Source organism: Sorex fumeus, unplaced genomic scaffold (assembly GCF_029834395.1).
Source record: "Sorex fumeus unplaced genomic scaffold, SorFum_2.1 ptg000030l, whole genome shotgun sequence".
Lineage (NCBI taxonomy): Eukaryota > Metazoa > Chordata > Mammalia > Eulipotyphla > Soricidae > Sorex > Sorex fumeus.
The window spans coordinates 5,498,480-5,765,474 of record NW_026606087.1 but is presented as its reverse complement, the minus strand read 5'-3'; the positions used below and the strand labels follow the sequence as shown (position 1 = coordinate 5,765,474).

General features: G+C 48.7%; 1 protein-coding gene across 5 annotated transcripts; it reads left to right on the top strand.

The window, feature by feature from the left end:
- The first annotated feature begins 133,194 nt into the window (after positions 1–133,194).
- On the top strand, positions 133,195–257,323 carry LOC130025014 (F-actin-monooxygenase MICAL2-like). Of its 5 annotated transcripts, none has more exons than XR_008792636.1 (26): positions 133,195–133,265; positions 158,584–158,924; positions 203,933–204,140; positions 207,784–207,900; positions 209,451–209,552; positions 212,185–212,340; positions 216,809–216,909; positions 220,540–220,797; positions 221,443–221,558; positions 222,482–222,608; positions 223,148–223,238; positions 224,195–224,342; positions 225,673–225,872; positions 226,238–226,344; positions 232,876–232,944; positions 236,641–236,790; positions 238,401–238,523; positions 239,950–240,168; positions 240,368–240,469; positions 241,536–241,667; positions 248,789–248,896; positions 249,983–250,169; positions 251,413–251,501; positions 253,111–253,213; positions 256,011–256,101; positions 257,099–257,323. XR_008792636.1 is itself a non-coding variant. In XM_056115828.1 (26 exons), the coding sequence occupies exons 2-25, from the start codon at positions 158,661–158,663 to the stop codon at positions 256,049–256,051; spliced, it is 3,318 nt and encodes a 1,105-aa protein (XP_055971803.1). In that variant the 5' UTR covers positions 133,195–133,265; positions 158,584–158,660; the 3' UTR covers positions 256,052–256,068; positions 257,099–257,323. The 5 variants fall into 5 exon arrangements, 4 of the variants coding, with proteins under 4 accessions (XP_055971803.1, XP_055971801.1, XP_055971802.1 ...); XM_056115828.1 differs by having other exon boundaries at positions 256,011–256,068; XM_056115826.1 differs by lacking the exons at positions 256,011–256,101; positions 257,099–257,323 and having other exon boundaries at positions 253,111–253,528.
- Positions 257,324–266,995: the final 9,672 nt, after the last annotated feature.

The following is a 266,995-nucleotide window of genomic DNA, read 5'->3' as shown; positions in this document are numbered from 1 at the left end:
TTGCAGACCACAACACCCAAAAGGAGAGAGAGAACACAGGGGATTGCCCTGCCACAGAGACAGGGGGGATAGGGGGATGGGGGTGGGAGGGATATTATCCATGGTGGTGGAAAATGGGCACTGGTGGAGGGATGGGTATCTGATCATTGTATAATTGAAACCAAAGCACTAAAAATTGTAAATCTACAACTTTAAAAAAAATAAAATAAAATAAAGGGGGAAAAAAAGACAAAAAAAATAAAAATAATCACTAGTAAGTTTAAAACCAAAAAAAAAGATAGAGAATGTGCAGGGCGGGTGCAATAGTACAGCAGGTAGGCCATCTGCCTTGCATGCGGCTGACCTGAGTTCAATCCCCAGCATCCCATATATCCCCCGAGCACCACCAGGAGTGATTCCTGAGTGCAGAGCCAGAAGTAACCCCTGAGCATCGCTGAGTGTGACTCAAAAACCAAAATAAATAAATAAATAAATCACTGTCACTGTCCTCCCGTTGTTCATCAATTTGCTCGAGCAGGCCCAGTAATGTCTCCATTGTGATAATTGTTACTGTGTGTGGCATATCGAATACATCACAGGTAGCTTGCCAGGCTTTGCTGTGCGGGCGAGATATTCTCGGTAGCTTGCTGGGCTCTCCGAGAGGGGTGGAGGAATCAAACTTGGGTCTGCTATGTTGGCCGCTTGCAAGGCAAATGCCCTACCCACTGTGCTATTGCTCCAGCCCAAATAAATAAATAAATAAATAAATAAATAAGTAAAAAGATGGGGAATGTGCTTACAGAAGGCTTAGCTCTGAAACCTTATCTCTGGAAACCCGAGATACTAGCCATGAGGTCTGGAGGTGCTTGCCTTGCATGCAGGTGTCCTGAGTTGAATCTTTGGCAACCCAAACACCCAAAGCCCCAGCCCAAAGCTAGGAATAAGCCCTGTATACTGTTGACTTCGACCCCCAAACAATAACAAACATAGCAATGTGTTGCAGTCCCCAGGTATCAGATGAAGGGAATCATTTACCTAGTGGAGGTTTGATTTGGTTTTTGTTTGGGGCCCTGAGGCTGTATAACAGGAGCTACTCCTCTTCACACAGTTCTCTGAAGAGGGTGCAGTGCCCGAGAACAAACCTGGGCCTCTTTCAGGCAACACACCTGATCCAGTCCATTGAGATATCTGCCAGCCCTAAGAGGTCTGTTATTCAATTCCTAAATGCAGGATAGTATAAGTAGCTCCAATATGGAGGAAAACCACCTTGCTTCCCCTCCAAACAGAGAGGTGTTATTATTTTTTTTCTTATTTTTTCTTTTTGGGTCACACCCGGCAATGTTCAGGGTTACTCCTGGCTCATGCACTCAGAAATTGCTCCTGGTGGTGCTCAGGGGACCATATGGAATACTGGGAATAGAACCCAGGTCAGCCGCATGCAAGGCAAATGCCCTACCCTCTGTACTATCCCTCCAACCCCTGTTATTATTTTTTTTGTAAAAAAAGAAAAAAGAAACAAGGAGGGGGGAGAAAAGTTATAGGCCTTAAATGTCTGTTCCCAGCTTCATACCAATCTTTTGGGGATGAACTGCAGAGAGGGGCCTCCAGTGGATTCGAATGTGGGCTGGGGTCTAGATCAGCACCTAGCACCAGTGGGGAAGACTCATTGAGGTGCAGCTGGTCACTGGGTGCAGAGGACCAGGGGCACACAGAGCAGGTTAGGAAAAGGAACATTCTAAACTTCCATAATGCCCATCACATCACAGTTAGAGTTTCTCAAATTTTTCCCAGCCATAATTCCTCTTTTGGTCTTGTTTCCTTCCCATGACCCCCGTCCTACTTGTTCACCCCCACCCCCGTCACATGCTGTATCTCCTTGTCCCCATTTACACTATTTCACCTCTGACCCCTTTGGAATTTCCTGGGGCCTGCTGCAAGCCTGCTGCAGGCCTGGGTACCTCAACCAGCTTGAGAAACCCTAGCTTAAGGCTTGCATCTGTTAAGGACACTTGAGTTTTCTTTTCGGGTATTGGAAACACTTTCCTGGAATCATCATTTACAAATTCGAAGGTCTCACATTTTCCTTTTTGGGGTCCCACTGCATGGGTGAGATGGTGGGGGCAGATCATCCATTCAGCAGTTTCAGATTCACCATGCACCCTCTGGAAACCTGTGGCTAAGTGTGTAAGGAGACACACACAGAGACACAGAACACAGCGCTCTTTAAAACTGAAACAAACAAACAAACAAAAATCATGAAAGTGGAGTTAGTGTTTCTCAGAAGGAGAATGAAAAAGTTGGGATTCCTACAAAAAAAATAGAGCAATTAAAAAAAATGAGCAATGCTTCAAGGCAACGAAGTAGATAAATCTCCCTACTGCCCGCACACCAAAGACCGTAATATGCAGGGAAGAAAGCAATCTGCAAAGTTTGTTGTACAGAATACTACTTTTGCATATTTTAAGAGCTGCCAACAAAGTTTGTTGTACAGAATACTACTTTTGCATATTTTAAGAGCTGCCAACAGTTCCTGGAAAGAGAGTTCAGTGATTAGGGCTCTTCCTTGCATGTAGCTGATCCCAGTTTAATCTCTGGTACCACATGGTCCCCTGAGCACAAAGCCAGTAGTATCCCTCAGCACTGCTGACTATGGCTCCCTCCCCCTAAACACAGTAGCACTGTAGCACTGTCCTCCTGTTGTTTATCAATTTGTTCGAGCGGGCACCAGTTACATCTGCATTGTGAGACCTGTTGTTACTGTTTTTGGCATATCGAACACAACATGAGGAGCTTGCCAGGCTTTGCCATGCAGGTGAGATATTCTCGGTAGCTTGCCAGGCTCTCCGAGAGGGGCGAAGGAATCAAACCCGGGTTGGCCACGTGCAAGGCAAACACCCTACCCACTGTGCTATCGCTCACTCCAGCTCAACCCCCTAAACAAAACAAAACGAAACGAAACAAAACAAAACAAAACAAAACAAAAACAGGGCCAGAGAGGTAGTACAGTGGGTAAGGCACTCAGCCCGTCTCATCGCCCTGGCAATCTCTGCTTACTTCTCTGTTTCTTCATACACGGTGATTCCATATGGCAGGGAACCCAAATGTACGTGGTTCAATTCCCTGGTACCCCATATGGCCCCCCAAACTTGCCACGAATGATCTCTGAGTGTAAAGCCAGGAGTAAGCTCTGTGCACTGCTGAGTGTGGCCCAAACAATAGCAATAATAAAACAAAACTCAAAACAACTGTAGCACTGTCCTCCCGTTGTTCATTGATTTGCTTGAGCAGGTACTAGTAACATCTTCATTGGGAGACTTGTTGTTACTGTGTTTGGCATATCGAATACGCCAGGGGGAGCTTGCCAGGCTCTGCCATGCGGGAGGGATACTCTCGGTAGCTTGCCGGACTCTCCAAGAGGGACAGAGGAATTGAACCCGGGTCGGCCGCGTGCAAGCAAATGCCTTACCCGCTGTGCTATCGCTAGCACAAAACAACACTATATCGTGTTTTTTTTTTTAAGTCAAACATATTTTATTTAAAGGTTTTTAAGAAGAGGAGGGAGAGAAAGTGAGAGAGGGTAAAGTAACACGCTCAAGAGAGAACCCAGGCTTCTCCAAGGGTGGAGAGAGCCCCTACACACCCAGCATTAGACATGAAAGCATGAAAGCACACATCTCAAGAAGGGAGATGTGGGCGACACATGTGCTCAGGTGCCATATGTGCTCAGCCACGTGGGCATAAGCAGCACATGAGCTCAGGCAGCATATGCGCTAACACTAAATTTTTTTGATGGGTGCCATAAATATAGAAACAAATACAGCAATGTCCAGACTTCCTCCAGGTGAAAGGCAGGAGAAGAGATGGGGAGATCTCTGTGGTTTTTACAGCGTTTTATTTCTTTAATGAGGAGCAGTCTTTATTCTTTATATTTCTTTAGTTGTGGCTGGAGCGATAGCACAGCAGGTTGGCGTTTGCCTTGCACGTGGCTAACCCAGGTTCGATTCCTCTGTCCCTCTCGGAGAGCCCAACAAGCTACCGAAAGTATCCTGCCCGCACGGCAGAGTCTAGCAAGCTGTGGTGTATTTGATATGCCAAAAACAGTGACAAGAAATCTCACAATGGAGACGTTACTGGTGCCCTCTTGAGCGGATCGATGAACAGTGGGAGGACAGTGCTACAGTTCTACAGTGGGGAGCATGGCCTCTGGGAAGGAGGAGCCTGAAGGTCCTATAGTCCCATGTGTTCTCTCATCATGGTTGGGTGCAAATGGGTGTCTCAGTGGGTCTTTGTATTTTTTTTTCATTATAGTATGTTTGAACTCATTGGTGAATAAACTTAAACCAGGGATGGGAGGCGGGAGCAGAAAGCAAAAATAACTTCTCTCACGCCCAAATTTTGCTCCAATTAAAGCAAAGGACAAAATTTCTTATAGCCAGATTTTCCCTGATATTTGTTTTGGATGAAAATTCTCACCTTCCCAAGGACCAGCCGAAGCCTCTGTTACCGTGAGGTCAGGTTGGGGAGCTGGAGGGCTCAGATAAGGCCCGTGGTCAGGGCGCAGGGGTCAGGCCCACCTTTCTCTTTATAAAGGGTCCTTCTGTCTGCTTGAACCGAGGGGTGGATGCAGGGGCCAGAAAACTGGGACCCATAATGGCTCTGGGCAGTCGATAGGCCTTATCTGTGGCTCTCCACACCCCAGCTCTCAGGGGAGAGGAGACAAGGGAACTTCAAATCTCCAAACATACACAGAAGCCACACCTGTTTTTGTGCTCAGACACCACATAGAGTTTTGCTCTGTTGAGGGATCAATTACAGTCCAATTATTATTTTTTTTTAGTTGAATCACCATGAGAAACAGTTACAGTGCTTTTGTGTTTGAGTTTCAGTTATACAATGATCGAATACCCATCCCTCCACCAGTGCACAATTTCCACCACCAATGTCCCCAGTATCCCCCCATTGCCCCTCCACCCACTTCCCCTACCTCTATGGCAGACAATTTCCCCCATTCTCTCTCTCTCTCTCTCTCTCTCTCTCTCTCTCTCTCTCTCTCTCTCTCTCCTTTTTATGCTCCAATTTTTTAAAACATTTCTTCTTTGGTTTGGGGGTCGTAACCATGGATGTTCCTGATTACACTCAGGAATCACTCCTGGTGGGGTTCTGGGGGTGATATGGAATGCTGAGGATCAAAACCTGGCTGGCCACATGCAAGGCACCCTACCCACTGTACTATCTCCCAGGCCCTACAATTTTTAAAACTTTATCCATTCTAACTAATTATATGAGGAAATGGTGTATTACGGAAACATTTTCCCCCTTCCCTCTTTTGCCTCCCACCAAATATAACTTGGGAAAATTATGAAGAGTTTGGCTTAGAGATAGGCTATGGGCTTGCTGAATTCCAATCTGCTTCTCTAGCGAGAACTGAGTGGGGCGTCTACATGAACTTTCCCTGAATCATCTCAGGTCACCCTGAGTCTGCAGAGCCCCAGTACTGAGTATGGAAAGACTAAAAGAGTGTGGATTTACTCGGTGCTAGGGTCCCTGCCCCCATGGAATCTCCACGTAGGAGGAAACTAAGAAGGAAGTGGACACATGCCAGGGCAGCGAGACAAAGGAGACAGAGAAACTGGCAACTAAAGAAAAGGTGGAGAAAAGAATAAAAGTAGACTCTTCAGGGGGGCTGGAGTGATAGCACAGGGGGTAGGGCATTTAGGCACGCAGCCGACCCGGGTTCAATTCCCACCATCCCATATGGTCCCCTGAGCACTGCCAAGAGTAATTCCTGAGTGAAGAGCCAGGAGTAACCCCTGTGCATCACGGGGTGTGACCCAAAAAGAAAAAAAAGACTCTTCAGAATGTGCAGCAAAGGCTGCTAGAGGGGAGATCTTGTGGTCTCCCCAGCAATGCCCTGCCCCCTCCCAGGGTTGGACATGAACGGACCCCTGTCCAAAGCTTCACACATCTGAGTATGTTTCGGATTTTGAGGTTGAGATATCTTCAGCCTGAAGACAAAAACCCATACCGAAGAGAGAAGTGAGAGATGGAGGGAGAGAAACATTGAGAGGAGATTCTGTGGCTGAGAGGTGATGGGGTGCGAGCAGCAGTGTGGGCTTTATCCGGTGTTGAATGAAGTGCTTGGTTCATTCGAGTTCTTGATTCTAGCCTGTCAGGAGCCTGTCCGAGACACAGCTGCCTCAGACTCTATCTGCCCGAGACTCTGAGACGTTTCCAGAATGTTCTCATCAGCTGCCTTAATTGCTCAGTGAGCCTTGGTGACTTTGTGTTACTGGCTACCAAAAGGCTTTGGACGTCTGGGGTGGGGCTGGCAACATGTTTAGCACAGACTAGTCTCTTCGAGGAAGGTTTTCATTAGAGGAGATTTCCCAACCTTCCGGAGATCTCAGAACGAGAAATAGAGGGTCAGCCTATTGTGGTAGCTAGACAGAAGTGTCAGCCAGGGGCCGGCTCCTCACTGGCAGCTGCCCCCTGACCTGCAGTGCCAGGCCCCAAGTTCAGCCAGCCTCCCCTCCTCTCGCCTGTAACTTTTGATTGTTCTAAAGAAATGAATGCCAAGATTTTTTCTGAATGGAAACTCCATCTAGCTCTGGAAAGGATGATCATGTGGGTTCAGGGTTTCCATGAGTAACCGGCGCTGCATCTCCAAAACATACATTGAATTTGCCAAGTTTCCGAGGGTGAGTGAACAAAAGAGACCCAAGCGGCCCTATTCTAGGCCAGCACAGGAGAGATGAGCTCCCACCCTGAGTGTCTTGCTTTTTTTTTTATTTGTTTGTTTAGCAGGTGGGTTCCTGGCCTTTGCATATTTTTGTAAGTGTGTTTAAAGTGTAGGATGACTAAGAAGCAAGAGAATGTTGTTGTTGTTTTTCGGGATGTGGGGCATGCGTAGCTGTGCTCAGGGCTTACTCCTGGTTCTGTACACAGGGGCCCATGCATGGGATTGAGACCCAAGCAGGCTCTGTGCAAGGCAAGTGTCCACTGCATTATCCTTCTAGACCCTGCTACAGGAGAATTTTGGTAAAGCTGGTATTAGAAGAGGGAAAGCAAGGAATTGATAATATATGGTTTCTGCGGGGGAGGAGGGAATAGCTAAAACTGTGCTTCTGCCCAATTCTCCCTATGCTTGGGGATCGTATGTTTTTTTTTTTCCTGGAGCAATTTCCAATGCTGATTCCATAACCAAATCACCTATAAAACTTGTTAACCTTTGAAAAAACAAAAGAGAGAATCTTGTTAACCTTTGTATCCCCTGGAGAGAAGATGGGCATGGTGGGGCAATATTCTAGAATGGCCCCTGCTGAGGATTCTGTTACCACTAGGTCTCACTAAATAGCTCTGCTCCCATTTGTGGATCAGTTTGGTGGAATCCAGTTGTGCTGGTCTTCCCCAGACAGAATTGGAAACTGCAAGGAAGAATCTGAACTTGGAGCTAAGTAGACCTGAGCTTGGGTTCTGGCTCTGATCTCAACTGCTATAACCAGAATATCTCAGGGTTGTCTAGCTTGGTCTGTACCAGACCATGAGGCTCTTAATCACACCTCTTGAAAGAAAGATAATCTGGGAAATCCTCAAAGTATCTCTACCCACTTCAGGTATTCAAGTATCTTTACTCTATTCTGGTTTTCTTTCTTTCTTTGTTTCTTTCTTTGTTTGTTTCTTTCTTTTGCTTTTGGGGTCACATCCAGTGATGTTCAGGGGTTACTCCTGACTTTACACTCAGAGGACTGTATGTGATGCTGGAAATCGAACCTGGGTTGGTCGCATACAAGGCAAATGCCCTACCCTCTGTACTATTGCTCCAGCCCCTCTTCTGGAGGTTTTCAATCTCCTTCACTACCACTATCTCCAAGTTACTCAGGCCATCTTGAAAAGAATGAGCCAAGACTTAATAGTGGTATTTGCATCAAGCTGATAGGGTGGTCTCATTACTGGGAGGAACTGTTGTGGTTTTATTATATCTTAAGATCCTTGCTGGTCAACAATAAAAGGAAAGTGACTACTAATACACAAGATAATATAATTACACACATCTCATGTATTTGTCACTAAGTGGAGGAAGTCAGGTTCACTATGTTGTAAAAAAAAGGGGGGGTTGTAAACAGATCATTGGTAGCCAAAGCCAGGGATGGGAGAGGAGTTCACTAGATTGCTGGATCATAGGGCAGCTCTACTTTTTTAACTTCTGGAGGAAACTTAACAATTTTCCCAAAATGGTTGCACCTAATTAAAATCCCACCAACAGGGAAAGGAGGTGCCTGTATTTCCATACTCTTGCAAACCCTTGTTTCTTTCGATATGGGCCATTCTCACAGGAGTGAGGTGGCACCTCATTATGGTTTTGATTTGGATTTCTCTGATCATCAGCTGTAGAGGTACAACTTTTAATTTACCTATCAACCATCTGAGTGTCCTCTTTGGAGAAGTGTCTATTCAAATCTTCTGTACATTTTAAAAATGGATTTTTGTTATTGTTGTAAAGTTCTACGAGTTCTTTATATGTCATTGTATATCAACCTCTTATCTAATGTATGAATTGCAAATAACTTCTCCCTTTTAGTAGGCTGCTTTTCACGCTGATGATGTTTCTTTTGCTGTGCAAAATCGTTTAATGTAGTCCTAATTGTTTACCTTTAATCTTATTTCTTTATTGAAGAAATAGCTAATACTGATGTTATGGAAGCATCACTATGTCATCTTTCATGTACCATATGGTTTTGGATTTTCAGATTTTAAATTTATTTTGAAGTTGTTTTTGCATATGGATTTAGAAAGTAATCCAGTTTTCTTTTTTTGCATATGACTGACTAGTTTAGCTTTTCCAATACCATTTGTTGAGATTTTCTTTTTCCACTGCAGTCTTGAATCCTTTCTCATACATTAAATAGGTGAGTTCAAAAATTATTGGGGAAAATAATTGTTGGACTGATTTCTGTGCATTTTAATTCTATTTTTTATAATTCTGTTTCATAGATCTGTGTGTCTATTTTGATTCCAATGCTGTATAGTCTTAATTATTGGCACTTCCCCTCCCCGCCCCAAGGGACTCAGCCCTGACAACCAAAAACCTCCAGAACCCAGCCACTGCCATGCCCATGGCCACTCTCCACACACTTGGGCTGAACTCACCCACAAGTGAATCTCCAGAAAAACCCAGGTACGTGGAACTCTGTGATTGAGAACCTTGGGTTCAACAGGACTGGGAATGAAACCAGCACATCTTCCTTCTACCCAACTTCTCCCCCTGCCCCCACCCACGTCTTTGGTAACCCCACAGTCAAGGCTATAAGCCACCCCTGGCGGCGCCAGATAATCTCATCATCTGCCACCATCCAGATCAAACGTCCTTCTCTCCCAAGAGAGCAACATGACGCTCGCTATAAACATGCCACCGGACCCTGTGTCAGGCAGTTTCACTCGGGGTGCCCCAGAGTGGGGTGGGTAAGACCTCTCCCTGTTCCAAGGACCCAGCCGCGGCAGCTGAAAACCTCCAAAATTCAACTGCCACCCTCCTCATAGCCGTTCTCCACACACTCGGGGTGGAGCCTCACCCACCAGTGAATATATTCCTGGACTGCACAGCCACATTCGCGACCATCCAACACTTCATAGGACACACTATGCCCATACTGCAGGAGTGTCGCACCACATTGATGGGACTCAAAGTTGGAGGCAACCAACCTTAGAGGGAATTATTATATTATTTTGGTTCTGCTTTGGGGCAGGGATTGGGGTTCTAGATGGAAACATCGAAATATGGTGGTGGGAAGGTGTAATGGTGGTGGGATTGGTGTTTGAATATTAAACATAATCAAATATTGTGAGCTACTTTATAAAAGTGACAGTGACTTTATAAAATAAAACAAACAAACACTGTCCTCCCATTGCTCATCAATTTGCTCGAGCGGGCCCAGTAACATCTCCATTGTGAGACTCGTTGTTATTGTGTTTGGCATATCCAATACGTCACAGGTAGATTGCCAGGCTTTGCATGTGGGCGGAATACTCTCCATAGCTTGCTGGGCTCTCCGAGAGGGGCGGAGGAATCGAACGCGGGTCGGCCAGGCCAGCAGTGCGCAAGGCAAATGCCCTACCACTGTGCTATTGCTCCAGCCCTTTATAAAATAAAAAAATTTTAAATTTTATTGTCCCTTTATAGTATAATTTGAAGTCAGGGAACATGATGCTTCCCTTTTTCATTTCCTTCCTTGAAAGTGGTCGGTTTTGGGGGGGGTCTTTTACGATAAAAGCCTTAATTTTAAAAAAATGTATTTCATTAAAGAATCATTGAGGGACTGGAGCACAGTGGGTAGGGCATTTGCCTCGAAAGCTGCTGACCCGGGTTTGATTCCCAGCATCCTAAGCACCACCAGGAGTAATTCCTAAGGGCATGAGCCAGGATAAAAACTCTTGAGCTTATTCAACACCGTGGCTTGGCCCAAGCTTCACGCAACCGCAAACTAACGTCTGAGCTCGCAAAGCAGTGCAGAGAAGCAATAAAGGTAGACCTCAAAGAGAGAAGAGCGGGGGCTGGAGCGATAGCACAGCCAGTAGGGCATTTACCTTACACGCAGCCAATCCAGGTTCGATTCCCGCATCCCATATGGTCCCCTGAGCACCGCTAAGAGTGATTCCTGAGTGCAAAGCCAGGAGTAACCACTGAGAATCGCGGAGTGTGACCCAAAAAAGGAAAAACAAAAAGAGAGAAAAGCAGCAGTGCTGGCAGATGTGGGAAAAGCCGGGAAAAGTATTCATAACACCCGTCTGTCCTTCGCCAACTACCAAACCAAGATGACTGCCCTCCAGATGTCCTAATGGACCTATCACATCTTCCAGAAGGGCAATGGAGAAGATTATCCATGAATTCTACTCAGATCTCTTCAATAGTCATGCCCAGCTGCCCACATACCAAATTCTGCAAGACGGATATGTTATTCCCAACGTTCTCTCTTCTGAAATCTGACACACCATTTCATTGGTAAAGAAGCAAACAGCACCTGGCCCAGACAAGGTCAGACCCGAACACCTTAAGAATCTGCCGTCAGTACTCATCAATATACTGGCTCGGCTCTTCACACGCTACGTGTCTGAATGCAAGATTCCGTCCCAGTGGAAAACCAGCAGGACCCTTCTACTGTACAATAAGGGAGACATCCACGACATTGGCAACTATCGTCCGATCTGCCTGTTGTTTGTCATCTACAAGCTATTCACTCTAGTCATCCTGAAGAGGATTGGCAGAACACAAGATGAAGGACAGCCATATGAACAAGCTGGTTTTCGAAAAGGATTCTGCACAATCGACCATATCCACATGATAACCAAGCTCATTGAAGTTTCTCGGGAGTTCAAGATGCTGCTCTGTCTAACGTTCACTGATTTAAAGAAGGCCTTTGATTCAGCTGAGGCTGAAGCAGTCATCAAAGCCCTAGCCAAACAGGGCATTCAAACTCAATACATCAGAATCCTCCGTGAGCTGTATTGTGGATTCACTACCAGGATCTCACCATTTTACAGGGAGGTGATCATTGGCGTCAAGAGAGGGGTTTGGCAGGGTGATACCATTTCACCAAAACTCTTCAGTGCCACCCTCAAGAACGTCATGCGATGACTAGAATGGGAAGGAATGGGAATGAAGATAGACGGTCAGCAACTACACCATCTCTGCTTTGCTGATGACATCGTTCTAATAACACCAAACATCAGTCAAGCGGTACAAATGCTGGCCGACTTCGACCGTGAGTGTGGAAAGGTCGGACTACAGCTAAATCTCACGAAGACAATGTTTTTGAGAAATGGTCTCGTTCCTGACGTTCCATTCACTCTCAACGACATGAACATCTACGAATGCAACAATTATGTGTACCTGGGTTGAGAAGTCAACATGACGAATGACCTGGCACCTGAGTTGAGCAGGAGGAAGAGAGCAGCTTGGAACGCCTTTTCAAAAGGGTTGAAGAAATAGCTAAGAGAACGAAGAACTTCCTGCTCCGGGCACATCTCTTCAATTCCACTATTCTTCCTGCATTAACATACGCCTCAGAGACCTGGGCCTTACGAAAACAGGATGAGAACGCTATTTGGGTCTCCCAAAGAGGAATTAAAAGAGCTATGCTTAGAGTATCACGCTTCACTCAAGTGAGAGAAAGAATCCAGAGTTCCAACCTCCATTGACAGTCAAGAATCAGGGATGCTATCTCGTTTGTCAAGGCGTCGAAAATCAGATGGGCTGGACACGTAATGCACTTTGGAGACGACTGCTGGACCAGAGCCGTTACCGACTGGATTCCACGGGACATCAAAAGATCGCATGGTCACCCACCTACCAGATGGTCAGACTTCTTTGTCAAGACCCTGATGACCAGTTTGAGGCTGTTCATGTTCCTAGAACGAACAGATGCCATTGGGCTACACTAGCATGCAGCAGGGACGAATGGAGATGTTACTGGTACCCACTCGAGCAAATTGTTGATTAATGGGATGTCAAGTGATCAAGTGATGAGCCAGGAGGAACCCCTGTGCATAGCCGGTGTGACCCAAAAAGCAAAAAAAAAAAATTGAAATTTTGATTTTGGTTGGGATACATTAAATATATATAACCATTTTAGTAAAATAGACATTTTGAATTCTATTTTAAAATGTCTGTTTTGAATACATTATTTCTCCCACCCATGTTTATGAAATGTCTTTTATCTCTTAATGTCTTGTTCTATGCTTTTAATAGTGTTTTATAGTTTTTATTATGTAGACCTTTTATTTTCTTTTAAAAATTAATCCCTAGATATTTATTTTTTTCTATATTTTAATTTTTTATTCTGTCACCATCACTTTTATTTATTTATTTTTTAATTCTTATTAGAGAAACACCATGAGGTACAGTTGTAGACTTAAAAATTTTTGTGCTTGGCTTTCAATTATACAATGATCAAATACCCATCCCTCCACCAGTGCCTATTTTCCACCACCACAGGTTCCAGTATCCCTCACAACCCCATCCCGCCCATCCCACTCTGCCTCTGTAGCAGGGCATTCCCTTTTCTTCTCTCTCTCCTTTTGGGTGTTGTGATTTGCAAAAGAGGCATTGAGTGGCAATCATGTTCAGTCTAAAGTCTACTTTCAGCATGCTTCTCCCATCCTGGGAGGATCCTCCCAACACCCTTTATTTGGTGCTCCCTTCTCTATCTGAGCTGCTTTTCCCCCTAGCATGTGTGGCTGGCCTCCAAGCCATGCAGTAAACCACCTGGTACTAATCTCGGTTATTCTTGGGTATTAGTCTCCTATTTTGTTACTTTATGTTCCCCAGATGAATGCAATTTTTCTATGTCTATCCCTCTCTTTATGACTCATTTCGCTTAGCATGATACTTTCCATGTAGTACCACTTAAATGTAAATTTCATGACTTCATCTTTTCTAACAGCTACATAGTATTCCATTGTGTAGATGTACCAAAGCTTCTGTAGCCAGTCATCTGTTCTCCGGCACTCAGGTTTTTTTTCAGATTCTGGCTATTGTAAAGAGGGTTGCAATGAACAAACAAGTGCAGATGTCACTTCAACTATACTTTTTGCCTCTCTGGGATTATATTCCCAGGAGTGGTATTGCTGGGTCAAATGGGAACTCAATTTCTAATTTTTTGAGAATCGTCCGTACTGTTTTCCAAAAGGGCTGAACCAGTCGGCATTTCCACCAGCAGTGAAGGAGGGTCCCTTTCTTGCCACATCCACACCAGCACCGGTTGCTTTTGTTCTTTCGGATGTGGGCCAGTCTCTGTAGTGTGAGATGATATCTCATTGTGGTTTTGATCTGCATCTATTGATGATTAATGATGTAGAGCATTTTCTCATGTGCCTTTTAGACATTTGGATTTCTTTTTTGAGAAAGTTTCTGTTCATTTCGTTGCCCCATTGTTCGATGGGGTTGGATGCTTTCTTCTTCTGGAGTTCAACCAATCCTTTATATATCCTTGATATAAACCCCTTGCTGGAAGTGTATTTGGCAAATATCCTTTCCCATTCTGTAGACTGTCTTTGTATTTTGGTCATTGTTTCTTTTGAGGTGCAGAAGCTTCTTAGTTTAAGATAGTCCCATTTGTCTATCTCTGTTTTCACTTGCTCGGCCAGTGGCATGACATCGTTGAAGATACCATTAACTTCAATGTCATGGAGGGTTTTGCCAACTTTGTCTTCAATGTACCTTATGGATTCCGGTCTGATGTTGAGGTCTTTAATCCATTTTGATCTTACTTTTGTACATGGTGTTAGGCAGAGGTCTGAGCCCATTCTTTGCATGTAGCCATCCACTTTTGCCAGCACAATTTGTTAAAGAGGCTTTCCTTACTCCACTTCACATTTCTTGCTCCTTTATCAAAGATTAAATGATCATATGTTTGAGGGGAGATGTCAGTATATTCAATCCTGTTCCATTGGTCTGCAGCTCTGCCTTTGTTCCAGTACTATGCTGTTTTACTTATTACTGCTTTGTAGTAGAGTTTTAAATTAGGGAGATTGATTCCTCCCATTTTCTTTTTCCCAAGAATTGCTTTAGCTATTCATGGGGGCTTATTGTTCCATATAAATTTCAGGAGTGTTTGCTCCATTTCTTTGAAGAATGTCATGGGTATCCTTATGGAGATTGCATTGAGTTTGTTCAATGCTTTGAGAAGTATTGCCATTTTGACAATGTTAAGTCTCCCGATCCATGAGCAGGAGATATCTTTCCATTTTCTCGTGTCCTCTTTTATTTCCTGAAGTAGCATTTTGTAGTTTTCTTTGTACAGGTCCTTTACTTCCTTAGTTAAGCTGATTTCTAGCTACTTGATTTTCTGGGGCACAATTGTGAACGGGATTGTTTTTTTCATGTCACTTTCTTCTCTCTCACTGTTTGCATATAGGAAAGCCATGGACTTTTGGGTATTGATTTTATAGCCTGCAACTTTACTATACAAGTCTATTGTTTCTAGGAGTTTCTTGGTAGAGGTTATAGGGTTCTCTAAGTAGAGTATCATATCATCTGCGAATAGTGAGAGCTTGATTTCTTCCTTTCCTACCTGAATGCCCTTAATATCTTTTTCTTGCCTAATTGCTATTGCAAGTACTTCCAGTACTATATTGAACAGCAGTGGAGAGAGTGGGTATCCTTGTCTCTTCCCTGATTTTAGAGGGAAGGCTCTCAGTTTTTCCCCACTGAGGATGATTATTTGCTGTAGGCTTGTGGTAGATGGCTTTAACTATATTGAGGAAAGTCCCCTCATAGCCATTTTGTCAAGGGTTTTCATCATAAAGGGGTGCTGGATCTTGTCAAATGCTTTCTCTGCATCTATTGATATGATCATATGCTTTTTATCTTTTCTTTTGTTGATGTTATGGATTAAGTTGATCGATTTCCAAATGTTAAACCATTCTTGCATCCCTGGCATGAATCCTACTTGGTCATGGTTTATGATCTTTTTGATGAGTAGTTGGATTCTATTTGCTAATAGTTTGTTGAGGATCTTTGTGTCTGTGTTCATCAGGAATATCGGCCTGTAATTCTCTCTTTTTGTGGTATCTCTGTCTGCTTTTGGTATCAGGATGATATTTGCTTTGTATAAACTGTTTGGAAGTATTTTTGATATTTCAATTTCATGGAAAAGCTTAAAGAGGATTGGGAGTAAGTCCTCTTTAAAGATTTGGAAGAATTCACTAGTGAATCCATCTGGGCCAGGGCTTTTGTGCCTGAGGAGACTTTTTAATACCATTTCAATTTCCTTGATGGTGGTAGGTCTGTTCAGGTATTCCTGGTCTTTTTGGTTCATCCTTTGGAGTCTGTAGGAATCTAGGAATTTATTCATTTCCTAGGGGTTTTCATGTTTCGTGGCATAAAGCTTCTCAAAGTACTCCCTGAGGATCCTTTGAATTTCTGTAGTTTCTGTTGTAATGACCCCCTTTTCATTTCTGATTCAGTTTATTAGGGTTTTCTCTCTTCCTTTCTTTGTGAGTTTTGCTAGAAGCTTATCGATCTTATTTATTTTCTCAAATAACCAGCTCTTGGTTTCACAGTTCTTTCAGATTGTTTTTTGGGTTTCCATCTCGTTAATCTCTGCTCTGAGTTTTATTATTTCCTTCCTACTGTTTGGGTTGGGCTCCATTTGTTGGTCCTTCTCCAAGCTCTTAAGCTGTGAGGTTAGTTACTTATGTGGGCTCGCTCCTTCCTGAGGAATGCTTGTAGAGCTATAAACTTTCCTCTTAACACAGCTTTTGCTGTGTCCCATAAGCTTTGGTAACCCGTGTCCTCATTTTTATTCGTTTCTAGGAATCTTTTGATTTCCTCTTTGATTTCCTTTCTAAGCCACTCGTTGTCCAATAGTGCACTGTTTAATTTCCAGGTGTTTGATTTAGTTATCTGTTTTTGTGTGTGATTTATTTCTAATTTCAGCGCACTATGGTCTGAGAAGATTGTTGATACAACTCTATCTTCTTAATTTTATGGAGGTATGTTTTGTGGCTCAGCATGTGGTCTATCTTGGAGAATGTTCCATGCACGCTTGAGAAGAATGTGTATTCAGCTTTTTGAGGATGAAGTGTCCTGTATATATCTACTAAGTCCCTTTCTTCCATCGTTTCCCTCAGATGAAGTCTGTCCTTGCTAAGCTTGAGTCTGGTTGATCTATCAAGAGGTGATAAAGCGGTGTTGAAGTCTCCCACTAGTATTGTGTTGCTATCAATGTCTTTCTCCAAGTCTATGAGTAGTTGTTTTAAGTACTACTTAAAACAACTCTTTGCTGGTGCCTCATTAGGTGCATATACATTTAGTATTGTAAGTTCTTTCTGTTGTACAGATCCCTTGATCAATAAGAAATGGCCTTCACTGTCTCTTGTGAACTTCTTCACTCTGAAATCAATGTGGTCTGATACTAGGATGGCTACTCTAGCTTTTTTATGGGAGCTGTTTGCCTGTAGGATTGTTTTCCAGCCTTTGACTCTGAGCCTGTGTTTGCTTTGACTATTGCTTTGACTATTAAGATGTGTTTCTTGCAGGCATTGGAATGTTGGGTTCAATTTTCTAATTCATCCTGCCACTCTGTCTCTTTTAATCGGTGTGTTTAGCCCATTGATATAGAGAGAGATTATTGTTATGGGGTTTTGTCCCATTTTTCTGTTGAAATTTGGTGTATTTGAGAGGCCTGTCTTGTCTTAAAGTAGCCCATTTAGTTGTTCTTGTAACCAGGGTTTTGAGTCTATGAAGTTCCTGAGCTGTTGTTTGTCTGTGAAACTGTGTGTTATTCCTTCTGTTATGAATGAGAGTCTCTCTGTGTAAAGTATTTTTGGTGAGGCATTTATTTCATTGAGTTTTTTCCACTATATCCCACCACTGTTTTCGGGCCATGAGGGTTTCATCAGACAAATCAGCTGTGAATCTTAAGGGTGCTCCTTTGTAGGAAATTTCTTTCTTTTATCTTGCTGCTTTCAGAATTTTGTCTCTATCTAAGGTTTTGGTCATTTTGATCAGGATGTGTCTTGGGGTATTTTTATTCTGATTTCTTCTAGCTGGTACCCTTCAGGCCTCCTGAATGTGGTTACATGTTTTCTTCAGCTCTGGAAATGTTGTAGCAATGATGTCTGTGACGGTTTCTTCTTCATCAGGGTTTTCTTCCTGTCCCTCTGGAACTCCAATAATTCTTATGTTACCCCTCTTGGCATTCATCACAATCTTCTCTTGCCATCTGTTTCCAGATTGTGAGTCTCTTTTCCATTTTCTGCTCTTTTCTGGAGAGTCTCTGGACTTCATCTTCGAGCTCACCGATTCTGTCCTCAGCAGCTGTTACTCTGCTGCTGAGGCCTTCCACTGAGTTTTTCAATTCGTCTACCAAGTTTTTCAGGTCTGACATTTCCGTTTGCATTTTCCTCATTTCTACCTTCAAATCCTCTTGTCTTTTATTGGCATTGCTTTCCATTGTTTCTTTTAGCTCCCTAAGCATCCTCAGTAGCTCCCTTCTAAATTCCTTGTCAGAGATGTTGTCTAGCACTCCAATACTGTTGGTGTCTTCTGGGCTAGCCTCTTCAATAAGAAAGCTTGGTGGGCTTTTGGGTTACTTTACCTCCGTGACCAGTGTGGTTTAGACCTTCACATTCACTGTTAATACTTTGCTTGAGATGCAGAATGAATTGAAATGGGCTTAATGAATTATTGACTAATGTGTTTCTGGTGGTTAAGCTAAACTAGTGAAGGTTCCATCTAAGAGGGTAACTTATGGTTCCTATGGGATATGTAGTGGGAGAATAACTCGCAGCTGCGTTAGCGGCTGCAGCTCCGGAAAGGGGCCCTGGCGCTGGGCTAGTACCTGTTTGAATGGGGAGAGAGTGCCCGGAGCAGTTCAGCTTTGCTTCCACGAGGTGTGCCTCAGTTCCCGTCCTGCGCAGACCAAGGATGAAAACCGGCTGTTCGATATTTAATTATTTTGAATCACACACACACTGTCACACACTGTCCTCCCGTTGTTCATCAATTTGCTCGAGCAGGCCCAGTAAGGTCTCCATTTTGAGACTTATTGTTACTGTGTTTGGCATATTGAATGCACCACTGGTAGCTTGCTAGGCTTTGCCGTCAGGGCGAGATACTCTTGGTCACTTACCGGGCTCTCTGAGAGGGGTGGAGAAATCAAACCCGGCTTGGCTGCACGCAAGGCAAACGCCCTAAGTATTTTGAATACAATTATAAATGGGATTCCTTTTTTTTCTTTTTTAAAATTTTACTGTAGGCACTGTGATTTACAATACTGATAATGGTAGGGCTTATGCAGAAATCATTCTAACACCACCCCTTGCAGCAAGTGTCAAACTCCCTCCACCATTGTCCCAGTGATTCTCCCTCTGCCCTCCTCCTATCCCCACCCCACTACCCCCTCTACAGTGATATGCTTCCTGCTGAAGAGCAGTTCTCAGTCTCTACCATCATTGGGCATCTATTGTTTCCTTAATATGCTTCCTTATATCCCACATATGAGGGGAATCATTCTGTGTCTGTCCTTCTTCTAACGACGCTGAGCATGATACTCTCCAGATTTATCTATATAGGAACAAATTAGATGACTTTATCTTTTCTTGTAGCCAAGTAGCATTCCATTCTGTATGGGATTTCTTTCTTAATTTCTTCTTATATTTTGCATTTTGGAATGCAAACTTTTAAAAAAAATTTTTATTAGTGAAACACCATGAGGTACAGTTGTAGACTTACAAATTTTTGTGCTTGGGTTTCAATTATACAATGATCAAATACCCATCCCTCCACCAGTGCCCATTTTCACCACCACGGGTCCCAGTATCCCTCTCACCCCCATACCCCCATCCCACCCTGCCTCTGAAATGGAAGGGCATGGAATGCAAACTATTTTTGTACATTGAGTTAGAAACCAGTCTTTTTGCTAGTTATTAATTATTTCTAATAACTTTTTAATGAATTCTTTAGGGTTTTCTATGTATACCATCTGCAAATAACGATGGTTTCACTTCCTCCTTTCCAGTCTGTAGTCCTTTTATTTCTCATTGATTACTCTGAATAAGACCTCTATTACTAAATTAAATAGAAATAGAGGGAATCAACAACCTTATCTTGTTCCTGATTTTAAAGAAAAAGTTTGCAGGATTTCACCATTGAAGCACAATATTAAATACAGATTTTATACATGGACTTTATTTTGCCCATGTATATGGGCATGCTCTTCCATTGTCATTTGACTGAAAGATTTTGTTTGTTTTCAATCATAAAAGAGTCTTGAACATGCCAAATGCTTTCTTAGCATCTAGCAGTATCATCATTATTTTTATCTTTTCTTTTACTGACACAGTGTACTACAAGGATTGATTTTCATTCATTGAACCAGTCTTGCCTCTCTAAAACAAACCCCATTTGGTCATGTTGTCTGACCCTTTTAATATATTGTTGACTTTGATCTGGACAATGTTAAGAGGTTTTGTATCTAAATCCATCATATATATTGGCCTATGGTTTTCTTTTTTGTGATGCCTGGTTTGATATAAGGGTGATACTAAGTTCACGAAATGTAATTGAAAGTATTCCTTTTCTTGAACTTTTTTAAATCTAGAGAGAATAGGTATTATGTACTTTTTAAAAGTACATGGATAAGTTCATGACCATCTAGGAATTTTAGGGTTTGGGGTGGTTTTTGGTTCCTATTTCAATTTCCATACTTGTGGTTGGTCCCTTGAGATTTTCTATATAGATTTTGTTTATTTCAAGCTTGATTGTTTATATGTATCCATTTATTCCAGATAAATTTGTTGACACATAGTTGTTCCTCATAGTCTTATAATTACATACATTTCTGTTATCTGTGGTAATTCTTTATCATTTTTAATTTCAGTTATGTTTTTCTCTCTTCCTTTATAAGCATAACTAAAGTCTTGCCAATTTTAACAACTAAAATAACTTAATTAGATCCAGGGATGCAGTTTCTCAGTAGAGCACTTGCCTTGCTTGTATGAGACCTAGGTTCAATCACTGGCACCACAAAAGAAATTTTAAAAATATGAACTGAATTTAATGTATGTAAGTTATACACAAGAGACTGTGTGTTGGGGGTGTGGCGGTGTCCCTTCAGTCCTCAGGTAGCAAAATAGAAAGAATGGACACTTCTCAAGTAGCTATTTGTAGTCAGGAATATCACAGAAGGCCGGTAGTGGAGAAATATCTTGTTCTCCAATCTCGGCTTTGCTCCCTTCTAGGGTTATAATCTTGGCCAAGCAAACATACTTCTAGAGAGTCTTGTTTTTTCATCTCAAATAAATTGTCTGTTAAGACAATAAAAGCAAGCAAGGTAGTACAAAGCTTAAGGCTCTTGTCTAATATGCAGCTGGGCCCCAGACCATGGTTTGAATTCCAGCACCACAAGGGTCCCCCAGCACCACCAGCTATGGCCGTGCACACACAGATAAGTATGTCCCATCCCAAACAAAACTCATCAAAATCAATGAAAGTCACCCTCAAGAGACAAGTGCTTGATGATGAGAGATACAACAATGTCATTGCAAAGAACCAGGGCACTGGATTAACCCAACTCCAGGTTATTCCCCTCCGGTGGCTTTTTATTTTATTTTATTTATTTATTTACTTTGCTTTTGGGGTCACACCTGGCGATGCACAATGGTTACTCCTGGCTCTGCACTCAGGAGTTACCTCTGGCGGTGCTCAGGGGACTATATGGGATGCTGGGAATTGAACGCTGGTCAGCCGCATGCAAGGCAAATGCTCTACCCGCTGTGCTATAGCTCCAGCCCCTTCTCCCAAGGCTCTTAGATGAATCTCTTACTAGTTGAAGGCCCACTTGCCTCAGATTGAAGAAGGGGCTGCATCTGCTTCTCAGGACTGTTGTGTCTTCTAAGACGTGGGTCCATCAGCACAGAGCAAAGTGCCAGGCCCAGTGGAAGCCTTAGGGTAAGTGTTAGGGTGCACCATCCTCGGAGTGGTTCCTAGGCCCAGCCCACCAAGCTCTGGCTGCATGCAGGGAACAGAGTTCCCTTTGTGTGTGCTCGGCTAGGGCTCAGGGAAAGGCAGTAAGTGGGGAGTGTCCACTGCAAATTTACTTAGACTATGAAGGATTGTGGAAGGTCCTGGTGCAGACAGCTCTTTTCCATTTACACAGCAAATCTTTGATCGCTGTCAGCCGACAGAGCTGCCAGCAGGGCTGGGTCAGAAGAAGGTCACAGAAAGCAAGAGCATTCCATCCACCCTAAGGTCCAGCTGCCCTGGTGCTCACACTTTCTGCTGTTTCTCTTCTCAAGCAGGGAGGTAAAGAGAAATGGTGTTCCTGCAACACTGTTTCCATGCATCACTTAGGGACTGGAGCGATAGCACAATGGGTAGGGCATTTGCCTTGCACACAGCTGACATGGGTTCGATTCCCAGCAACCCTTACGGTCCCCCGAGCACTGTCAGGAGGAATTCCTGAGTACAGAGCCAGGAGTAATCCCTGTGCATCGCCAGGTGTGACCCAAAAAGAAAAATAAAATCCATGCATCCCTCTGTAGAAACAGGAGCCAGATTCGAATGAAGGCGCTTGTTGAAAGTCCACCTGAGGACCAGGGCAAGACTGATGGGGATTTGGATAGACTTGGAGATAGGTGTCTTTGTGGTTTCATTTTTTTTTTTTTGGTTTTTGGGTCACACCCGGCGATGCTCAGGGGTTACTCCTGACTCTGCACTTAGGAATCATCCCTGGCAGTGCTTGGGAGACTATATGGGATGCTGGGAATTGAACCTGGGTCGGCCACGTGCAAGGCAAATGCCCTACTCACTGTGCTATTGCTCAAGCCCCTGTGTTTTCATTCTTCTGTCACCCTCACCCTCTGCCTGTGCCTGTATGGAGTAGTCCTATGGACTCAGGATCTCTGCAAGACGGGAGGCCCAGCCAGGTAGTCTGTGCTGCTTCTCAGACTCACCCTGCAGGCCCTGAAGCTGGCCAATGTGCAGATAACTGCACTGATCAGAACCTGCCATCTATTGCCTTCTAGAACATTCCTAAGTATCAGAATCTCCTAGGCCAGGGAAAGTGGGTGTTCAACATGGGAGTCTTAGATGTTGCGTCTTGAATAGTTGGCTCAATTATCATATCACTATGAGCTTAGGAACTAAATCTTTATAGGAAATGTGCATTTTTTTTCTTTTGCAGGGTGGTGGGGTGGTAATTGGGCCATACTCTGTGTGGCCTATTTCTGGTTCTGTGCTCAGGGATTACTCTTGGAATTGCTAGAGGTAACTTTAAGTGGTGATTGGGGATAAATTGGGATTTGCTGTGTGCAAGGCAAATGCCTTCCTCTTTGTACCACCTCTCCAGCTCCAAGAGTAAATGTATGCATCCTTTCTGTTTATTTCAGGGCCATATTTGGCAGTGCTCAAGAGTCACTTCTGGCTCTGCACTCAGGAATCACCTCTGGCAGGCTCTGGGATCCATATGGGACGCTGAGGATCGAACCTAGATCAGCCCCGTGCAAGGTAAACACACTACCCACTGTACTATGGCTCCAGCCTCTGCATTTTTTAAAAAATTTATTTCTTGAATCACCATGAGAACAGTTACAAAGCTTTCAGGTTTAAGTCTCCGTCATACAATGATCAAATACCTATCCCTTCACCAGTGCACATTTTCCACCACCAAGAACCCCAATATATCTGCCATCCTACCCCACCCTATGCCTGTGAGGCAGATGATTTCCACTTAACTCTCTCTCTACTTTGATTATATTCGTTATTTTAACAAAAGGTGCACCATTATCATTTGGAATTTTCTTCCAACAATCAAACCTGCTGAAAAGGCATCGTGAAATAATTTTCTATTGCTGGTTATGAAGACCATATGATTTTGGATTTCTGATATTTTGCTAATTAAGTCTGGAAGGATTTCTGCCAAAAGCCGCATAGTTCCGAGATGGTTTGTGGGGCCATGGCCGTGTCGGAGAGCCACTCATGGAGGGCAACTCATGATCTTGGTGGGGCAAGAAGGACGTGCCAGTTCCGCCCCCCCACCCCCATCCCATGAGGCCACAGTTGCCCCGTCACCACCGGCTCATACCTGGCTGTCCAATAAGGGAGGGGGGGCGGAATAAGGGGGGGCGGGGCAATGGTGGAAGAGACAGACATCCTTTCCCTGGGGGGGAGGGGGCATGACTCCATAGCTTAATGCATAGTTCATTCACATTTTTGCCAAAAGCCTCTGGATTCCACATTAGGTCTGTGTGCCTCTGGAACCGTGGCCATGCCAGAGAGCCACTCAACGAGGGCAACTCATGGTCTTAGCGGGGCAAGAAGGAGCCTCTGCAGTCTTGATTGTGGAGGAGAGATGACAATTTCCAGGTGATCAGAAGGTGACGATACAGTTGCTGGGAGTAATCTTGACAAAAAGAAAGATTATGACTCTAGATAAAATCAAAAGAAAAAAATGGAGGTGCTTTTGCATCCCACTTTCTATCTGCAGTTCCCTCTCCACATCTTTATTGGGTTCATTGGACAGGACCAAGAAAGGGGGAATTTGTGAAATGCCTACTCAAGAAAAACGTCCAATTGTAGAGGGTTCCAGAAGCCAGATGGACAAGAACAATACTTGCTGAAGATGAGTGATATTCAGAGTACGAAACTGAGAAAGAGTACTGAGTGTCACAGCCAAGGTCTGAAGAGGCAAGAAATGGGAAAATAATACAAAGAGAGGATGTGTAATGGGGTGTGGAGGGAAGTGACTCAAGTTCAAATCTGTAAAGGTAGATAGACACCTACTTTTCTGAGCTGAGGGACAAGGTAATCCTCATGTGAGCAGCACTCTCTACCAGACAGAGGCCCGACAGAACTGAATAATTTTCTTTTTTTTTTCTTTTTGGGTCACATCTGGCGATGCACAGGTGTTGCTCCTGGTTCTGCACTCAGGAATTACTCCTGGCGGTGCTCGAGGGACAATATGGGATGTTGGGGATCCTACCCGGGTCAGCCGCGTGTAAGGCAAATGCCCTACCCGCTGTACTATCACTCCAGCCCCAGAACTGAATAATTTTCTTTAGCTTTGAAAGGCATATGCAGAGAAACTATGTTTAAAAAAATTCCACTTTATAAAACTGCAAGGAAATACTTTTCACCTATTACGTTTTGAGAGTAAAGAGATTAAGGCCTGGCATGCAACCAAGTCTGCGCGATACCCAGCACTGCTTGGACCTTCGAGTTTAGTGGGGTTGGTCCTGGAGGCTTTAGGACCTCCTGAACACATGCTAGCAGGTGGGGGTATGGCCTCTGGGAGCAGACCAGATGGGCTGTGCAACGAGACTCCTCTCTCAGGGGTCTTCAGAAGTCTGGCTCATTCTCCAGCCCCTCACCCTCCTGTCTGTGACCTGAAGGTGGATCTTTCCCATGATTTGGCTCTCCTGACTAATCAATCAGTTTAATGGGAGTCTCATGGAACAGAGGGATGTTTGCTGTCCCTCAGGGAAGACAGAAGGATCTGGAAGGAGGTGCTGACTGCCACTTTATTCCTTCTCTGTGCTGGGTGACATGGGAGTTCCCCAGAGCGAGTTCTTGTGGCTCATTCTAACCACAGTCAGTCAAGCAGAAATGGTTGTGCCTGTGTTCATTTCCTATTGTGATGTTTAGTATTTGGGGCCTTGGTTTCCATCTGGTTCATCACCCCCATCGGACCATGAGAGTCTTGGGGGATGGGTTCTGTGTCTTATTGTCATTTAATCCACAGATTTCCTTCACTGCTTTGCCTGTACTCCCAGTACACTGAGTGTTTTATATTTATTGGGGGGCAGGGGGTGTTAGTTTGAGTTCATACCCAGCTGTGCTCAGATCTTACTTCTGTTCTCAGGGCTTACTTCTAGCTCTGAGATCAGGGATCATTCCTGGTGGAGCTTGGGGAAACCATATGTGATGATGGGATGGAACTGGACTTGGTCAAGCAAGAAAAGTGCTTTAACTCCTGTGCTATCTCTCTGGCCCAGACTGTTGTGCAGCCCTGATTTCAGTGGCCACAGCTGCAGGTGACATGATGCATGGGTAAGACTCATGGCTCCTCCAAAGAAGCTTTCCTGCCTCCCCTCCCTCAAACCCAACATTATCTCTTGCAAATGTAATTTGAAATTTTTCTAGTAGTCACTGTATCACTGTCATCTCATTGGTCGTCAAATTACTCAAGTGGGTGCCAGTAACGTCTCTATTCCTCCTAGCCCTGAGATTTTAGCAGCTTCTTCTTACTTGTCTTTTCCCAATGATTGGAGGCTCTTTCAGGGTCAGAATAACGAGACCTGTTGTTGTTCCTGTATTTGGCATATCGAATACGCCACGGGGAGCTTACCAGGCTCTGCCCATGTGGGCAGGATAATCTGGGTAGCTTGCCAGGCTCTCCAAGAGGCATAAATGGGTAGGAAGTGTCTTATAATGTGTCTGGAAAGTGGCCTGGAGTGTGGTGGTGGTTGGGCAGTGGAGGTCGGCTGCCAGGGCTGGGTCCCTTGGGGCGGGGGAGGGCTAGTAGTAGCAGGTACATAAAAATAAATGGGCAATAAATTTTAACAACATATTTCTGTATTTTATTTTATTTTTTGCTTTTTGGGTCACACCCGGCGATCCTCAGGAGTTACTCCTAGCTTTGCACTCAGGAATTACTCCTGGCAGTGCTCGGGGGACCATATGGGATGCTGGGAATCAAACCCGGATCGGCCACGTGCAAGGCAAATGCCCTACACGCTGTACTATCACTCCAGCCCCTATATTTTATTTTTTAAATTATTATTATTTTTTTGTTTCTTTGGGTTCTCACCCAGTGATGCTTAGGGCTTACTTCTAGCGCTACATTCAGGGCTTACTCTGACTCTACACTCAGGAATCACTTCTGGTGATGCTCGGGGGACCATATGGGGATGCTGGGAATAGAACCCGGCTCAGCCTTGTGCAAGGAAAATTCCCTACCCGCTGTACCATCACTTTGTTTCTGTATTTATTTAGCACAACATTTTTGGAATACCATCATCTCAACGTGTAATCAATGTGAGACTTTTGTTGTTTGCTTTTGGGGTCCAGGGCGGCGCCTGGTTCTGTGCTTGTAAGTTGCTTTTGGTGTTGCTGCTGCCGCCTTGGCCTTTCAACATAAACCTTATCAGGGAAGTATTTTGATTTTTTGTTGTTGTTGTTGTTGTTCCTAACTCTTCCAAATGTGATGTGTGTTCAGTCATAGAGCATGTCTCAGTTTGAGCTGGCCACATCTCAGATGTTCAAAAACCACTTGCAGCTGGCAACTAGATGTATGTCAGGCTCTGCTCGCTCACAAAAACAATCTTTCAACACTATAGATCGTTCCATTTTTCCTCTTAAAGTCACTTCTCTGGGGGCATTTGAAATGTTTGCACAGACCTTAACACCTTAGCTCCAATTTCTAAGGAACAGCTTTTTAGAGCTGTTTAAGCAAATGAAAAAAAAAAGCAAAAGACACGGTGTAGCTTTGTTGCCACTGGTGGAAAAGTCAGTCTGGGCTCTGGGGTTCAGCTTTAAAACCTGAAACTTAAACAGTTGTAGGATCTGAGAGTGTTCTTAAGCCCTTACTATCCATTCCTTCCTCTATCCTGTAGGTTGGCTATTTACAAAGATTAAAAAAAATTTTGACCCAGGTTTAATCTCTGGCACCCTATACGACTCCCTGAGCACTGCCAGAAGTGATACATGCAGAGACAGAAGGAAGCCCTGAGCACCGCTGGGTGTGGCCCCCAAACGTAAAACAAAACACAAATAATAAAATCTTCATGCGAGATCCCCAGGGGTTGTCAGTAAACCTCAGGTCTCATTATTGCCAACAGAGAAAAGGTGTGTCAACGAGAATATCCCAGCAGTAGGGGACAGCATTATGCTGCAGTGTAGGGCACAGCAACCTGTAGATGAGACGGTGTTTTCCTTCCCACACCGTGACGCCCAGCACCGTGCATGCTCCATGATGAACACACAGAAATACTTCAGGAATGAATTGCATGAAGAGTCTGTGAATGACTGAAGCTGCCCTTGAAGTGTTCATAAGGAAGGAGTTTGGAAAGCATATATAGCGTGCTTCCGTTCCCTGTGGGGAAAGAAGATGCAGAGGCATGTTTTGAGGAGACGCTTGTTTATACAAGCCTAAGTAAAAGAGGGGGCATTTACCAAACCGTTACGGACTCTTAACGGCGAGGCGTCTGCTATTTGCTCTCATGGAAAGCCCCGGCAAGAGTCGATGTGCTGGTCTTGTTCCGAATTCCCTCAGACAAGGGGCTCCCCTAGTGTCGTCTCCTGAAGTCCGTTTCTCTTCTCTTACCACACACCTTGGATCTGTGAGGGTTTAGCTGATCAGTGCTGGATTTGAAGCTGGCCCAGAGAAATGCAGAGTCGATTTCAATATTAGAAATCTGAAAAATGTGTCTGGTTAAGGATGGTTGAAACTGCTGAGAATGTTCCCAGCATCGCCCCCCTCCACTCCCCCCCCCCCACACCCTTTATCTTTTCCTAAGGGATGGGTGCAGAAAATTCAAGCTGAATTTTTTAATTTTAGTCACACTAGAAATGTGCCTTGGGGATCAGCCTCTGAATGAATTTATTGATCATGCTGGCACTCACCAGCATGTAACCCAAACATGTATCTGCCTGATTTCTCTTGCTCTCAAGACTCCTCCTTGTGGCCATGCAGACAAGGCAGCGGCCAGGGTGAAATTTATTTCTCTCCACCGTCACTGTGTCTCTTGTGAAACTGGCCCTAAAGCTGCGGCAGTGGAACCCATCCTTCATGGGTACAGAAGAAATTGCTGTTCTTGCTTCCCCAGTGCCGCCTACACAATGAGTCAGCCCTGTCCAAGATCACAACTCCTTTTGAGAGGTTCTTATTTTAAATCTAAATCCTGAAGTGTCACAGGGTAGAAGAAAATTTGCAGAACTGGGTATAGAACAAAATGAACTTACAGAGGTTTTAGGTTTTAGTATGCAACTAGCATCCAACTCAGCTTGCAGAACAAGCTTCCGAAAGAGCAAGTAGGGGATCAGGGATGTAACTCAGAGGAGGGAGCATGTCTGAGGTCCAGGGTTCGATCCCCAGCACAGTCCTGTTTTACACTAAGTGGAGTTAAGGTGACGGAACGGTCTCCATATACTTAGGTGTTCTTGAGAAGAAATTGTGACCATGTATGAGGGAGGAAGGTGGGCACGTGCAGTTGAGGAACACATGATGAACATGTGTAGTCGTATACTGAATGAACAGGAAATGATGGAGTTTGTTACCATGTAACCAATAAGTTCCATCTCCATCCCCACTGGAGAGTCAATCAGAAGTGCAACATGGCAAGAAGCCGAGAACATTATGATGGCAAAAAGCCTGCAGGTGGAAAGATGGCGGATTTCTGTCCTCAAGACAGCCATGCTATCTGCACGGGAATGAGATGGGGTTTACAAGGAAGAAAGTAGATGGGGAGAGAGAAATGTTGCAGGGAAGAAAGGGGAGTCTGCAGCCTGGCAGAATCAGCAATAAACCCCCCCCTCTTGTGCTGGTTCACTGAAACACATGCCATAAAGGTTAGGCTCTAGGGTAAATTGAGAACAGATTATCTTTAATCTTATCTTTAGTCATCGGATCAAGAACCGTTGTTCCTGTCTGGCCTGGTTTCAGTGTGGTGGCTGGTGAAGAATGGTGGCAGTTGCTGGACAAGTGACCAGCCTCCAGGGACCTATTCTGTTCGTCCAGGGGCCTGGGTACCTTATCAGAACAAAGGTATTTGTGGGACTCTGTCTGGGACCAATTATAGCCAAAAGAATGTTTCCACGTCTGGTTGTCATCTCCAAACCCCGAGCTTCTGCCAGCTTTTGCTTTGTTAACCCCAGAGAGTCCATCTATGATTCGCTGGAAGAGAAGGGTAAAATTTTGCAAAGGCTGATGATCTGACTAAAAGGTAAAAGGTAAAGGCCCTCCCGTTGATTGTCGATTTGCTCGAGTGGGCCCAGTAATGTCTCCGTTGGAGACTTTGTTGTTACTGTGTCTAGCATGTTGAATACTCTCGGTAGCTTGCCAGGCTCTTGCAAGATGATCTGACTGCAGAAATAAAAATGAAGACTTTAGGTTTTATTGTGAAGGAGCAATTTTCTTTTCTTTTTTTTCCTTTAATTTTTGCTTTTGGGCTGGAGTGATAGCACAGCGGGTAGGGTATTTGCCTTGCATGCAGCCAACATAACCAACCCACGTTCGATTCCTCCGCCCCTCTCGGAGAGCCCGGCAAGCTACTGAGAGTATCTCGCCCGCACGCAAAGTCTGGCAAGCTACCTGGTGACATATTGGATATGCCAAACACAGTAACAACAAAGTCTCACAATGGAGACGTTACTGGGCCCACTTGAGAAAATCGATGAACTATGGGAGGACAGTGACAGTGACAGAATTTTTGTTTTTAATTTTTTAAATTTTTGCTTTATTTAATAATATTTCAGGGGCCGGAGTGATAGCACAGTGGATAGGGTGTTTGCCTTGCACTCGGTTGACCCGGGTTCGATCCCCAGCATCCCATATGGTCCCCTGAGCACTACCAGGAGTAATTCCTGAGTTCAAAACCAGAGTAACCCCTGAGCATTGCTGGGTGTGACCCAAAAAGGAAAAAATAATAATATTTCATGTGTTTAATGGAATTATTAAATACATTATTATATTGCCATTTTATTATTTTTATTTATTTTTTTAAAAAATTTTAATATGGCAGCGTTGGGAAAGACGAGTGGGGAGAGGCTGCTAAAAATCTCAGGGCTGGGACAAATGGAGATGTTACTGGCGCCCACTCGAGTAAATTGATTAACAACGAGATGACAGTGATACAGTGAATGAATCATTGTGAGGTACAGTTATAGACTTACAAACTTTCATGCTTACATTTCAGTCATACAATGATTGAGTACCCATCCCTCCACTAGTACCTGTTCTCCATCACGAATGTTCCCAGTATCCCTCCCGCCACCCCCACCCCGCCACCCCTCCCCCCACCGCCTCTGTGGCAGGCGCATTCCCTTTTACTATCTCTTCTTTAGGGTGTTGTGGTCTGCAATGCAAGTATTAAGTGGCCATCATGCTTGGTCTATAGTCCAGTTTCAGCACACACCTCCCAACCCAAGCGGGTCCTCCGAGCATCCTTTACTTGGTGGTCCCTTCGAAGGAGCAATTTCTTGCTTTTACTTTCCTTTGTTTATCAGCTTGAGAATCTACACCTCAGCCTCCTGGAAAATGGCTTACACAATAGACACTGGAACAATGTTAGAACTGGGGGGCGGGGGGGGGGGTGTGGGGCGGGATGGATTTCTGGGGGTTAGTCTTTCATTCCACTCAGCTGTCTCCCTGTGTGCAGGGGGACAGGCCTTGGTCTCCAGCACATCCTGTTGCCTCCTGGCTCCCTGAGGATCACTGGGCTTAAAAGGCTGCAAAAGAACAGTTTTTGGGTGAAAAGACCCAGAATCTGGGTGTAAACCAGAAAAAGCAGAAACTCTTTTTTTCTTTTTGGGTCACACCCAGCGATGCACAGGGGTTACTCCTAGTTCATGCACTCAGGAATTACTCCTGGCGGTGCTTGGGGGACCATATGGGATGCTGGGAATCGAACCCGGGTCGGGCTGCTTGCAAGGCAAACGCTCTACCCTCTGTGCTATCACTCCAGTGCCGAAAACAGAAACTTTTTTTATTTTGCACCAGAAGCAACTGCCTTGTGGGAACTTGGGTCAAAAATGAAGACATTTGAAAGTATGTGCGTGTGATCTTAAACCAATCATTCCTCGGGTCTGAATCTCAGCTTATTTGAGTGAAATTTTGATGCTTTTTAAATTCTGCTCCAGAAACCTAGTCTTCTAATCCTCTAAGTGTAATCAGAGATGTTATCATAAAAAATTAATTTTTGTTTGGCTTTACATATTTGTTTCCGATTTAAGGTCACTGATGGTCTTTCTCTTTGTCTCTGTCTCTCTCTAAAAATAAAAATTTTGGAACTAAAAAAAATGAGTGGGAGCGGAAGCCTGCCAAGTAACCGTAACATTTTCTGGCTCCGGCCGTGCTGTGTGCTTCCAGGGCCCCGGGTGCAATTTGCTCCCGGGACGCGCTAATCCTGTAGCATTGGGCGCTAGGTGTGCGTGCACGGGCCTGGAACTCCGGAGAACTGGCACCGAGCCTGAAGCCCGCTAGACTTTTATTTTTAAGAGCGCAGTCAGAGAGGCCCATTTTTCATAGCCGCATTCTTGAGTCTGATTAGTCTTTGGCAGCTGAAGGCGGAAAAGAAGATTGAACAACGGGCGCAGCAGGCCAAACCTCTTCTCCGCAGGCTGGAGCGTGTTCTGGACTCGGGTTTTAGTCACCCGGGCCTGGAGGGTTGCGGGTGCAGCGCCGCCTTGTGGTCCCCGAGGTCATTTTTCTGAGCAGAGCTGGGAGGTTCCCGCTTGGAACTCGGGGCGACGCTACATGTGCTGGGAAAGGGGTTTCTGAGACCACTGCCAGCTCAGCTGTCTGAATCAGGAACCCCTCTTCCTGGAAGCCCTCACACTGCCGAAGTCTCAGAAGGCGGGTAAGGTGGGTGTGTAGTTACGGGCCAAGTGTGATGGTCACTGAGGAACAGTCATGAGATCCAGAAGATGAAAAATTTTGCAGTTGTCCTGTCTGAGGACCTCCTGGGAAGAAGGTAGATCGGGCGGGGGGAGGGGGGTCCATGGAAAGCAGAGGACAGGATGCACGCCCTCCCATCATGACCCCGCAGTGATGACCCCCTTCTGCCCTCTCACTGCTGTGTCACCCACACCCAGGGGTCTTGGGAAGAGCTCTGGATTTAGCCCTGCGCCTGGGGTGTCTGTAGAGGGACATCCGCACCCTCTCTCCTCTCTGCTCAAGACCTGGGGTGACAAGGATGCCCGCACCGCTTCTTGCAGCCTGGCACCCTGTACACAGCACTAACTGCCTGTCGTGAAAGTGTCCAGTCGCGACATGAGACGAGGTTAAAAGAAAGAGGGTTGTGAGAGATAGTACCTGAGTTAAGGCTCTTACCTTGCAAGTGCCCCCACGGGTGCTTCAAATATTCTGCACCACTTTTTTTTTAATAATGTAGGAGTACTGCTATTTGTTTAGCCATTGATTAAGCTAATTGAATTGGGCATAAACTCCTCATTACTTTTTTTAAATTGTATCACAGATAGTTACAAAGCTTTCATGTTTGAGATTCACCATATGACAATGGAACACCCATCCTTCTACCGGTGCACGTTTTTCCACCACCCATATCCTTGTCCTCACTCTGCCTCTGACAATTTCCCCAATACTCTCTCTCTAATTTGTGGCATTATGTTTTGCTCGAAGTTTCCCATCACCACTTAAGCCTACCTGCCAGGGGCAGACGCGAGATAATTTATTTTCCATTGCTCATTTTGACTATTATGAGAGCTTGTACGCTGTGATTGTAAATGTAAATTTCTAGATTGTAAGTGGTTGGGTTCCAGAGACATCTCTGTGTGGCACTAATCCATTTTGGGATTCAATTGGGAGTCTCTGGGCCAGGGCTGTTGGTGCGCTAAGATGGCACAGGGAGTACATTGTGGGCGTGACGGCGAGTTTGCTGGGTGGGCAGAGACCCAGGGAGAGGCAGCCCAAGTCCTCTGCTGCCATGCGGCCTGGAGATTTAGTCCTGGAACCTGCATAACTGGGCCTTGCTTGTGGAAGCTCTTAGTCGCGGGTTTCCATCTGGAGTAGGAGGAGAAACTGCACCTGCTCCATCCGGGGTGCCCTGGTGAGATTGGCCTGGTATGGGGCCTGGAGGCATCTCCAGCGATATGGTATCTTCCGGGAGCACCACGTTTATTCCCCGCAATGCCGCTAGGGGTCACTCCCGAGCACAGAGCCTCTCAGGACCTCTGCCACCCCTTCCTTCCCACACCCTCCTGGCGTCACCCCACCTGTGGTGGAGGCGCCCTGACCCCAGACATGCTGCCCGACAATTCTACCTTGTCGTGACAGCCATGGAGAGGACCCAGCAGATGCAGAAGACTCTGGACCTAAGGGTGGGGACAGAGGCTGGACCCTGTGGCCTCCCAGTCTCCCCCCTCCCCACAGCACCCTATCATCCAGACACCCTGCGTCACTTGGCATCCCCAGCAGGTCACCCACCCTCCTCCAATTCCTTTTGGGCTTGGTCCCTAGGCTGTTCCCTCTGCTGCAAAAAACACTTTCTTTTACTTTTCTTTTTAATTTTGACCAATTTTTGTTCTCTTGGCCACACCCAGCAAGTGCTCAGGGCTTGCTTCTGCCTCTGTACTCCAGGATCTTTTTGGTGGGCTCAGGAGAACCATAAGGGGTTCCCAGGGATCAAACCTGGGTGGGTGGCAAGGCGAGCATCCTACCCACTGTACTATCTTTTTGTTCTCACCTTTTTAATTTTAAAAATATATTTCATTTTAGGGTTTTTGGGGGTTTACTCTGGTGCTCAAGAGGCATGGGAGGTCCTGCTCAGTCATACTTGACCCTCTGCTGTCCCAAGGATCAGTGCTGCTGGGCCCCAGTGGGCCTTGCTCTTCCCTTGACCACACTTTTAGACCTTGGGGACTGCAGGACTGGGGCATCTGTAGTGTTGAGGGTCAAACCAAGATTAGGCACATGCAAGGCATGTGTGGTGAGCCCTGTACTCCCTCTCCAGCCTCTCTTCTTTGTTAATTTTAAAATTTAATTAACTGTCAAATTATAGTTTAGTAACACAGTTTCACATGGACAGTTTAGTTACACAGTTTAACATTTTGCTCTAGAGTAATCAAAGCCACCAGCCTTCCCCAGACCCTCCCCCACTGCCCTCCTTCTCGCTGGACTCAGCCTCCTCCTCGCATTGCTTGAAATCTTGGTTTTTGTAGTCCAAGGCCAAGCGTCTGCCATCACTCCTCACTGTGTGTGCTCTCTTTTTGTCTCTCTGACATATTCGATATGCCAAACACAGTTAACAACAAATTTTGCAATGGAGATGTTACTGGGCCCGCTCGAGCAAATCGATGAACAACAGGAGGACAGTGCAGTGCAGTGCAGTCCCTGATGAGTGCGACCATCTAGTATTTGTCCCTCGGCCACTGACATCACAACATGATTCCTTCCAGGATCACTAAGAAAAGGATGGCTGGAGGAATTGGTCGGGATGGGAGATGTGTACCGAAAGTAGATAATGGACCAAACATGATGACCTCTCAGTGTCTGTATTCCAAACCAAAAGTCGAGAGTGAGTATGGGGAATATTGTCTGCCATGGACGCAGCAGGAGGGTGTGGAAGGGGGGTAGGCCGGGGAGATTGGTGGTGGGGAATGTGCACTGTTGGAGAGAGATGGGCGTTTGATCATTGGGTGATTGTAACCCAAACATAAAAGCTTGTAACTTTCCCACGGTGATTCGATAAAGTTAAAAACCAAAACCAAAAAAACAAAACAAAACAAAACATGATTCCTTCCAGTTCCATCCAAGTTGCAGGGAACCGCGTGGGTTCATCTTTCCTTGTAGCTGCACAGTCGCACTGTGTGTACATGCAAACCACATATTCATCTGATGATCTGTCATTGGCCCATGGGTTGTTTCCGCATCCTGGCTATTGTACTTAGTGCACCAGTGAACACAGGTCTGCAAGGATCTTTTTAAATTAATGTCTTTGTGTTTAAGGGGTAGATGCCAAGAAGTGCAGTTGCTGGGTCACAGGAAGTTCTGTCTCTGCTGTTCTGAGATGTCTCCATATCAAGAGAGGCTGAGTGAGATGGCCTTCCCTGCTCCTGCTCTATCTGCCTCCTACTCTCCTCACCCACCGGACCAGCCCGGATGTCACTTCCTTCACTCTGCTCCCCACAGTCACTCCATTGCAGTCACCATGTAGCTCAGGGTCAGTGTCTCCGCCTGGCACAGTGAGATGATGGAAGTGCCATTGAAGTCCTGGATACGCGGTTCTGTTCCAGATCTGCACACTGCTCCTTTCCCCGCGGCAGCCAGCATCATTATTTCCCGTCATTCCTGCAGGAAGGGAAACGACCCCCACTGCGGGACCCCACTTTGGGATAGGAACCTGACCCGGTGTTTCCATTCCTAGACAGGTTAGAAAATTCAGTAATAAAAAAAAAAAAAGTCAGTCCTCAGGGTCTGTCTATCCTCCCTGCTTTGCGCGCTCCAGCACTCTGAGAAGTCCCCAGAAGGTGGCGCTAAAGTGCCGCTAAGAAGCCAACTGGGATAGGGGACATTGCCACACTGGCAGGGGAAGGGCTGGGGGGTGGGGGGGAAGAGGCGAATACGGGGGATTTTGGTGGTGGAAAATGTGCACTGGTGAAGGAATGGGTGTTTGATGATTGTGTGATCAGAGCTCAAACATGAAAGCTTTGTAACTATCTCGCGGTGAATCAGAAAAAGGGGGAAATAATAAAATAAAATTAACATTGAGAATAGAATAAAAAAAAGTAATGTGAAGTTCATGCCCAATTCAATCAGCTTGATGAATGGCTGAATAAATAGCAGTACTCCAGAAGAAGAAGAAGAAGAAGAAGAAGAAGAAGAAGAAGAAGAAGAAGAAGAAGGAGAAGGAGAAGGAGAAGGAGAAGGAGAAGGAGAGGAAGAGGAAGAGGAAGAGGAAGAGGAAGAAGAAGAAGAAGAAGAAGAAGAAGAAGAAGAAGAAGAAGAAGAAGAAGAAGAAGAAGAAGAAGAAGAAGAAGAAGAAGCAGCCGACTCGGCTGGGCCTGAGGTCTGGATCCCCCAGGATCTGAAGGCCTTGAGTTCTGTGGTTATGACCAGGGTCCTGCTCTTGACAGCTTCATAGGTCAGGAAGGTTCTGTATTGCTGCTCCACACTCAGGGGAGTCTGGGCTGAGAGTCCCCCCGCCCCCAGCATATATGCTTTCTGTTGCTCACTGTTGTCAGGTAACAGAGCAGCAGCGTCCGCCTTGGATCAAACCCTAGCCCAGCCATCACAGCTGCCCCTTCCTCACAGACAAGCAGGAAGCTGCCAGGCTCTTGGGAAGCGCCATTCAGTGAGGGAGGGCAGAAGGAGCCATGGTCCTCCAACCTGCTGACCCGCCACCCGCTTTCTCTCTCTGCATCCACTTAGTCACCAGCCCTCATGGCCAGTCTACACCGTGTCCACGCCCGTGTCGGCTTCTGTGGCTTATCCCAAGGGTGTGCAGGGCTTGGCTCTGGCCCAGGAGATTGCCATTGGGTGGGAGGGGAGATAAGCGTGTGTAACGACTTAGAGACAGTTGTTAGGCAATGCATGGGACTGTGCGTCCGCCCAGCCATCCCAGGGCTGGCAGGAAAGGGAGTTTGTGGGCTGGGAGGTTTATCTAAGAAAGTCTCGCGGAGGGAAGGGCGGGAGAAGAACTGGGCCGCGGTTTCGCCGCAGTCTGGCAAGGCTCCCTGCAGCAGGAATGGGACCCAAGCCCTCTGCTGGAGAGAGGCGAGAGCAAGCTGGCTCACACTTGGGTTTTCATCACTGAAGGGATGAGAACCCACCTTGGTAGGGTTTTGTAGTATTGAAAGGCACCCCCTGAACTTTGCTGCTGCTTTTTTTTTTTTGGCTTTTTGGGTCACATCTAGCAAAGCACAGGGGTTACTCCTGGCTCGTGCACTCAGGAATTACTCCTGGCGGTGCTCAGTGAGATGGGACTCCAGAGGTTATATACTCTTTTTGCTGAGAGCTGTGACCACAGCCTGAGCTCAGGGGGCTGCACCCCAGCACAGTAGCCCGAAGCAGCACTGGCCACCCCTACTGAATGTGCTGAAGAGGGTGAAGGGGTGGGGAGTGGAGGGAGAAAGCAGAATAAAGGAAGTGCAGCCGGAAGTGCAGGGCCATATCCACCTCCCACCTTCTCCTCATTCACTGAGAACAAAGAGCAGGATGAGGACTGAGCCCATTTCCCTGAGGAGAGAAGGGAAGTGCTCTGAGAGGACTCCTCTCTGGGTAGAACAGCATCATGCAGACACACACTCTCCCCTGGGCACCTGCCTGTATGCAGACACACATCCCAGGTCACATGCATCCCGTGACTTACTAAGCATCATGCCCGTCAGCCAGAGACCCCAGGAAATGTGCAGACACACACCTGTGTGAATGCACCTGCAAACTTCCAGACTGGCTTGAATCAGCACACGTGGGGGCTTCCCCAAGTGTCTCCCCGCCCATCCCCACCTGGACCGCTGACTCTCCTCCCGGGGCTATAGCTCACAAGCCCCCTGCAGACAGAACCAAGCCGGAAGGATCTGTCCTGGAAGGCATCAAGTCCACTTGGGTTTTTTTGGGTGCCACACCCAGCAGTGCTCCGAGCTTACTCCTGGCTCTGTGCTCCGGGACCCCCCCTACCCCAATAGGGCTCAGAGAACCAGATATATGTGGGCGATTGAACTCGGGTGGGCAACGTGCAAGGGAAATGCCTTACGGACTGCGCTATTGCTCCAGCTTCTCGAACCCCCATCTGATGGATGCCTTTTCAGGCTTTGCTTGTAAACACTATTTATTTTGGAAAGCAACGTCTCTGTTTTCAAATAAAAAGTTGGGACATACGGTATTGGATTTCCCTGGTCTGACATTGACCTGGAAAAATGTGCTGGCAGGAACAGAAAACGCGAATGCCCCACTGTGCTGGCAGGCTGCAAGGCTCACTGGGCCTGGCTCTGATTGCAAAGGCTAAGACGCCTGTTCCAGCGGAGGCTGCTCGGGCAGAACTCCTTGAGGAGCTGCGGGGAGGGGGCACAGGGCCAGGGTTGGGGGCTTCCTGCAGGCTTTAGTGAGAGCTCACGTCCTCGAGGGAAGGCTGCAGAGGGCTCTGGAGGACAGCTGCCCTTGGGGGCTGGGGGCAGGCCCTTATCCAGAGAGGGGGCAGCTCCAAGATGATGACCAGCTAAGGAGGTCCCCAGCGATGTCTAAAGGAAGTGGGTCATGCAGCTGAGGCTCTGGATGAGGTTTGAAGCAGGCGCCTGTCACTTGGAGGAAAGAAGGGTGGGTTCAGATCCGGGGGAAGGTCATGCTGCTCTAACGTAACCCTTCCAAGGGCCTGAGCAGCCCCGGGGAGAGATGGCAGACAGAACCAGGGAGCGGCACTCAGGCCAGGAACCTTGCATCTTGGTGGACATCTGCCCTCCTGTGTTGGGGCCACTGAGTCCTGGCCCAGTGGGCATCAAAGGAGCCTCAAGAAACAACCTACTGGAATCTGCAAGTCTGTGTGTGTGTGGGAGGGGAGGGTAGATAAGAGAGAGAAGGTATGACAACAACGGTTGGGAACGATCATGTGGGACTAGAACTGAGTGTTGAAAGTAGGTGAAGGGAGATACTTGACAACCTTTTAGTATCTGCATTGCAAACCAAATGCCCGAAAGGAGAAAGAGGAGGGGAGTGAGGGGGAAGGAGGAGGGAGAGAGGGGGTGAGAGAGAGATAGTAAGAAAGAGAGTGACAGAGAGAGAGAGAGAGAGAGAGAGAGAGAGAGAGAGAGGAAAAGTGCCTGCCATAAAGATATGCCAGGGCAGGGTGGGAGGTAGTTGGGAGAGTGGGAGGGAAACTGGGGACACTGGTGCTGGGAAATGTATGCTGGTGGAAGGACGAGTGTTGGAACACCGTGTGACTGAAACCCAATCATGAACAGCTTTGTAATGGCCTATTTCATGATGATTCAATAAAAAAATTTCTTTAAATGGAAAAAAAAAGCAACCTCTAACCCATTGTCCCAGCCAAGCACAGAATCTCTGGGCCCCCTCCAAGAAACAGAGGAGTGAGTTTAACCAGGGCTCACTTCTGCCCACTTCCTCCTGATCAATGGAAAGAAACTCAGAAGGAGCATGGCCGGGCCACACAGTTCAGTGTGGACTGAATTTGTCATATGAACCTGCCTTCCCCATGGTCATACACTGGGAACAGAATATTGCTGCCAACGAAACAGTGAGCCTGGGAGAAGGTAGAGTGTGGGTCTAAAGCTGTCCCCATCTCGATCCCAGAAATGGTAAATGTGTTTGCCTCGTGGTGGTGGTGGTGGTGGTGGGGGGGGGGGGGGATCATGGTCACTGATTAGCCGACAGGGAGACAGGAGATTGGAAACCAGTGGACGCTGCCATTGCCAAGGGAACCTCGGTAAGACAGGGAGGCAGGAGAGGTGTGGGAGCGAGTGCCAGGCAGCGGTCAGGGAGATGCTCTTGGTTCTCGGAGGAGAGAAGGGCAGCGGAGTGATGTCTTCTCCAAGGCTGAGAAGCCTGGATGAAATCTCTGCCCGGAGTCCCCGGGAGAGCTGCTGCTTCTCCTTGATTCTGGTCCCATGAGAGCTCAGGCCCCCTGATCGGTAGGACAATAAATTGATGTGGTTTGAAGTCGCTGGGTTTGTGGGAATTTGTTAGAGCAGCAATGGGAGACTCAGACAAACCCTTTTGCATGGAGTTTATGATATTTTTTATTTGTGGACCACCCTGGGGAAGACTCAGGGGATAATCCCAGCTCTGTACTCAGGCACCACTGTGGCAATGCTTGGGGACTTTATGTGGGACCAGGAATCGAATGGGGGTCAGCCTGAACCCTTAGCACACTCTCTCTCTCTCTCTCTCTCTCTCTTTCTCTCTCTCCCTCTCTCTCTCGGCCCTGGAGCCTACATCCTTCCAGAGCAGAGACAAGCAGGACAGGAGAAAAGGAACGGGCACCAGGCAGAGGACATTCGCTTCCCTGTCCCTGTCGCGTGGGGTCAGGAGGCAGGTTGCCTAGCACAGATGTCTCTGCAGGAAGCAGAAGTCGGGACAGGCTGGAGGAGCCTCTGAGGACACGGAGACCCTTCTTCAATGATGCAGTAACACTATGGCCACACAACAGAGCCAGGACGTGGGGGGGTGGGGGGGGAGACTGCTCTGTCCGATGGCTCTCAGGCTTCAATGATGCCCTGTGAGCACACAACACAGCCAGAGGGCGGAGGCTGCTCTGTCTGATGGCTCTCAGGCTCCTGGGCCAAGAAAAGCAGGTTCCAAGGGTCTGGCCTAGGAATATGGGGGAGGCGGGGCAGGGTCTGGCAGTGAATGGGTTTCCCAGGTGCCTGGAGGCAGGGAGATGAGAAACTGGGATTGGCCAGAGCAAGTCAGAAGTGAAAGGCCTGGCCAGGCAGCTGCCTCTGTGAGAAGCGCTGGGTTTCGGTAATTACAAGCTCTTGATTGAGCATAATAAGGAGCAGCCAGGAGCCTCCCCAGAGGAGGCTGTAAAACAACCTGGGGGTGCGGCTTTCATCTTGCCAGGCTGCACCCCTGCGGCTTTCTCTTTCATCTTCGTGTCTGTAATTGGCAGGTCCCAGCCTAGAGAAGGCTTCGGAGGAGGCTCAAGATGGCTCTGTCCCTCAGCCCCTCCCACCACTGTCCACTCATGTCTCTGCCCCACGGGGGGGGGGGGGGGGGGGGAGAAGGGCAGTAAGGGTTGGAGGAGGGGCTGGGCCCCACGGGTAGACCTGCCTGTCAGGATGCTTTGGAGACCCCAATGGGGGATGCCTGCTGCCCGAGTGCAGGAATTTAAGGGGTGCCCTGCTCAAGGTAGCAGCCTGAAAAGGGCGCCTGCCATCTTCCAGGTGGACACACTCTCTCCTCTGGGGGCTCCCTGTGGCAGAGAGACCCCAGGACCTCGCTGGAGGTGGCCAGCTTTGCTCCGAGTGCACAGAAACACCAGCTCTGCCTGTGGCCACCTTGCCTTCCTGTGCCCCTGGATGCTGGTGTCCCCAGCCCACAAGGCTTTGAACAGGACACGGTTCACCTCATTTGGGGTGTGTGATGGGGGGATGGCTGAAACGGGATGTTTGAAAGTGTCCAAGGCCACAGATGTGCCCCTCTCCCCAGTGCTGTGCCCGAGTCGCTGCCCACCAGTGGTGCAAAGTCTTGCTTGTGAGGAGAAGGGCCCTCCTCCCTGGACTGGCAAGAGGTGCTTGTATGGGCCAGCTGCCCAGCTGCATAGTGTCCCCCCCTGATGGTGTGGGGCTATAGCTTGGGTTCTGGGGTCAAATTTCAGTTCTCTGAGCATCTAGGTTCTGTTCCTGAGTCAGTCTTTTTTTTTTTTTCCTTTTTGGGTCACATAGGGGTTGTTCCTGGCTCATGCACTCAGGAATTACTCCTGGTGGTGCATGGGGGACCATATGGGATGCTGGGAGTTGAACCCAGGTTGGCCACATGCAAGGCAGACACCCTACCCGCTGTGCTATTGCTGCAGCCCCAACCTGGGTCATTCTTGTCCTGAACCCAAGGCTTCCTCTTCTCAGTTACAGGGTCGGTCTGGTATGGGCGCTGGGTACGGGCGCTGTCTGGGCACTGGGTCCAGCTCTCGGCGGCCTCAGCCAGGGACCCATCACAGATGGGAAAGGACACGGGGTATGGGAAACTAACCTTGTTCTCAAGGGAGGGAGCAAGGGTCGCCTGGGAGGCCTTTCTGAGTAGCAGTTTTATAATTTGGACACAGGGATCACACTCCAGGGAATGTGTGGAAGAGACCAGCCAAGGTGTGCCTGAGGTTTTCCTCAAAAAGATCTTACTTGATGTCTTATTTGGGCTAGAATAGTTGAAAATGGCCCAGGGCTGGTGAGAGAGCTCAGTAGATTGGACACAGGCTTTGCATGCAGGAAGCCCAGGTTTGATCCCCAGCACTGCCTGAGTCCCTGAGCACCCCTGGATGTGGCCCCTGAACAAAAAGTAAACAATAAAGAGTGTTCTCAGAATGCTTATTGGGAAGGAAACCAATAACTACCGTTTGGTAAGTTAGCAAGAACTCTTCAAGTGACCAGGGATGATTCTACCCTCTCCCCATTAAAAACATGATCAGATCACTAAACATGCCCAGGATTTTTGACACATCTTTAATAGAATGTGCCTTAGTTTGGGTTTCCTAGAGAGGAAACCCACTGCAGAGCAAGTCTGAAATGCAGGTCCTGCATTAGCAAAAAACTCTGAAGTGGGTGCAGGGAAAAGGAGGGAGAGAAATATGATGGTATTGGGAGGGGTGAGGTGGGATTTATTAAATAGATCAGCACTGAGCACAACTGATGTGTGTGTATAAGGGCGGGATTCTGGGGCACAGTGGAGGGGGGCTGAGGGAGCTGGCGGGTCACCTGGGTAGGAGATGGTTGGGATCAGCTTCCCAGAATTTCCTGCCTGTCCAGCATCCCAGAGTTAGAGAAGCTGCACAGAATTCTGGGACAGCAAAGGGAATATGATTGGGCAATGCCAGGGTGAGGTGCTAGGGCACAGATGGTCTGTGATGGCCCAAGTCTAGATTTTGCGTTTTTGTTTATTTGTTCTTCAGCATTTTAGCCATACCCAGTGGTGCTCAGGGCTCACCCTGGTTCTGCACTCAGGGATTGCTCCTGGCAGGGAGCCATATTGATTGAACCCAGGTTGACCACATGCAAGGCGAGAGCCTTCATTGCTGTGTTATTGCTCTGGCTTTTTTCACATGTTTTATCTTAATCAGATTCATTGTGTTCACAATTGGACCAATGCGTGGGAAACCAATCAGAGGGTGTTCATTTGAGAAGAAAGCTTTCTGCTTAATTTTCCATATTTGTTACAATGTAGTGATCATGAGCATTGATATTTCTATTCTCCACTGGCTTTTATAATACAATAAGTAATGAAATTACCCCCCAGATATGTGCTACATGCAGCAAGATTAACAATGCTAAGACCCGTGCTTGCAAGCATGTGTTACTTCCTCTCCCACGGCAATCTGGAAGCTAGATATTAATACTGTTAAGGCTATTTTACACAGAAAGACATGGAGACACAGAGAGTTTAAATAACTTGCTCAGGATCAAACGGCAAAGCCTGACGGTTTTGCTCTGGAAGGCGGCTTCCTCACCAATCAGCCCAGAGAGCCTTGAGGCTGCTTCACAAGGTCTCTTGGATGACTGCTGCACTTGAACAACTTGAACATGACTGTGAAAGGGGGTGGCACAGGGTGTGGGGGCAACAGTTCATGTAAATGTACATTTCTCAAAGTGGAATATATCATGTGGTGCAAAACGATACTTGTGTGTAGCAGGTAAGCATTTTAATCTATTAACCGAGTTAGGCTAGAAATCTATGTTTCATATTTTCCATGACCTGAAACGGGTTTTAAGACCCAGCAACCTGAAAGAAGGAAATTATTCTCACTCCCAGTGGGGATGCCTTGGCCCTCTCCCCAGGCCTGAGGAAGGTGTTTGTGGCAGGTGCTGGGGGGCAGGAGGGGAACACACCCAGGGAGCAAAAACCCGGCTTTCTTCTGGTTTCTGAGATCAGTGCTTCACCCCTTCCTAACTGTGACTCTGCCTTGTGCCCCTGGCCCAGCCCAGCCCCACAGGGGGAGGGGTAAGCCCCACCACCCACCTCTGTTCACCCCTGAGCTCTGCTCCTTTTCTACCCTCAGGGGGTCTCTTCCCCAAGGGTGAGGAAAAGAGCTGGTTAGCAGCCCTGGTCCTCCAAAACTCTGATTACCCACCAGCTTCATCATCTTGGGCCACACCTGGAGGTGCTCAGGGCTTACTCCTGGTTCTGAGCTCAGGTATCACTCCTGGTGGGAGTTGGGGGCCATACGGTGGTCAAACCAGGGCCAGTAGGATGTAAGGCAAGCCCCTACCCACTGTTCTATCTCCTAGTCCCTTTTTGTTTTGCTTTTGTGTTTTTCTTCCTTCCTGATGTAAGCCTGTATTGCTACAAGATCCCCTTAGTAAGGCATTTGCTATATTCCATAGGTTCAGATTTTATTTTTTGCTTTTTGGGTCACACCTGGCGATGCTCAGGGGTTACTCCTGGCTCTGCACTCAGGAATCACTCCTGGAGGTGCTCAGGGATGCTGGGAATCGAACCCCGGTCGGCTGCGTGCAAGGCAAACGCCCTACCCACTGTGCTATCTCTCCAGCCCCAGGTTCAGATATTTTGTGTCTTCATTCTTATTCACTTCAAGGGACAATATGTTGCTCAGTTTCCAAATACTTGCCCTCGTTATGGCTTTCTTTTCATAGTTAATTTCTACCTTCATGGAAATATGGTCTGAAAGCAAAAAGATCCTTTATTGGAATTCTGTTTTTGTGACTTTATAGGCACTCAGAGTGTGTTCCTGCATGTGGTCTATCTTGAAGAATGTTCTATGTGCATTAGAAAAGAATGTTCTTTGTGGGTGGAGGGCCTTGTACATGTCTACTATTTCTAGTTGTTCCAATTGTTCATGTAAGGCTCTTGTTTCCTTGTTGATGTTCTGTCTGGATGACCCATCCCATGATGGAACATGATGTCAAAGTCTCCCACTACTGTGTATGGCATCAGTGTCTGTCCCCGGGTCTATTAGGAGTTGCTTTATAGATTTTATGCTTTGTTTTGGGGTGCATATATGTTGATAAGAGTTAGATCCTCTTGATGTATTAATCCCTTAGCCAGTAGGTAATAACCGTCCCTATATCTTTAATTTGAACGCCATTTGGTCTGATAGAATACTATGGCTATTTTTGCTTGTTTTAGTTTACCATTAACTGTTTTTCAACCTTTAACCCTGAGTGTCCATTGTTGTGGAAGTTCAAGTATCTCTTTCGTAAGGAGAAGGTTGAATTTCATTTCCTGATCTATCCAGTCACTCTAAGCCTTTTAATAGGAGGGTTTAATCCACCCATGTTAAAAAAATTATTGATATGAAGAAATTTATTATCTTTTATCTATGAGGATTTTGCTAGCTTTTGCCACTTGAGTTTTGCTTTTTTTTATGAGCCCATTCAGTAGAACTGGTTTAGAGATGACAAAGACCCGCAGTTGTTGGTCTGAAAATGTTTGCAATCACTTCCTTCAAATCTAAGTGATAAGTTTGCAGAGTAGGGGATTATTAGTTGGTGGTCCTTTTGGAGGTTCTTTACTTCATTAGTTGGAATAGATCATTCCATTTCATTCTTGCTTGTAGAGATGCATTTGATAAATATGATGTAAGTCTTATGGTTTCCCTCCCCCTGGGACATAAAACTTGCTTCTCTCTTGCAGCTTTCAGGAGTTTTATCTCTATCTTTAGTATTTGTCATTTTGATCAACATGTGTCTGCCTCAGTGTTGTTCTGTTTGGGTTTACACTGATTGTCATTTTAGGTCCTCCTGGATCAGTGTACTATTCTCCCTTTTCAAACTGGGGAAGTTCTCAGCTATCACCCTCTTCAAGTCCGTTTTTTGTTTTTGTTTGTTTGTTTGTTTGGTTTGATTTTGGTTTTGTTATTTTTCTTTTTGGATCACACCCTTAAGGGTTACTCCTGGCTCTGCACTCAGGAATTACTCCTGGTGGTGCTTGGGGGATCATTGGGATCCTGGGAAACAAACCCGCGTTGGCCACATGCAAGGCAAATGCCCTACCCGCTGTGCTATGGCTCCAGCCCCTCTTCAAGTCCGTTTTGTCTGTCCTTGAGATTCTTCTGGAAAGCATATGATTCTGAGGTTCACCTGCTGATGTTATCAACTCTTTGTCTGAGATTCTCTTTACTTTTTTCTCAATTTATTTTTACGTCCCCCCTTTTTTTTTTGGTGGTGGTGGTGGTGGGGAACTGCAGCTAGAACTGGGCATAATCCTGGCATAATCCTGGCATGATCCTAGCTCTGTGCTCCTGGCAGTACCCTGGGGACCATATATGATTCTGAGACTTGAATGCAGATCAGACTTTCTCACTGGGTCCAGTTCTCTTCTTTACAGACGTGCTTTGTGTCTTATTTTTGAGGTCATTTATTTCATTTTTAGTTTTATCCATTCTATTGCTGAAACTTGCTACTATAGTCCTTAGCACCTGCATTTCTTTTATTTTTCCCCACTTGAAACTTTATTTAAACATGGTGTCTTACAAGTTTATCAGAGCACAGCCATTTCAGATATTCAATATTCTAACACCAATCCCACCACCAGTGTGACCTTCTTCCCATCAATGTCTCAAGTTACACACTCTCCCAGTCTGCTCCCTTAGTAGACACAAAATAATTTACTTTATATTGCTTGTTACAGCATATATCTCATAATGATGTTACTCAAGTCGTCTGAGTATTTGCTGAGATATCAGGTACAAATTGGGTCTTCTGTGCTGGGCCTGCTTTTTGCTCATTGAGTTTTGCTGGCTTCTACAGAACTTTCTCATCTAAGTTCCTGTGATCCTACAGGGCTGTCAGTATTGTGAACTTTGGAAATGTCACAGAGCCATGAGGTCCCTTACTGTGTTATTAGAATAGTTCAGCACCATGATGTCTTCTTTTTTTTAATGTTTGTCACAAGTAGTATATCTGTTTTTTTTAATTGAATCACCGTGAGCTACAGTTACAAAACGTTCATGTTTGAGTTTCAGTCATGCAATGATCGAACACCCACCTCTCTACCAGTGTACATTTTCCACCACCAATATCTCCAGTATTTCTACCCCCCCCACAAACTCCCACCCCTCCCCTTGCCTCTATAGCAGACAATTTCCCTCTTTCTCTTTACTTATGGGCATTATGGTTTGCAATACCGATTACAGGTAATGAGAGGCCATCATGGTGTCTTGGGACAACCAGATTCAGAGCAGAGGCAGCTTCTCTCTGAGATAGGTTGAGGGGTCAGAGGTGTTTAAATGCGAGTGGAAGCAGGTGTGGGTGGATGGAGAGCAGGGCCCTCCAACAGAATAGGGCCTTGGCTCCAGAGATCTGGATCTGGAGACTGGGCCTACCAGGTTTGGTATCGCTGCAGCGGCTTCTCTCCAAAGCGCCTTCATTTCTACCTGAATGAATTCTTTTATTCCCTAACCCCCACCCCCCCTCAACAGACTCTCTTCAAACTTAATGATTCTCTGTTCAAGTGATTTTTTTCAGATCATTTAACATAAAGAAAATTATTGTCTTAAAGTCTGTGGGTATTTTAGAAAGATTGGAAGTCGTCGAGGATCCTCCTGGACTTTTGTCACTGTTCTCTGATGTGGCCAAATTCCTTCATTGTTTCATTTGTTCTGGTGCTATATAGGAGCTAAGGGTAAAGATTCAGGCTGCCCTAATTGATGGCCCCAGGTGCGAGATCAGGTGGGCACCTCGGACTCCACTGATTTCTGGGAGCCATGGATGTTCTTTCATCACATTTGAAGACCTAAAGATTCATAGCCAGTGAACTCAAGCTTGTGTGTGGCCATTGGTAGCTATGCACCAAGTTTATTCAGCTTTGGTAGAGGAGTGCGTGTGGCCCTGTGCGGAGATGTCCTGATTGGCAGCTGGGAGTTCTCTATCACCAGGGTCTTGCTGGCTGCTCTATTTCTCTTCTTATCTGCAACTCTGGGTGACCTGTGTGCCACCAATCATCTCTCTGCTCTGGAGCAATCCCCCTTGATCCTGCTCCTTGTCTGGAAAGAAAATCTCTGCTACCACCCACAGCATGGCAGACCCAGGTCGATTCCACAGGTTCTCCACAGGAAGGGCAGGTCTCTAGACACCTTAATGTTTCTTTATTTTTTAAAAAATTATTTTTATTTATGTATCTTCTTTTAGTTTGGGGGACATGCCTGGCAGTACTCAGGACTTATTCTTGGCTCTGTGCTCAACAATTAATTACGCCTGGCAAAACTCAGGGGATTGTATGGGGTGCCAAGGATGGAACCTGGGTTGTCCGCATGCAAGGCAAAAAATTTTCCTGCTTTACTCTCCAGCCCCTATTTATTAATTATTATTATTATTATTATTTTGCTTTTTGGGTCATACCCGGCGATGCTCAGGGGTTACTCCTGGCTCATGCACTCAGGAATAACTCCTGGCGGTGCTCAGGGAACCATATGGGATGCTGGGAATCGAACCTGGATAGGCCACATGCAAGGCAAATGCCCTACCTGCTGTGCTATTGCTCCAGCCCCTCCAGCCTCTATTTTTACATTTTTATTCATCTCCCCCGCTTCGTTGCTTCATGGCATTGACTGAGGATTGCAGATCTGGTCATGGTGCTCACATTGTCTGTTGCAGAGCTCACTGAGGGATGTATACTTCATTTGTGGTGCTTGCACATGTGTTCACAGTAGGTTGGGCTGGTACTTGGTCACAGAGCTTGTACTGGTTTTGTTTGTGATGCTTGCCGGAAGTTACACATTTTGTCTGCAGAGTTCACACACGTCTGATAGTGGGCCAAAGATTGCACTCTGTTAAGGTTCCAGTGTCACAGAGAAGCGGAACTGCCAGATTGAGGCTCAAGGCATGTGGACTGCACCAGGGATCCAACCTGCAGCCTCCCACTTTCCCAGGACTGTCACAGTGGCTCCGCTTGGCTGCTGCCTACTGAAGGGCAGGGTCATAGACAAAGAGGCTATTCAAACGGGTGAGGGAACCATATCAGTATTTCCCACTGTTAGAGTCAAGAGCCTCGAAAAAGTTGTCAAGAGGACAAAGAACCTCCGGCTCCAGGCACGTCTTTTCAACTCCACCATTCTTCCTGCACTAACATATGCCTCAGAGTCCTGGGCCCCTATGAAAACAGGATGAGAACGCTATTCAGGTCTCCCAAAGAGGAATTGAAAGAGCTATGCTTGGAATATCATGCTTCACTCAAGTGAGAGAAGGAATCCATAGTTCTGACCTCCATCAATGATCGAGGATCAAGGACGCTGCCTCGTTTGCTAAGGCTTCGAAAATCAGATGGGCTGGACACGTAATAAGATTTGGAGACGACCTCTGGACTAGAGCTATTACCGACTGGATTTCACAAGACGTCAAAAGAACGCCTGGCCGCCCACCTATGAAGTGGTTGGACTTCTTTGTCAAGACCCTGAATGAATGGTTTGAGGCTCTTCGTGTTCCTGGAGCAAGCAGACACGATTGGGCTACACTAGCATGCAACAGGGACGGATGGAGACATTACTGGCACCCGCTTGAGCAAATCGCTGAGCAGCAGGATGACAAGTGATACAAGTGAAAGTCAAGGATAGTGACCGAAAGATAGTCATGAAACTCTGAAGAGTAAAATCAGGCTACAGATACCCGTTTACTGTGATGATGTTCTTTCTTTTCATCCCTACTAGTTGCTGTTTCTGCCATGACTGGGGGTGGCACACACTTGGCTGTGACGGTTGCACGCTTGATTGTGATACTTGCTGGGGCGAAGGCGTCACACTCTTCAGTTGTGAGGTTGCACATTTAGTTGCAGGATGTTGCACATTTTGTTAGGGCACTGAGACCCGAGCCACAACACGGACATTGTGGCAATGCCACTTGCATCACACTCTGTGTGTATGGTTTGGTACTGGGGATGGAAATCTTGACTTCAAGCTGACAAGCTAGGCACTTTCCCACTGAGTGATCCCTGCTCGTCTCCTTAGTTGAGATGTTCTCTTTCAAAACATTACAGCATTATTAGGTATTGACTCACCCACTGGCCCTGCTCTACTGAATCCTGACTAAATCTCTGAGATGCATGCCAAGCAGCACAATACATGGAAACACTGGTCCCTGTAGCTGAAAACTTTGCAGCACCCTTCTGAGGTGGGCGGACTGAGTACATGGCCTGCGAAAGCCCCAACAGTTGCACCCACACCCACACCCACATCCACACCAAGTACTCAACTCCACTGCTTCATGAATATTCTATGCAGAGATGCAAAAATGTAACTAATTTCATTTCCCCGTTGCCCAAGCTGAGAACTCTGGTGTCTTCTTGGAGTCAGGGTGGGAAGCCTCCCCCCACCATTTGTGCTTCCAGTAACCCTGCAGCCACACCCACCTCCCACAGTCACCACTAGTGGGAGGCATTTGTGGCTTGTGACACCTCCTAATTCTGCAATACTGCAATTCCAGCAGCAACGTGCCAAATTAGATGGGAAAGTCACATAGACGCCAGCTAAACTCAGCAAAAGAAATCAATAACACAGAAGGCTCTACTAGCAACGAACAGCTTACTAAATTCTTAGACAAGAAGTTAACAACCTCATGATCAGGTTATAACAATTTTCACATAAAATTTATTTTATGTACTTATTGATTTTAATATTGGAGCTTTGTTATCTAATTAACTTCAACTCCAGAATTGTATCAACAGTCGTGGCTTTTGTCTACATTAAAATAAAAATTTAAAAAATTGCTGCGTGATTATTAGAGTTATGTGCAGAAATATTAACGGGTGTTTAGAAGGTTTGATTCTGACACATTTTAATCTTTCTGTTTGTGTGCATTTTATATATTTTATAAACTGAATATATGTCACTTTGATTTTAGGAAAGAAGAGGTTATCATATAATAAAACAAGAATCCACTGTCCTCTGAGTTATTAACCAGTTTTTCCCCTTTTACAAACTTGAGTATCCTGTATGCATCAGAGAATGTTCCAGACATTGGGCTTTGGCCGTGAACAAGATAAGCCAGAGTTTCCTCACCTCTTAGAGAGCTCTTGGCCCTGCCATGCCCTTGATTATAGACTTTGGCCTCCAGAACTTAAGATAGTAAATGTCTGATGTTTTAAGTTACCCAAGTTGTGAAAATAAGTCATGCAGTCTCAGGGAACTCATATATCTTCTCTGCTTGAATCTGACTGCTGCAAGTTCCCACTTAGGAAACAGCCAATGTAGCTGTCCTCCCTTTGCAGAGGGGAAACAGAGAATCCAAGGAGATGGATGCCTCAGATGCCCCAGGCCACCTCCTCCCTGGTGGAGCCAGGTTTTAAACTGCTCCCCCCACCTCCCAGCTCCAAGTCTTTGACTTTCTTTATGATGCTGCAGCTGCATCCTGTAGGTCTGGGTTTCCAGTGAGTTCCATTAAGTCTCCTGCATCTGCTCCTAAGGTTATTGCTCGTAAGTTTTCTGCCTGTCACACTGCAGTAATGAAGAAACCAGTTATGGGGGCCTCTCTACACAGGCTCCCCCTCCTCCTCTTGGCCAACCAAGAGGGAATGTCCTTGCATCAGGCCGAGTGCTGTTCCTGCCTCTCCAGCAGACTAGGGAGCCCAGGTGGGGTGCAAGGTTTGCAGAGCTGCTGGCAATGGTGCTCACCACCATGAGTCTACAGCTGCAGAGTCACTGGAGATGTCAGTTCCTTGAAGCTAGATAGTATCTCTCAGTCAAGGAACTGTGATTTCTCTGACCAAGAGAGGAGGAACCTACTGCTTCTTTTGTTTCTTTACATATTTTTCCCCTCTTCGTGATGTTCATGAGAACTCTCTGTTTCTGGGGATCAAACTCAAGGGCTCTCACATGTAGATCATGTGCTCCAGCCCTTTGAATCAGCTCTCTGGTCCTTTTAAACATTTTCATTTCAGATTTTGAAAGAAATTTCTGCTTTTTGAAAAAAATTAGAAAAAATAATGAGTAACAAAGAAGACAGAAATTACTTATATAGTTATCAGTAGTTAACTATTTATGGATGTCCAAAGAGAAAAACATATTCATATCTGCATCTGTGTATACTGTATATAGAGAAACATTTAGGGAGAGAGAGAGAGAGAGAAAGAGAGAGGGAGAGAGAGAGAAAGAGAGAGAGAGAGAGAGAGAGAAGAAAAATGTGATAAGGTTGGAGCAATAGCACAGGAGGTAGGGCATTTGCCTGGCATGTGGTCAACCTGGGTTCAATCTCTGGTATTCCATATGGTCCCCCTGAGCACCGCCAGGAGCAGTTCCTGAGTGCAAAGCCAGGAATAAATCCTGAGCATCACTGGGTGTTGCTCCCACCCCCTCCAAGAAAATATTGCCATTTTTAAGACTCAACAATAGCTTAGTAAACCTTCAGATAAGGACTTAACGTTCCTATGGTGGGAAACAACAATTTTCATAAATTTTCTTTTGTTGAAGTATTTTTTTATAATTCTGTTTTTAGTCATTTAGTGGTAAAAGCAATATAAAATTATTGTGGGCCTGCTAAGGAGGCAGATTTGAGGGGGGTTAGGAAAATAGGGACAATGGGGGAGGGACAGTCACAATGGTGGTGAAATTGGTGTGGAAATATTGAATCCTTGTTACAAATGCATCATGAACAACTTTGTAAACCACAGTATTTAAATAAAATGGGGAATAAATAAAATTCTGTCTTTTTTCTCTCTCTTTTTTTTTTTAAAGATACTCTTATAAGCACTATTGACCTAAGTTTTTGTGCACAATTTTTTTTTTTTTTTTTTTTTTTGCGTTTTGGGTCACACCCGGCGATGCTCAGGAGTTACTCCTGGCTCATGCACTCAGGAATCACTCCTGGTGGTGCTCGAGGGACCATATGGGATGCTGGGAATCGAACCTGCGTTGGCCATGTTGGCTGCGTGCAAGGCAAACGCCCTACCCTCTGTGCTATCGCTCCAGCCCCTTGTGCACAATTTTTATTATGACTTTGCCATAAAATTACTGGGCCTCAGAAGTATAATTTATGTAGCAAAACTATGCCATTATAAGTATATATAACTTTATACATATAAAAGTACAGTCATTTTAATACACAAATTAATTAGTTATTTTAATAAGCTAAGTCATGCAATCATCCTCATTATCCAGTTTTAAAACCTTTTTGTTGCCCAGAAACATTTCCTCCTACGCGTTTGTTGTCAAACTCACACTCTTGCAGCTTTACAGAACCACCAGATGTATTTTCTGTCTATATTGATTTGCCTATTTTTCAAATCTTTCTGCTTTCTTTTCTGTGTGGCTTCTTTCACATAGCACATTGTTTTAGAGGTTCAGTGATGTTGTAGTGTGAATCAGGACTTTGTTCCTTATCTCCTTGTATGATTTCAGATGCTTTATCCCTTCACCTGTCAGTGGAAATTAATAATATTGCATGGAGCCAGAGGCATAGTACAGGGGTTAAGTCACTTGCCTTTACATATAGCTGACCCTAGTTTATTCCTTGGCACCACATATGGTTCCTAAAGTATTTCCGTGAGTGATCCCTGAGGACGCAGCCAGGGGTAGCCCCTGAGCACTCATGGGGTGTATTTCAACCCCTCACCCCCTAAAAAGAGTAAGATGGTTGTGAATATTTGCCTACAGATCTCTGTGTAGACATGCTTTCTCCTTTTGGGAGATAATTATTTAGGAGAGGGTCATAGAATACATTAATATTTAACATTTTCAGAATCTGCTCACCTGTTTCCAAGTTGTCTGCACCATTTCCTGCCAGCAATGCAGGAAGGGTCTGCTTTTTCCACACCAACTCATGTCATTTTGATGAGGCTCTCCTCATCAGAACGCATTGACAGCTGCATGGTTTGAATTTACCGTTTCCTAGTGACTTATGTTGTTGCTCAACTTTTCATGGGCTGAGTCATTTGTGTATCTTTTTCTGCAAAGACGGCTATTCAAATCCGCTGCTCATTTGAAAAATGCAAGCATTGGCCACAAGTTCCATCTCTGCGACTGCCCCACATACTGGGTGCTGTACTTGCAGCCCTGCCCTTTGGGGCTCCTGGCACCAAGACCAAGCATGGTATCTCTGGTGCACTGCAACCAATGTTCATGTCCCCAGTTATCACTACTGCAGCAGCAACCAAAGGAAGAGAGAGACAATAAAATACAATAAAGTTAAAAATTGGAGGGTGGAGACATAGCACAGCAGATAAGGTGTTTGCCAAACCCTGGCACCCCATATGGTTCCCTAAGCCCCTTCCAGAGTGATCCCCGAGTGCAGAGTCAAGAGTAAGCCCTAGGTGTGGCCGAAAACAACAACAGCAACATGAACTGTTCATTTTCTTATTTTTATTTTTATTTTTTACATTCTGGAAATTGGTCCATTATTGGATATATTATCTACAAATCTTTCCTCTGGTCTAGAGTTTGTTCTTCATATTTAAATTTTCTTATAAACATGAGAAGTTTTTCAGTTTGATAAAATTCAAATTAATTTTGTTGGGTGACCATTTTAGTTTATTTGTTTAAGAAAAATTTGCTAACATAAAGTCACAAAGATTTCCTCCTACTTTTCTCTAGAAAACTCCACAAGTGTGCAGTGCCAGGGATCAAAGTCAAGGCCTCACAGAAAGGATAAGTGTTCAGTAGCAGGGAAACGTCCCTGGTCCTTCTTATTCTTTATTTTTTTTGGGGGGGGGGTCATACCCAGCGATGCACAGTGGTTACTCCTGGCTCTACACTCAGGAATCATCCCTTGTGGTGCTCAGGGGACCATATGGGATGCTGGGAAGTGAATCCAGTCGGCCATGTGCAAGGCAAACGCCCTACCCACTGTGCTATTGCTCCAGCCCCATCCCCAGTCCTTTTTAGAAGAAAAAAATATAAAACGTGATTTGAAGATAATTTTTTAAATTTAGGCATAATCCATGGTAACACGAAAAATTAAAAATATCATATACAAAAGAAAGAAAAGACAGACTATTCATAATTCCACTATCTTGAGATAAACTGCCAGTGGCACTGAGTTCCCTAGCCTAGACTCATTTCTCTGCTACATTACAGCTCAAAACTATGTGCACATCTCACAGTCTCAGGGATCAGGAGTCTGGGGATGCTTTTATGGGTGCCTTGTCTCAGGTCCACTTCAAGGTTGCAGCAAAGGTAACAGTAGCACAAATTATCCTGGGCTCCCCAAGATTCCGTATTTTGGGTTCACTCACCCAAAGCTGATTCCAGTGCTTCGCGGGATACTGGCTGGAGACATTAACTCCCCACCACCCCGTATAACAATTCACACCCTCACTGCTGGCTTCTGAGAGCACAGAAGAGGAGAAGCGCAGAGCAGAAGCCATAATCTTTTGGGCAAGGAGACTTGGCTGAGCCAGGCCCTCTTATGGGCTTAGAACCTATTGGTGGAAGTGAAACAGCAGGTCCCACCTACCTGTGAGATACCATGTCTGACTACCAGGAGCAAGTCATTAGGAAACATTCTCAAAGGCTGCCATGTCATTGGTAGTTTCTTGTCAACTTAGATAGCAAATATTTACCAGAGGCATATACAGGAAAAGGGACTTCTTTCCAGATTCTACCAAGGCAAGATTCTACCAGTGTTCAGGGGATCATAAATGGTGTAAAGGATTGAACAAGGGTCCCACACCCCTCCCATCTTTCTGTCTTACTCCCTGGTCCCTCCACCAACACACACACACACACACACACACACACACACACACACACACCATTTTTATTTTTAGTGGGAAGTTTTCCCTCTGTTCTCCTTTAAAAACTTGGTTTAATTTTCTCCGTCCTGTTCTCTTCCCATTGTTGTTACAATGCCAGGGTTTGCAGACTTGGTTGTTGTGCTCTATGTGTCTGTTGAAATAAACTGAACAACACCTGGAAGCAGGGGTGTGGTCCCTGAGACCAGAGAACAGTTTCCCATATAATATGTCCTTCCATATTGTGGAGATGTTCTCTCCCTCAAAGACGGAGGCCCCGGGGCTATGGTGTCACCAGCAGGTCAACCTGTATCTGCGGGTGGAGTGCATCACAGCCTGATGATGCCTTCAGGTTTCCTTAAAACCCAGAATTGCAGTTGTGCCTTTGGCCAGACAACTTCCCAACAACTTGGGACCAAGTTTACCAAGAAATAAAACAGTCAAAAGTTAGATATGTGGAAGCCATGCCCACAAACCACCTCCAGCTCAGTTATACAAGCTCATTCATTGACCTTATTTCAGAGACCCATAGATAAATCTCTAAAGAAGTGAAAAGCCACAGTTAATCTCGGATCTGAACATGGCTGAACAGACCAGGGTAAATTGGGGGAGGCAGGTTGGCCTGTGCCCACCCAAGCAGAACCCCAGACAGCAGCTTGCTTTCACAATCCAAAATCACTGCCATACCCCCAGCCTGATGCCACCATCTCAGGTCGGACCTCACCAAAATATAATCTGCTGAAAATTCTGGTATGCAGGTTTTGTGACTGGAATCTCCAGACTTTCTTGGAGTTGGGATGGGCTATCTCTCCCTACTTCCCAATACTCATGGAAGCATTGGCACTCACCCCCATGAACCAACTCCAGCACCACCATGTAAGCTCTACTGCCAGCCTTGCTTCAGAGACCCATAAGTAAATAAAAAAAAATAAAAAAAAATAAAAAAAAAAAAAGAGATCAAAAGCTGCAGTTAAGCTCGGACCTCCGCATGGCTGAACAGACGGGGGTAAGTTGGAAGGAGGAGGGTTGGCCTGTGCCCGCCCAAGCAGAGCCCCCGGCAGCCAATTGCTTCCACAGTCCAAAATCACTGCTATACACCTGGCCTGACACCACCTTCTCAGGACAGACCTCACCAATATATAATCTGCTGAAAATTCTGGTATGCGGGTTTTGTGACTTGAAATCTCCAGGCTTTTTCAGGGTTGGGATGGTCTATCTCCCCCTACCTCCATGTACTTCTGAAAGCCTTGGAAGTCACATTCATACCCCAAATCTTCCACCCAATTGAAAATCTACTCCAGCCTTACCATCCCGATAAAAATACCAAATGCCCTAAACAAATGCCATGACCTCTTAGCACCTGTAATGTACAAAAGGAAAAAGTAAAGAGAGAGCAACGAGGAAAGTGCCTATAAATGGAGGCTGGGGGTTGGGATGGGGGATTGGGTGGTGGTGGTAAGGAAACAGGGAACATCGGTGGAGGGAAATGTACACTAGTAGAGGGATGGATACTGGATTATCGTATGACTGAAACCCAATTATGAACAGCTTTGTAATGGTCTATCTCATGGATAACAAACACACACACAAAAAATACTGTCCTCCTATTGTTCATCGATTTGCTCGAGCGGGCCCAGTAACGTCTCCATTTTGAGACTTGTTATTACTGTGTTTGGCATATTGAATATGTCACAGGTAGCTTGGCAGGCTTTGCCGTGCGGGCAATATACACTTGGTAGCTTGCCGGGCTCTCCAAGAGGGGCAGAGGAATCAAACCCGGCTCGGCAGGGCTGGCTGCGTGCAAGGCAAATGCCCTATCGCTGTGCCCTGTGCTTTCAATCCAATCCATCTCATGGATATCCAATCAAAAAATTATTTAAAAATATAATCTGGAGTTCATGCACAATTCAATCTGCTTAATCAATGGCTGAATAAATAGCAGTACTCCTACATTTAAAAATAATGATAATAATAATAAAGCCAGAGGCCCCTGGCTTCTACGGTTGAACTGAACAATTGTTCTGCTTTCTGGTGTGAAAGTGATAATCCTTTAGTCAATGCCTTCCAAGTTTGCTCTTTTCCTGGGGGAGTGATGCTTGGGCGGTGGCAGTTCCCACCCAATCCAGCTAGAGAGAGAACCGTCGGCTCTTCCACGCTACAATAGGTGAATTGTAGGAACTAGGAGCACTTTGTGGCACAGTTGTGTTGGGTGATTTTGCTCAGCTGCTGGCTAATGAAAGTGTACCTAGCATGTTTAAGACAGGCAAAGTTAAACATTGGGTGTATTAAATGCATATTTGACTTTAGATATTGTCAATTTACATTGGGTTTATCAGGATGTACCCTGCTCCCCACCTACACATCTCAGGCAATTAAAAGTCTTGGACACAAGTGTGGCCTCAGTTGCCACTGTGTGGCCACCACTTCTGTCCCTTTGCTGATCAGGGAGTCATATTAGAGGGACCCATTGTAGGCAGAACCCCCAACCAGGCCTGGGCATTACCACCTTTGCTTCTGTACACCCAAGGAAGCCTGGATTTGAGCTGGAGGCAGATTCTGTTTGGCTCCGAGATTGGCTCCAGAGTGACCCTGACATCGATCCATCCGCAGGGAGAGCACCTTTAGACACAATTTTGCTGGTGTGGGGATTTTATGAGAACAGGAATCCCTGGCTGTGAAATTACTGGCATTTCATGATGTGAGAGACGATTTACAAGCTACGTGCAATGCTGGACTATAAATACAGGCTGAGCAGTTATGCAATCAGGCTGGGGGGGGGGGGCGGCAAGGTGGGGGGAGGGAGGGAGAACATGGGGGTAACTGGTGGGAGGGGGGGAGACCACCACCCCCACTGTGCTCGGGAGTCAAGCCCACCCAGAACCCCGGGTACTGGGTCTAAGTTTCCTCCAGCCACATCCACTTTCTGGGGAGGGGTCAGCCAGTGTTTATTGCTGAGCAAAGGTGTGTGTGTGGGGGGGGGGGGGGTGCTGGGGTTGGTGGAAGGTGGCCTGTGGACACAGTGGCCTCGGCATAGAAGGCATGGCCAAGGTCGCTCCCTGTCTGCCCTCCCCACCTACTGCTATATAATGCCTTCCTTGTTCAGACGTCATTCTCGGTCTACTTGAGAATCATTCCGACTTCCCAAACCCAAGGGAAAATCCAGCCTGGCGAGGAACCCCAGTTAATCTTTTCTGTATCATCCTCAAGCTACTAAATATAGTTTCCTTTTTTAGTGTGTGTGGTTGGCCTTACCTATTCAAGTGTGAGTTCCCTGCCCGCAGGAACTTTTTCTGTGTGGCTTTCAGATCCCTGCTGGATCTCCAGACCTAGAGAAAAGCTCACCCCCTTATACACCCCCTTTGCTGTGGGCAGCTCTGGGCTGGCTGCCTGAGCTTCACACGGTGGCCTCCACAGCTCTCACATGTAGGCCACTGACCATCCCTCCTGCCTCCCCCCGGAAGCCCTCTAGAGATTTGAAAGCGGGGGCCACTCCCACACTTTACGAGATGCCCGCTGTGCTGTTGTGCTTTACCTTTCCAGGGTCATTCCCATTTAGACCCTTCCTCCCCAAGGTTCTGAGGTTAGGTTGCCTTCAGTGGGCATGTCTGAGAATCTTAGTGAGCCGGGCAGCTTGCAAATTGAACCTCTTCAACACAACATTTAGACTGCTCAGAGTTTTGTTTCTGTTGGGGGAGGTATGGGGGGGACGGTGTGGGGAGGACACAGCTGGCAGTACTCAGGGACTCTTCTTGGCTCTGTGCTCAGAAATGAATGAGAGATTCTGGGGATCAGACTGGGGTCAGCTGCACACAGGCCAACACCCTCCCTCCCGCCCTGCCTCCCTAGGCCCAGGCTCAGAGTTTTTGTTTACTTGCTTGAGGGCCACACCTGGAGGGGTCAGGGTCCACTGGTTCAGTGCTCAGGGCTTGTTTGTGGCAGTGCCTGTGGGTCCTGGGCAGAGCTGGGGGTGGACATGGAGCACACGCACCAGTCTTTCGGGCTACTTCCCTGGCTCCAGGAAGAGTCAGGAAATTTGCCTGAGGATGCGTGCTTTGAACAGTCCTAATTCTGCTCTCTTGTCCTCCACATCAAAACAAACAGTAGCTAAAAGCAGGTGCTGCCTGGAGCTAGGGTGCCAAAGGGCACAGCTTGACTACACACTGCATAACCCTAGGAACGGGTGAGGGTGGCTGCAGGCCAGGAGCAGAGTGCATGGTTGCGGTCCCTCTGGCAGAGGAAAAGGGGACCAGCTCCTCCTTCTTGCAAGGACCATGCTCTCCTGAGAACAGGAAAGGCCAGGAGGGACTCTGAGACCTCAAACATGCAGAGACAAAACTGATGCAAGACTTGAAAATAGATGTGCAGGAAGAGCGTGGAGGCTGGAGCCTCAGAGCAGCAAGGGACTGGAGCTTAGGGGAGGCAATCGCCTCTAACAGGTACCCCCATCCCCCACACTAGCCAGCCACGACGAGCACATGGGGGCTGGAGATTCAGAGCATTGGGGGACTTGAAAATGGATACGCAATCTTGATTATTCTCTGCCTCATGGATACATCAAAGTTCCTTTCCCTCACCTGGTCTCACCTGGTCAGCGAGAAAACAAAGTGCACACATCTCACTGTGGGGGTGAGTTTCGGTGCAGGTGAGGAACCAGCAGGCATGCAGGTGTGGAAGGGCTGGTGGCTACTGCAGGACATCAGCCCACATCAGCAAATTACTCTGGCCTGTGGCCAGCGCCTTCCCAAAGGGGCTTGGCCTCGCTAGGTACATGTGTGGGTGTAATACCTAAGATTTACAGGTATCGTTTTGCAGGGGACAGAGAGGGAAGGGGGAGGGAAGCAAGGATCACTTAGACCTGCTGGAAAATGATCAAACATTTCTTTCATAAGCTCATTAGTTTGTTAGCCCGTCCACCCATCCGTTCATCCATTCATCCACTTGTCAGTTACTGTGTGTTCTGGGCCGCTCGGCAGCCAGGCCCTGGGCCGGTTCTTCCCTTTGTCCTTTTCTCTTGCTGCAGCTCCACCACTATCTCTGCACGGAGGTTGGAATTCATGGAAACACAACAAGCAGCTACAAAGACAAAGGGCTCATGAAAGTCAATTGCACCTAACTGCTGTCTCATCTTCCAAATATTTCTAAATTAATAAAGGTCCAAAATTAGTTTTATAGAAAAGGTCACACTCCCATCCATTACCCTTCTAATAAAAAAACCACCACGACATATTGTCAAACCACAACAAATGTCAAGCCTTCTCACTTTAGTGCCATCCCCCGAATAACCCTGTCCCCATATATTTCACAGGGGAGAGCCAAGGGCAAGGGCGTTAGGTGACAAATTTATTAAGGAACAGAACAGAATGGGCTTCATCGTCCACAGAATTGCTGGGGCTGCTGGGACCCATCTGCAGCTGTCCCTTAGAAACAAGAGGTGTCTTCCAGCCCAGCTGGTCACAGACCTGCTGATGGACACGCGGGAGGCTGATGGCTCAGGGCGCACAAAACTGTGTATCTGCCACTGGAGCAGAAAGTGGCCGTTTCTGCAAACAGAGGTCTCCTCCAGACGTCATTCGAGCTAACGGTGCCTGGGACATGTCACCGAGATGCGTGGGAACCGGCCTCCTCTAATCCACGCCCCCCTTGGTTTCTGAATCGGGTTCAGACGCACGCTTGCTTCTCGGGGCGCCAGTCTCTCTGCTTCTAAGCCTGGCGGTCTCGCAGTGATTCACCGCCCCCCGCGGTGTAAACAATGAGCGGGCTAGGTTCAGAGTGTTCCGAGGGCTTCGCACTGTTCCAGAAGGAGAGTGTCGCAGTGAAATCTGAGGCCCGCAAGGCCGTGAAGATGGGAGCATACTGTACCCGCGGCCCGGTGCCCGGGGGGAGAGGCCGAGTGGCCGCAGTGCACAGCGTGTTCCCTGGCCTTGCAGCTCTGCAGAGGTGGGGCGGTTTCACCCCCCACCCCCAAGCTTTCCGGCTATCGGCGTGGCGCTGGGGGCCACCACGTCTGCTTCCCTCCTCGGGCTTGTTTCGGTCAGAGCCTGGGCAGGATGGAAGGGGTCCAAGAGTGGAGGCGGGGAGTCCTGAGGGCGTGGCAGCAGCTTTCTTGGCAGGTGTCTGAACTCCGGGCTGAACTCCGAGGCCAGCTGGGTCTGGAACGCTGGACGGTCTGGGGTTGACTTTTTCTAATCTTGCTAAGACGCCTCCACCGAGGTCCAAAATGTGGATGAAAGGCACCTGTCCCAGAGGGAAGTGGTTCAAGCCCTTCCCTGAGTTCTGCGCTGAGTGTCTGATGGCGCCTTGGGTGGCGCGCTGCTGGTACAGTGGGCAGGCCCTATGTCCTGGGCACAGCAGCCTCCACCCTGGGGCCGCTTCTCAGACTCGTCTTACCTGCTTGCAGGCTGGGCTTCCAGAAGCTTCTACCTCTGTTGATGCCAGAGGGGATAAGGGCTGTTCAGGACACCCTCACCATTTAATCCTGATGGAGCAGGAGACCCAATGTAGTTATCACAGGGACAGAGGCAGTCTGTACCAATCTCTACTGCAATATCCTTTAGCCCTGGGGATCCACTATTCTCTTTATTATGGACAAGTGCAGAAACTCTGGATTCTTACTTTAGCCAGACACATGGTCCTCTAGGCTTGGGGTCCTCGGTCATTTGTCCAGAAGGAATGTTTTGGAATAGAGACCACATGTCTCCAGGACCACAGGGTCATTCAGTTTACTCTTTCTCCTGCCCCCATCCCCCATCAGCACACATGCACATATGGACACTTGTACACACACATACTTAGATACACATATATGCACATGTAACACACACGCACACACGCACGCACGCACACACACACACACATACACACACATTCGAACTCACACACACATGCTTTCCCTGTTTCTCAGCCATGAAATTTCTGATTCCAGCTGCTTGACCACTGGGCTCGTATCTTGCCGTACTTGTTTGCCTGGTTTTGGTTTCATTTATCCTGCAGGTTGTCTTTGATCCCTTTGAAAGTAAACAGAGCATAAGTAAATCGGTGTAGAAGCTCTTCAAAACATTAACTCAGGCCGCCCAGTTGACTCATTTCTGTGTTGACCTCAGAATCAAGTGCTTCTGATTTCTGCTGGCCTTTGAGGATGGAAAGGGTTCTAGAGATGACAGGAAATTAAACCCTGCTGTTACCGTGTGTGGTTCCTTTTGTGTGCCCATCAGGATTCCTTTGTCTGGTGCCAATCCGTCAATACAAACTCAGAAATAAGTCAGACGCAGGGAGCTGCCTGCTACAAAGTGGTATTTTGTGTTCATCTAGTTACCTGGTTTCTGTAGTCTACGTCATAGGTCAATTTACAATAATATGTACCCCAAAATGGCATGCCATTAAAATTTATGAAATGCATTTACATGCATGCTTTCAAAGTATATTTCTGTCATTGTGTCTTGGCGGAGTGGATAAGCCCTGAATTTTTTTTTCTTTTTGGGTCACACCTGGCAATACTCAGGGGTTACTCCTAGCTCTGTACTCAGGAATTAGTCCTGGCGGTGTTCGGGGGACCATATGGGATGCTGGGAATCGAACCCGGGTTGGTCACGTGAAAGACAAACACCCTACCCACTGTGCTGTGTCACTCCAGCCCTAAGCCTGAAATTTGAACAGGCCTCAATTTCTGTGTCATCATTCACGTCGGATCACAGTGTGAGGCAGCAGACAGGGCACTGCACCACTGTGAATCAGGGACTTGATTTACCCACTGTGGTTCCACCACCTGAGGCCCCGACTTCTCTCAGCTCAGAATGGGAGAAGTGAGGAGGCTGGGATAGAGAGTTTGTTATCTGCTCAGGATTGCAGGATGTCCAACCTTTCTGCTTACACCCCATTGGCTAGAATCCACATCTCTCTCTCTCTCTCATTCTCTCTCTCTCTCTCTCTCTCAATAAAATGCTGTTTGAAGTCACTAATTTGTAGCATTTGTCACAGAGCCATAGGAAAGGAGGGCAGGCTTCTTCCTCTCTTGTGTTCCTCCTATGTCCAGTTTGTAGGTGGTGCACCAAGAAGGGCATCTTTTTTTTCTACTTTTGGGGTCATACCCACTGATGCTCAGAGGTTACTCCTGCCTCTGCACTTATTAAATATTCCTGGCAGTGCTTGGGGGACAATATGGAGTTCTAGGGATCGACCCGGGTTGGCCGCATGCAAGGCAAGCACCCTGCCCACTGTACTACCACTCAGATCCCCAGAGAGCACATTTTCATGTGGAGTCCAATGTGAGCAAGCAGGTCTGAGACAGGATGAGTCACAGGGTGATGGGCTGTGTCGTGAAGGGGGAGAGTGCTGCCAAGGGGTTAAGATAATGGAGACTCTGGGATTCCAAAAGGGTGGCACCCCCTGGCTGTGAAAGTTTGGGGTTTGGGGATGTGGCCCAGCCATAGAGCACCTGCCTTACATGTGTGAGACTCTGGGTCTGATCCTAACATAGCTCACACAGAAAAAGAGTGTGGCTGTGGGTGGCCCAGGAGCAATGGAATAGCAGCCTGCTGTCCTCTGCATCTTGTCCCTGTGAGCACAAGGCAGACTAGGGAAAGGACAGGGCTTCTCAAGAAGCCACAGTGCTGTCAGCGGAGTTGAACTCTGGTCTGAAGAGGAAGCCGAGAAGCACAGGAAGTGTTAAAGCAACTGGTCAGATGTTGGAGTCAGATGGATAGGGTCTTCCCTCACACCCATTCTGTCCTGGAGTGGCCCTTCATCACTATTACTACCGCTATTGCTGTTATTGTTACTGTTACTGATGATATTATTGCTTCTGATACTACTGCTACTATTGCTATTGATTATTGGTTTTGTTGCTATTTCTGTTTTGCTATTACTATTACTGCTGCCATTACTATTTCCCTATTACTAAAATTGCTACTATTACTGCTATTATTACTGCTATTACTGCTTTTTAATAGTAAAAGCACTGCTGCCGTCACTATTACTATAAAATAGAAACTGCTACTGCTGCATTGCTATTGCCATTATTATGACCATTGCTATTGCTGTTACTATTGCCACGCTAAAACTATTGCTGTGTAACAAACCATCCTGAACCAAGTAGTGTAAAACCACCATTTCATTCGGCTCTTTCATCTGCATGTTGGTCAGGGTGCAGTGGTCATAGCAAGCCTCTAATGTCTGGTTGGATCCTCAAGTAGGGAGATTCAAAGTCAGGATAGAGCAGTGTTGGTGGTATCAGCAGCGACCGTGGGTTCCTCCAAAATCTGGGCATGACTCAGCAGCAGGGAGCTAGAATCCTGGGAGTTTGATGTGAGCAAGCTGTTATTGGAGCCCTCTGCCAGGGTGGTAGCTGAAACACCCCAAGGAGCCTCGGTGTGTCCAAGAGTCTTCAGTGCATGGTCACCTCAGCAGAAACCCAGGGCCTCCGTGGCACAGGCCCCAGCTCGTAATGTAGAACCTGGAGCCTCTTGTCACTTCGCCTCAGAAGTCAAGCAGTGCTCCCTCCACTGTCATTCTGTGAGTTCAGTTGTAAGCACCCAGATACAAGAAGGAACACAGCTGTGTGCCTGGTGGAAAGCAGATCCGATGTAGAGATCATTATCTAAAAAGAGCGGTCGGCCACATTTGGCTATTTCTCTACTCTCTCTGTTACTTGATTTCCTTAGCAAGGTAGAGATAATAATTTTAATAACTGTCATCTGGGTTAGTGCCTCTGAAGACTCTGGCACAGACTGGAACATGGAATATCATCAATATCCCAAGAGAGCGGAGACAAGCTCTGATTTTCTTTCTTTCTTTCTTTCTCTTTCTTTCTTTCTTTCTTTCTTTCTTTCTTTCTTTCTTTCTTTCTTTCTTTCTTTCTTTCTTTCTTTCCCTCCTTCCCTCCCTCCTTCCGTCCCTCCCTCCCTCCCTCTCTCTTTTTCTCTTTCTTTCTTTCTTTCTTTCTTTCTTTCCCTCCATCCCTCTCTCCTTCCCTCTCTCCTTCCTTCCTTCCCTCCCTCCTTCCCTCCCTCCCGCCCTCTCTTTTTCTCTCTCTTCTCTCTCTTCTTTCTTTCTTTCTTTCTTTCTTTTTTTCTTTCTTTCTTTCTCTCTCTTTCTTTCTTTCTTTCTTTCTTTCTTTCTTTCTTTCGAGGAATGGGCCCTCCCAAATAATACTCAGGAGATCTGGGGACCTCACCAGTTATTCTTGGTCGCTGGGATGTTGGTTCAGTGCAAGAGCCCAAAAAATAAAAAAAAGGGGGGGGCTGGAATAATAGTACAGTGGGTAGGGTGTTTCCCTTACATGCAGCCGACCCAGATTCGATTCCCAGCATCTCATATGGTCCCCCAAGCACAGCCAGGAGTAATTCCTGAGTGCAAAACCAGCAGTAACCCCTGTGCAACACTGGGTGTGACCCAAAAAGAAAAAACTTAATCACTTAATCACTTAACTTCCCGTTAGTCGTCGATTTTCTCGAGCAGGTGCCAGTAACATCTCCATTTGTCCCTGTCGCGTGCTAGTGTAGCCCAATGGCATCTGTTCACTCCAGGAACATGAAGGGCCTCAAACCGATCGTTCATGATCTTGACGAAGAAGTCTGACCATCTGGTAGGTGGGCAGCCATGCGGTCTTTTGACATCCCATGGAATCCAGTCAGTAACAGCTCTAGTCCAACGGTCGTCTTTAAATCTCATTACGTGACCAGCCCATCTGATTTTCGACACCTTGGCAAATGAGACAGCGTCCCTGATCCTTGATCGTTGACGGATGTCAGAACTCCGGATTCTTTCTCTCATTTGAGTGAAACGTGATATTCCAAGCATAGCTCTTTCTATTCTTCTTTGGGAGACCTGAATAGTGTTCTCATCTTGTTTGCGTAAGGCCCAGGTCTCTGAGGCATATGTTAATGCAGGAAGAACAGTGGAATCAAAGAGATGTGCCCGGAGCCGGAGGTTCTTCGTCCTCTTAGCTATTTCTTCGACGTTCTTGAAGGCGTTCCAAGCCGCTCTCTTCCTCCTGCGCAGCTCGGGTGCCAGGTCATTTGTCATGTTGACCTCTCGACCTAGGTACACATAGCTGTTGCATTCGGAGATGGTCGTTCCATTGAGAGCGAATGGGGCGTCAGGAACGAGGCTGTTTCTCATAAACATTGTCTTCGTAAGATTCAGCTGTAGTCCTACCTTTCCACACTCACGGTCAAAGTCGGCCAGCATTTGTGCCGCTTGGCTGATGTTTGGTGTTATTAAAACAATGTCATCAGCAAAGTGGAGGTGGTGTAATTGCCGACCATCTATCTTCACTCCCATTCCTTCCCATTCCAGTCGTCGCATGATGTTCTCGAGGGTGGCACTGAGGAGTTTCGGTGAAATGGTATCACCCTGCCGAACCCCTCTCCTGACATCAACGATCACTTCTTTGTAGAATGGTGAGATCCTGGTAGTGAATCCGCAATACAGCTCACGGAGGATCCTGATGTATTGGGCTTGAATGCCCTGATTGGCTAGGGCTTCAATGACCGCTTCCGTCTCAACAGAATCAAAGGCCTTCTTTAAATCAATGAACGTTAAACAGAGCGGCATCTTCAACTCCCGAGAAACCTCAATGAGCTTGGTTATTGTGTGGATATGGTCGATGGTGCTGAATCCTTTGCGGAACCCTGCTTGCTCGCATGGTTGTCCTTCATCTAGTGTTCTGCCAGTCCTATTTAGGATGACTTGAGTGAACAACTTGTAGATGACAGACAATAGGCAGATCGGGTGATAGTTGCCAATGTCATGGATGTCTCCCTTCTTGAACAGTAGTACAGTCCTGCTGGATTTCTGGGAAAAGTATTCATAACGCCCGCCTGTCCTTCGCCAACTATAAGACCAAGATGACTGTCCTCCGACGTCCTGATGGATCCATCACATCCTCCAGTACGGCAATGGAGAAGATTATCCATGACTTCTACTCAAATCTCTTCGATAGCCATGTCCACTTGCCGACATACCAAATTCCACAGGATGGATATGTCATTCCCAACGTTCTCCCTTCCGAAATCCAACACGCCATTTCGTTGGTAAAGAAACAAACAGCACCCGGCCCAAACAAGGTCAGACCTGAACACCTGAAGAACCTGCCATCAGTACTCATCAATACACTGGCTCGGCTCTTCACTCGCTACCTGTCTGAATGCAAGGTTCTGTACCTGAAAAGAAAAAACAAAAACAAAAAATAGTGCAAGAGCCCATGGATGTAGTGCTGCTCAGGCTCTGCAGTTCTCAGGATACTTGGGCCACCATAGGGGTGCTTGGGACCTCCAGGGTTACACCTGGCAGTTCTTGGGGCCTCTAAGGCTGTACCTGGCAGTGATGGAAATCAAACCCAGATTGGGTGAATGTTTGTACCATAACCAGTATCCATAGTGCTATGTGCAGTGCCTGGCATGCGAACAAACCAAGAGACTTGTGCCTAAATGGGAATTATCTGTCAGCTAGTACTGTGTAACAAATGGCCAGTCCATTTGCTGGGGAAGTTGTGTGTCCAACTGGGTTCAGTTTAGCAGACCTTCTCATGCTTTCACTGGGATCATCCCTTTGACTGCAGCTGATGGCAGAGGACAAAGGTTGGTGATCCCACATGGCTTTACTCACACATCTGGGAGTTAGATGCCCAGGATGGTCCCTTGTGGCCTTTCTGTATGTGAATCCAGGTCTGTCTGCCATATGGTCTCAGGATTTCCAAAGGAGCAAGCAAAGGAACAAGCGCTCATTCCCAAGGGCTCGCAAGATTTCTGCTTGGGTCTTAGTTGCTATTTCCTGTTGGCCAGGACATGGATGGGGGGGATGGAGAAATAAACTGTTGCTACATGGGAGGAAGTATTGTTGCTCTCTTGCACTGGTAGAACACCGTGAGTCCAAAGATGCAAAAGAGAGGCAGGGAGGGACTGGAGGCACAATGACCATGATAGAAAGTGTCAGGGACAAGAAATGGCTGTGTGTCATGGCCAGTGCCCTCCTGTGGGACATTGATCAGCAAAGGGGCTGGCTTTACCTTCTGCCAAAAATAACAGGTAAACATGTGGTCTCACAGAGCAGACATGCAGAGGGAGGCACCTCCAGCCAGTGGGAATGGCAGTCCCATGATGGGAAGGTCACATGTGACTAGGTCCCTGCCTTCAACCCAACAGCATGCCTGGCAGTGACGACAGGAGTCCCTGGAGTCACTAGACAAATGCAGAAGAAAAAAGTGTGGGGTCAGGAAAAATAGTACTGTGATTAGGGCATTTACTTTGCATGTGTCCAATCAGAGCTCAATCCCCAGCATCCCATACAGTCCCCTGAGCCCTGACAGGAGTGATCCCTGAGTGCAGAACCAGTGAGCACCTCTGGGTATGGCAAAAAAGGAAAAATGAAAGGGGAGCCCTTTCTCAAAACCCAGCCCAGTAGATCCCCTAATTCCCCCAGCCCCTATGCTGGTACTAGTGGACACAAAGCTGTGGTTCTTATGGTTGGTGGTTGGTGGTTTCCTGTGTTGTTATGGCAAAGAACCAGGTTTAGAGCAACAGAAATTTGTTCACTGACAGTGAAAGAGGTATCTATAGTTAAGGTGCTGACAGTTGCTACCTGTAGGAGAACACTTCCAGGTCTCTTCCCAGATTCTGCTGCTTTGCCTGAGGTCCTTGGCATCACTTTACCCGGTAAGGGAATCACTGCAATCCTTGTCTTCACAATGTCTTCTTTCTGTGCACATCTTCCTCCTCAAATGCCCCCTATATAAGAATACCAGACATACTGGATTAATGCCACCTTAATGGCTTTTTAAAAATTGATTACTAGAGGTAAAGATCCTATTTCCAAGTAAGGTCACCAAACAAGAATTTCTTCGATGGTGTGAGGGAGAGGGATGGGGCTAGACAGAGATAATTAAAGAGTTTTTCACTGTGTGTGGCCAGTCCTGGTTCAATGCCAGGCACTGCATATGGTCCTTCAAACATCGCCAGGAGTGATATCTGAGCACAGATCCAGGAGTAACCCCTGTGCATTGCCGGGTGTGACCCAAAAAGAAAAAAAAAAGAAGAATGGAAGGGAGCCATGGCTGACCCTCTGAGTCCTAATGGCTACATGTCCTGGAACTGGAGCCTTAGAAGGGAGCAAGCAGGGGCTCCCGGTGAGACCCGTGCAAGCTGGTTAGCCCAGATCTCTGATGATGTCTGGGCCCTGCTGCCTTCTGCTTAGGACAGATTGTTGATCACAGTTATGATGTATCTCTGGCAGTGTCTTTCATCAGGAACACAGCCCCTCAAGGAGAACGAATGTTACTCCCCTGGGACATTGTGACAGAGCACGTGATGACACGGTTCCCAGGAATGTGTGATATGGAGAAACGCCAGCCTCTTCCTACAGATGCTCATCAAGGATCCCTGCTCTAGGCAGCCAGGTCTGGGACAGCAGCTGCTGCATCCTCCCCTTTCAGGCATACTCACCTGGTTGGATGCTAAGGTTTGGGGTGGGGGTGGGGGTGAGGGCAGGCTGCAGCGCCTGCCTGTAAAGCTCACTGCTTTTGAATGAGCCTAGGTCCATCTCCAAACATACCACACATGTCTAAGAAGTCAACTGCAAATACTCACCCACCCGTGGCATCCCTGAGAGCCATGTCCTGCCATGCAGAGGGTGGCAGTGTAGGCAAGCAGGCACTGATTCCCTCACCATTCTTTGGGGGTGTTTTGGGGACTGGGAGTAGCCGGGGCTTCAGAAGAGAACTCTGCAAGGCCAGGGAGGTGGTTCAATGGGCTGAGTGCTGGCTTGGCATGTGGGGTATCCAGGACCCATCCCTAGCACTGCATGGTCCCCTGAGCATTTTTAAATAATGAGCCTTGAGCATAGAGCCAGGAGTGCCCCCAAACACAGCCAGATGTCACCCCCAAACAAATAAAAGAGGAAACACTGCCCCCGGGAGGGTCCAAATTAAAATACCATGACCCCTCCAGCAGTCGATGCATTAGAAATTCAACCCAGTAGATGCTTTTACAATGGGCATTTCTCTTCCCAGGGAGCTGCCTGTCACTGTTTATCATAAGTGCTTTTAGGAATGGCAAGACTGGTGGAGACCAAGAAACTGCAACGGGAGCATGTTGAGGAGCTCAGGCCTATGAAGTGGGTATATGAGGGCTACCAAGGGCAGGGGAAAAGAGGGTACAGAGATGGGCGGAGAGGAGGCTGGGGCTCATGGCAGTTCTGCCCAGAGCAGGACATGGGAAGTATTGGCGACACGAGTTCTTGCAGAGCAGTGCCTGGCCCTGAACTCGCAGCCGCCCTTTCCCTTGAAATGTGCCAACTCCCTGGCACTCAGGCCCCCCAACTCACACTCCTCTCCTGTCTTTAGTCTGCTGCAGGTTGTAGCCTTCCTGACCTCCCCCCCCCCCACACACACACACCTTTTTTTCTTTTTGGGTCAAACCCGACAATGCTCAGGGGTTACTCCTGGCCCAGCACTCAGTAATTACTCCTGGCGGTGCTTGGGGGACCATATGGGATGCTGGGAATCAAACCTGGATTGGCCATATGCAAGGCAAATGCTCTACTCACTGTGCTATCACTCCAGCCCCCTACCTCCCCTTGATACTGCTCAGATCTTCCTCCTCCTCTACCTCATGGCCCTGGGTCAGCAAGACTCTGTCCGCTGCCTCTTCATCCTATTCATGCAGGTTTCCTGGAACTGCTTATATCTCTGCCGCTCTTGGTTATGACAGCTGATCCCCAGAGCCATCCTGCCCTGAGCCTGGTCCACAAGCTCAGTCACCTCCAAGGCCTTTCTTTGTTTCTGGCTTCTGGTTGATTTGGTCTAAAGGGGAGCACTAGTAAGAGGTCAAAGGGAAGAAAGAGGTTGACTTTTGGGGTCCTGATTCTTGGCCAAGGATCCCTTCTCATACTGTCTCTGCAACTGGCTTTGTAGCCCCAACCTGTGTTCTCTACATCTGTCGTTTCACATGTGCTGCCCAAACCTGAGTATAAAGCTTCACTTGCTCTCCGTTACTAATTTAAGTTTGCACGTCTCATTTCTTTTCGCTGGATTCCTGAATGAGTCTAGCTTCCCTGGAAGTAGAATTGCTGGGTCCCATGGGAGCTCTAATTTGTAGTGCTATGAGATGAGGCCATACTGTTTTCCAAGAAGGCTGGACCAGTCGGCATTCCCACCAGCAGTGAATGAGGGGCCCTTTCCCCCATATTCACACCAACACTGATGTTTTTGTTCTTTGTGATGCATGCGGGTCTTATATGATATCTCACGGTTCTGATTTGTTTTTCTCTGATGATAAGTGATGCAGAGCATTTTTTTTTTCACAAACCTATTTGCTTTTGTAAGGTGGGGGTAAAGGTAGTATGGGGGGTACCAGGACAGTGGTGGAGGGGAGCAGGCACTCTGGTGGAGGGTGTGGTATTGGACAACTGTGTTTATGAAACCCAGTATTGTAAATCATGCTGCTTCTTAAAAATAAAAACTAAACAAGTAAAAGGTTCTTTTAAAATGAAAAAATATAAAGATCTGAAAAAAAGGAGGGGTGAGGAGTCATACATCATACCAGCCTTTGAAATAAAGCACAGTGGGTAGGGCACTTGAGTTGCATGCTGCCAACCCAGGTTCAATCCCCAGCATCCTGTTTGGATGACCAGGAGTGATTCCTGAGAGCAGAGCTAGGAGTAAGTCCAGGGAAGCTGCAAGTGTGGCAATAATGGAAGGAAGGAAGGGAATGAAGGGAAGAGAATGAAGAGAAAATCAAGGGACAGAGGGAGGGAAGGAAAGAAAAAAGGAAATAAAGTGTTAAAGTGCATTCTCCATCCTGGAGGTGGATGGAGTGGCAGCTCCAGTGTACATTATCAGTTAGTGCTCTCTGGAAAAATATGTGTTCTCTTGGATGTGTTTTTCTTGAATATGTCTCCCTCTTCCCTCCTTCTCTCCCTCCCTCTCTCCCTCCCTCCCTCCCTCCCTCCCTCCCTCCCTCCCTTTCTTTCCCTCTCGCTCTCTATTCTAGTCCCTCAAATTTCTCTAAGTAAATTTCATGTAAGAAAATAATGTGCTCAGGGCTGGAGTAATAGCACAGTGGGTAGGGCATTTGTGCCTTGCATGCGGCCAACCCGGGTTCGATTCCCAGTATCCCATATGGTCCCCCAAGGACCGCCAGAAGTAATTCCGGAGCACATGAACCAGGAGCAACTCCTGTGCATCACTGGGTGTGACCCAAAAAGCAACAAAAAAAAGAAAGAAAGAAAAAAGAAAGAAAGAAAGAAAGAAAGAAAGAAAGAAAGAAAGAAAGAAAGAAAGGAAGAAAGAATATGCTCATTGCTAATTGGGAAACTCAGGTCTGACAGCGCCCTGCCCCATTTACCATTGTTCCAAGGCCACCCTGAGTTTCTGGCTGCCCCATTGCCAGCCTGGTGTTTGCCACTGGCCTTCACTAGCCCCAGTGATTGGCCTTGACCTTCACAGCCTGCGCCACAGAGCGCACCAACTCTTATGCCAGAGCTGTGTCTGCATCCTGGCTTCGGGCACAGCCGTCTGTCCCTCAGTTGACTTTGGGGTGACTGGTCCTCGCACGGATGGGTCGTGGTGCTCATCAGTGCTCACACTTCAGACTGTGGCGCTCGGGCTCCTTTTCGCAGTGCTGGCTGGGACTCTGATTTTTCACTGAGATGCCCGTGCAGTTGTCTGAGGGTAAGGGGTGCTCTTCTGGCCATGCTGAGTTGTGGTGCTCACTGGGGTTGATTTAGGAGGGGTGCTCATACACCCTGTCTGCAGGGTGGCTTGACAGCACAGAAGCAGAGCCTCCAGGATCTTGCTCAACATATGTGGGTGGCCCTGGGGATTGAACCTGCAGTCTCACACTTTGCAGTCAGGCAGTCAGGTATTTTAGCCACCGAAATCCAAACTTATTATATATATATATATATATATATTTAAAATATATTAATTATATTTTCTTAGTCTTGGTGTTTGGGCCATACCCAATTATGCTTAAAGCTAACTCCTGGCTCTGTGCTTAGGGATCACTCCTAGTGATGCTCAGGGGACCATGTGCCATAGCAGGAATTGAATGAGGACAGGCTACATGCAAGGCAGGCACCTTCCCCCTACACTATCTCTCTAGCCCCAGACCTGTCAAAGATGAGTACAAAGGTACTATCTGCCATGACAGTACTCCACGTTTTATAAACTCTCAGGGATGACATGATGAATGAATAATGGGATTTTGGAGAGTCCTGCACTTTTCTTCAAGGCCCAGTAGCATGCGTGGATGTGTTTATGGGTACATATGACTTGATGTTTGAGGAAAAGGAAGACCTAGGCACAACCCGGTCTTCTTCCCTAAGTCTGAGGGCAAGTGGTGAGGGGGATGATAGAAGGCTCCTGAGCCCAAACCAGCCCCCCATTGGATAGCCCTGATCCAAGCTTGGGAGGAACGATGACATCTTCCCTGCAGGCTGTGTCTGATGATCGAGGGATGAATCATGGTGGAAAAAATAGAGATGTTTAAAGCGCCAGACGTGTCACCAGTAGGAAAATTTTACCCTTCGGGCAGCTCTCATTCAGAAAATATTCCCTGCTGTGAGCTCCCTGGGAGGAGAGGCCACAAGGAGAGGGTGTGTGTGGTAGGGGAGGGGTGGGAGTGGGGTTCAGCTTGACAGGCCCATCAGGGGGTATCTGACCCAGGTGGCCTAGTCTGTCCCACCTGGAGCAGAGGGGTAAGGCTGTGAATGAGGGGCTGGAGGCCCTGGAATGCTGAGGTTCCCTCATTTTAGGTGGGGCAGACTACTTCTCCAACTCCCCTTGACTGAGTCTAGCCGCTAAGAGATTTTTTTTTTTTTCTGGAAAGCATCTGTGGGTAAGCAACTCTAACCAGTAAGTCCCTGTGGGAAGGAGAGAATTTAGCTTTTCCACTTGATCCCTTTCTGGACAAACAACACGCAGAGGTGTTATTTTTGAGAAATGCCAAAGGGGTTATCTCATCAGTGGGATTTTGGGTCAAGTGCTTTCGTCCCCGCCCCCCCCCCATTGAAAATAATGAATGAATGTTATTAAAACTCAATGCACCTACTGTGTCTCTAAGTTTTCCATGACAGCACTGATTTCAAATAGCCATTCCCTTTGGTTTCACACACCGTAGGAATGTCCCAGAAGTTTTGACAGCATGTTGGGATCTGAATTACCTTCCCTTCCTGGAAATAGTGCTGATGTTAAATTGGACATTGAGTCCTGATTTCTAGTATAGAAAATGCATTTAAACATGTCATGTCTGCTGAGAACATTTGCTTTTTCCTTTCCTCTTTGAAAGAGGCCTCCCAGAGGCCCAGAATAGTAATAATTTTTTTCCTTAGGAAGCTGAGGATATAAACATGCCTTTATAGGGTTCTGTTAGTCTTCAAGTCCCATGCTTATGAAAGTGGTTCACTGGGCATTAAGAACTCTGTGGAACCAATCTCTGGTAGACATGGAAACTCACTCTCTGGATTGTTCTCAGGTTTAGATCCTGCAGAGACCTGGTCTCAGTTAGGGACACTGATTTTCATTCCTGTTCCATAATCACATCTTTTCTATGGGGCTTTGTCCACCTACTTTTTTTTTTCTTTTTGGATCACACCCAGCTATGTTTAGGGGTTACTCCTGGCTCATGTACTCAGGAATTGCTCCTGGTGGTGCTCAGGGGACCATATGGGGTGCTGGGAATCGAACCTGTGTCAGTCATGTTGGCTGCGTGCAAGGCAAACACCCTACCCACTGTGCTATCACTCCAGCCCCCTGTCCACCTACTTTTAATTTTAATTTTTTAGTTTTAGTTTTTGGACCATAGTGACTGTGCTGGTTGGGCTGGAGCAATAGCACAGCAGGTAGGGCGTTTGCCTTGCACCCAGCCGACCCGAGTTCGATTCCTCCACTCCTCTCGGAGAGCCCGGCAAGATACTGAGAGTATCTTGCCCGCACAGCAAAGCCTGGCAAGCCACCCGTGACGTATTTGACATCCCAAACACAGTAACAACAAGTCTCACAATTTGTTGTAAGATATTACTGGTGCCCACTCGAGCAAATTGATGAACAACGGGAGGACAGTGCTACAGTGCAGGGGTTCCTCTTGGCACTGTACTCATTGATCACTGCTGATGGGCCTTAGGGGATAGTGGGTCCTGGGGATTGACCCCAGGCCAGCTGCATGCAAGGCAAGTGCCCTACCTGCTGCCCTAGCTTTCCCGTCACTGGACTCCTCCTTTTAAGCAGCCAATAATACTTCTTATTTTTTTTAATAATTTATTTATTTATTGAATCACTGTGGGAAAAGTTACAAAGCTTTCAGGTTTAGGTCTCAGTCATGCAAATATCAAACACATTTCCCTTTACCAATACTTATTTTTTACCACGAAGAACCCCAATAAAACCCCACCCCCCACCCCTCCCACCCCTCCCAATGTGTGCGAGGCAGATGAATTCTAGTTAACACTCTATCTGCTTTGATTAGATTCATTGTTTCAATAAAAGATGCACCACTATTATTTAGAGTTTACCCCCCCCAATGAGACATGCTGAAAAAGCATTGTGAAATGATTTGCTTTCTACAGCTGGGTTCAAGAATTAAATGTTGGTTTTAGATTTCCGCTATTTTACTTATTAACCCTGGAAGTATTTCTACTGAAAGTTAGATCATTAAGAGATTGGTTTCTGTGCTCTGGAGTCATGGCCGTGCCAGAGAGCCACTTGTGGGGGGCAACTGGTGACCTCGGTAGGGTGTGAAGGACGGACCGGAATGCCCCCCTTCCCATGAGGTTTTAGTCGCCCCCACACCCCCGGCTCTAACCTGCTGTCCACAAGGCTCCCATGCGGCCGCCATCTTTCTTTCCAGAGGGAGGAGGGCAGAAGAGAGCAACACCCTTTCCCCTCTGGGCAGACATGATGGTCTGGATTAACGCATAGTCTGTTCACTTTTCTGCTCCAAGCTTAACTCTGATTTTCAGGGAGAAACGTTGGGTGATTTACTTCCCATTGATCACTTTGTATATACGGAGATGTCGTGCGGCCACATAGGCGGCCGCGCGGTTTGGAGGAAAAGTCCTAGTTCCCGCATGCTCGAGCTATGCTTGTAGAGGCTTCTGGTCACCGGGGTTCCATCTGGGGGAGGCGGGATGCGGCACCTACTCCATCTGGGACTTCCCAGTGGTCTCGGCTCTTTTTGGAACCTGGTGTCTTCTCCGGGAGCTGTGGAGCCAGCCCTCCACGTGGCCCTTCTTCTCTGCGGCTGTGTGCTGTAAAGATGGCTCTGGGGGGCGGGCCGTGGGCATGACTTCCGGAATCAGAGGTTACCTGGGAGCCAGGATGGTCCCGGCAGTTTGGAGGAAAAGTCCTAGTTCCCGCATACTCGAGCTATGCTTGTAGAGGCTTCTGGTCACCGGGGTTCCATCTGGGGGAGGCGGGATGCAGCACCTACCCAATTGGGACTTCCCGGTGGTCTCGGCTCTTTTTGGAACCTGGTGTCTTCTCCGGGAACTGTGGAGTCAGCCCTCCACGTGGCCCTTCTCTGCGGCTGTGTCAATAATACTTATTAAAGCAGAGGTAAATATTCTATATTAGTGTTGGAGCTTCCGGATCAGGCTTCTCCTGAAGGCTATTATTCATTTTATTGCAAGTCAATGAATATTCTATTTGTTTGAGAGTTAACAACCCCCTCCTCACTTAATATTCTTAGCAAACAGGAGAAACTCATGTTGTTTTGTCTCAGATCCCAGGCAGGGTCATCCTGCTCCCAGTCCTGATCAAGTCCTACCCAGAATGACCCTTGGTTTCCTGTCTGATATCTCCCTACTCTAGGACTAACATTTAGATGACAACTGCCCATTGCGTCCTTGTCCAGTTTAGTCTGGGTACCACAATGGAGTGAACTGAGGTCGGTGGGGGAATGGGCTCCACTTGGGGCAGCTGGTCTCAGTTAGGGACACTGATTTCCATACCTGTTCCATAATCACATCTTTTCTATGGAGCTTTTTCTATGGAGTAAGTTCCCATGTCTACCAGTGATTACAGAGGCTGCATGTGGGCCGGGATTGCAGTCCATCACTGTATGGAAAAGAGCAGAGGCACTCCTGGATAATTACTCAGCAGCAGTTCTTCTGTGTGTGGGACCAGCAATTCTGAAGTTCCTGCCTCCCCCACAGCTACAATTGTATAACAGAGTTAGAAGTGGTGCAACTTCTTGGAAGACCATTTGCTATTATCTCATAAAGTAGGTATAGACTTTGGAGAAATGCATGAACGTTCATACCAGAACAGACATACCACAAATGCTCATTGAGGTATTGCTCATAATTGTCAAATGCTGGAACCAACCCAAGTGCCCATCAACCAGAGTAAGGATATGCAAGAAAGGCCAATGCATGCGATAGAATACTCTGCAGCCTGAAAATGAAGGCATTACAGCTGCCCAAAACAACACAAATGAATTTCATAACACGATTGAGTGAAAGCCAGGATTGCAGCTCAGTGGTAGCGCATCTGCCTTGCATGTGTGAGGCCCTGAGTTCCATTCTCAACACCACAAAAACAGAACAAAAACAAAAGAAAAGTAAACAAAACTAAGCCAGAGAAGCTAGGCACTCAACAACCCAACACAATTTTCTTTCTATTAAGCTCAAAATTTTTTCTCTAGGGACACAAACTAAGGCCACAAAAGTAAAAGAAAAAGGAAGTAGATGTTCTCCAGTTGGGGGAGATTGTGGTTGTGGTCTGATTGGCACGTTTGAGAGGGTTCAGGCTGTGGCAAGTTTTCTTGGCAGGTGGGGTGAGTTGATGAAATTTGCCCAAGAGATAGTAATTAAAATGTAGAGTGTTCTCTGTTTCTGTCTGTGTGAACTTTCATCATTTAAAAAATAGAAGAGGTGGGGCTGGAGCAATAGCACAGCGGGTTGGACGTTTGCCTTGCATGTGACCGACCTGGGTTTGATTCCCAGCATCCCATAATGGTTCCTCAAGCACCGCCAGGAGTAATTCCTGAGTGCAGAGCCAGGAGTAACCCCTGTGCATCACCCGGTGTGATTCCCCACAAAAAGCAAAAATAAAATAAAATAAAAAATAAATTAAAAAAATAGAATAGGGAGAGGCCTTGTTTATTGGGGCTCTTGGATGAGGTCCTCACCTTCAGGATCACTACAGAGGGCCCTCCTCCCCTATCTGCTGCTGGGAATTCCTAAGACTAAGTGAGCTGAATTCGCCCTCCTCACATTTTGTCCTGTGTCCTACTCTCTCCAGAAGTCACTGTGTGTGCTCTGTGGGGGATAATCTGTGGTGAATTTCTCTGGAGAAACTGAATGGGAATCAAATTGTGGGTGCATCTCAGCTTCGGGAGGAGCCTGAAACGCTGGGTCCAGCTGGTGACTGAAATGCATGTTACATTCCCAATGACTTCCCTCTCTTCTTCTCCCATCTCTTCTTTTCCTTCCCCTCTTACCTCCTGTCCTCTTCCTCTTCCTCATCCCCTCCTCCCTGCTTCCTCCTTCCCCTCTCCTCCTCCCTGCTTTCTCTTCCCCTCTTTCCATCCCTCCTTCTTCCTCTCCTCCCACCTTTCTTTCCTTCCTTTTCCTCTTCCCTTCCCCTCCTCTCCTGACCATTTTCCATTCCCGCCCTCCTCCATTCTTCCTCTGTTCTTCCCCTCCTTCCTTCCTTTGCCTCCCCCCTCATGCCTCCTCACTCTCTGGAACCGCAGCCTCCTCAGAACCAAAGTCAGGGGTGCCCTCCACTCCAGGGGCCATCAGCTGCCAGCTGCTCCCCAGATCCCGCAGTCTGCCAGGCTGCCTGTGAGTGCTGGGCAGACAGTCCCAAGGCATAGGAACACCCTTGGAAAGAAGATGCTGAGTGAGTGTGGTCCCCCTGGGGCCAGGGAATCACCGTATATGGTATGGAAGGAAATTCTCAGCAAGGAGCTGCAAGCAAATAGGTCATCAAGTAATGGCAAAAATATGCAGCCGAATGGAGGTGCCCAGGAACCCAGAGCCTCCAAGAGCTGAGCTAATGCCCGAATGCCACGAAGACTCAGGTTATCACCCCCTTTCCCATGGAGGGCAGAGATGCTCCCTTTGGCCACACGCCCTCCAGGACCAGCATCTCTGCTCCCTGTCCTGGGATCCTTGGGGACTTAGAGATGGCCTGAGACACTTTCTGGTGACTAATGCAGTGCTTGAACAGGAAACAGACTGGAAAGGACTTAGGAGGGGCTATAAATAGCCTATGCCCTAAAAAAAAAATTGAACTCGGGAATAAATGGAATTAACACACTGGGAGGAGAACAAGAAGCTCCCAGGCTCTCAGTGAGGCCAGCGCTTCTCCTGGGACGTGAGCTCTGCTTCCAAGCAGAGCGCCAGCTGCACTCAGAGGAGCTTCACCAAACGTGCTTGGCTCTGCCCTGGGGTTGGCCTGCCGGCTCAGCTAGCCTGCCAATATGATGTGCTGGGTTGTCAGCCTGAGAGGGTTCGTAAGCGGGTGTGAGGGTGTGGATGTGCGTGTGCTCTAGGGGGTCACCTAGGCTCAGAGCTCAAGGACTGGGAGTAGATGGTCACTGAAGAGGGAACATCTAGAATTGAAGCAGGGGCACGTCAGGAAACTGCCTGCCTCACTTCCACCACCCCACCCATCCCCAGTAGCTTTCTTCCCTATTGAGCCCAGAGTAGAAGATAGAAGAGAAGGCTTGAGGGAGAGCTTAGCTGGCTGGACATCTCTTTCTTACCGGCCAAGACACTTAGTTGTTGAGTAGCTAGGAGTCCTCACTCAGCTTCGCTAAGACTGTTTCCTTTAAGATCGAGAGGTTGGTCTAAGTGAGGGTACTTCAAGCCTTTTCTTTCGAGTACTCCTGGCTCTGTGCTCCAGAATCCCTACTGGCATTCTTGAGATGAGGTGGGTGTGGCGAGAACCACATGCAGTGCCAGGGGTCAAACCCTGGCTGGCTGGTGCAAGGCAAGTGTCTAACCCCCTAGACTCTCTCTTCACTCCCCACCTCAAAGGACACCCTGAGAGAGCAGAGGCATCCTGCTTAAGGTGGGGACGTTGCAATTCCACACCCCAGCACCCTTTGTGGTTATCACTGAGAAGCCACTAGGGATGCCCTGGGCTGCCTAGAACACAGAAAGAAAATCACACGTCCAGAGATATGAACAAGAGCACCTACCCATCCCAAAACTACTCCTGCTGGTCCCATTTCTCCTTGTCTTCCTCCATGTCACTGTATCACTGTCATCCCATTGTTCATCAATGTACTCAAGTGGGCACCAGTAACATCTCTATTCATCCCAGTCCTGGGATTTAATTAATTAATTAATTAATTAATTTTTTTGCTTTTTGGGTCACACCCGGCAGTGCACAGGGGTTACTTCTGGCTCATGCACTCAGGAATTACTCCTAGCAGTGCTCAGGGGGACCATATGGGATGCTGGGAATCAAACCCGGGTCGGCCACGTGTGAAGTAAACACCCTACCCTCTGTGCTATCACTTCAGCCCTCCAGCCCTGAAATCTTTGCAGCCTCTCCCCACTCATCGTTCCCGATGCTGCTGTATTGGAGGCTCTTTCAGGGTCAGGGGAATGAGATCTGTTATTGTTACTGTTTTTGGCATATCGAATATGACATGGGGAGCTTGCCAGGCTCTGCCTGTGTGGGAGGGATATGCTTGGTAGCTTGCCGGTCTCTCTGAGAGGGACGGAGGCGCTCCAGGAAAAACTGTATTGACTGTATTGACCAAATAATTTATCAATGAGAGAGAGCAGTATGGTGTTTAAGACAAGCAGGTCTATTTCCTTTTATGACAAATTTCTAGCATTTATCAAATTATCTAAAGGCTATTTCTACAGTCTTTGCAAAACTGAAGTCCCAAATAAACATCAGATTCTCCCCATGTCACTGTAAGATGAGGAAAAGGGAGATCCACTGAGGCTGAGTCCAAACCAGCAGCCTTCACTGACATCCTCCTTAGACCCTGGGATAGGACCACTGCACAGAGACGGAGTCCTCCAACCCTACCAATATTCACACCTTTCCAAAGAGACCTAGGAGCTCCTCCCATCAAAGTAATGGAATTCAGTCCCCACCCTTCCCGTGTGCATGGGACCTGAGGTTGGTTTTGAACAGTAATTAGTGGGAGTGACGGAATGCCATGTCCACACTTGGGTCTTCAGAAGCCTCTCCCGTCCTTTCTACTCAGTCCCTCCCTCTTCCGGGAGATCAGCCTGGGCTTGCCCATTGGGGATGGAGAGATCACATAGAGGGAACCCAGTTGCTCCCCGCCCCCCACATGCTAACCAACCCCCTTCCAGACTGTCCACCTGCCAACTAACTAAAAATTCACGAACAACCTGACTCATGAGAACAAATGATGGTTGTTGAACATTTGGAACCCTCTATTTCTCTTCCAGGTACTTATTGCTAAATAACAAACCACCCCCAAACAGAGCAATTTAAGTGATTTCCTCTGAGCTAATTCATGGATCTGTGTGTTGACTTGTTTCAACAGACACCTCGGACTTGAAGTCTTTTACGTGAGCACAGCCCAGCAGTTCATGGGGCTGAAGCATCAGAGGGTTCCTCTGGGTTGTGTTCAAAGATGGTTAGCATGTAGGTGCTGCCATCAGCCTGCGTCTCAGCTGGGGCTTTTCTCTGCCACGTGTCCTTTCTGTGTGACAGGAGCTGCTTGTGCCAGGGCCCCAGGGTTACAGGAAGAGGAAGCTGCCAGCACAACTAAGGACAAAGCCAGCACAGTGACAGCACATTTCCTCCAGGTCAGGCTATTCAAAAATCCTCCCCAGATTTGAGAGGATAAAGAGGCAGAGTGATAGCACAGCAGTAGGGCATTTGCCTTGCACGCCGCCGGCCCGGCCGAGCTGGGTTCAATTCCTCTGCCCCTCTCGGAGAGCCTGGCAAGCTACCGAGAGTATCTCGCCCGCATGGCAAAGCCTGGCAAGCTACCCGTGACGTATTCGATATGCCAAACACAGTAACAACAAGTCTAACGATGGAGATGTTACTGAACCCGCTCGAGCAAATCACTGAACAACGGGAGGACAGACAGTACAAAAGAGGCCGATGCCACCTCCTGACAGGGCAGTGGTAAGAGAACATTTCAAATGGGAATGTAGCACGGGGATGAAGTTGCACCTTCTTTGGGAAAGAAAACTTGCCTCGGGTGCAGACATTCACAGAGCAAAGGAGAGCAGACCTGTCCACTTTACATGGCTCCATCTACCCAGCAGCTCCGCTCTCTGTCCGCCCTCTTGCGCTACTCACTTCATCATGGGGAACTCTCCAGCACTGAGCAACCAGGGGAAGACCAGCCGGATCTTCAGGATCAGTGGCGGAAAGAAGGCAGTGACTGGACACAGGTGTGGGGTGGCTACCTGGACTGTGTGTGCTCTTACCCTCCATAACTCAGATTCCTCTTTTTTTATTTTTTGAAGGTTTCTCTAGTGTGGGAGTGAGGAAATGCAATGGTCCAGTTTCCAAAGTGAAAGGATTCAATGTCAGCCACGTGCTTGATCAGTGCCAGACGCTCTGGCAGGTGACAATGGCTTGGGAGGAGATTCTCACCTGCACTGTGAGGCTGATGGAGCCAAACTCTTCTAGCCCTAGCCAGGCCCACCTGCAGGGGCTGGAGATATCCAGGACCACCCCCTTTGTCTCATTCCCACTTGACCCAGAATGAAACTAGACCTAAACCCACAGTGGGAGTCTCTCTGTGCAATGGGGAAGCAGAATTGGGATATGAGTTCTTTTTCTCTCTTTAAAAGATGGTCAGACCATACATGATTGCCACTCAATGCCTCTCTTGCAAACTACAGAACCCAAAAGGAGAGAGAGAGAACAAAAGGGAATGCCCTGCCACAGAGGCAGGGTGAGATGGGGGGGATGGGGGGTGGGAAGGATGCTGGGACCCGTGGTGGTGGAGGATGGGCGCTGGTGGAAGGTTGGATACTTGATCATTGTATAACTGAAACCCAAGCACAAAAATTTGTAAGTTTATAACTGTACCTCGTGGTGTTTCACTAATAAAAAAAAAGAAAAGAAAAAAATCAATAACAGATGGTCAGAGAGATAGTCCACAAGTAAGACACTTGCCTTCATGTGACTAACCAGAGTTGATTTCCGGCATCCCATATGGTCCCCCAAGCACTGCCAGGAGTGATTCTGAGTGCAGAGTGAGGACTCACTCCTGAGCATCGCTAGGTGTGGCTCCCAAGCAATAAATAAATAAATAAATAAATAAAAGAAGCTTCATTATTATCGTTTAGGCTATGTTTACAAGAGTGTTAATATTTATGGTTCTGACATACGCAGAAACCTCACCTCACCACCATCAACATGCCCCGCACCCTCCACTAAAGCCAGTGTGATACATCTCGTCCTCCTCATCCTTCCCCGCTGTCCCCTGCTAACCTGCTCTTCTCAGTTCTATACTCAAGGGTCAAAGGTTTGTTATACATCTGTACTGTCTACTCCCTTGATTTGAGTCTCTATATATCATCACGAAGGTGTGAGATCACTAATGTTGTCCTTTGCCTTCTGGCCTGATTTTTATGCTTTTAACATAAATGTTCCTTAAGAACTTCCTTCTTGAGCTCCTACCCATATTTTCAGCTCTAGCCTGTCCTGAAGCTTCTGCTTTAATTCCCACAGGTTCTTCTGGGCCCTGCAATATCTCCCACTTTTCTTCATGTAGGAAGAACCCTCTCCTTTAATCCAAACTGCTTCCTGTTTCCAACAGGAAGTGTCCTCAGAAGCAAGATGCTGTGGCCCATTTTCGGACACGGATCCTTAGCACATGCCAGAGATTCTTCTTGTCAGAGCTTGCCCACCTGCCTCGGAGCCCCTGCCAGGTCTCTCACCAGTCAAGTCCCCTGAGGGTCCTGACCCCGTAGCTTCAATCTGGCATGCCCTATAGCTGAGCCCAGCAGGTTGGGACAGGAAGCCTGCACATGCCTCCCATACTGACTTGGGTTTTGGCTTGGTCTGGCACCAGCATCATGTCTGCCTTATTTCCTACTGAGGGGAAAACGGGACGGGCTTTTAACTAAATCCATACACCAGTGAGTCTGGGCCAGGGAGGGCTTCAAAGATTCTTTCAGACAAGGGGAGAAGGGAAGAGCTTGGGGAGCTGAGAATAGAAAGGGGGGGTGGTGAAAGTGAAGTGAGAAGTCCAGAGCTTCCTTCCTGGCTGAGGTAATGCCCCAGCAATTTGCCTTATGTAATGGGCAGTTCACCTGGTGCCTGTACCCACAAGGAGTGCCCGCCCCTCCCTGCAGTAGCCTGCAGGGTCCTGGCTACGCCCTCACCACAAACCCATCCCTTTCTTGCCACCCATTGAGAAGTGGAGATGCTCTTCAAATAACATCTTGCAGATTAGACATCAGAAGGGGAATTGCAGCCACATTTGAACAGAGAAAAGAAAACTTTTTAAGGTTTTACTTCTAGAGAGAGCGTCTGTATTATTGAAATGGGTATTTAAAAATGTTGAAACAAATGATACTCTTCAGAACAACTCTTTGGTAGTAGCGTTGGTCCTTGGCTGAGCTCCACTCTGGGCTGCAGAATCACAGTTAGTTTTTGGTCCTCATTAGTAAGGACAGGGCTAGCTCAGGCTTTTCTGCTCTGTCTTCCTCCAGGTACCAGAGTGCCCCCTTCAGAGAGGGACCCTAAGCTATGAAGATGTTTACCTCATCTCCTTCCTCCAATACACAAACAATATCAGTCAGAAAGGTGATGTAATGGGGTTTCTAGACTCACAGAACCCAAGACCCAGACGGTGGAGAGGTCAGACACTTCTCTCTCCACCAGCCCCTCTCCCTCCCTGCCCCTCCTCCTCCTACTCAACTCCTTAGTTTCCATCTGGCAGTGCCCTCTCCAGGCTCCCTTTTCTTCCCTTTCTTCCTCTTCTCCTCCCTCCCACAACAGTTACACATGGGTACCTGATTCTGGAATCCTTGGTCTGAGACAGATAGAACTTGGCTCACAATTTTTTCTCCTGGTTTGAGACCTTGATTGAATGATTTTTTGTATCTTACATCAAAAAGGAGGTGATATTTGTTGTATTCATTTTGTCTCTTTTAGATCACTGTCACGGTCATGGTCCTCCTGTTGTTCATCGATTTGCTTGAGCAGGCCCAGTAACGTCTCCATTATGAGACTTGTTGTTACTGTGGGCTGGAGCGATAGCACAGCGGTAGGGCATTTGCCTTACAAGCAGCCAACATGGCCAACCCGAGTTTGATTCCTCTTCCCCTCTCGGAGAGCCTGGCAAGCTACCCGTGACATATTCAATATGCCAAACACAGTAACAACAAGTCTCTTTTGGAAATAAAGATAATCTCAGAATTCAAAGACACACACAAAAAGTATGGGTTTTATTCTAATAAAGTTAGAATTAAAAAAACATATATATATATATATATATATATATATATAAAAGGAGGTGACAGTATCATTGTGGTGAGATGAATCAGGCTTATGCTTAAGGCTTAAGTCCTTCACCATGATAGGGACTTAGTGAATATTAAGAGGCTCAGGACTGGAGTGATAGCACAGCGGTAGGACATTTGCCTTACATGCGGCCAAGCCGGGTTAGATTCCCAGCATCCCATATGTCCCCTAAGCACCACCAGGAGTGATTTCTGAGTGCAAAGCCAAGAGTAACCCCTGAACATCACTGGATGTGACCCAGAAAGCAAAAAAAAAAAAAAAACTCTAATGTGTACCAGGCAAGCTCCCACTATGTGCAGAAAAAGAGATACAGAAAGGAGAAACACAGAGATCAGAGATTCTTATTTTCTTTCTGTGGGTGCTGGGATTAACCCAGATGTCATGCATGCAAGGCTTGTGCCCTGAAGACAAGCAGACTCAGAGCACTGGGAAGGCTGTGAAGTCCCTGAGTCCCAGATGTAGGACTGTCATTGGGTCCAGCAGATGCCTGTCTACTCAGTGACATGTAGGATGAATTGTGTAGAGGCTTCATTTGGTGTGTCAGCTCTAATTTGGGACTGCATAGAGTACCTGCTGGGAGCCCCAGGGTGAGTGGAGGATGCACTCTGTAAACCTCACCCAGAGGGATGAGGAAGTGGTAGCAGTCAACCACCCAGCTTGTTTGCCATCCCTGGATTGGCTAGACTTTGGCCATTGGTTTGAATGACCTGTTTTTATTTCCTGCTGACTGGGCTCAGCTCCCAACTCAGAGATACTCTCTTAAATGCTCATAATCTTTTATTAGTAATTCCACTAGGTATGATGTTCTGGAGGTCGTTAACACATCCCACAACAGAGAACAGCAATAAAGTTTCAGGCCTTAAAGGAAATCATAAATGTGCCTAAGTTAAGATTACATGTGCTCAAGAAAAGACACAATAAACCAAGTAAAAGCACAAATCAGAGATTTATCCAGAATATAGAATGAATAGCTAGGAATGAATGAGGAAAATCAATAAGGAAAATGCCACATAATGGAATAATGAAGGTTAAACTAATTGAATTTACAAATACATTTATCCAATTATGTAAATTGCCAGAAACTTACAAATAAATGACACCCAATGTCCAATAGGCAAGAAGTTTCACCTCCACAAATATGGAGGAAATTCAAATTGAAATCACGATATAGGTCACATTTTGTTCCCATGAGATAGGCAAGACTCTTACAATCTAACATGTGGTTGGCAATGGTGAATCAAGCAGCACAGAGAGCAAGCAGGTGCCAACACTGTGAAGAGCACTGTGTTACTCTCCTGTACAGTCAAGGTGAGTGTACCTTAGAAATCCAGCAGTATCTGTCCTTAGGAAATACTTTCATATACATATATAAGGAGACATATAGAAGAAGATTTTTTGTGATGTCAATTTCATAGCAAAAAAAGTCTTAATGGGAGAATGAGTCAATGGCTCATAGAATACTTAATGCTATTCAACTGCCAAAATAAATGAACTAATCCATTTGAAAAAATCTCAAGTATCAATAAATATAACTCAAAAAGATGTTAAGGGCAAAACAAACTGCAATTTCATACATATTGTATGATTCTATACCAAGTCAATATTCTCAAAGACACAAGGAATATCACAAAACGTTATTTATAAATATATGCCTATATCAATCCAGTAATAATGGTTTGTATCTAAAAGTCTGGAAACAGCCAGTATTAGGATGATGTGGCAAAAACAAACCCTTATTCACTGCTTGTGGGATTCTCATAGGTTCAACTTTTTTTGAAAACTGTTTAGAGACATCGAAAAATTTTAAGAATAGAGCTTAAATTTCCTGCAATTCTTCTCCTGGGCATCTACACCAAGAAAATAAGAACATTAACTTGAAAGGACATATGCACACTTATGTTAATAACAGCATTATTCATGATAGCCAAGATCTGAAAGCAATTCTAGTGCCTAACAACAGGTGAGTGAATAAAGAAATCATGGTATACCTATATGGTATACCATAAGAAACATTATTTCTTATGGCTGAGTAGTATTCCATGAGTATGCAATTTGCAGCAACTTGAACTAAATTGGAGGAAATTGTGCTAAACAAAGTAAGTCAGAAAGAAAAAATAAATACCAGATGATCTTTCTCATGAACAGAGTATAAAGAAACAAAGAATTAAACAGTTCCCTGAAGGTAACAAACCCTGAGATATGGTCAACAGATCTGCGATTTGAGAAAGCTAAAGTGGGACCTTGAGATGATGATGGAGGCATCTTCGCATTTTGGTGTTGGGCTTTGTATAAGCAACACTGTAGCACTGTAGCACTGTCCTCCCTTTGTTCATCAATTTGCTCAAGTGGGCCCAGTAACATCTCCATGAGGCTTGTTGTTACTGTGTTTGGCATATCGAATACTTCACAGGTAGCTTGCCAGGCTGTGCCATGTGGCCGAGAAACTCTTGGTAGCTTGCCGGGCTCTCCAAGAGGGGTGGAGGAATCAAACTCGTGTTGGCCGGGTTGGCCATGTGCAAGGAAAACGCCCTACCCGCTGTGCTATCGCTCCAGCCCATAAGCAACACAATATATATATATATATATATATATAATAATAATGTTGGTACTATTGTAAAATAAATATTTTAAATATATGAAATATAAAGACAGTGGTGGAGGGTCTTTGGCACTTTGGTAAAGGAGGTTCAGTAACTTTTTATACCAAAAGCACAAACACTAACACTATTGTTACCATGTTACCTCAGCCACAATAAAATAAAAATACAAAAAAAGAACAGAACAAGAAATAAATATAAATTTATATATGATAGTATACCATATAGTGCAATGATATAATATATGGCAATAAAATATAAGATTACATAGGAATGATAATTAATTCATGGAGGAAAAAGGATGATCCCTTTAGGATACAGATCATGTATGTGTTTCTTTAAAGATAGAAAATAAAAGGGGGCTGGAGAGATAGTATAGTAGGCAGGGTGCTTGCCTTGCATGGAGCTGACCCAAGTTGGTTTGCTGGAACCCCATTTAGTCCTCTGAACTCAGTGTGACTGACCCTTGAGGGCATAACCATAAGTAAACCCTGAGCACTCCCAGGTATGGTCCAAAAACCAAAACAGAAAAATTACATAAATAAAAACAGAAAAACAATCTGAGAAAAGCATGGTAAAATGACAAGACTTATAACAATAAATGTTCAGTGTATTATTCTGAACCTTTATTGACTTGTAACACTTGATATATTGGGGAGGAGGTGGAGGAATTCCCCAGGTCCCTGGTCTTTAGAATTTTCCCAGATCCTTGGTTATGATTTGGGAGGACAAAAGGCAGAAAGTCTTTTGCTCTTATATTTATGTTTAGCATAAATTATGGACCAAGAAATTTATGTCCAAGAGATTGTGCCTCGGAACACAGTTCTTATCTGTGCCATTCAATGACTTCCATAGCCTGAATTCAGCACTAGTTAAGTGCCAAATGTTAAGGAAACAAAAGTATAAAGTATCTCTTCCCTGACCCAGGAGCTTGTGGGCTACTGGAGGGGACAGGAAGGCACATTATCAGGATGTATTTTAAAAATATTTGGGGGAAGACGTAAAGTGACTCAAGGGCAATGCACATGCTTGGCATGTTTGAAGTCCTGGATCTGATGCCTAGTACCACACGGATCCCCCGGGGGACAGCCTGGTATAGGGTGGTCCAGGAGTGGCCCCTGCAACAGTAAAATGAAGGTCTAAAACATCTTTATTTTTCAGGGTGGGGGAGACACCTGGAAAAGCTCAGGGCTTACTCCTGGCTCTGAGCTCAGGAATTACTCCTGGTGGTACTTGGGGAACCACATGGAATGCTGGTGATCAAACTGGCTCAGCAGCATACAAAGCAAGTGCCCTACACACTGCACTATAGCTATGGCCCCTAAAACATATTTTAAATTCAAAATATTTATGGGGATAGAGCAATAGTACAGCAGATAGGGTACTTACTTTGCAGCTGACCTGGGTTCAATCCCCAGCATACATATGGTCCCCTAGAAATAATCCCTGAGCACAAGCCAAGAGTAAGCCCTGAGAACTTCTGGGTATTCCCCCTACACACACACACACACACACACACACACACACACACACACTAGCTGGCCACAATTCAGTCTGCCAAGGATGTGGGTACAGAGTAAGCAATGAGGTGAGTCTTAAAGGCTGACTGGAAGTTTGCAATCACAGAGCAGGAGAGTGTAAAGAAAACAAGTCAACGGGTGCCTTCCATTTACAGGACCAGGGGCAACACAAGGATGGGACACAAGCCTCAGACAGATCCTCCTGGCAGTGATTACGGTGAAAAACCCAGAGGCAGGGCTACAGGTTAGGAAGCTGTTGAAAGAGTTAGAAAAAGAGTTGCAAGGAAAGCTGATGAAAATCTCAACACAATGATTTTGGTTACAGTTTCCCTGCACAACTTCAAATTAAATGAAGATAAGACAAAGAATTCATCATATTTGATTTTAGCATACTCCTCGGCAAGCACTGTCTGGCCAATCCCGTGATAGGAGCTCAAGGCGGGCGCAGGAGCCTGCAGGCGGATCTCCTCCAGATAAGAAGGCTGAGCTCTGCAGAGAACAGTGAGGTTTTCAAGGATGTCCTTAGCAAGATGTCAACTGTATCCAAAACAGCAGAGAGTTTGAAACTGCTTTATAGATTTACAAGCTTGAGGCTTTTAAAGACAAAGCCTGGACAAGTAAGTTTCCATGACAAGGGATTCTATTATAAAGCTGGTTTCTTCATAAGGAAAAGCTTCCTCTTCCCCTGCGGCAGAAAAAAAAAATTAAAGGTTTCTTGAAAATAGAGGGAATTCTTGAAAATGAATAATACAGAACAATAGCCCTTCCCCTGGTCTGGTTCAAATGACTGGTTCAGGTGACTCTGAAAACATGGAGCTGTGAGCTGTCAGCCTTGTGGGCAGGGCAAGGCTGGCAGCAGTGAGAGCTTTACAAGTCTGTTGTTCTGCAACCATGCTGCCGTCAGCTCCACGCCCTGTACAGCAAACTTCCGGCCACCTGGAGAAAGTGCACCTGCCAGCTGAGACTGTCTGCAAAGGGAAAGGATGCCCCAAGCATGGACAGGCACGAGGATCTCCGCCTCCATCCTCTGAGGCACCCACCTGGAGGTATAGCTCTATCACACGTGGAATCTACCTCTCTGGTGACTCCAGCTTCCTTCTCCCACTGCCTCTTTCTTCAGCACCTAAACTTGCTCAAATCTTTCCTGCTGAAAATGAAAACACCAGGAGGGCTGGAACAATAACACAGTGGGTAGGGCGTTTGCCTTGTACTCGGCAGACCCAAGTTTGATTCCCAGCATCCCTGAGCACTGCCAGGAGTGATTACTGAGCGCAAAACCAGGAGTAACACCTGAGCATTGCCAGGTGTGACCCAAAAAGAAAAAAAAAAGATGATAAAAAAAAAGATGAAAATATCAGGACCTCTCCCCACCCCCATACCCTGTAGTGCCCCATACCCTTTCAGTTCTAGAGGATTCTAAGGGCTCATCTCTGTTCCCTGTGCAGTCCCCGCCCCCACTCCGACTCCCCCAATCCTCTCTTATCTAACTCAGGGAGTCTTCAACACATTTCCATCTGCCCACAGTGAAAGGGGAGAGTGGAGTGGGGAGAGACGGAGGAGGAGGCGGCTGAGTTCACTTTGTGCTTCCTTTATCCCCTGTGAGATTTTAAGAATCTGATATGTGTTTACTTAGAAAACTCAACAGTATGTCTATCAGGCAAATGTCATTGTTGCATTTTACATTTAGAAAACAGTGGCACTGAATAGTGAAATATTGGCTCTGGGTCACATCCAGCCAGATTTAGGGCAAAGATACTCTGACTCCAGAGCCTGAACATAGAATTTGTACCCAATTCAAGGTTCCTTGAAGGGAATTTGAAAAAGACCTGCTTCATTCACCCATCCATTCATCCATCCATCCATCCATCCATCCATCCATCCATCCATCCATCTGTCCATCCGTCCATCGGTCTGTCCATCTGTCCATCCATTTGTTCATTGCTCAGCTGTACTGAGGGACTACCAGAGCAAGGCAGAGGATTACAGATGTGAATCTCACATTTAAGATGCTCAGTGTCCGAAGAGAACAGTAGAAAAGAACATTAGTAAATCTGTTGGCAGGGGCGGCAGGACAAGCTCATTTTGCTTTAAAAGTGTGCTTTGGAGTCACTTGAGATCTTCTCACAACTCTTGCTGCCTGGGGCTCAGAACTCAACAGACTACAGTATATAGCTGGCATGAGAGGAGGCTGGGATTTGATCCTTGACACCACATGATCCCCACCACCCTAACCCCTAGCACTATCAGAAGCAATCCCTGAGAACAGAGCTAGGAACAGCCCCTGAATACCACTGGGTGTGGCCCAAAACAACAACACACAAATAAAATACAGACTCCTAGTCCCAGACATTATGATTTAATCAGCACAGGCAATTTTAAAAGCTCCTGAGGGTGATGAGTAGGAAGTTTGGCTGGAAAGTTACTCAAACTATCTTTAGCAAAAGCCAACCTCAAAAGGAAAGGTGGCTTGTGTTAAACAGAGACACTCATGGTATATGCTTTGTGTAGGGTTGGGTCCAGGCCTCAAGAGATCTAACAAGACTGATACTTCCTTCTTCCCCAGGAATGGTTCCATTCTCAGGATTCCCTTGGTTGCAAGATGCAATAATTCCAGTCTGTTCTTTCTTCGTACTCACTGCAAAGGAGGGGTCTGATTTCCTCCTAATTTACAGAAAATCTTAGAGTTACATTTCACTGCTTTTGACATGGGCCTGTTCCAATTATGGAGCCAGAGATATAGGAACTTTTGAATTGACCTGGTCTGGATCAAATGTCCCACTGGCCAGAAATTGGAGGGAAGGTCACCTAGAAGCCTAGCCCATGGTGAAGAGTGGAGGATTAGTGACAGGTCCTGGCATGTTCTGAGAGCTGGAGTAAGGAGAACTATTGTTAGGGACAGTAGGGTAAGGATGAAGAGATTAACCATATTTTCTAGGAGAGAGCTATGGAGATAGGAGAGGGATGGCTATTTTCCTATTTTCATTTCATTTCATTTCATCATCCTGTTAATCGTCGATTGCCTCGAGCAGGCCCCAGTAACGTCTCTTTCATCCTAGCCCTGAGATTATATTCACGGCTCTTTAGGAGAATGAGACCCATCATTGTTACTGGTATTTGGCATATTTGGTAGGCCACGGGGAGTTTGCCAGACTCTGCCCTGTGGGCAGGCTACATTCGATAGCCTGCAAGTTTGTCCAAAGTAGGAATGAGATAATAAGATGTCGTGCGGCCGCGAATGCGGCTGCGCGGTTCCGGGATCTCAATTTTATAGTCTCTGAGTCTTGGCCGCTGATGGGATTACACGGCGCCAGGGGGCCAGGTGGTGGGTGTGACCCCCGCCTACTGGAATTTGGAGGATCTGGGTGGAAGATGCTCGACTCCAATTCGAGTAGGCTTGGAGGTCTCGGCCCCGGAACCCACGTGGCTTTGTCCCTCTGCCAGTACCTTCAGGTGTGCGGAGAGTGGTCTCAGCATGGTGGTGGCTGGTCCTGGAGGTCTTCGGCTGCCGTAGCCCTGGTCGGGGCGGGGAGGAAAGCTCAACCCGCTCTCCTCCAAGGGACTCCGGGAAGGAACACCCAGGCGCGGGGGCAGAGACTGCACTGTTCTCGTCCGGGATCTGGATTTTATAGTCTCTGAGTCTTCCTATTTTAAGAATATATATTGGAAAACACAGAACGGACATGTGACTAGAATGAAAGTTATCAGGGTTGTGAAAAAAACATATCAGCACTTGAATTAGAACAGTGTCTGTTGGTGTTGACCTATATAGACAACACCTATATTGTTGGGGCCTCCCAACAGTACTCAGCGGCCATGGGCCACTCACAGTGATACTCTGGCTGCTTCTGTGGGCCTAGTCTAGTGCTTAATGTGGGCCATTTGGTGCTGTCTGGCCAGTGCTGGGGATGGAGTAGGGGTGGTATGTGGAGCCGGTGATAGTACTCGGGATCTCTGAAGGCCAGGAATGCACCCCAGCCCGTTGCATCTTAAATGCTTCCGGTTGAGAAATGTTGATCTATAATTTTTATATTTCCACGGCTCCTCTCCAAGGTCCCTCTCCTCCTCCTCTTCCCCAAGAGAACGTCTTAAGTGAAATTTGATTTGCCTTGTGCTGTCTGCAGGGAAATCACGGCCTCGTCCTAGGACACTCCCCCTCAGTCCTCAGGGAAGTTGAGAACCTAGAGGCCGGTCTCTCAGGAATTCTTCGAAGGCTACTGCATTGCCTCTATTGTGTGAACCCTGGGCACAAACCCAGAGCTGTCCTCACTCAGTTGCTTTTTTGATGTTCTCTGGTAGGAGTTTCAATGATTGGTGGCCAGAGGAGGGTGTGGGGCGGTAAACTGTGCAGGAAAACAATGATTGTACTTCCTTTGCCAAAAGTCAAACGTCCTTTCAGTGCCATAAGAGTCAAGCATCCTTTCTGAGCCATAGAAGGCTGAGACACTTCCCTTGAGGCTCTTCAATCAGCTGCCCCACAGTCACAGTCTGAGGACCAGCCATCCGCTATACAGTCCCTCCTGTCTTGTTTTGACCCCTGGGCTGAGGTTGGCAGGAGAAGTGAGAGGGGGTCAGATCCTATTTAATTTGGGGGAAGTCTTATCTTTGGCATCTTAAATATTTTAAGTCAATATGACTAAGCGTCTTTCCTGTTTCTAATAAGGAAGTACCACATTTGCAGTACTTGGTCACAAATGAGCTGCCTGTTTGTGACAAGTCTCAGAGTAAGCAAGTGACAAGGCTGGAGGCACTGGAGTTACACAGACAAGGGCTTGGATCCAAGATATCAGTTATGATATCAGTTATTAGACTCGGTAACTAATTTCCTTGATCTTTATTCTCTCTTGAGTGTAATGGTTCATTTCAAAAACCGGGATTCTTTATTTTTCTTCATAGTGTGGAGGATGGAGCCCAGGGCCTTTCAGAGACAAGGCAAGTCCTCTATCACTGAGCTACATCCTGAGGCCATGATGGTTAATTCTGAGTGCAAGTTAATTAGGCCACAGAATCCCCAGATATTAGGTGAAACATTCATTGTGTTTCTGGATGAGATCAGTGTTCAGATCAGGGTGCCGAGAAAGCAGATGGCGCTCTCCAGTGTGGCAGACCTCATCCAGTCTGTTGAGAGTCCGAATAGAATAAAAAGTCAGAAGAAAGGAGAATTCATTCCTGACTATTTCTGTTGGGAGAATGGTCTCTTACCCTTGGCTGAAGACTCACACTATTGACTTCCTTGGATTTCAGGTCTTTGGACTAGGACTGGAAAAACCCTGCTGGTTATTATTATTATTATTATTATTATTATTATTTTTCAATGAGCTTCCACTTTTAGACAGCAGATCATGGGACTTTCCAGTCTCCATGATCACCTAAGTGAATTCCTCATAATAAATTTCGAACTATCTATATATCTATGTATTTATATGTCTCTTTTTCGGTCCTGTTTCTGAAGGAATCTCACATCCCAAGATAAAAATGGGTTAAGAAATAATCTCAGTCAGTATTTTCAGAACCATTTCTATATGGATGTTGTGAGATTAATAATATAATTTTGAGGCCATTGTACGTTCTAGAGCTGTGGAAATTTTATGTACCTGTTACTTGAATTAGAGGTGTCCAGGAAGCAGATTCTGGAATGTGATTTGGAGTAAGGGATTATTAGTGGGAGCAGAGTTCACACAGTTGTGGAAGGTGGTGAAGAGGTTTTGGACAAGCTACTACCTCCGTGTCCCCTACTGGGCTTTGGGTGGTGTTGATTTGTAGGGCTGGCAGGGAGCAGAACTCTTGGAAGTAAGGTATTGTATATCAAGAGCAAATTAAATTTGGATACTGGAGACTCTGAGGAGAAGCTAGAGTTTTCTAGCTTCAGTTGACACACTGATCCTTAGGGGCAGCTGGGCCCCTTCCCCTCATACACAGGAACCAGGTCTATATTCTTTAGGAATGGAGAGTGTATGGGAGAGACCCATCTCCAAGAGATGTGCTTTGCTTCTGCATTGACCGCGCACTTGAGTGGCAGTGGTGCCCGTTCCTTCACTGACCTTCCAAGTGTGGGGCCTACTGTCACTTTTGCTTTCCTACACGTCCCTCATGACCTGCCCTAACCCAGAATCATCCAGGAAAGGGGATTCTGGGAAATCCAGGTCTAGTGGGGCAAGTTGCAATCAGATGCACCCATCAGACTCAAAAGTAGGAGGGAACCTGGAGAGATTGTACAGCAAGTAGGGATGCTTTCCTTGCATGCAGATGACCTGGGTTTGATCCCTGGCACCATGTATGGTCCCCTGAGACCCCCACCAGGAGTGATCCCTAAATATAGAGCCAGGAGTACGCCCTGAGTACTGCTGAGTGTAGCCCCCAAACAAACAAAGCAAAAGTAAGTGCGAAGGCAATTCATAGGGAATCAATTCCTTCATCGTCCCTTCCTGTCAGAAGTGCATTTGATCACTGCTCCACTCTTCCCAAATGAGGGTTACTTGGCTTGCTTAACATCACACCATTAGGAAGAGCAGAGATGGAATCCTAGTGGTTGGAGCCCAGCACTTTCTACCAGAAGGTGACCTGTGAAGCTGGGTTGGGTTTTTCTCTTCAGGGTTCAGACTGTCCCCAAAATCTGCTGACTTAATGTCCCACTTACCTGACCAGATCAGGAGTCTCTCTGCTTTGACTTTCTCTTTCCAAATGGGCTTCCCAGAGTTGAAAGAGCTGATGAGAAATATATTTGGATAGGGATTTAATTTTAGTTAAAACATATTTATCTGAAAGTGGGGACATAGCTTAGTAGTTCAGGGCTTACTTTGCATGGGGTTCAATTCTTGGCACTGTTTTTCCCCCACCCCCACTCTAAAAAGCATACTCATTTGTGTTTTATAAAGCACTGAGCCTACAGAAATGCTTAAGGGATGGGGCCGTAATGTCATGAGAGTGGAGAATGACAATAACAGGGCAGAGGTGAGAATGACATAACTTTTCAAGAGGTCAAAAGCATAAATTACTTCCAAGAGTTTGCATTTGCAAGGACAATGGAATAAACAGTGGTTTCTTCTGAGGCACTGAGGCAGGGCTAGGTGGAAGTTGCTTTTAAGTAGTTTTCCCTCTTTTATTCCCAACGTTTTTCACACATGTCCATGTGCTGGGTGGTGTGGTGTAACTTTGCATGCCCAACACTGAGAGCCACTCTGCTGCTCATCCCAAGGACTTGAAGGCCAATGGTGCTCCAATCAGCTGACCTTCCTGTCCTAGCACAGTCTCTCCCAGAAGCTGACCCCATACCGGAATTTGAATGCGAGCAATTTGTTGGGGAAATAACCCAGAAGCACTGCTGGGGAACTGTGACAGGATGTGACAGAAGGAAGCCCCAGTAGGTTGTGCTCAAGTATGGTCAATATGGCCAGTATGGGTTGTGGCCTAGTGTGGGATCAAAGGGAGAGAGAGAGAGGGAACACACCTCCACAATGTGCCCACTTCAGTATCTACCTGCCTGAGAGGAGAGACGTTTGGGGTGTGAATCCCCCAACCCTTGCTCTCCCTTGTTTGAAACAGTGATTAGTCTACACTGTTTCTGGCCCATTCTGTGCACTCACTGAGTGAGCTGCAGAGGTGAGAGGAGACCCACAGGCACAACATCCCTGGTGCTTGCAACAGAAAAGAAACCGGTAACATCTGCTGTATCTCTCCAACATATAGACACCTAACCCTCTGTCAGTCCTTATTTTCTGTTGGAGGGGATGGTTGGGCCACACCAAGCAATGCTCAAGGGCCACTGTGAGTTCTGTGTTGAGGGTGCCTTATGTGGTACTGGGAATCAGACCTGGGTCAACCACATGCAAAGCAAATGTTTCACCCTTGTACTATCTCTTCAACTCCCTCTGTTCTTCCTAACTGTATGCAAGTTATCATCCAGGTATACCTTTTTCCCAAGAAGCCCACAGGTCTCAGGGGAAGCTGGTTGCATCCCAGCTGCAAACAGGAGCTTAGGCTGACCTGACCAATCAACACATTCTAGTTCTCTGGTTATCGCGTAGGTTCAGATGGAGCTAAATCAGAAAGAATCTTGGAACTTCTGCTTGGAATGCCAGATTAGAAGTGTTTTCTTTTAAATAAGATAGAATATGGCAATAATTGCTGTTGGTCCTGTTGATAGTGAAGAAAACCAGCCTGAAGACAAGCCAACCTAGAGGAAGGTAGAGTCAAGAGAATGGCAAAGAAAGGTAAATGGAGTCCTTGAGTCCTGGACTCTTTAGTTTGGGCGTTTCCTTATCTCCTATTGGAGTACAATTTTAATTGCATGAGGGTTGGAGAGATAGTAAAGCGGGTAAGATCCTTGCCTAGCATGCTTCAGACCTGGGTTTGATCCCTAGTACCCTACGTGGTCCCTCAGGCCTGCCAGGAATGATCCCTGAGCACAGATCCAGAAATAAACCCATGTGCATAGCCAGGTATAGTTCCCAAACCAAAAAGGGGGAAAAAAAAATCTTGATTGCATATACTGGCTGCCCTGACTTCTGTAGAAAGAACTTTCTCTCACTATCCATATGCCGGTTCTGAAGAAGAAGTCTGCTTAGACCATCTGCACGTCTCTGGGTGTGATTACCACTAGGGCTCTTTGATTTCCCAGGCCTGGGAGCTGAGCCCGGTCTTGTAGTCAGGAGAGCAGGGCCTGGTACCAACTAAGAGGGAGTGGGGGAGCTGCCAATTAACTCCCTTATCCACAGATAGAAGCTCCCAGGTAGGGAATCTTCTACTGGGTCATTATCTGCCTCTCATGTTTCATCATGGGTTACAATTCCATGTTTTACTCACAGTTACACCCCCTGAATGCAAAAGAATATATGGAACCTGGTAGGCACTCCATGAACATTTGCTCAGTCAACGATCCAAGGAACCCCTTGTAGTTCCTGGCTCTGCTCCCCATCCATGATTCCATTTCTGTTGCTCTCTGTCCTGAATGTTCCTACACTCCTTCCCACCCATATGTTGGCACAGAAATTCATTTCTTATGGCTTAGTCGAGCGCTGTGTGCTGCACGAGTCCTTCCCATGTGCTCCCTTCAGTGCTCCCACGGACTACTCTCTCCTCCCTGTCCAGTGGTCCCCTTGATGAATTTGGGGAGGCAATATCAGAAGGTATAAAACACACAAGCTCAGGAGACCACAAGTGGTATTCATGCCCTGCCCTCTGCTGCTTTCTGGGAGGCTATGGATGAGGCACTTGAGACCCCAAGATTCCCTTTACTCCAGGGTGAAGAGGATCATTGCACCCTCCTCAAAATGTGAGTGGAAACATACCAGGGAGTCATTATGTTCCTGACATGGAGGTCCTCACAATTAGTTTGTTTTTTTCTTTTTGGATCACACCCAGCGATGCACAGGGATTGCTCCTGTGTCAGGGGACCATATGGGATGCTGGGAATAGAACCCTAGTCAGATGCATAGAAGGCAAATGCCCTACCTGCTGTACTCCAGCCCCAGGTCCTCACAATTGCCACCTCTTGTAGATACTTGTTTTCCTTGCTCTTATTACCCATGCCAAATTAATATCATTCAAAACCAGTTGATATATTTTTCACTATTTGCTCGATTTGCTCGAGCGTGCCCAGTAACGTCTCCATTGGAGACTTTGTTGTTACTGTGTCTGGCATATCGAATATATCATGGGGAGCTTGCCAGGCTCTGCTGTGGGGGCGAGATACTCTCGGTACCTTGCCGGGCTCTCCGAGAGGGCGGAGGAATCGAACTCGGGTCGGCCCTGTTGGCTGCGTGCAAGGCAAACGCCCAAACGTGCTATTGCTCCAGGGTGTTCGCCTTGCGCGCAGCCAACAGGGCGGACCCGAGTTCGATCCCTCTGCCCCTCTCGGAGAGCCCGGCAAGCTACCGAGAGTGTCTCGCCCGCACGGCAGAGCCTGGCAAACTCCCCGTGAAGTATTTGATATGCCAAACACAGTAACAACAAAGTCTCCAATGGAGACGATGTTACTGGGCCCGCTCGAGAGGGCCTTTACCTATTTTTCACTATACACCAGAAAAAAATTTTTGGGGGGTACTACATGTTTATTTTAAATTTTTATTTAGTTTGGGTGACATGTTTACAATAGCTTTAACACTGATAGTTTTGTTACTGCTCACTCTATATAGTGCTTAGAGGCCAACAGGGCTACCCTTGGAGGGTGTTCAGTGAACCATGCAGTGCCTGGGATTGAACTCAGGGCTTCACACATGCAAGGCACGTGTTCTGCCACTTGAGTCATCTCCCAGCCCTGGTTTCAGGCACTTGTATATGCATGTATATCCCTATTACTAGTCCCCCTGAGATGTGAGAAATGTGTTGCCCACAAAGGTTAAGTCTCTGGTGCCAGGTCACAGGGAGCCAAGTGGCAGGGCTGAGATTCAAACATAGTTATCCTGATCTCAGAGTCGATACTACTAGCATACAACTATGCCATCTCTTTGAATGACTGCACTGTTAACCTTTGTGGGGTGCACATAGGATGGAGGAGAGACTGAGGAGGCCGAGGGACACCCTCCCCAACTTGTGTGCTAGAACAGAGATGAGTAGCTCTGGCCCAGCCCTGGACCTCTGCTCAGTGGAAGGTTTGGGAGCTGCTTGCTACCTCCTGTCAAGGATCACATCGCTAAGTGTGACCCCCCCTTTCCCCCAAAAAAGCAAAAAAATAAATAAATAAAAGAAGGGTCAATGATTTCATGGCCATCTCTAATCTATTTCTGTCTCTAGGGACCAGGATTTTGACCTTGGATGGTAGAGTCATTGTGTGGTGTGTGTGTGGGTGTGCGCACATGTGTATGTGTGTGTATGTGTGTGTGTGTGTATTCCCCAGTGTACTGGGGCCAAGGCCTAGACTCTCAGTCCTGTACCCCCGCTCTTCACCTCTCTTTGCTCTGGCCAGCACCCACTGTGTCTCACTTCAGCTCTCCAGCTCTGCCTCTTCCCTGGGGCTGACCCAATGAGCGTCTCCAATGCTGGCCTTCCTCACACTGTCTCTGAGAAGCCCCCTGTGTGTTCCTGGTGACCTTGCAATCGTGTAGATGGCTTATCCCTGTGCTAGGGAGTCTTCTGTTCTCTCAGGACGGAACCAGGCAGGAGCAAAGCCACAGAGCTCAGCTCTCCCATGGACAACCCCTGTCCATCCAGTTGGGGGAGGCACAAATATTTCCACTTCCAGGCTTTGAGAGGCCTCTGGGAGAGAGCCCCTGAGGGCCAGTCAGTGCTGACTCCTCACTCTGCAGGGTCACGGGACTGGAGAGAGACAGATAGCAGCTTTCCTCTTCCTTCCGAAGGCAGAGCCCGCAGGGAGGAGAGCAGTGTGGGAGGAAATGGTGAGTACTACACGCTTTATCCCTTCCTGCAACAAGTCCATCCTACCTGGGAGGAAGGGTCTGAGGGCACAGACCTCTTTTCTTTGCAAGTGGGGGGGAGATGAGGGTGGGGGAGTTGGGAGAGGGTGACACTCTTACCTAGCATTTGAATACTTTGAGAAGCACCCTGGATTTTCTGCAGAAAATCTCTGCATGGGAAATCTAGAGTTCAACTCTGCCCTTTGTCCCAGCAGATGGTTCTGCTGCAAAGGAGAAGCAGCTGGACCCCGTGCCCTCTGGGAGCACCCTCAGGAGGATAAGCAGACATGAGGGTGCTCACCGGCTGGAGTTCTTTCCGGGGTGGAGGCATCCGTGGTACTACTGAGACCCACTGCTTCCAGTCTGAGACAAAGATATTTTGGAGGATGAATCTGGGCCTTCTCCCTCTCCCTCCCTCCCATGCTAATGTGGCCATCTGCGTCTCCCAGACAACCGTCACAAGCACATACTCACCCCAAGAGTGGGCTGGAGAAGAGATTGTCATTAAATATAGAATCCTGAGCTGCTCCATAAGAGGTTGTGTTTGCCTGGCGCGCCGGGAGTGGCGGCGGGGTGTCAGGGATGGGACCCACGCCTGCATGCTGTGACGCTCTTGAGCGCCTAACCTGGGCTTCCAAGGCTTCCTGTAGGGCTGTAATCTCTAAACAAGGGCCTTAGGCAACCTCTTCCCTGAGGTCTGCCCCATGTCACATGTCTGTTTCTTTGTAGAGCTTCGCTGTACAAACTCCCAGATGGAGTCCAGTGGGCTAGGCCCTGGTCCACTGTTCAGTCCAAAGGAGGGCACCTTGTGCCTTGCTGTCTTTATTCCCCTACGAATATGGTCAGCAAGGGTGACTTATGTGGGGTCAGAGGCTCAGGAAGGCCTATTTCTGTCACTGGCATAAAAGGATCCATTTCATACCTACCCCACATACAGGGTGACCCATCAGCTCCTGGATCACCCTGCCTATCCAAAGTAAAGCTCCCAGCCCCCACCTACGAAGGTTTTTGTCATCACAGAGTTGAAAGAGGCTGGGTGGGACTGAGTGTAGGAGAGGAGGAGGCAGACAACTAAAAATACCTTGGCAATTTCTATTTTTTCAGCTATCAGAATATTTGGGGGCTGCATTATGGTGACTGTTCCACGCTCTGAGCTTAGGAGTGACCCCTGACTATGCTCAGGAGGCTATATGAGGTGCTGGGGATCAAATCAGAGGATTGGGATCAAATTGGCCATATGCAAGGCAAGTGCCTTAACTCCCATACTGTTTCTCAGAAGATTTATGCTGACTAGTAGTGTTAGATCTGTAAATCTTCACTGACCCTCAGTGTTCCTGAAGTAGCGTGACATTGATTTAATTCAAAGATGTTTGTGCTACAGATAAGGTGAGGGGAATCAATAAAAATAAACATAAAAAAGAATATCTTCCAAAGCATTTAGGTATCAGGTGCTTTATAAATGAAGCAAGAGCAGGAACTACCCCCAAATCACAGTAGCACTATAGAAATGAAAGTTCTGTCTCCAGCTCCGAGCCCAGCATTGGGTCTCAAATCCAATTCAGAAGCTAGAGGTTTTGTGTCGGTGGGGTATCAGTCAAGGGAAAGGGGCCGCACTCTTTCCTGAACTTTCTCTCTACCGTGGTGTTTCAGTGTTGCTCTGTATACTAGGCAGATTGTGCCCAGACCTGAGCTTAACAGGATATCTGCAATAACTAGAGAAGGGTCAGGCCCCAGAGCTGTCCCTGCAGAGACAGACCTGGCCTGTTCGTATCTCTAGAGGCCTAGGCAGGGTTCTAGATGTTCCCATATGCCCTAATTAGTCATAGATTCTGACTGCCTTTTTTTTTTTTTTGCATTTCTGGGGATCAAACCCAAGTTGTATACATGCAAGGTATATATCACTGAGTCACTTCCCTGGCTCTTAGTCATGTACCTGAAATCAGATAGTTCTGGGCTCAAATCCAGGCTCTGATACTTATTAACCACATACAGGACCTGCATAAGTCACTTTATGTCATGGAATCTCACTTTCTCAGTTATAAAAGTGGATGATGATACAAAGCAGCCAGACATTGGACCTTTGTCAGGATTAAGTGACAACACTATCAACTGGCATCTCAGGTTGAGGGCCATGAGCACGGCTCCTTGGAGAGTTGCTGCTGACTGCCTTATAAGACGAAAAAGAGAAGGCTTTTGTCAGAAAGTTCATCTCTAGAAAATTAGATGAGCTCTGACACTGCTAAGGTGTTCTAGGTAGAGTAATACCTGAAAAACAAACAAACAAACAAACAAACAAACAAAACAAAACCCCAACAAAAACCTCCAAAAGGTTTGGAGTAGAATCACCTGGCAAACAATAGAGAAAAGAAAACTGGCCTCAGGTTTGGTGGGCAAGGTGTTGTGTTTACCCTTGGCTTGTGCAGAAACATTGTTTCTCCAGAGTGTTGTCTGCTGAGGTAGACATTCCAACAGCCTGGAGCCAGAATGCTATCTTCCCACTGCCCAGGGCTCCCTGTTCTTCTCCCTCTGGGAAAACTCAGCTCCCAGAACATTTGTTGATTATCTCTACAGTGGGTAAAGCCAATGATGAGTCCCAGGCAAAAGGCCGGTTCTACCCTCTGGCGTCTGTGTTTTAGGATCACTGCTATCAGGCTACAAGATATTTAAAAGTTATAAAGTTGCACTTTGCTCCTGTCCATAATGACCACCCTGTATTTTCCGACACTGGTACTCCCTGGAGTTGTGGGAGTAGGAGCAGTTCTGAAAGACTGGGAGAGCAGAGGTTAAGACCTTGACGGTCAGAAAGAAGAGGAGGCTTAGGCGATTTGACTAATGTAACATAGGTGAGTCTTCCAGCCAGCTGTATTCTAAGCACAGCCAATTCAGGTGAAAGGAAGGGTCTATCACCTCCGCAGGACGGTTGCTGAAGCCCAGCGTGGTTAAGGATCAAAGCAATGAGGGAGGTCCCTAAGGCAGTACCGACAGCGCTAAACTGCTCTCCCAATTACAAAAGGAGACACCAAGGAGGTTTGCTTTCCAGCTGCTTAGGCCAAGGAGCTTGAGGCCCAACCCTCGCCTCTCCCTTGACACTAGGATGCCAGCACCGCGGTTTTCATCTCGCCACAGTACCGCGCCCCACCCCATCAGCCTTCCGCCGCTCTCAGAGCCGCGTGGATCTAGGGGACAGCGCCCGACAGCTCCCCGAGTCCGGGGCGGGTTACAGCCCACGTGCGCCAGCCGCCCGCGGTGGTGACAGCTGCCCTGCAGGGGCGGGGCGGGCGGGCGGGCGCGTGGGCTCCGCGCCGCGCTGCTATTGGCCCGAAGCCCCGCGCCGGGGGTGGGGCCGCGCTCCCTCCTGTCCTGCCATTGGTCGTGCGGCTGATGGGGACGAACCCTAGCCCTGTTGGCAGCGAGGCGCAGAACTGCAGGCGCTCACCCCGCGCAGCGGCTGCGCCTTCTCGCTCCCAGTCCCGGCCGGCTGCTGGCGGGTCCCGACCTCGGCACCTACAGCTTGGAGAAGAAAACACAGAATTTAACCGGAGGACCGGTGGCCCGGGCGGCTGTCGGTAAGGAGGGGACGCAGCGCGGAGTTCCGGGCGGAACAGGCGGGCGGGGACCGCGCGAAGCCAGCCCGGACTCTGCGCCGCTGGCCAGCGCCCGGAGGGTCAGGTGCGGCCGCAGCATCTCCGTCTCAGACCCAGTCGGTCCCCGAGGCGAGCAGGTGGCGCCGCCTGGGGAGGTCGCGCCGCGCGGATCGATCCCTGAACCTGTTTGAACGCAGTATGCCGAGCTACCTCTTTTGACTCGGTTCCCCAAACCCTGCAATTCTCAGCCCAGGGGAGGAAAAAAAAAAATCCCCGTCTTCCCCGCACCAAGTATGTCAAACTGGAGTGGGCGCGACGCATCGGCAGTGCCGCCTGCCACACCGAGGCGGGAGATCATCCTCAAACTTTGCTTCCCACGGCTTGCACGCCGTGAGGTTCTCCAGCTAGGTTCTCCCCCCGGCGCACCCCTCCCTTCCCCCCTCCCCTGAACAACAGGAAGTTAACTGGGGCCAGAAGTCAGTGGCTTGGTCGCCTCGGGGCTGAGACCAGGCCTGGGGCAGTGGCCCAGGCGGCGACTGAAGAGACCCTGCCCTTGCCGGCTCTACGCCGCGCGTCCCCCTTGCAGCCAGAGCACTGGCCTAGGAGCAGCCCTGCGGGGGCTCCGGGAGTTTCCGCCGCCTCCTTGCCTTGGAGCTCCCGGGCGGAGACTTGGGAAGGGAATTCCTGCCCGCAGTCTCTGTGGTCACAGGCTCTGACCTGACTTCCAGTCTGGGGCAACTGGGGTTAACTGTATCTCAGACCAGCCTCACGGCCGACTAGGGACGGCCAGTGCGGGACTGGGAAGAGGCGTGTTGAAACCAGAGTAAACGTGCGTCTCCCCCTGCATTGTTTATTCTGAAGCCCGGGTTCTTAAAGCTGACGAGAGCTTTTATCTGGGAGCCTGTAGGGCCCGCGGGGTGTGGGGCGGGGCCGGCCTCGGTCGGTGCTGACCCTCCCACTGTCACCTTCGCTGGCTCTTTTAGGGTGTTAAGTGGTTTGGGTTTGGAAGAGAGTGAGGTTACTAACTGCAGCTGGGAAGGGAAGAGAACCAGCTGCGACTTGGACCCCCCCCCCCCCCCCCCACACACACACACACAGAATCCCGCCTGGGTGCCTGTGTACCTGCTTCCTCTCAGTTTGAGTCCTATCCCCAGGGGAAGTGGATCCAATAAGGGCGTCTCCAAGTCTCCCCAGGCGCCCCTTGGAACTGAGTTCAAGAGCCTGCCTTGGGGCCGAGGGAAGACAGATTTATGAAGTGTCCCGGTGGGAGAGGTGGGGTGTGGGGTGTGGAGGGGAGATCTTTTATAGCTAAGTTCAAGGTTACTCTAACAAAATTCAGAGGCTTGCTCTCCTTCCTTTAGAAAGAGACCCCTGTCGGGAGCCCAGGGTCACATAAAAAGTGATTTCTGAAGGCTTCTGGCTTCTAAAAAACGAGTCTGAAGAATAAGGAGCTGGGCTGGAGTGATAGCACAGCGGGTAGGGCGTTTGCCTTGCACACGGCCGACCTGAGTTCAATTCCCTATCGTCCCCCCGAGCACCGCCAGGGGTAATTCCTGTGCATCGCCTGGTGTGACCCAAAAAGAAAAAAAAAAAAATCAGGCGCTGCTTCTTGGGACCTTCACAGGCCAGCTTACCCTGTGACTCAGTCAGCAGTGGCCCCAGGGCTGCTGTTGGTTGTGCTGGGATGACAAGATGTTGCCTGCTGGGGTCTAAGGGTTGTTTTATGGTATTTATTTTTATTATTTTTATGTTTTTGGACCACATCCGGCTATACTCAGGGCTTACTCCTGGCTATGCTTAGAGAACCCTCTGCAGTGCTGGGGATTGAGCCAGAGTTGACTGTGTGCAAGACAAATACCATAACCCCTGTACTATCTCTCTGGCCCTTGGACGTTATTTTACTGGGTGTTGGGGGATGCCTGCCCCTGCTGTGGACTTGATGTCGCTTATGAGAATTGGCTTGAGATGGCCTAGGTCAGTAGTTTTCAACCCTTTTACAATTGCTGACACTGGTCTGTGGGTTGGCAGTCAAAAACCACTTGCTCCTGATGACTGTTTGCTAAAATAACCTCTCCCTTAGCACGTCTTCAATTTTTACCTTTACTTTAATTTTTAAAGATTGTGTATGTGTTTTAGGAAGTATTTGGAGGGGATATGCTAGTAAGAGTTGTGAGGTGACTGAGTTCTATGATTTGAACATACCTTTACTTAAAAAATGACATAAATTCCACTTCCTTTCTTTGGTTACAAGGTTCTGACATTCTGCTTATCATGCTTTTTTCCCCCTTGGCTTTTGAGTCACATCTGGCTGTGCTCAGGGATCATTCCTGGCTCTGTGCTCAGAATCACTTTTGGCAGGACTTGGAACCATATGTGGTGCTGGGGATCGAGCCCAGATTGGCTGCAAGGCAAGCACCTACCTTACCTGACGTACTATCTCTGGCTCCACTTTTAAGAGAAAATCATGACCAGCACATCAGCAATTCATTATTGTGCTTTAGTATAAATCAGTTTTAGGACTAAGTTCTGGTTGCAGCTGTGGACTTTGAGGCTCCATTCCTAGGAACTGCAGAGAGGAAAGGAACAGGTGCTGAGAGTTGAGATGTGTCTGTTCTCTCCATCCTGGTCCATACCCCCATCTCCGTTTGCTTCCCACTCGGGAATCTGCTCTTATGTCCCTCCTACTGAAGGGTTGAGACCTGATTTCTTGGGATAAGCCTTGATTCGGAGGGAAGACTAGGGTGTGGGTGCTTGAACTGAACGGACTGAACATTGCTCATCTTAGAAGCACCCCTCCACCCCCCCTTGCCTCACCCTCCCACACCACACACACACACACACACACACACACACACACACAGCTTAGGTTTGGTAGTTTAAAGCACCAGACAAGGGACATATTATTCATCTTGCTGGGACTTTTCATTGTATCTTTTTATATTTTATTTTATTCTATTCTATTCTATTTGGGGGCAGGTGGTTTTTGGGCCACATCCAGCAGTGCTTGGGTGCTACTGCTGGCTTTGTGCTTGGGGATTGCTCCCAACAGTGTTCCTGGGAATATTAGGTGCTGGGATTGAACCAGGCTAGGCCACATGCCATGCAAGCTCCTTTATGTCAGTGACTCCCCACATGAGCTCTCTGAAGGAGTTGGAGGCAGAGCTCTTCCCATTTCAGAGATGAGGAAGCTGAGACCCAAAGGTGAGAACTTGGTTCCATCCTGTGAGCTTCCCGCCTCTGACTGTGCCTGTCATTACTGATCAGCGTGCCTTCTCATTCAGTTTAAAGCTCTCCTAAGCCTGGCAGATCTATTTTCTAATTCTCACTGTCCTTGCTCTTTTCTCAGATTTTTATATGGGCTTTCATTAGCCTATCTACCATGAAGTGTTGCAGTTCTCTATTTAAAAGGATCACGAGCATTTTGAGGTACAAAAATAGAATAGCATGATATGAGGCCCTTATACTTATTATCCAGCTTCAACAGTCAGCAAGATTATGCCAGGCACTTTCTCTCTCCCTCGCTCTCCCCCCCTCTCCCTTTTCCCACCCCTTCATCATTTTCTTTTTCTGAATTTTAAAACAAAGTTTTAGGGTAAAGCACTTGCTTTGCACGCAGCTGACTTGCATTCGGTCTCCACCACCCACAGATGGTCCTTTGGGGCCCACCAGGAGGGATCTCTGAGCACAGGGCCAGGAGTAAACCCTGAAGACTGCCAGACCACAACCAAATCAAAAAGCTTTCATGAAGAGGAAAATAAAATAAAACAAAACCCTAATTATCAAGTCATTTTGTCCCTACACAACCCACCATATATTTATTTTAAAAGAACATTCTTTTATAGCCACACACCATTATTGCATGCAATGGAATTAGCTATAATTCTTTGGTCTCCTCTGTCCAGATTCAGATTTCCTGAATTGTCTCAGAAATGACCTTCATAGTCAGTTTGTTCAAGTCAGGTTCCAAAATCTGTCTGAGGCAATTGGTTGTGAGTCTTTTCATTGCCTGTTTTAATCTGGGACTCTCTGCCTCCCCTCTGCCTTTTTATTTTATTCTATTTTATTTTTAATTAAATTTTTTTTTCTTTTTGGGTCACACCTGGCTGCACAGGGGTTACTCCTGGCTCATGCACTCAGGAATCACTCCTGGCCGTGCTCGGGGGACCATATGGGGTGGTGGGAATCGAACCCGGGTCGGCTGCATTCAAGGCTAATGCCCTACCTGCTGTGCTATCACTCCAGCACCCCCCCCCCTTTTTTTAACCTGTCCTCACCCTCCATTTAAATTGCCCATTTCCCAGACTGCATCCGGAGCCCTTTGGCACTGGAGTCGGCTTCTGTGCCCTGCTTGACCCCTGTGCTGCACTGGGATGCTAAGAGGCTTCTGGGGGTGCCTCTGTGCTAGAACCACACTGGAAACGGGCTGGGAATGAATGGACCCTGCCTTGGGCTGGTGTCACGGGCCTCAGCCTGAGTTTAGATAAGAGGCTTAAGAAACAAATGACTTGCTTGAAGGCTGATGACGGTCCTGCAGCTCCCGGAAGTGTGTAAACATCCTGGATGGAATAACAGCTATTGCTGGTGCCCCACTTCTCTGCTTTGCGGTGGGGGCCCAGATGGCGGCAGCCACCCCCGCCTTGCTGCTCGCGTGTGAGACTGATGGGGACTGCGGTCATCCTGTCCCAGCTTTGGGTCCTGACTTATTCAGCCCCCTAGGAAGTTGGGGCTGTGACTGCACGGTATCCCCTTACCTCCCCTCTGGCCCGTGTCTTCCCTTTGAGTCTTCGGGAGCCTTCTCCGTGCTGCCTCCTACCTGCGCCAGCCGTGGAGCTGTCACTCAGCATGAATCATCCGTAACTGTCAGGCTGGACAGAAATGAACCCCTCTGACCTTTGAGAGTCTTGTCTGGATTGGCAGTGAGGAGGGAGTCGTCTTAGCGCTGGTACCTTTGCGGGCTCAGGAAGGAACAGCTGTGCCTGTCGGTATGTGCTGCCCTTCACACCTGGCCTTCTCGTCAAATCTCCCTGTCCGCCCTTCCCTCTCCAAAATCCCCAGCAAGGGCCCCTCTCCGATAACAGCTTCTCTGGGCTGTTCTCTTCTTACTCCTCCTCCTCTCTCCTTTCTTCCAGCTCTTCTTATTTTTCCCTTTTCCTCCTCCTTATTTTTTCTTCTCCTCCCCTTTCCCTCCCTCCTGTCCTCTTCCTTATCTTCTTCTCTTTCTACTACTTGTCACTTTTCTTTTCCTGCTCCCTACATCCTCCTCACTCTCCTTTCCTCCCCCCTTCCTTTCCCTTCTCTTTCTTTCCCTCCTACTCTCGTTCATTTATTCCCTCCTACTCTTTTCCTTCCTTCCTTGCCTTCATGTCTTCAACATAAACCATTTTCAACTGGAAATAAATATAAACATTTTAAAGTCTCTTTATGCTTAAAGTAATACTAGATTCATTTCTCCTCTTTATTTCTCAGCATTTCTCCCAAAATGTTATAATAGAACAGTTTATCTTTCTAAAGGAAAATCCAAACATTTTTTTTTTCTCTTAAAGAGAACTTTGTTGAACCAATCTGGGTGGGTGGATGACAACATCATACAATGTTGGTATCATATATCCGTAACTAGGATCAGAGCCATTTGGGATTTTGATGTTGGCATGCTTGTTTTATGACCGGATTTAAAAAAATTATATCTGGACTGCCTGAAGGTTAGAAAAGAAAGCTTAGATGGGGGAACAATAAACCCCATGTAGCCATTTTGCTTTCTTTTCTAAAAAATTCACTTTGCTATCCCTAAAATAAAACCCTTCTCATGGCATTTTTCTACATTTTATTTATTTTTTTCTTTTTTGGGTCACACCCAGCAATACTCAGGAGTTACTCCTGGCTTTGCACTCAGGAATTATTCCTGGCGGTGCCCGGGGGACCATATGGGATGCTGGGAATCAAACCCGGGTCGGCCGCATGCAAGGCAAACTCCCTGCCCACTGTGCTATGGCTCCAGCCCCACATTTTAATTCTTAAATACATTTGTTGCTTGAAAACCTGACCTGTTTTCCTGGGTAACTGGTGGGGGTCCAAGTGAGATGTTCATGAATTAGTATGTCTTTCCTTAGAGGATCTAGATTGCCCACCCCTTCCTGCCCAGCCTCCTCCCTGTTCTGGCTGTCCAGCTCCTGTTTGGCTGTGTGCAGAGCAAGTGTCTTAAGTCCTGTCCGGTCTCCAGTACTTGGGGCTAGAATTCTTCCTGGGGAGCCAGATGTAAAGGTGGATCCAAGAATAGCCAAGGGCTTCCTGCAGGTCTGGGGGCAGGTTTTCCTCCTCTCCAGGCAGTGAGGGGTGCCAGGGGCAGTTGCCTTTCCTGCTGGCAGCTGGAGGAGGGTGCCCAGGAGTTCCTCTGGGACTCCTGTGGCCTGAGCTGCTGCTACAGTTGAGTTGCTGGGCTGGTTGCAGGCCTGAGCTCCTCACACGCCCACTGCGGAAGCCCAGAGCAATCTCCGAACATCTTGTCCTGAAGGTATGGAAGCGACTCCTTTGCTCTCATGACTGAACAGCAGCTGGTCTGGGCTGCTTATCTGAGGACTGTAGTGGGGAAAGATTTGCTGCATCTAATTTCTGCCGGGACCAGGAGAATGACGTGTAGGAGAGGATAACTACATGTTTGGAAAAAAGTCACTTGGCCTTTTGCTCACTAGGGAGAACTGTTCCCTAGAGTGGAGTGTGCCCGGCTTGGCTGAGAGCCTGGCCAAAGGCTGGTGTTCCATTGCACATCTGTTCTCGTTGGTGGGTGTGGAGCACTGGGGGTCAAGGTGCAGCATATAGAGCTCAAGGCTGCAGTAGCTACTTCAAGACACTGGGACTTTTACAGAGATGGATGTAAAGCTAGTGCGATTCTGAAGCCCCCACAGAGGAGAAAGAGTCTGACAGTGATGTGGGGGGCGGTGGGGAGAGAATAGAGGAGAGCACAGGAGCAGGGCAAGGGGTGAGCCCAGCTCCTTCTCAGGGAGCAGTGGGGAACTTAGGAAAGGTCAGGGCCTTTGTGACTTTAGGGTCCATGCAAGAGAACTTCCTGGTCAGGTGTCCAACGCTGTAGCTCATCTGTGTGGTGAAGGAAGGGGAAGGTTCTGGGTATAATCTTTGTCGTCGTCTGTAATCCAGACTGGTGGCAAACATGGGTGTCTGGAATTCCTTGGTCCAGGTTCTTCTGTCTGGCCCCTGGCATTTGGGGTCTGTTAGAAACCCCTTCCCCACACATACACACACAGTCACACACACAATCACTCAAATATGCACATTCACACAAACACATTTACACAAACGCATACATTCACACACACAAACACACACACACACTCAGGGTAGCCTTGTTGCTCCTCACATGGGATCCTGTAAAGAGTCAGTCTCAACTCTGTGCCTGGCCTCCAGCCTCAGGTCTCTTCTTCCTCAGCAGCACCTGCTATTTCCAGGCTTCTGGGGGTCCTTCCAGACACAATTGAGGCTTTTCTCAGTGCCGTTGCCTCTGCTCAGCTGGCATGTTTGGAGGCAGCCAGAGTGTGAAGCATCGGGACTCACAGACCAAGAGGCTTGGCTTAGCCGTGGTTGGATTTAGTCAAAGCTGAGCCACAGCCTCCCTCTGCCCACCCTGCCCAGTGCCCTTTAGGAATAACCTGGCCTCCTATTAGGGAGTGCCCAAAGTGTGCCTGGACCCTAAGAATGAAGCTCAGGGGTCTGTTCTGCATGCTGATAGTACAGGCGAAAACAAATTTCTAGGTTGCCATATTGCCTTGGGCATATCAGTGAGACTTGGTATTTCAGCCTGTAAAGAGGAGATAGTTATCCCCATGTCAAGGAATTGATATAGAGATGAAAGGGCAATGTTTGTAATGTACCTTGCATAGGCAGGCAAGTAACCAAACAAACAAAAAAGAAAGTCCTTTCCCAACCCTCCCCCCCCCCCCCCCCCCCCCCCCCCCGTTTTGAATGGCTGGAGTGATAGCACAGCAGTAGGGCGTTTGCTTTGTGCGCAGCCAGCCTGACCGAGCCAGTGTTTGATTCTTCTGCCCCTCTCAGAGAGCCCGGCAAGCTACCGAGCGTATCTCACCCCCACGGCAAAGCCTGGCAAGCTCCCCGTGACGTATTCGATATGCCAAAGACGGTAACAACAAGTCTCAAAATGGAGACGTTACTGGGCCCGCTTGAGCAAAATCAATAAACAACGGGAGGACAGTGTTTTGTTTGTGTTTTCATTTTGAAGGAGTGTCTGGTTTTCAGAATGATGGCTGGAAAGGGGTCCCCTGGTAGCTTCCTGGGGAACTTGGGGGCCACTTACGCATCTCTTTCCCTGCCAAAGGAAGCCAGTTCTCCAGTTTATACCTGACTGGATTCTGCTCCTCCATCTCTTCCTCTGCCCACCAGGAGCCCCGCCTCTCAAGGGCCCCTCCTCAGTCCCTACATCCCAACCTGCTCCCCGGGAAAGGCTCCGGACTGTTTACGGCTGTTCTCTAGGTGTTTATGTTGTTATCTCTTGCCAAGCTCTGAACAGATGTCTGTTTATTGCCCAAGACTCATCTTTCTCTCCAGCAGCATGAGAGAAGAGAGTGGCTATTTTTAAAAATCGCTAATTGGCCCGACTGCACAATAAGCCCAGATTGCCTCCACGTTTATTCTTCATCACTCTCACTCTACCCACTCTGAAACCCATCCGGTCCAGCATGAGAGACCTTATGTGTTGGTATTAAAGCCACACTTTCATTTGGCAGGAAGTTGCAATCTCTTAAAAAGACAGGACAGGGAAAGCAGAGGCAGCCGTCTCCGGGCTGAGACAGATGGCATGAATGAGAGTGGCATTTCTGGGTCCCTAGAATCTAACAGCCCCTCCCCTCACCACCCCATCTACCCGCTCCTGCACCTGCATGCTGCCCGCGGATTGGCTGAAGCTCTTCATTGTTTCCTCTCCCTCTGAATGCAGCAGCTGCAGCTCCAGGGAAGGAAGGAGGGAACTGGAGCAATTTCAAGTGACCTCTGATCTGGAAGGCAGGACGAGGTAAAGGAACGAGGTTGCTGAGTCCCTAAGCCACGGATGCCCCCCTTGGGAGGAACTAAGCCCTTACTCCTGTTTCCTTGGTCACCTGTGGAGGAAATTGAGGCTCTGAGGCGCTAGGTTCTGAGCAGAGGTGAGGGACATATGGTTTCTGGCTCAAGGTCACTCAGCTGGCCGGATGCCTCACCTCGGTGCCCCATCTTTTCACTTAGCTAGGCTGACGTCCATTGGGCATCTCAGTGGCATTCCTCACTGTTGGGCACCTTCTTCTTTTTGTGGGGCTAGGATCAAATTCAGGGCCTCACACATGTAAGGCAATTCTTTTCTGCTGAGCCATTATATCCTGGCCTCAAAGGATATATGGTAATTAGATATATAAAATATTTACATTAATATATTTATATATTATTATATATATTTTATATGTATATACACTGTCACTGTCACTGTCCTCCCACGATTTGCTTTAGCAGGCCCAGTAATGTCTCCATTGTGAGAATTTTGTTACTGTGTTTGGCATATTGAATATGTCACGGGTAGCTTGCCAGGCTTTGCCGTGCAGGTGAGATACTCTCTATAGCTTGCCAGGCTCTCCAAGAGGGGTGGAGGAATCGAACCTGGGTCACAATGCAAGGCAAACGCCCTACCCACTGTGCTATCATTCATATAAATATATACAGTATATACATAATTATATATTTACGTTCTGTAGTACTCAGATACTGTTCCTGGCTTAGGGGTCACTTGTGGCAAAACTCAGGGGTCATGTGGTACCAGGGATCAAACCTCGGTCTCCTATATGCAACACATGGGCTCTAGCCCTAGACTTATGGGCTTTTTTTTTTTTTTCGGTTTTTCCTCTTATTTTTTGGTTTGTTTTTGGGCCACACTTGGAGGTGCTCAGAGCCTATTCTTATTTCTGTGCTCAGAGATCATTCCTGGTCGTGCTTAGAGGACCATGTGGGGTACTGGGGATCAAATCTGGGTTGGCCGCATTTAAGGCAAAAGTTCTAAACTATATACTCTCTCTCAGCACTCCTTTGAGTTTTTTGTTGATTTGGTTTTAATTTTGGGATTTTTCCTGGAAACACTCATGGACTACTCCTGTCTCTGCTTGGAGGGCTGGGGTGGGGTGGGATACTCCCCGGAAGTGTTCAGGGGACCGTGTTTTGTGGAATCTCAGGTCAGCCTTGGTGTGCTGGTCCTGTACTCTAGCCCTCTGAGGACTCTCTCCAGCCTCAGTAATTATATTATACATTTGGCTTTTTTTGTTTTTTCTTTGGGAATAACATCAGGTCTTTCATATGCAACGCACGTGCTTTAACACTGAGCTCCATCCCTGGCCCTCTTACTCTTTTTCAAACATATTTGTGGGCCAGTGAGATAGTGCAGGAGGTCAGGCACTTGCCTTGCATGGAGTTAACGCTGGCTTGAGCTCTGGCACCTCACACAATCCCGAGCCCCGCCAGAGGTAAGCTCTGAGCACAGAGTTAGGAGTATACCCTGAGCACAGCCAAGTGTGACCCATAAACCCAAACAATTTTTCAGCTTTGTTCCCCTTTATCCCTCGTCTCTGTTGTTGTGCTGATGGGAGCTGGGTGTCGCACATACTTGATTGTGGTGCCCTGGAGATCTCACACCTGGCCTTGGCATTGCAGATCCCCAAGATCGAGCTTCCAGGAGACTCTTGGACACCTGAGGTGCTTCTAGGGACTAAGCAGCAGACTCACGCCTGCAAGGCAAGCACTATTTTTGAAGCACACAGCCCCGTGTCCCCTCCCAGCAGCCCACATAAGTATCCCCTTTATTTGAGGCTATCTGCCTTGTAGCGTGGGCCTGTTCAGTTCTTGGCACGAGCAGCATTTTCCTTATCACAAAACGCCTCTTTGGAAGCCCTGCACCTGAAACTTTTTTTCTTTGTTTTTAGCCCTTGTCTCCAAAGGACCTTTGTTTTAAAAAATATTAAATCTAACTGGGAATGAATAGAGATTTGTTTATCTGCAGCTAGTTGTCAGCTGAGAGCGCAACCTTAAGAGACTGGGGATGAGTCAGCTGGGAGTGGAGGAGGGAATCAGACAGGACTGTACAGAAGATGCTGTTCAGGCAGCGATGGGGCACCGTGACCCAGGTTCCTTCACTCACAGTGGGCAGCTGCCATGCTGTGCCAGGAAGCCACGTTCAGTGAGCCCTTATTTGATGGTGGAGGCAGGTCCCTTTGAGCAGCTGCCAGATGCCTGCTCAGCAGAACAGAGGGTGGAATGTGCTTCAGAGACCACAGTGTGGGGGACCCAGGGGAGACTTCTTGGAGGAGGTGGCAAGTGAGGACAGATCTGGTGTCTCATGGAGACATGTAGAAGTCTGAGTACTGCAGTAGGTGTGGCAGGGGTTGGCCTTTAGCACAGGCAGAGCCACTGGAAGTGTGATGGTCAGCGTCCTTCCCGCTACTCAGCCTGTGTAGATTGAGCCTGGCTGGAAATTGGAGCGGAGACTCTGCTAGGGTTTTTTTTTTTCCCCTTTTTTTTTTGGGGGGGGGGTCATACCTGGCGATGCTTAGGGATCACTCCTGGATCATGCACTCAGGAATTACTCCTGGTGGTGCTTGGGGGATCCATATGGGATGCTAGGAATTGAACCCGGGTCAGCTGCATGCAAGGCAAACACCCTACCCGCTGTGCTGTCGCTCCAGCCCTCTGCTAGGGGTTTTATGCTGCCATCCACATGCTGGACACAGGGTCTCATGTGTGTCCTGGTAGTTGCCCAAAGCCTGTGTATAGGGAGTTGGTGAGCCCTGCTCTGCCTTCCTGTTAGAAAGGAAGGCAGCCCATTTTAGAGCTCACCGTTAAGACTTGGAGCACCCCACCACTCCCAGTCTGGACCACCAAGTGCGTCTCCCTAGAGATTTGGTATCTCAGACCTTGCAGAAAATTGCACCCCTCCCCCCGCTTTTCAGCACCTCAGTCCAGCAAAGCCGTCCACGCTTAGGGCCCTTGTCTGGGCGAGTCTGAGGGGAAGGCACAAAGGAGTCATCTACATGTGTCTGTCGTGGGGGTGGCTAGCTCTGGATGGTGTGCAGGAGGTCCCTACCTGCATGAGGAGGCAAAGGTGGGGTGGAGATGGCACCTCCAAAGGAGCTGTCATTGCTTTTGCCCCTCCTGTGCAGGCTTCAGTGAACAGAGAGAACTGTGGGTCGGCAGTTGCAGTGTCTGCCTCTCTTGTATCTGCCTCTCTTGTGACTGCCTCTCCCGTGGCTGCACTGTGACCTGCACAGCCCCTTCAGTGGGTGATTCCTGGGTGCCCTTGGTCACTTTGAACTTGGGCATGTAGGCCGGCCTGGAGCTGGACTTCATGTCGCCAGGCAGCTGGAATCCCTGAGGGACTGGTTGGTGTTCCCCAGGCTTTCCCGCAATCTCTTTACATCCTGGCCAAGGGAGGGACAACAGCTGAGCTTCGCTTCTATGGGCTCCAGTGCTAATCTGGCAGGTGGGAGGCATGGCAGCCTGGTGTACTTACAGCTTTGACATTTGAGCTGGCTTGCTGACACCTGTTCTCTGCCATCGATGTCTGGAAACATTATGCTTTATGTGAAGGAATAAATTGCTCTCCTAAGCAAATGGCTTAAGCTTAGTGCCCGTGGGGTCAGTTGATGGTGACAGGGTAAAAAAAGTGTGTGTTGGGGGGATAGGGTTATTTAAACACCTTTTTTGGGGTGTGTTTTTTGGGCCGCACCCAGCTGTGTTCCAGGCTTACTCCTGACTCTGTTCAGGGACCACTTCTGGTGGTGCTCAGTTGGGATCACATGTAGTGCCCAGGGGTTTGTCACATGCAAGACAAAATGCCCTATCTGCTGTACATCTCTCTGACTCCCCCTTTTTAAAAATTTTTTTTTGATTTTTATTAGTGAGGTACAGTTGTAGACTTACAAATTTTTGTGCTTGTGTTCCCCCCTTTTTTAAAAAAAATCATATATATTTTAAAGGCCATACCTAGCAGTATTGGGGTGGGGGTGGGGTTACTCCTAGCTCTATGCTTGGGAATTGTTCCTGGTGATACTCAGGAACTTGGGGTGATAGGGATCAAACAGGACCATCCACTTACAAAGTATGTGCTGCAGCCCTGAACACCCCCCCCCCCCCCGAATCCCCTCAAAGCCTCTCAGTCTTTAAATCTGTTCCCTGTCCTTCCCTCCCTCCTCAGTGCTGGGTCAGCCTATGATTTTATCCTACAGCTTGTCTGCATTCACATAGAATGGAAAATGCATTGATAAAGGCATTTCTAGAACTTTTTTGCTTTTAGAGTCTTAACTCTTCCAAATCAGTTTTTGACTTGGAGTCTTTAGTGTCCCCCCAACCCCCCACATTATTGTCTCTGTATTCTTGGAAAGGGGGATGTCTTTCTTCAGCACTGTTATCTCTGGAATTGGCTTTTAGTAGCTTGGTTTCCATTCGCTAAGTTTTAATGATGCATTCTTGATGGATCAGGTCAGTGGAGGATTTAGTTAATAACCTAGACACAGTTCCTTCCTCGAATGTTCTGTGGGGGGGTTGACTCCTGAAGTGTTGAGTGGCCCTGTTGTCCAAAAGGCCACTGATAACAGTTAAATTTCCATATGACCGTGGAAATAAGGCAAGGACAGCTGCTGGCCACAGCTGCTTCCTGACCTAGAGAGATTTAGTTAGATGCTTGAGAATGCTTTCAGACATTTTAAAATTGTCTGAAAAAAGTGTGCATCTTCTACTCAGTGAAATATGTTTCAAAACAGTCCCCTTTATTCTGCTGAATCTCTCAGATTAACATACTTTGATATTGGTGCGGGTCTTTTTGGAGGGACACAGTTTGGGTCACACCCAGTGATGATCAGGACTTATTCCTTGCTCTGTGTTTAAGATCACTCCTGGCTGTGCTCAGGGGACCAGATGGGGTGCTGGGATGGAACCTAGAGACAGCCACATGCCTTCCTTACTGTGCTCCCTCTCCAGCCCTAGGTTCAGGTCGTTTCAGCTTCCCTGTGATTCTTCTTGGAGTGAACTCCCACTTTGCCTCTGTCTTTCTAGTACAGCCAGGACAGCCCCAGACACTGTGCCACTTGGGCATAGTGTGGTGTGACCACAAGGAGAAAGTCATCACCTCCCTGGTCCAGGCTTTCTACTCCTCTGCATGCAGCCCCAGATTGCATCAGCTTCACTGGCAGCAAAACCACACACTGACTCATGGACATAACTGCTGAGCAGATCCTTTTAACATGTGGTGTTGCTACACTGTTTTTCTCCTGACCTAAACATGTGTGGTGTTAGACTCTAAACGCAAAACCTCCTGTTTTGCTTCTGTCTGATTGAGAACAACCATTTATGCTTGATTGCAACTTGTTGAATTCAGGGCCATCCTGCTTGGCTGGGCATTTAGGGTCCTGTTCAAGATTGGCCTTGCGTGGGCAGGGACATTGCTTACCAGCAGAACACTTGCTGGGTAGAGATACAGCCCTGTATAGCCTTGGGCCTCGTACCTAGCAACACACACACACACACACACACACACACGAATGGCTTTCATGGTATCACCTCAGTGCTGATAACAAGGAAGTCCCTGGGCTCATTGCTACAGCCTTTTTTCCCAGTGGCCTCCTTGGGAAGTGTACTTTGAGCTGCCCCTTAAATGAGCCTCTGCCCCTCGGATTCTCTGACCAGGAAACTGATAGTTCATTTGGGGGCTCTGCCAGGCAGGCCTTGGGGCTACTCCCATTCTGGTGCTTTGAGGGGTGATCCCATCTGGGAGTGATTGTGCAGCAGGGGGTCATACTTGGGGGTCCCTCCTTCCTTCATGCAAAAATGTGCTCCAGCCCCTTGAACATCTCCCTGGCTTCTAGAGCCTTCTAGAGACTTGGCCCATCAGCTCTCCGCCTACTGTCAAGTCTTTGCAAAAGAGTTCGTTCTGGGCCTGCTCTCAGTTGCTGGTAGATGCCAGTACCAAGATTGCCTCTAGGTGTGCCCATGCTGCACTGACCCATGTACTTCCCCCCCCCCCCCCCCACTCCCTGCCACTCCCGCTTACACACACACACACACACACACACACACACACACACGGAGTTCAGTTCAGCAGCCTTATCTGTAAAAAGTTTCCAGTGCTCTGGGACAAGTTTTTTGATCCAGGGGACTTGAAGTCATTACAGGAAGGAATCTAACTAAAAGAGAAAACCTATCCAAAAAAAGCTCCAGGCCGCTCCCCATCTCTACTCTCTTTCTCTTCTCCTGGGGGAGGGGAGACCAGGAAGTATCCAGAGCGGGAGCCAGGGCCTCAGAAGAGGCCTCTGAGCCTCTTCATCCCCGTCCTCCAACCTTTCTGCCTTCTGGGACATGATGCAGCCTCTGCTGTCCCAGGCTTGCCTCATGCTCAACACTCAGGGACAGTTCCCCATCCCCACCTCACTGCCTGTATGGTGATGCCTCCTCCTCTTGGAACCTGCAGTGGGCCCAATAGCAGCTCACCTGGGGGCACATTTCCAGGGAACAGTCTGTGCCTGCTGTCTTTCTTTCTTTCTTTCTTTCTTTCTTTCTTTCTTTCTTTCTTTCTTTCTTTTTCTTTTCGGGTCACACCTGGCAATGCACAGGGGTTACTCCTGGCTCTACACTCAGGAATTACTCCTGGCAGTGATTGGGGGACCATATGGGATGCTGGGAATCGAACCCAGGTCAGCCACATGCAAGGCAAACGCCCTACCCACTGTGCTATCGCTCCAGCCCCTGGTGGCTGCTGTTCTGTGATGCACAGAGCAGGGATGGTGGGTACAATGTGTCAGTTGCAGAGGAGGCAAGAGTCTTTGTACATAGGAACCTGGTTACTTCCTGGGCCCCATGAGGTTGCCTGTGTCAGTATCCCACTGACCAATGAGGAAACTAAGATGCAGAGCGGTTAACTGATGTGAACAGTGAGGTAGTGGCAGGAAAGTTTGAATGGAGTCATTCCGAGCCCAGATCCAACCATTAGGGTGAATGGCTCACTTCCTGGAAAGCCCCCTCATGCCTGCCACCCGCCTCCCCCTCCTTCCCCTGTGCTCCCCACCTCCTTTACTCTCTGACTTCTCCCTAGCAGAGCTCTAATTGCGTTGTAGAGTCTGAATCATTTACTTCCTGAATCATAGCTCCTAGAGCCTTTTCTGTTCTATGCACTTGAAGCCAGTTTTCTTAGAGTATCAGACACCAACTTCCCCTTCTTCGTCCCACACATTTCAGAGGAAATGATTGTTTTTCCGCCTTACTTCCAGGGCCCTTCTGCTCACTAACCCATGACAAAGTGACTAGGGAATTGGGATAGTCCCATTCCTAGGGCTCTTCCTCTCTCTCCTGAAAGATCCAGTGCTCAGAAGGGCATTCAGCTGTAGGCTTCTGAGCCAGGAGTCGACAGACGCTCACTCCCTGCCCCCAGCTGTTCATGGTGACTGTCCCTGCACACTTCACTTCTGTCCTCACATACACCTTTTTTTTTTTTTTTTTGTGAAGCACCATGAGGTACAGTTGTAGATTTACAAATCTTTGTGCTTGAGTTTCGGTCATACAATGATCAAATACCCATCCCTCCACCAGTGCCCATTTCCCCCCACCCCCCCCTCCCACCCTACCTCTGTGGCAGGGCATTCCCCTTTGTTCTCTCTCTCCTTTTGGGTGTTGTGGTCTGCAAAAGAGGCATTGAGTGGCAATCATGTTCAGTCCATAGTCTACTTTCAACATGCATTTCCCCTCCTGGGAGGATCCTCCAAACACCCTTTATTTGGTGTTCCCTTCTCTATCTGAACTGCCCTTTCCCCTAGAATATCCGGCTGGCCTCTAAGCTAATGGAGTAATCCTCCTACACCTTCTTCTAAATCAGTCCTTCTCTCCCTTTCATGGGCTCTGGGCACAAATGCATATTCTTTGTTTATGCAGAGATGCTTTATTTCTTTGAGTCCTCCTTTGCAAGATAAGCCCAGAGACTTGTTTAAAGTCAGCTGTGACTCACTTTGAGCAAAGCTCACTGATTTATCGATTCATCTTTGTATTTCTGCATAACCAGCAGGGAGACACTGACAGTAGCACAAACAGTACAGCCACTGGCAGTTGCAGTGGATGGCTTGGGTTGGCTGGGTCCCCGTAGCGGGAAGTGGAGAGACACGCTTCCTAAACCTCTGTGCTTTCTGAGTGAATGTTTCCAGTTCAAAAGTTTTAAACACAGTATAGTGGGTAGGGTGTTTGCCTAGCATGCGGCCGACCCGGGTTCGATCTCCGGCATTCCATATGGTCCTCCAAGCACCGCTAAGAGTAATTCCTGAGTGCAAAGCCAGGAGTAACCCTTGAGCATAGCTGGGTGTGACCCAAAAAGCAAAAAAAAAAAAAAAAAGTTTCAAACACAGACCATGGAACTGGGAGATAGTACAGCAGTTACAGCATGTTCCCAACATACCCCTAATCTGGTTTCTGTTCCTGGCACCACATGGTCCCCGAGCATTGCCTGGGGCAGCTCTGGAGACCCCCAAGTACCACTAGGGTGGCCCGGGTATTCCTGACCCTGCAGGGCCTGAGCATTATCACATCCTCTGGCCTGTGTTAAAGAGAACCAGTAAGGCCCTTGGAACCCCTCGGTACTGCTTCTCCCTCCCATCCCCCCTATCCCTGCAAAACAGCGCACAGATCATCTAGGAATCCAGGTTGTGGAATCTCATAAGGTGTGTGACTCACCCTATGGGCCAGCTCTGTTCTGCTTCCTCCTCCCACCTGGGGCTCAATTTCTGGGGTGTGAACTTGCCTCCATGCATCCTCTTTCCCAGGTGGCGGGATCACCAAGACCAGAGAGCGCCCTCTGGACTCTGAGAGGACCCAGCGTGCAGAGGAAGTAGCTTCCTCTAGCCTCCCTGGGGCTCCCCGATGGTAGCTAGGAAGTTGCTTGCGATATTGCTTCCTCTTGGCCTAACCTCAGCTGGCTTGGAGCCAGTGCCCAGTGCAAAAGAGGGGGGGGAGTGGAGGGACTGAGGCTGGTTCTCTGCTGTGAACCACACAGTGTACACCCTGAGTTGTACCCCACCCCTTCGTCGAACTCCAGCGTTCGGAGCAAACTGCCCCACTGAATGTTTGGGTTTGCTGGGGAGAGCAGTAGATTTTCCTTTTCTAGACTGTTCCAGATCATTTCTTTCCCAGGCACAGCTATCTGCTGGGCTCAGGGGAGTGTGATTAGCCTGGGTCTAACGCCCTTGGAAAACATAAGACCATGACTTGGTGTGCAGATAACGGAGGTCAGAGCAGGCTCTCGGGGAAAAACGTCTGGGTGATGTAGGAGAAGCCAGCCCAGGTTCCCTCCAATGGAGGAAAGGATGAGATTGGAAAGGTGCATTCCCTGAGAACCTCAGGGTACCCGAGGCCCTGGGGCATAGGGCCAGCAGCAGGCTTATGGCCAGCCTGTTCCTCCAAAGTGTTCCATTAGAGTGTGCTTGGGAGGAGACCGCCAGCATGTCTAAAAGAAATAACGGGAGGTTTCAGGGAGTTGCTCAGTCATAGAAGGTAAGTCACAAGGTAGTTTATGAATAATTCTACATGACTAGTAGACACAGCAGTGGGATGGCGAGTGCGTTCAAGAAGCTTGGGTGGGACTGAAAAAGTTTCCGGATCTAGGTTTTGAAGGTTGAGTCAAGTGCAGGAGGAGGAGAGGTCCCTTCTGGACATCAGAGCCAGGAAGAACAGGGCATGGACTGGTTTGAAGGTCAGTAGAGGGAGAAGAAGAAGAATGTGTTAGAATTGATAGAAAGGGCCTTTGGCATAGATTGGGGTGTGTGGGGGGGGGGCCGTGGGCGGGGGGAGAGGGAGGGAAGAGAGAGGAGAGAGGATGATGTTTCAAATGATGTTTTAGAACAGGGTAACAGGGATGGGAGGATGAGGGTCACCCAGGAAACTCTTCCAAGTTCTAAGGGGAAAGATGAGCAAGAAGGATTGTACTTTCAGACGTTTTAACCCGCGCCTCTGCTGCAAGTTCCTGAAATGTGCTCAGGAGCAGAGAGCGAGGCGAGGCATTCCTCACCGTTGTTCTATTTGGACTTTTTTTTTTTTCTCAGACTTTGAACTCTGGGTTTAGCCTGTGGAGGAGCTCAGTTAGCTGAGCCTCATTGTTCTAGGTGGTGATAACAGACACCCCTCACTGAGTTGCTAAGGCAGCCTGGGAAAGCTGGGCCCCCAGGGAAGAAGGAGAGACCCTTTTGGTGGAATCTGAGTCTCCAGCTCAGCCTCCCCACCTTCTATGGGTTCTGGGATCCAGCCAGAGGGAGCTCCGGAGAGTTGCCGAGCAGAAGCGTTGTGCCTGGGATCCCAGGCTGGTGGCTTGCGGAAGGGAAGATCCGGTGGGGGCAAGTGGAAGGGCTGCACAGGAGGCTGAGATTTGGTGGCTGGCTAGTTGTTTAAAGAGCTCTCTCATGGCGGAGCAGAATTGGGGAGCAAGAGAAGTTGGGCTGGCAGAAGGGGGATAGGGCAGGGTGGAGGTGAGGTGGGCCGAAGGCTACATACAACTTGAGTTCTTAGAATTGGGGGCTTGGTTGGTTAAACCAGTTTTTCAACCTTTTCCCCACTGTGCCCCTCTTGTTCCCCTGCTGTGGTCCTTTGGAATATCCTCGATGTCCACTGAGGGCCGCTGGCTGAGAAATGGCTGGGCTAAGCATTGTTTTCTTTCCTTACCTTATGTAGATACCTGGTACAATAGAATGTGGGCTCTGGATTGGGTTCCAAGCTAAGTGGCCTTGGGTAAGTCCCCTAACCTCTCTGAAATGAGATAGCACTTACCTTGCAGGCGTTGTGTAGAGAGGCTGAAACCCGATTGGTAAGCCGTAAAAGCCCTTCATTTCAGACATACGTAAGTGCTAATAAGCTTTAGCTCCTTCAGCTATCTCTCTTTAGACATCCCTATGAAGAAAATCAACGTGTTGCCCTAAAATTAAATAAAAGGAAGAAATGATACTGCCTGTGAGGATTTAATAGACGTCATGCACACAGTAGATTTAGCTTAGTGAAGGTGAATACAAATTAAAAATAAAGCTCTCGCCCCCCAGTTTTGGCATAAAGAAAACGATTTCTGGGGCTGGAGCAATAGCACAGCGGGTAAGGCATTTGCCTTGCATGCGGCTGACACAGGTTCGATTCCCAGCATCCCTTATGCTCCCCTGAGCACTGCCAGGAGTAATTCCTGAGTGCATGAGCCAGGAGTAACTCCTGTGCAGTGCTGGGTGTGATCCAAAAAGCAAAAAGCAAAAAACCAAAACAAACAAACAAACAAAAAACCAAAAAAAAAAAAAAAAAGATTTCCCATTGGAAATCAATCCTCTGTAAAGTCTTGCAATTCTGCCATCACTGATTTAGCCTGCAGAGGGCCAGGTGCTGCACTGTATTGCATATTCTCTCCATTCATTTGTGCAAGGGTTGACCCCAGTGAGCAAGGAAGGGTGGGGGACACCTCTACAGCTGAGGAAGCTAATGGAGGAAGCTAGTAAGATTCACCCCAGGTCACACAGACAGTAGGTGGCAGAGCTGGGAGTGGAGGGATTTTTCCTCTAGCATGGAATAAATAAGCTTTCATAATAAGAATAATTAGGGGCCCGAGGTAAGGAGTCAGGTGTAAGGTGCTTGCTTTACATGTAGGCAGCCGAGCTCAGTTCAATCCCTGGCACTGTCTGTGAACCGCCTGGGTCACTCCTGAACACAGAACCAGAAATAGAGAGCCCCCAAGCACTGCTGGGTGTGCCCCAAACCAAAACAACAAACAACAGCAAGAAGAAGAAAAACAAAAACACCAACAATTATTCTGTGAGGTATGACATACACATTCTTTGTCCCATCTCCCGTGGTATTACGTGACCACATGTAGCTGTGGGCGGTGGGGTGCACAGGCGTGCTTATTTCTAGGACAGGCCAGAGGTAGGGGTGGGGCATGGATCGGGATCAGAAGCTGCCCCGGTGGGTGGAAGAGTCAGTGAGTCAGTCCCTTCTCTGTGACTCAGTCATACCCACCTTATCAGAGCCTTCATCAAGAATCAGCTGAGACCTGTCTTGCTTGGTATACAGCAGGAACAAAACCTAATGGGTTCAAGTTCCAGCTCTACCATCTACCAGTAGGCCAAGGTTGGAGTGACTCTCTCTGGGCTTCAATCTGGCCATCTGGGAACTCTGGCATGGGATTTTTCTTGTTGTTCTTGTTTTTTTCTTTTCTTTTCTTTCTTTCTTAAATAAGAATAAGACAAAATGGACCTGGAAGTATGTAGAGCTTCCTGGTCCACAGCAGGCATTCAGAAAGAATAATTATTATGTCAGACTGATTGTGTTTTAGCATGTTTTATGGACTCTCTGAGTTCTGAGGCCAGAATAGAACCCCCTGCACCCTGCAACAGCCCTCTGGTAATGCCTGTTCTCACTCCTACACTTGTGAGTGTGGCCTTCCCCCTCGCGTGGGCTGTGCTGAGACCACCGGCGAGGTCCCATTCCATGTCTCTGATTATTCCTGGAGGGCTGTACCTGCTCTAGAAGTTACTGAAAGAAGTTTTCCAAAAGAAATAAGCTCCTACATCTCCTGTTCCATTCCTGCACCATCTAACCTGAGAGGCCCTTTATCCTGAGGTCAGGGAAACACTTGGCATTTCTGTTTCTTTCCTTCAGGGGAGGATTTTGAGTCAAATTCGGTGGTTCTCAGCTTGGGGTCACTCCAAACAGTGCTGAGGGGTCCATGTGGTGGTGGGGATTAAACCCAGCCTCCCACATGCAAGCCTCTTCTCAAGTGCTCTGCCCTCTGAGCCGCTTTCTCTATTTTGGGGGAAGGTGGTGGTTTGGACCACACTCGCCTCTCTGCACAGTAGTGCTGGCTGCAACCCCAAATACCTGCTCCTTGGTGGGTAAGAGTCATGGTTCTCGACCAGTCATGGTTCTTGACTCCCTTCATGAGGGCTACCTGACCCAAGGCCCAGACACAGGGAAGCCTCTGGGGTGTAGGTGGGAAAGAGCCCAGGGAGAACAGCCCTTAAGATAATAGTGGCCCCACAGTTATTACACCCCCACGCCTCTCATCTGCACCCCCTGGAGTCCCTGTTGGCTCTCTCCTACCTGCGCTTGGTTTTCTTGCCTGCGTGGCTCCCACTCCCTCCGCTGTCATCTTCCTTAGGGCCGGTGCCTTCTTTCACCTTTGCCTCCCTCCCACAGCTTCCTGTAGGGCTTGGGTTCAGAGCTGATGCCCCTGTTCCCCCACTTCCCTCTGTACGCCTAGTGGGCGGGCAGGCAGCCAGCAGCCCCCAGCTGATACCAGCATGTTTTGTACCGCGTTCAAGCACCTGCCAGCCTGTCAGCAGTGGAGCAGAGGCCGGCGTGGGGTCAGGGAGTGCTGGAGCTTGGCCTGGGACCCTGTCCCATTTCCCATGGGACTGCAGACTGTCCCATTTCCCATGGGACTGCAGACTATGGTGCTCTCCCCCCCCAACCTCGAACCCCATCACCACCAAAGCCCTGAGCCCTCCAGTGCCTGTAGTGAATGTCCCACAGTTGAACATTCTCTGCTTTTTTTTTTTTTTGCTTTTTGGGTCACACCTGGCATTGCTCAGGGGTTACTCCTGGCTCATGCACTCAGGAATTACTTCTAGCGGTGCTCGAGGGACCATATGGGGTGCCGGGAGTCGAACCCGGGTCGGCCGCATGCAAAGCAGATCCCCTACCCCTCTGCTATCGCTCCAGTACCAGTTGGATGTTCTCTGATCCGAGGCATGAGGAGCTGTGCTTTCATCCTCACCCTTGAAAGGGGGAGCAGAGAGCTGACCAGCATGCCTGCTTCATGGGGTATAGGCAGCAAGGAGGGCTGACACAATCTCCGTGCTCCCACGTAGGGCTCCTGGGGCTTGGACATTTCAAGTGTCTCCATGCCTCTAGCCAGGACCTTCTGAAATGCTTCCAGAGGGGTCTGTCCTGATGGGTGCAAGAGAAGCAGGATAAGGAGCTGTGGGAGCTTCCTTCTTCCAGGTTTCGCTGCATCCCGTTCCAGCACCAGGTGTGCTGAGCAGACCAGCCATCAGGCAGCCTGTGTGTATCTGTGTGTGGAGGGTGGGGTGTTGGGGCGTCCGATCATAGAGACACAGAAGCGTTGAGGGGACTCAGCCACTTCCTGCTGTTTATTGTTATTTGACTTTTGTTTCTGGGTCTCCCACATGATGCTCGGGCACCCGGGGTTCCTCTCATAGACCCTTGGCCCACCAGGTTGCTTGTTCAATAAACAGGGTTCGGAGGATGTGGGACTTCTCGGACCCTATAGAGCCAGGGATTATCAGGCCACCCTGGCGGAGATTGGGGGTCTCCAGGGCTAGGCATCTGGCAACATTTGGGGACAGTGTGGTGCCAGAGATCATCAATATCCTCTCTTTCCAGTCCTTCTTACTAATTTTTGGTTTGGGAGCCACACGGGGCTGTGTTTGAGACTTATTCTACGCTCTGTGCTTAGGGATCATTCCTGGTGGTGCTTGGTGGAACCATATACTAGGTGTGGGGAGGGGGTGGGGGTATAGGAATCAACCCTCTGCCTTTCAAGAGAGTACAGCTATGAAGAAGAAAAGTGCAAAGTAAGGGAAATACCTACCTGGATAATGCCCCCTCAAGGGACAGCCTGGATCTCAGCCACAAGCTGAGAAACAAAGCCAAGCCCTTGGCAGGCAGGCAGGCTCCTGCCGTGTGTGGCCTGGGGGGTGGGGTGGGGGGGAGCTCAGAAAGGGCTTCCTGAACCTCTCACACTTCAGCCTGGGCCTGACGGAGAGTTGCTTTTCCTGAAATGGGGGTCCAGTTGCATTTCCATGATTTCCAACCACATTCCCCTCTCCCCCCACCGTCTCCTTCTCCAGAGGAGATTCTAGGGCCCTGGCTGGTGCCTGGGGCTCCAGAGGCCTCAATTCTTCCTTCCCCTCCCCCCTCCACCTAGTTAGTCATGCCCAGGCAGTGGAGTGCTGGGCTGCAGGTCCCTGTGGCAGGAGGTCCGTGCTTTTCCCCCATGATGGACTCTGCAGAAGTGGGCCAGTGAGCAGTGTGTTTGCTTGTTTTAGTTACCAGGATTTGGCTTTTTTTGGGATTTTTGCGGGGGACTGTGGAAGGTTGGGTGGTTGTTTTCTCTAAACTCCTTTAAAATATACGTGAAGGTAGAACTTCTTTTCCTGGGCAAACCTGAGGGTGCAATTAGTTGTCCTGGAGCATAGGACAAGACTGTCTTTGGGCAGGAGCCTGAAGGATGCCTTGTCAGGCATAGCAGTTGGTCACTGGAGTTGTACATCATTAACCCACCTCTTAGGGAAAATGCCAGTGGAAAAGAGAATCTGGGGCCCCAGGAAGAGAAGAATTGACACTGGAGTCTGTAGGCCAGAATGGCTGCTCATGGTGATGTCGGTGGTGGCTCCCCCCCCCCCCCCCCCTCCACACACATCTCAGAAAGAAGTCCAGGTCTTCCCCAGGCCTTTCAGAAGAGCTTGGAGCCAGCCTGGAGCATGTGCAACACCCTTGCCCCCGAGAACCTAGCCAAGGAGGAGAGATGCTTCCGTGACCCTCTCTTGATGGCGGGAGGAGGGAGGGGTGGGACCTACTAGAGGAAGGGACAGGATGTGAATCATGTCACTGTTCTGATGAGGAATCGTGTGAAGTCACATTTATTGAGGGCTTACTACCACACCAGCTCTCTTCCATGCTCTCTCCCTGGGTGACTCACTCAATTTTCGCCCTCAGCCCCATTTTATAACCGAAGGAAGCCGAGGCACAGGGAGCCCCAGGTCACAGAGCAAGCGAGGAGAGCAAAGGGTTCCAGATGTGCTCTGACTCACCCCGTGGCAGACAGGCAGACAGCCCGATGTTATCTCCAGACTCTTATGTACTCAGGCCACTGCAGGGTTTCATCTGCAGAGTAGCCACTCTCATTAGCTCCAGAAGGGAGATTCTGAGGCCTGCCTGGGGCCACACGACTCCCTGAAAGACACAGAGCTGGGAAACAAGGACCAGGCAGGGCCTCAGGGATTTATGGGATTTATCTCCGCTTCCCTGGGCTGCCTTTGCTTTCAGACAAGTCCTTTGCTCTAGCAGAAGCCGCCCCAAGACTGGGAAGAAAACAAGCCTTTTGCCCTCTGAACTTTTCTCTCTGGGGCTGTTAGGGAGCCTGGGGCCGCTGCTCCAAGCCAGCTGTGTGCTTCTGTGTGTGGCTCCGACTCTCTCAGTTCCCTCACACCACATCCTTGCAGAGCCTTCTGTGCATCTCAGCTTTGGGCTCTTTGGTCCCACCATCTCACCAGGGCTGACAGCAGGCGAGTGAATGCCAAGCCCTGTGCTGAGTGCTTGGGGGTTCTGCAGTGAAGCCCCTGCTTTGCTTCTATGGTGGGGGGCTGGAGAAACCTCAGAGAGAAGCCCCCGAGGGTCTATCTTTTCTCCAGGATCCAGGAAACTGGCATTCTGCATCCTCATGCATGTCTGGCACCCTTGTGATGGTCAGTGGGAGGGGTGCGTGCGCGCGCGCGTGTGTGTGTGTGTGTGTGTGTGTGTGTGTGGTGTATGTGTGGGGGTTCTTCCTGCTGATTGGCTGCAAAGGGAAGCTTGCTGCCAGGCTGCAAGGGTGGGCTTGGATGCAAACCACATGTTTCAGCCTGATATGCTCAGTGCCAGGGACTTGCAGCGTATGCCTCAGTGTCTCCCTTTGTGAGGTAGCTGTGCCCCCCACCTTCTGGGGGCACTGGTAGGATTAATGCATGCTGGCTGCCCGCCTCCATGACACAGTTAAATCCCTTTCCTCCTTGGTGGCCAGAGCAATGGTACAGCGGGGAGCGCATTTGCCTTACACCCGGTTGACCCCATTTCAATCCCAGGCATCCCGTGTGGTCCCCTGAGCACTGCCAGGAGTAATTCCTGAGAGCAGATCCAGGAAATAACCCCTGAGCATTGCGGGGCATGGCTCAACAACAACAACAACAACAACAACAACAAAAAGAATTCCATTCCTCCTTTAGTAACTAATTTTGTAAGCCTACCTAATGCACAGCTTGTAGGGCATTTGCCTTGCACACAGTTGACCTGGGTTCGATTCCTCTGTCCCTCTTGGAGAGCCCAGCAAGCTACCGAGAGTATCCTGCCCGCATGGCAGAGCCTGGCAAGCTCCCCGTGGTGTATTCGATATGCCCAAAACAATAACAAGTCTCACAATGGAGACGTTACTGGTGCCCCCTCGAACAAATCGATGAACAACGGGAGGACAGTGCTACATAATGCATGACCACACAGGGGCCCTTGGTAAGTGAATCACTGGTTAGAGCAAATTTCCTTCTTGATAGGAGGAAACTGGCCCCTCACAGGAAAGTTGAGCCACAATATTCAGAGGTCAGGGAGCTGCCAGAGTGCCCAGTGCTGTGTTCGAGAGAAGGTCTATATATGGTGGTTGATGTGGTGCCTCTGCTCTGGGGTCCAGAAATGCCCATCTCAGTTCTGCTCTGAAGACAGCCCAAGCAGAACCTCGGAGGCGGGGGAAGGGTGAGGGGGCAGGGCTTTGTCCTGACTTGGACGAGTGCGGGGAGGTTGAGGGACTGTCTGGAATTCTGCACCAGGACGTCTAGCGCCCTGCCACAGAGGCAGGACTTGATAAAGCAGTGGGGTGGGGACACGGTGGCTTTTAGATTTCCAGGCAGAGGCGGATGGATGCACAGAGCCAACAGCTCAGGGGGATAGAATGTGACCGAGGCAGGCCAGCCTGTTTGTCTGCTGCCATGGGCCAGGGGGGTGTGGCTTGATAATGATGATTATGACAGGGAGGATGGCAGCTCTGCCCAGGTGGCAGCCCACGGAGCCTGCCAGGCCACTGCGGGTGTGCGGCCCCGTCCCAGCTGTGCTGAGATGCCTCTGAGGGAGGGTCCGGGGGAGTCTCACCGGGGAGTCTGGGGGCCAGCCAGTGCCTTCCAGGCCTCTGTCCCCGGAGCCTAAGTCTTTGTCATTTCCAATGGTGCTACTCCTGGCAAGGCCAGCACCAGGAAGTAGCTGTTTCTGTCCCCCAAGAAGGCTGAGAATTCTGAAGGCAAGACCCAGCTGCCAGGCTCTGAGCACAGGTCTGTGTGTGCTTGACGGAAGGCATGAGTGCGAACGTGGGCTGTGGGCCTTGGCCCTGTTGAGCAATCTGTGTGGACATTTGAGGCGTTGTGGCTATTGCTTTTGGTCTATCTGTTAACCTTTGCCCTTGATGGTGCCTCTTAGAAAACTGTTGTCATTAGATGTGAAGGTAAATCCTTTCAAATGTTTGGTAATTCAGGACTCTGTTTTCAAACAGGGAAGAAGGTTTTGTTTTTGTTTTGTTTCTCTCTGTGTGTGTGTGTGTGTGCTCGCTTGTGTGTTTCTTTTTCAGAAGCAACAGACTGCAACCAAATCATTCGGGTGGGTATTAAATACCTAAATAATAATTTGTTTAGGAAACTTGGCCATGACCAGATGGTCCTCTTTAATATTGCTTTCATTTTATTTCATTTTCTGGTGCTGTGGCTGGAACTGACACGGAGCCACATCCCTGCCCCAGATAATGGCCCTTTAGACGTTCCAGGTTTATTTGGTATTTTGGACCTTTCCCCTGAGAACCTTTCCCCTCGGTGATGTATCAGCTTTGAGACCAGCTTGATTTCCTTCCTTTCATCATGTCTTTGCTTGGAGGTTCTGGCATTTTCCCATTTCATCTCCACTTCCAAATGAAGCGTTCTTTTCCAGATCCGTGTTACTTTCTTAGCAAAGTCTTTGTGTAGAGATGCCATCTGCTGCCGGGGGGGCCGGGATTGTGACAGAGACAAAAGTTTGTTTAAATCATCTCTGTCATGGGACTGGAGCGATAGCACAGTGGGTAGAGTGTTTGCCTTGCACACAGCCGACCCGGGTTCGATCCCCAGCATCCCATATGGTCTCCCCAGCACCACCAGGAGTAATTACTGAGTGCAGAGCTAGGAGTAACCCCTGTGCATCGCCGGGTATGACCCAAAAGGAAAAAACATCATCTCAGTCGTCCCTTCCTCATCAGAAATGCCTGGACACACTCAGAAACAGTCTTCAGGTTGGGTGCCGTGTTACTGCAGCGCCTGTGAACAAGCTAAGCTGGAGGGGTCATTGGCTGGGGGAAGGCATGAGACTGGAGTGGAAGAGAATGTTACTAACCTTCATTTTGGGGTTCTTGTCTTTAAAGGAACATGGCAACCGGTGTGGGGCTCATCCTGGAAGGAGGGGACTTTGGCCATTGTGATGCCTAAGGATCAAGTGAGTAACTGTTGTGGGTCTTTAATGCCACTGAGTCACTCTTAGTGTGGGGCCGACTTCAGACCTTGGGAAGTATAGGGGCTCTTGTGTTCTTTCCTACAGCCCGAGTGAATTTGGCCCTGTTTTAAGAAGGCAGGGCTGGTAAAAGGTGTGGTGTCCCTTCTTGGTCTTTGTCTTGGCCTACAGCCTCCACAGTGGCAGCCAAGAAGGGATGGAGGGAGGCAGGGTAGAGATGAACATGTGTTTGGGGGATCGTTGGTGGTGTTTGGGTGGGTGCAGACTCGCCCCATCTTAGGAAGCAAGCAGTTTACTGCACCAGCTTCCGTGCCAGCTCTGGTTGGTTGCGTTTTCATCCTGGCTGAGCACTGCCACAGGAAGTGCACTGCATCAGTGCTCTGATTTCAGAGCACTGTGTCCATTAGTCCATGATTTGAACATAGGGTGTCAGCCTGCTTATCTGCTTGGGTTGTGTCCTGGGGAGAACAGCCCCCTTGATGTTATTTCCTGCTATTTAGAAGCTCCTCAGACTTTTAAGGTCTGGAAGGCTTGGGGTAGGCTGGCTCTAATGGTGACAGTGTTTTCCATTGTGAACTCCACTCCCGAACTGTTACTCTGAGAGCTTCCCCCCCCCCCCCCCGCCCTGCACCCCCGGCTCCCGTCTCTGTACCCCTGCTTTGCCCAAAGTGCTACAGGACACATTCTGGAAGCTGATTGTCACATGCCTGTTTGACCCCAGCTTCCCTTTCCAACCCTGTTTTTTTCCTCTCCTCCATGCCCAACGGCTGAACACCCTGGTGCCCCTGGCCACATTGGTGCCCCCGCCTCTGTGTTCCTACAACTCTGTGCATACCTCAGATGAGGTGCTGTTTATAGCAAGGCCAATTTCCTCTCTGTCTCACCCACTGGCCCGGGGAGCCAAGGGGCTGAGGACCCTCCTGACTTCTTGTGGGAGCCAGGCAGCAGTCCCCCTGACCACCACCCCAGTGGTGGCACTTTCCACACGTACAGGGGTCTCATCAGCTGTTGAGTTGAGGCATTCAGCCTGAGGTTTCTCGAGGGCCCAATGGCGTTCCTTCTTCGTGATGGCTCATGGGACCTTTACATCCTGGAAGGGAGATACCCAGGACTTTCTCATGGATTTTAGAGGCCAGGGTGGAGCACTCTGCCAACTGGCCCAGGGCTGCAAGTTAATCAGGACCCAGACTCAAGGCTCCCGGGCTCCGGGCTAGTATGGTTTCTGTAACATCAACTTTCATAATTAGAGAGCACCTGAGAGATGAGGTAGCAGCAACCCCCTCATTACCAGATAGGGAAACTGAGACCTGGCCTGAAGATACTTTCTCAGGGTGACAGAAGTAACTAGGACCAAGTGGAAAACTGGACTTCCTGTCTAGCAGTTTCCAAACCCCCAACTCTACCCCTGTCACCTCTCTTCCTCCATCTTCTCTCTCGACAGCTGTCGGAGAACATGGTAGATCATCCATCTGAGTTTCCTGAAGAATGTAGAGATTGGCCTGAGTAGAACTGGTTCAGCCTCCGCTGAGGTGTGAGGCCCGTGGCCTGGACGAGGGAGAGAGGGAGGGCTCATGAACAGCTCTGGGACTATTGGATAACACTGTTCTGTCCTTCCTGCATGGCCCCAGGTAGTTTAGGTATATTGGGTTGCTCCTATCACAGTGCTCCCATTCCTCTGTGTTTATTTGTAACTTCTTTCTTTGTACTCTGTTGACTTGTAAATATTGTTTTTCTCTTCTCCCTAAGTCCTTTGCATAGTTTATTCAGAGCAGTGTCCTTTTTGTATGGACACAAGAAGACAGCATATGGTATGCTTTTGTAATGTAACTCACAGTGATATTTTCCTCCTGGGCATCTGTTCTCTCACCTAAGCCTCAGCTGCCTTTACTTCCTAGCACCCCCACAAGCAGGGTCCCGACGAGGGACTGGATGGAACCAGGGCAAGTGGTAAGCTATGTGCTACCCTGGCATCGAGATGGGCCTGGCCAAAGCGCCATACTGCTTAACTATAAGTTAAGAGCTTGGTCATGGAGAAATGCTGTCATGATCCAAAAAGTAATAACTAGATTTGGACCCTACTAGGGTTAGGAATGATTAATCTGGCCTGAGTGCTATAGTCTGAGATCTGTGGCAAGATGTTCCTAGGAGAGCTGCCCTACAAGCCTCAATGTTATGTCTTACTGTGTCCATACAAAAATAACTATTATTTAGATGTCCATAGAGTTATTGGACTAGGGAAAAGAGGAAAACACCTTAAGGGGTATTTTGCCCTTGGACAGTCAGGAAAGGCTTTGGAATATTCTAGGTGGTGTTCTCTTTGAACTTGGTGGGCCCTCAGGAAGGGCTTTCTTATGTTGATTTGGCTACCTGACTGGGTGCAGTGTCAGCCTGGAGAGATAAGGGAGTTGGAGGCAAGAGAGCTGGAGAGAGAGAGAGGCAGGGCAGCATGATGGACTGTGGAGAGGCTAGCAAGGGGGACAGAGAGAGAAGAATGTAGAAGAATACAGGAGCAAGCACGTGGGGGGGAGGGGGAGAGAGAGAGAGAGAGAGAGAGAGAGAGAGAGAGAGAGAGAGAGAGAGAGAGAGAGCGCCCACCCAGGCTGCCAGGCTGTGAGATGGAGCATGGAGAGATGAGCGGGAGAGACAGGAGGCAACGGGAATGAGGAGCAGTGGAGACTAGAATGGGAGGCTCAGAGAGACTGGGGCAGGCGCGTGGGGAGAATGGAATAACCGGCATCTGATCAATCAGTGGGCTTGGCCCTTGCTTCCTCCACCGTCTGCCTCAGGGCCCTGACCGTGCTGGCTGGGGGAGCGGCCTGGGCCCACCCAGAACCTGGGCGGCCAGGGGAAGAGCCGTCAGGGCCACTCCCAGGCCACCCCTCGAAAGATTTTTTACATGGGACCTTTTGCAGGAAGCTGGAGCAGGGCCAGCAGTGGGCAGCCTATCCTTGGGGCTGATATGAGGGCCATTAGCACCCAGGTCAGGTGAGGAGTCCCCACTCAGAGTCTGAGTACAGCATGAGCAGGGTTGTCTGGCCCAAGAAGTAGGAGTTCTGTTCCTTGCCTGGAGAACTGGAGTGGGAGTATGTCTGCAGAGGTCAGGCAAGGGCCAGCGAATCTCAGTGTGTTTGAAATGGACAAGGGAGCAGGAGCGTGTGTGCTGGCGCTTCTGGCTTCCTTCTTTCTGCTGTGCTCCCGGGAATTTGTGTTTTGTGTCTGACCCACGGCACTTGACCTTGGTTGTCCCCCCCACCCCGCCCTCACTCTCTATCATGGGGGCCCTCCTGGTCATCCCGCCTGGCACTTTCCAAGATTCCCCTGCCCTTTCTCGCAACTTCTGGGGCACACAGACTGGGAGATGGGGCCCGACCGCAGACTCCACTCCCCTGGCAGGTCGAAACATACAATTTGCCCAAATTACAGAGAATGTGATGTTCACCAATAGGTACCTTGGATTATTTTTCTAAGACATGACCAGGGTAGAAACGTCTCTAGAGTGAAGAAAGTGTTAAATCATTATTTTTTACTCCATGGGGTTTACAGGGCCCTTCACATCGTATGAGAAGAACATGCTCTTGTCCTAATTAAAGCGGAAGACTTTGCTCCCGGTCCACAGATGGGGCTATTTTGCTTATGTTGTCAGCTTCCGGGTCGGAGGTGGTTGCTTCAGGACTGAGCTGGGACCCCCCAGTTCCCTGGAATCCTGTTCATACATTTCATGATCTTTCCACTCTACTCGAGGGCCTGGAATAGAGAGGAACTCAATAAATATTTGTTGAATGATTGAACTCTGACTACTTCCCACCCTCCTTTCTTTGAGGGTGGGGGAGGGGTAGCCACTCGACCATAACAGGATCCCCTTTGGCAGCCAAAGAGCATTGCTCCCTGAAGTATTTGAATTTCTCGCCACGATAAGGAACCAGCGAGCTCTCTTCTCACCCAGCCTCACCTCCGGGAACTGGGTCACATATGCTGAATAATTAATTCCTTGAATATTTTACAGAGCTTCCTCATCCTGCCATTGAGAGGAACGATCAAACATTGATCTTTGAAAGGTAGGGGCAGAGGCGGCCTGACTATCTGTGGCCCTGTCCCTGTCAGTGACCTCTCTCACTGCTCAGGGTGACCTATGGGCACAAGACCGAATGGCTTCATCTCTTCCTCTGCTGCTCTTCCTTCACCTTAGATGGAGGGAGAAGGAGAGATGTGGGCTCTCTTCTATGTCTGGAGGCTGCGTAGGGGACAGGAAGGTCCACCTCTCCCTCCTGGACACCCTGGGGCTTTGTGGTGAGGTCTGGAGAAAGGACCAGCCAGCCTTGTGAGTCTGGGAAGGAAGGCCTGGACTTGGGAGGCCGTTATCAAAATATCCACAGGTCCGGTTCTTGCCCTGAGTGTACTGGCTCAGGTTTCTGAGTGTCGGTAGGGGCTCTGGCTGACCTCATTAGAACAACCTCATTAGACTCGAGGTCAAGAGAAGAGAGCGGAAAAAAGAGCCAGGCCAGGCCACTAGACCATGTCCCAGGAAGGCGAGTCACCGCTTATCTGAGCAGCCTGGTGCATGCCACAGCCCTTTACTTACCCTGACTTCTTATGAGGGGGACAAGGGAAGCAGAGAGGGTTGGATGGATTCTCAAAGGAGCCCCCCGGACGTCAGGTGCCCCGTGATCCCCCTGCCAGGGGATGAGCCCCTTTTGTCTCAAGTCTCTGCCTCCCTTCCTGGGTTTTGAGCTTGCTCAGGTCAACACGTTTCTCCTGAACTTTGTAGCTTCCCTGCCTCTCTCTGCCTGACTCTGTGGATACTGCTAGCTAAAGGGCAGACCAGGGATTTGTGGCAGCCTTGTCCCCCTGCCCAGCATCATGGGGAGACAACTGGTCTTCCGAACGGGTGCTGGGCACCTCGGATGTTGGGAAGGAAGGGAGTAGGAACATTCTTAAAAGAAACCAACCGGGAGGATTGAGGTCAGGGTGGGGAGGGAGGTGCTGGAACAGCCAAGCTTTGATTCTCCCCAGGTGTCTGGACTCTAGTTTGACCAGAGCTGTTGAGAGTTTCCAAGAATTCAGCCCCAGTGTTCTCCTTTCTTCTGGCGAAGTTTGTGGTTAGGAGGGACCAGGCCATCTGGAGCAGTAAAGGTCTTGGTGTTGATTGAAAGTCTCTGGGGTGGTGATGGTGGTAGTAGGGTGGTGCTAAAAGGTATCTCGGACAGCTAACACAGACTGGGGAATGGCTGATGGGGGGGACCTGTCTTGAAAATGTATCATTTAGAGCATTCTAGCTAGAAAGAATTGATAGATCCTCTCATCCAAGTCTCCTGTTTTATGAGCCGGGTGTGACCGAAAAAGAAAAAAAGAAAAAAGAAAAAAAAAAAAGCAAGCAGGCATGAGAACTGAATGGAGACAAGCTGGGGCTCCCAGTTCCTGTCTGGGGATATGTAATCAACCCTAGGGACACTCTGAAGTGTCTCTCCCCAGTGTCATGTTTGTTTCCTTGTGTGCAGTCCACATAGGCTCTACTTGTCTCTGACCCTGAACTTGTTGCCGATGGTGCCAGCGGGGCCCCATTGCTCCCACCTCTTTACTTATCAGGCCCCATAAACCTTGGGTGCCAACTTCGCAGACAGAGCTATGGGCTACAGCTTATGTGCAAGCAGTTGGACTTGAACCTAGTGATTTCCTGCTGTCAAGTCAGCATTTTCCTGTTTTATGGTGTTTGGGGGGTGAAAGATTAATTCAAGGTAGTCTATGAAGGCCAGCCTTAGCCATTGTGGCCTCCTGTGTGTTTGCCATCCAGAGGAAAATCACCTTGTTTGCTTAGCAGGGCTCATTTTGAGTGAGGGACCCATGCAAGGGGCAAGGGCGGGGTATGGCCAGTACTGCCTGTCTTAGAGCGAGAGACTACTTGGCCTAGAGCCTGGGACATGAGCAGAACAGAAGCCATTTGCTTTTTCTGTGAAATTCCCTCTGGTTCAGCATGTCCTCCAGACTCAAGGAAATGTAACTTGAACTCTTTCCTGGCCTGCCCCTGGGCTTACTCGCTGGGCCTGGTTGGTTTCTCAGAGCAGCACTGGGTATGGCTCTTTGTTGTATTGAGGAGAAAACTGAGACTGTGTAGGTTATACTCCCCCCCCGGCCCCCACTTCATGCACCCCTCCACCCATCTCACATGCCCTCTTGCTTGCCACAGAGCAGGGAGGCTGGGCCTAAGTGCGCCAGGCACTGATTGAAGCCTCCATCCAGCTTTTATAATGGGAGGTCCAGGGGCCTGGCCCTGGGCTGTACTGTGTGAGGGGGTGACAGTGAGTCAGACCCATCCCATCCTTCCCTGGAGCTCTTGGGCTCGCCTGTGGCAGGGCAGAGTCACAGACACCATCCTAAGTACTGTGGAGAAACACCCACCCCATGCTCTGGAAGGCCTGAGGAGAGAGCATCACGGAGTGGGAGCACTCTGGCTAGGTGGGATGTGGGGTGACTAGGGAAGAGAAGGCAGCAGAGAGGGGGGCTTTCTAAACTGAAGGAAGGTTATCAGAGGACTTGATCTGATTCTTGGATGTGAGGAGGAACTGCATGCTCTCTTAGCTGAGGTTGGAAGGGTGGATTTGTGTGGGGGAGGGGAGAGGGGAGGACTTTGGAATCAGACTGGTAAGAGTTTCGTAAAAATGTGTGTTAATTGGGTTAGTGCCATTGGAAGGGTCTTCAATAGGCAGAAATTCTCCAGTCCTGACTTCTCCAGGCCTGTGCATGGCCCTTGAGGGTAGGAAGGGGCGTGGGTCTCCTGTTCAGTTGTGCCTGTCTCCTCCATCCTGTCTCCTGCCCCGCCGAGGTGTTTATTGATGGGGCGAAGGCATCGGGGTGGGACCGGCCATGCTGACAGCTCATATTTAAAATGTCTTGGATTCCTCGGGCCAAATAAGTTGATAGCAAACACCCTTGCGAGTTCATGTGCAGACTTTCTCTCCAGGGACTGTCCAGCATTCCAGACAGAGCCATGCAGCCATTCTTCAGGGGCTGGAGGGTAGGGGTGAGGGGTGGGGGAGAACACAGCTTAAAAATAAAGGCCAAGGAAAATATAGAGCCGTTTTGGAGGAGGATATTTATAAGGCCAAAGTATCCAGGAAATGGCTGATTTGCCCTCAGGCTCAGCCAGAATCTTTAAAAATATCACCTCTTTAAAGTACAACAAGGAAGGATGGCAAGAAGGCCCAATAGCCATGCCATCTCTCCCCTTCCTCACGAGTACCCGACTGAGGTCAGCTCCAGGGAAGCAGCTTTGGAAACAGAGCATGGAGCCTCACGAAGAGATGGAGACTTGAACGCAGAGGCCGCTTGATCTTAGATCACAGGCCAACTTCTATCGCCCCCACATTTTTTTTTTCTTTTTGGGTCACACCTGGTGATACTCAGGGGTTACTCCTGGCTCTGCACTCAGGAATTATTCCTGGCAGTGCTCGGGGGACCATAGGGGATGCTGGGAATCGAATCTGGGTCGGCCACATGCAAGGCAAATGCCCTACTCGCTGTGCTATTGCTCCGACCCCTCATTTCTTTTTAATGTATTTTTTTTTCTGATGGAGCCACTCTCTGTAGTGCATGGGCCCAATGTGGTGGGCCTTGTTGTTGCCGACTATGGGGGGTTTTGGACCCCATGGGACCTGGAGGTGACCAGGGCTGCAACCTGTAGCCTTTCTGTGCTGAAAACAGGACTCAAGGCCTTGCACATGCACTAAGGCTAGGGCTGCATCTCCTGCCTTGCATTTCATGTCTTTTTGAGGAAAGGGAAAATTCTGAGGCAGTTGCTTCCTATTTTAGTGAGTCTGATTTTCTGTTCATGTAAGTTCAGACATAAAGAGTTCAGCATCTTCTTTCAGCCAGTACCAATGTAGTATGTGGAGATACTGTCTTTGGTTCTCTCCTGGGCCTCTGACTGTAGTGGTGGGGGTCAGCTAGAAGCACTGGCCTACCCCTAAATGGGGAGTAGTGAGCATCTGGGCACACCACCTTGGTGTGTCCCCTGGAGTGGTAGCTTCCTTCTCAGACCTGAGTGCCCTCCTTCCCTACCCCCACTTTACCAGTCTCTCCCTCCACCCCGGGCCCAGAGTGTCCCCTGTCCAGAGTCAGGGCCCTGCCCAACAGGCATGAACTAGGCTTTCAGCCCCGACGCTCAGATAACCTGGTCCGGAAGGTGAAGTGCAACTTGTCAAACCCATAATCTCTGCAAAAGTCAATTTAGCTGCCTGAGTGAGTGTGTTTTTGGACAGGTTCCCCCTGGCCTTATCAGAGGCCTCTCTGTATTTACTGTCTGGACTCGGGATTGGTTCTATAGAGCTTTGGGGAAGTACATTCCCAGGAGACTCCAGTTCCTTTGCACAATAAGGAAGTGGCCCAAATTCTTTCTTTCTCACTTCTGCTCAGACATGTGAGCTGCATCCTGATAACGAGCATATTTGGAGCAGAGATCCCTCTGTGCGTGTCCCTGGGGAGGGAGGACCTGCCTTCTTAGGCCAGCAGGCCCCACCACCGGGGCTCTGAGCACTGCGATGCCCTGTTCCTTGTTCATGCCCGCTGCATAGGAGATCAGGGTCTGTGGGGATGAATAGAGGAACCAGATACCAACCAGCCAGTCAGCCCTGTGATCGTTGGTGAAGGCAGAAAGGTCTTGAACAAAGAGGACTAGACCCACAGGTGCTCCAGAAAGATCCCTTTGGTCTCAGGCACCAAGGCAATCACTTGTCGCCCAACTCCTCATGGTCTGGGCTTGGATGACAGGGTGGGGGTGGGGAGTGGCTGATCTCTGATCTATATCCATCAATGCCCTCCTCCAACCGAGTCCCAGTTGGGGCCCTAATTCAAACTGGCAGGAGTTCCCAGGGGCCTCCGAAGATGCCAGCCCCACCTGAGCAGGGTCGTGTCTGTGTGTGGCTGCTTGGCTGGCACGAGGCACTCAGGCACCACCTGCGGGTAGCCAGCCCTGTGTCGGCCCACTGCCTCTCGGAGCGCTGGGGGGAGTTCCAGGGTAATCACAGATCCTGGCTCTCTGCGTGTGTCGACATGGCAGCCGACCTGGCTCTGACTTTTGAACAGCCAGCAGGCTTTTCTGACTCAGGCTGGTACACCTGCCCGTGCAGGTGTCCACACCTGCTCATAAAGGTTGAATGCTCTTTATAGGCTCTCATGGGAAGGGGGGTGGGTGTTGAGCCCACAGGCATGGCTGATGGCATGGGAGAAATGGGCCAGCATTGCCCCTACTCCAGGCACATTTGTCAGGAGGCCTGGACAGCTGAGATAGGGAGAGATGGTGTTTACATCACCAGGAACATTAATGACGGTGTAAACAATGAAAGCCGGTGTAAGGCCTATCTGGAACTTTAATGAATAAATTAGGAAGTCTTTCAGTGAACTCCAACGTGGCGACCATATTGGCCATTCCATCCCTCCTCCCCACAGTTTCCAGGCAACCATTTCTTTAACAAACATGTTCTTTCTACCTGCTGGGGGCAGGGGGCCGCTGGCACTGTAATTATAAAGATAAAAGTCAGTGGGCAACTATTCATCGCGAGATTTATCCAAAAGAGTCATAGTATTCAGATGATTGATGATTCATCTGGATCTTAAATGTTTATTGATTTCCATAATCCTTTCTAGAGTGGCCACATCCCAACTTGGGGGACATATTTTCCCTTATGGAACTCTCTCTCTTTCTCTTTTTTCTTTTCTCCCTCCTTTCCTCCCTTCCTTTCTCAATTTCTAACACGGCACTGTAGCACTGTCCTCCCGTTATTCATTGATTTGCTCGAATGGGCACCAGTAATGTCTCCATTGTGAGACTTGTTGTTGCTGTTTTTGGCATATCGAATACGTCATGGGGAGCTTGCCAGGCTCTGCCGTGCGGGCGGGATACTCTCGGTAGCTTGCTGGGCTCTCTGAGAGGGATGGAAGAATTGAACCCGGGTTGGCCGTGTGCAAGGCAAACATCCTACCAGCTGTGCTATCACTCTCAATTTCTAAATAAGACTATTTGCTTCACACACAAACAAAAATCAATCGAATGCCAACTGCATGTTTACGACTAAGTTGAGTTCTTTAGAAAAAGAAAAGAAGCAAGAGGTTGACTCCTTACTTAAGAAATTTCTATACTTGGGGTTGGAGAGATAGTATAGTGGGTAAGGTGCTTGCTTTGCACATGGCTTACCCAGCACCGATTCCCAGTACCCACTATGGTCCTCTAGCCTGCCAGGAGTGATCCCTGAGAACAAAGCCAGGAGTAAGCTCTGAGCATAGCTGAGTGTGCCCTCCCCCCCCCCCCCCCATAGAAAAGCAAAACAAAAATCCCAATATAGCATAGCTGGCACTCTTGTGTTCATGGGCTCTGCTCCAGAAGATTTGAACCCGAGAGATCTGAGGTTGACTGAATCTCTTGATGTGGAACCAATATCAGGGGGGAAAAAATCCTTGTTAAGGTATTTACCTAGTTAGAGCCTGTACTGTTCGAGGGGCAGTGGTACCAGCTTTTTGGACAAAAAAGATGGGTTCAAGAATAAATGGAGGGACTGGAACTATAGTACAGTAGGTAGGGCGTTTGCCTTGCATGTGGCTGACCCGAGTTCAATTCCCCAGCATTCTATATGGTTCCCCGAGCACCGCCAGGAGTAATTCCTGAGTGCAGAGCTAGGAGTAACCGCTGACTATCACTGAGTGTGACCCAAAAAGCAAAAAAAAAAAAAAAAAAGTGCCACGTAGCCTGGCTGGTGCCCTGTCTAGCCCTGTATTATAAACGGAATACCAGCTGCTCTGACTGGTGCCCTGCATTATAACTCCAGAATATGATCTCTCAGAAGCTGGGGTACGGCTTGTTCAGCTGGTACCCACAGTGCCTGGCAAGCCCCTGCCGACAATACAGGTTTTCCATAAATGGAATGAATGGAATCAAATGTGGTTAGTTTTGCCCCAACCACGCTGGGCCACAGAATTCCTTGGGGAGTTGAAAGCATTTCCCCCCATGGACTTGAGGCTGCAGAGAGAGACATTGCCTGGGAGTGGCCCCAGGATACTGTATTTTGGACCGCTCCGAGGTAGTACTAGGTCTGCTGACCCCTGGCACAGACTCCAGGAGTTTGAAGAAACTGACAGAACGTAGCTGTGGGTCTGAAAACTCCAGCTCACTTCTCTTTGTTTACTTTCTCGCTTTTTGCTTTCTCATAGTTTAGCACGAGTGGGTCTGATGTACAAAGCTACTGCTGCTGCTCCCTTCCTAAGGGTCAGCTCTGATGCCATGTTTTTGTGAGCATCTTTCCCTGCTGATGGTCACCTCGTCTGTGCTGTCAGTGCCCACACATCTTAGTATCTGCTTCCCTGCAGCTCTTAGTACTGTTATTTCAGACCAGTTCCCTTAAGTAGACAGTGATGAGTGGGAGACAGGTCTTCGGTTTGAGCTGGGTTTTTTTTTTTTTTTTTTGGTCACATCTAGTGATGCTCAGGGGTTACTCCTGGCTCTGCACTCAGAAATCACTCCTGGCGGTGCTTGAGGGACCATATGGTATGCTGGGAATCAAACCCGTGTCAACTGCATGCAAGGCAAACACCCTACCTGCTATGCTGTATCGCTCCAGCTCCTCTGGGCTAGGTTTGAGGAGAGATGGGAGGAGGAAGGCTGATACTGACTATAGGGCACTGAAGGGGTCAGTCTGTGTGGGTGCAGCCTCAGCGAAGCCCTGAAACATTTGGGGATTGAGTCTAATGAGAGAATAGGGGCTTGATGGTAGGGGGCATCAATAGGGGACTCTGTGACAGTGAGCTGGGCTCTGGTGCAGTGGGAAGGGAGGATGGCAGTGGAGACTAGTTTGGAGGCTCTGGTGGTCCTTCTGGTGGAGGGAGGTGAGACCAAGGACTTTATCATTCAGTCCACTGTCTCTTCTGAATATGGTGCCTGCTTTTAGGTTGGATTGGACTAGTGAGCAGGGGTTATTAAACATGGCCCAGAGGTACAGGTGCCAGGCAGTGGACCAGCCCATCTCTGGTTTCAACAGCAGACCCTCCAGTGGAACCGATGCCTAGTACCGATGATGCTATGCCTTGACCCTCCCCAAGTACAGTGTGAGGAAAGGGAGTCATAGGGAGGCTTCAAAGAAGAGCACAGCTGAGAATACTGCCCAGCCAGGCATCATTGCGTCTCCTTGTGTAACTTAAGGGGCCAGCACTATTATTATCCCCACTTTATGGACAAGGAAGCAGGTTCAAAGAGTTTAAGTAACTCGTCCTGCTCACACACCTCGTAAGTGTGGCCACTAGCAGGCCTGGTTCCAGAGCCCAGGTGGGGACTTCCAACAATCTGTTCCCTTTGATGTTGTGGCTTCCAAAGGCAACTGGGATTTCACCAGTGGCTCCCTGTCTGGATGGGCGGGCTTGACAGAGGGCCCAGAATAAACACGGCTCGCGGAGGGCAGGAGGCGTGAAGGAGCTGGGTGGCTCAGGCTCTCCGTGGACAGCTTGGTCAATGGAGAGTAGGAGGAGCTGGAAGAATGAGGGCAGGCTAGAGAGCTGGCAGGGAATGAATCAGGAAGGTGGTTTTGCTTTGCTCTTCCCCAACTCTGGGACTTCACCCTGGAAGAGTGTTCCTCAACTACTGCGGAACTTAAGATAGGAATGAATGCAAGCGTGTGTGCGGTTTGGATTCGTGGATCTCTGGTAGCAGTCTGAGGATTCGGTGCTTGAAGAGAGGTGATCTGGATGTAGAGAAGCCATGGATGAGTTTTGGAGAGTTCCAGGTGAGAATAGGGAAAAGACTCTAGGCAGTGGATGGGGTTTTGGGGGTGGGAGTGGGAGTGGAGTCCAGCTCTGCCTCATGAGGGAAAGCAGCCCTTAGCACTTGGCTGTAGAGGTGGGTGCAGACGGTGCCATCCACTGAGGTTGGGGGTGCAGAGGAGGAACAAGTGGAGTGGAAGGCAAATTGGGCTTATGTGAGGTCCGAGTGGGGAAGTGTGAAATTGGCAGCTGACACAAGGCAGGGAAGGGCTGATGAACCATTTGCATAGAGGTGCCTGGTGATCTGGGGGGTTCATTGCCAGACAAGGAGCGGGTGAAGATCAGGACCTTGGACACAGCCTGCTTTGAGAGCCAGTTGTGGAGAGGTGAATCTGTAAAGGTTGAACCTGGAAAGAACCATGAGGAAGGAAGACAAGACATGGAACATGATGGTGGGCTGAGCCACTGAGCTGATATCACCCAGTGTGTGAATGTGGGAACAAGACTCTGGTAGATGGTGGCTGAGTGGAGAGGAGGAAGCAGACATCGCCAGCTTTTCTGTGGGAACTGAGGAGAGAGGGTGCCATTTTGTTATTTCTGCTCAAAGCAATAGAGGCTGAATAGTGCCTGGATATGGGCCCACAAGAAACAGAAAAAACAATAACATTTGTTAGGCAATGAACCCTTCTACCTAATTTTTGCTGTAAAGAAATATACACGTGTTTACTTGGCACGGTTGTTCAAAGCAGGGGCCTTTGGGCATTGCTGGGCTGTGGGTTTCTGGTGCGGGGACCTTTCTGCCATTGTTCTGGGCTCTGGGTGTGGCCCTACGTGGAGCCCGAATAGGTAACACAGTGAAACCCTTTTCTAGTTTATTTTGCCATGACTTCTAGGTCTCCTCCCCAGCGTCCCTCTCTAGCCTCTGGACTAATTGCAAGGATTCAACTTCCTGAGACCCAGTTTCAGCGAGTCAGGAAACGAAGTGCAGTCCAACCCACAGGTTTAACCTGGGGCGTGACTTGGAGAACATGCCAGGCCAAGACTCAGTGAAATATGTGCCTGTCACTGTCTTCTCTCAGCCCCAGGTGGATTTCAGGCAGACACCTGGACCCCCAGGCGAGGAGGCCTGGGTTTCTGCCTGGCTTGACTCAGACTGTATGGGAGCGGTAGGCGGGCTCTCAGGGCCCATGCGCCCAGGCACACTTAATGAGCACTTCGGAGCCTGTTCATGAGAGGCGGCTTCCTTTGATTTTCACAGGGACTCTCTCTCTCTCTTTCGGTGCAGTTTATGACTTGCTTAAAGGAGTGTTCAGTTACTCAGACATCCGTGTCTGTGTACTTTCTACCCCACCAGCTTCCCAGGACTCTGGGGAGGGCAGAGTGTATCGAAACCCAGGGAAAGCATTAGATTTTCATCCCATTCTCCTCTTATTCTATTTTAAAATGGGAAAGAGGGGGTGTTCTTTACCATGTTGTGTGCACACCAACACAGGAGTCTGGCACCTTTCCCAGGCTATTGTGTTGCTCATGGAAGATGAGATTTAGATGATGGAACAGGTTATTTTGGAAGTTGTCCACCAGGGTATGGGAGAAGAAGGCAAATCCATCTCAGCAGAGGGCTCCAGGCCCACATGTCACCTACTCCCCATGCTATGTATGAGTGACCTCTGGGGCTAGTGACAGAGATATTTCCTGCCTCTCAGCTATACTCTGATTTTCTCTAGGACTTTGTGATTTCTCTCATAAATAAAGCCCAAATGGTGCTTTTCAGAGAAGGCTTTCCTTCGGGATGTCTTTCTTGCCACTGACTCTGCCGTCCTCAGCATGGGGCTTCCATGGGGCTTCTTTCTGGCAGAGGAGGAAGTGAGTCAATTACCAGAGGGCTGCCTCCATGCACACCTTCCCTTCACTGAACTCTCATAGGCTTTCACAGTTCCCAGGAAGGGACCCTGCAGTGGGGGCTCTGCTCGCCTTCCCTGCTCTAGAGCCACCAAAGCCACATGGTTACATCCTGGGTAAGTGCTGGCTGGTGTGTCTGTCACTGCCCTAGTATGATGTGCAGGGACTTCTCATGGCATCAACACTTTGGAATTTGGTGGAAGAAGACAAGTGGGGAACACCATGAATGTAAGGGAATAGGGACACTATTCCTGATTGGGTACCAGGCAACACTTGTACCTAGGGGCCATCTTCTTTGGGAGAGGGATGGACTCTGAATTCTGGCTCTGGAACTCCCAGTCACTTCTGGCTGTGTGACCTTAGCATGTAGCTAATTTTTTTCATTAAAAAAATTATAAAATGGGGGATAATAGTATATAATAACACCTCAGTCTATTATAATGATTAGCTTTATGTTTTATTGTTGTTGTTGTTGTTGTTTTGGGGCCACACCTGACTCTCTCAAGGATCACTCTTGGCACTGCTTGAGGGACCATGTGCAGTGCTAGGGATGGGACTGGGTTGGTCACATGCAAGTCAAATGCCTTAATCCCTGTAGTGTCTCCAGACCCTACAATGATTAACTTTAATACATACAAAGTATGGGACACATTGCCCAAGGCTTCACAGATGCTCATTAAATGTCAGTTATTGTATTCCAAGGATGGATCATTCAATCATTCATTCATTTTGTATATCTTCTGTAGTGTGGACCTAATACTACAAATAAGAAGGGGTGTAAAAGTCTTTCCACACAAAAGAACTTACTGTGACAGAGGTTTATGTACAGGATATTGTGAGAGGGTTTCCACTTTGGAAAGGACTCAAGATTAGAGAGATAGGGAGTATATAGAAGAAGGGAGCCTCAGAGGAAGAAAGGTTGGGAGTTAGTAGGTTGATCACAGGAGGAAGGTGAGGATAGAGCAGACATTCGGCATGACAAGAGAATCATCTTTATAGCAAAAGGAGTTTTACCCAGTGTCCCTGAAATTGGCCTCAGTCAATGAAAATTAGACCTGAGATTGTTTCCAGTCATTCAAACCTGTTGGCACATTCAGCAGATCTGGCTTGGTTGAGACCTGTCCTTGGGGAACTATTAAAGAATCCTCCTTGGGGAGCTATTAGGGAATCTTTTTACACCCTAGGGAAGATGCATTCTGCTTCCCAGGAATTGCAGCCTGCTGGCAGCCTCTAGGGCCTGGCATAACCCAGGAGGATTCTTCCACAAGTTGTGGTAGGTGCTGCAAGCTAAGACCAGGGAGCCACGCGTAGTCTCTTCTGGGGCTCACCTGTGTCAGGGCTGGCAAGAATGACCTGACCATCAGTGTTGCTCTAGCCACGTGGTCAGTACTATGGCCTTGGGGAGTTCCTACTACAGATGGTGTGATAGGATGGTTGCTTGTATACATTGTTCCTTTTTTTTTATTGTGAGAAAATATTCAAAATATGAAATTGACTGTTTTGTTTATTCTATGTTATATTTTGGTTTTAGGGGCCATATCAGGAGGTTCCCAAGAGCAACTTCTGGCTCTGTGCTTGAGGGGTCACTGCAATAGTGCTTGGACACCGTGTGGTCCTGGGAGTTGAACATGGGGCTCCAGTAAGCATGTATGTGCTCAGTCAGCTGACCCTTCTCTTGGTCACCTATTTTTGTCATTTTAAAATGGAAGGTTTGGTGACATTCCATGCACTTACATTGTTGTGAAAGTCTCAGTACCATCCATCCCCAGAACTTTCTCCTCCAAAGGAAAAATCTGTACCCATTAAACAGTACCTTCCCTTCCCTGGCAGCCATGCTTCTACCACTTACCTAACTGGATTTGTGCTTGCATTCTAATGACCTCCTATGACTCGTTTTGAGCCAGGCTAGTTTATGGGATAGTGGAATTCCAACTTTGCTGTGGTCCTGAGCACCCTCTTTGTGGTCGCACACATTGGGGGCACACAAACTAGACGGCTTGGTTGATAAAGTGGGCTTGAGGTATTGGTGGTACTGAGATGCATGGTACTTTGCCAATTCCTGGTCCCCTCACTGGGTATTCAGCTTTTGTTCTTGTGAGATTTATTAGCAGTGAGTTTTGTGGGCACAGCCAGGCATAGTTGTCATCTTCTCTGTTCACTGGCCTGGTTTCTTGAAAGGGGTGAGAGCCATGGTCCTGAGCCTTGTCCCATCCCAGGATCCCGGGCTCACTCTGTCATTTAGACCATAAATCCAGTTCATTCTGACAGCTCGGCTTTCCAGCTGGAGACATTTAGCGCTGCTGATGTGTGTGTGTGTGTGTGTGTGTGTGTGTAAGTGTGTGTGTGTGTGTAGTGGGGGAAGGGCGCGGGGGGGGGGGGGACACCCGAGGTCCCTAATTTACTAGGTCAAATAAGATATAGAAAACTACCTCCTGTTGCTGACCAGCATCCTGGCCTGTGGGAAATGCCCCCGAGACAAGGGTGTTCAGAGAGGAGCGTGTTAGGAGTTTGAGAAGCTCTTTCTTATTCTTTAATAGAAAAGCATAGAACTAAACCTAAGAAACTCACCCACATACCATCACGCATCTATGCTGCAGACCTCCACTTGGTTTCCTCGTCCTCGTTCAGACCCTGGGCTTCTGAGAGCCGAAACCCTGTGATGCCCCTGGGTTGTGCTCTGCACTTGCACTCTGATGACAGGTCTGAGTGTTCCTGCAGGGATGAAATGTGTCTCTGGCTGTAAGTAAGTCATTTTAAGATGACTGCCTAAGACTTTCTAGTAAGGTTAAGCCATGGCTTATGAAGCCACGTTCTTTTGTTTTCCCACTGCGATGGAGAAGGCAGGCTGGATTATTTCTGTCTGTGAGGCTCACAGATTTGGAAGGAAAATGGAATTTGATTCACCCCTGCTTTCTGCTGGGATATTTGTGAAGTGAGGGGTATGTTAAACAGGATGGTGAAATGAGGGGTGTGTGTGTGTAGGGTCTGGGCCAGGGGCAGCTCCTTGTGAGCGGCAGGACACAGTGTTCTCATGAGGGAGGGCAGGGTGCTGCTCTCTTTGGAGGTGCAGTAGAGCTTGCTTCAGAGGCTTTTGCTTCTTCTAGAAGGTCTTGGAAGGAAGATTCAGCAGCTCTAGCACAGATTGAAGCACTGGCTAGATATTATTATGGGGAAACATTTTTGTTGTGTGTATAAATGCACACACATGCATATGTGGACACACACATAAAGGAGCCAGCACATGGGACTATTTTATACTCAGGTTACAGAAAACCTAGGCAAGCCAGTTCTAGAATTATGTTTTCTTTTCTTGCTTGCTACACAGTAAAAAGTCAGAAGAAAGATTCTTCGGTCAGTGCATACTTGTGAATTCTTAAGGGTGGACCAGCTAAGAAGCCTGACCCTGATGAGGTCACACTCTGATGGGTCTTGACCTGTACCAGGAATCATCAGCACACACGGGGTATGTGTGTGTGTGTTTGTTGGGGATGTCTCAAGGTTGCCCCTAGGTCATGCTGGATATGTTACTAAGGGTGATTCCAAAAGCAAGTGGATGGAGGTGAGGAGGTGTAGGAATGTGTGAGATCACCTTAAGCCAGATAGAGCCAACTCTTTACTGGGAAAGAGTCTGAAGAAGGTCAGGGCTGGAAGGGCAAGATCCAGTTGCCACTGGGCTCTCAGGGGCACAAAAGGGCCCTAGTGGGCCTAGAGCCTTTCCCCAGCCTAGGGCATGTTGTGCTTAAACCCAAAGGCAGAATAGTCCCTTGCTTGGCCTTCTGAGTAAGTCTGTCAGATGCATTATTTATTTATTTTGCTTTTTGGGTCACACTCGGCAATGCACAGGGGTTACTCTTGGCTTTGAACTCAGGAATTACTCCTGGTGGTGCTCGGGGGAGCATGGGAGATGCTGAGAATCGAACTTAGGTCGGCCTTGTGCAAGGTAAATGCCCTACCTGCTGTACTATCACTTCAGACCACAGATGCATTTTTATTGGCCTTTCTCTGTCAGGCTCCAGGTGGTGTGCATGAGAATAAAGTTCCAGTTGTGAACAAAGGGCTTTGCCAACCGTCGGGGCTCTGAAGGCCTTCAATCTGAACGGCTAAGATCTGTCATCTATCTGTGAGACTCTCAGTGGGAGCAGAAGTACCTTTTACCTGGAGATGTGAACTGGAGAAGGATGGGGACCTAGATGGAAGGAGAATACAAGGACATTTGACTGCTTAGTCCCTTTCTTACTTTGACAGTTGCCCCTCAGGGTTTAAGTTGGTTGCTTTGTACCCTGGGAGTGGAGAGCCAGGCCTCCATTGGGCCAGAGAAGTGGAGTTTGTAGGTACACCAGTGCGGAGTGTTCCTGCCTGTGCTGGTTCCTGTAGACATAGCAGTAGGCGGGCTTGCTCCTGCCTCACCTTGGGCGGTGGCCCCTTGCTGAGGCAAGCCCAGGAATGCTAAGCAAGAGGGATTCATTTTTTTTTCTTTTTGGGTCACACCTGGCAATGCACAGGGGTTACTCCTGGCTCTGCACTCAGGAATTACTCCTGGCGGTGCTCGGGGACCATATGGGATGCTGGGAATCGAACCTAGGTCGGCTGCATACAAGGCAAATGCCCTATCTGCTGTGCTATTGCTCCAGCCCCAAGAGGGCTTCGTTTTTAAGATGGCATTTGTCTTGAAAGAATCGTCTGTGAGTCTTTAGGTGATATTTGGGGGCCACACCCAGCAGTACTTAAGGACTGCATGCTTAGGGGACCATGCGATGCTGGGGATCAAACCTGGACCTCCTGTGCGCAGAGCATGAGCTCAGCCCATTGAGTTCTGTTCTTGACCCTTGTCTGTGAGTTTTGAGGGTGGAGTAGAAGGCTGCACTTTTCTCCTGAGCCAGAATGCAGACTGTAGCGGGGTCCTTTTTAACCCTGCTTACCTGCATAGGATGCACTAAATTTTCTTCCTTTATTACCCACCTTCCCCGCAGTACCCCCTCCCCCAACACACACACACACACACACACACACACACACACACACACACACACACACTTTTGTCCCATCACATCGAGAGATCCACTGGGCAGTTGAGAAGGTCTGGGGGAGGCAGGCTGTAGAGGAATTTTAACTGTGAGCCCTAGCAACTCCTGGTCCTTTTTTTCCATGTGGAGAGGTCCCTGGGACCTTGAACCAGCCTTGACCTTGTCTTCCAGATGCCGTGTTTGAGCCGCTCCCAATGCTGTCTCCCTCTGTGAGGTCCTGAGCACTCATCTGTCACAGTCAGGAGCAGGGAGAGGCGATGCTTTGTGACTCATGAAGTCACACGGTTTGGGAAGCAGAAGAACCACAAATAAGGGACTCCAGTTGGCAAAACCCACATTGCTTCAAGGCTATTCTTGGAAATGGAAGCATCACATCTTGTTTCTTCCCAGAAAATGCAGAAAACCTTTCATATTTCTGGGAGGTTGGTTTTATTTATACTTCATATCAAACTCCAAAAAGACTACAGCTGGGTAGTGGTTGACAGGAAGACTTAACAAGAGCTACCTCCTAAGTTCTTCTGGTTGAACTAATTAATCCCTGGCCTTCCTCTTGGTGGGGAGAAAAACGGGCAGTCTAGTTTCTGATATATCCCAGATTCTGGAAGTAAAGGCTGGAAGCTTAGATGCAGACTTATGGATGTCTTTAAGTCATCCTCTCTTCCTTTATTTTCCAAACTATCCAGGATGATATTCCCCACTATAGATATAAGGCACCTTAAAACTCAGAGATGGTGATTGGTCCAAGGGTACACAACTAGGAAGTAGGTTTGATCCCAGAAATTTTGAACTGATTTTACTGGGGAAGGGGGTTGGTTTGGCCATACCCCAGAGGTGCTGAGAGACTAGTCCTGGTGCTGTGCCCAGCAGGGACCACTGGTGCTGCTCAGGGGATCATGTGTGGTGCTGGGGTTTGAATTGGGGGTCAGCTGCATGCAAGGAAAACACCTGACCTCCTGTATTCTTACAAAGTTGTTCATGATTGGATTTCAGTCATATAGTGTTCCAATACTCATCCCTTCACCCGTGTACATTTCCTACCACCAATGTCCCCCAGTTTCCCTCCCACCCTCCCCACCCCTGCATGCCTCTATGACAGGTATTTCCCACCCCTCCCCCGCCTGCCCCCCCCCCCCCCGGCCATTATTTTTGAAAGCAATTCCTCAACATGAAGCTAATCCCAGGGTCGCTGTGTTCCTTTAACCCTTCTTTTCAGTCCTCTGAGGAGTAATGCATGAGGCCAAGTGCATAATACCTCACCTACATGTAAAAATAGACATTCAGGACACACAGTACTACAGCTGTGCCAACTGTGATGCCCATCACCTACAGGCTTTATTCCCCCACCTCTTCCAGATAGGTAGGTATCATTCTCCTCATTTTACAGACTGATCAGATACCTTGCCAAGGGCCCCCACTGATGGTTAGTGCATGAGACTCAACTCACAGGCAGGTTTGCCAGACTCTCAGTACCTTGATATTCTTCTGTGGGAAGCACACCCGTTCTCGGTGTGGGAGTCATTTTTGAGGTCTCTGACTTAAGATGGAACACTGATTTTGAAGGTGGAGCCGAGACCATTTAGATGTAGGGAGTCTGGTTTGAGCCTGGTACAGGCTGTTGGGATTCAGAGCCAAGGCAGCTCATCTTGGCTGCCTGGCGTCTTCCACCATCTCCCTTATCTCACTCTAGATAAGAACTAGTTCCTGGGGCTCCCACGCCCACCCAGGGTCCTCGTGGAGCCTGAAGATTAAGTTGTTCATTTTACTCTGGGGGAAGGAGGGGAGGCAGCTGGGGCTGAGAGGAGACAGGTTCTTCTGGTTTGTGAATGGTTCCTGGCTCGTGAGGTAGTCTGGCTTGCTCTGTCTCTGGAGGAAGAGTTAGCCATTTGGGGGACTGATTTCCAAAATTATGTTTCAGGTGTGGAGAGGACATTCCCCGCATGGATGAGGGTTGGGGCTGGGGTAGCACACATGTCTGAATCTCCCCCCCGGTCTCACATCAGCCTTCTCTTACGAAGAAAGAAGAGGGGTAGGAGACTTAATACAAGGGGGCCGACTTTGCTTGATTCTCAGCCTGTCACCAAATATGGTCCCTTGAGCACTTTCAGGAGAGTCCCCTGAGCACTGTTGGATGTGACGTGACTCTGATACCCCCCCACAGATGCCAAAAATAGAAGGGAGGGCAGAGGGATAGCAGATGTTCCAGGTTTCCATAGACATCAGTAACTTTCTCTTATAAATACCAGGGATGCTGTGCCCTAAACCTGAAAATGAAACATGAAAATTAAAGACAAAATATGAAGGGAAAGTCACGAAGGCTCTGAATTTCAGTGACTTGTGGGGTCAAAGCTGGGCTTTGGACACAGTCTGTCTAGTTGGCCAACTTCAGGGATTTCTTCCTTCCTTCCTTCCTTCCTTCCTTCCTTCCTTCCTTCCTTCCTTCCTTCCTTCCTTTCCCTTCCTTCCTTTCTTCCTTCCTTCCTTTCTTTCTTTCTTTCTTTCTTTCTTTCTTTCTTTCTTTGTTTCTTTCTTTGCTTTTTGTGTCATACCTGGCAATGCACAAAGGTTACTTCTGGCTCTGCACTCAGGAATTACTCCTGGCAGTGCTCAGGGGACCATCTGGGATGCTGGGAATCAACCCAGGTTGGTCGCATGCAAGGCAAATGCCCTACCCACTGTACTGTCTCTTCAGCCCCAACTGTAGGGCTTTCTCTGCAGCACCTGCATGTGGGCAGGAAGGACAGAGGCTGCCACCCGAGCTCAACTCAACTTTGTGTCTTTGTGTTTGTCCTTCAGCTCCTGTGTCTTTTGCTCAACATTAGGTGCTAAAGCATCAGGGGAGATAGTACAGGAAGTAAGGACTTGCCTTGGATGCTTCCCATGCCAGGTGGATCCCCATACTACACACGTCCCCTGAGCACCACCAGGAGTGATCCCTGAGCATAGCCAAGTGTGGCCCCAAAGTACCGTCCCCCACAAATCAGGTTGGCATGTGCAAGGCTACCAATCCTATCCTCTTTACTATGATTTTGGCTCATCAACATGGAATTTTTGAATTTGGCGACAATTTCATGGCTATAAAAAGTCACAGGCAGGAGGCAGAGAGATAGTCCAACAGGTAGGACACTTGCCATGCATGCACTCCATCCGGGTTCCATCCCCAGCACCCCACACGGCCCTTGGAGAGCTCCCAGGGGTGATCCCTGAGCCCAGTCAGGCATGGCCCCAAAACAAAAACGAGCAACCCAAGTGCTTCCAAAGACATAAAAACCCGAAGATGTTTATTAGTCCTGAAAAGCCAGAGCCCAGCTTCCTGCAGCTGCTCGTCTGACTCATGGGGAGAACAAAGTGGGAATACAGTAGTAGGGGTCAGTGCTTGTGTGATGGGTGCCAGAGTGAGCCCCTTGGAGGTGTAAGTTGCTGAGTCCCGGGGTGAGCCGTGTCTTCTTCACTGGCCTGCTTTCCATGGCTGCGGCTTGCACGGAGTCTGTGGAAGCAGAGAGGCCAGGCCAGTTCCTGGGCAGGCCCAGGTACAGGAGCATGGCTGGACCTACAGCCAGATCTGTGTGCATTCGCTGCAGCAGAGCACAAGGCCGGCCAATGGGGCAGCTCGCTGGGCCCCTCACTCCCATTCTCAAGGTGTCTGAGGCCTGGCTCCTTCCTGCACAGTGCTTGCTGCTCCAGGGAAAGGGGACCCCTACACTCCCACTCTGCCCTTCCTCTCTCCTGGCTTCCCAGTGATTTCGTCTTAGCTGCCTCCTCCTCCAGTCCTCCCTTCATCACCTCCTCTCCCCGGAGACTTTTCTCACCCTCTGCTCCCTCACCTGCACCCCACGGTTCAACTGGAGTGAGTAGATCCCACCATGTGCTCTGCACCCTCACAGCCCCACTAAGCTTCTAGCCCTTTGAACTTTGTCGGGTGCAGGGGTGCTCTTCAGATGCACCCTTCTGATGGCGTTTCTGTGCCTGGTAGTCAGCTGCATTTCATCCTGGTTCCTTAGAGACCAGGATTTTGGTAGGAACATCCTTCTGGCGGCTCCTTGGAACTTAGGCTCTGTGTGTCTCCCCTCCCGCCCCCCCACCCCCCACCCCCCTACCCATGCCTGGAGCTTCCTTGCATTGTGTCTTCATTCTGCAAGTAGTTGCCCATTTTTTTCTGCAGTGAGATCTGCAGGGCTGTGCTATATCCTGGCCCCTGCGGTGATGCGTGGCACTTGCCAGTTGTCGCCAAGTGAATGGGGCATTGAGGAGGAAGACAAGCGCCCTTCTCTGCTTTCAGCATTAGGAGGCCCGGCTACAACCCAGGAACCCACAATTGTGTTTCATGTGAGAGAGGGAAGCTGCTCAGCTGAAGGATGGACTCTGTTCAGATCTCCTCCTGACAGGTGGCCTTTTGTGAGGGGCGGGGGAGGAGTTGCTGGTATTCTCTCACTTACAGCCCCCTACCTAATCCTCCTAGATGCCCCCCATCAGCTGGGCCAACCCCAGCAACTCCATGCTGGTCTTCTTACCCTAACTTCAGATTCTGGAAAAATTGCTAGTTCTTTGGAAAGTCAGCTCTGGCTAATTTTATTGCTGTTGTTTCTTTGAAACTTAAATGACTTAGTTAAGAAATACCTGAGGAAAGCCCCTGCCATAGAGGCAGGCTTGGGGGGTGGGAGGGTGGGGTAGGGGGGATAGAAGAGAACCTGGGGATACTGGTGCTGGGAAATGTACACTGGTGGAGGAATGGGAGTGAAAATACTGTATGACTGGAATCTAATCATGAATAGTTTTGTAAGGGTCTATCTCACAGTGATTTAATAAACAAGTAAAATAAAAATTAAAAACAAACAAAAAAAAAAAGAAAAAAAATGCCTGAGATAATGCAGCACAGAGAAAGGAGAACAGTGGCCCAGACCTGGGCAAGCTATTTTTTGTGATGAGAAGGAACACTTGTAGCATTTTTCCTTCTTTCAGAGAACTGGCTCCAAATCATCCCTGGCTTGGGTTTACAAAGAATGTACCCCTTTCCTACATGGGTGTGTGTGTGTGTGTGTGTGTGTGTGTGTGTGTGTGTGTGTGTGAATATATACCAGCAAACACCGGGGGCAGAAAGAGTTTTGAGAAATTGCCACATGTGCAGGGGTGAGCCTGCTCTCAGAGCTCACGATGGGAGAGTTTTGAGTCTGCGGTCTAAGGGTGGGTGTGTTAGTCAGGGAGCCCAGGGGAAGGTGCTTGGTTTTGTCTGTGCTAATGTCATGACTCTGACCCATCTAGACCGGTCAACCAACTTGCAGCATCAACAATGAAAGGTTTGCCATGAGGCTCAGTCTGGTGGGATTTGCTGTGCTTTCTTTTAGACTGGTTATAATGTCTGGAACCATCTTGCTCCTGGGAAGATTGGCTGAGTAATGTTAACATCCACCGAAGGATGGTGCTGAGCAAGCCGGGGCCACGGAAGGAGTGGGGTACTGGGGGGAAGTCAGAGTGCAGGCAAGGCAGCACAGGGGGTGAGGGCATGGACATATTCCAATCTGCTTCTACTCAGTGTTAAGGATTAGTCTCAGCATGTGAGCACAGCAGAACAGGTGTCTTTACCTCCCAGCACCCACCCATCACTCTGTCCCCATGGCCACGGAGCTCATCGCTGCCTCTTCTTCCCTTTGCAGGTGCTGCCTCTCTCTGGGCACTTCATGCGGTTCCCCTTCATCGTGTCCATAGCTCTGCTGCACGTGGCTCTGGCAACATGGGGGAAAATGAAGATGAGAGGCTGGCCCAGGCAGGTCAGGTGTTTGAGAACTTCGTGCAGGCTTCCACCTGCAAGGGCACCCTCCAGGCTTTCAACATCCTCACCCGGCTCCTGGACCTCGACCCTCAGGACCACAGAAACTTCTATTCCAAGCTCAAGTCCAAAGTGACCACGTGGAAGGCCAAGGCTCTCTGGCACAAGTTGGACAAGCGTGGCGCCCACAAAGAGTATAAGCGGGGGAAGTCATGTATGAACACCAAGGTAAGGGACTCTGCGTCTAAACAACCCCCTCCTGGGGCTCCGACAGCCTGACTTGTGGAAAGGCAGGTGGCAGCTTCCATTTCCCCACTCTCAGACTCTTTCTGGGTGTGGCTGTGTTTTATTTGCTTGGCTCTCTTGAAGGTTCCTTTGTCCATGCATGCTCAGCTTATCCCGGTTGGGAGTTTCCATTGCATATGGCAGCCTCAGCAGCTATTCTCTGCCTTCTCTCGGGCAGAGGAAGTATGGGCAGAGTGGAGGGTGTGACCCCTAGGATTGCCTTTATTCTGCCTCTGCTGCAGTTGCCACCACCTCAAAACTTTGAGAAACTTCTATGAGCTGGCCACTTTCTGTGCATGGAACGCCTGCCACCAGCAGTCAGTGGAACCACTGAAGAGATGTGGCAAATACAGAAATCAGTTCAAATCTGAAGTCTCAGAGCTCAGAGGCACTGAAGTCTGGGACTTCACCCCCATGTTCCAGAGAGAGGCAGATTGGGAAAGTTGGGTGTTTCAGGAGCAGGCTTAAAAGTCTTGTAACTGATCAGCTAAGAAATGGACCTTTTTTTTTTTCTTTTAATTTGCTTTTTGGGTCGCACCCAGCAATTCTCAGGGGTCACTCCTGGCTCTGCACTCAGGAATTAATCCTGGTGGTGCTTGGGGAACCATGTCGGATGCCGGGGATCAAACCTGGGTCAGTGTACAAGGCAAACACCCTACCCGCTGTGCTATCGCTCTGGCCTCAGGACCTTTTTTTAAGGACCTTTTCCTCTCTCTCCTTACTCTTCTCCTCACATCGCTCTAACTCTCTGCCCCCAGTGCCAGCCTGCCTCCTGCAGCCCAGCATGCCCTCTGTGTTAATCCTCTCCAGGGGGGTTACTTTGTCAGTCTTGTGGTCATTTGCAGTCTTGATGAACCAGGGGCTGACCTGTGCATCCATGCTCAGGTGGCTTTGAAATGCCCAGAACTACCTGGGCGGTTAGAAGTCAAGGTGTCTTTGCTGACCCTTAGGGACCGTCAGCCCCAGGCATGGGTCCAGGCGGTGTGTTTGAGTTAAATGTGACCGTGCTGTATTTAGACCTCACGGGAGGTAGCTCAGTGCAAGCCTTGGAATTCTGGTCGGTGCCAATCCCAGACAAGAGGATTGAACTCTCCATGGAGATCGGGGCTGTTGTGTTTCTGTTTTGGGGATGAGGAGTGGCCGAGTCCACCGTGGGAGATGGCTGTTTTCCCTGGCCCTGGGGCAGACAGCTGCCAAACTCCAACGGGCTCAGGGCACGCCAGCTGGAGGGGGCAGTGGAATGCTGTTTCGTCAGGCCCAGCAGACCGGTCGCTGGAGCATGGACCGTGCTGGCCATCCGGGCAGTGTCAGCCTGTAACCTGCCAACTTCAGCTTTGTGGGGAGGAAATGAATGTGCTTGAGAAGAAAGTGGGGTGGGGAAGGGCCAGGGTGCTAGGTTCCAACCCCACCCAGCACCTTTCGTCCTATATCTTGTAGCTGCAAGGTTCAGAGTTCACTGGGCAGTGCTTTAGGCTTCGAGGAGAGGGCAGCTATTGGCTTTCAGAGCATTGCCATTCTCACTGAACAGAGTTGCTTGTTTCCTTTTTTTTTTTTTTTTTAAATTTTGGGGTCATACCTGCAGTGCCCAGGGTTCACTGATAACACTGCATTAATGTCATCAGTGGGGGATTCTATGCGGTGCCAGGGATTGAGCAGGGGTTGATTGCATGCAAAGCAAGAGTCTTAGCCTCTGAGCCATCTTTCTAGTCCCATAGTAGCTTTCTTTTTAGAAGTTCCGGTAGAGTCAGACCATGTCCAGACCTCTTATGCTATTGCTGCCGATGCACAACAGTTTCTAGCTATTATTGGGTGCTCTTTTAGTGATGCAGGAGCAGAGGTTCTGGGGAGTCATCTAGCACAGGGGCAAAGTGGAGGGTGACTACCATGAAAATGTCCTGGTTTCAAACTGATCACGAGCTGGTTGCCTTCCCTGGGGAACTGCTTTTACAGTTTTGGTGCTTGAATTAGATTCGTTCTCACATCTTATGGCTGGTGGATCCTTCTTTGTGTACGAGGTATTGAGAAAAAGATCTAAGGGCTGCAGGTCGTATTGCTGAGTAAGAGTGGTTTTTGCCCATGAGCTTTTTACCTGTTCTTAGGGAGGAACAAAGATATTACAAATATATGCTAGTCTATCTCATAAAAATGACCTAGCTCCTGTAAAGGAGAAGATGCATATGAAAATGCACTTGGAGGTGCCTGTGGATGTGGTTCAGTGTCCGAGCATCTACCTCGAAAGCTTGAGGCTGCGAGTTGGATCCCTGGCACCCCTCAACATAAGTGAGCTTAGCCCTGGCACTGTCATCATGTGTGATCCTGGATATACCAGAACCAGAACCCTGGGCACTGCAAAAACAGCAGCAACAAAGGGAAAGGGATGCGGTGTAAGTTTCATGGTGACTATGATAGGCCACTTTAGGGGAATATTTCAGAAATTCAGCCAACCTCAACAAAGCAAGAAAGTCACATGCAAATAGGAAAGTGCAAGCATGCAGGGACTTCCCCACCCCCATCCTTTCTCCTTCCCTCTTATCTCTGGGGTGTTTTTCTCTGTGCTGACTTCATTGCTGAAGACAGAGTTTCTCCATGTTGGCAGCCTCTGGTTAGTATCATTATTTATCTGTGTACCAAAAGGCTGAAGTGTTTTTTCTGCTCATATTATAAAGAAAAATCTCAGGGAAGGATTTCTATTGGCCCACCTCTGAGCCAATGCTTATAACCAAAACCAGGAAAACCTAAGGCAGGTCAATATTATTGGTATAATTTTCAAGTATCACATGGTTAATGGGAAAGAGGAGGAGGTCCCCAAGGACATGGAAGTGCAAAGCAGAGAAACAACAGGTGACTGTACAGTGCCTATTTGTACTCTGACCATGGACCAACCCCTCTGCATATTGGATTCACATGAACGGTTGCATGCTAAGCTCTGAGAACCTAGTTCTTAAGCTCCTTGAGAGTTCAGTAAATCACAGAATACCGGACCTCTTTCTCCTCAGACATGAACAGATACTTTCTTGCTCACGCCCTTCCTGTAGGCATCCTTTGGGGTAGCACTGATGCAGAACTTTAGCCAAATAAGGAAGGCTGAGTATCACCATACTCATGGAAAATCACCAATGCTAAGCCATTTAACACAGACTTATCAGATGCTCAACATGTAGCCAAGCTCCTGGTTAGCCACAGGAGCTTTGTTTCTGGTAGGTTGGAAATAAAACAAATGCAGCCAGAACTTCCACGTCTGCACTGCAGATGCCAGGGCTATCTTTGGACGCATCTCAGTGGTGTACGAGTAGATCTGGACTTGAACACTTCAGAAGTCCTTATCGTCCCTCTCCTAAGTGCTGCATTGTGCCCTTGGCACCCTTAGGGAGGGAGGGAGTGTTGGTGGTGAGGACTGGGGTGCAGGATATGACCAGGAGTTATCTGGAGAAGAAGGTCTTGGTGCAGGTAACAGTGGCCAGAGAGGAAAACCTTCAAGGGAGCTAGAGTGGTGACTTAGGATCCAGCTGCACAAGCTGACTTGGGATCATTGTTTATTACTGATGGTTCTTTACGAGGGTTTTGTCAGGTGCTTGACAGTTCTTTCCCTGGGTGTGATCTGTTTACATAAGGATGGGGGTGAACCAAGGATCAAGGCAAATGAATCCTTGAGGACTGATATTGGCTCTGCTACAGCATGATGCCAAGATCACATGCCACTTCTGTGTATTCTCTCCTGGGAAAATCACCCAGGGGAAAATGCGAGATAGAACTTGGAGTGGGAATAGCTGTCATCACAAAGGCATGTTGTCTGACTGTTTAAATGGACCTTTATTTTTTTATTTGTTTTGTTTTTGTTTACAAAAACACTGGTGCTCAGGGGTTATACCAGCGTGATGCTTGGAAGCACTTCTGGCAGTGCTCAGGAGACCATGCAGTGCCAAGGATCAAACCCGGCCAACCAACATACAAATCCCGTCTCAATCTATTGAGCTCTTTCTCAATATGGCCCCATGAATTTTTTTTTTTTGCTTTGTTTTAGGGCTACACCCAGCTATGCTTAGGGCTTATTCCTGGCTCTGTGCTCAGAGATCACTCCTGGAGGGATTGGGGTTCATATGGAGTATTGGGAATGAAATCCCTGTCAGCTGCATGCAGCGAAGTACCTCACCCACTGTACAATCACTCTGACTCCCTCCAGCCCCCACCCATGGACTTTTTTTTTAACTTTTTAATTTTGTTTATGTTTTGGGTCACAGCCAGCTGTGTTCAGGGCTTACTCCTGGCTTTATGCTCAGGGATCGCTCCTGGCAGGGCTCAGGGGCCATATGGGATGTTGGGGATCAAACCTGGGGCGGCCACATACAAGATAACTGTCCTGTCCCCTGTAGTATCCTTCCAGCTCCCCCCACCCTCAACCCCTACACTTTATTTTTAATGGTAGATAGAAAAATCTGTGTCTAGTCTCGATGTTTGACAGAGGACACACAGAAGCCCAGGAGCTGTTTAGCTGCCAGCATTTGGGCTTTGATGATTTGCCTTTATGTTTTTGTTCATTAGTTCTTTCCATTGCCCAGCACCTTCCTGGGCATTTGGCAGGGAAGATGATTTGGAAGTTGAGTGAGAAGTGGTTCTTGTTTGAACTTTCTGTGGAGGAAACAGAAATGTTCTTATTTCTCTATTTCATGTAGTTAATCATTTACAGGTAAATAATTATTGAGTACTTATTATGTGCCAGATTCTTGCCTAGGTGCTTATCAGCCATTTCTGTGACCGTGGTCAAGTCACTTATATCATTGATCCTCAGCAGCATTCCCTGTACAATGAGGTTAATCATGCTACCTCCCTCATTAAAGATTGTAGAGGCAATCTTTGTAGGCTGTTTAGAATTCTGCCTGGTACATAAGTGATAAGTAAACATTTACCCATGATTACCATTACTATCCTAAGTGCTCTGTACTGCGCTGAGCAGAAGCATAGAGAGCAGGCAACAAAGGGATGGGGCGGGGGGCTGGTCTGGATGGAAATGTTTCCTGGAATAGGAGGTATGATTTAGGGGTGGACAGATTAGTTGAGTTTGCCTTGCCGACTAAGAGCACAGCTTGGGGGCTAGAGCAATAGCACAGCGGATAGGGTATTTGCCTTGCATGTGGCCGACCTGGGCTCGATTCCCAGGATCCCATATGGTCCCCTGAGCACTACCAGGAGTAATTCGTGAGTGCAAAGCCAGGAGTAACCCCTCTGCATCACTGGGTATGACCCCAAAAAAGCAAAAAAAAAAAAAACCCCAAAAAACCGAGTGTTTAGCTTATAGGATGGGAATGAAGGTGCCTGTGGAAAGGGTAAGGGCCAGAGCAGGATGGGTGGATGGCTAAAGGAATCTGCCCAGAGAGGCACTGGAACCCTGCTGGGAAGGAGAGAGAATCCAAAAGTCAAAGAGAGAACTTGGGGGACCGTTGACAATGAGTCCCTCAGTTCCCAGTACAGACTCCGTCTACCATGCTGTCTTGTAGTCATCACAGGTAACCAGTTCAGACAAAAGGCATCTGTACAGCATTGTCATAAAAGCGCACTTGTAGGAAGTGAGTCATGGACTCTTGTCAGCAGCAGAAGAGATTGGTCTATAAAATAAAAATGCTTGGATTATCTTGTTTGGGGGAACTGTCTTTATTGCATGACCACCCAGTAGCAGGCTCCCCCGCTACCTTTTGCTCCAGAATATGACCCTTGACCTTTTTGCCTCCTCAGTGACTCCACAAGGCTGGCAAGACTGTGCTTGGGGAGTGGGGAAGGCTTTGCACCCCCACTCCTGCCGTGGCTGCTGAGTTTTCTTAGCAGAGCCCAGTGACGGGGAGGTAGGGGGAGAGGGTAGAAGGGGGTGAAGCTGGAGCGGAAGGCGGCTATCTCGTGGCCTAGATAAGCCTATCTCACATTCCCAACCTCTGAAATCACCGACCAGGGACCTGCAAGCCAGGCTGGCTGAGGCACGTCAATACCCCTTTGCCTAATATGGACAGTTGCAAGGCTGTACAACAGATAGAGCAGAGGATGGATTCAGGGGTAAAATTCTGCACGAGTTGAATGAAGAGCTTTCCTCCACTCTGAATGTGTCCGCTTACCTGACCATGGACTTCTGGCCCTGCGGTATTAGGTTTTCCTGCTGCAGTCACCCACTGGACTGTACTCCTTGTGAGTTGAGTCACCACAACTCAACCAGCTGATGGAAGTTTCATGAAATGCCAGGGATTGAACCAGAGTCAGCCATATAGCAAGAAAAGTGCCCCCACTTTTACTATTTCTCCCACACTGTTTCTACGATTTCTCCTACACTGTTTTTGACCTTTTATTGAAAGTTAAATATTCTTTCATTTACTTTAGAAAAATTTCACTTTTATTTAATTGAAAAACTGTGAATTACAAAGTTATGGATAGTAAAGTTTTAGGCATAGAATATTTCAACACCAATCCCATCACCAACTGTCAACTTCCCCCCACGAGTGTTCTCAGATTCTACCCCACTCTTTACTCTCTCCCCTCCTGTCTCCTCCCACCCCCTCACCCCAACCTGCCTCTTTGATGGGCACAAATTGCAAAGTTTGGTGGTTGCAGCTTAGATCTCATATTTTCAGTATTGAAGAGTTTATGCTTTGGATAAAACAGGTTTGTTTCCTTTAATTTAAAAAAATAGGTGTGCTCATGAAAGAGAACGGTTCTAAGAAGACAAGGAGATGTACTGTGAAGTCTCTTCCCCGGGCACCCAGCTCCCTCTCTGGAAGTTTCCACTGTCTCCATTTCTGTGTGTCCTGCCTGAAAATCCCCTAATGGAGTGTGCGTATGTGTGTGTATGTGTGTGTGTGTGTGTGAGTGTGTATGTGCGTGCACGCACACACATGTGTGCAAAACTCCCTCCCTTTATGGTGGGAAGATTTTTTACATGGTTGTGTGCCTTGCTTCTTTTCACTTAAAAAAATCTTGAAGACTGAAAGAGAAAGCACAGTGGGCTGGATCCTATGTGCTTTGCATGCAGGAAACCTGAGTTCAGTCCCCACCACTGTATGGCTTGCCAACTACAGAACCAGTAGTATCTCTGAGAGCTGCTGGGTGTGGCTCCAACCCCAAGTTGAACAAAATTTAACAAAATTTATACCAAACAAACAATTCCCTCGGAGACTGTTTTTATAACAGTACATAGGGATCTAACCCTTTTATTATCTCATAAGTTTTTATGGTTTCTCATTTTATGTCTAAATTGCAATTTCCTTATCTGCTTAGATTGCTTCTAATTTATTACCCTTTTAAACAGCGCTGCAGTACATTCCTTGGACGAACTATGTGTAATGAAGCATATCTAAGTGGCAGATGTAAAGCTTTCTGGGTCAGAGGATAGTGCATGGCTTTGGACTGATTAGAAATGTGATCAAATTCTCTTCCCTGGAAATTCTTCCAGAGGGCACTATCACCAGTGGTGCCAAGGAGAGTGCCAACAAGGGTCCAGTAGTCCAAGAAACCTACCCATGGTAGGATGTTGCCCACTTATATTTCCTGGGTCTTGTGGAGTTGACATCAGGAAGGATACGCTCTCATCTGGAGTCTTTGGGCTAGGTGGACTTGAATGGGGTCACTGAGTGAAGGGCAGCCCCACAGCAAGATGGTAGGGTCCTTGTCACCCCACCCCTGTCACAATGACAATTGAATTACTTTTATTACCCAACATTACATTGTGCTTTGTAGTTGAAAACAAAAGTTGCATGTTTGGGGTCTTTTGCTTATCAAGTTTGCCTTCTCAACACCAGCTGAACAGCCTTTGTCCTTAGTTTTATTTAATCACCACGAATTACAAAGTTGCAAAGTTATTCATGACTGGGTGTTATTTGTACAATCATGTGTTCCAACATCAATCCCTTCACCAGTGTCTACTTCCCTCCACCAGTGCCCCCAGTTTCCTTCCTTCTGATCCTCTTCCCCAGCCGGTCTCTTTTTATCTTTTTTTTTCCCTTTAGGCACTGTGGTTTACAACACTACTACTGATAGGGTATCACACACATCACTTTCCCTCCTTTCATCTTCCAGTCCTTGTCCAGATTGACCACTTGGCTTTATCATTGTCATAGTGGTGTGACCTAAACCTTTCCCTGACCTATTCTCCTTCCTATTACAGTGGCAAGATTCCTACTAAGGTCCATTTCTCCTGCTCTTCATTTCTATTGCCTTTGGAAATTTGTTATTTCCCTACTGTTTGTTTATATCATGAATGTGAGTGAGAACATTTCTGTGTCTGTCCCTCTCCCTCTGATTCATTTCACTCCCCATGACATTCTCCAGATCCTTCCATGTATCAGCAAATTGCATGGCTTCATCTTTTCTCATGGCTGAGTAGTATTCCATTATGTATATCTACTATAACTTTTTTATCCGATCATGGGTTCTTGGACACTTGGGTTGCTTCCAGATTCTGGCTATTGTGAATAGTGTTGGAGCGAACATAGGAGTGCAGATGTCTTCTGCATTGTGCTTTTAGGTCCTTGGGGTATATTCCCAGAAGTGAATTTGCTGGGTCAGATGGAAGCAATCAATTCTTAGTTTTTTGAGGAATTTTCATATTATCTTCCCCAAAAGGCTAAATCAGCTGACATTCCCACCAGCAGTAAATGAGGGTCCCCTTTCCCCTTCATTCATGCCAACACTGGTGGGGGTCTTCTTTTTGATGAGTGCCAGTCTTTCTGGTATGAGGTGCAAATCTTGTTTAGATTTGCATCTCCCTGATTTGTGTCATAGAGCTTTTTTTTTTTCTTTTGGCAATCTGTATTTCTTTGAGGAAGTTTTTGTTCATCTCTTCTCTCCATTTTTTTAGGGGTTGGATATTTTCTCTCTTGTCAAGTTCTATCAATGCCTTATATGTCTTGGTTATTACTCTTTATTGGGTTAACCACGGTAACCACGGTCCTCCTGTTGTTCATCGATTTGCTTGAGCGGACCCAGTAACGTCTCCATTGGAGACTTGTTACTGTGTTTGGCATATCGAGTACGTCACGGGTAGCTTGCCAGGCTCTGCCATGCGGGCAAGATACTCTCGGTAGCTTGCCAGGCTCTCCGAGAGGGGCGGAGGAATCGAACTCGGGTCAGCCATGTTGGCCGCTTGTAAGGCAAACGCCCTACCGCTGTGCTATCGCTCCAGCCCTTTATTGGGTTAGTGGTGGGAAAACTATCTCTCCCAGTCTGTCTTTGTATTCTGGTCATCACTTCTTTTGAGGAACAGAAGCTTATTAATTTAATGTAGTCGTATTTGTTTATCTTTGCTTCCACTTGCCTGGTCTGCACTGCACTGTCCTCCCATTGTTCATCGATTTGCTCGAGCGGGGACCCTCGAGCAAATCGATGTAACGTCTTCATTGTGAGACTTGTTGTTACTGTGTTTGGCATATCGAATACGTCACGGGTAGCTTGCCAGGTTTTGCCATGCGAGTGAGATACTCTTGGTAGCTTGCTGGGTGGGCTCTCTGAGAGGGGCGGAGTATTTAAACCCAGCTCGGCTGGGCCAGGCTGCTTGACTGGTCAGTGGCATTTTGTCCTAAAAGATGCCTCTGGCTTCAGTGTCACAGAAAATTTCTCATATGTTTTCCTTCATTTACCTTCTGGATTAAGTCTGATATTTAGGTCTTTAACTCATTTGACTTGACTTTTGTGCATGGCATTATAAAGAAGTCTGAGTTAGTTTTAGCTGCATGTGGCCAACCAGTGATGGCCAACAACTAGCACCACTTGTTGAAGAAGCTTTCATTGCTCCACTTCATGGTTTTTTCCCCCTCTCCTTTATCAAAGATTAACTGACTATCGACCTAAAAATCTGTCTCTGGATTTTTGATATTATTTTATTGATCTGAGGGTATGTCTTTATTTCAGCACCATACTATTTTTTTTAAATTTTTTTTTCTCTTTATTTTATTTTATTTTTTTTAAAGTTGTAGATTTACAATTTTTTTTTCTTTGGTTTCAATCATACAATGATCAGATACCCATCCCTCCACCAGTGCCCATCTTCCACCACCATGGATAATATCCCTCCCACCCCCATCCCCCCATCCCCCCTGTCTCTGTGGCAGGGCAATCCCCTGTGTTCTCTCTCTCCTTTTGGGTGTTGTGGTCTGCAAAAGAGGCATTGAGTGGCAAACATGTTCAGTCCATAGTCTACTTTCGACATGCATCTCCCCTCCTGGGAGGATCCTCCAAACATCCTTTATTTGGTGCTCCCTTCTCTATCTGAACTGCCCTTTCCTCTAGGATACCCGGCTGGCCTCTAAGTTATGGAGTAATCCTCCTGGGAGCACCATACTATTTTAATTACTACCACTTTGTAGTACAATTTGAAGTTGGGGAAAGTGATGCCTCCTGTCTTCTTTTTCTTGAGAATTGCTTTGGCTATTTGGAGGTTTTTTTTTAATTATTATTTCATATGAATTTCAGGGGTATCCTTGGGATTATATTGAATCTGAATTTTCAATTTCAATTTCAATTTTAAGTGCTTTGGGTAGTATTTTGTTAAGGATGTTTACATCTCTTCATCAGGGATATTGATCTGTAATTTTCTTTTTTTGTGCTGTCTCTATTAGCTTTTGCTTCATGGAAACTGTGTTTGGGAGTGTTTCTGTTTCTTCATTTTTCTCAAAGAGCCTGAAAAATATTGGCAATAACTTTTCTGTAAAAGTTTGAACTCACTAGTGAATCCCTCTTGGTCTGGGGGGAGATTTTTTATTATCATTTTGACTTCCTTCATAATGATAGGTCTGCACAGGTGTTCTCCATTTTCTTGTTTTAACCTTGAAGGCTATAGAAGTCCAAGAAATTATCCATTTCTTCTAGATTCTCTTGTTTCATGACATTAGATTTTCAAACAAATCTTTGCTGAGCCTTTGAATTTCTGTGGTACCTGTTGTGGTGTCCCTCCTTCATTTCTGATTCACTTACTTAGAGTTCTTTCTCTCTGTTTTTTTATGAGTCTTCCGAGTGGTTTATTGATCTTGTTTCTTTATTCAAAGAACCAGCTCTTGATTTCATTTATATTTTGGATTGTTTCTTTGGATTCCAGTTCATTCATTTCTGCTCTAAGTTTTGTTGTTTCTTTCCTCTTGCCTGGTTTTGGTTCTCTCTGTTGGTTGTTTTTCTGTTTCTTAAGCTATGCAGTTAAATTATTTATATGCCCCCCCCTTTTTTTCTTTTTGGGTCACACCTGGTGATGAACAGGGGTTACTCCTGGCTCATGCACTCAGGAATTACTCCTGGCATTGTTCAGGGGACTATAAGGGATGCTGGGAATCGAACCTGGATCGGCTGCATGCAAGGCAAATGCCTTACCTTCTATGCTATATCTCCAGCCCCATATGCCCTTTCTTGAGAGCTTGCTGGTAGGTTCTAGCACAGGAACACAGCTACTCATATAGCCTCAACCAAAGAACAGTCCATCTCTATTCAGTGAAGGCTGTCCTCTTGGACTGGGCATGTAGCTTTGGGAGGGATGCACATGGCACAGCGTGGGAGGAAGGGGACACTGTCCAGCCAGCAAGATCAGCCCAATCAACCCTGGCGATCAACGGGGTGACAGATGTTGCAGCCAGATCGCCCTCACATCCTGTTGGCCCTTTCTTCCTTCCTAATGAATGCTTGCTTGGCTCTGAACTTTCCTCTTAAAACCACTTTTGCTATATCCCACGAGTTCTGGTAGCTGATGTCCTCATTCTCATTTGTTTCCAGGAATCTTTCGATTTCCTCCTGACTGGTTTTTCAGTAGTGAGTTGTTTAGTTTTCAGGTGCTTGAGTTATTTCTCCATTTCTGTTTGTGATCAACTTCTATTTTCAGTGTTTCATGGTCTGAGAAGGTAATTGATATGATTTCTGTCTTCTCATTTTATGGAGGTTTGTTTTTGTGGCTCAGCATGTGGTCCTATGTACATTGTAGAAGAATGTACATTTGGCTTTCTTCGAGTGAAAAGTTGAGTCTGCTGACCCCTGTAACTCCTAAACTCTGGCTCTGATGCTGTCCTACTCACAGTAGTTCTTCATCGGTGCATTTCTTGGGGGCAGGGGGTATCTCTTTCCCATTCATTGTGTTTCCTGAGGACGGAATTATGTCTAATTCAGTCCTAGATACAGAGCACCAGCAACAGTGCTCAGGGACTGGATGAATGAACTCTGTAATTTAAGAGGTTTTTTTCTGCGGTTGTTCAAATAGTGAATCCCATATCATGCATTGTTGTACTTTCCGGAGCTATACTGGATTGTCTTTGTATGTCTACTCTGCGATGGAAGGCTGTATCTGCCAGCCTTCTGTTTTCTTATTTAGTGTCTGTCCAAACTTGCAGCTGAGCTTTGCTTCCTGGTGATCCTTTCCCTGCAGAGTGCAGATAATGGGCATGACCTTGTCTGCACATTGACTTGTGGGGGGATCTTTCAAGGAGAATCAGCTAGAGAAGGGAAGGACCTGGACCTCCTTTTGTAGGATAAGAAAAGAAGCATCTTGAGGTGCCTTCCCACCCACCCAGGGGGCACAAGACCGTAGGGAGTCTTTCCAGGATTACTCAGATAAATGCATGCCACTGGGCAGGGCTGAAGGAAATCAGGAAGCACAGACTAGAAGGTATCCTCTGACTTACTCCTCCTTATTCCTCAGAGTCTCTTATTTTGCTTGTATATTCCATGACAGGGGATTTTATTGCTTACTATAAACACATCTAGTACCTTCTTACAGCAAATGGCAGTTACAGCTCCAGTCATTGCATCTGCTTTCAAGGCAGAAAGAAGGGACTATGAAACATCACCATATTACACAGGCCAAAATGTTCCCAGCACCTCCATTAAACAAAAAACTCACGGGACAGGAATTGTACGGATTTCTCAGCACCAAGAATAATATAGCTTCTTAAACTCTGGTACATAGCTTCTTAAACTCTCTGGCGCTGAAACATTCTCTGCCTGCAACCCAATCACAAACGACTTTGTAAGTTCACGGCTACTAAAGGTAAAAAAAAGATGTTTCCTTTAAGTTAAATTTCTCTACATTTATTATTGCGAAATATTTTATTTGTATGCCTATTATATATGCCAGTATGCCCAGAGTCATATAAGTTTTTTTGCAGGTGAAAAGGGGTAACAAGTGGGAAAAGTTTAAGCAACCTTGGTCTATTACATTAAAAAACTATTTACCTTAAATTACTGTGAAGCTTCTTGGGGAAGAAGGAAACATGTTCTAAGTTTAGAGACTGCTCAGTGCCTTCAGCTGTATGTCACACATTGTACCAACCTAGAATTCTCTACGCCTCCTCTTTTGCTGCATAGAAGAGGGAAACACAGGTGGTAAGCTGTCGCCAAAGGTTTGCCTATTGGAATTCAGCAGTGGGAACTCTTTGTTCCAGATCCTTTCTCCAGGGAGGGCTCACTCAGTCTGAGCACCATATCATGTTTGAAAGAAAATTTTTTGTATCTAAATCTGTAGGACCAGTCCAGGATGTTCCAGGATATTCCCTTGACCCTCTTGTCCTAGGAGCTGGTTCTAATGTTTACTGTGCTATTGTGAATTTCTCTCTCTAGCTTTAGAAAAGTCCACTCTTCTATGTCCTTTTTGTTTATCCATTACCAAGTAGAAAGTTTAAATTTTCATTAAAAAAATTCAGTGTGTGTTGTGTATCTCGCATTCTCTCTCTCTCTGTCTCTCTTCCTCTCTCCCCCGTCCCTCCCTCCCTCTCTCTCTCTCTCTCTCTCTAAATTTCTATACCATCTCTCTGACCCCCAAATTTCTACTTTTAAGCATGTAAAATATTGGAATTAACTATATCCACCGTGTTGCACAACCATCACTGTATTTTGGCCCAGAAATACTTGGTATCCATAAACCATAACTCTATTCCCCCATTCCCTATTCCTGATAACCTCTAATGCACTTTTTTCTCTCTTGTTAGTCATAGTGCTCACTGGGTGTGGCACACCTTTTCTTGCAAAGGGGTGATGGGAGTCTGTGTGGAAAACAACACCTGGCTTTGCTCAGGGCTTAGTCCTGGCCCTGTCCTCAGGGGTCATTCCTGATGGGAATCAGAGGTTGAACCCAGATTGGTCACATGTAAGGCAAGTACCTCACCCACTGTACCATATCTCTGGCCTTTTTTAGGGTGTTTAGACATGCCTGGTTGTGGTCCAGCTAGAAAGCACTTGTAGCATCTGAGATCTTGGACATCAGAGGTGCCAGGATCATACTCAATGCATGTGGGAAACCAGGATTTGAATTAATGACCATATGCTTGCAGGGCAGGTGCTCTCAGATCCTATACTTTTCCTCCCTGGATTAGCTCTTTGGATGACAATTTTTAATCAGAAATATTTAATCTGAGACTGGAAAGATAGTGCAGGAGGTAAAGTGTCTGTCTTGCATGAGGCTTACCCTGATTCGATCCCTGGCATTCCATGTGGTCCCCTGAGCATCACCAGGAGTGAGCCAGAATCAAAGCCCCAAGCTAAGCTCAGTATGGACACAAATGAACAAAACAAGGAATACTTCATCTGTATTTATATTTCATAGAATTTATGTTCGACAAGATAGATTTACGTGTCGGAGTCATCCACATATCTCTTCTCAGTAACTTAATGAGCATATAATGTTTTTAAATGAAGTAAAATTCCATACCAAAATTATTTTTCTGAGGTATGGGGACCTCCCAAGGCACTGTTTAAGGGGTGGAGGGACCACTCCTGTCAATACTCATCTAACCAGATGGACAGTTGAATACTAATGCCTGAGGATGCACTGCTGTGAGTTCTGCTGTGCTGCGGATTACCTAGCAGTGCTCCAAAACCATATCTGGTGATGTTTGGGTACTATTGAGTTGCAGAGATCAAACCCATGTCAGCTGCATGAAAGGCTGCGTGCACCTTTACCCCTGCAGTATCTCTCTGGCCCCCTATCTATTCTTTTCAAATCATTACCTTGTGTTAAAGTTTTCAGTTATTAACTCATTAAAAAAGAGTTTGTCTTCTGCCCACTTACTGCAGAGGCACAGCAGGCCAGAGAAAGATGACGGAGGGGAGAGCTAGCTCAAAGGACTGGCACACATGTTTTGCGTGCAGGAGGTCCAGGTTCAATCTCTGGCTCCAGATGGTTCCCTGAGCACCATCTGGGAGAGGCAGCTGTGAACTGAGCCAGGAGTAACTCCTGAGCACTGAAACAAAACAAGAAAACAGACAAAATCTTGCACTCTCGGAGCTTATGTTTCCAATGAAATAGAGACAGTAAACTTACATGTGGGGCTGTGTGTTGGGGTGGGTAGGGAAGGGAATTTGGGGAGGAAGGTGGTGGTACTGCATTCTAGGGAGAAGTCAAAGAAATAAGGAAGGGAAGATGGATCCAGGCAGAGGGGGAGGGGTGGGTTCACAGGATATCTGGATGGGGACCAGGGAGGGGGCTTTAGGACTTGGTATCATTTGAATCACACAATCTGACTTTCTGGTGGAAGGAATTTTGAAATCTTGAGATGAAGCAAAGCACAGATAGGCTCTGTCTCACCCATCTGTGAGTAACAGCCATCTCAGGCCTGAGGAATTCAGTGCATCTCATCCCGTGTCCTGTCTTAGGGGAGCTGCCTGCGCTTGCACCATCGCCAGCAGGTTAGGGAGAGGCTGCCGCCAGCCCTGCTGGGGGTCAGGGCTAATCTGTTCACTCTGACTGCAAGTCTGCTGGGAAGGGGCCCAGTCCTCCCCTGACCCCTTCACTCACAGAGTGACTTACCTAGAGCTAGTGTTTCCATGCCGGGCAGAGACAAGGATGAACACCCCAGAAAAGATTTTGAAACATCTGTGGAGCTTTCTGTCTAGTTAGGAGAGAACAGAAATACAAAGATCACGTTATAACACCATTTCAAGGAGGAATTGGATGTGGTTGTTGTCACAGAGGGACCTAGGGTGGAGGGGGCAGGAGTTGATTTCACACAGATTATCAGGGAGATGGCAGTTCAGCGAGAGTTCAGTTTTAGGGAGAAGCAACCAGCCAGGCAAAAAGCTGGTTGATCAGAGACAGCAACAAGTATAAAGGCCCTGAGCGAGGCAGTAGAGTCCGGCCACTGTGGGGCAAAGCCCAAGGAAGCAGAGCGGGTGGGGAACAGGCAGGAAGTAAGTCACTGAAGGACTTTTCATGGCAACCATTGAAACAAGTTTAGATTTTTTTTTTTTTAAAGAACTCTGGTTACTGATGCCACTGCTTACTAAGAGAATCAGCTTTTTGGTTTGTTTGTTTTTGTGTTTTGGGTCACACTTGGCGATGCACAGGGGTTACTCCTGGCTCTGCACTCAGGAGTTACTCCTGCGGTGCTCAGGGGACCATATGGGATGCTGTGAATCGAACCCGAGTCAGCCGCATGCAGGGCCAACACCCTACCCGCTGTGCTATCTCTTCAGCCCCAACCTAAAGAGTTTTGCCTTGGGGTAAAGGTTCTAAATGAAAATCACTGAAGACATAAAGTACCTGGTAGCTGTGAATTAGGTCTTAAAGCGAACTTCTTGGATTTGGAACCAACTCAGGGCCCTGTGGATACACACAGGCTATCTGCTCACACTCCATTTCCCTGGGTTATACCTGCTTCCCTACGGGAGCTGGGCCAAGATGCCGCTTGCATCTGCTGGGGTGCTTCCTCAGGGGACACCCAGTCCTGAGGATGGCCCTCCACATTGCCATCCTCGCAGGGACCTCCCTCGCGAATTCCATGGCCTGGTCTAAGTAGCTCAGGACGTTTGAACCTCACTCGCCATCTGTTTTCTGAGCTCTGCAGCCCCCAGAATCATCATGGATTCCCACCTCCATTCTCTCTCTGCCCCACTGGCTAAGCAGTTGCTGGGTTCTGCTGCCCCTTTCTTGGCTGCACCCTTCACACCCACCCCCCTCTGTTGGGTCTTGCCTTCTCTTGGCTCATGGTAGCCATCTCGGAGCCCCTCTGAGTGTAGTCACCAGCCTCTGACACCCTGTCTTCCTTTACGTCAGTCCAGTCCCTGACCCCACTGGTCTTCCTGCCACCTCCCAGCGCTGCCAGTCCCTCTCGGCTCCAATCCAGGACTCTGAGGGCCCGTGTGCTCCAGTGCCACCTCCCCGTGCGTATGGCCTGTGAAATGGGCCTTCTGCTGTCTCAGCACCCTCATCTCATCTCGCCGCACTTCCTTCACTCCTCCTGGTGTGCCCATACTCCAGTTTGAAACTGTCTGCCCTCTTCCCCACCCCCCAGCCCTTTCCTGAAGGCGCCCCCCACCGTGACAGTGCAGGGGGGAGCTCCTTTCCCTACTCATTCCTCAGACACCCCTGCCCAGGGCCACACCTTGGAGCTGGCTGCCTCCCACCGCTGCCCCACCCAAGCTCTCTTGAGAAAGGCACCTTCCGAGCCAGAGCTCTAAGCCACTGCTTTGCTCCTACCTTGCTCTCAACAAACCTGCGTTCGGCTCCTCCCTTAGCAGCCTGTCCATCTTGCTTGTCTGTCAGTCTTGTCTTCCCGGCACATCCCAGAACTCAGGTTCTATCTTTGCCCTTGAATTGTTACATTGGGCATTTTCTCACTGCTTTCGCCCACCTGAGGAGTTGCTCTCTAATTCTGCCTGGCACAGGGGTAGAAGGTGGCACCCCAGTCTAGAAGGTAGACGGTCTCAGTCCCCAGTTAGGATAAGGCCATACTGAGCCTCTCTGAACCACAGGGACAGCCTTTTGTAACGAGTCCAGGTGGTTTGCTGTCCATCACCTTCCCTGAGCAGCTGTCCTCACCTGTCACCTGCTTTTCCACTCATGTGGCCCCTTCTCTGGGAACAGTCACCCCACCCATGAAAATGGATGCCATCAGCTCTGTGTCTCCCTCCATTCTCCAGGGAAGAGATGGCGCATCTGTGCCTCCCCGCTCTCATGCCCACACCACTGGCTTCATTTCCACCCACCCCTCAGTAGCTATGTTCTTTCCTGAGCTCGGGCCCTCAGAGTTAGCTCACAATGCGGCTGCCTTGGTGGCCTCATCCCTGAGCCCTCAGTCACTGGACATGGCCGGTCACCTCTCACGATGCACCTCTCCTCACAGAGACTCTGTGTGTCATTCCTGAGCCCTGTCCTAGAGGGAATTGAAGAGGTGAGTCAGGCTTGAGCAGACCTCAGGCTCTGGCCACGCCAGTGTCTTTCTCCTTTCAGGAGCTCAGTCCTGTTCTTTCTCTCAGCAGCCGCTGACCTCAGTGACAGGAGTAGGGGCACTGATTTCTGCTCCCCTCTCTGTGGAGGGGCCGCCAGTATGTTTCCCTCACAGAGTGGCTCTGGGGCTGCAGAGCCTGTGCAGTGACTCAGCCTGTAGGGGATTCCAGCACGGCGTCACAAAGGCAGCAAGCCTCTTTGCCTCCGGGCTCTCTTGGGTTGATCACCGTGATTCTCTGAGGTAGTCAGGGCCGGGAGGGTCACCCCTACTCTGTATAGACAGAAATCTCAGTGCCATCAAGAGAATGTGAGGCTGTTCATAGCCAGTGGTCCTGCACTTTAGTATCCTTGGGTCAGCGTTTGTTAGAGTTTCAAGAAAAGGATGCTCAGACAGATATGGGAGCTCAGATGGATTGGGATCCCCACAAGCCACCCCATTTCTTCCATACTGGGTAGAAGGGACACATAACAAGTGATTAGTTGCTTTAATGGATTTAGGCCTTAGAAATTCTGACTGCAGGGGGACACTTGCAACCACCTCTTTGTTTAAATCGCTAACTTTTGCTTTATTTATGCAAATTCAGAATAGGGCTTCAGGGACCAGGAGATGTTTCAGTGGTCTTAGAGAGATGGCTCAATGCTTTGCATATAGGAGGACAGAATTTGGTCCTCAGTACCAGGTCCCAGGAGCACTGCCAGGAGTGACCTCAGAGCACCACTGAGTGTGCCATCATCAGATGTGGTCCCCAAATCAAAGTCAGAACAACCCCCTTCCCCAAAAGAAAAAAACCAAAACAGTGTTCTAAGAGAAATAGCTCTCTTTGCAGCTTTCCCAATGGCAATAATTCAGAAACTCATGTAGAAGGAAGATGGGTCTCATCTAAGATTCAACTTTGAGCCCAAACTTTATAAAGTGAAAGTCATGTTATGGTCTATTTCAAAGAACAGTCAGTGGGAAAGGAACTGACTAATCAAGCGCCTGCAGCACTGCGCACGTGCTCAGAAGTGGGAACTGGTCACTATTCTGCTGTTTTAAGAAACAACTGACAAGTGTTTCCAAACTGGGGATTTATGTCAGCTCTGCTCAGCTAGAGAGAGAGAGTGTGTGTGTTTGTATTTCAGTAATGGATGCGGTCACAGTCATGGTCCTCCCGTTGTTCATCGATTTGCTCGAGCGGGCCCAGTAACGTCTCCATCATGAGACTTGTTGTTAATGTGTTTGGCATATCGAATACGTCATGGGTAGCTTGCCAAGCTTTGCCGTGCGGGCGAGATACTCTCGGTAGCTTGCCAGGCTCTCCGAGAAGGGCGGAGGAATCGAACTCGGGTTGGCCATGTTGGCTGCGTGCAAGGCAAATGCCCTACCGCTGTGCTATCGCTCCTGCCCAGTAATGGATGCATCATTTAAAAATTAAGGGGGAGCATTTTTAGGCTTACAGAAAAATGAGGCAACAGTACAGAACTTTTGGGACTGGAGATGGCTCAACAGTCCAGAGAGCATGCTCTGCACACAGTAGGCCAGATTTGATCCTCACCATCCCATGGTCTTCTAAGCGCCAGAGGGTATATCCCCCTCCACCTCCGCAAAACAAACAAACAAACAAAAAAAACAAAAAAACACCAAAAAACCCAGAACCAAAAATGGATGTTAGTGACTTTTCATCAGCGAAACAGCAGAGCTTCCTTATAGTAACACCCTCACCTGAGTGTGACATTGTTAAAATTGATGAGGCTCTGTTGACAAATCACACTCACCCAATGGCCACAGTTTACTTTGGGCTTCCCTCTCAGTGTTGTCTGTTCTGTGTGCATTCATGACATCATGCAGAGTATTTTCACTGTCCTGAAAATGCTCCGTGTTGTGCTTGCTCATCCCTTCTCCCTAGCACCACCTCCCCAGCCTTAGCCGTGACTCATCTTCTTTACCATTTCCTTCTTTGCTTGACATTCTCCTCTATTTTGTTCCATACTTGGACTCATACAACACACAACCTTTCATGTGGCATTGTCTCAGTGATATGCATGGAAGGTTCCTTTATGTCTTTTCATGACTTGGTGCACCATTTCTTTATAGCTCCATGTACTGTTCCATGGACTGAGTATACCAGAGTCTGTCCACTCACCTACTGAAGGACATCTTGGTTGATTCCAAATTTGGGCAATTGTGAATAAAGTTGAAGTTTGTGGTGGTTTTCGCTTGTGCATAAGTGTTCAACCCCCTTGAGTAAATAAAAAGGAGGGCAATTATGTTATGTTTAGTTTTGCAAGATACAACTAAAAACTGTCTTCCAAAGTAGCTGGTACCATTTTTGCATCCCCACCAACAATTAACTTAAAAAAACAAACAAACTTATTTCTTTGGTTGATTTTGTGTTTTTGGTTTTAATTGGTGGTACTTACATGACTCCTGACTCTGTGCTCAGAGATTACTTTTGGCTTTGTGCTCAGGGACCCAGCAGAAGGTAATGGCCAGAGACATGTAGTATTGGGCAAGGATTCAACCCAGTTTGGCTACATGCTAGGCTAGTGCCTTATCCACTATTTCTCTGATCCTCTGATCCTATTTTAAATATTTTAGATTGAAGTATCATAGTTCATAGTAGTATTAAATTCATTGTTTTATAGAGTAGTACACCAGGCTCTCCAACATCATCCCATGGTTCCTGCCTTTTCCTGCTCCCCCACTTCATCTCCAAGACTTTCTAATGCTACCTATCTTCATCAAACTTGGTGTTTTTAGTATTCTGAATTTCTGATGGGTGCGTAGTGGCATCTTACTGTTGGATTAATTTGCTTCTCCCTGATATATATGGGATGTTTCTTCTCATATATGCATTTGCCATCTGCAGTGGTGTGTGTGTGTGTATGTGTGTGTGTGTCTGTCTGTCTGTCTGCCTGTCTGTGTTTGTATCTTCAGGCATCTGTAAATTTGGATGGGAAACCTTTGTTTTCACTAACCCTTAGCCATAATGTGGTATATCCCTACCCATGAATATAGGTAGCCAACCTCCATTAGGAGCGCCTGAGATTTTGTCCCCAGTGGAAATCATAACCATGTTCAGTTATCTTTTACTAGTGGCAGAATATCTCAGTCAATAGGTTACACTTCCTGTCATTTATAAATTACATAAAGTATTTGACCTGCGGTTGAATCTTATTACTCACTATAATATTGTGTTTATTAAACTTGTTAACATGTTGTTTCATGTATTTTGCGATATTATTCAGAGGCTGTATCCTTGTGCTAACCTGGGTTGCCAGAATGATCTGGCATAAAACATGATTTTGGTCCCTTGGCTTAATAGGACCAAGCTAATAACCTGGGGTTCAAGAGCTGTCTGAGGGCAACCTGTGTGTCACAATGATTTTGGTGTTGGGGAGAGACTGGGAGGAACCTGAGTTAAACCCTTGCTTCCCCATTTCTTAATTTGTGATCCAGGGTCTATGACTTTATCCCTGTGGTCTCATCTGCAGAGTAGCAATATTAAAATATACCTCTCTGGCTTTAGCACACGCATGAAGAATACATGTTAGCACATAGAAAGTCCTCAAAAATATGAATCTTTCCTCCCTGTTGTGCCTTTTTTTTTTGTGACAGCAAAGGCTTTAGTAGATGCCTCACTAAGGTGTTTCTACGGTGTGTATCCTGTAGTGAAGACAAATCAGTTCATTGTTGTTGGAGTCGGAGCTGATGTCTCCTTTCCCGGAGAAGCAGTGAGAAGCAGAAGCTCTCAGGCCTTTCCTGATCCTTCCTCTGTCCACCTTGGTTTTCCCTGGCTCACCTCCAGGCTGAGCTCATGGGTCAGGAATGCGTAGGCTGATCTCTGCTAGCTGGAGTGCCTCTGGTAGAGCATGTCCTAAGAACAGTTCCTGCACTGAGAGTAGACCTGGGAAACCCATTAAACATTGTCCTCCATGGTGCTGCAGACCCACATCCCCTCTCTTGCCTCTCCATCTGTTGTTTCAACCCAACTGTTCTTGGGTGGGGAAAAAAAATGCAGTTCATTGTTGTCTTGCTGAGAAAGGTGCTCAAATGATGGAATGCACCATTGCACAGGAAATTAGGAGTACAGGGGGAAGTGACTCTGTGCCATCCTGGAGCCATATCCTGCTCCCTTTTTTGTTTGTCTTAATTAAACTCTGAACAGAAAAGCCTTTGTGTCTTCTGAGTTCAGATGATATGGATGATAGCCTTGTTTTTCAGTGATTGAATTGTCTGGACCTTGGAACCATGTTCTAGACAAACTCAGTGTTTAGAGAAGGTGAGAGTGTTGGGTGTGCCCGACTGCTCCTGCACTGTTCGGGCAGAGAGGGCTGCTGAAGGGTGTCCAACAGGCATGCAGTAGGGGATGACCTGAACACTGATCTGCAGTTCTTTCTCCAGGGCCATGTGGGCACAGAGCCTCCTCTCCAGCCCACAGCCCAGACTCCCACTTCCTCTGCTCCTCCCAGGCCAATGGCAGAGTTTAACAAGCAACAGCAGCAGCAAAAGTTTCTGCTCTAGGAGGTTTGGTTGGGCTCTTGGGTCTTATGTCAGCTGTGGAGACCGACTGGGGGCTGCTGAGATGAGAGGGTGCTCCTTGTCCCCCCGTTATAGGGGAACGCGGTATGCCCAGGGTGCCTCTGAGACGCCCTATCTTCCAGACTCTACTTTTTCATCCCAAGATGAGCTAATGGGATGGGTGTGGGGCTGTGCACAAAAGCATGGGCTTTGGGGTCAGAATGATATATGTGTGCAGTGCACTCATCACGTGTGGCACCTGGCACATACTGCGCTGTCCCATACATCCATCAGGTACAGACAATGGTGGTATGGTACCAGCCAGGAAGATGTGGGCACCTAGGCCATGCTGAATTCAACACTTTGAACAGAGACTGACACAGAGGAGGATTGTGACGAGGTGGTCAGTGCTGTTGGCTGGGGCAGGAGGACTCCAAGCCCCGTGGGATCTTTGATGGTGAACCACCTCCCTGCGGGTTGTGTATTGTTCCCCTTTCTCAGGTGGTGAGGGCAGGGATCTGACCCCCGCGACATGGCAGATTCTCACCACACTGTCAGTGGGCACTGTCCAGCACTCTGGAATTCCAGCCCAGAAGCTCCATATTGGGCAGTGGAGGGACCAAGAGGTCTCCCACCTCATTGCTGGGGCCCCTGCCTGGTGATATGTGGCAGAGAATGTGATCAGGTTCTGAGAGGTTTCCGCAATCCAGATTCCAGAAGATATCCAAGGGTGCTCACCCAGGGGGCTTTCCAAATTTTCACCAACACAGGAATGAGCTGAGGTGGGGGTGGAGGGAGGGAATGGCTTCAGGGGGCCTGGGTGAGAGGGTAGAGGGAGATGAATCAGGGCTACCAACAATAGGGCTCCTCGCCCGCCTGCCCGCCCGCCCGCTCTTGCTGGTGTGATCCTTTCCCAATGTGCTTGTCACCAGTCAGAGGCTGGGAATCCGAAACCCAGCACTCAGGAGCCGGAGGCCTGTGTCTGTCTACCTTAGGAATCTGCACAGCAGGAAGAGATAAAGCAAGTGTTTCTATCGCCTGGAGAGTGACAGAGGCTGATGGCGCCTCTCTGCCTCCCCTCTTGCTTGTCCGAGGTGTGTGGAAGGGGTAAGGAGCAGAGATTAGCTTCCATTCAACTTTGTCTGGAAGCTGAGTCACAGCAGTGAGCTCTCAATAATTGGTTGCCCCTGGAACTAAGTCATTCCTGAGCTCAGCACCCGACTTGGGGTTGGGAGGCAGTGCAGGGCCCTGCCACATTTTCCCACACCAGAGCACCTGCCCTGAAAACCCTTCACACACACACACACACACACACACACACACACACACACACCCCAAAAAGCTTTCCCTGCATACATTCTTTTTGTGTGTGTGTGTGTGTGTGTGTGTGTGTGTGAAATCTCTAGAGCTTTCTTCCCATCCTGAGAAACCTTCAGTGTGAGCCTCATCTGCTGGGGACCGGGGATTGGACTCGGAGCCTCCTGTGTGGGGGTGGAGGGAGGTGGATGCACCTGGTTCCTTTTCACAGAGAAGTAAACTGCGGGAGGAAGCTGGGGCAGCAGGGCAGGGCTCTTCCACTGTCCACTCAGTTGCAGGCCATGGTGTGCTTTGGCTGTCCCGGGCTGCTTGGGTCTCCAGGACAGCCGAGCTCCTATGTAGCATATGCAAAGGAGAGTCTCCAGGACTCCTGGTGCCCCCTTCCCTCCCCTGCTCCTGTGACCTGCCTCACGTGGACCCTGGACTCTGGAATCCGGCACATTCCTTGATGCATACCCATGTTCTATGGCCAAACACACAGGTGCTCGGCCCTGGAGCCTTAAGCCAGAGAAGGAGGGCCACTGGCTGGGAGGGGGACCCTGCTTCCTGGTGCTGGGAGAATTTCCTGTCTCTCCCCCTGATGCAGGGCATCACCAGCTCTGAGCCGGCTGCTGCGGGGACACTTTCAGTTACGGATGATTAACAGGACCCGCACATTGGCTGGAAATGGGAGGCTATGAAGAGCTTGCTGGTGCTAGTAGGTTTTGAAAGGAAGTAAGACCTTGACGAAGCAGAGGTTAGACAGGCATACCTCGCTCTTTTCACACCTAGTAATAGATGAGAAGGAACACTGGATGTGGGCCCTTAGTCCCTTTAAAACTAGGTCCATAAGCCTGTTTTGAGGGCAATGTCCTCTCAGTGTGGAGAGTAAATTTTATAGCTATCATTCATAAGACAGCTTTTATAGTGTTTTGACCTCTTCTCACCATGCATGTGAGTGCTGTGTCTAACATACCTCTTTAAGTTATGACACTTCCATGCACAAATACACACAAACACATGCACCCATATGCATATGTGTGTGTGCACTAATACAAATATGCACACAGACAAGCACACATTTACATGCTTGTGTACACACAAGGACATACTCCTACACATGCACCTGCACACATATGCATACAGGCAAACAGGCACATACACACACATAGACACACACCTGTGTGTGCACACACAGGCACATACACACACATGCACTTCACTCTGCGTATTTTATAGTGGAGAGAACACAGCTTGGCTTTGGGTCTCTGGGCCTCACCTGACCCCTCCGGAAATGAGACTGGCTGGTGTCCGTGGGGCGGGTGCTGGCCACAGGCCTCTCACCTGCTCAGGTGCCCTGCATGGCCTGGGAGCTCCAGGAGCCCAGAGAGTGGGAGCCTATTTCTGCTGATTGAGATTGTTGGGGAGTCCAGAGACGGCCACTCAGCTGCTGAAGGGAGCCGCAGGAATCAGCCAGAGGCAGGGGCTCACAGGCGAGACAGAGCAGGAATTCGCCAGGGGCAGGTGGACAGCGTGCCGTGAGCCCCTTTCACCTGGCACACACACAACTGATTCTCATCCCACCCTGTGCCCTGCACCTGCCCCCTTAGCCCCCTCCCCTTGCTCTTTGGCATGTGAACCCCGTTTTCCTTGTCTTCCTATTCCCCCTTTTTCACATCCCCTTTCTCTCTCTCCTTCCTCTTTTTGCCTGAGCTGTGTGCATTTTAATCACAAAAGGTTTGCTCATTCCTGGTCCATAGAATGAACTGTTTTCATATTCCAGTAGGGGAAATCTCTTAAGTGTTTTTTTTTTGGGGGGGGGTGGGGGTTAGGTAGGAGGGTTTGGGGCCACACCTGGTGGCACTCAGGAACTACACCCAGTTTTGTTGTCAGGTGGTTCTCAGAGGACCATATTCAGTCCTGGGGATCAAGCCGGAGTCGGCCCCAGGCAGGGCAAGTTCCTTTACCCATCTCCCTAGCTGCCCTTGAGTGTTACTACTGACCTCTGAGCCTCAGTTACATGGCCATGGAGGGACCCTGTTCTCTCGACTGTGCCTGCCCCGTCTCCTCTGCAGGGGTCAGATGGGTGAATGAGTGAAGGCCAGAGAGGGGCAGCCGCCACCCCCTCCATCCGAATGACCCCGGAGTTGTGTTGACGCTGGCTGAGCCGGCCCTGATGTTTCTGGCTCTGCGCAGAGACTGACTCAGTCTGTGGTCTGTGGGCTTTGTTTCAGCGCTTCTTGGGCGGGAAGCAGGGCCTGCGTCAGCAGCAGCTGGGAGCCGGGATGCTGGGTGTGTCCCCCTGGGGATGAGTGTCTGCCTCTGTCCTGCTCCTCTTCTCTCCCTGCCCCCTACCTCGAGTCCCGGAGGGCCTCTTTGAAAGCCCTGGTGGGTGGCCCCTACCCTGAGTGCCCTCTGGTTCCCGCTCCAGACATCTCCCCCCACCAGCCACCCAGCACCGTAGCCTAGGAGGGTTGTTGGTGGCGAGAGACAAAAGGAAAGGCTGGAACTTCCCACAGCCCTGAAGTTGTCTCTGGCACCCTCTGGCTGTTTCTTAGAGTCACCTCTTAGCCCTCTGTCCCCACCCATTCATAAATGCTGGGGAACCCCTTCTTTCTCCCTCCACCTTGGGGCCATCCAGAAGAGGAACCACTGGCCACATGGCCAGATCGGAGCTTTTTTAAAAATTCTTTTCTAGTTATGACTCCATTTTTTGCCTGAGAAATGTTCGTGATCCCATATATAGAGGCACCAAATGGCTATATATGTCAAATGTCCACTGATGATAAGTCATAAAGAAATTCATTGTGACATGATCCCTCATATGTTCCCCTGAGCACCAGCAGGAGTGATCCCTGAGCACAGAGCCAGGAGTAAGCCCTGAGCATCTCTAGGTGTAACCCTTCCCCCCACCCTAAAACAACAACAGCAGCAATTTATTGTGAAACTTTTCTAAATTTTTCCAAACACCCTGCTACCCCCACAGGTCAGTGTTGAGAGAGGGTGAGAGTCCAAAAAAGAGTCAGCCAGCCTCCCCACAGGAGAGGGCACTGGCCTCTACACAAGCATTGTCCACTCAGAGCCAGGTCCCTGGCCCCTGTAAGACATGACCCCTGTCGGATTTGTGTCCTGCGGTTTCTGAAGTGAAGGGCTAGAGAACGTGATGTGAGGCAAGTCCACACCAAAATGTGTTGTGACTGGAGAATACACAGCAGGTCGGGAAGATGCAGTAATGAAAGGAGACAATATAGTCTCAAACCTTTTTACGCTGGTTATCTTTTGAATCAATAATTTGAGATTGAATTTAAATGCTAGTAAAATGAATTTCACCCTTTTTCTACTCCCCCCTCCCTCCCTTCCTGAAATAGTGGCTACTAGAAATTTTACGCATTCCCCCTATTTTCCGTATATTGTTGTTTTTGTGATCACCAGGGACTGCATAGGTGGTTGAGATGCTTGTCCATTGGTTGTGTCAGCACACATGACTGTGGTGTTTGCACACTTGCTTCTTGCCCGGTTTGCACATTTTGGTTGTGGTGCTCGTGCATACTTTAGTTGTGGTGTGCTAGAGAAACAAACTTGGGGTGCCGAGGGCCCAGAGCAGTACCCCCAGGATCACCCTTGGCATGGAGGGGGTGCAGGGATCAGACCAGAGCAAGGCAGGCAGCTACCACTCTCCACCTCAACAGCCTCAACTCTCAAGGTGATTCTCTTTTTTTTGGGGGGGGGTCACACCCAGTGATGCACAGTTGTTATTCCTGGCTCATGTGCCCGAGAATTACTCTTGGCAGTGCTCGGGGTACCATATGGGATGCTGGGAATTGAACCCGGGTCAGTCATGTGCAAGGCAAATGCCCTATGTGCTGTACTATCACTCCAGCCTCAAGGTGATTCTTAACTGTGGCTCCCTCCACCAGCCTTGCCCAGACTCAGGCAAAAAAGGTGCTATTAGATGCTCCAGGTGTGGGGAGGCCAAGGACGTTGCTAAACAGGCTGTAACTTATGACACATACCCCTACCACAGAAAGCAACCTGGCTCTGAGTGGGTAGCGCTGGTGTGGAACCGGTACCCTGTCCTGTGTGGAGGCTGACTGACTCTTGATTTGGACTCTCACCCTCTCTCAACACCGACCTCGACTCTGGACATCCTAAGGCAAAAGTAGGAAGTTAGACACCTACAGACCAGGGCAGATGACGTTTCACACCTTTCGTTTCCTCTCTGTAAAATGAATAGGCAGTTCCATTTTTAGATCCCTCTAGACTTTATAGGCTGTGCCAACCCCGGCTGCATCCTAGACCCCCACTTAACACAAATCAACTGTCATTGCTGAAAGTCCAGTTTCTTCCCCTTCACTCTCGGGATCCGTTGTTGGCATTTCCACATGCCTTCCCGATTTCCTGTGAGTGCCTGACACCGAATGGGAGACTGAATGCCCAACTTTGCCCTTCCTCCCACTCCTCAGGTCTCCTCCATCCTGAATTTTCAGCCAAGTTTCAGCCATTTTCACCCTCCCACTCTCAGTCTGACTCAGGTTCGCTTCCTCTTCCTCTTCTTCCCTTGCCACATTGGCAGCCCCTTAACCTTTGAGGGTGAGTGATTGGACCTTCCTCCCTTAGTGGGATTTCTCCCCAGTCCCAGAGAGATTTCCTTCTATGCCCCTTCCTCCCCCTCTCTTCCTCTCCCCTCCCCTCTCTCCACTCTCCTTCTCTTTGGCAGGAGTGCCTGTGGGCAGGAAATATGTTACATCCACCTCTAATTCTCCAGCACCTACAGTTGTACCTGTAGAGAAAAGGTGTGCGTGGTGTTATCTTCGAGTGAATGAGAGGTTTCCTTTATTTCCTTGGCTTCTGAAGGGGATCAATCTGTCCAGGGAGCTAGAATGATGGTTTCCAAAAGTTTTTCTTTTCCTTTGATAGTACAGCAGACTTGAAAGCAGAACCACACCTACACATTACCTTCCCTTCCTCCCAGCACCCGGGTTCTCTCCTGTTGTCTGAGCTGGAGATGCCCCTTGGCCCTTGCCCCACTGGAGGGTTAGAGCAATTCTTCCCCAGCAGGCTCAAAGCGCTGCCCCTGGACTCCGGAAGCCCATATGTGGACTTCCTCTGCCAGCCTTGGGAGGTGAGGAGCAGCCATTCTGCTGGCCCAGGCCTGCCTCCAGAAAGCAGGTGCCCGTGGTGCCCAGGCATGCCTGCCTCTTGGTGGCAGAAAGAATTCCTGACCAGCACCAGCTCCCAGCAGGCAGCGAGGAGCGGTTCCCCAGGAGCTGTCGGAGATGTTGTGATAAAGAGCCCTGCGTGTTCTTTGGCAGGTTGGAGGCATCTATCACGTAATCGGGGTGAGCGAGATGGGGAGGATCGCCGGCTCCCAGTGTCTAGACACTACCCTCTCTTTGCAGTTTCGAAAACATTTTAATTACAAGCCACTTTCTCAGTGTAAGTTGACCCTCTGGGAAATCATCAAGCACTTCTGAGCAAGTTTGTTCACTTCTTTTGTGACAGCTGCAAGTCGAGTGGAAAGGACATGGGGAAGAATGGGTCCCCTGACCTGGCAGCGTGTAGGAGGTTCTGAAAGGGGAGCCCCTCTCTCCTCTCGATAAAGGCAGGTCTGAGAGCTCCCTTACTGCATGAGGCAGACAACCTAAGCTAACAGTGGGAGTTGCTTCTGCACCTATACATAGAACCACATGTGGAGATGGGGTTTTGTTTTCCAGTGCTCTCTGTGGGTTGGGGACGAGATGAGTCCCCCCACACCTGCAGGAGGCCAGGTCTACCAAGGTGCACTGGGCCAAGTGCTTTTTTTTTTTTCTTTCCCTTTGGAACCGTCAGAATTTCTTTTTCCCTCTAATTGGCTCTGTGATCCTTAAAGTTTTCCCTACCTAAGTCTAGCTCCTTCACTGGTACAAGGTGAGAAAATCCCCACCTTCAGGCAACGAGGATTTCTTTCCATTATCCCCCAAGCCTACACTTTGAAAATAGTTGTTATAATAAACAGGCACATCTCTGTGCTTTGGCATCTCTCTACCACCCATAGAGGACCTTTGTTCACACCAACTTGACATAATCCCAGCCAAATTAGGCAAAGAAGTTATGGCTGACAGCTCCAGCCAGATCTGGCTGTAAAATTGAGTTCCGTCTCTCACCTGCTGAGTGCTGAGTGCCTGAGATGTAACCTCAATTCCTTTCCACCTCATTTAGTAAGAGAATGTGTGAAGCCCCGTGAGCTACCACATCATCCTGATTTATCATAAAGATCTGATTTGATTTTTTTGTTTGTTTATTTATTTGGCAAATATTATCAGATACTTCCTCTGCATTGGGACTCTTCTAGTCCTGGGAATGAGACATGAATGAGAGGCAGGACTTCAGTTTACTTGGAGTTAACACCCAGGAGAGAGTCTCTCAGTGAAGGTGTTGGTCAATACAAAAGAGATTTAAGGTGGTGATAAGCAGAAAATTAGCATGGAAATGTGGTGGAGTGATGGGAGGGACCAGGAACTTAGTGCCAAGGTTTGCTCTGAGACTGGATGGGGAAAGGAGCCTCCATACTCTGTCCTAAGGGCAGGACAAACCAGGGCACCAGGAGTGGCACTAGAAACCCCTTAAATATGGGAGACATTGAGAATGGCCTCAGAAACTCCATGAATATCTTCCTGAACTCCTAAAGACAAAGGGTCACAGGGAAGGGACTAGTTAGATAAGATGATCTAAATGGCCTGTTGTCCAAAAGTCTAGAATAGGGGACCTGAGATTAGCTCAGTGGCAAAGCACTTGCCTTGCACACATGAGGCCTCACATGAACTAAACACAATCCTGACAGCACTACATGCAACTCCTTGCAAGCACCCCCATGAGCATGGTACAGCTGAGCAACGGCAGCCTCAAGTGGTTGCAAGAAGAGAGTCCAAAATGATGACTCTGTCCCTTTAAGGGAAACGTGTCCCAATCTCTGATCCAAAGTCCCTTCCAGTTGGGGTAATACACCCCTCAAGGCTGGGCTCTGTGGGTCACAGGGCAAGAGACAGCAACACACAGCTTCCTGGGGCTCTGCGCTTCAGTGCAGGTAGGGTCCGTTCATGACACTGAAGGTACCCCCACATAAAGCCCTGAAGTTGCCCACATAAAGACAGTGTGTCTGAGCCAAAGAAAGCACAAGGCTCCAGCCGGGAGTGCCATGGTCCCAGGCAGCAGATGCTGATATCTGATGGGCGCCTGCTCAGGAAGAACAGAGGGAGAGGTAGTGGGTCCTCACTCCATTCATGCATTGGCTCTTATGGACAGTTCCGCTCCCTATCAACACCGTCCCCGCCTCTCACTCCCCACTTGGTAGGAACTAACTGCCTGCCTACTGCATTCACTTGTTTCTCCCTGGTGTTCTACTGATGGCTGATTGAGCCCATGTCTGATTGCCTGATTTCAGAACTCTGTCCATTGCACACTTGCCGTTAGGCCTGGAGACCCTCTTAAAGAAGACAATAGGAGGCTGGAGCGATAGCACAGTGGGTAGGGCGTTTGCCAGGCTGGGAAGGTGCTTGGTCAGTGTTACACACGGCCAACCCAGGTTCAATTCCCAGCATTCCATATGGTCCCCTGAGTACCGCCAGGAGTAATTCCTAAATGCAGAGCCAGGAGTAACCCCTGAGCATTGCTGGGTGTGACCCAAAAAGCGAAATAAAATAAAATAAGTTTTTTTTAAAAATAAGACAATGAAAGAGGCCACTAAGTCCTGCAACCTTTTCCTGGACGAAAGCGCCAGGCTCTGGGCTGGTGCTTATCTGGTCACAGTAGGGCCAAGGGGCCCTTGCATTTGTTGAGCCTGTATACAGCTCTGGGCTGCCTGCAGCATCTACTATGTGCATAAGTAAATAGTCTCTCCTAGGTGGCCTCCGCACAGCAGGAGCTGGTGAGTGTGAAAGGCACACCTGATTCATGACCAGGTCCATAGTAGCCTTTCTGCGAAGGTCAACTTGGAACAAGGTCACCCTAGGGACAACCTTCTCTGAAAGGAGTGATAGGATGCAGGGTCTGTGGGGGAGGGACCATGGTGTCCAAGAGGGAGGGAACAGAAGCCAGGCAGGGCAGTGGACCCTGACATTTAGGAAAAAGGAGGCAGAAGGGCGGTGAGAGGAAAGAGCCTGGAATGGAGTGACACACCTGACTTCTGTTCACCTCTGACCTGACTTCTGTTCACCTCTGATCTCAGGCAAATGGAACATGGTGGGGGGAAGCATGAGTTGCACACTGAAGTTCTCTCTTCTGAATGTGACATGGTCTTAGCACTCTGCTTACCCCCCTGTGTCTCAGTTCTGAACCCTTGAGTTGCAGTGAGGTTTGGATAAGTGAATACAGGTGAGGCTTGTAGCCCTATCCTGTCTCAGGACCTCCTCATCTCATTTCTCAACCATCAGCTATGAAGAATGATGCCACTGTCCATGCAGGAAGTGAGCAGGTGTGGTTCAAGCATCCAAGCAGGTCTGAAACATGTGAGATACAGAGGAGGTTCTTCTAGATGGACCTCAAGGGGAGAGGGCTGTTTGTCATCCCAGGCAGGTGGACAGTACTGGCGGTAGCCCACTGGGTTTGCCAGGCTGGGAAGGTGCTTGGTCAGTGTTCTCTCTTGCTCATTGGATTCAGTTCTCTGTGGGGTAGAGAGCACACGTCACAGTGTCCTGATAGGAAAGAGGTATCCTACCATTGCTGTCATTTTTCTTACTAAACTTGCCAGGATCTGCTCACACTGAAGCAGCAGTGAAGGGGGGAAGCATTAGATTAAAATTTACCAAGCATGGTGGGAGAGAGTATAGGGGTCAAGGCGTTTTCCTTGCAGGCAGCCACTCCCAGTTCAATCCTCAGCACTGTATAGGAGTCCAAGAAGCACTGCCAGGAATGATCCCTGAGCACAGAGCCAGTACTAAGCCCTGAGCACTGCCGGCCGGGTGTGACCTCAAAACCAATCTAAACAAAAAATTTCACAATACACTAGGACAATAGTTTCTTGTGGGTTCCCAGCCCTTCCACTCACTTTCCCTGAGAACCTACTGTGGTCTCTCTGGCCTTGTGGTCAAAGTCATGGGCTTGGGAGTGGGTGCTTGAGTTTAAAGCTGGGCCCACTGCTTTTTGGCTCAGATGTGTAGTTTGCATCATAGTTCTGGCTTGTTTCGATCAAATACTGTGTGAGTGCAGGTTGTTACTGTCACGTGGGGGCCCTTGGTAGATGGAACTCAGGGTTTTAAGAAACTTTGTTAAACTAAGCAACTAAAACTAGGCAACTAAAAAGACAAAGAGAAAGAAATGACCGAGTCTATTTCTGGCTGCTAGATTGTTTGTGTATCTCTGCTCCATTTTTTCCCCACATATGGATGAAAACTGGCCTGGGATGTTTTAGCTTTGAATATGTGTCAACTCAGCCCATCTCAGAGACTCTTTCTTTCTCCTGCTCCTCGAGAGGAATGTGGGAGGGTGACACACCCTGCTTTGGGTCTTGGAAGGACTTGTGACTTCTGCTCTACCTCAGGGAGGAAAGGGAGTCAGTCTGGCTGGTGGTTCCCTGCCCCCCTTACAACAGAAACTTCCTGGTGACAATCCTGCCATCAGATACCAGCACTCAAGCCTGGGAGTTTCTTGTGAAGAGAGCACTGGTGAGGGGGAAATAACCTGTAAGAAATAGTGTATACTGTGGTCTGTCACACCAGATGGTATGTCCAAGAAATGTCTGTGTCCATATTATATATCAGCTTTATCCTAATACAAGAAACTTGAACAATTAAATTCTAGTGAATGATCTACATGTTAAGGTATTTGGGAGGAAATGTGCTGATTCTGTAATTTCATTGAAATACACCCAAAAATAAGACTAGTTGATGAATGGATTGAGAGGGGTGGTTGGGAAGGGCAAAGAGATAACAATCTTTTGATAGAATCTAGCTGGTGGGTGTTCACTAAAATGCTTTCAACATTTTAAAATATGTTTGAAAAGTTTTATAATAAAGCTACATCCAAATGTAGTTGTAAAGCTACATTTAAGTGCTGTTTGGAAAGCCGAGGGCTGATAGCACAGCAGGTAGGGTGTTTGCCTTGCACGTGGCCAACCCGGGTTCGATTCCCAGCATCACATATGGTCCCCTGAGCACTGCCAGGGGTAATTTCTGAGCGCAGAGCCAGGAGTGGCCCCTGTGCATCTCTGGGTGTGATCCAAGAAAGCAAAAAAAAGCAGCTGAATATTGATATGAAGAAAGGTGAACATTTTTCTATAATAGATCTCTATTAGAAAATAGCTGTATTATCTATAGCTTCTTTATCTCCATACATATTGCTTTATGGGAAAGAGGTTTCAGGTGGAGAGTAAAACAAGCGAGAAAGACATGTGCCACTTTAAATTTGGAGATGAAATGATTGATACATTGTAGTGTGGATTGGGGGAGTATTGCCTCCTCTGCAGTGTAAGCCTTACCACACCCTCCATCACGATCGAGTCCTGTTCCATGATCACCCTGACCCTTTCCCATGTCAGCTTCAAGGCACCGTGTGCTTCTCGCAAGGTGGCTGTGAGAGCAGGGAGGTGTGGGAGCTGAGGCAGGAGAGAGGCTGGAAGGCAAGGCCACACCAGCTCAAACCCATGGCCAGCTCTTTGAGCTTTGTGTGTCATGGTATAGTGCAACTTTTTTATTTTATTTTATTTTATTTTATTTTGCTTTTTGGGTCACACCTGGTGATGCACAGCGGTTACTCCTGTCACTGCACTCAAGAATTACTCCTGGCAGTGCTCAGGGGACCATATGGGATGCTGGGAATCGAACTTGGGTTGGCCACGTGCAAGGGAGACGCTCTGCCTGCTGTGCTATTGCTCCAGCCCCTAGAGTGCAACTTTAGAAGCACAACCTTAGCTGCTCTGCAGGGACAAGACTGCCAGGGAACTAGGATGGAAGCCAGGAGACCACACAGACCTGAGATCAGGGTTGTGCGTGCGTGTGTGTGTGTGTGTGTGTGTGCGATGCTCTCTTGGATTAAGATGGTGTCAAAGGTGTACCTCATTGCACTCTGGGTATATTCTAAAAGCTGAGCTCGTGAGATATTGCCTGATTGGTTGTGAGGAGAGAAGAAGTGAAGCAGTTAATTTGGCATGTTAGGTTCAAGGAGTTGGAAAAGTAGGAGAGGCAAAACCAGGAGACAGAGGGAAAGGGTGCTGAGCAGGGAGAGTCTGTGGTGCCAGACCAGAGGACTCCAGTGCTTTTGGAGAAGACTCAGGAACAGCTTTAGTATGGCTGGCTGTGGAGCAGTGCTCGGATGGGACAAAGAGAAAAAAGTCAGCTAGAAGCAGGAGCTGTCTGGGCAGCACTAGAGTCCACCCATCTCTTCATTTATTTCTGATCGCAGACGCTGCTCCCTTCATGCTGACCCTCAGTTCTTTTCCCTTCTTGACTTCTCTGCTTCCCTGACTTTCAGCACCATCAGCTTAGGCCTCTGTGTGCTACATCAACCAGCTCTGCTCTGGATGCTCTGGATTCCAGCAGTGCATCCTACAATTCAGCTCGGTTTGGATGAACCCCGGGAGTATGTTAGATTCCACCGGCTAAGGGTACTATCCCAGAAGACCCCACACCTTTTCTCTGCCACACGAACATTGCCTCCTGGACTTCCAGCTGATTGGCTATAAGCAGGCTTCTACAAGCCTGATTGGATCTCCTATTAATTTTGTAAAACCACTAAGAAAACTAAGAAAAGTACTTGAATTCCTAGATTTCTAGTTTATTACAAAGGACCTAACTTGGAATAGCCAAATGGAAAAGACACAGGGAAAGCGAAGGAAGGAAGGAAGGAAGGAAGGAAGGAAGGAAGGAAGGAAGGAAGGAGAAAGGGAGAAAGAGAGAAAGAGAGAGGGGATATAGGAAGGAAGGAAGGAAGGAAGGAAGGAAGGAAGGAAGGAAGGAAGGAAGGAGAAAAAGAGGGAGAGAGGGGAAGGAAGGAAGGAAGGAGAAAAAGGGAGAGGGGAAGGAAGGAAGGAAGGAAGGAAGGAAGGAAGGAAGGAAGGAAGGAAGGAAGGAAGGAAGATCGGCTGAGCTCCCCAATTGATCTGCCCATTTATTTGAATCTGAGCCTCATTGTGTCACTCCTTACCTCCCTAGCCCCAGCCCTTTAGTCATGGAGCATTTCCTGGGGGACTCTTGCATCCATCATGCTCCTGTCCTTTGGTTGCCACTGTGATGACCAGGGAGTTTTATAGCCAGCTTGGTTTGGTAGCTCATCTGTGCAGTGCTCATCGGGCCTGCCACTCTCTTAGTTGTGGTGCACCTTCTGGTGGTGCACCTTCTGGTGGTCAGGTGTGTCCACCAGGGGCCCCTGAGATGCTCACACATGTGCTCACTGACTGTCCCGCCTGTGACAGATACTTGAAGATCTTCCATTGTGCTGCTCTTGTACACCCTCTGCAGTGGTGCCAGAGGCCCCAAACAGCACAACCCCCAGGGCCGAGCTGAGCACATAGGTGAGCACATGGGGCATTGATCTCGCAGCTTCACACTCGCAAGGCAGGTGCTTTCTGTTCCTCAGCCAGGGACCAGGCTCAGGGACCCTTTCTTGACCACAGGTACCAATCTTTCACTTCCACAAATTTCTGGAGAAATTGCAGAACAGCCTCAGGCCAGCTCATACTTACCATCTTTGTTTTTCTTTTCTAGTTTCCAACCCATTTCCTGAGGTCTGGGAATATAAGCTTTCTTTTGGATTCTCTTCAATTCCATAGAGTAGTTAACTGGTCCTTCCATATCTGAGTTGAGGAGAGGACCGTCTGCCCCAAGGAAGCCTAGAGAGAGGAATCTCGGCTTGTGGTGTCAAGCCTGAACTCTGCAATCAGAGGTTCACATCTCAACTGTGACCCTGGTCGAGGAGCTTAACCTTCTGGAACTCCAGCTTCCTCCTGTGCTGAATAGCGATGTATGTGCCTCATTCTGCACTTTTGTTGAAGTGAAAGGACATGTGTTTCTCAGGCAGGTTGGCCCAGCTCTCCCACATGCTAAGCAGACAGCACAGGTGGCTTTTGATTGAGATTGATGTGGATTTGATTTGATTGAGATTTCTGTGGTTCTTCTCAGTGGGGACACATGGGCACCAACACAGGAGGGCTAGTGTGGACACTGTTGATGAAGCCCTTTGAGGTCCAAAGGGGGGAAGGAGGGGTGCGTGGAGCCCACACCTGGATGTAGGGAGCTCACACCTCAGGTGGGAAGAGCCACTGGGCTCTAAAGCCCCCAGACACAGGCAGCGGAGTCCCAGGAACTGGCCCTACAACCTCCAAGCCAGGGGCCTAATAGAGCAGGTTCCTGGGGATCCAGCAACTATAGGTGCACCCAGAAGAGGGAATTCAGGGTCTTGTGGCTGTGCTGACAGCCTTGTCTGAGGGGGGCTGGGGCTCAGAAGGGCAGGGTCAGGAGGAAGGGGACATTTGGCAGAGGAGCTTCTTGTCAGGCTTTGGAGAGGAGGCAGAGAGGACAGCCCATCTCTTCCCGTCCCCTTTCTGTTCAGTTCTGAGTGTGTAAAGGGTGTGCAGCAGATGCTGAGGATGAAATGGGTGGTGAGCCTAAGGAACGGGAGAAGGTGGTGCCTGAATAGGGCCTAGCTGCGATAGATCAGGTAACATTTAGCTCCTGACCTAGAGAGCCCCTTGACGCCCCCCTGTGGGCAGCCCCCTCTGTCCACCCTGTCTCTGACACTTATCCTCTGCATGATCCCAGTTAGGCACAGCTTCCCCCAGCCCTTCTTCTGCACTGCCCCGAGGGACACAGTGAGAGGAGGTGCTGCTCCTCCACTTACCGAGCCTGTGGGTGGCACCAGGGATTTGAAAGCTCTTTCCTGCACAGACTGTTGCTCTGCATGGCCACCCAGATACATCCAGGAACTTTCTGCCTGTGCTCAGAGAAGCAGCTGCTTCCAGGGGAGCGCCCAGAAGGTTGGAGCCACACCAGGCGGCTTGGTGGCACATCTCTGGCACCAGCTCACTGCCCTGGGCGCAGGCCTACAGCTCCACCTGCCTGGCTGGAGCTGCTGCCAGGAGACAGAACCACACAGAACCTCAACCCTCCTCTGGCATGGCTAGTGGCTTCTGAGAGGCCCCAGAGAAGCCCAGGACCATCTGGGCCCAAATCCCCCACAGTTGTGACACCTGCTGGATAGAACATCGGGAATTGCCCTGGCTCCAGTTCTGGCTGTCTCTAGCCTGAAAGCTTCCTCTGCAGGAAGCACATGGACTTGGAGGGTCTTCTGTGCAGCGAAGACATCCCCAAAGCACCTGACCGCGTCTTTATCACCCTCTGGTCAGGTGTTGCTGTAAGACAAGCAGTTCAAGAGCACAGGTCTTGGTCCCAACAGACCACCTCGGTTCACATTCAAACTTTAAAAACGTTTGGTGCCAGGGAAAGAGAGCACAGCAGCTAAGGTGCTTGCTTGCCCTGCTCGCTGCTGACCCAGGCTCGATCCCTGGCACCACATAAAGTTCCCCAGGTACTGCCAGGAGTGATCCCTGAGCATTTCTAGGTACAGTAGTTCCCCCTACCTCAAATAAAACAAAATAAAAAATTGGGGGAGGGGCGGGGGCTCTCTTCTGAGATTTACTTGTAAGTCTCTGGGTCATGGCCGTTAATGAGCTTACTTGGTGCCAGAGGCAGTTCGTGGGAGTGACTGCCAGGCTCCCAGAAGCACAGGAAGATGGGGGAATTTGGCCCATTCCTGACTTTGTGAGAGCCTGGAGATTTTGATCACAAATCCCACATGCCCGGGGTTTTCAGCAGATACATTCTCACGTGTGAGGCTTGTTCTGAGTGTATGGTGATTGGCTGTGAACATGGCAGTGATTGGGTTCTGGAGCTTTTCCGCTGCTGGGGCAGATGGTGGGCTCACCCACTCCTGCTCCGGGATGCCCCAGATAAGACTCAGCGTGGGACGGGGTCTGGAGGCATCTCTGCAGCTTGTGGCTCTCTTCCGAGATTTATTTGTTAGTCTCTGGGTCATGGCCGTTAATGAACTTCTATAGCACCAGAAGCAGTTCATGGGCATGACTGCCAAGCTCCTGAAGAACAGGAAGATGGGGGAAAATACCAAACTTTTAAAATGGTTGTGTGATGGTTGTGTGGTGCCTGGGATCAAACGCAGGGCCTCAGATGTGCAGGGCAAGTGCTCCACCGCTGAGCTACATCCCCGACTCCCAGAGCCAGGCTTGACCACTGATTTGAGTGGCCAGCCTGGGAGACATTTCTTACCCTTTTCTCCCTTTCACTGAGAAATGGGATTAGTGAGAACACTGGGAGCATGTTACTGAGTTGTCCGTGACCCTGTCCACACCTGGCAAGTGAAGTGTCTGCACCATGAAGGTGCAGAGTCAAGGAGAGCAGAGCAGGAGGGAGTATCCAATTGGCTGACTGACCCCATACACACGCTTTCTGTGTCTTCCTGGTAGTAACTGCTCAGAGCTCCCAGGAAGCAGAAGGAGAACGCAGACGGAAGTCCCACCTCCAGACTATTGACCCCTGGTCCACCCACTCGGCCTTCTGGAAAATCTCTGGGAACCCTTTGGCCTTCTTGGTGGGGATTTGCAATCACCACACCCCATCATGAAGGAGGGGCAGGTGCTTATGGAGAACCTCAGGGATGGCACGGGGGTCCTGATTGAGCATAGCCACCTCAGCTCTGTGCCTTGCCTCCAAGTTTCCCTCCCTCACCTCCCCCCTTTAATAAATAGAGTCAGTTTTTCCATGAGATGTTTGCTTCTCCCTGAGATCGCGGAGGCTAAGTCCTGCCAAGCTTATCTATACAATGGACTTCCTGCTGATGTTGGATCTGCCCCACTCTCCACTGGAGAATATATCGAAGAGGCCAGAGCCCAGAGATCTGCTGATGTCAGTGATACTGGTGGCCTTGGCAGACCCTGGTTCCCCCAAGCCTGGGTGGGAATCTGCAGATGTCGACCCAGTGATGCGAATGGAACATCCCGTTACAGCCAGGGAGGTAGCCCCCGGGTGGGCCATGAGGCTATGGGAAGTGCATTCATGCATGAATGACGGGTGGAGATTGCCTTCCCACAATGCCCTCCCGGGGCCCTGAACATCCAGAGATTCAGAAAACAGGCACAGTGGCCTCAGAGCATGGGGGTGCATACTGGCCTGGCAGCCAGATACAAACCCGAAGATCATGAAGAGCTCAGCTCTGGAGAATACTCAGAGAGGACCTGGGGAATATGTACAGTCTCGTTTGGTGGCTCAAGAAAAATCTCAGGCTCAGTTGGGGTATTTTTGTTGTTTTTTGGGCCATGCCTGGAAGTGCCTAGGAGCTACTCCAAGCTTGGTGCTTTGGGGTCATTCCTGGAGGTGCCTGGGGGATCGTGAAGTATCAGGGATTAAACCTAGTCCTCCTGTATGCAAAGCATTTGTGAGCTAGCTTCTCCCACCCTAAGTTTTAATTAAAGTTTTCCTTGCTGGGAAATAAATTCTCAGCCGTGAGAGCCCTCACAGGCCTGGAATAAGTGGCCTTGCTTCTGGAGGGAGCAGATCACAAGTGTCTGCATCGTTGTGGTCTGCCTTCACCCCACCCAATGTCTGGAGCCCTCCCGCAGGCCTGCCAGGGGAGCCCTCGCTTTTCCCGCTTCTCCGTCCCAGCGTGGGTTGCCCACAGTCTGCGGCCTCTTGTCAGGACTCCGAGTTCCCATGTTAATCATAACAAGCGTGCTCCAAGAGGAACTGGCCTGGCCCCTGCCAGCAAACCTTCTCTCTGATAACATCTGTACCGAATTTTCTCTCTTTATACAATTAGGCCCGCTGGTACTTGTTTTGACTTTAGATTATGGTATGATTGGCATTCTCTGAAATTTCAGGCCCCCAAGTATGTTCTGGGGGTTGAGGGGGGTGGGGGCAGGTGGCAGGAAAGTGGCAAGACCACTGGTGGGATTGCAGATTTAGCCAGGAGGGGCGGACACCATCCACTGCTACTGTTTGCACAGAAACAGCACAGCAGCCCCCCAGCTGGTGGGAAAGCGATCTCCTCCCTGGCCCAGGCAGCAGAGCTGGGTCAGGCCTGATGGATGGAAGGATGCGGGCTCCCAGCCTTCCCTTCCTGCCCTTCACCCCACATCCTCCCGCCCCCGCTCCAACTCTGGCCCTGGAGTGACAGAACTCGGCAAACAGGAAAAGATGCACTAAGTGCAAAGAAATGCAGTGATTGCAGACTTCACCCCAAGCCAACCTCACAAGTGTGGGTTTTGGAGTCTTGCTTTGAAATGCCCGTCATGGTCTGGCTATGTCCGAGCTGGGGGAGCTGTTTGGGGTGTGAGATAAGGCACAGAGCCGGGGTGGGGGGAGTTGGCGCTCTCCCACCGGCAAGGAAGCAAGGGGGCTCGCATCCCCACTCCCCGACGTCTCTGGAGTGAGTTCTATCTCAGTGGTGACTTCATTTCCCTTAATTGGGTTCCCACAAATTTCCCTGGGAGGGCCCATCAGCCACACTGATTGTGGTGTGGGAGCTTCTGATATGCTTGTTTGCCCTTTCCCTGGGGGACGCGGGAGGCCCCAGATGAGTGAGAGCTGGATGATGGAATATTTGCAAGAGGAAAGGGAATGCATTTGTGAAAGATAAAGTTTGATCCTGAGCCGAGGGAAGTTTCCAGATGTGTCTACAGTATCCAACTCTAGTGGGATTGGGTGAAGGAAGGGGTACCCCAGTTAGGTGGGTGAAATCTCACCCCAGCATGTTCAAAGGGCACAGCTTGGCAGAGAAGCCTCAGGGAGGGCACCCGGGAGACTCAGCTTAATTGCATTTCCCCCTTCTGTTTTGAGATGATATTGGAGACTTCTCATTAGAATTTATTGGAATAAAGGGCTGGAGTGATAGCGCAGCGGGTAGGGTGTTTGCCTGGTACGCAGCCGACGTGGATTCGATTCCTCTGTCCCTCTCGGAGAGCCCGGGAAACTACTGAGAGTAACCCACCCGCACAGCAGAGCCTGGCAAGCTCCCTGTGGCATATTCAATATGCCAAAAATAGTAACAACAAGTCTCACAATGGAGATGTTACCGGTGCCCACTTGAGCAAATCAACGAACAACGGGAGGACAGTGCTACAGTGCAGAGGGCTTTTGCCTAGTGTAACTAGCTTGGCCCTTGCATCTGTTCCCTTTATTTTTCAAATTACATACAGCTTTCTTGAAGAAGGACAAGGGTCCTTTGAGTTCCAGTGTAAGGCTCTTGCAGAGTCCCTGGCTGCCATCTCTGTTCACCATGGGCCTCATACCTGCAGGACTGAGGCCATGCTCCTTTCCGTGGCATGTGACTCCTTCAGCCTCTCACTCTAGACTCACTCTCAATCTCTCCGCTCTCCCTCCATGCCCTTTACCCAAAGTGTCTGTCACTCCTTCCACCTGCAACTTCTTTCTCACCTCCTTTGAACAGGAGTTCCCCGCTCCATAAATATTTCTTCTGTTTTCACTCCTGGCATATCAGAACGATATAGCATGGCAGACACTGGAATGGGACCACTTGGGTTTGAGTCCTGATTCTGCCTCTCTTCAATGTATGAAACCACAGTCCCACTCCTTAGCTGTATTAGCCTCAGTTGGCCCATCTGTGAAGTAGGTATAATAATAGGTGCTTTTTCTTAGACTTAGAGGATCAAGAGCTTGAATACATAAAGCACTTAAACCAGAGTCTAACACAGTTTTGAATACTCAACAAATGTGAGCTATGATGGTGATAATGATAATGAAATGATGATTATGATGATGGCGGTGCTGGTGGTGATAAGGATGATAATTTATAAAGACCTTCCTCTGTGAATTCTTTTCCAGCTTGCCAGGTGGGATTAGTTTTTTCCCTTCTGGGCTCTAAATAGAACTATATTGAGTGCTAGTTATTTGCTCGAGGCCCTCCCGTTGATCATAGATTTGCTCAAGCGGGCCCAGTAACGTCTCCATTTATCTCATTCAAATATAAGCTTAGCATTAAACTTAGAAGTCCTAGAAGACAGGGACAATAAGAATAACAGCATCTCTAGGAATGCGTGCCAGACTCACTAGCAGTTACTTTTATTTTTATGTAAATATTATATTTTATTGAGTTATGATAGAAATAAGATACAATTCACATGCCATGACAGTCATTCTTTTAAACACTTTTTGTCGTTCTTTTCAAATGGACAGTGCTGTCTTAATTTTGCAATATGCTGCATTTGCTGGTGCTGTTTTTATACAATAAAGTTATGACCTTGCAGAAAATTAAGAGCAGTGTATTTCTGCTTTTTAAGTCAAGCTTTTTTTCTGTTGTTGCTAATTTAATGATTCTTTTACTATTTGTGAAGATGCTAGTTTTTATCTTTTGGGCAGTTATTGTTTACTGCAATGCTTGGGATTGAACCCAGGGCTTCCACATACAAGGCAGTTCCCCACTGGGTTACATTCTTCCTTTCACTTTGTGTGTGTGTGGGGCAAGGGTGGCAGGGAGGGAGCTTTGGGCCATACCCAGAGGTGCTCAGGGCTTACTCCTGTCTCTGCACTTAAAAATCATTCCTGGGGGTTCTTGGAGTTACTGTATGGGTCAGCTGCCTGCAAGGCAAGTGCCCTGCCCGGTAATTTAAAGTCATAGCAACAAAGGTTCCAAGAGGAAAAAACAAGCAATTTATTGGTCTTAGTTTATTCATGGTATTGTGCTGCTGCTACCACCATTACCTAATTTCAGAACATTTTATTGCCATATAAAGAAACCCAGCCCCATCTGCAGTGACTCCCCAATCCCTCCAATTTCCTTTCCATATACAGCAACTAACCTATTTTCCTTCTCCATGGATTTCCTCGATTTCACACTTCCTATGAACAGAATTATGTACAACAGATGTCCCTTTATGTTGTGTTTTATTTGTTTAGGGACCAGAGCAATAGTACAGCAGAGAGGGCACTTGCCTTGCACACTGCTGACACAGGTTCAATCCCCACACGGTCCCCTGTGCACAGCCAGGAGTGATCTCTAAGCTCAGAGCCAGGAGTAAGGCCTGAGCACTGCCAAGTGTAGCCTAACCCCAAACCAAACAAACATGTTTTATTTGTTTAATGTCTTTGCTAAGGTTCATCCATATACCATCACTTCTGTTTATCGTGAGTAATAATCCATGGTATGGAAATACCACTTTTTGTTTATTTGTTAATAATGAGCACTTTGTGATTTCTACTGCTGTGGACATTTTTTATATACTTTGGTGTTGACGTGTGTTTGCAGTTCTCTTGGATATATTTATATAGAGGTATTGGATCACATGGGAAATCCACAGTTAATTTGGTGAGAAATGGCCAAACCAGTTCAAAGCATTCTGCATCATTTTGCAGGGAGGGTCCTTTCTTCCTCCTCCTCCCCCCCTCCTCCCCCCTCTCCCTGCCCCCTCCTCCAAGTTTTTGCCTGTCCTTTTCATCATAATTATCCCAGTGGGTGGAAAGTGCTCTCTCATCATACGGCATTTCAGTAATGACTGATGGCATTGAGCATGAATCTCATTTCCATGGTCTTATTGGCTGTATGTCTATCTTCTTTGAAGAAAAGTCTATTTAGATCATCTACCCATTCATTCATTGAAATATTTGTCTTTTATTATTGTTTGTGTCTTTCGCCTCACCTTTCAGAAACAATTTCATAGTGCAGTGTTTCAGAGATGAACCATAATCTTTGTTGAAAATCATCTTTTTGTCTATAACCCTGCAAGGATTAAAACAGTAGGTCCTTTCCTCTGATAAAGAAACCAAGGGGTAAAATGTTAGAATTGATATTTAGGCCCAAACCTCATACCTTACTTGACCTCCCTCAAACCTCTGAGGGGCGTGGCATAGCTCCTGGAGCACAACAGGCAAGGAGTAAGGAGTGGACCAATAGCAAACCCTACTTATGATTTGGGTGGATGGAGATTTGCTCCTCAGCTCCCTGCGGGGTTTGTCTCTCCATCACTAGAGATCACCAAGTATCACTTTTCTCTCCCCTCTGCAGTGTCTCATCATAGGAGGAGGACCCTGTGGCTTACGTTCCGCCATTGAACTTGCCTACTTGGGAGCCAAAGTGGTCGTGGTGGAGAAGCGGGACACCTTTTCCCGGAACAACGTGCTGCACCTCTGGCCTTTCACCATCCATGACCTGCGGGGCCTGGGAGCCAAGAAGTTCTATGGAAAATTCTGTGCTGGCTCCATTGACCACATCAGTGAGTGGCACTCTTATGGTATTCCAAGCAGGGCTGACCCTGGTGGCCTCTCCTTCCCTCCCCTCCTTTCCTCTCCTCTTCTTTTTCCTTCCCTCTTCTCCTCTCCCCTTCTCTCGTCCTCCCCTCCCCTCCTTTCCCCTCCTCCCCTTCTCCTCTCCCTTCCTCCCTTCTTTCTTCTCTCCCCACCTCCTCCCTCCCCCTATGAAAAGCCCTTTAGGGCCTGCTCTGTGCCCTCGACTTTGCCTGTGGTTAAAGCATCATGAGGTCAGGGGGTACCATGGTCTCTTTACCAATGTACTTCTGAGACACGCATGAGAGAGTGCTTGACTCAGAGTAGATGCTCAAGCACATCTGCTTGAATGAGTGAATGGTAGTAGGAAACAAGCGGAGGTAGGTCACATCATCTGCACACTCAGCTTACTGAGATTTTTGTCAGTGTTGAGGTTGTATATTAATGGGTTATGGAATAATAATAAATATTTAATCAGAAGAAATAATTATGAAAAATAAGAAATAACGCTTATGTGTATTATTAAGAGCAGTAATAATCAGTCCTGCTTGAAGGAGTTGAGTGGGGGGGGGAGGAACATAAATCATGATTGGGTCTAGTTGCCAAGGGCTTCTTAAACAGAATTTGGATGTTGTGAGGCCAGTTCTGGAGAACTATGGCAGGTTTTAGACCAGAAGACTCTTCAGCTACTGTGGCACAGTTCCTGAAGTTCTATAAAGGGGGAGTGCATCCTGATGGGGGGTTATCAGAAAAGTAGGGCTTGAGAGCCTATCTCTTGGGGCAGGATAAACCCTGTGGCTTCAATAGGGCAGCACCCCTCCTTTTGTTGATACATAGCAAGTTCATGTGGGAGTGAGGTTAGTCACCGAGGGGAGACACTAAGCGTTGGCAGAGATTTGGTCCCAGATCTGTCTTGTCACTCGCTTTCCTGTGTGTCTCAGGTCAAATTCCTTAGCATCTTCAAACTTCAGCTTTGTCTCCCATCAAGACCCGAATTTCTGGCCAGCAGGATCTCTGGGAATGGAGGGAGGCCCAAGTCCTATAGAGTATGCCTTATGCTTGACATGACATAGCAGTAGGCATTCAGGAAAGGCTTTGTGTCCAGTGGTCCCTCAGGAACAGAATACACCAGGGCCCCCAGACTGCAGAAGTCAGAGCTTCAATCTCTCACCTGGAGGGTGGGAAGGGAACCTGAGATTCCTGTTGTCTTGGACAAGGATGGATAGGAAAGGGCCACTGCAAAGACTGGAGTGAATTATCATCCATGAAGGGTGTCATTTAGCCAGATGCAGAATTGCTTACCAGCAGTGGCCCCAAAGTTAATTCCTACTTTGGGATGAGAAAATTCCAGGAGTCAAATGGAAAGGAAATCAGATTTGCCTGGAAAGCAGTAGTATCAGCTTTCAGGGTACCCATTCCCAGCCCTGGAAGAGAATGTGATGGTTACTAATGGAGGGCGGTACCAGGGAACTCTCTTTCATCAAGTCTTATAAAGAGGCAGAGGGGCACAGAAGGCCAAATCTGCCTACTTCCAGCCCAGCTAGATGTTACCCTCTCTCTCCTGTTGGGCAGAAAAAAAAACAGCAGGATACTGGAACTGCCATTCAAGCATAGAGAATGATAATTGTCAAGGGCAATGCGATATCTAAGAGAAAGGGAGGAATGGGGGATTTATTGAGCACCTACTATGATCTAGAATCAACTGAAGTCAGGACTGGGCCCTTTACAGGAAGACAAAGAGGTGCATGGGATGTCAGATGCCCCAGCTAATGGCCTTGTTCTCCCCTGCCCCCCCCCCCAGCCTTAGCAGCATCCTGGTCCAGCATTGCTCAGCAGTTATGAATTTGTGCTCTGTCACAACCTCCTCCAGACTCAACCAATCTTCAACCTCTGCAACCTCCTTAGCAGATGATTCTCCCTCCTTGACTCTGGGACCAGGCAAGCACTTGCAGACAAACCCTGCTCTACCCCCTTCAGACTTTGCTCACCTCCTCTAAGTGCACCCAGCCTCTCCAGACTGCTTCATTTTGCCTCATTTTCACCTACCCCCTCAAAAACTCCTCATTTTCCTCCTCACACTCCCCCTCAGGGTCTTAGCCATTGCTATTATTTTATTTTTCTTTATTAAAAAGAAGAGCATAGACTTTGTCACTTCCCTTCAGACTCCTTCCATTGTTGGCTGATTTCTCTCCTGCCACCATGCTAAAGAGTTTTTTGACCAACATACCAAAAAGCTTCCTGATTTCCTGGTACCCTTGTCCCTAAGAGTCTTTTTATTCATCTCTTCATGTTATTTGGTTTCTCCTCTCTTATTTTCAAGAGTGATATTCAGGCCCTGTCCTGCCATCATCATGTCCCCTAGCCACCATACCCTAACTCATTCAGTTTTCCTGTGTTTTCTTCATTGCAGGGTGTGATTGATTGCATCTAGGCCTACAGAGTCACCTGACTCATTGTAGATGCTCAATGCATGTTTAATGAATGATTATCACTAATACAGAGGGACCACAGAAAGTTTAAAACCTCCTACCCAGCAGAAAATTTTTGGAAGGCACACCCAATGAGGGATGTGCCTATTCCTCAAATAAGGAATCTGAGATGTTCATTGGGGGAGTTGAGGAGAGTAGGTACGAGATGGAAAATCATGAGCTCAGTTTTCATTAATTAATTAATTAATTTTATTTTTTTTATTTATCTTTTTTTTTTGCTTTTTGGGTATTTAGCCTTAGATGGAGTTTACCACCCGCTTTGGGCTGCATTCCCAAGCAACCCGACTCCCCAACATGGCCGACCCGAGTTCGATTCCTCCGCCCCTCTCGGAGAGCCCGGCAAGCTACCGAGAGTATTCGATATGCCAGACACAGTAACAACAAAGTCTCCAATGGAGACGTTACTGGGCCCGCTCGAGCAAATCGATGATCAACGGGAGGGCCTTTACCTTTACCTTTTTACCTTTGCTTTTTGGGTCACACCTCGCGATGCACAGGGGTTACTCCTGACTTTGCACTCAGGAATTACTCCTGGCGGTGCTCAGGGGACCATATGGAATGCCGGAAATTGAACCCGGGTTGGTCACATGCAAGGCAAATGCCCTACCCGCTGTGCTATCACTCCAGCCTCGAGCTCAGTTTTTATGGGGGCAGTTCTCCACTTGTTATCCTGTGTGGCTCAATCTACAATCTCTCTCCTTAGTCTTCGTCATCTTCTTCCTTGTCTATTCCTCCTCCTTCTGTTTCTGTCTTAATCTTATTAAACCTGGGGCTCATCTCCAGAAAGAAGCAGGAAAGAGAGCCTGTGTCATTATAGCATTATCTAACAGCAGCTTGATCACAATCCTGGAATCAAACAGATCTGGTGTCATATTCTAGTTTTGCTGCCATGACTTTAATCAAGACACTTAGCTCCACTGAACTTGGATTTTCATGTATAAAATGAGAATAATCAACACAAAAAGTTACTTAAAGGTTTCAACAACAAAAACCCCCTCAGTGTTCTTGGCTCATAATTAATGATCAGTAATCACTATTGATGATATGTTGTGATGCTTGGAAATTGTGGAGGGGTGTTTGTATAGTATTATGAATATATGAGGGACTACTCAGAATTCTCTTTCTTACCCCTTCTTCCCGACAGGTATTCGTCAGCTGCAGCTCATTCTATTCAAGGTGGCCCTGATGCTGGGAGTTGAAATCCACGTGAATGTAGAATTTGTGAAGGTTGTTGAGCCTCCTGAGGATCAAGAAAATCGAAGTACAGTATAATGTTCTCTTTCTGTCTAGAAATCAGATTTGCAACGTGAAAACATTTGTAGCTCTCAGCATTATTTCCGTTAGAGCTATTCTTATTGAAAGCTGAAGGATCCCATCAAAGGATATTTTGCTTTTTTTTTATTTGTTTTGTTTTGGGGTTACACCCAGGATTTGCTCCTGGCTCTGAGCTAAGGGATCACCCCTGTCAGGAATGATGCTACAACAGACTTGGGACTCAAGAGGATCGAATGGGATGTCGGGGATCTGGGGATTTGTTGGCTGCATGCAAGACAAATATCCTACCCACTATATATTGCTCCAATCCATATTTTTCTCTTTTTTTTTGTTTTATTTTTGGGCCACATCTGGTAATGCTTAGGGATTACACCTGGCTCTGCAACCAGGAATCACTCCTGGTGGGCTTGGGGGCCCATATAGGACACCAGGTATTGAACCCTGGTTGGCTGCATGCAAGGCAAGCACCTTATGCACTGTACTATCACTCCGGCCCCATATTTTGCTTTTTATGATCACTTTTGTTTTTGCTTTTCAGCTCCCAGGAGATTTATAACTAAGCCATTGAGCCCATAAATTGATTGCCCTGTCACTAGGAGGTGATACTTTGCCAAATGAAGTTTGATTAGTAGGCAGGACAGAAGACAGATTTAGTTGGTTGAAAAAATTTTTTCACATGCTCTTCATATTGTATGTGAGAATGTATAGATATGTGATTATACTTATACACATATGACATTTTAAATTCCAGTGAAGAGTGGGGTTTCTAGAAAAAAATATGAAATGAATATTCAAGGCATTTTCAGTATGTCTTATTTCTGATTTTTACTGAAGTACAATTTATATACTAATAAAATTTACATTGTAGATTTTATTTAATAATTTTTCTCTTTTTTTACTCAATTTATGTAAATTTTTTTCTTTTGCACACAGTGCAAAAGAAAAGTCAGAAACTTTGATCATGATGCCCTTGAATCTAAGTTATTAATAAAAAAAAATCTTCTGCTTGGACAAGGCTTTTAGTTTTGGGACCTCCTTGGTTTTAGAAATTTCAGTTTCAGTTTCATATGTAGGTTGCAGCTCTGATTTCTTCAGCTCCTGCCCAGCTTATTTGACCAGGGGCATTTGGACTAGATTTAGAGTGGTCCTGTATCCATTATTTAACTTTCAGTGACTGTGTCATGAACCTCTCTCAGACTTTGAGTGGACGCTTGATCCCAATCAGGTTTCATCTGAAAATGGTTTTGTAAAAGGCTGTTACCCACCAGGAGAGACTGCAATCTTTCTAGAGAACTAAAGTGTTACAGTAAATTGATTTACCCAGCTCTGCAGCAAAGTGTTGCTTGAGCCAAAAGGGTTGGAATTTAGTGTGTGACCCAGCTCCACTCAGTGCTTTCCCCTGGTGATTCTTTCTGGAACACAGCTGCTGGGTGGCTCCATCCATTTCTCCTGACCAATACAGCGGGGACTCCTACTCCCTTTTCTTTGCCAGCTCATTTTCTCTTTCTTTCTTTCTTTCTTTCTTTTTTTTTTTAGAAATTGGTTGGCGGGCAGAATTTCTCCCTGCAGACCACCCTCTGTCGGAGTTTGAGTTTGATGTCATCATTGGCGCTGATGGCCGCAGGAATACTCTGGAAGGTGAAGACTCTTCAGGGCTAAGGAGGGCGGCTGAGGTGGGAGGAGCATGACTGGCAGGAGGGCAGGTGCCAAAGCTGGATGGGGGTCTGGATCTGAGCATAGGCTGTCCTAGAAAGCAGGAGGCTAAGCCCTTAGAGAATAGTGAATCCTCTTAGAACCTTGGTTTTGCCATCTGTAAAATGTGGAGAATAGGGTCAGAGAGATAGTTCGAGGTTAAGGGACTTACCTTACCTGTGATAAACTTTGGTTCCATTCCTGGTCATCAATATGGTCTCTGGAGCCCTGCCAGAAATGATCCCGGAGCACAGAGTAAGGAGTAAGCCCTGCGCACCACCGGGTAGATATTAGGCTTTCTACCCAGATGTTGAGCTATTAGAGATTATAGGATCATTTTACTGGTTGAAAACCTATGATCCATGCTCAGCTTGAGTATAGTTGGCATTTTATGAGCCATTTGCATAGAGTCATTTGAGCAGTTTGACAGCTAGCCAGAAGACTAAAACTGGGTCTCCCAGTAGCATCATTTATGTTTGAAACCAGATAATTCTTTGTTGTGGGATCTGTCCTATACATTACAGGATGCTTAGGAGTATCCTTGGTCTCTGCTCACCAGATAGAAGTCACGCCCTCCAGTTGTGCCACTCCAGGACAAAGTCACCCCTAGTTGAACAATGCTAGACTAGACACTAATAAGCCTTTCTGATCATTTTGGGGACAGAATTCAAGAATAATTTAAAGGAAGAGGGTGCCATGATTTTCAGTCAGGGAACTTTTAACAGATATTTGGGAACGTGCATGAGACGTGAGCAAGTGTGAGGGAGACCCCTGAAGGTGTACAGATAGAAGGTTCTGTGCAGCAAGCTAACTGGTATGAATTAGGCAAAGTAAACAGCAGTGTCTGGGACAGAGTGAAACTTCAGAATGACAGCAACAGTAGATGCTAAAGGGGATTAGGGGGCTGGAGATGGAGCTCATGAGGAGAGTACTTGCCTGTATGTATGAGGCCCTGGGTTTGATCTCGGGCATTCAAGAAGGACGGGGGAGTGGATAAGGAGATGTGCAATGTGATGACCTGCTCTTATCCTCTGCTGGAAACTGCATTGATGTGATTATTGTCAGGAAGAGGCATTTGGTTTTCTTTATCTTTCTTTTCAGAGCCCACAGTGCCCTTAGAAAATCCCGAGTAGAAAGGGCATCGGGAGCATCTTTTGTGACAGCTGGTGTCTTATCCTCAGCACCTGCATTACTTTCAGACCATAGAAATAAGATGGGTCTCTTGCTGTTTGGGGAAAACTACTGTCACCCTGCCTAGGCTAATAATGTCAGACCTGAATTTGCTAGTCTGCTGAGAACTGAGCGTTGGTGTAGTAAGAAAAAATCAAAGAAACAAAAAAATACCAACCCCAACACATTGCGGTTGCTCATGGAATGGAATTCTTACTACATCAAAAAACAATCTCATTTAAAATCATTTAAACCTATCGTAACCCCAAGGGATTGTTGCATTAAATTAATTTAACCAGAATTCCATCCATGCTTATACATTTATTGAGTGTGTCTTAATGCCAGTCTCTGGGGAAAGTTTGTTAAAATCCCTGCCCTACAGGAATTCAATCTCATAATCCTGCTTGTCAAAGGAAGAGGAACCTGAAAAATCCCAGCAAAGTAGTTTTAATCATATAGGTTTAAAGAGCACTGGGTCTTTTATGAGTACCTAGCAATAATACCCAACATATCTTTAACAAATAAGCCTGTGAGTCTCTGATGCAAAAGATTTCCTTGGGCTGTTGGCTGTCACAACCTAGCCAGGGCAACTGGTCCCTTTGATACTTAAGTTCATTTATTTAGAAGGGTTTTTTTTTTCTTTCTTTCTCGCTCTCTTTCTCTCTTTTTCCTTCCTCCCTCCCTCCCTTCCTCCCTTCCTTCTTTCCTTCCTTCCTTCTTCCTTCCCTCCCTCCCTCCCTTCCTTCATTTCTTCCTTCCTTTTTTACTCTTTTTTCTTTAAGTAATTTTCCCTATTTTCCTCTTTTATTTCTTTTTGTTATTGCAATGACATGAGTTTACACAGTTTGATTGTAGTGCTTGCTACTGGTGATGGTCAGGCTATTGCTGTGGTTGCACATAGTAAGTACTTCCTGGTCACAAAGTTGTGGTGTTCCTCAGGGGCACATGCGTTAGTTGTACTACACACACACACACACACACACACACACACACACACAAAAGCTATTGTACTGTGTCTGATCTCATTCACTCTTTTGTGGCATCAAGTGACAATGCTAACACTGGAATCACATTCCACCCATGTGGGATAGTGCCGAGGGTCAGATTCATGGCCTCACATTTGCATAGCAGATACTTTTTCACTGAACTTCTCATGGATCACACCCGCACATACCTCCTGTCTCTAAATTCTTTAAATTTTAGTAAAGGAAGAAGTCCCTGTAACTTAGGAAAGCTTCTGATGATGTGTTTCTTCAGTGGATATCAACCTCGGCATTTCTGCCTTGTCCTGATCTCTAGAGATGCAGAATTCTGTTTTTACTGGACCTCTGGGGTGTCAGAAAAGAGTTCTTAGTCATCTTTTTCAGTTTTCATACCATATCCACTATCTTTCCTTTACTCCCTGCAGGGTTCAGAAGAAAAGAATTCCGTGGGAAGCTGGCTATTGCGATCACCGCCAACTTCATAAACAGGAACAGCACCGCTGAGGCAAAGGTGGAAGAGATTAGTGGTGTGGCTTTCATCTTCAATCAGAAATTTTTTCAGGATCTTCGAGAAGAAACAGGTGGGACCTTCACCTTTTTCCAAATCAGGTTCCAGCCTGTGCTTTCTAACTCAAAGAGAGGAGCAGTTGGCTTCTCCAGCTCTCATGACCCAGGACTCTCTGGGCTAAGGTGGAAACAGGAATGTCTCCCTAGGCTAATGATGATCAGGATTCCTTCAAGGTCGGGCAGGGCTCTGGATGTGGAACACAAAAATAGATAAACATCCAGTTTGAGTCAGCCTCAGTCATCCTTTATTATATGGATAATAAAACTGATGACTAGCAGTGCCTGGGGGACACTCACCTGGGCCCAGGTAAGTTTTCCATTACCCAGTATCACTCTAACTACACCTACCCTATGGATTCTCATTACTGTAAGATAGACTTCAGCAAAAACTACCAGGAAACCTTGAAGAAATAGAGGGGAAAACATAGTACCTTAGGGCCACAGTGAAGCATCCTGGGTAGAGAATGAGTTTAGGAGCATGGACTATCTTGGAAGGCTTTGCTTTTAGTGGGATTGAGGGTGAGAGGTTAGGATTGCAAGGGTTTTGTTCTCTATTTAGTGAATCTAAATCATAAAAGCAGAACTTTACAGCCTGGGAAGAGAGTGAAAGAAAGAAAAAGGAAGGAAGACCAAGTCAACAAGTTAGTCCCAACTAATCAATGATCCAATCTAGCAGTATCCATAAAATAGCAGGTGCCCGGGGGTGGGAGCAGAGGCTGCTGTCAGTGTAGCTTGCCTTGTGCTTGATTTAGACGTCATGGAAGGGGATGCCTCATTGAAAGGGCTTGGTCATGAAAGCTTTAAAGATTTGCATCATGAGAAATATAAGCTCTGGGAGCTTTCAATACCCATTACTGGGCTGAGATTGACTGAGCAACCCGTATGCATCATGGGATGTACTATCTGCATTGTCCCCTCCCAAAGTGACTCCCTATTCAATTTATGTGTGTGTGTGTGGGGTGGGGGGAGGAGGGAAGCAGAGGGAGGTAAGGAGGTTACACCCAGATAAGCCATCCTAATCAGGTGGTCAGCCTGTGCTTGAGGTCATTGTGAGATTCAAGGAGCAGTCTGAGGAGCCAGCCAGTGACCTGGGGGTAGACCTAAAGAGGTAGGATGCTTTTGTGCTGGGTGCCCTTAACCTGTTCCCAGGAGGGATGTGCAAGGAGCAGGACACTCACCCAGGAGACCCTGGTCTTTCCACCACGGACCCTGAGAAAAAGCAGGGGCTTCATCATTTACTCAACAAATATTTGTCCCCTGCTTATGTGCCCCTGGATGATTGAAAAGGCTGGGATCCAGCAGAGGGAAAAACCAATAAAATTCCTCTCCTGGAGTTTATGGTGAAGACAAGTAATGAAAAGCAAAGGCCAGGGCCAGGATGTATCTCAGTGATAGAGCACTGGCCTTGCACATGTGAGTCCCTGAGTTCAATCCTCAACTCTCTCTTCCCTCCCTTCCCCCACCTCCCTTCCCCTCCCCTCCCCTCCCCCTCGCTTTTCTCTCTCCCCTCCCCTCCCCCTTCTCTTTTCTCTCCCCTCCCCTCTCTTCTTTCTCTTCTCTCTCTTCTCTCTCTTTCTCTCTCTCTCTCTCTCCCTAGCTCTCACCAATAAGCTGCCCTCTCTGTGGTTTTAGGAGATGGAGAAAAATAAAGGAGATCTGGGGGTAAGAAGGCTGTAAACCTGCTCCTAATGAGTAATTGGAAACAGCTCCAGGTCTTTTCCTTTCTTCTTAAACCTGGTTAATAAAATATCTACTTCTCCTTGATTTACTAACAGCATTAAATCATGTCTCGATACTAAAAATAAATCATCCACACTTAGCATTTCCCATTGCAGGAGCTGAGCTTCCTTTTTCTACTCTTGGTCATTTTTTCCACCTGCATCCTCGCTTTCTACCTGGCTCCAGATCTCCTCAATGTCCCCACCCTGGACATTCTGCTATTGTCATTTGCATCACCTTTCACATACTCCCCGACTGCAGCCTCGTCCCCCCGACGGTCTTCAGCATAGTGCGCTGCAGAACAGATAGTCCATTCAACGGATGTACTATCTCCGCCTGCACGTGGAACTGGAGATGGGCAGGCTGTGGCTGGCCACATGGTTTTGAGCTCAGAATGGTTTTAATAATTCTGAGTGACTAAAGAAAAAAAAAAAGGAAGCAAATTTTGTGAGAAATGAAAATTGTGTGATTTGAACTTTGAGATCCATTTAAAAAAAAAAGGACTGGTGTGTGATCACACCCATTTGCTTAGGTCATTACCTCTGGCTGCTCTCACAGTATGTGGTTATGACACAGACCCCCCAGTGGCCACAATGCCCCAAATATTTAGTCTGGTTCTTTTCAGAAGACATTGCTGACCTCCAGTTTAGAGCTTGCAGTTACTTGCTATTGTAGATTATTTGCTATTGCAGGTTTCTTTGGATGGGGGTGTGGGAGCTTCTAATCAGTGCTTAGAGTCCCAGGGGCCACTCCCAAGGATACTCAGCCAACTGGCAGAAGGTTCAATGCTAGGGCCCAGTGATTTGGTGCTGCATTGGCCCAGCAAGGCCAGAGGGGCGCCTGCCAAGGTGGGCAGAGCTAAGGAGGATGTGAAGGCCTGTAACTCTCAGCCTCACACACTCGATCCTGGTGCCTGTAAGGCCAGTGCCCTGACCCCTCACCTCTCTCCAGCTGGGCTGGATCATTTCCATAGTTTCCTATGGACGAGATTCCTTATGAGTCAGCCTTTCCCTGGTCTTTATGATGTCTGTCTATCGTCTGACCTTCAGGTTTCATCATGATTGCAGTACTATTTATTTTTTTTTAAGTATTTCCTTCCATCATATTACACCCTTTTGAATGATTTAAGAATTCTACAACCCTCCCTTTCCCTCCAAACACAAGAAAATAAATACTTAAATAAAGCGCCAAATATAAATGATGGCCGGACATGGAATGTGTTTTTCCACATGTTTAGGTGCGCTTCCTTTCCATTTGCCTTGGCCGTCACCTTTGGCTATTGTTTCTCAGCAGTGGCCCTCACACAGTGACAGCAATGAATTTCCTCAAATTCTCTGGGGGGCCCTCAGCATTGATGGCTGTTTCCTATTTAACAGCAATAAAGGGGTTCCTATGGTTACCCAGAACTCCTCTATGTTGACTGATAAGTTGCTTCACGTCTTTCTTTCCCTGCAGCGATGAATCTAGGGATTCTCAAACCGAATCGTAAATTTGAATCACCGCAGGCCTTGTAAAAGCACACATTGCTGGACCCACCCTAATGTTTCTGATTCCTTAAGTGAAAGTGGGACCCTGATAGTTTGCATTTTTAGTGAATTCTCAGGTGAACTTCTGTGAGAAGATCCACTTTGAGAACCACTGAGCATATTTATTCATAGCCAAGTTTCAAATGTAGGAACCAAGTTGAAAGATTTACAGAGCGAGAGAGAGGAGAGACTAGCCTGAGGCTTGCAGTTTGGAGAGGGTGACCTCTTCCTCACTGCATTCTCTTGGCTCTGACTGGGTCAAAGCAGAACCTTCTAGAATACTTTTGCACTGAGAAGGGCTCAGTCAGTATCAGCCATGAATGCTGTGCAGAAGAACCCACTTCAACCTCTAGTCCCCTTGGTCTTCATTACCATACTGAATACACACCTGCCTTATGCTGTTTCTCTGCTATTTTCTGTAGACATGGTGGGTGTTCATACTCACCTTTCTCCCTCATGAGTAAACTGAGTTTCCTTGAACAACTGCTAGAATGTCCATTAGTTGTTATGTCACTGCTGGGCACAAAACCCATCTCTTTGAAGCAGTTTTCTAGTTTCGGCTGGTGGACATCCATCCCAACTGAATTGGTTCCTTGTCAATAAACCCTCCTGTTCTCTTCAATTCCTGTGCTTTTCCTAGATGACACTAGAAAGTATAAGAAGATACAACCAGCCCTCTAACTTGAGTAGCTCCTACCATGGCCTTCCCCACACTCTAGGCGAATGTCAGAAGCATCCCTTGTCCTGGTCTGCAGAATTCACACAACCCTTTGGACCTCTGGCCCCGGGCAGAGCACAGTGAATGGGACTTGAGTCAGACAGGCTTCGGCTCAGATCCTGGCTTTGTCATTTCTTAACTGCCATGCCCTGGGCAGCTCTGAGCTTTTCTGCAGCGTGCGCTTAGCTCTAACTTAGGAATTCTAGCTCATACCGCCAACAACTTGGTTTTTTGAATCATATTGCATTGTTTTGTGCTCCTCAAACCAATATAATGCTGCTTGCCAATGATATCTCAATCAAACTAGTCCCTTGGTGGGACTCTAAAAACTAGTTGTGTTGAGTGGGGCCATTTCTGGCACTTGGTTTAATCTTTTCCAGCCTTGCATGTCTTGAAGATAGGTCTACCACAAATATTCTGCAAATAAATTACGAGGCCTGCAAGGGACAAAGCCAAGGTTCTGGCACACAGAAGGTGCTGAGGAAGAAATACTGAGCCTGTGGTGGTTTCTCTTTGCAGGGATTGATCTGGAGAACATTGTTTATTACAAAGACTATACCCACTATTTTGTTATGACAGCCAAGAAGCAGAGTCTGCTGGACAAAGGTGTCATCATTAACGTATGTATCTCTGGGCTGTTTCTGCAGGCATGAGTGTGGGCATTATCCTGCCAGACCAGGCAATGGGGAGAGGAAAGGGACCACTGGCCATCCCTTAGGACCCTGCAGAGGTGTGCACACAAGCCTGCGTGGTGGGTGCAAGCCTTTCACCCAGGTGTGAGTGCAGCTGGGTTTTCTCCTTCCCTATGTTTCATTCCACCCTCCCCCCTGTCTTGGGAGGTCGCTCATCACTGTGAGGGAGCTGGCAGTTCTTGTCCTCGTGGTGCAAATGAGACATTCTCACTCGTGAACGTCACAATGTGGCCACAGGCACTTTGTCATTTAAGAGGGGAAGCTCTCTACAGTTTCTACAGTCAAGAACTTGACTCAGGATCGTGAGTGGGCTGCCGAACCATTCTGAGCTGTAATCGTATCTGCAGGAATAGGAACAATGGTTTCTCTCTGACAGAGCCATTCACAGGACTGAATGAATTAAGATCCAAGCTAAGCCTTCCTCATAGCACAGTGCCTGGATGCAGCGGGTTGAGAGATTCCCCCCATGGTTTCCATGCCTGGTTCCGACACCTGCTCTCGCGTCCTGCTGGGCTGCCTGGCTTCTGCTTCCCACCCTGGCATCGGGATGCTGAAAGAGAAGACAGGGTTTGAGGGAAAGAGCATGTGGAGTGGAGAGCCCTGGGCTGGGAGCTCCTGGGCTTGGGTTCTTAGCCCTCTCAGAGCCCCTGTCCCGGCCTCTACTGCAGCTGCTGTGGCTTCCAGAAACAGCTCTCGCAGCCTGAGGTCAGCCGCTCTCCAACAGTGGGCCGTGACCCAGGCAGCGTGGATGCCCATTCATTACTGCTTGTCACAAAAGAATGTGCCTCTCCTCCTGCCAGCTTATGTGGGCAGCCCGCCAGGTGGCATTAGTAACCCAGCCCTCCCCTGGGCCTCCTCCATCAGCCGGCTCTATGCTGGGAGCCTGCGTTGCCAGCCAGGAGGTTGTGGATTGGGGGTGTTGGGGGAGAGGTGACAGGGTGCAAGTAGGGTGGGATGAAGTTGATGACTGAGCATAGCCAGCAGACCTGTGAGTGTTGTCTGCCCCCTCCCCCCATAGTGTGTGTGTGTGTGTGTGTGTGTGTGTGTGTGTGTGTGTGTGTGTTGGGGGACACCCCATTTCTCTCCTCCACAAAGTCAGCCCTCACAAAGTGGCCCAAGCTCTCTTTGGGGGTACCAATATCAGAGAGTGATGCACCCAGTGGGCCTGGAGCTGCAGGTGTAGGGTGGGTACCTTGATAGAAGAGGAGCTAGGGTGCCAGAATGATGGTATGCAGGTAGGGCTTTTGCCTTGCATGCGGCCGACTCAGGTTCGATCTCCAGCATCCCATATAGTCCCCAAAGCACACCAAGAGTAATTCCTGAGTGCAGAGCCAGGAGGAACCCCTGAGCATCGCTGGGTGTTACCGGGGAGTGGGGGGAGGAAGAGGAGCTAGAAGGTTCATTATCAGTCCAAGTTGGGGTGGGGGTGAGGGGGATGAGTCTGGTGAAATTGGACTCGGGGTTCCTGTTCCCCCTGCTGAGTCCTGCTGGGATGCTGTTTCCAATCGGGTCCCCAGCAAGCGTACAGCTCATGCTGCAAGGGCTCACCCTTCTCCGTGCTCCCAGTGAGGGCCTCTGTCACAAGGCAGGGGCAGACATGACTGGTCCCCCATGATGGGGATTGGGGTTGGAGTAGGGAGGGCCAGGCCCAAGTTAATCCTTCCCTGCAGAGACCTCTGGGAGCTCTGTGTGCAGGTGCTGAGGGCCAGCCAGAGAGTCCAGCCAGCTAGAGGGACGTGGGTGAACTGGATCTTCCTTTGACTCAGAAGCTATGGCCTATGCCTTTGTGCAGGGCCCAGCCAGCCTCTGGGGCAGCTGCACCAGCTGGATGCTGAGCCTCCTGTCCCAAGCTGCTCATGTGGCCCTTCCTGGGGGTGTTGTTTGACTTCCTCCCCTGAGGCCAGCTCAGCATTCTCCAGGCACACACAGCAGGCAGTGTTGCGTGCAGGTTTGCTGGCCCTGCTTAGCTGCTCCTGCCCGGCTCTGGCGTCCTTTCCATGGCTGCTGGGGGGTGGGGGCAAGAGCCTCTTCCCGAGGAAGCACACCCACCTTTGGGCTGCGGCTGTGTCCTCCTGGCTCTCCCTCTCAGTGAAGGTGGCCCAGCCCCAGGCCCCTGCTGTGGGTCCCCTGCAAGCCGGTGAGGGTTTCTTCCAATATCAGGGTCAGCACAGCACTGCCCGCATTCACCCCTCATCTCCTGGTGCCGATTCTACTCTCAGGAGAGGCTCCAAGCAGCATCCCATGGCCTCTGTCCCAGCTCCATGTGTGGGGAGGCTGCTCTGTATATTGGATTCTCCCCCCAGCTCAGTTATTTTTCCCCTTATGTTTAGGGTTTTCATTTATTTGCTTGTTTATTTATTTATTTATTGGGGGAGGGGTTACAAAAGTCAATACCTTTTAAATTTTTTTTTTTAATTTTTAAAATTTTTTAAATAAACCACCCCTCTTGGAGAGCCGGCAAGCTATCGAGAGTATCCGCCCTCACGGCAAAGCCTGGCAAGCTCCCCGTGACATATTCAACATGCCAAACACAGTAACAAGTCTCACAATGGAGACATTACTGGGCCTGCTTGAGCAAATGGATGGACAATGGGAGGACAGTGACAGTGACAGTGAATGAATAGCCGTGAGATACAGTTACAGATTTACAAACTTTTGTATATACGTTTAAGTCATACAATGATTGACTACCCATCCCTCCACCAGTGCCCATTCTCCACCACCAGTGTTCCCAATATCCCTCCCAAATCCCCGCCCCCCATCCCCCTCTCCCCACCTCTGTGGCAGGCGGATTCCCTTTTTACTCTCTCTCAGCTTTAGGGTATTGTGGTCTGCAATACAGGTATTAAGTGGCCATCATGTTCGGTCTATAGTCTACTTTGAGTACACATCACCCATCCCGAGCGGGTCCTCCAAGCATCCTTTACTTGGTGGTCCCTTCTCTATCTGTGCTGCTTTTTCCCCCAGCATGTGTGCCCCGGCTCAGTTTTGCTGCTTCCCTCTCCGTGGCCACCTCTCATGCTAGAATCCAGCCCATTCAGATCCCCAGGCCCAAAGGAAATGGGACACCCCCTCCTCCATCCAGTCTTTTGGCATTTCATTTCACTGAGAACCAGCCGCTTAAGATTCACTGCTTTGTTTGCCATCAGCTGGTTTGTGGAGACGCCGTTTGTTATAACACAATGTCCCCTGATGAAATTCCTACATGAGGGACCGTTCTTTCAGGTTTCAGTGCCGGGAAAGCAATTGCCTCCCTGAAGGAATGTTGGTGCTTCCTTCTTTCTGATAAGGAAAGGCTGTAGCCTGTCACATTTCCCTTTGGCCCTGGTTGCCAGGAAGCTGGAAGCCAACATAGATGCTTGATTGCAATCGTATTACCTCACAGCTGGCTCAGGGGACTCCACTTGATTCCCTTGAGCCTCGTCCTCTAGCTCTGTTTTCAGGAGCCTCCCCACATGACCCCATCCAAAGTCCTGTCAACCAGAAGTGGGCATGCAGATTTGGCCCGGGGGGAGGGGGGCAGATGGCCGCACTGGGCTCTGTGCTCTCCCCTCTTAGGACTACATCGACACGGAGCGGCTGCTTTGCGCAGAGAATGTGAACCAGGAGAACCTGCTTTCCTATGCCCGAGAGGCTGCTGACTTCGCCACCAACTACCAGCTGCCATCGCTGGATTTTGCCATAAACCATTATGGGCAGCCGGACGCGGCCATGTTTGACTTCACCTCCATGTACGCCTCCGAGAACGCGGCCTTGGTGCGGGAGCGCCAGTCACACCAGCTGCTGGTGGCCCTGGTCGGCGACAGTTTGCTTGAGGTAATACCTGCATGTGAAACTTCTGGTTCCTGATGGATGGCAGATCCCTCCCCAGGGGGACAAAGGTCCGATTGCATCTGCCTGCAGGTGGCCAGGGGACAGGCTCCCGGACTGTTGAAGGCTTCATCCGCAGTCCAGGGACAGTAGCGCTCAGGCCATGCGTGTGCAAGACACGGGGTTTGATCCCCAGCAGCTTGTAGCATCCCCTCTATTCCCGGGCACCACCGGGTGTGGTCCCTATTTAAAGAAAGACTTCCTCTGCAGGGATGGGGGAGCAGGCAGGGTGCTTGCCTTGCACTTGATCAACATAGGTTTAATCCTCAGCATTCTGTATGGTCCCCTGGACCTACCAGGAGGGATCCCTGAGCACCCCCAGGTGTGGGCCTGCTTCTCAACCCCCACGGAAAGAGTGAGACTTTTGTCTTCTCTGAGTACTGAGGGCTGTGCTGCTCTTCCTGGGCCAACGTTGCCCCTCATGTAGACCCTGCGGTTGCCAGTTCTGTGTTGTGCTGATGGTGCAGCCTGCTGGGTGCCCCATCCCCTCCCATCCTCCCGTGCCTGTGTGGGCCTAGTTGGCCAGGAGGGATGGCAGGCTGGAAGGTTTCAGAGTCCAGCAGGGTGGTTATGTTCCATTTCCTTTTGCAGCCGTTTTGGCCTATGGGCACAGGCTGTGCCCGAGGCTTCCTGGCAGCATTTGACACGGCCTGGATGGTGAGGAGCTGGAACCAGGGCACTCCTCCCCTGGAGCTGCTGGCTGAAAGGTGAGTGTGTGCCCTTGGTCCTCCAGGACCGGCTTGGGAGGAACAGGACCGGATATGCCTTCTAGTGGCCTTGCCCAGTGCTGTACCTGCAGAGTGTCCCCAAATAATGTGGCAACCATTGGGAGGTACCCAGGTCTCCTGAGCACCACTTGGGAGACACCCCCACACCTCACCAAATAAAAGAAAAGGAGAACAAAAGTTCAGGCAGGAGAGGGGTTGAGACTGGCTGTCTGTCAACTCCTCAGTGAGCCCCATCCTGGGTTCTCAACTCTCCTGCCCTCCCATATGGGACCACTTTTAGCCTCCCAGGCCCCCCAGGAAACTTTGTTCGTTATGATTTATATTTCCTTCAGGCACTTTCTCTAGCAGCAGGACCTTAAACCTGAGATGTCAGAAAAGAAATTGGGGCAGCTCTACCATTGGGGTGCTGCTCAGTGACCCTAAATCCAGAAAACGATGGTTTCTGCCTATGGCAGTGCTCCAGGCCCACCCTGCTGGGACCTGCTCCCAGCTGCTGGCCACCTGGCTGGGCTGGAAGAAGTTGGGGATAGTGGGTGGGGGACAGACCTCTGCGGGTCTTGGGTGTGCAGGCCTGTGGGGGGCGGCTGGCCACAGGTGGCCACGTGGCTAAGTGGTAGTTGTCACGAAACCACAGGCAGCTGTGCCACTGGCTCAAAGCCATGTTCTGCCGGGAGGATGGGAGGATGCCAGTATGTACTCTTGGACACTGCCCTCTCGGGGCCCTTGACCCTCCCTCACTTTGCAGACAGAGCCCTCAGGCATTGCAGGAAGGGTTCCACAACACACCCCCTCCAGTCCCCCTCGGCATCATCCCAAAGGCCTGAAGAACAGGGCAAGAGGCAGGGACAGAAGCCTGAGGTAGCCAGAGTAGCCCCTGACCTCTGGGTTCTGTCTCCCCACAGAGAAAGTCTTTACCGACTATTACCTCAAACGACCCCAGAGAACATCAACAAGAACTTTGAGCAGTACACGCTGGACCCAGGGACACGGTACCCGAACCTCAACTCCAACTGTGTCAGGCCCCATCAGGTGAGTCCTTGCCTAAGGTCTTTTCAGTGTCACCCCGCACTGCAGGCTGGGAGAGGGGTCCCCAAAACCTCCGTGCGTTGCTGGGACTGAGGCCACACTGCCTCTGAGGCCTAGTCCACTCTCTCGGAGCGCCCCAAGAGACAGTGACCAGAGAGAAGCAGCCTCTCTGCAAGTCCCAGGGGAGCAGGGAATCTTTGTGCCCATTCTGTACCAAGAGTTGCTTCTTCTCCTCCCTCTGACTTGGGAAGAATCAGAGGGAAGCCACCAGTCTCTCCAGTTTCAAGGGATGGTGTAAGTTTTTAAATTAGCCAGCTTCACACTCGCATACTTGAGTCTCCCCTGGTGCATATCTGGGTGGGTGATTGAGGTGCTCTATCTCTGGCGGCCTGGGAAGCTCATGCCCTTGATGCCCAGCATCGTGTCCAGAAGAAGAGGAAAAGACAAACTGGATAAGGGGTGGACCTGGTCCAGAGGCCCTGAGATAGGCCCTGGGGAGGGGGGTGCATCCTGGCCAGCTATGCGGTCTCTCTCGCCCACAGGTACAGCACCTATACATCACTAAGGAGCTGCATCACTTCCCTCTGGAGAGAGTGGCCTCCATGAGACGATCCGTTGGCCTCTCCCGGCGGGGTAAGCATTTTCTGAGGATGCTGGCAGGTGATGGGAGGGGCTCTGAGCCCACCTGGGGCCTGGGCACTGTGTTCATCCATAAAATCATGGGAAGGGCTTCCTCTAGGGGAGAATGGTCTGAGGCCAGAAGAAACTCCTTCATGCTGAATGTGGAGCACATTCAGGTGACGCGGGATGATCTCTCTGGTTCATGCTTTTCTCCTTCTCCTGCTGCCACTGTGGGTGTCTTGTCAACAAGTGCCGTGAGCTCCCCTTTTCCCTGCTTTTCTGGGGCCTCACCCAGGACTGGATATGATATCTTGCTCTGTCGCAGAGAAACAAACAACTGAACCAATGAGCCCCCAGTCCTTGGCTTTGCTGAGCCCATCTTGCTAGAGGCCTCTCTGACCTCTCGCTGCCCAGATCTTGTCTCTCCTTCTCGATTTTGGGTGAACACAGCCTGCCGAGCCGTGCACCCACGCCACCTGTCACAAACCATGTCACACAAGCACGCTGGATGGTCCTAGACTCTTCCCCCTAACCCCCTCCTTTCTGCTCTCCTGGAATATCAGCCCTCTATCTGAGGTATCCCTGAATTCCCACTGGGACTCTCACTTTGGGAAGCACTCCCAGCCCCTGCCAACTCAAGTCGCACCTGCCCTAGTGTTCCCACATCACCCTGATCCTCTGCCACTGCAGCACCCCATCATCGACTGCTGTCTGTGTCTGTCTGCCCCAGAATCCCTGATGTCTCTGGGACATGGCTGAAGAGGGTCTTAGGAACCCTCCTCTGAGAGGGGATGCTTCCTGTTGGCATTCTGCCCTTCTTCCAAGATCATCGTTCAGCTCCATGGAGGTGGTACCCGGGCTGTCCCCACCAGTCTCCACTGATGGAGAGGCAGTGGTGAGAATTCTCAGGGCACTGCCCAGGTGTCTTCAGGGTGCTTCACCATGATCTGTCTCCCCCACCCCCGCAGAGTCAGACATCCGGCCCAACAAACTCCTTACCTGGTGCCAGCAGCAGGCCGAGGGCTACCAGAATGTCCGCATCACCGACTTGACCACGTCCTGGCGTAGTGGCCTGGCTCTGTGTGCCATCATCCACCGCTTCCGGCCCGAGCTGATGTGAGTTTGGGGTCCTGCCAAGCGAGCCCCGTATAGCCCAAGAGAAGTAGGAGAAACCAGGGCTGGTCTGTAGATGTAGCACCTCAGAACTGCCTCCAACTTTTATCTTTACCTATGTCAGATTTCAGGTTGTCCGTAAGTCGTAAGTTCTTTGCCATGATATGGATGGCTCTGTCAGCAGCGTGAAGGCCTCCAAAGCAGCTCAGACTCTGATCCCACCCCTGACCCCCCCCAACACACACCCTTTGCCACACTGCCCCCAGAATTAGAACATTCACTTCTTGGAGCACTACATTCAACGCGGAATTAAGAATAAGACATAATTCTGGGGATCCATTTGATAACTCAAATAATTAGCTTTGTGGCCCAGATCATCCAAGCAAGCTGTCTAGCTTCTGAGATTTTTTTTCCATCTATAGATCAGCAATTGTGGCCTTTAGGAAGATCTGATTTTGTTTGTTATATTGAAAGCACAAAATATTTGTTGGTGTTTGATTTAAATCACCAGCCATGTAACCTCATGCCTGAAAGCATGGTTTCCCAAAAGGCTGAAAGGAAACTGATCAAAAGATTATCTGTTCTTGGGGCTGGAGCAATAGCACAGCAGCTTGGGTGTTTGTCTTGCATGCAGCCAATCCAGGTTCAATCCCAGCATCCCATGTGGTCCCTGAGCACCTCCAGGAGTAATTCTTGAGTGTGGGTTCAGGAGTAAGCCCTGAGCATTGTCACATGTGCCCCCCCAAAAAAAACCAAAAAACCCCCAAAACTTATCAGTTCTTTTATCTGTCTGCAGAAGAGAATGAGGTTCTCACTTTTTTTGGTTATATATAACTTGATTATCTTCTTAGGGGAAAACCGCATTGGTTTTGGAATCAAAGAGGGAGAATGGGGGGTCTCGAGAGGTAACACATGGTAGCACTTACCTTGCATGCACCCAACCCAGGTTTGATCTCTAGCATCACATGATTCCTGAGCACCAAGTCAGGAGTAAGCCCTCAACACCACTAGTATGGCCAAAACAAAAAAAAAAAGGAAAGAAAAGGAAAAATTAAGGTAAAAAAATTTAAGTCAAAGCAAAATGGCTCATACATTTCCCAAGCTCATACATTTTCATTTTTTGCTGCTATAACCCAGGCAGTAGTGACATTCGTATGGACCCAAATGTGACTTGGTCCCACACTGTATGCAGAAGGGTTAACCTCTCTCCAGAGGAGTGGGATTGGGGGCCAAGTCAGGGATCCCTGTTCTTTCATTCTCACCCCACACTCTGCCCACACCACAGTTTACTCACCTCTGTCTCCTTATCCTGAACTTGACTTTGCATTTCTAGAAATTTTGACTCTTTGAGAGAGGAAGATGCTGTGGAGAACAACCAACTGGCGTTTGATGTGGCCGAGCGTGAGTTTGGTATCCCCCCGGTGACAACCGGGAAAGAGATGGCATCCTCCCAAGAGCCCGACAAGCTCAGCATGGTCCTGTACCTCTCCAAGTTCTACGAACTCTTCCGGGGCACCCCGCTGAGGCCTATGGGTAAGGACCTGCTTGTGGGTGAGTCGAGACTCTCCCCTATACCTTTGGCCTTCTGCATGTCACACTGCTTTCTTCCTCTCAGGGACGGTGCCAGGTCTTTCTGCCATTCTAGGAACAAAGAGTGCTGGAGGTCCCCGACCAACCCAGTGTGTGTTGGTGGCTCTGTGGGGCAACTGGGGTTGAGGGTCTTCTCCTGCCTGGTCATGGGGGAATCACTTGTTGACTGCTTCTGCCCCAGCACTCTTTGACATTGAGTCAGAGGTGAGGGAATTAATTCAGGGGGCTTTATTGCAACAGCACCCTGCAAAAGCCCTATGGTTAACAGCTACGTCCACATCTCATTGTGCCTTTGCATTTCCAAACAGATTCTTGGAGCAAAAACTACCAAGAAAATGCTGACCTTGAGGCTGCCAAATCATCCATTACCCACAATTATCTCAATCTCACGATTCCCAGGAAAAGGACTCCGCGAGTAAGTTGCTGCCTGGGTTTATTTTGTTTCTCTCTGCACATGGACAGGGCAAGGGTGATAGAGAATCTCCTTCCTCCGCCTGATGAGCTCCATGGTGGACGGCTGTCTGGCCTTGTTTGTGAGTCTCCCTTTCTCTGCACGGCTCATTTCAGTGATTTAGAAGCAGTTGTAGGATGAGCTTGGTGGAGGGCCGAGAGGACAGGCTGGTGAGCATTTGCAAAAATAAATCAGATTAGTGCTGCCTGCAAGGAGAAAAGGACGCAATTTCTCACCTCATTAAGCAGTTTAGATCTGGAACATGATGACCATGTTATTCGTTTTTCGTGTTGGGTGTACTGTGTGTGTGTGTGTGTGTGTGTGTGTGTGTGTGTGTGTGTGTGTGTGTTTGCTTGAACGCGCGCGCACATTCTGCTTACTCACTTTCCGTTAATTCTTTTTTAATTCATTGGTTCAATAAAAGATGAGTGGAGCTCACTGTTTGCCAACTTTAGGACTGAATATTTTATTTTTGAGGTGGGAAGCAAGCACAGAAGGAGGAATTGTTGCTTTTGAAGAACTCAGAGCCTTAGAAGGTGGTTCCCAGAGTTCCCTATTTCATTGCACTTTCCATCATATTGTCACCACCCCCCACCCCCCACCCCCCAATGTCTTGAAGTTAAACAAAATACTGGAAGTTTCCATTGTAAAGCCGTTGAGTCCAAATAGCTTGATAGAAGGGTATTTTGAAAGTTGAGTAAGGGACACATCTGAGCATCCCTGGAGAAATGAGAACTGTTCGTGGGCTCCTCTTTGAGCTCACCCTGCTTTTGGGGCGGGGGGGGGGGGTTGTGGGGGTTGTGGGGTGCTCTGTTGCTCAGCCTGGACACTACAGGCCTCGTGGGAAATGATCACTTTGCTTGAAGGCTGGACGTCTCCGCCAGCCCCGCCAACCCTCCACATCTCTTCCAGGCACAGCCTGGCCACGTAGACGCCTTATCTTTCCTTCCCTGGGCTGTGTGGGCTGTGGTCACTTTTTCCACTGGGGCTGGGTGCCTGGAATGCCGGCGTGGCCATGTTCTCCCCAGGATGTGTTTGTACCGCTCTGCCCTGCCCTGTCCAGCGGCAGGATGGGCTCCCAGTGGGGGCAGCAGGAAGGTGGGGGTGTTTCTAGGTTTTCATCTGATAGGCACAGAATCCCAGCTGCACCCAGCTTCTCTGGCCCCTGCCACTCCCTAGCCGTGCACCACATACCCTCAAAGTGAAAGCTGTTGTTATACTGGCGGCATCTGCCTCAGATGCATGCAGTCTTATCCCCATCTAGGAGGCACGGCTCAGGCTGCCGAGCCGTACCCGCATGGCCTGCCTCTGCCCTGCTCCAGGATCTCCCGCCACTGAGCCTGCCGCTGGGACCCACTGGGCATGTGTAACCCTGCTCGTCACGCCCGTTTTTACAGGGCGAACCAGAAGAGCTACCTGCTCCTTGGGTGGGAGTAGGCAGGTGGGTGGACTAGGAAGGCCAGGGCACATTCTGTCTCGGACATCTCTGAGCTGCCCACATGGTCTCCGCTGCTTAGGGCAGCGGGCAGGATCGCAAGATAAAGCTCCTGCTCCTACTTCCTCCATCTGTCCTACTGTTGTATCAGATCCTCTTCCGGTCGGGAACCCCACTGGCAACCATCCTTGACCTGACCCTTTCCACAAGCAGAGTACAGAATCCATTTGCTCCTGGGCAGACATGGATGGTATCTGTGGGAGGTGAAACTGCTCTCACACTCACACAGACTTCTGCACACACTGACAGACTCTCACATTCATGCACACACTGGCACAGACTTACACCCTCATGCACACCCTCAGACCCATTCTCTCTCTCTCTCTCTCTCTCTCCCTCCCTCCTCCCCCTCCCCCCCTGCATGGTTCCCTGAGAAGTTGTTACTGCTCTTAGATGACACCCCCCACCAACCCACCCTCCCTGATACAGGCTTATGTGCCCTCTTAGACTAGAGATGACACTGGGCCATGCACGGGACTTCTGCCCCACAGCACACACACTCTCTGTGCATACAGGTGTATGAGTTTGACCCCAGCCTCTTCCTCCACCCCTGCTTAGACCTCACTTGACTTGCTGAGGAGCCCCAGACATGAGGATTGGATAGCCGTGTCCATTTGCCTCATGGCCTTTTAATCTGAGGAGAACTCACTGTTTCTCCATGTAGGCATATGCCAAACTCTCTCCCTCCATGGCCCAGGAAGAGAGCTGAAGTGTTTGAACATTTGCCAGGCATGCCATGCACTAGGCCGTGAGTTGAAGCCCCAGCAACCAGTGACCTCCTGAGTGCAGCTGCCCCAACAGGCCACCCAGTACTAGGGGGCCTGGGCAATGCTGGGTGTGGCTCAAATTAAAGAAAATATTTCTCCTTCTTGGGTTTCACTGTTGGTGTTAAAATTGCTCCTCCCTAATTTTATCTTCCTGGTGACAAGGAAGTAAAATTAAACGACTTGCCTCCTCCTTCAAAGACCTTGTTTACTTTCACAGAGAGTAACGGCCTCATCCATGCCAAGAGGGTTGTCTTGGTGAGTGGTAAACTGTTGGGGCTGAAAAGCTTTGAAGAGTGGAACGGTCACGGCTGGGGAAAGGAGAAGAATTCAGGGACTAAATATTCTCCTCCCCTTCCTCCTCCTCTTCCCCTTTCTTCTCCTTCTCCGTGTTTGTCTTCATCTTCTTCCTCTTTCTTTTTAACTTTCTCCCCCCTTCCCTGCCCTCTGCTGTACTTGCTGTGATGACTGCGGGGGGAGGCAGGTGTTTCCTCACACACTCGGCAGTGAAGCTCACCCATTCCGCCGCGGGGTTTGCTGGGGGTCACACTCTACTTGTAGGGCTTGCACACACTCACTCTTTAGTTAATAGGGGTCGCACATCTGGCCAAGGGACAGCCGGAAGTGGCTTGTGGAGCCCAGGAGAGCAGACAGCAGAGCTCTGCAGAGCCAGGGCAGCATGTGGCTCATGCTATGACACAGGAAATGGAATTTGCCTCATTTTTGTCTTGCCACAAGCACTCCAGCCCACCCCAACCTCTAGTCCCCATATTTTCCTCTGAAAAGCCCACTGGTTGCTTTTTAAATATAAATTTGAAAATTTATATTTAATTTAATCACTGTAGCACTGTCCTCTTGTTCATTGATTTGCTCGAGCGAGCACCAGTAATGTCTCCATTGCGAGATTTGTTGTTACTGTTTTTCGCATATTGAATGTGCCAAGGGGAGCTTGCCAGGCTCTGCCATGTGGGCGGGATACTCTTGGTAGCTTACCGGGCTCTCCAAGGGGGACGGAGGAATCAAACCCGGGTTGGCCGTGTGCAAGGCAAACACCCTACGCACTGTGCTTTTGCACCAGCCCATATTAAATTTAAATATAAATATATTAAATTTAAATATAAATTTTAAAATAACCAAGATCTGCCTCTGATCTTGGCCAGTGCATGGGAGCCTGTGACATGGGACAATCCTGTGGGCTTCAGAGCTCCGTCACATGCATCCTGGGTAGCATCTAAACATGCAGATGCCCTCTCCATCCTGGGTGTATGCACACATGCGCACATGCACAGGACCTGTCTGTGCTACTGGTCCTCCTGCACGGGGCCCGTGCCTGGGTTTAGGGTTCTGTTTGTCCTCACATACCTCGTTACCACACCCCCAGCTGCCTGATCTTCTGCATTCTGAACCCATTCCTTGGGGAACAGCACAAGACAAAAGTCATCCCTTGTCCCTGGAAAACCCATCTCGAAGACCCAGAATTGACCCTGCTTCGGTGACTGTCACCAAGCCCCCTGCTTCCGTCTTGAGCACTTGTGTTTGTACTGTGTGGGAGCCTGAACGGACAGTCCAGGGGCCCCTCCCAGTTCCCCTTGCTGTGACCCTCCTACAGGAGCACTTCCCCAACCTCCAAGGGCGTTGAGGGAGAAAGTGCCTCTGCCATCCACCCACTTGTGGCACACAGGCTTCCCGAGTCTGTTTTAGCTAATTCCTCTTCTCCATCCGTGCCAGGAGTAAAGATGAGCAAGGATCCTGCATGAGAGAAGGACTGGCAAAGTCCTCCTCAGTCCCCTGCCTGCATGTACTCAGTGTGGTGATGTGGAGAAGGCAGAGGAGAGCTGAGGGCCCCATGGGTGGTCTGCAGGGAGGTGCTAGGGCTCTGCCCAAGCACAGTCTGGGGTTTGACAATAGCAATTCAATTACTGGGGAAGGAGGCTCCTAAAAGGTGCTCAGGACCCCGATAGTTGATGGCAACTAACTGGACCAGCTAGTTGAGCTATATGGGAACAGGGTTATCTCATGTCGATCATATGAATGATCAGATTGGCAGATGTATGTCTTTTCTATGTTGCTTTTAGAACTATAATGTTTGTAAGTGGGAAATAGGCTAGTTTGCTGACTAAGCTTGCCTTAGTTTCTTAGGGGGAAAGGATTGGGGGAAAATGAAGAGAGAGTTGCTTGTTCTCAAGCTCTTTCTGGGCATGACAGGCATATTCTTCCTCCTTGTAGGGCACACTCGAGTCCAGAGAGCTGGGTTTCTGGGGCAGTTAGGGTCCTCAGACAGAGGTGTACAGTCCAGCTGGCATTTCCTCAGCACTCAGGTTGTGCCCAGCTCTCAGCTGAGAGTCCGCACTTGCATGCTGATCTAGGAAGCGGAGACCGCTCGCGTCTGTGGTTTATACCCTCTCCACATAGATTGTGCTTTTCTCCCCTGCTGGTCAGGCTGACCTGCAGTTGTCCTCGCCCACTTCCTCAGTTCTTTCGAGGATGTGGGGTTTTGCATGGCTGTTGTTCCCCCAACCAGAAAGCCCACTCGGGTCCTGCAGCCATCAGACCTGGGGCTGTGGACTCTGGGAGAGTCCTGGGCGCTGCCGCTCTTGGGGAGAAAAGCCAGGTTCTCATTGAAGGTGGCAACACACAAACAATACCCAGAAAACCTTAAATCTGCAGGGAATGTTCTTGTTGGATGGCACATCCTGTACTCGAAATCAGAGGCTCTGGGCCCGGGGCCGAGTGGCATTCACTCCCTGACGGTCTGTGCCTCTAATACCCCTCATTGTTGCGAATCAGGTCATCTGTTTCTCTTGGTGTTTGCCCAAGCATTTGGATGGAAATGATTTCCATTCACAGAATAATGATTTAGTGGAGGCCGAGGAACAGAGCCCTTTGATCTATTGCTTTGTGGTGCCTGGGTCACGGGAAAAATAGCAATGACTGCACTGGGGTGGATCTTGAATGTAAAAAGCCAAACCAGGGCTGCTGAATAGGGGGGTGTTGAAGAGCAGGGGAGGCGAGGGCACCCGTAGTAGCCTGTGTGCTGGGACTCTGACCCCGCTCGTTGTTTCCAAACAGCAGAAGATAAAAGAGCTGTCCCGTGACCTGCCATGTGCTTGCGTGGGGCTCGACTGTGCTGCGTGCCTGGGGGTGGGGCTGGGGAACCATTTGCAGTCTTGCCTGCTGCAGCCAGTGGGGAACAAAGGCCAGCACTGAATCTGGGTCTGCTCCGAGGACCCTGTGAGGGTGGAAGAGGCCCCAGGCCAGAGAGGGAGTTCAGGGTGATGGTGATGGCGCCAAGTCCCTAGGGTACTGGCTGTTTGGAGAAGGCACTGGCTAGAGGCAGGGGATTGAGAAGCCCAACCCCAGTATCCAGGAGAGCCTAACCCTGCAGGGTACAAAGTGGGGTAGTAAATCTATCCCCCTGCCCCATATCAGAAATAACACCAGCTCAGTGTGGGCAGCCCCACTCACTCCCTAGAGACTAGCCTGACCATGGACATGACTTTGGTAGCCCTTGCAGGCGGGAGGCAAAGGGTGTTTAAGAAAGCAGGGTTCTGTGGCCTTCAGTGTCCAGATTGAGCCATCAGAACTGAGATATGGAATTATCAGTTACCCAGACAGCTAGGTAACTACTTATCTAAACCAGGATGCTGCAGCTAAATACTGATGCTGTTGGAAAAGCAGTAGCATCACTGCTGGGGAAAGTGGGCTGAATGGCCACATAATTTTCAAACCAGATTCTATACTTCTTTGACATTCATAAAATGTTGTTTTCTGGGAGCTGCTGTAGCGCTTGCCTGGCTAACAAAGCTGGCTGTGCAGACCCTGGCCAGCCAAGAGGAATCCCGAGTTTCTTCCCTGGGGGGTGATCTTGTGGTGGTGCCTTGGCAGGTGGTTTCAGTAAGGCAGCACTGAGGGGCTTCTGCAGGCCTCGCTGTCACTGGGCTGAGCTCCAAGTCATGGACAGCAGCTGTTCCTGCCCACCCGGATCGCAGAAACCCTTTCTGCTTTGGGGTGTCCTGCCTGTGCTGGGCTATGGCCCCGCGCCCCTTCTGGTAGAACCCCTGGCTCCCTGGATGGAGAAAGTTGCCTCCTGAGCATGTGCTCTGAACAGCTGCGGAACCCCATGTCCTGGCCAGCAGCCGTGTCCTGCAGGGACACCTCCCAGGGCTGGCTTGGGGCTGTGCTTGGGGCAGTCGCCCCCATGATCCTGCACTTACCTTGTTCTCCTGATCATTGCAGGTGGACAACCAGACCCAAGAGAATGACATGAACAAGAGGAGGCGGAAGGGCGTTAACAACCTGGATGAGGTATATGCGCAGAGAGTCCGTTTGCTTGACTCCCCCAGAGACCACCCCCCACCCCCCGGCCATGGCATATGCACTGGCCCTGTCTCTCCCCCCACTGAACACAGCCCAGTGGACCTGGGGTTCTGGTCGTCTCCTCTCTGTCCTACTCACTAGCTCTGTGCCCTTGAGAAGGTAAAACCACCTGTGGCAGCTCAGGACTGTGAAATAGAGGAATCATTGCAAAGGTGTGAAACTTGGCAGGACTTTTAAGGGTGAAATAAGAGGAGGAATGTCATGCCCGGCATGCACCTGGCACATGTGTTAATCAGTATATAATCCCTCTTGACAGTAAGTCAGAAAGACCCTCACAGCCACCAGTGCCTTATGTTTTCGGTACTCTTTAGTCTCGTGCCCACAAACGCCACCTTCTGGTAATAGGAGAGAAGTACAGGCTTTTTGATCCAAACCGAGTCTAGTGACTGAAAAATAAGATTTTTTTCTTTTTTCTTTCTTTCTTTCTTTCTTTCTTTCTTTCTTTCTTTCTTTCTTTCTTTCTTATTAAATCACCGTGAGCTGCACTTACAAAACTTTCATGATTGTGTTCACCCTCTGCCTCTGTGGCAGACAGTTTCCTTTTTACTCTCTCTACTTTGGACCATTATGGTTTCAATACAGACATGACAGGCCATCATATTTGGTCCTTTATCTACTTTTAGCACACATCTCCCTGAACGATCCCTCCAACCATCATTGACGTAGTGATCCCTTCCCTATCCCAGCTGCTTTCTCCCCCAGCTCATGAGGCAGGCTTCCAACTGTAGAGCAGTCATATTATGTTAAAATAAGATTCTTGAAAGAATATCAGTTCCTCCTTCCCCAGTCATTTCTTCAGAGCCCTGAGATATAGAGTTCATTCAAATATCCCTGGTAATGTGACAAAATTGGGCATGGATATTTCCAGGGATGTGTATGAAGTCAGCTCTGTTTAGTCACATGGAGCTTGTCCGGGATTTGTAAGAATTCAGCTCTAACTAGATTACTGTGGGGTTCCCCAGTGATGATTTCTTCAGATTCAAATTTTAGGACTTAAAAGAGACTTCTGTCTCTTGTGGTTGACATGTTCTTCATTGCTGCTTATTTTTATGAAGTCTCTGTTCAGATCTGTGACTTGCATCCTGTGGAAGCCTTGTCGAGGAGTCCCCACAACAGAGAACTGACAAAAACTAGAGGCAGCAGGCCCACCTTGGGGTGTGGGAGGGGTGGGTGGGAGGCGCTCCATATTAGACACCCCACTTCTGGGAATGTCTAAGAGAAGCACCGATAAGAAAAAAATCTGGAGTTTAGTCCACACCTTTAATGGTATATTCTTAAAAAAAAATTTTGTTGTGGTTGTTCTTTGGAGGGCCACTCCTTGGTGTACGGGGACCAGGTGGTGTTGGGGATCGAACCTGCCCTTTCAGCATGCAAAGCAGGCTCTCCAGCCCAATGAGCCATCTCTCCAGCCCTCGGTTCACATCTTTAAATTCACGCAGACATATATCCAAAGAGTTCCAGTTACCCTTGTCCCAATCCTTTCTAGAACTCCTTTCCTTCAAGACTGTCTGTCCTGTCTCTTGGCTCTGGCACAATCAAGGAGCCAATGACTCGATCATTTGGAGGAAGAACCGGGCTGACTGACGAGGCTGGAGAGACACGTGCTGTCCTCAGTTGCAGGCTGGACCTTGTCTCTGTACCGGTCATTCTCCCAAGAGATTTCCCCTCCTGAGAAACGCCCACTGGGTCCATTCATCTCCCCAGAGTTCTGCCTTTCGCACCCATGGCTGTGTGCTGTTCCTGTGGATGATGGCACAGTGGCTGTGCCTCCAAAGGAAAGGGAAAAAATATGGGTTGCTCCCGCAACCAGGAGAAAGGGCTCCGACCTGTTCTCTGAGCCAGTGATTTAACCAGACAGCCAAATTCTTGCTACTCTCAGTGTGGGCCACAAACCTGGGGCATCGCAGCACCCTGGCACCCACCCTTGAGCTCCTGAGTCTGTGTCCACCTCCGTGGGAGACCCCAGTGTGTCATGGGACTTCAGTCTGAGAAGTGCTGATCCGTGGTCCTGACCCACCTGGGTCTTGTGTAAACCGTGGCCACCCCAGGAACCCCTCTTTCCCCCCAAGGCCTTGCTTTGTTTGCAGACTCACTTTCCATACTTCAAAGTGGGCAGCGAGCCTTTGGTTTGTGTTTGTCCAGCACTTCAGAGTGACCGAGCATACAAGGTTCCCCGGGGGGAGTGAGAGGGAGTTTTGAAAGAAAACAATTACTCTTCTCATGAATTTCTTCCGAGGAAGCCCGCTTTGTTGTCTGGCCCCTGAAGGAGAACCCTTGGGAAAGTAGGCCGCCCCCACCTTGACCCCTACCCCCCTGCCCTGAGGATCGGGGGATGCATGGGAAGGAGATCCCTTAGGAAACCAGACTTTCAGTGAACACTGGGAACCTTCAATGTTTGATTTTTTTTTTTTAGTAGCAAGTTAAGCAAATCTTACATCGGGTTCTATTTTCTAAAAAGGGCCTTAGCAAGACAGTCATTGTGTGCACCTCACCTGTCTGTGGACAGGTTGATGCCACTTTCCCAGGAGTCAAGCAATGAGAAGATCCCTCACCCGGGTCTCAGCCCCCCACCCCACCCCAAATCCACAGCCCTGATCTCATCCTGAGGGAGCACCAAGCGCACCCAGACTAGGGGTCTTGCTGCCAGGCAGCTGGCCTGTCCCCTTTAGAAGTGTCAACATTGGGTGAGCTGCTTGCCTCATCTGCAGCCTACCCAGATTAAATCCCCACCATCATATATGATCTCAGGGCCCCACCAGGAGTGATCCCTGAGCACAGAATCAGGGGATAAGCCTTGAGAACAGCTGAGTGTTGTTTCAAAAACAACAAAACAAGGAGGCTATAAAATAATCCAGTGGGTAAGACACTTAACCTTGCACATGACCGATCCAGGTTCGATTGCTAGCACCGCATATGGCCCCCCTGAGCCCCACCAGGAGTGATTCCTGAGCACAGCCAACCCTAGCCCAATCCCTGACACCACCTGGCCTCTTGAGCAGAGACTCATGAGTAGCCCTGAGCACTGCTGAGGTGACCACCCCCCCCCCCATGAAATAATGAAGGAATCAGTAAATGAGGCATTATAGAACAGGATGGGTGTGGTTGGAGGGAAGTGCTGAGGAGAGAGGAGAAAGAAACCAGGAGTCTCCTGCCTGCCTGCACCCACCTCTCCCCCCCCCCATCCCCACCACACACACACCCAACCCAGTTTGTCACCTCTTGGCAGCCATAAGATGTTTGAAAATTATTCTGCTCATCGTGTCATTATCCCATTTGATCTTTGCAATAGCCCTGTGAAAAGGAACACTACTCCCACTTCACAAATGCAGAGACCTCAGAGAAATTAAGTGCATTGCCAAGGTCTCTGGGCTGGGCCCCGAAAGCCTCAGAAATCAAAGAAACCATTTGGTTGCCAACCCTGGGGCGTCTTTAGCAGGATGCGCCCTCTTGGGAGCATGATCTTCATCAGACACCCTCTGCCTCTGTGCTACCTTCTGTGGACCCCCAACAGGAAGGGGTATCCTGTTTCAGAAAACATCCCCCGTGTCCTGGGCCCCCCCGGACCCCTTGCTGATTTTTGGCTTCCGGAGTCCAATAACCAAGGCACTGGTTTGGTCTTTGCAGCCTTCAGCCTTTTCCAGAAGGAGTTTGAACTCTGATCCAGAAAGCAGCAGCAGTAAAGAAGGTGGAAATCAGAACAAAGTCAAGTCCATGGCCACCCAGCTGCAGGCCAAGTTCGAGGAGAATTCTCGGGGCTCATCCCTGCTGAGGCAGGTGAGTGCTGCCAAAGGCCGCCTGGGCCGGCCTTCCCGGGGGCCAGGTCATCCTGAGAAGTGAGCCAAAAGCGGCCAGCCAGGGCTCTTTTGAAGGTACAAGACTCCACCTGTTTCTAGTTTGGTGGCTTGGGGGGTGAGCAGATGTTTCTTGAAGGGGTCTGATGGCCAGTATTTTAAACTTTGGGGCCTGTTGAATCTCTCCCTCTCTACCCCACTCTGCTACTGTATTAAAGAAGCAGCCATGGAGCTAAAGGAAGTGTGTGTGGCTGTGTTCCAATAAAACTTTATTTATAAAAACAGGCAGCAGGGCCAGGAAGCAGTTATAGGAATGTGTGTGGCTGTCTGCCAATAAAACTTTATTTACAAAAACAGGCAGGTCAATTTGGCCCAAGGACTACAGTTTGTATATGTAGATGTTCCGATCTGGGGAATATCCTTCCCCTGATGAGGTTTGACTTTGCAACCGTGACCTGGTTTGCAACCGGCTCTGAGAGGGTAGTGCTTGGCGAGGTGCTGGCAGTCTTGAAGCCTGTGGTGAGAAGCCCCACCCTAACTAGGAGAAACTGAGTCATGGGGCTGTCTCTCCATGTGAGCACACACAACCCCCCTTGTTTTCTGCTGCCACTTCCTGGTTCCTTCATCTTGGGAAGTACAACTACTGTATGGGGCAGGGCAGTCTGAGGCCAAGAGGGCTGTATGACTCTGGTTCAGACTGCTGGCGAGGTTGACCCCTCCACCCTCTGGCTTGACCATCTGTGCTGCCCCTAGTTTCTGCTATCTTCACATTACCAATGTCTGGAATGTGGGGTTCCTGTCACATGACAGGTCTGTTCCTTGCAAGAGAAGAATAGGTGCAAGGTTAATTAGTTTGAGAGGGGTGGTGTCCTGCTTTCTCTCACCTGCTAGCCAGTGCCTGTGGACCTGTGGCTCCAGCTTGGTGTCCAGGCCTTGATGTGGGCCATACGTGCCCCTCCAGGGCAAACCCACATTCACCAGCAAGCTGGGAGTGGGTTCTAAAGAGCCATCTCTTCTTTTATTTTGGAAAATTTTCTGTTTGGGTGCCATTCTTGGTAGTGCTCAGGACATCCATACTTCTGACTCTGTTCTCAGGGTCATTGTTAGCGGGGCTCAGGGGGACCATATGTAGTGCTGGGGGTCAAACTGGACTGTGTTACCTGTGGTAAGGGCCCTCTTCCCATGAGTCGTAACACTCTGAGCTTTTTTCTCAATGCCTAGTTCTGGAGACTAGGCTCCTCTGGTCCCAGAGCCCAGTGAGGACAACATGCTCAGAAAAGTATAGAAAATGTAACTCTTTGACCTCTAACTAGCAGGAAGATTCCTCCTTCTCAGGGGGATACCAGGGCTGTCCACCCTAGCCGGGCATGAGCTCTGCCCAGGGATCTGGACTGGAATGGAAAGCACAGCCTCCCTGGGACCCCCATGTAGTCTGGGAGTTGGGGACTCGCGGGGTCCAGACTTCAGGTTTCGGGTGCTGGCATTCCTCTGGGGTATCTCTCTCCTGCCTCCCTCCCTCTGACCATCTCAGCCTCACTCCTCTTTTCCTTCCTGTCTCCTGTGGCTGCTTTCTCGGACTCACCCTCCTCCCAGGAGCATCATGGCTCAGGGATAGGTAAGCCCATCGTGCGCTCCTCCTCCGACCCGCCTACCTATGGGCACGGCCCCCCTCCAGAGGAGCCCACACCCAGCCCATCAGCTCCTCTGAAAAGGCAGGTAGGGCTCCTTCCAGTGGGCGCTGTCCTGGGGATCCAGAGGGGCAGGGGCGGGGGCGTGCTTTGCACCCCAGGTGGGGCTGATGGCCAGTGTCCTTGGTCACCCCGACCAGTTAGACACACCCAAGGACCACGGTCCTGCTCCCACATGTTCTTTGCTGAGGGGAAACAAACCTTGGCAGGGAAGGGGTTTTGGAAATGTCCCTGGATGCTTAGCTTTCAAGTGGGGCATCACCAGAGTCAACTGTAGCACTGTCCTCCCATTGCTCATCAATTTGCTCGAGCGGGCCCAGTAACGTCTCCATCGTGAGACTTGTTGTTACTGTGTTTGGCATATCGAATATGTCATGGGTAGCTTGCCAGGCTTTGTCGTGAGGGCGAGATACTCTCGGTAGCTTGCCAGGCTCTCCGAGAGAGGCGGAGGAATTGAACCCGGGTCGGCCGAGTTGGCTGCGTGCAAGACAAATGCCCTATTGCTGATTTCTAGTTAATAATGGTAGATTGGGGGCCCTAAGGGCCATACATCGGCTGCCCTGTCTTGGCTGGGTCGGATTGAGCTGGTGACTGTCTCCCTGGGCACAGGGTGGGGTGGACCAGGCAGAGGAGGCAGGCAACACCCTCAGATTGAAGGTCTTCCAGCTTGGAGATCAGGGCTTGAGATTTGAACTCATAGACCACATGGGGCAGAGGTCAGGACAGTGCGTTGTTCCTGGGGCTGGAGTGAGGAAGCTCTAGGCAGCTGCATTACAGGAAACTTTTGCTGTGCACCTGTCACCTGAGCAGTGTTACGAAACAAAACAACGAATTGCATGCTCACTCCCAATGAAATCAGAATCTTTGAGCGGGACCCAAAGATCTTTCATTTTTGTGTGGGAGTAGAGGGGATGTATTTGAACCACATTTGGCAGTGCTCAGGGCGTACTCCTGGCTCTGTGCTCAGGGCTCACTCCTGGCAGTGCTAGGGAACGCCATGTGGTTCTGGGGATCAAACCAGGGCCAACTGCATGCAAGGCAAGCATCTGAGCTGGTGTGCTATCTCTCCAGCCTTTATTTTTTTTTTTTAAGTTTTTGTTAACTTTTATTTCCTGTGTTTAGCCACAAGGGCCAGAGGGTGCTGGGGGTGGAATCTGGGGCTCCCCTGTGCCACACATGTGCACCAGCCCTTTGAGACACATCCTGACCCCATATTTGGCTGTTTTTCAGTGCCTTGGGGGTAGTCCAGAGAACAGCTAGAACTGAGACACAGGGTCAGCTTTTGGTGTTGTGGGTGGTTCTGCAGCAGAGGGCCCATCATCGACTCAGGGGGCTGGGTTTGGAGTCACGAACCTAGCGAGCACGCCCCTATCCTGGGCCTCACGAGTGGCCTGTGTGCCAGCTTCCCAGGCAGGGCCCATGGGGAAGGAAGCCTGATTTCCCTTCTCTCCCAGCTCTTCCCGGAAGTTGTGACTGGGCAAGTGCTCCAGGAACTAAAGCAAATAGCCGCTGGTGGTGAGGCCAAGAGCAGGCCCTGGAGAGCCAGAGCTAAGTCTGACCTACAGCTGGGGGTGGCCCACCATCCTGCCGCCCTGCCTGCCACCTGTCCCGGAGTGCTGGCCCTCTCTGGGGTGCTGCGGCGGCTACAGCAGGTGGAGGAAAAGATTGTACAGGTGAACCCTTTGCTCTGTTCGTGCCGGGCACCCTCTCTCCCTCCCCACTTCCTCCTGCCCAGGGCTGGGGGGAGGGGTCTCCCTCCTTCTGTCCACTCCCTGTCTCCCATCCTGCATCTTCCTGACCCCTGCTTTCTCCTGGCTAGGACCTCAACCTCTGTCACACTCTGCTTTTCTTTCTCGCTCTCCTGAACTGCAGAAGAGGGCTCAGAGCTTGGCCAACAGGGAATTTCACACAAAGAACATAAAGGAGAAGGCAGCTCACCTGGCCTCCATGTTTGGACATGGGGATATCCCTCAGGTAAATAGAGTCCGGGGGGAGCCTCCTCCCCACCTCCCACCCCCCGCCACCAAGTAACCAAGCTCAGTATCCTGGGCATTGGGAACTCTTCGTTTTTGGTGTCCCCGAGAGATGAAAAATGGTCTCAATTTAAAAACAAAAACAAAAACAAAAACAAAAAAACCCCTCTCAAATGGGAAGATTCAAAAGAAGTAGAGAAATCATTTAAAAAAAAATGAAGGGAATAAAACAGGGAGAAAAGAGGAAACTCAGGACTCTAAAATCCAAGCCAGTCTGGGCAGTTCTGGGCTTCCTGAGGGTCAGTGTGGAGAGGGGAGCTGGTCAGTGCTTAGAATCCTGAGCCTTGCTGGTGTGTGCCAGCCAGGTACTCTGGGGGCTCTGGACACATGGGACAATCTCCCTGGGACCTCGCATGGAGAAACCCTGAACCATGAGGTCACCCCCAGGTCCTCACCTGCTCTCTGTTTGGGTCACTGTGCCTCAGAATAGGCAGTGCAGCCTCCAGGAGCCCGGGGCTTGCTGCCGGCCCCGAGGAAGCAGCAGGGCTGAGGCTGCGGCCAGGTGGGATGCCCGCACACCGCTCCTCTGCAGCTGTCCCCTCATCTTCCCAGCACTATGTCAGCTGCTCCGTTGCACTGTCTCGGGGAGGATGCATTGCCTTTAGCTCGGTTTTACGAGCCCTGGATCCATGGTCTGTGGCTACCTGCCCCCAGGGAGCTCGGGACTTCCCCTTCTGAAGCTGGCAGCTGCCACATCAGTTCTCCAACCTCCAGAGCACAAGAGTAGGCACTGGGGTCTGCAAGCTGCCGTGCGGCAGGGAGAGTGTGGACCAACTCTGGCTCTCCTGCGACCAGGAGCTGGGATAGTTGTAGGCAAATGGGGTGAGACCAGGTGCCGAGGAGTCCTGCGGGGCTCCCAAGACAGGCTCCTGTCCTGTCCTGAGATTCGGGCCATCGTGTCTAAACCCCCCTCTTAGAGTAGGTAGGCTGGGCTGCATTGTTGAGCTGAGTACCCCTAGACCTTGCCCTGGAATAATTCTGGTTTCCTCTGTCTCTGTTCTATGCAGAATAAGCTTCTCTCTAAAGGCCTGTCTCCTCCTCTTCCTCCATCCTCTCCCTCCAACTCCTGCCTCCCATCTCCTGACCCAGCTGCAACTTCCTCTCCAGCAACTGCTGACTCTGTTTCTCCTGCCAAAAAGGTAATAATTGTCTCTATCCCTTTGTTTCCTCTGCTCTCTGCAAGTTCTGAGAAGTTCTGCTCAGCCTGCTGGGACAAACACTGGGGCTGAGCCCTTGTCTTTTGGGGCCACACCCGGCGATGCTCAGGGGTTACTCCTGGCTCTGCACTCAGGAATTACTCCTGGTCCCGTGTTGTAAAGGCTTATATTCTACAGGGGGAAGGAAATGGTCTGTGATAATATAATACCTAGGTGAATTCTAGAATGCTTGAAGCTAAGGCCACATGTCCTGTGGGACCAGCTCTGCTGGGGAAGGGCTGTCACGTTACAGAGGGCATTGAGGCAGGGGTGAGGTCAGGCTCTTTATGATGTATAGCCCTGGCAACTTTCTACCCTACTGTCTGTTCCCGAATACTGAAGATCCAGGAAGACTTAGCCAACCTTCTTCTGAGGAGCCTCCCCACTCCCAGGGAAGCAAAGGTGGTCACTAAATCCCAGAGTTGCCCTCACTGAGGCCATCATGCCCTCACCTGAGGTCTTCATGCTCATACCTGTGCACACAGAATCCTGTTCCATCTTAAGATTCACATAGATATTATGGGTGTTGGGGCCTGGATAGTCAGAAGGAACCAGGAACTTTTCTCATTTAGGGTCCAGATTCTTATTGGAATCTTGGTCTTTTAATGCCTTGGACAACAGGATTAGAATTCATTGTCCCCAGAGCCATCAAAGTACCCATCGAACCCAGCCTTTGGAGGAAGTACCAGCTCTCTGAGTTAACCATGAGTTAATCCTCTCTCACAAAGGGAGGTCAGAGCCTCTTTGGCCTCTGGCAAGGCTGGTGAGCTCCTATAAGGGCAAGAGGGCATCTAGGTGTTTGGAGAGCTGACCAGGGGGACTGGGACTATGGTTGGATTATGAGAGACTGTACCTTGCAAAAGGAGTTTTCTCTACCCAAGAGAGTGTTTGTTTAAAAACTGGATTTGCAGGGTTTTGCTCCAGAGATTTGCATATTAGAGGGAAGCAAGGCCCCCTGGGTTGTGCAAGCTGCCTTTATTCCATCTGCACCAAAGAGATCTCGCTATGTCTCCCCCAACCTCATCACCCCCCTCTGTCCCTGGAACAGAGGTTGGAATCAAGCTGGGGCATTTTATCTGCAGGGGGCTGGCATGTCTGAGAGAGGCACCGTGTTTAAGGGGAAAGAACGTGGCTGGGAGCCAGGCTGAGTGTGGGCAGAGGAGTCACAGGGTGATGCAGACAAGTGAGTCTCAGTGATTTAGTTACTCCTGCCCAGGAATGTAGAGAGAAAAGGGCCAGAGAGGGCTCCGCGCTGGTGCACCCGCCCTGCAGGTATGAGGCTGTGAGCGTGATTCCTGACTTCAACCCACCTGCCCTGTGCCATTTGGGATCCCTGGCACCACAGCCAAGAGGGCACGCCCCAGCATCATTACAGCAGTGGCAGCAATGGGAAGGTGGAAACAAGAAAAATTACATTAGAAAAGGGAGAGGACAGCAAGATATCCTGAAGGCGATTGGCATACTGGGTGCCTTCCACCCAGAGGACATTTGAACATGCCCAAAGAACCTTGTGAGTGGATGGGTGCTTTTTTAGTGGGGGAGAATTCTAGAAGAAAATCCATTTTCCTGAAAGACATGTGAACTCTCTCAGAACAAAGAAATCAGGTTTCCATCCCCGTACCCACAATGGCGACAGTGCCAGGGCCTCCCAGAACCCCAGCTGCCCCTCTGGGAGGCAGGGTCATAAGACCCACAGCACAGTGTCTGATGCCCCCGGCCAGAGACACCCCCTCTGCTTCCCCCAGGAAGTCACAGCCCCCCAGACCTGCTGATTCTCAGCTCTGAGGGTGTTGTTTCTCAACCCCCTTAAGTGAGGCAGTTTCAAGCCTTGCAATCTCCCTCCCTCCCCCACTCGCCTTTTTTACTGGCCCTGAGCAAGTCACCAAGGTCCCAGGTGCCCTGTGTGTCCTCTTATGTGTGTCATTCTGGGACTCTGAGTGAGGAAGTTCCTTCCCCGAAATCTGCTCCCTTCCTCCCTGGTGAAAGTCCCCTTCCTGCCCAGCTTCTGCCCTGGGGTCTGGCAGCTCTTGGACTGACCCCTGAGGGCTCCCCAGGATTCCTGGCAGGTGGCCTAGCACTGTGGAAACACAGCAGGGACACCTGGTGCCCTTGGCTGCATTCCAGGCTTAAGGGGGAACGACCCATTGTTAGGTTGTAAATGGGCTGGGAACCCGTTTCCTCCTCCACGCTTCCTCCTCCATGCAGCAGGTGTACTGTGCCAAGGAGGAGAGATGAGTGGGACAGGGCGGAGCCTTCGGGGATGGCAAGCCCCAGGGGCCAGTTCAGAGCAGGCCAAGAATGGCCCCACTCTCCAGCCAGGGACTGTCTCCGTGCCTCAGGAATGGCTCGGCCAAGCCATTGTTTGCAGCCGCTGGCGAGTGTGGGTGGTGGGGCATCAGTTTCATCACCACATTATTATCGGGGGGGGGGGGGGGGGGGTATGGGGCTTGAGAGAGGCTGGTGCAGTCCGTCTGGGTGGGCCGCACCATGTGACACAGAGCAGCGACTCCAAGGCAGCACATTTCCTGAGTGGAACATGCCATTGAGATGAGGAAGAAGCGAGTCCATCATGTGTCAGCTTGCACCAGGTGGTGCTTTGTGCTCAGTACCTACCTGGCAAGTGCTTCTTGGAGCCAGCAGCGCACCAGGGCTGCCAGACTCAAAGATGACCCTTTTCTGCTGCCCTGCAAGGAGGGCAGTGACCCATCCCCCAACCCCCAGCCTGCCCCACCCCCACCACCAATTACAGATAAAGAAGCTGGGGCTCACGGACATGGTGTGCACAGGGTGATGGAGTGTCATGTGAGGTGGTGGCCCAGCAGAACAGCCCGCACTCTAGCTTGTTCTGTTTGATTAGCTAGAAGACAATTCAAAAGGGGAAAGAGGAAATAAGAAATACCCCAGTTCAGGGCTGGAGCTGTAGTACATCAGGTAGGGTGTTTGCCTTGCATGCGGCCGATCCAGGTTCGATTCCCGGAATCCCATATGGTCCCCCACCAGGAGTAATTCCTGAGTGCAAAGCCAGGAGTAACCCCTGTGCATCGCTAGGTGTGACCCCAAAAAAGAAGCAAAAAAGAAAAAAAGAAATACCCCAGTTCTTCAAACATATAAAGTTAAAAGATACATAGAGGGTACCAGCACTTAAGAACTAATAACCGGGCATGATCATTTAACGCTTCACCTGCCATCCCTTTGGCATTGTTGTTGCCAGGACAAAGTCTGGGGGGAGGGCGGGTGTCAAAGGGTCATCTTTGAGTCTGGCACCACAGACCACCTGACTGTGGTGCTCGCACATCTGTAGCTGTGATGTTGGCCAGGGACCGCACCTCAGGTTTGGGTGCTCACCTGCCTGGCCTCGGTGCTCACTAGCGTCCGCACTCCTTCAGTTGCTTGCATACATGCTGGCCCAGACATATGCTGTGAATCACACAGGGCCTACTGTGGTGCTCAGCAGAGTCACTACACAGCTCACACACAGGGTGGTCCAGGCATGTATTCCCCTGGCCGGGACACTCCATTTTAGTCCTGGCACTGACTGAAGTCTGCACCCCTTTTTGTAGTGTTTACACTCACCTGCCTGTGGCCTGGCCAGAAATCACTCAGAGCGCTGGGGGCACATAGTACAGCTGCCAGCACTTGGTGCAGGCAGGATGCTGGGGATTTGAACTCATGACTACACCTCTCCACGTACGCTGAGTCGCTACACTATTCCTTTAGGTTTCATGAGACATGATCATTTTGGGACAGATCATCAGTTTATCTAACTTGGCATTTAGACAAATGATTGCCCACCAGATTGAAAGCTCTCCTTCACGTGTATGAGGAGAGGTTTGGGCTGGACCCTGCAGTGCTCAGGGGTTATTCCCAGCTCTGCCTTCAGGAGTGACCTTTTATGGTGTCTAGGGGACCGGGGATTCAAACCAAAGTAGACACATGCGTGGCAAGAACTTGACCTCCTGTGCCATCTGAGGGCTCTTTTTGATAATCGGTCCCTGGAACATACATAACCAGTTTCTCAGTTTCTCAAATCTCCTCCTTGACACCTTCTGGACCTTTCTGTGAGGCTAACACCAGGATGAATTTTCTGGAAACTTCTCTCTATTGGCTTGTGCATCTCTTTCTCTCTCAGGTTCCCAAGAGCCTGGTCATTTCCCCAGTCCACTAGAGCAGCACTGCTCAGAGTGTGGCCCACGGGAAGGTTCCAGTCTCTGACCCACTGAGGCTAGCAAGCCAGAATGAGTATTAGACCCCAGCAGAGTGCCTCAACGCTGCCACACATCCAATCTGGGAATCCTATTTCCAGTGCTTCATTTTTACTGTGTCTGAGAAGAACAGGTCTTAACGGACTTGAGATTCAAAAGAAGAGCAAAAGCGGCTTATTTGTCACTGATTGTTGGCGTCCCCCTGGGCTGGTCAGAATGAAGGCAGCCATTGGACGCTCCTTTGAGAACAGCAACCAACCTTGCTGCTGTGGGAAGCAGAGATGAGATCCCCTGGGGTGCAGGGTGGGCTTCATGTCCTTCCACTCGACCCCTGGGATATACCCTCCCTCTCTCATCTCCTGGTGTGGCCTCTCCAGGAAGTGCCCTACCTTTCAGCCTTGCCCCCTGGCAATTCTAGATGTTTCTTGGTTAGGAGAATGAATGCCAGTTTCTGGAAAGGTGCCTTCCTCTTCTTCTTAAGAACCTTGCCCAGGTAGGGATATGGATACAACTGAAAGCCAAGGCATGGCTGTGGACCAAGGAGAGCCTTGGAGAGTGCCCCATGCTGGCAGGACGGTGAGCCCAGCCCTGCACTGCTTCGACATGTTTGGACCCCTCCCAGCCCTGAGCCTGCTTCCATAATTGTGCCCTAAGTCAGGATTGCATGGAAGCTCAGTGGCATAAAGTGCTTATTAGCTAAGTGGTTAATAAGGTCTCATTAGGGACTTGCATTTTAAGTCTCTGAAAGTACAGTCTTCCATCCCTGCTTGCTTAGGGCGGAGGCAATTGTGCATGAGGCACTATGCCTCATGGCATCACCGGGGCACCTCTCTGGGAGCGCCCTGCAAAGCAGGTTCACACACTGGGCTCCAGGGTCTGCCCCCATGAGGAGCGGGCAGGGCAGCAAGTCTGACCCCTTCGATCTTCCTCCCCCTTCTTAATGTGCCGTATACCCAGGAATGACTTGGTTTGCTTGTTACTTGTTTTTGGTTATGGAGCCACACGCAGCTGTGCTCCGGGCTCTTGACTGGCTCTATGCTTAGGGATCACTCCTTGCAGGGCTCAGGAGACCAATGGGGTGCTGGAGATCGAACTCAGGTGGGCTGTATGGAAGGCAAGCCCCCTGCCCACTGATCTAGCTCTCCAATTCTATGACTTGGTATTCTGCAGCCTGTTGAAAGAAACCCCTGTTGGGGGCCCCGTCAAGTGAGAGAACCACGAGCAAACAATAGCTGTTGTTGAGCGCCAGCAGACCTGGGTCTTTACTGGAAGCAGGGGCCAAGTTTCTTGGCATCTGTGAAATCCTGAAAATGTCCGAGTGTGTAAATGGAAGGAGAATCCTAATCTCTCCGGGGCTGTGGGGGGCAGGTGGAATGGGACGGGCTGTGCAGAAGGGAAGGCTTTGGGAGGTGTGAAGCATCCCCACCTGTCCGAGCCAAGTCCTGGGATCAGAGGCCCCCCAAAGCCTGTGGCCCCTTCTCTCTACTTGGCCCTCTCCTCAACCCTATTCTTTGTCTTCCCGCTGCCACCCTGTCACCTGTCACCCACAGTGGAAGTGACAAGGAAGTCCAAATCTCAGGACACTTAGAGAAATAGGAATCCATTTCTTTCCTCCTCCTTGTGCCCTGTGGGGAGACAGATGGCAGGAGTGCACACAAGCCCTCCCTTCCCCCCAGTTAAATACCAAGTGGAAGAATCTCAGTATTTTCATGGTCCCAGGACCCTGAGCAGGCATCACTTTGGCCCTGCCATGGTGGTTCTAGTGCTGAGGCTTCTTTGGAAGTGGGAGCTCCTGTCCTCACCTCCCTTGCCTAGGCTCTGGGGAGCAGGTGGGAGGTCCGTGCTGCTCGCAAAGGCCTCTTAAACTGGATGAGTCCCTAGAGGGGCTTGTCAGGTGGAGTCACCACAGAGCAGTTGTCTGTGGCTAATCCCTCTTTGTGCTCCTCAGCTGCTTTTCCTTAGTCAAGGGCTTTGAGAGAAGATTGAAAAATAGACTTGCTCTAAGCAAGCGGTTGGTGAGGCTGATGGAAAAATCTGGAGCTATCCCGGTAAAGCCCTGAATCTCGCCGTTAGTTCTCACACAGCCTTGGACCGATCCCTTTTTCCTCCCACCTCACTGGTGAAGTCTGTGAAGGAGACAATGGAGGAAGTCTGAGGGCCTGTATGGTTCTCTAGGCTCATGGCTCGCCATGGCCAGAGGGTGCCGGTTCTCCTTGATATTTCTTTTCTCTACCCTTCCTGGTGGTTGTGTTGGGTGCAGTGACCTGGATCAATCAGCCTTGGTGTTGGTGCTTGGTTATGTTGTGTGGCTGGGGTCACAGGTTGTTGTGCTTGCCAGGGGGCACTGTGGTGTTCACAAAGGTACTCAAGTGCAGGGGGATGGGAAAGAGGCAGGGGAGGTGCCTTGTGCCTGGCCACGCACAGTGCTCACACAGTTTTAGTGGTGATGCTTTCGGGGGGTGGGTAGGGGGTGTACGTTAAGGCATAGTGCCCGCTCATGCCTGTGGTTTGCCAGAGAGGGCACATTTTGTTATGTCACCAGCAGTCTCAAACCATAGTTCCACTGGGACTCAGCATCGTGCACGTGAGTTGCATGGGGGATCAGACTGGCTGTCTCGTGCTTGCAAGGCCAGCATCTCTGCCACCGAGCCACGCCCTGGGACTTAGGGTTCCCCCTCCTTGTTTTTCCACCCTCGGCCGCCAGAGTGCCTGCTGCTGGCTCCTGGCTGCTTCTGCTGCTCTGGGCCTTGGGGTGCTGTTGGCCTGTGGGTGCGGAGATTTCTCTGTCATCGAGCTACTCCTTTCCGGTGCTAACTGGCCTCTCTCTTTGTCTCTGTCTCCTCTGCCTCTGTTCTTGGGTAGCTGACGGTAGGGAAAGTATCCAGCGGGATAGGGGCTGCGGCGGAAGTGCTGGTCAATTTATACATGAATGATCACAGACCTAAGACCCAGGCCGCCTCTCCAGACTTGGTAAGGATACCTGCCCCGCAGCTGCCACCCCCAGACACTGGCCCTGGCCTCCCAGGAGGACATGGGCAGATAGCCTGGCTCTCCATTCAACATTACACTCCAAGCCTCTCTTTCTCATGGGGGGCTGTGAGCAGGCTGATGAGATCAGGGTTATTGGGGGCTGCACTTCCTTAGTCACAAACTTCACTCCGCTCCCCTGGGGGCTGTTTCTCTAGGCCCAGCTGTCTGGGGCTCTGAATGCTCAGCAAAGAGCCCCATGGGCCCATTCGTTGTCAGACTTCTTTGAGCAAACCGTGGGGGGTGGGGGCGGGGGGGTGCTTATGGAATCTCTAGTATTTCCTACAGCTGCATGTAAACCTAGTTATCTCAATAGAAGATTCATTTTTGAAAAATTCAAATATGCAGGCACCACGGGGGAGAAGCCAGTCCCCAAGAAGCACTTTGGGGAATTAAATTGGGGATTCGGGAAGGGGGGAAAAAAACCGCTTTCCTTTGCCAAACCCAAACCCAGCCCCATGCTGCCATCACTGGTCAGATTGGAGTGACAGTCTGGGGGTGTCTTCTAGCACATCTCCCTGTCCTCTCCCAGGTGCAGCCCTGCCCTGCCTCTGCCTGGCCCCCTGGCGTTTGGAACTGAAGCTAACAGCAGCCTGCTGCGCTCTTAGGGACCCGCTCCCTGGGCCGGCCTTAGCTCTTGCAACAGAAGTGCCCTTGCTGGTCTAAGTCCCTGACAAGAGGTCCCAGATGTGTGAAATAGTCTTCAGGGACCCAGGCCACATTCTCCCCCAGGGAAAGGAGGCCCACTGGTCAGCCCCGGAGACATCCCTCTCCTGGGAAACCATAGCAACATGCATGGGGAGAGTACCCACTACTCTCTTGGGTTGCAAAATGAGCAGCAGCCTGGACAGGGTTGGAGACCCAGGGTGGGTGTGTCTTTTCCCACCCTCCCTCTTTGGCTGCACAGCCCTGAGTGGCCAGTTGGCTCCCAGGGGCTCCCTGAGGTTGGGGATGGCAGGGCAGCTCCGGGTCAGTGAGTGGGTCACTCACCTCCCTTCTCTCCTAATGTCCTATGCCCCTGCCCCACAGGATTCTATGCGAAAGTCGTTTCCCACCAACCTGGGTGGCAGCGACACCTGCTACTTCTGCAAGAAGCGCGTGTACGTGATGGAGCGGCTGAGTGCGGAGGGTCACTTCTTCCACCGGGAGTGTTTCCGCTGCGACATCTGTGCCACGTCCCTGCGTCTGCCCTCCTACGCCTTTGACAGCGACGAAGGTAACGCTGAAGCTCAGGCACAGCGCGTGAGGTTGGCAAGGGCTACCGACCCTGTGGAAGCCCAGCAAGCCTGTGGGCAGGACAGCTGTTGGGGGTCTGGAGTTCCTCTAGAGAGGTTCTTGGGTGCGAACAGGGGACCCAGAGAGCTGGCTGGTCTGGGGCTGAGCCTGCCACTTTTCATACATTTTCTCATTTAGCCTCCGCACCTTCCATGGCCCTTTGTGTGGCTGACAAAATCACTTTGGAACCCAGTGCAACATATTGGCGTGTCATGGGACTCAATAAATGATGGCCCCTCCATGCTAGTATTTAAAAAGCAGAGGAGAATGTCTAGATGGTGGTCAGAGGACTGGGGAAAGAGTGGTGCTCCCTGGAACAGATGGTTGGTTTTTACCACGTGACGTTGGCACTGTTCTACACCAGAGGCCGTTCTGTGATCACACAGCCTGGAACTAAATGTCTTGCATCCAAATCCAGATCTTACCTCTCCTGTATCATCCTGGGCCATCCCATAAAGTATTTGGAACAACTGTGTCTAATATATCTGAGTCCTGTATCAGTTACTATTTTAACAAGACCCCCATAAGTACAGTCCTATAAGAGCAAAGATGACTTTTCTGGAAGGTGCCCCAGTGGTGCTGGGCTTTACAGGCCTTCCCCTCGCTATACCCCTCCCCCCACCATTACTTCTACTAGCTTTGGAGTCTTTTCCAGAAAGCTCTGGGAGCTAGGACCAGAGTTGCTATTCAGAGCCATCCACTTGGCTGCTGGCCCACAGGCCTATGGAGGAGACTAGCCCTTGCTCTGGTTTGGAGATTAACAGAATTTTAGCCCCACCTTTCTATGCCCTGCCCCTAGGCAACAAAGGAGCCTGTGGCCTCATCTCTTGATAAAAGCTCTATCTTTGGGTGGGGTATGGTTTGGGCCACACCTGGCCTTGCTGGGGATTACTCCTGGCTCTGCACTCAGAGATCACTCCTAGTGGAGCTCTGGGGACCATGTGCAGTGTGCCAGAGAAGGGGGAGGGTTGGACCCAGGTCAGCTGCATGGAAGATAATCCATATCTTAAGTCTGAGGCTTAAGATGGAAACATTATTGGTTTTTTTTTCTGACCATACACAGCAGTGGACACTGGCTCACATCTGCTATGGCTCTGGTTTATAGGAGAAAGAAACTGTGTATGTGTGTGTGTGTGTGTGTGTTTGTGTGTATGTGTGTCTACGCGCATGTTTTTCTCTTACAGGCAAATTTTACTGCAAACCTCATTTCATTCACTGTAAAACCAACTGTAAGCAACGGAAGAGACGGGCAGAGTTGAAGCAACAAATGGAGGTAGGTTTGGGTCAAGAGTGCGGGTGCAAAAAGGAAAGGTCCTTAACTAGGTCTGCAGAAGTTTCCCTGAATTAGGCCAACATTTCTGGTCCTCGAGGAAGTCAGACGCAAATAAAGAAGAGTGGCTCTTCATCCCTGGGGTGCACAGCTTCTGTGCCTTAGCCTGTCCTGCAGCTGTGGCATGCCCTATTCCAAGTGAGGGACTGTGCTGGTGCTTGTCAGAAGCCTAAGAGAGAGGATGAAGTGATAGCACAGTGGGTAAGGTGTTTGCCTTGCATGCAGCTGACCTGGATTCGATTCCCAGCATCCCATGTGGTCCCTTGAGCACCGCCAGGAGTGATTCCTGAGTACAGAGCCAGGAAGAACCCCTGTGAATTGCCAGGAGTGATCCAAAAAGCTAAAGAAAAAAAAAAGCCTAAGAGATCCCAGAGGGAGCAGAGGTGCAGCTAAATCTGCTCAGCCTTTATTTTTTGGACCTTTTGGTATTACCAGGAATCAAACCCAGGGCCTCATTCATGCAAGGCAAGAGCTCTGCTGCTAGCCACAACCTGGACCCTATATGCCAACCACAGGGCAAATGCTCCTGTACCCCCAGCTGTTTCCAATGCCTTTTTCCCTGGAATCTCTGCCAGAGGATCCATTTGCTGAACTTACAGTCTGAGACAGTTCCTCCTCTGGTAGCTTGGAGCAGACATGCCCACAGCTTCAGGAATCAGCCACCAACAAGACACAAACTTCAAGGCTTTTCGATTTTGCCCTAGTTTCAGGAGTAATATAGACTCAATGTAGGAAAAAAAAATTGGGGGATGAGCAAAAGTACATACAGAAGGAAAATTACATCCTCCTATCACCATTCTATCCGGGGAAAACCACACTTAACATTTTATAACACTTCCTCTCAGACTTTTCCCTGGGTAAGTGTAATTTATCCAGCTGGAATCCTATATCTACAACTTCTGTGTCCTTTGTTCCACTGAGTACCAGGAACAGTTTCCCTTGAACATTGAAAGTTCTTTCAGTGGCTAACTTTTGATGCCAGTCAAAGATAATTGATGAATGAACAGATCTCATATTGTTGGACATATTGCTTCTTAATCTTTTGACCTTCTAAATAGGTTTACACTGACTGTCTTTCTGCATGCATCTTTTAACCATGCTTCAAACTATCCACTGAGGATAGAACATTAGAATATAAACAGACGAGGGTCTGGAGAGGGGGCACAGAAGACCAGGCTGTTCCCTCTGCCAGGACTCAAGTTCAAATTTCAATACCACAATGTTGTGTTGAATACACAGAGCCAGGAATAGGTCCCAAGAATCTCCAGGTGTGTGTGTGTCTTTGTGTTTGTGTGTGTGTGTGTGTGTGTGTGTGTGTGTTGGTAGGGGAGAGGGGGATTAAAAAAGAAAAAAAAAAGTATATTACAGACGGCTGAGTCGAAGGATGGCAGTGTTTTGTAGGCTCACGAATCCAATGGTCAGTTTGTCCCCTGGTGCTCATCGTCAGCCCTACATGGGCCGAGCTGAGCTATTTCGGGGTGGAGGGGCGGTTTGGTTTGTCCCTGTGGCTGAGATGCGCAGACTGACGTCGCCACCTGCATCTCCTTGTCAGGAGCAGCGGACGTGGGCGGAGCAGGACACGCCGCGGCGGGACCCGCCTCCGGAAAGCTCCTGCGCAGTGGCCGCCATCGCCACCCCCGAAGGCAGCCCCCCAGGTATCACCACCACTTCCCTGTTTAGGAAGGTGCTCGGCTGGCCCTTGGGGCTGCCGTGGGCCCTGCGTCGCCTCCCCCGGAGCCTGCTTAACTGGATTCAGGGACTCCTGCGCGCCACCGGCCTCCATATCAGGGACAATGCTCACCACTACTGCTACACCTACGAGCTCCTGAGCCTCGGGCTGCCCCTGCTCTGGGTGTTCTCCGAGGTCCTGGCCTCCATGTACCGGGAGTCCGAGGAGGCCCTGGAGAGCATCCTCCTCTGGGTGCTGCGCTGCCTCCCAGTCAAACTCCAGTGAAACCCGGCCGCCCCCCACCCCCCACCCCCCAAGTGCCTTAACATTTCCAGTGTAGACGGTTGCTAAGTAGTGAAGACGCCAATGGCTGGGACATTGGTGTCCTCGCCCCATTAGCTCAAAGCCAAAGAGGTTCGTGGTAGTCACCTGTATTCCAGCCTGTCAGCCTGGTCATTTGTCCACTGGCAGTGATGCGCTTGACATGAAGGATGTTTTTCATACATTGTACTTTGTTTTTTATATATATACCAAAGCGAGCCGTGATTCTGGGTTTACATTTCAATTCTTAACTTTTCATAAGCCAAGAAGAAAGCATTATTTTTTCCCCTCTACGAGGATCAGTTTTCCTGAACACGTGTTTTTAATGAACCTTGCAATCCCCCGTCCCACAAGGCTCTTAGTGATTGCCTGCCATCTTGATGATTTGGGCTTTTATAGAACAAAAGCAAGTGTGCCATCTCCCCCCCCACCCCCACCCCACCCCCGGGCCCAGTACCTTTCCCCTGTCCCTTGATACACTTGCTCATAGAAAGGGAACTGCTTTTCTTTTCTTTCTTTCTTTTTTTTTTTTTTTGCAACTTAAGTAGAATCATTTTAGAAGACGAGAAGAAAGGGACAGGGGCTGGAGGGGGGGTGGTGACTCGAGGTCATTTGCATGTGTGGCATGTCTCAGACCTTCCATCCACGGCACCACAAAACCAGAGGAGAAAGGGACCGAGTAGGCTTCAATCTACAAAAGCACATGGTAGCGTGGCGTGGTCTGTTATTTGTCTTCCCACAGACAGAAGGACAGTTTTGCTCCTTGTCCTGCAGTAAAACAGTAGCTTAAGTCTTCCCTCCCCCACACCAAATGAGAGCCAAATGGCCAAAGAACCAAGGGGGCTCTGTCAGATGCTATAAACCTCTATTTTCCCTCTACTGCAGCAAAAGCTCACAGGTATTTGACCACAACAAGCCCCATCAAGCTGATGCAATGGTGCAGAGGAGCTAAGTCCGGAGTTCTGACCCTGGGGACACCCTCCCTGTCCTGTCCCCCTCAGCCTGTACTGCCTTCTGAACAAACAAGACCATTCCAGGCCCATAGCAGGCTGAGGGAAGAGTCTGCACCCTCCCTTCACATCCTTTGAGGCAGAGGGCATTTGTAGAACCTCAGGGTAATCTTTCTGGAGAGCACGGCCTGCCAGGGAACATTGCTTACAGGCATCCTGGCTGCTCAGCCCCTCGGCTACCTTGCCTAGTTGACTTACAGCAGTCAGAAAGAGTATCTTTCCCTGCGGTCCTCACAGAAGAATGTGTTTGACCTCCAGAGGGAAGCTCCCCTGTGTCCTGATTGGCAAGGGAAGCTGGGAATGGAAGCTGTTTGCTGACTGATACAAAAGAAAATGGGCCCTTTTTAGCAAGTTCAGAAACAGGCCTAGACGGACCTGCTTTTTTCACTCTGAACACAAGAAGAAAGCGCAGTTCCCACTGCACTCTGGACATGCGCCACTGCCGAGCCTGGCTAAACAGTGGAGACAGCTGAGGAAAAGACCCTCCTCTGTGCTCAGTGCCTCTGGAGCCATGCGTGGGCTGGAGTCAGCTCCTAGAGGTCTCCTCCAGATCCAGCTAGAATGCAGCCAGCTGCGGCTCTTGAGAGCCTTAAGGAGACACATTTCTATAGGATGGGAAGAAGCAGGGAGACCTTTGAGTCAACACTTCCCCGAAGCCCTTGACTCCAACAGGGGTGCGGCTATGGGCAAGTCCTTGGGAACTGTACCTTTGTCCTTGTTGGAATGCTTCTTAGTCCAATGATGTGCCTTTCCCCATGTGGGGGTGAGCCCCCACATTGATTTTTATGTTTTATTTTACAATGTAATGATGGGAACACAAGCTCTGCCTCCCCCTTCCCCCCACCCGGTGTTACTGTTAACTCTCACCAATGCATTCCACCAACAAGATGCTTGATGGAATGCTCCCAGAAGCCAGAGAGAGTTCTCTGAGAATGTCACTTATGGCTGTAAGGAGACTGGTTTGAATTACAATGGGGAGACAGACAGGGTGTGCCTGTCAGAAGCCTGAGATGATTGTATGTTCTGAGACTTTGAACCTTCCTGGTGGGCAGCACCAAATCACGCAGGGGGTGTCCTGGAAGGAAGACCTCTAATCTTCCACAACCTATTTGACACAGGGCATAGTCAAACTGGGGTCAGCGGTGGGGGTGGGGCACTGAGCACCTCTCCTGGACGTCAGCAGCTGCTGACACATGTCCACAGCACGTGACACATCAGTACGTACATCGGTAGTTGGTTACCACCAGAAAGGTTCGTTGGTCTTAAACCAAACAGTGACTTGTTCTGAGGAATTTCCCAGTTTTCAAACAAGTTGCCTTTATTTTCAACTCCTGTGCCTTCTCCAACCCATGTCAGTCATTTGTCCTTTTCTCCCCAAACTAAAATCTATTTTTTTTCTCCTGTCTCTCTCTCTCTTTCTCTCTCACTCCAACCTTGCACTGTGGCCATCAGTTCATTTCAGCCTTCCAGTGCTACACCCACTTCTTGGCTGATGCACTTCTGCTCTGAGGTGATTGGATCTCTTGCTGATTTTCAGAGAGTGGTACTAACTCCTAACCATCTTTCTGCACCCGTCCGTGGCCCGCGTGCGCGCGCGGTGATACTGGTTGTGCTAACAGCGAGTGTCTTGCATACTAACTGACTCACTAGGTGGCATGGTTGGTTAACAACGTGGGTGGCGGTGGTGGGTCTGCATCGGATCCTGCTTCTCTCTGAGCTCCGCGAGCACTGTCTGCATGCTCCGCCCGCACCCATCATGCCCCGCCTCCCCGGTTCCGCGCGCATGTGCGACTGCATGCCTTTTCGCGTTGAGATGCTGAAGCTCCTTCCCTTCTTGGGAGGGTTAACCCCGGCAGTCCCTAAAGAGGGGTCGGTCGGCTTTGAAAGGAAACGCTCTGGTCTAGCAGCCTCTGAAAAATCACAGGCAAAGGAGCGTCTTCTTAAATTGGTTTTACAATAGAAAAAATTTATCACGACCAGAGGTGACTTGAGAAGGATTTTTAAAACAATGCCCATTAGAAGGTTGCCTTGTGCCCTTTACTTGGACCATAATCACGACTTTTCTAGCTGAGCCTTTCTTGACTGCAGCCCACACTATAGACCAAGGGTTTCTATGTGGCGCTTCTTACCCCTCTTGGCTCCTGCAACTCTTGGGTGGTGCAGCAGCCTCAAAGAGAATGAATAATCGTGATCACAGACCACGGGTGGCTTTGAGAAATGACCCACACTGGCCTAGAGAGAGGCCAGTTTGAAAGCCCCTGTGACTCTACTCAAAAAAAAAAAATGCCTCCCCTCCCATCATTACCAGGAGCAGAACAGTAAAAGTGCTCTTACAGAGGAATGGCCCGCCTATGTGGCAGAGCTGGTGTAGACCAGGCTTGTGGTCTCAGGCTGCCCTTGGCGTCTGTCCTGCATGTGGCCCAGAGCCCAGTTGTCCCCTCGAGCTGTCTGCACAGCCCTGCATGCTGCACTGCTCCCTGCATTGCTGCAGGTTCTAGCCAAGGACGAAGTCATTGCTCTTGTCTTCTCTTCTCTTGCAGACTCTCCCTCCCTTTCTAGAATGTCAACCAAAGAGTGCCCTCCTCCCCTCCCAGTCTCCTCCTTAGCTAGCCTCCCATCTCATTGCTACGCATGTTTGTGACCTTCCGTAGTCATTTCTGGTGCCACATGGAACCCTGTATTTTGCACACTGCAAGCAATGTTTAGCTTTATTTATGGTAATTGATGCTGTAAATGAAAATAAATATGGTTCTTTATAAAGCTCATTGTTTCCTCTCTTCTTTGCCGTGGAAGCTTCTCAGACCTCAATCATAGGGGTTGGTTTAGGGGGATCGGTCTTCCCTAAACTGCTGGCGGAACATGCACTTACGGTGACGTCGGGTTCTTTGGGGCTGCTCTGGGCACTCTGAAAAGAAATATTACCCAGGGGTAATATTTGGAAAATGCCACCCAATGCTCCTGGGCCAGGCTTTGGGATTAATCTCTTTCTGGAAAACTCCTGGTACTCTGCTGTTCTAGATGCTGGGCATAGATGGGTGACGGTCATCTCAGCTCTCAGGGAAAGGATCTATTAACATCCACTTGCACTTATTTCCTTGCCACCCCCAACCATGGGCCCCTAGGAGAGTTTTTCACAGGCAGATTAAACTAATCTAGGATCATATATATATATATATATATATATATATATATATATATATATAACACAGGTTTCTCTTGAAAGTTTTGTGCTGCTCCAGCTGAGTGATGGGTGAAAAGGTAAGGAGGAAGGCTCAGCCTTGGCTTTCAGGATGACAGGGAACTTGGAAGTTGTGCTCATTTGGGTGGAGAGTCATTGGTGGTCTTGAAAAGCCTCCTTGCTCCCAAAGGTTTGGGTCCCATGTATCTTGGTGTGCCAGGCTCTGTCCATAGGATCACTCAAAGCACAGCACGCATGGAAGTCTCCGCCGCCCAACTCCAGGCTGCCTTTAAGAGAAGGATTTGGAGTCTTCCTGGTAAGCTGGATCTTCATGTTCCTGGAGTGGAATGCCCACCATTGCCAGGCTGGATGGAGATGGCTTCTGACATGTGCATGAAAGCTCCACTGTGATTTTCATGAGCACCTTTGTACCTTCAAAGGGACATTTGTTTTTGTTATTATTTTAAAATGTATTAAAGAACAGTGACTTACATAGTTTTTTCATAGTTGAATTTTAGACGTGCAATGTTCTAGCACCAATCCCACCACCAGTGTCAACTTCCCTCCATCCATGTTCCCACATTCTATCCCATTTCCCCTACAGCCTACCTCCCACCACCACCAGCCTGCCCTCTTGACAGGCACCTTTATAAGGTTGGTTGTTAAAGTTGGGCCACATGATTTCATTGTTGAATCTAAGGTTTGAATATTTACCTCTGTCATTCCTTAACATCACTGACGTACGTGAATCCCCGTGACCCCTGCCTTCCATTGCTTCTCATTTGTCTCTTATCTCTTTCTACTCTATTTCTTTCCTTCTCATCTCTATATACTCTGGGGCTAAGGGTGATCTAGGCATCCCCTTCTTTAAAACAATGAATTCTCTCATCCAGTTATTTTAACTACCACTTATAAAAGTCCGTGTTCAAAGGGACTATTCTAAAGTCTCTGAGCCCTGCTGAGCTGCCTTCAACCAAGACTTGGGGTCCGCCCTTTTATCCAAAAAAAAGTTTTCTTTCCCTCCATGAAAATGAAAGGGGTAAGGGTGCTGATGTCAAGTCTGGACTGGTCAGGTGGATAATGCTTTTATTTAGTGTTCTTTCTAGCAAATATTTGCTGATGGCCTCCCAAGCTTTAAGTATATTCTAAGTCAGAAGTCTGTAGCAGTATCCTGTCTCTGCCCCCATCTGCATCTTGCAATATCGGTATTTCAGTGTTGTATATGCTAGTGATTGATTTGTTTTGTTTGTGTCTGCACTTGTTTGTTTACACAACTAGCCTTTGCTAAATAGTTCAGAGTGCCAGGTCTGTATAGCAGGAAATGAAGTAGACATATGTGCTTACCCTCATGGAGCATATAATTGAATTTTGATTTTTTTTTGATATGCAGTTAGGTTAAAGCAACATATGGCAAAGCGTGGCAAGGAAATACTAGCTCTGCGATGAGCTATGTGACTAGAGTTCCATAGCTACAGAGTTGGAGAAACACTATTCTAACACTGACAGTCCTTCCGTGGTGTTGGAGTTTTATAAGACTCAAGGACAAGTTCAGGTCTTTTAGGAGTGCTCCAGTAGAAATGTTTGAATGGGGCCAGAGAGATAGCTCAGTGGTCAGACCCTTATTCTTTGCATATGTGAAGACCTAGTTCACTCCCCAGCACTATAGAGCCCCATGAAACCACCACATGTGGCTCTGGTGGCTCCCAGTACCACCAGGCCTGACCAGTACTACATTACCTGGCCTGCACATTGAACTGTCTGGCCTGGTAGACTGAGAACTTCTCTGAGTGACCCTCAGGTTTTCAGAGTGCACTCGGTGGCCAAAAAACTCCAAAGTTTCAGGCTAGAGAGAGATTACAGCAGGTAAGGCATGTAGCTGACCCAGGTGCAGTCCCCTGAGTACTGCCGGGAGTGAATCCTGGCACAGAGCTAGGAGTAAGTGCTAAAAGCCTCCAGATGTAACTCCCAGCTCTGCTCCCGAGCTTAAATGAAAGTTAAATGACTTTGCAATACATTGAGATAGGGTTTTTATTTGTTTGGAAGGGCTTTTGTTTTGCATACTGCATTATACCTAAATGTTTCATAGACTCCTTTTTTGTTTTGTTTTTGTTTGCTATACCTTGGCTGTGCTCAGGTCATGCCTGATGGTGCTTGGGGGACCATATGCAGGGCTGGGACTCATAGTCAAGCATCTTAACCTTTGTATTTTTTTCTCTAGCCCTAGAGTCATTGTTTAAATTTTTATTTACAGTAAAACGAAAGAATAAAAAAAATTCAATTTAAATGTCCACTTCATCATGGATCTTTTTTTTTTAAATGCATAAAAAGTTTATTTTCCAGATGATAGATCTGAAATCCAGAAGGACCACAAATTGCCCAAATCATGGATCTTTAAATTCTCTAAAATTTAAAACCTCCAAAGGAAAAAATTTACACAGGAAAAGCATTACACAAATCAGACTATAATTTTCAAGGACTTAACATATGATCTGTCCCTCTGACTGTCCTCCCATTGTTCATCGATTTGCTTGAGCGGGCCCAGTAACGTCTCCACCTTGAGACTTGTTACTGTGTTTGGTATGTGGAATACGTCATGGGTTTTGCCATTTGGGCAAGATACTTTTGGTAGCTTGCCGGGCTCTCGAGAGGGGTGGAGGAATCGAATTCGGTCAGCAAATGAAAATAATAATTTAATAAATAAATTTAATATTATGTGGAATCATAAAGAATTTGATTCATATGGCATTGAAAGTATTGCTGCAGGGGCTGGAGGGAAAGCAAGGAGATAAGGTTCTTGCCTTGCCCATGACTGACCTGGGTTCAACTCCCAGCACTATAGATGGTCCCCTGAGTACTCCCGGGAGTGATCCCTGATCACACTTTGGTGTGGGCCAAAAAAAAAGCAAAGTGAAAATGTTTATACAAAGCAGGTATCTTGCTTAGGGAAGGTGATCTGTTCTTATTTGTTGATTAAAGACAGCCAAGGCTATATATGGACTACATTCATTCTTGTGCAAATTTTTTAGTGAGCACTATAAAAAAAACAGCTGCTCCATGACCCACAGCATTAATAAATATGTTCTCACTTGGCTTCCCCACTGAGTTAATAAAGCAAAAAAGTAGAATGTAAGAAAAAATATGCATGTAATCATTAGTAGTGAGTGACATGTAAGGGGGCCAATCTTTGGGGGAAAGCAATGTGGCAGCAATTATTCAGATCCACAAGAGGCCCTGCCTGGCCTCTTGGTCATTAATTTCTTCCTCTGGGGGACTGCTTCTAAAGAAATAATTTAGCAGAAGAAGTAGAAAGGAGTACTACTTCATGGCTGCAACCTGAATATTAAGTGAAGAAAGTGGGTCAAGCTGGGTGATGAACTGCTCTCCTTTATTCCCATGAACTCACTTCTGCCCATTTTCCTCAATTGGGTAATTCTTTGAATCAATAAGTAAGCAAGGTGACTGCCCCAGAGCCAGCTGTCCCTGTCTGAGCCCTCTCTCTGTGCCAGATTCAGGACCAGGAGTCAGGTACGGATCTCAGGGAGAAGATGCTTGAGAAAATGCTTCGTTCTTGGAAGACCCTGATGGGACTGAAGCCCAATGCTTTGTCCTGACTCATGACTTTGACCAAATCCCATGAACACAGCTAGTGGTGCAGGGTTTTGTTATGAGAGGGTAAATGAGTGTGCCTAGCACAGAACTCAGGGCTTAGGGGGACTGAGTTCCAGCACTTGCCTGGATTTCTAAATCAACAGCTGATTTCCTGGGGAGATAACTTGGGCTTTCTCTATCGGTGGTTCTAGAAAGTTTGAAGGTCATTCTTGAGAGGGGAGTTCAAAGTCTCGTTTATGCTGGATGGTACCATCTGTTTTTCTCTTGTTTTATATTCCCAGCTTCATGAAATCTTCCTTTGTGCAACCTGGTCTTAGCTCTAACCCCCTTCCTTTCTTCCTGCTAGCCACCTTTAGTTTTGCTTTTGTGGATGCTTGAATCTCACAATAGAGAAATGTGACTCCAGTCCGGCCACTTGCTCCACATCTCCACTTGGATGTCTGCAGCACATCTCCCGTCCAAGCCTCCAGCTGCTGGTCTTTCCTAGAAACCGATTTTACACTTGGCCTTCATAGTTGTAAGGAAATGTCAATTAGGTTTTTTCTTCTCATTGCTCAATCCCAAAGCCTTGATTTCACTCTTCATCATTGGTTCCACCTCCAATGAACCTTGAATTTTACAGCTTCTCCTAACTTCTCAAGACTTCCCTAGCCTCAGCCACTATCCTTTCCCTGAACTATTGAAGTGGTCTTTATGGGGTCTCTCTGCTTTGCCCTTGCTCCACTCAGCCCTTGCTTAACACGATAGCTGGAGTAATCATTTTAGACTGTTCTGATCTCTCCTCTGCTCAGTTCTTTAATGGCTCCCCAGCTCACTCAGAGTGAAAACTAAATGCCCAGAGTGGACTCACAGATGTGGACCCCTGGTCCTGTCCTGGGTCTCAGATTTGCTGTCACACCATGTTCAACAACACTGCCCTCCTTGAACATCAGAGATGGTCTTAGCCCTGGTTGTTCTCCCTTCTCAGTATCCACATGATTGACCCTGACATTTAAGTTCTTGTTCCACATCTATCTCCCACTATGATCTACCTTTAATTCTACCAACTGCCTCCCTCGCACCCGACTCTCATAGACAAGTCTTCTCATAGCCATTACCACCTTCAACCATATTAAGTTGTAAATTTGTAAATTATGTGTATTATTTATTAGACTTCTGCCTTCTAGAACATCAGTGCTTCTGGAAATCTTGCTTTTCTGCTAACTTTCCATGTTTTTCTTTTTCACAATGAAGCAATTCTAGGAATGAAAAATAGAATGCCAACTTGAGCCATGCAAAGCTCTGGGTCACCGAAATAGTTACACTTCAAAAAGATGTTTAATGAAAGAATACTTTTTGGTTGACGTTATGGTTGTTTCCATGAGTTATCATTAGCTTACGTGATTGTGTATGTTTCAAGAGTGATTTTTCTCCCAAATCCTCAAATGTTATCACACCACATCTACCACCAAAGTGCTGAAAAGTCTCCAACCCCATCTACTGACTCACCTCCTCCCTGTGATCCCCTCTTCCATCTCCTCGGGCAACCTCAGTTTTGCACTCAGCATGCAAGGGTGGATTTTGTCTGTTCCCTGGCTTTGTTTCTTTATATCCACAAGTGAGTGAGATCATCTGGTATTTGTCTTTCTTCATCTTGGCATCTTGGCATTGTGCTTGGCATAACAGTATTCAAATCCATCCATGTGGTCACAAATGGCAAGATGTCATCCTTTCTTATAGCTTCTTTCTCCACGCCTTTGGATCTGTGTTTCTGATTAATGCTCAAATAGCACTGAACTTGGCACGTCATAGCTGTAGGACAAATAAATGAATGGAAGCTCCTGCTTTTCTGGCTGGCATCTCGGACTGAGGAGTCTATAACCATCGTGGGGCAGGAAAGGTCTTGCTGGTGTCAGTTCATGGTTTAGGAGGGAGAATCTAGAGGAATATATGACAATGCGTGTCCTACTCGCGCAGCCTTTTGAATAACTGGGAAAAGAGAGTTTTGATTTTGCTTTCACTTTGCTTTCTAGAGTATGGACATGTGATCTCTTGCTGGATTACTATTGGGACATGGGAATGGAAGGCTGGGGGGTGGGAGGGACAGGCCTGACATTGGTATCAGAGACCAGTTTCATGGGTTCCTTTGGGTGTCAAGGCCCAGGTCACTGGTCACGCACATCTCTCATTGTGGGGTCCTAGCAACAGGAATCTAGGTGGCATGTTTGAGACTATAGGTGGAGTGGAAAATGCTTGGGGTGCAAAGTCCATAACTGAGACAGCAAGGGCAGGCAGTAGGGGGACACTGGGGTCAGGGGACGTTTATACCCCTTCCACTCACACAAAACTAACTCCTCAGTCTTATGGGAGCCTAGAAGTGCAGAGAAGACCAGGCCACCTCCAACTTACAGGCTCAACCTGTGACTCCTGGACCCCATCCAAATGCACTTCAGTGACTTCCCCTCCATGGGTGGGCTGTGAGCTAGCTCTGCTCAGCACTGGGGTGCTCTTCCGGCCATAGATCTAGAGTAAGAGGGAGGTGCTATGGTCCCCAAGACCTCTTCCCTTCAGTTTTAAGTCGTCATTGTTGGGCTTTCTTCCTGGAAACTTAGTTTTCCCCACAACCTCATCAGAGAAACCTGGACTTTGACCCTGGCTGTGCCCCAAGCTGTCTAAGCAGAGCTGGTGCAATATAGTTGCCACTCTGTGGAAGGAAAAAGGGAAAGAAAAATTAGGGCCTGCACACTGATAACCCAAACCTTCCACCATTGGAAGGAGAAAGGAAAGTCACCTTTTTTGGGAGGGTGGGGAGACAAACTCAGCATTACAGGGTGGAGAAGGGTGACCATATAGTGCTTGGTGTAGTGCTTGGAATATCATGCGATGCTGGGAACCAAACCCCGGGGTCCCATAGACAAAACCTGGCCTGGCATCTGGTTCTTAGAGCCATCGTGTCAGCCCCAGAGTCCATTGTTTTTGTGCTTTGGGGATCAGCCGAGCTGTTGGGAAAATGCTGCATATCTGGTCTTCTAGAGGAGACCCTCTTGCCAAGTTATGGGCCCATCTGTGCTTGGCGCTTTCTCGGTTCCTGGCTATCCAGGAGGTGGAGGGGCTTTTCGGGAGGAGTGGGTCGGTCCAGCTGGGAGCCATTGGGAAGGAGCTGTGCTGGAGGGGCGCTGTGCAGACATCCTGGCTGACTTCTATATACCTGCGTTGGTCTATGCTCAGAGGCTATTGTGAGGACAGCCAGGACTCAGGGCTTCCAGGCCTGTTTTTCAAGGCAGTGGAGACTGTGAATGCGCATATCACCTACAGACAGCCTGCACTCTGCTGGGATGCTTGACAAGGACAGGACAATAGGGCATGATCCTTCTGCCCAGCCTGAAGGGCAGGCCCAAGACGCAAGACTACTTTTACTGTGCTCATCTTCTGAAGAACTCTGAGAAGGATCTTGCTGGTAGGAATGTCTCAGAAGCCCTAGAATGGCAGCAGCTCTGTCTTTAGACATCTGTGCCTTTGTCTCATAAAGCAGGGACCATCTGACCCACGGGCTCTATAACGCCCATGAAATCCTGGGGGCTGGCCCTGGTATGTGACAGGACAGACAGCTTCTCAGCAACTGCCTGTGGCCCATGAATGTTGTTACAAATCTCCAAAAGACCCTTGATAGAAAAGTTTCCCACCCCCATCTTAAAGGGACATGCCCTGGCTGGAGAGTAGTATAGAGCGTAAAGCACGTGACAGGAATTGCTTGCATGTGGTTGACCCTCATTCAGTTTGGTACCACATTGACATTCGGAGCATGGCCTAGGATCATTCCTTAATACAAAGCTCGAAATAACCACTGAGCCCTGTTGCATGTGGCCTACTCTTCCACACTACAACAGATAAAGGCTCTCCTAAAGCAAATCTGAAATCTCTGGGTAGTGGGTGGGTGGAAGGTCTGATACAGACTCATTCCCATGCCATCGCCCCATCCCACTGAGGAGTTATCTTTAATCACCCTAGTCCGCCTTGCAAGAAGGTAGGGAGATTGATGTTTACTATGTATTTGACGATTTGCTAATCTGTTCCATATGAGGCAAGAGTAGCCTCTACAAATTACATTTCCCAGATTCCCTTGCAACTAGTTTCCTGCTATGTTTAACCACTGGGCTACATTAGTAGGCTTATGGGAGGTGGGATTGAGGGGGAATGCAGTGTATTTCTTTCATCTCTGTCTCTCCTCATAGTACTCCTGGAGGTGACCTTCCCCTCTAGATTCATGGTACCATCTGCTCCTTGAGTCTGTGACCAGCAGCTCAGGGTTGGTCCTCTCTGGTCCATTTCACGGTCCCATTTAGCTTTGCAGCTCTCCCAGCACCTGGTGATTCGTTTGTGTTACTAACTTCCTCTGGTGTTATCTGTTCTCTATGGAGTCATTCCTGGCTTGTATTCTGTTTGTCTATTTCCCGGGAGGTATCATTTCACTGCTCTCTTTCACAAGATTCTTCCTCAGAGACAAGAGTGATAGGTCACAGAAGAGGCTTTGGCAGTGCCAGAGGCTCTGGTGGTTAAGGGTTTTGTGACCTTGGACTCATGGGGGGACTCCTCTGAGCCTCTGTTTTTAGCTGTAAAGGGGCTGATGGAATATATAGAAGAACATGTGGTTTGTCTCCCTAGGTTCTAGGCGAGCAGCAAGTTAGGACTCTAGATTTGGGGGAAACCAGGGACAATGTCTCTTGCAGAACTGGGGTCATCACCCTGACACAGCAACAGAGGCCTGGTCAGGGAAAGGCCTTAGGACTCTGCTGCCTAAGGAAACCTGTGGAGACCGATTTCCCTGGACAGTGCCCAGCTATGTCTCTTTTCCTGGGGAGCAGTTTTCTGGCCTGACTGCTGAGAGGCAGTGGAAAAGCTCAACTTTGAGAAAATATACTCCTCCAGAAGATCAATGGTAGCTGCCCTAGGCATCTCTATCTAGATCATTCTCTCCACCTCACCCTGTGTACTTACTTCCCTAGCATTCCTACCCTCTGGAGTCCTTGATTCTGCCTGTGAGCATTGACAAGTTCAGGCTCTGGGATTAGAGCGCTTAGACCCCTAGGGAGAGAGCTCAGGGGACCAACCTGGGACTGGACACAGTCACTGTGTTCTAGGGATGGCCTGTGAGTTACTCTCTGGATGCCACATTCTGCCACTAGGCTTTGGGTCCTAATCCCAGTATCCTTTCAAGTGGAGCTCTCCAAACATCAAAAATCCCTAATGTTTCATATCTTCATAACCATCATCATGAAAGATTAAAATCCAAATACTATAAATTTTTAAAAACTATTTTGTTGACATTTATTGACATTTCTAAAAGGGATCCAGGAATGTGGCTTAGTGATGAGTACATGCCTCCCTGTGTGATGCCCTGGGTTTGATCCAGGAAGTAATTAAGTGAACAAATAACTGTAAGGGATTTATTTGAGAAATAGAAAAGCGTGACTGAAACTTAATAAAACACGTCTTACTGTGTACATTGTAGTTTGCCACAAAACTGAAATTTGCCACAGTGCCATCTCACGTGATCGATCCATTTTTCATCAGGAAAAATGTTATCTTTCTGTGAATATACAAAAAAAAGGTGGGGGGAGAGACAGAAACACATTCATGAAGATTTGAGGAAGTCTCAATGAGGAAGTTTTCT

Bases quoted from the DNA above. Each gene is read 5' to 3' on its own strand.
- LOC130025014 (XM_056115826.1), top strand. From the start codon at position 158,661: ATGGGGGAAAATGAAGATGAGAGGCTGGCCCAGGCAGGTCAGGTGTTT. The intron at 158,925-203,932 runs GTAAGGGACTCT...TCCCCTCTGCAG, and splicing joins AGTCATGTATGAACACCAAG to TGTCTCATCATAGGAGGAGG. The intron at 220,798-221,442 runs GTAATACCTGCA...TTCCTTTTGCAG, and splicing joins TCGGCGACAGTTTGCTTGAG to CCGTTTTGGCCTATGGGCAC.